The 288,358-nt window shown below is 41.0% G+C and overlaps 7 protein-coding genes and 1 non-coding gene across 34 annotated transcripts; 2 read left to right on the top strand and 6 right to left on the bottom strand.

Moving 5' to 3' along the window:
* Positions 1–48,976: 48,976 nt before the first annotated feature.
* Positions 48,977–58,686, bottom strand: MIS18A (MIS18 kinetochore protein A). The gene is made up of 5 exons (XM_035114778.2): positions 58,460–58,686; positions 57,789–57,855; positions 55,563–55,685; positions 53,436–53,529; positions 48,977–52,880 (listed from the first exon to the last, which is right to left on the bottom strand). Exons 1-5 carry the CDS (start codon positions 58,656–58,658, stop codon positions 52,800–52,802), a joined length of 564 nt encoding a protein of 187 aa, XP_034970669.1. The 5' UTR covers positions 58,659–58,686; the 3' UTR covers positions 48,977–52,799.
* Positions 58,687–60,050: 1,364 nt separating this feature from the next.
* On the top strand, positions 60,051–70,086 carry LOC118084802 (uncharacterized). The gene is made up of 3 exons (XR_004692575.2): positions 60,051–60,188; positions 60,803–64,510; positions 69,880–70,086. It is a non-coding gene; the product is annotated as an uncharacterized LOC118084802 (transcript).
* Positions 61,753–112,054, bottom strand: URB1 (URB1 ribosome biogenesis homolog). 2 transcript variants are annotated; one of them, XM_035114779.2, is made up of 39 exons: positions 111,654–112,054; positions 110,236–110,375; positions 109,434–109,585; positions 108,083–108,215; positions 106,944–107,040; positions 106,224–106,309; positions 105,409–105,534; positions 104,452–104,582; positions 103,023–103,218; positions 100,432–100,569; positions 98,850–99,023; positions 96,226–96,373; positions 95,374–95,496; positions 94,947–95,059; positions 92,297–92,410; positions 89,488–89,604; positions 88,312–88,450; positions 86,790–86,963; positions 85,991–86,175; positions 85,101–85,319; positions 84,504–84,683; positions 82,870–83,725; positions 81,968–82,169; positions 80,489–80,672; positions 79,354–79,412; positions 78,900–79,093; positions 77,449–77,559; positions 76,841–76,904; positions 75,890–76,061; positions 74,956–75,058; positions 71,600–71,760; positions 71,041–71,152; positions 70,646–70,752; positions 69,672–69,815; positions 67,379–67,488; positions 66,001–66,192; positions 64,219–64,460; positions 62,377–62,967; positions 61,753–61,970 (listed from the first exon to the last, which is right to left on the bottom strand). In XM_035114779.2, the coding sequence occupies exons 1-39, from the start codon at positions 111,802–111,804 to the stop codon at positions 61,753–61,755; spliced, it is 6,858 nt and encodes a 2,285-aa protein (XP_034970670.2). In that variant the 5' UTR covers positions 111,805–112,054. The 2 variants fall into 2 exon arrangements, with proteins under 2 accessions (XP_034970670.2, XP_034970671.2); XM_035114780.2 differs by having other exon boundaries at positions 110,236–110,482; positions 111,654–111,784.
* Positions 112,055–118,035: 5,981 nt separating this feature from the next.
* Positions 118,036–170,502, top strand: EVA1C (eva-1 homolog C). Of its 4 annotated transcripts, none has more exons than XM_035115384.2 (8): positions 118,040–118,665; positions 139,038–139,234; positions 143,271–143,394; positions 149,852–150,004; positions 154,913–155,056; positions 161,601–161,669; positions 162,123–162,212; positions 164,170–170,499. In XM_035115384.2, the coding sequence occupies exons 1-8, from the start codon at positions 118,536–118,538 to the stop codon at positions 164,625–164,627; spliced, it is 1,365 nt and encodes a 454-aa protein (XP_034971275.2). In that variant the 5' UTR covers positions 118,040–118,535; the 3' UTR covers positions 164,628–170,499. The 4 variants fall into 4 exon arrangements, with proteins under 4 accessions (XP_060129598.1, XP_034971276.2, XP_034971275.2 ...); XM_060273616.1 differs by lacking the exon at positions 118,040–118,665 and adding an exon at positions 141,119–141,225 and having other exon boundaries at positions 139,146–139,234; positions 164,170–170,502; XM_060273615.1 differs by lacking the exon at positions 154,913–155,056 and having other exon boundaries at positions 118,036–118,665; positions 164,170–170,502.
* Positions 170,503–172,362: 1,860 nt separating this feature from the next.
* CFAP298 (cilia and flagella associated protein 298) lies at positions 172,363–178,831 on the bottom strand. The gene is made up of 7 exons (XM_035115638.2): positions 178,693–178,831; positions 177,595–177,762; positions 176,260–176,327; positions 175,143–175,301; positions 173,925–174,056; positions 172,879–172,974; positions 172,363–172,781 (listed from the first exon to the last, which is right to left on the bottom strand). The coding sequence occupies exons 1-7, from the start codon at positions 178,829–178,831 to the stop codon at positions 172,671–172,673; spliced, it is 873 nt and encodes a 290-aa protein (XP_034971529.2). The 3' UTR covers positions 172,363–172,670.
* On the bottom strand, positions 178,788–234,160 carry SYNJ1 (synaptojanin 1). Of its 14 annotated transcripts, none has more exons than XM_060273610.1 (33): positions 234,073–234,107; positions 229,997–230,142; positions 222,090–222,176; positions 221,025–221,292; positions 219,057–219,282; positions 217,636–217,719; positions 216,538–216,599; positions 215,989–216,085; positions 215,450–215,619; positions 214,474–214,555; positions 213,867–214,019; positions 210,669–210,834; positions 209,787–209,810; positions 206,149–206,340; positions 205,964–206,048; positions 204,806–204,946; positions 203,769–203,961; positions 202,815–202,973; positions 201,879–202,035; positions 201,172–201,289; positions 200,856–201,071; positions 198,849–198,927; positions 197,617–197,782; positions 197,201–197,413; positions 196,540–196,677; positions 195,922–195,960; positions 195,105–195,149; positions 194,362–194,397; positions 194,202–194,272; positions 193,847–193,955; positions 192,593–192,813; positions 179,951–180,015; positions 178,788–178,833 (listed from the first exon to the last, which is right to left on the bottom strand). In XM_060273610.1, exons 2-32 carry the CDS (start codon positions 230,118–230,120, stop codon positions 179,980–179,982), a joined length of 3,957 nt encoding a protein of 1,318 aa, XP_060129593.1. In that variant the 5' UTR covers positions 230,121–230,142; positions 234,073–234,107; the 3' UTR covers positions 178,788–178,833; positions 179,951–179,979. The 14 variants fall into 14 exon arrangements, with proteins under 14 accessions (XP_060129593.1, XP_034971517.2, XP_060129586.1 ...); XM_060273612.1 differs by lacking the exons at positions 178,788–178,833; positions 179,951–180,015 and adding exons at positions 186,244–186,342; positions 189,198–189,221; XM_060273614.1 differs by lacking the exons at positions 178,788–178,833; positions 179,951–180,015 and adding exons at positions 186,250–186,342; positions 189,198–189,218.
* Positions 234,161–236,912: 2,752 nt separating this feature from the next.
* On the bottom strand, positions 236,913–267,668 carry PAXBP1 (PAX3 and PAX7 binding protein 1). Of its 2 annotated transcripts, none has more exons than XM_035115636.2 (18): positions 267,067–267,668; positions 263,668–263,796; positions 262,241–262,417; positions 261,081–261,302; positions 260,123–260,226; positions 259,054–259,274; positions 257,780–257,969; positions 249,788–249,911; positions 248,361–248,460; positions 245,513–245,628; positions 244,227–244,426; positions 243,446–243,590; positions 243,218–243,339; positions 240,937–241,013; positions 240,764–240,830; positions 239,258–239,404; positions 238,077–238,231; positions 236,913–237,305 (listed from the first exon to the last, which is right to left on the bottom strand). In XM_035115636.2, exons 1-18 carry the CDS (start codon positions 267,536–267,538, stop codon positions 237,188–237,190), a joined length of 2,886 nt encoding a protein of 961 aa, XP_034971527.2. In that variant the 5' UTR covers positions 267,539–267,668; the 3' UTR covers positions 236,913–237,187. The 2 variants fall into 2 exon arrangements, with proteins under 2 accessions (XP_034971527.2, XP_034971528.2); XM_035115637.2 differs by having other exon boundaries at positions 263,668–263,793.
* A 3,665-nt stretch (positions 267,669–271,333) lies between these two features.
* On the bottom strand, positions 271,334–287,732 carry C4H21orf62 (chromosome 4 C21orf62 homolog). Of its 9 annotated transcripts, none has more exons than XM_060273601.1 (6): positions 287,642–287,717; positions 280,676–280,704; positions 280,212–280,294; positions 278,775–278,941; positions 274,873–276,274; positions 271,334–274,739 (listed from the first exon to the last, which is right to left on the bottom strand). In XM_060273601.1, exon 6 carries the CDS (start codon positions 274,673–274,675, stop codon positions 274,010–274,012), a length of 666 nt encoding a protein of 221 aa, XP_060129584.1. In that variant the 5' UTR covers positions 274,676–274,739; positions 274,873–276,274; positions 278,775–278,941; positions 280,212–280,294; positions 280,676–280,704; positions 287,642–287,717; the 3' UTR covers positions 271,334–274,009. The 9 variants fall into 9 exon arrangements, with proteins under 9 accessions (XP_060129584.1, XP_034971533.1, XP_060129580.1 ...); XM_035115642.2 differs by having other exon boundaries at positions 271,334–274,988; positions 276,166–276,274; XM_060273597.1 differs by having other exon boundaries at positions 271,334–276,274.
* Positions 287,733–288,358: the final 626 nt, after the last annotated feature.

The following is a 288,358-nucleotide window of genomic DNA, read 5'->3' as shown; positions in this document are numbered from 1 at the left end:
CCTTGGGGGCGATGCAGGGGATGCTGCAACTATGATGTAGAATGGAGTGTGTGTGTGGGGGGGTGAATTTTGGCATCACACAGGGTGCCACTAATTTTTGAGAACCCAAGGTCGGCCACTGCCCTGACCAAATCCCCAGTTGCCAATGTACGACTTCCTAGCAATTTCAATCAGCATTTGAAATGGCTTATACTGTATATGGTAAAGTCCATGCCAGAATATAGTGAAGAGACAGGTGAAGCTCAACCTTAGTAAATCTATTTACAATCTCCCCAAACTGCTACTCAGAGGAAATTAAACTAAACAGAAACTGCTCTTAAACGTCTTATAATATTCCCATTACTGACTATGTGCATAGAGATCACCGCAGGGTATGGAACTTCTTTGACACAATTACAGGAAGTATATGTGCATGTTTGTTGAATTGTCCTAGAATAGATTCCGTGAAATGTTAGAATATTCCACAGTTCAATATTACATATATTTGTTCAGAATGAGCCAAGCTGCTATACTAATGCACAGTATTAGTATTCAAGTTCACTGTTGTCGTAAGAAAACAATCCATAACCTAGCAACAGAGCTGTTCAGTCTCTTACACTCATCTCTGGTTTCCTGTAATCTTTCAAGATGGAACATCTCACTTGCCCCTTTCTTTCCTCTCAGGCATCATCAGAGATAGTTACAGCTTGAGACAGAACGTTTTCTCCTAGTGATGTTCAACCGGTGACACAATACGTGAAAAGTGCAATGTATTTATAGATCGCCTGGCCGTCCTGCCATTATTTATACCTTTTGGCCACAATGGTGAAGCACATTTAAGCCCACTAAATCTATTGCTTCAGTTACAGCCATACATGCATAGAAGCAGATTTCTGCACGTGGGTCTCTAGCTAGATGAAATTCCTGGGGCATATCTGTAAGAAAAACACTGGGGCCTAATTTGAATAGTAGAGTGCTTGGTATCTGGTGGGTGGGGCTTGTGTGTTTTGCTCCAGAATCAGCTCCTCGCTTCAATGTGTGTTCCATTAAGAATGTCAGTTAAGAGGGACCAACTGCCTCTTCTTGCCTCTTGCCTCAGACTTGCCTCATGCTGCCATATTTAGTTTCTGTCCTTATGTTATTTTGTTACAGTATTATTAAAGCTTACTTTACATATATGTGAGACACTTATTTTTCTCAAAGGAAAAGAAACTTTGCTGAAGAATGGTGGAATATCCTAAACTTGGATGAGGGGATATTCCCAGTTTGCCGGGAGGATTGATTTTGTTAATCATTCCCCCACCTCCACAACAATATCAGTCTACTGTTGCCCTCCAACTTCCCATCAGCCTCAGCCAGAAAAATCAATGGTCAGGGATGATAGGAGTTGGAGTCCAATAATATCTGGAAGGCCACAGGTTCTCTATCCCTGGTCTACACCAAACTAAACATCCAGCAGATGCAATCTGATTAGATTTTTTTTATAAAAACCATAAAATCTTCCTTATTAAAAAGCTGGGACAACATTTCATTGCTCTTTGGAGCCTAAAGTAATCCCTGATGATTTAAGACTACTGGAGATTGCATGCATTCTCCTTAAAATAAAAAAGTATTAAATCGGATTAACTTCTGTTTTCTCTAAACATCACCCCTGGAGTTTTTTTGTGACAATATCAGTTTATCAGAGAAATGGGCAAACAAAAAAGGTTGATCCACAGTCTTTCGCCTAACAGACTTGTTTGTCATGGGGCGTTCCTTTTACCCAAATATTATACATTAAGGAGAACATTGAGCCAGCAGGCCAAAATGGATGTTGTATAAAAATGCTATTTTTATTATTAGGTATATATTTTTATTTTTTATTTCACATAATTTATATACTGCTTGATTGTAAATAGAATCGATTGTAAAGAGATTGCTGTTAGAAGAGGTTGACTTAGATGCATATGACCTTACTATCTTTGCTGCCCCTGCAGCAGCTATTCTTTCCTATTAATGATCAGCTACTGAGGTACAGAAAAATATGTGCAGGTACAGAAAATCCCTACTTACTACTCCCTGTGCTGGTTTGAGGATTGAATCATCACATTTTCCACACATCTATTATGCAGCGGCTCGCCTCAAGTTAACCTTTCCAAGAGGTTTTTGGCATGATGGATGGAGCAAATGTTCCAGCATGTGATACGCTTGTGTCTTACTCACAGATGCTACATCCAGTTTGACTGGGAAGTAGACCAGGGTGATATCCATAACGCATGAAAGTATTCATAAAACTCCTCTCCAAACACCAAATGAATAAGTCTAGTTATAAGGTGGCTGCACCATGCAACACCTGTTGTTGTTGTTGTTGTTGTTCTTGTTGTGGCTATAACTCAACCTGTATGCTCTGCTGGTGGATCTGTACCATACTACTATTGCTGCTACTGAGTAGGGGCAGCCCTACTATTAGGCAAAGCGATACATCTGCCTCAGCCAGCAGATGCTGAAGAAAATTGGGAGTGGCTGTGAGAAGTTGAAGAATAGAGCTCTGTGCCACGCAGCTTGCCCTGAACCTCTTAAGCCAGCCTGCAGTGAAGGACACTGTCTCATCACCAGTTTTGAAATAAGGGTCAACAGCCTGTCTGATCAGCTTCTGTCCACGGAAGGGCATGGATATAGGACAGCATAGATGAGTTCAGTAGCCACCCATGATTTGTTTACATGAACAATCATTTTTAGTTAAAAAGTCCTTAACTGACTCAAGCCTCTGATTTGCTTACACATTCAAGAAGATGATAAAGATGCTGAAGTGAGATGAAAAGAGAAACAAAGGAAAAACTCCTGGCAAACTTGGGTCCTGGGTAAGTGATCACCATGTACACAATTAGCAGGATTGTTATCTCTGGTATGCAGAAGTGAGCAGAATTTTCCCTCAAGATACACAATGACCTTTGAATGATCTGAGCTCCCGGGGAAGTAAGTAGGGCCTGCTCTACTCCTTATCCATCTAGACTGGGTCCTTGATTCAAGACGGTAATCTTTTTTTATTCAAACCCTCTTGTTTGTTAACCATTCATTCAGTTTTTACAGTTGTATTGTATTGAATTGCCTTAAAGCAATTCACTGAAGCCATACATTTTAATGAACTGAAAGTCAAAGGATTTGAGACATTATGAAAGAGCAGCAAATGGTGAGGTTTTTTTTAAAAAAAGATTATTTCTGATAAGGAGAAGGAAAGCTACTTGTGCAATTTTCTGCCTCAGGAACAGGTACCAAAATCACTTGGTTTGCCTTTGGTTAATTTCCACTTTGCCTCAGGCAGCAAAATGTTTTGGGCCCACCCTAAACAGGAATTAAAATGGGGTGAGATGTAAAGTAACAGTACACCACTTTTACCTAAAGCAGTGTTTTTATTTCCAAATGAATCCTCTCAACCATTAACACATTATGCTGCTGTAGTTTCCCCAGTTAATTTCCAAGCATGCTTCAGTTTCATAATATATCAAGAAAAGCAAATGGAGGCCAAGTGGATACTGAAACACTGCTTGGAGTAGGAACACCTTACAAGACCTGCTTGATGTAGGAACACCTTACAAGACCTGTCTAAGTGGGCTGTACATTTTAAACAGAATGAGATGGAAATTGGGTGGCAAAATTGAGAGATGGTACTGTAATATTTCAGGGATGTGGGTGGCGCTGTGGGTTAAACCACAGAGCCTAGGGCTTGCCGATCAGAAGGTCGGCAGTTCGAATCCCCGTGATGGGGTGAGCTCCCGTTGCTCAGTCCCTGCTCCTGCCAACCTAGCAGTTCGAAAACACATCAAAGTGCAAGTAGGTAAATAGGTACTGCTCTGGCGGAAAGGTAAACGGCGTTTCTGTGCGCTGCTCTGGTTCTCCAGAAGCGGCTTTGTCATGCTGGCCACATAACCTGGAAGCTGTACGCCAGCTTCCTTGGCCAATAAAGCGAGATGAGCGCCGCAACCCCAGAGTCATCTGCGACTGGACCTAATGGACAGGGGTCCCTTTACCTTTTACTGTAATATTTCAGAGAGTAGGTGGAGGAATCACATTGTTCAAAACTTCTTCCTTTAAGAAGAAAACTAGCACAGCAGGGAATGGCCTAAAGCTGCATTCTTCCTCCTTATCATGCTAGCTTTTTACTTGCAGTGAGTGACTACTTGCTGCTGTTGCTTGCTTTTTTTCTTTTTCAAGGTAAGGGGACCTTACAAAATGGTTCTCTCAGTTGAAGTGGTGCAATCTGCTATATTGCCTGGTTCCACTTCATATAAGCCAGGCTTTCAGGGATGGACAACCAATGGCCCTGAAGATGTTGTTGAACTACAACTCCCATCAGCCTCGGCCAGCAAAGTCTGATGATGTATTAGAGCAATATATGGAGCCTGCAGGTTCTCTTTAGTTCTTTCTCTGTGCTGGGTGTAATTCTGTAGTGAAAGTGCACTCAACAGCCAATTTCCTGCTGGCTGACAAGTACACTTTGACACACCACTGAACATGTGGGGTGTTGGTGGCAGGCAACATCTCCTCTTGCTTGTTGTTACTGCCTTCACCACAATTTGAGCACTCAGACAGCTATTTTTCTGGTTTGGAGAACGAGGTTTACGTATAGTTTATGGGCTTCTAAACAGGCATTGTGTCAGCAAAATGACATTATGCACGGCTTTCCAGGTATGCTGAATGCACACATACCAAGTCTGGAGAATACGCAGAGATTTCATCATATATAAATAGCTGAAAAGGCCATGCTGGCAATACACATGGGGCTTTCTTGCACAAATGAACTTAACTGCACTTCTCTTACCCCTGCTCCCCTAAGACATACAGACCAAATTATTGTTTTTCATCAGGGAATTGCAGAAATTTACAGCAGAACCAGTGCGGAACAATGTCCGATGACTCTTTGTTTCCTGCTCTACAAACTGATGGTGCATCTTTCTCTTGAATCCTGGATTGGGATGGAAAACAGGGAGGGGAAGCAGAGGGAGCAGCATAAGATCTCTTTGCTTTTGCATCCTTGTAGGGCCTCCCCATTCCCATGAAGATGTTTGAGCTTCTTTTCAATGTTCAGCTTTTTTTTGAGACAGACTCTCGACCACCTTCATGCAGCCCAGGGATGGTGCCAGGCTTTGGCAATGTTGGGCAACTGCCAAGGAAACCTTAAAGAGAAACCAGCAGACCCTTTGTTTAATTTCCAAGCAAAGGGTCTGCTGGTTTCTCTTTAAGGTTTCCAGACTCAAAAGAGAGCAGGGCAATGAAAGGCACAGAAGTCCTGTCCTCTATTGAGTCTGGCAACCCTATCTGTGGGTCCTTGGTATGGTGCGGCTGATAGGTCCTCACCCAACACCAGCTTGTATTCCTGCATGGTGCTGCTCTGTGATGTCCCCACCAATTCCTCCAGTTACTCTGCTTACCCTGGACATGTTTGCTGGGGAGGCAGCTGCTATGTTCTGTTGCTGCTGGCACTTCTGAATTAAAGTCAAGTCAGTGTTTGGCTCTGATTTGCAGTGGCTGTCCACCATGTAGATTACCCAACTCAACATTGATGGTATCATAGAATTATAGAGTTGGAAGGGACCCTGCAATGCAGGAATATACAGCTGTCCCATACAGGGATTGAACCTGCAACCTTGGCATTATCAGCATCATCCTCTAACCAACTGACCTCATTTAGGATAATCTAATGATGGGTGGCTGCCATGAATCAGAGCCAAGGGGAAGCTTGTATCCCATGGGCTGGAAAGTGAAATGAGGGGTGGGGCTGGATGCAGCAGGCAGCAGTACTGCTGCTCAGAGCTCTAGCACGGGAACCCAGCAATGAGCATTGGTCCTTAATGATCAGCAGGTTTTGGTTGCTAATGGCTCCTTCTAAGCCCCCAGCCCTTGGCATGTGCCCAACTATGCTGACCTCTGATGCTGGACCAAGTGGTAACAGCAGCGAGGAAGTATGTGTAATCAGGCAAGAGGACCACTGAGAGCTTCTTGTCTACAGAGCCAACACTGAGGAAGAATTTCCATTTAAAAACACAAACACACTTCTCATAGTCCACCCTGCCACTACTCCAATATACCTTCTTATTCTCATGATTTTCAGCTGGTAAGTCTCTGACACACATACACAAAATTTAGTACTGGTCTCCAGATGTATAACATATGTGTTGTACTATCAAATTTCTTTTACTCCAGTTCATGAGATCATCCAATTCCTCCTACATAACTTCCAAATCTGTCTCTTTATTAACAATGCCTGCAAACTTGGTGTTATCTGCAAATTTAATCAACTCACTTCTACTTCCTTTCCCCTGGTCACTCGTGGGGAGAAAACAACCACAACCCTGCTTGAAACAACCCCAAGGCCTAATCCCTGAGTGGTTATTTTCCCCTAACTTCATAGTTTTTCACAGCAATATGTTTTATCTATTTAACAAAGCATCCTGTTTAGTCATTGACTTCCCATTTAATTCAGTTGAGCCTCTTTCACACAACCTGTTTATTGAGCATTTGTCCTGATTCGTTTGCACAAAATATGGTTTATTTTCCTGTCCTGGGGTTATTTCTTGTTTGTAATCAAGGGTTTTGCACAAGAGCACCAAATCCACTTTTAATTGTACAAATGAATCACACCCACAAAATAGGAACAATCTGGAAGTGGCCTGAGGTAGTAGCTCAGTTATTAGCATGTCCAAAAGGATGTACGCATGGAGCTTCTGCCTCTGTTTTTAATGGGAAAACTCCTGTTCACAGGATCTCTGTGGCCAAACCAGAATATTCATCCTTGAAAAGCAACAGAATCATCCGTCACGCCAGTAATAATTTCCTATGTAGCAATCAAGGACATTCAAGTACTTTGGATTAAATAAAATTAATGCAAATAGGTTATTTAATTAATGCAGGTTAAGGCAAATACAATAGGTCTACTGAAACCTCTGTTTCCAGGAAAAAAAATCAAATTAAGCAAAAGGTTAATGCTATGAAAGAACAGTTTCACAGCTTTGGTTGAAGCAAATGTGCTAATCAGAGAGAGTTGTGTTTCAAGGTCTCAGGGAACTTATTTATAAACTTGATTAAAAAACAAAACAAAAAACAAATGTTAACGTACCCAGTATTTTGGAAGAATTACCGTACATTTATCTAGCCATGGAGGAAGCTAGTTAGATAACCTGTAGTTATTCATAGTGTCTGTACAGGCACATACGTGGTCTGCACAGTGACAACAGTTGCCATTTAATGCGTGTAACTGACCTTGCGGTCCATCACTTTGTTACTAGAGCAACAGAGCTGATGCTTCTTTGCTGTGGCTGAATCTCATGTCACTCTAAACAGAATGACTGAAATCCCAGGGCACTACAGAGAACACAGTCTCCCAATTCAGACCCTTCAGGCAAATGCATGTACACAGAAATAATTCTAGCAGCAGGGTGCAGGCAAGGTCAATGACTTGTAACTACAGGTTGGTGACTTGTCTATCTGCAGTTTTTATTTGACTGAAACACCTTCTCCCCGCCCTCAGTGCTGAAGAGAAGAAATGAGAAACAATGGTAGTCTGTGCCTGTTCGTAGTTTACTAAATTGCGCAGAATTGTACATTTCAGAACTTCAAATTCCTTTACTTTTCCCGTGAAGCTGCAGTCCTATGCACACCTTTTGGGGTTAAGCCATACTGAATAATGTGGGACTTATTTCTGAGTAAATATGCTCTAGGATTGCACCACAACTTTGTAGTGTAAAGGAAATATTTAAATCTCCCAAGCAGTCTGATCCTAGGGTTTGGTGATAGAGTCACTGTGCTGATGGGTTTGTTATTGGAGTTAATACCTGCTCTGAAGTGAGGTGGCGCTGTGGGTTAAACCACAAAGTCTAGGGCTTGCTGATCAGAAGGTCGGTGGTTCGAATCCCTGCAGCGGGGTGAGCTCCCATTGCTCAGTCCCAGCTCCTGCCAACCTAGCAGTTCGAAAGCATGTCAAAGTGCAAGTAGATAAATAGGTACCACTCCGGCAGGAAGGTAAACGGCGTTTCCATGCGCTGCTCTGATTTGTCAGAAGCAGCTTTGTCATGCTGGCCACATGACCCGGAAGCTGTCTGCGGACAAATGCCGGCTCCCTCGGCCTATAGAGCGAGATGAGCGCCACAACCCCAGAGTCGGACACGACTGGACCTGATGGTCGGGGGCCCTTTACCTTTTACCTGAAGTGACGCTGTGATGATTGTGCTAATAATACAGCAAGGCTGTAAAGTGTGCAGCATTCCTCTAAAGTATTTATGTGTCATTCATGGTTTTGTATGAGCCCACTGGAGCTACAGAAGCCAGCTTCAATTGATGGTCAATACTCCAGCACAAATATAGCCCTGGTAGACAATGATTTAAATGAAGCACATATTTTTAATATAGACAAATGTTGAAAGCAACAACTCCCAGAGCACCAGTCCTGTGGGTTAGTGGAGACCCACTGCATCTCTCTGTGTGTGTCATTTTGTAAATTGCCAGATTGCAAAATAAACTATTTCAGGCACAGATGAAAATTCCAGGGCTAACTCCTTGTGGTTGCTATTGAAAATCTTGAAGGGTCTCCCCCTGGGTCATGATGCACACAGATGAGTATAACCAGGCCTTGTGCTCTGCACTGAAGCCCTTAAGCCTTTAAAAAGTTTGTGTAACCCTGAGCAAAATGCAGACAAGTCAGATACACACCTGGAGTTTGGTGATTTGGGACAGGAAGACTGACAATACCAATGCAGTGATATAAAACAGAACTCAAGACAGTTCAGCTGGAGACACAGCTTGGCAGGGAACCAAACTGTCTGCAAAACCAATAGCTTTTAAATGTAATTAACATCACAAAATGTTTAAGATCTGGAGAGCTCCCAGAGCACACTGCTTTAAAGGCCTACAAACCTTCTGACAGCAAATGCAAACTAGATATGGGGAAATGAATATCTCCTTGGCCATGATCCTATAAACATGTATATGCATATGCTTAACATTAAATACCCAGCACAATTCCTTTTGGGATCAGCTCACATGCAAGAAATTAAAGAAATACACAAGTATTTGGAAGATGATAGCTTTGATATAGAATTTCCTTTTGTTTTCTTTTGATCACGAGACAGGATCCAGAATCAGGAATGACAAAGCAGCGTTAGCCTGTTAGTTAAAAGCCTAGAAGCTGCCAGTTCGTTTCATCAAAAGATGCAGATTTCAAAGATTGAGTACAAAGGAAATAGGTCTTAGGCTTTAGATGTCTTTAAAGTTTACTACAATGCCATCAAAATGTGGCACACCACAGGGCTGTATATTCAAAATATTTTTTATTGTTATTTCTAACCAGACCCTATATGAGAAACTGGTGCAACTGCTGGAAAATACATTAATCATGTTTTAGATAGCAGAATGCCACTCTTGTTCCCCAAGCACCACTGTCCATTGTGGGTAGTAGAAACGCTTGGTCTTCACTTGGTGCCTGCCCCTTTAAGAGCTCTGAGCCAACCTCTGTTCCTATCCACCCAACCTCATATCCTACTGACTTTAGGGCAAATATTTTGACTTGCTATAAGAGGTGAATGAAGGGGCTAGCAGAGCAATGGTATGTGAGTCAAAGCAACTGCAATGTCCATTGGTGCCCTAATGATTTTTAAAGGACAGGAACAGGATGAGCCCCCAAACAAATGTTGGAAAATAGCGATACAGCTTTCCTCCCCACTGCAAGGCCGTTTCCTCCAAAGCGAATCAGTTAACAAAGAGCTCTGCTGTGGGGAAAATGGGCCTTTCTGGGGAGATCTAGATGAATACTTGCAGACAATGGGAAACCCTCAGAGCCTCAAAAAACCAAAATAAACTAAAAATTACTTCATAAAATGTTCTGCATCTGTCTGGCTTGTCATCGGCACCATCTAATAAGTGCTCGTGATGATGCTTCTATGATCGCATCACACACCACACTTGTCACATTTGTCACTCTAGCTAAGGGGGAAATTACACATTTCCAACATAAACATTTTGTAATTCTGAGTGTTGCAAACGTTTTCTTGCAGCTGGAGTGTTTTGTGCATTTGATTCCCTCATCGTTAAAAGCAATAATATGAAACAGGCGAGCATCCCAGGGCTGTTGGTCCAGGAGAATCTGTGCTTGCACAATGGCAAGAAGAGGTAGACAGCAGAGGATGGCAATCATTGCCACCATCTGCTCAGAGTCTGGAACAAACCCCACACATAGGTAGTACCCCCCACCCTGCCCTGTACAGCCCTTCTTTTCAGTTGCTACCCTTATCAAGGAGGCAGCAGTGAGAGGGTAACTTTGGAGATTCAGCAGCATTTCCCCATCATATAATAGAACCAATTATCCTTTTTTTTAGGCTGCAAAAGGACCACCACTACACAAAGGAGAAAAACTATCCACTGAGCTATTTCTTAAAAAACAAAAAACGTTGAAAGACAAAAAAGCTTTTGAAATGAACTTAAAAATAAACTGTCATCCTGAACTGCCGAGACAGAATAATGCTTTGCAAATGTTTGCATTTGGCTCAAGATACTTGTTTGTTAAATTTCAAGTCAGATGAGATTTGAAGCAGCTGGAAGATCCAAAGCCTGTGGTGGAACTGGCCCTTCTCAAATCAAAGCTTTCAGCACCTCTGAGGCCTCCTGGGGCCCACAGAACTACTTGCTGCTAGATCAAAGGGAGACACACAGGCCTGCAACCAGGGCTGGAGAGCACAGTATCCCTGTAGACTTGGCAGCTGTTCCATTGTGGGAGAGGTTGGCCTGAATCTTCCTTTCCTTTACCACCACCCAAAGCTTTCCCTCTGATTCCAAAGGAAATTGTGCAGCAGAAATGATTTAAACAGCCCCTTTTTGTCATGACCGTGACAGGAAACTGAGGACATCCCTCATTCAACAATTCTACACTAGAAGTCCCTTGGGGTGGGGTGAGCCCTTTTTTTTCTTTTTTACTTCAGCTGTACTTCATGTTTATCATTTCTGTGACTGGTGCTTGGGTGGGGGAGAATAGAGCCAGAGTTATTCTAGGCCGCAACTAATAACAGACTATAGGTTCTGCTTTCTATTTCTATTTCTTCACCCTGTGATTCTGTAGTGTGGGAGATCTGTCCCATGGAAGCAGTCAAAGAATTTGAAATAGTACTTCACAGGCCAATTGTGTGCAGACTATTTGTCTACTTGCCACTTGGAAAGCGTCTAACACCATAATGAAGAACACATTACGTATGGAATCAAAAGACAGGAACTACAAATATTGAGATACATCTGTGCATTTGGGAAAGGGATTCTTTTAGGGGCTGGATGCACACCTCTGCCAATCATCTACCATGCGCTAAGCTTCAGGCCAGGGTCACTGTCTTAATAACTCCTCAGAGTGGTGTTAGAAATACTGGTTAATTTATTAGGCTCAGGGCATGCTGATGATCAGTTAATGTTTCATCAATGGGAATTAGGGGCAAGAGATATTCTCATGATCACTGGAAAACTAGCTTTCGGAATGTAATCCATGTACTGGTAAAATCCCTCTATGATGCATTCTGCATGGGGCCACCTCTGTTCAAGAATTAAAATTGGTACAAAACACAGCAGCTAGAACAGGCATCCCAAACTGCGGCCCTCCAGATGTTTTGGCCTACAACTCCCATGATCCCTAGCTAACAGGACCAGTGGTTGGGGAAGATGGGAAATGTAGTCCAAAACATCTGGAGGGCCGAAGTTTGGGGATGCCTGAGCTGGAACATTGACGAGGATCACGTACAGGGAATATATATTTGTCAGTCTTAACTACAATTTGTCCTGGTCTATTTCTGAGTACAATACTGTGTGCAGGATCTAAGCTTTAAAGCTCCAAATATACTGGTACCTGTAGGGGTTGCCTTTTTGCATATAAGAAGTGTGGGATGAAAATAAGATCCATGGCACATGTGTGAATAATTTTTTTTAAAAAATCAGCTGGACGCCTGGATTCAAAATGTGGGACTTTGCACACTCTCCAGCAGGTGACAGCCCCCAGCAAAGTTTAAACCAGTCTTAGAGTTAAGCAGCAGTACAGCATGGAAATAAAGGTTGCTAAATCTCTTTTGATATCCCTTTTAGTTTGCTTACAACTCTTGCCCATTTCTCTATGCTTCTGGCAATGAGCAGACCACACCTTGCTAAGTTTAAAATGATTTACTTAAAAAATCAAAAGGTCTGATTCATGTGTTATTCCATGCAGCTGCAAGGAGAACACAGAATACTCCTGGGTTACAAAATACATAAAGTTATCTTCAAGTATGCAGTCCGAACTCAGGCACATCCTTTCTGGTCAATTACATGGCATGAAGAGAATGAAGAAACAAGAAGAAAAGCAGCTTCACTTCCTCCCTCATCAGAAGTGAGGGTGTGTAACCTAACTGAGGCTAGCATGACAACTCTGTGGTCTTAACCCCTTCATGCATTAACAAGCACTCATGCATAGTTATGTTTCACTGCAATTTCCCCACAAGAAGAGCTATGCTAGATCAGGCCAAAGGTGGATCTATTCCAACATCCTGTTCTCATAGCAGCCAACTAGATGTCACTGAAAAACCCACAAGCAGACCATGAATGCAGTAATATGAGCACCCATGGGTGTGTGAATATCTTTCTCAAAGACATTTCTGGGTCCCACTGCTGACACATCACGGTACAGACCAGGTAAGCTGTGCAATAATCTGGGCACTGATGAGGCACTGTCACTGGAGCGGCTGCAGTCAAAAGTTGTGTAGTCAAAAGCTTGTGCAACTTGTGAGCCTGCCCCACCAGACACCCAGCTCGCCAGTGACTCCATACCCTTTGTTTTCGCTGCCTACTTAGACTGCAAAATTGGAGGGTTGCCAAGCCTCAGCTGCCCCCCAAAGCACAGCTAATAAGTTTGATAGGACACAAGTTGTACCTGCCTGTATGAAGCCCGTAATAAAGTCTACCTGTGCTGCTCTTCCAAGCATCCCAGCTACCCTAAGTAGTCCCCAGCCAGATAAATCTTTTCTGGGACTCCTCTGGCTATTGAAATTGTAGTAATCTGCTTTCTCCTGCTAGCAGACTCTCTCCTGGGGGTGGGGAGGCCACAGAGCAAATACATTACATCATACATGCATTTTTCCCATTTTCTCTTGCAATTTAAGCTGGCATTTTGCTCGCTCTAATTCAAATGCTCATCTAAGGATGTCATTTGCAGAAAGGATTTGCTCTTTGCTTAGCTGGCATTAAGCGAATGTGGATTTCGTATTAAGATTCAGATGTGACACTTGGGTAGAGCCTGCCACAGCAATGAAGTGAAGTCTTTTGATGTCACCCACAAATCTCTATAAAGGATTTGACACCTTGTTCTGCAACTCTGTAAAGGAAATTTCCATCAGGCCACCACAGAGATATACGCTGAGCAAGAAATCATGCAAAAAACAACGACGAGAGGAAAGGCTGATGGGGGAGGGGGGAGGACACCCAAGATTCCTACATAAAATATTTGCTGTTTAACATAAAACTGAGACGAAAGCTTATTAGAATCTGCACCTTCCACTGAAATGCAGTGTGTGAAAAGAATAGTCTTACACCAACAAAAATTGGTTGAATAAGAATCTCTCTGCCTCATTGCCTCTACAGCTAGCAATGGGAAGGTAGGTGCTATCCTTGAAGAGTTATTGTCCCCTTTGTTTTCCCACCAGGCAGAGTACTATTAGAAGCATAGAGGCAGCCATGCCTGAGACGTCATTTGCTAAGCATGCAAAAAATGAGAAGAAATAAGTTTGTTTGTTTAAAGCATTTTTATTATGCTTTTCAGCTGGAAAGGCTTACAAATCAATTTTTAAAACGAGACAATCCCTGCATTTAGACTTACAATCTGAAAGACACAACACAAAAGGAAAAAGGAATGGGGATAGGGTTGCCAGACTCAATAGTGGACAGGACTTCTGTGCCTTTAATTGCCCTGCTCTCTTTTGAGTCTGGAAACCTTAAAGAGAAACCAGCAGACCCTTTGTTTAATTTCCAAGCAAAGGGTCTGCTGGTTTCTCTTTAAGGTTTCCAGACTCAAAAGAGAGCAGGGCAATTAAAAGGCACAGAAGTCCTGTCCACTATTGAGTCTGGCAACCCTAAATGGGGAGGGTGAAGGAAAAAACCAAACTCAGGTTCTTAAAAGTTACAGTTCTGATAACAACTGGTAGCATGGAAACAGTTCAGGATATCTGACAGGATGGTTACTGCTCGGTATCAGATGTGGGAGAAAAAGAGCCGAAGACAGCTGGTCTCTAAAAAGAGCTGATAGAGCAGCATTGCTTCCATTCTCTTCCTCTCTACTGCAGCCTGATGGAATGGCTGCTGCTAGGTTACAGTTGAGAGAAGCAAGGCAGTTGGGCTTTTCAGCAGAGCTGATGTTGAGAGTTAACCATCACAGTCTGTAATGTTATCTCTCCAATGTCATCAGTGATACGATGTGCAGAGAGTTTACTAATGGACACTTAGGTACTCACATTGCAAACTCATTTATCATATTCATAAAGCCAGTCACAGTTCCAGATTGACTTTTTCTATTTGAAAAACAGATCTCTGAAGCTTTGATTAATTTGCTTACTGGTAGCACATGCTGGCAGAGCACTGATGGGAGTTGTAACCCAACAAAATCTGGAGGGGACCAGGTTGGTGAAGGCTGGTTTACAGGATTAAACTGCAACTTGCTTATTAATATAATTTTGCACAATTCTGATTTAAGAGAATTGTGGAAGCTCGGTAACAACAAAATTAGGGCTACTTAGAACTTAGAGTTCTAAGGCAGTGAGAGATTTTACTTTCTTGGGCTCCTTGATCACTGCAGATGGTGACAGCAGTCACGAAATTAAAAGACGCCTGCTTCTTGGGAGAAAAGCAATGACAAACCTAGACAGCATCTTAAAAAGCAGAGACATCACCTTGCCTACAAAGGTCCGTATAGTTAAAGCTATGGTTTTCCCAGTAGTGATGTATGGAAGTGAGAGCTGGACCATAAAGAAGGCTGATCGCCGAAGAATTGATGCTTTTGAATTCTGGTGCTGGAGGAGACTCTTGAGAGTCCCATGGACTGCAAGAAGATCAAACCTATCCATTCTTAAGGAAATCAGCCCTGAGTGCTCCCTGGAAGGACAGATCGTGAAGCTGAGGCTCCAATACTTTGGCCACCTCATGAGAAGAGAAGAATCCTTGGAAAAGACCCTGATGTTGGGAAAGATTGAGGGCACTAGGAGAAGGGGACGACAGAGGACAAGATGGTTGGACAGTGTTCTCGAAGCTACGAACATGAGTTTGACCAAACTGCGGGAGGCAGTGCAAGACAGGAGTGCCTGGCGTGCTATGGTCCATGGGGTCACGAAGAGTCGGACACGACTAAACGACTAAACAACAACAAAGAACTTAGAGTGGTGGTGGGTGCAGATGCCCTGTTTTCAGTAAATTAAGTTAATTTGTGTTTCCAAGTCTTTTCTGTCATTCAATTTCAGTTTAAAACATCATCCAGGAATCAAATGACTCCATAATAAAGTGCAGTGCAGAAGCATCAAAATCGTCTGACTTGGTATAAGGCAGCTTCCTATATTCCTATTATCAAAGCACACAAATTGTCTGGAGGAACAGGCACAGAAAGACTGTCTGTTGAAGTCACTCCCTACTTATCCAAGCATGTGATCTCAGCTGAGTCCTCCTGAGTTGGTTCTAGCCTCCAGTGTTCCAAAATTATCCAGTATGAAAAGTTAATAGGGAAAGCTCAGCTCCTTCCTAGTTGTACATAAAGTTCCTTAGAACTTAGCAACTGCAGGTAGGGCTGGAAGGTATCCTTGTCTGAAATCCTAGAGAGCCACCACCAGTCTATGTAGACAAGACTGACCTAGATGGAAAGATGGACCCACCATATGGTAGCTTTCTATGTTCTTTGAAATAAGTGACCTCATTACATTTGTCTACCATCTACACCCACCCATGTAGATTAAAAAGGTATAGGTAAAGGACCCCTGAGTCTTAAGTCCAGTCGCAAATGACTCTGGGGTTGCGGCGCTCATCTCGCTTTACTGGCTAAGGGAGCCCATGTTTGTCTGTAGAGTTTTTCCGGGTCATGTGGCCAGCATGACTAAGCCGCTTCTGGTGAAACCAGAGCAGCGCATGGAAACACCATTTACCTTCCCACCGGGGCGGTACCTATTTATCTACTTGCACTTTGATGTGCTTTTGAACTGCTAGGTTGGCAGGAGCTGGGACTGAACGATGGGAGCGCACCCCGTCACAGCGATTCGAACTGCCGACCTTCTGATCGGCAAGCCCAAGAGGCTCAGTGGTTTACACCACAGCGCCACCCGCGTCCCCTATCCCTGTAGATTAGATTACTGTAATAGAGAGATACTGAGGGAGCGCCTGTTGATGTCACTATGTTGGGTTTCTTTATACTCTTGTGCTTTGTTCTCTGCTGTGAGTACATAGGATCATAAGCAGGATATGCTGCCTTGACACTTACCTATGAATGACCATATGTAGGATTGCACCACTGCTTAAGCAAAACCATAGTATCAGCTTGCCTGTCCCAAGTCCAACTAACTTAAGCCCTATGAGATTAAATGCATTTAGAACCAGGGTGTAAGAAAAGCACAAAGCTACATAAATAAATTTCCTCACCAAAATCATTTATCGGTGACAATGGAAAAAGTGAATTAGAAGTTGGAACGGAAAGATACAATGCCCAAGAATGAACACCGCACAATATATTAAATTACACTAATTCGTGTGTTTCGTTTTCCTGGTCATAAAATGTCAGTTCCCAGCAAAGGTTTTACAGTGTCATGGTGTGGAATTTCAGCAGCATGAACACCTGCTTCACAAGTTGGAGAAGAATGTTTGAGAATGGCTTTTTCTGCAGTGATAATTCAGGCGGCCTGAGAAATACATGGCAATAGAGGTGGTGGGTGCAACTCACCAGGGACTTCTCCAGCACAAGTCTAATTGTGCTGTGGAATGACACAACTATGCTCTCGCCAATTTCCATTGCAAAGAAAAGTCTTCAGTAATAATATCTCCAGCAGCAGTAGCAACAACAGGGATGGTCCATAAAATAAGATGAAAATCCTATTCATACAAACAGCAGATCATAAAAACAGAAATTATGATCTGCCAGGCTGGATTTGTATTTGTTTCACAATCCTTTCTCCAATCCAGCAGTCTTTTTTGCAATCTAGGATCCATCCTTTAGCCAAACCTGGAATATGGGACTCACTTTTAATTCTTTAACTGTGTTTCATCTGCTCTTCTTTTTCTGCTGCTATTAATTCTTCATCTCCCCTCCTTTCCCTCTGCCTCTTCTTCCCCATCCCCTCGCCTCTCTTCTCCCCTTCTCTTAAAATAGTTTTAATTTGCCACTAAAAGACTTAGCAACAAAGGTAACTCATGTGTACCTCTCCTGGGAGAGAGTCCTGGAGTCCTGGATAGCTAATTTCAGAAGACAAAATATTGAGCTAGTTGCTGTAGGATCCATTTTTCTTTTCTAACCCCTTCCTTTTTATAGAAAGGAGCAATATACCTTATGGATCCAGGAGGAAATGTGCCTTCAGTGCCAATGTGGTCTTCTGTGGAAACCAAGAGGATAGAAAGATAGGAAGCTGCCTTCTATTGAGTCAGACTATTGGGTCCATCGAGATCAGTGTTGTCTGCACTGAGTGATAGCAGCTCTGCAGGGTTTTGGGTCTCTCCCAGTCCTACCTGGAGATGCCACCAATTAAATCTGGGACCTTCTGCAGGCAAAGCAGATGCTCTGCCACTGGAAATAGACTCGAGGCTGAGGTTTCCTCTGGTATTCTGAAGAACTGAAGCAAACTTGAACTTTACATAAATTGTAGCCTTTATAAGCAGCTTTCAGGGCTTCTAGCTCTGGTGAGATACGGATAGATGGTGTGGTTTTATAATGTACCCTGAGAGATTTCCTGTGCGTATAAATTAAATGAGTTGTATGTACTTATGGCTGAGGAAATGAAAATGGGCAGGCTTAAAAAAATAAATAGATACAAATGTAATCAAGCCGAGAACGAACTAACTTTTTCATTTCCAGCTTACCCAAGGGATTGACATAATTGCCTAATTGCTGTGATTTGGACCTTAGAGACAAGATGCAGGAAGTGCCTTTGAAATGTCTGTTTGACATACATGCTTTTAATTGGAGATGCACAAATGATTTCATAATTCCAGTGCTGTTTATATTTCCTTTTTCCTTTTTTTCAAAAGCTGCTCAAAGGCCAGTCGTCGTGTGACTGTATGCCAGATATGTGAAATTAGGTGGTGATAAAGCTAGCAAGAGCAGGATGTGTATGTAACATAGGGAAAGGGACTCTTTGGCCTTCCAAATGTTGCTGGAGCATTGCCTTTGATACCATGCTGATGGGAGGAGGCAAACACCAACAATATCTGTAGGGCCACAGGTTCCCTGTCTCTCATTTAACGCCTGTGAATGACCCCTGCCAGAATGCTCTGTATGTCCTACCTTTATTCATGGGACAAGAATCCTTGCTCTGCACAAAGAAATTTGCAGAACAGTTCTATAGCGTCTACTCAGGTCCCATTAAGGTCATTAGGGTTTACTCCCAGATATACGAGTAAGGATTGCAGCCTTAAGCCTTGTTGATTCACTCACCAATATAGGGATATCCAACAAATAGAAAACAGGGGTTCAATATTCTGCATTTGCATATTCAGGGCCGTCTTTACCTGGGAATGCACGGGGTTTCGAATTCTGGGGGGCGCCAAATGTATTGGCAGCAGTGGAAAGCAATGGAGCGAAAGTCCCTGCCCCCCTCCACCGCTCTGTTACTCCGTAGCGTCAAATATTCCCGAAGAGTCAGGAAACAAAAGCAGCTATTTCTGTTGCATCGTTGTTACAAGTGAGCGATTTTCCTCCCCCAAAATGGTCAACAACTTCGGCTTCCCTCCTCCCCAAAAAAGCTCAACAACTTTGAGCCTGCCCCCTAAAAAAATGGGGGCACGGCTAAACTAAATTTGGGGGCGCTGGGCGGATCTTTGCACCCCAGTGATGCATATGCTAAAGACGGCCCTGTGCATATTCAAACACCCACACCCACCCCAAACACAAGAGAAGTCTGATAACCTTGTTTGTCTCTTTCTTGAAGCCTGAGATAAGAGTTCTGCCTGACAATGCGCAGATGGGTAGCATGTGGGGCTGTGGGAGTGACACCTTCACTTCCCATAGTTGAAGCAGCCTAGGATTGTGAGAAGAGAGATTTGTGATGGCAGCCAGGATCATCAATCTGCCACACACACACACACACACACACACACACACACACAGAATGACCCCTATGCACACTTTAAGAGAATTCCTAGGGTTGGGAACGTATCTACACTTGTAGAAAGTATGTTCTATTTACTTGTACAGAAATAATACTGAAAAATTAAACTGCCCTTAAAGCAGTGGAAGTGTTTTTGGTTGTTGTTGTTTGCTTTTTTTTAAAAAGAAAACAGTTGCAGACACAACTCATACCTTTATTAATGTGTCTAAACTCTGAAATACTAAATTTATGTGCTTGGAAGTTAGCCCATTCATTCCAAAAAACAAAAGGCTTCACAGACAATATCATCATCACATAAAGTCCCTTTTGTGAGTACACCTGTGAAATCTCAAGGCTGAGATTTCAGAAAGCAAATCTTTTTAAAATTATGTTCTCACTCACTATGGTATGTTTTCTTCATTTAATGTAGATTGTTACAGTATACAGATTTCAGTATACAGAGCAAGGTTCTTCCATGTACAGTTTGCAAACCTTAACAGAAAATAGCATTGCTGTGTCTGTGTAGAAGGCACACAGAATAACCATTGTGAATTTAGCAGTACTTACACCCTTGAATGTCAGGACCAGGGAATAAATGCGAAAGAAGGTGGTTTATCCCTTTCCTCAATTGAAAAGCTGCCACATTTTCTATAAACATTATTTGGACACCTACCAGAGTCAAATCAAAGACACTTTGGTTTAATGTCTTATGTAAAGATTTAATAGTACTTTGGAACAAAAGCGCTTCTTTAAGCTAAACAAACTTTATTGCATTAATCTTAAGCACTATTAATTCATACATTTAATGCCTGTAAATTGGCAGACTGTAAAAACAAAATGTATATTTAACTGCAAAATAGCTTTGCATAAATCTAATTCACCAAACGTGATGAAAGGGAAAACATAATGGATGTGAAATGCTACCCAAGTAAAGCTTAAGGCAGCGGGTGGGAGTGGGGGTCTAATTCAGACTTTTCAACACATGTCATTCTTTAGGCTGCAATTAAACTTTTCAACTCTGAAAGCAAACATTTAAAATATTCCTTAGGCTTATTCTGACACATGTTAAAATGTTCCATTGGCATGAATATGTTGACCCCTGACGTTACTAGGCTTAGGGAAGTGTTTCATCCTTAGGGGGTTTTATTTTTAAAACTTTTCATCCATTGCTATAATAATCCATTGCTATAATAATCTGGTCATATCTTGGAGAAGCCAGTCTGAGATTCTGAAGTCACATGTGATAGTTCTGACATGCTTCTCCGGCTTGTCAACTCCTTCTTAAATTGTGGTGCCCAGAATTGGACACAGTAGTCCAAGTGTGGTCTGACCGTACTATTACCTCCCTTGATCTGGACACTATACTTCTGTTGATGTAGTGAGTGCACAACTAAAAGAAGCACGAAGATAGCCTAAATAACCCATTGTTAGGGGCTAACACTGCCTGCCAGTGCACTTGCTTCTGCTTCCTCCGTAATATTTGCTCAACCTGCACATTTGAAAATGACTGAATTATTGCAGACACTTTACATCAGGGGTGTCAAACTCAAATTCATCGGGGGGCCGCATCAGCAGTTTGCTCACCCTCAAAGGGCCGGTTGTATCTGTAGGACTATGTGTCCACTCTTTATTATTATAAATTATTGTCACTGCATTCAATTATTACTGTTTTTTGTAATAATGTAAGTAATAACTAGCTCTGAAAGCAAAAACATAGTCAGAATAATGGCAAGTAGGTATTCAAATGTACAATTATTGTACAATTTATTGAAAAATGATTTTTGGTAACAGAGTAATTTTTTTAAAAAACATACAAATATTGCCAAACACTGTTTATTACACATATGGCAAACACAAGGCATTAACTTTTTTTTAAACTTTTCTGACTAGATTTTACTCGCTTGCGGGGTTCTTCTCTCCTCTTTTATAATGGGCTAATTCTTGTTTTGTTTTTGGAACCGAGAGGAAATGCCTCTTAGACATTAGCTCCCTCCCTTCTTGGGTTAGAATGGAAAAGGTGGGGGAGGACTGCAGCTGACAAATATTATCCCTCCTTGCCATCGATCGGAGAGTGTATAGATGTGAGATCTTGAGGCCGGCTGCAAAGCGGCTGCTCCCCGTTGTCTCCTAGCTCTCTCGCTCTCCCCCTCAGAGGCTCCCGGCTTGTCCTCCTCCCCTCCCTCCCTCCCTCCCTCCTTCTCTCCCTCCCTCCCTCCTCTCTCTCCCTCCCTCCCTCCCGCCTTCTTTCCATCCATCCCCGCTTGTTCTCCTCCCCTTTCCCTCTCTTTAAAATTGATTTCAAGGCGCTGCCAGCCCGATAGCAGCTGTTGAGCTCTCCAGAGGGAAAGTGAGCGATCGCTTCCCTGTCAATAGCCTCCCCACTTCTCAAACAGAAAACAATCCTCCGTGAGCTGAAACTGCCAGACCAGCCATCCCTCTCTGGTGCCAGCAGAGATCTCTTTCCCCGTCCCCAGCTCCTCAAGCCCCTTCCTTTGCATCAGCCTGCAACTCCAGCCTTGCCGCCTAACCGGACTTCTCTCGAAAGCAGCGGAAGAAAGGCAGCGGGTGAATGAGCTGATGGTACCCAGCAGCCCAAGGGTTAATCTGCCCGGGTGGGCTCCGGCTGCTTCTGAGAGCCTCCCTCCCTCCCTCCCTGCGTCTCCAGCGGCCACTAACCTTGCTCAATGGCTCAGGAAACGACCCACTCTTGCCGCCGCCATTCATTTCAGGGGGCTTTGCAGGGCGAACTCCCATGGAAATGAATGGCACTTGCGCAGTAGGGTCGATCTCTCTCTCTGTTCAGCTGGGGGGGGGCCAACAGGAACCCCCGGCACTCACGCGGCGGCGGTCTCAGTGGCTTAGGAGCCCTTTGGGCAGCGCGAACACGCTGGCTGCCCTCAGGAGCTCCGTGGCGCGCGCCGTGATGCCTCGCCGGAAGCCCAGCAAAGAGAAATTCTCCCGCTGCAGCTGGACTCCGCCCCCCTGAGCCCTATTGGCTGGCAGAGGGTATGATGCGGCGGCGGGGAGGGGCTGGTGCAGGGGGCCAACTACGCCCCCCTGCAGACGCGGGAGTCGGCCCCAGGCAGCACAGTGCGGCGGCGGCGGTGGCAGTGGCGCCAGCGGGCGGCGGGCGGGCTGCTCAGCGCCCCCTGCATTCTGGCGCTCTAGGCCACATGACGAGGTCTCGCGGGCCGCATGGCGAGGTCTCGCGGGCCGCATTTGGCCCGCGGGCCTTGGGTCTGACACCCGTGCTTTACATCTACAGAGAAGTCTCCTTCTTAGGAGTTTGGCCTTGCAAAGGCTGCCATAAATTTCCTACTTCTCAGGAGACAATGATCATGAGAGAATAGCAGAATTAGCAGAAGCAGGTGACCGACTTATTTTCTTGGGAGTAGAGTATACTGCACCTCTTCCTAGTGACATGTTGGGTCTACAGAAAAGAACCAATAAAAGAGCAGTTCCATCAAAGCATAAAGCCTTCTGTTTATGCAACAAATGAAGCTGTCACTATGTTCATAATTTAGCAGGGCTTTTTAGAAGATGCCAAATCCTTGTGAGATCCCCAAGTGAAGTCAACCACAGAAAAATGAGAGAGACTTAACAAAATGTAACTGAAGTCAGTTGTTGGCTAAGGAGGAGCAATACAAACACTCTAAAAATATCCCAACTTTTATTTCTGCCTCTGATTTTAAACATGAGCTTGATGGTTATTTTTGTGTTAGTGACAAGAAAATGTTAGCGTTAGAAGTTTTTCTGACAACAGCTGGGAAACAGCAGATGTCTGCCTATAAATTATCGGATATCTGGTAGGCCATACATATTTGTCGGATGAAAAAATACAGGTGCCTCCCTTCTGTAGAAGTCTGGAGAAAAGAACAGCTGTACCACAAGCAGTGAAATACAACCCATACCCTCAGTCGATATACCATTATTGTTCTAAGAACTCTATCTTAGCTCTTACAATGAAATCTTGGCCTCCAGTGTGGAAAGCACTGAGGTGTAAAACAGCAAAAGTAGTCACAGAAAAGTTTATCCAAATCAAGCCATTCCTGGTATCCCTTCCTGCTTAAAAGCACCAACCCCCAAACAACCAGCATTTTATGGGTTGCTGCCATAGTTTTTCTTTGCAATCCTTATTTGGGCAACCTTGTTAATGAAGTTCTAGAATGTGATGTATTCATTTTCAATAGCTTCTTGTGTTTCTGGTAGATCAATCAAATCAATCAATATAAGTTCGTTGTTCTTGTCAAAGGCCACGACAAACCCACACAACAGTGCCAATAAACAGTACAAATCATACATCCATAATATGAACCACCATCCATGATGTAAGAGGCAGGTTACCAGAGGCACCAACAAGCTCAAATCCAGCTTGGTTTCAAATTAAATGTCCAAATCACCACAACAATTTATTGTGATTTCTCTAATTCCTTCTGTTTTTTCTTTCAGCCAGTGCATAGAGGGCCACTCAGTTACAAAGCTACTATTTTCACTCAAAATAAACTGAAACTTTTCTGCCAGGTTGTATCTGCTTGTGTGTGTGAACAAAGGTTTCAGAAAGTGATCTCTTGGGTCTCAGATCTTCCACCTGAGGTTGACCACAAATACTAAGCCTATCTGCGTACTGGACCTTGTAGCAGCCATCCAAGACTGCAGTGAGCATCACTTGGAAATGCAGGTCAGGAAAGGCATTTCTTAAGGAAACTGGTGAGACTAGGGTCAGATAACTAGTGCTAAGATGGCTTCCCTCAAAGAATTCTGGGTACAAACTACTTGTCAAGGGTGCTGTAGATCTGTGAGGGGTAAATTACAGTTCATTGAGGGAAGCAATATACTTCAACTGTAAGATGTGGGTGTGGCCTTGTGGCACATTTTGAAGCATTTCCATTTTAACTGGAGCAAGGGAGATTACAATTATTTTATTGTGGTTGCCAAAGATACTTTTTAAGTACAGAGAGGGAAGTAAAAAAGTTTCAGTTTAGACTGAGTGTCAAAAGTTGCAAAGAGAATTGAAAGCTGTCATTTAAATGAAGTTGGCACTATGGTTATTTCGCACATTACCAGTAATTCCACATTTTTCTTGAACTCTGCATTTCATTGTAAATCTAGTGATATGCTCTGCCTTCATTTTTTAGGCTTGATGGGGCTTTAAGGTCAGAACAGCAACAATGCAAAACCGATTAAAGGCAGGTGATCAGACAATATGATAGGCATAATGGGGCCCATTAATACCTCCTGGCAGTCCTTAAAAGATGAGACAATGCAGCTGGCAGCTTGAAATGGGAGCAGCTGGGAGAGGACAACTTGGTTTTCTACATATTTAAGCATTTGGTAGCTAAAGGGAACACTGTTCAGCAATAATAAGGAACACATCAACACTAACAATTTGCAATGATATCTTTTGTTATGGCCTGGTTAATCTTCAAACTCTGCATAGCTCTTTGGGGCCATCTGTTTTGTAACTTGCTAAGTATTTATTTATTTATGCCTTTCTCAATTTCATCAACATACGAATGCAACATATCCAAAGATGGGCGCTAAGAGAATTCTTTTTAAGCTATGGATATGCCCACGTCTTTAAGCAAGGTGCCCACGTCTCTAAAGACTGATGCAATTTGGATCTTAGACATTGCCTGGGAATAGCTACCAATGTCCATTCTCCAACAAAGGTTGCTGGTATGCATCTGTCTTGATAGACAATGGAGTGCACCTCCGGGGATGAAGTCAAACTGCTGGAGAATCACATCTGCCTCCCACATTGTTTTTGCTGCATTAGTCTAGGCAGTGTGTATGGCAGTCCTGGGCTTCCCAGATGAAAAGACCCCACTCTCGGCTTCACTGATGTGATCCAAAGGAAAGCAGAGCAACACATTTAGCACCAGCTTGGCTGCAGGAGTTGCCAGAAGGCACTTCCCAACCATCTTAGGGACTCCACTCTGGATTTGTGTAGGGTTACTTCTTAACCTCTCCCAAAAATGTCCCACAAGGCAGCAGGTATGGATTTTTCCCTTGTAGTTTACTCTCAATGCCCTTTTCATGAATGAGTATAGCTTCAAAGCAGTGGAGAACCTGTCAAAAACTCTGAAAGGTGGGCCCAAGACTTTTGCTTGGAAGCAGATACGTCTCTGCCTTTCCATGTGGCAATTATGTTCGTCTTGAGACATGGATGCATTCATCTATGTTCTAAAAACGAAGACTATGCCCAAGGATACAATTCATTTATCAATCCCAGCAGTAAAACTACCAGAAATTATATGTGCCTGGATGTATACAGTTGTCGTTTAGTCGTTTAGTCGTGTCCGACTCTTTGTGACCCCATGGACCAGAGCACTGTATACAGTACTCTTTTTATATATGCTGGATTGATGTGGGCATATGTCCAGTTGAATGCCCTTTCCCTTGGACATTTAAAGGTGAAAGTTTGAGCAAATGTCACCCTTTCCCATTGAGGGACTGTGGTAGTTCTGCTCGTGAAATGTGATTCTTCTGTCATGCTTAATGCCTAAGAAATATGTGTCCAGTTACCAGCTTTCAGTCCAGTGAAACTTAACTGCAAAATGAAGGCAAATACACACTAATTGTTTTTTTTCCTGAGATGTCCAAGGAACAGCTGTTCCAGTCAGCTCCTCATCCCAATTACTGGTCCATTCCTGTTATGTTTGGATTTTTGGGGTGTGTGTGTTTTTCCCCTCAAGGGAAGTATCTTTTTAATGAAGTACTCCTCTCTTTGCTGCAATCCATCTGGATATAAATCCTAAGGCATCAATGGAATTACTGTACAGTAATAATAAGCGAAATACAATGCAGCTGTAACTTGTATGGAAGGGTCTTATACAATGGATTGTTGTGAATAATCACAGTACCAAGTCACCAAATGTCCATACGAAAAACCATGTTTATTTTGATTCCTGACAAATAATTACAGTCCATGTCGAGTGGCCATCTATGGTGGCTCTGGTGTACAACGGTACACAGAGCAATCTTCTATCTGATGGGTTGGCAGAGGAGCAGTGTCTGTTTGCAGGAGTGCCCTGTCCATATCTCATTTCAAGATAAATAACTTTAGAAAGGGACAGCGGAAGCCTTCATGTTGCCCATCAACCACCAGCCCCTGGACAGCAGACTGAGCAGGCACACAGGACACCTGGTCAGTGGCCACAGTCTCCCCCAATGCCAAAATGTATTTCTATTTAAAATTTAAATTCAGCATCAAATGCAAGCTCACTGCGGTCACCTGCACTTGAGCACTTCCAATGTGAGCTCCTAAGTGGAACCCATCTCTGCCACAAGCCAGGCTAAATGCAGTGCCCCACTTGTGTTGTGGATTTTCCTTTGCAGACATGGTTCAATCCAAGCCATGCACAGTTTGGATGTAAGCGGCTCCTGCAAAGGACCATTTTACCTCCGCAAGTGCACCTTGAAGCCAAACCACACCTGCAAAGGAAGAGAGCAAAGAAACAGGAGCACTGACCTGCCTCTTTCCTTGAACAGAAGGAACCTGACCTCAAAGTGGCATCAGGTAATTGACAGGTGGGCAGGAGTGGGGGGATCCCATTTGCAATCCCTGATTTAAACAATAATGATGACTTCTAAATGTGCATACGTGTATTTTTAAAAATAGGATATGCAAATTTCATTCAAATCTGTGTCCTTTTCCTTTTGGCAATGCCTTTCCTTTGTTTGGAGCCCATCCTATGGCATTCTGGAGTCCTTCCCTTCGTGGACAGAATCTGTGATGGAAGTTGAAGACAGCTTTTTCTCTCAAGCACATCTGCTTCAGAAAAAGTGCTTCCATCCTGCCACTTCATGCAGCAGTGATTTTTGGGGGGAGTGGGGTGCTAAAAGGAATTCTGGTTGCAATTTTCATGGGTTATGCCTTTGCTGCATTTTGCAATAAGTACACTATGAACACTAATCATAATAGGCAAAGAACAGATCTGTCTACTGATCATGCATTTAATTATATTTAATAGTCACTGAATATTTATCAAAAAGAGAGAGAGGAGGATTATATGCCCATTAGCCTTTCACACTGTAGGTTTGAAAGCCATGGCCAGATTATAGCATGCAGTTTTAACAGAAGTCATTGTAGATGCTGAATTCAATCAAGAAGGATACCTAACCTATAAAATATGTTACTGTGTTCCAGTAATAGTCCAGTTAATGACAAGTAATTCAAAACCTGTTAGAAATAGATTTACATTAGGCAGCTTTCATTAGACAGGAGTATCAATCATTATGGTTTTAGGGTGTGTGTTTTAAGCGTTATGGAGACACATTATCTTTTATATTGAGACCGATTAGATTGGGAAACCGCCAGGTCACCTACCACATGCCTTGCCATCAGCTGTGAGAATTTCCAGAGCTGTTACAGCTTGATTACATTCAGCCCACACCAGCACAAGAACTGGAGACGAACTTCTTTTGTGCCAGGAGACCCTTAAATCAGCCAGCACACACAGTTTCCTGTTAATGTGCTGCATTCACCCTACTAGGCAGACACTAACCATATTTTCCACCATGCCATTAGCCCACACCATCTGCTCTCTGGGGCAGGAAACTGAGTCACCCAGATAATGATAGCTATATCTCAATTTTCTATTGGGGAACTGCCACATTAATTCATGATTTGTTCATGTATTATAATTTCCGTATATATATATATATATATATATATATTTTGAAAAGGCCAATATTGTTAGCCTTCCCATCTCCAGCACTATGCAGTCATATGCCACGGAGGATGATGCAAGCAGAGAATTGATCAAAGCCATGGACCCCTGCGTTTTATGGGTAGTGCACTTCGAAAGGCTCAGTAAGGTGTTCTCATCACCATCCTGTACGTATCCCTCCTCTTTCAGGCAGGTGCCAGAATGTGGGAGGAAGCAAGGGGTCTCTAATGCAACAGATGGTTGGCAACCAAGGAAGGTGGCCATGCAAGCTACACCCCTCTTCATATTAATTACTCAATGCTTGGCAAATCAGAGTACTAGCACTGGCAATTATTTGGTCCTGTTTCATAGCAGCGCCATTTTGGCCAGAGACTCACATCAGTCTGGTCCTGGAGAAACCCTTAAGGTTCTTACTAGATGTCAATCTAAGCTAAATTGCATCCTGAACTTGATGGAAGGACAATGTACCTGAACTTTACATGTGTTATCTCTTATACAGTGTCAGGCACCACTGTGGCAAGTCTTCCTGCCTCTCAGTGGTCTTGCTTGCAGCACTGAGCTGCACTGCATTAGTCATGACGTTCACTGTGTTAATATCTGTGGGAGTCAATCGCAGCCGTGACAGCTCTGTTTGCTTCTGCAGTTGATGAGGTGCACTCAGTTCAGGTGTGATCAACAAAGCGACAGTTTGTAGTGAGCTGGTGTCTAGTAGAGTTTGGGCTTTTCTGCCATTTTTGACGGCAAACCAGGGTCAAAACAAGGCCACCTGGCACCCTAGATCTTCCAAACGCTGGTGTTTTCTTCCTCCCTCCATCAGCTCCCCCAAAAGAAGCAGGATTCCAAATTCAGTTGTCTAGTTGAATCACATCTTACACTAATCTGTGTTTTGAGCAGAGGAAAGAGATACAAAATAATATTAGAAAACAAAAACATTTCAGATCCAATCTGATCACGGCGAGCAAAGCCAGGAAAACAAGTGTACGTGGTGAGTGAGGAATACTCTTGCCCGAGGCACAGTGTTTGCAAGCAGCTGAATATGGAAGGATGGCTTGTTTGTTAATGGAAAGAAAAACAAAGTCGGCATTCATGAAAACCGCAGGATAGAGGCATTGTATCTTTTTTAATTTAAAAGGTGTTATTATGGGTACTCCTTTATTAAAATGCTTGGCCATTTTAGCAATATAGTCAACTACGAGAACCTAATAATAAAGAGTCAAATGCAAGAATTGTATTTGTATCTCCTCAGCTGTGTCCTCCCCACCAGAATCTGCCTCCTCCCCAGTCATTTTTCCTCTTCTGGGGCTCTGGGATGGGAAAAAGCATCTGGAGGAAACAATTGTAGGGAGGAATTGTGGGCAGAGAGAGCTAGAGCCCTCAGCACCTGTCTCCCCACTTATGCTGTGCTTTAAATCACCCCACTACACTCTAGCCACATTTCACACACATGCTATGGTTTTGTAATATCTAGGTTGCCCTGCTGCCGGTTCCAGAACTACATGTTTTAAACCCTTAATGTTTTGTGATTAGCTGTTGTTGTTTAGTCGTTTAGTCGTGTCCGACTCTTCATTACCCCATGGACCATAGCACGCCAAGCACTCCTGTCTTGCACTGCCTCCCGCAGTTTGGTCAAACTCATGTTCGTAGCTTCGAGAACATTATGGGTATTAGCTAGAAATATGTAATTAGGATTTTTGGTAAAGCATTAGCAATCAACCAGAAAGTTGACTCACTGCTAAGCTATGTGGGTTGTATCCAGTCGCCAATAGTTTTTTTTTTTTTAGGTCTCCCTAAGTTCTCCCCCTACATTGTCATCTTATAAAAATGTAGGGATTTTTATGTGTTTGTTTTCCCCCCTAAAGAAGCATAGACTGTTCCCTATGGGTCTCCTGATATGAAGCCATTATGGCCCTCCAAGCCCCACCTATTTTCCATTAAAAAGAAATAAATATTTTAAAACATTTTTACTGAATGCGCCCACAGGTCCCCCGTTGTGATACCAAAATGCCCCCCAATTTATTTATTTTTAAAAATAGGTTCACTGCGTAGCCCAAAACTAAATGACTTTGAAGAGCAGCAATTCTAACGTATATTGTGATGATATTATTAAAAGTTGTATCAGTTAACCATATCGCAATTAGGATATGAAAACAACAAAGAAAAGCTCATTAATCTAAGCCTAGTCTAGACCTAGCATTAAAGCGGTTTCATCTTATCCTAGTCTATTTTTTTCAGTTCAGCTTTTGTTGTTCCTGGAATGTGGGTCCTCTGCAACTTTCTCCATCCTGGCTTCTTATCAAGATCCAACATTAACGTCAGTCTATCAGTTGGAATCACATGACAAACTCTGGTTAACAAAAAATGGAAGCAGAAGCTTCTAAAATTACAAGCTGGGAGAGGAGAGGGGAGAGGGGAGCAGGGGCAATGAGCTTGAGGCTCGTCATGTTTCGTTCATATCACACTAAACTATGGTTTAGCATGTCGTCCAAATGCGGCCAGTGAGAATGACTGAACTTTAGTCTAGAAGAGGACAAAAAGAGAAAGTTTTCTAGGTGCAGTCACTGGTTTCTGTGCTCTTTTTTCAAAGAAAGTGCCAATTCGTATGAGCACACTTGTCCACTTGGAAGGAAGCAACTCAGTTTGCTTAGCCCAAGCTGTGGCAGATGTGACCTACATTCTGTGACACTCCAGAGCAGCAGACAGGAAATTTGGAAGTAGCTCCAATAAATTAATAAAATGGGGGCAGAGGGTTTATTGAATTAAACATGGAAATGACTAGTACAATCAAATCATAATCATTCCTACGTCTCACTTAATGTAATTAATACAACCTTGTCCCTAAATGTTCAGCTTTCAAGACGCTGCAGGACAGTGTGTTGAAAATGGATAACCACACTAGGCACTCTGAGAGGATGATGTCGCAGCCTTGAGAATCTGCCCATAATTCAGAGGAAGCACCTGTTTCAGAAAATGCTGTTGTTGATCAGCAAAAATTCAGTGATCTTTGGGATGGGGAAGAAATTTGGCTCAGTTCATACATTAATGTAAATCTACCTAATTACACGTCATGATACAATACAGACTAAAAACGTAGCTATTCTTCAAAATTCACACTTGCAATGTAGTTCTCCAAATGCATATATAAGGTAAAAGTATACATAATAATAAATACAGTATATTAATGAAAATAGCAAAGCTGAATTATACTGAGGGAAATTGCTTGCAAAAATGTAGGTATTAGGCAAAATTTCATACAAAATTTTGAGTATTAGGAGCATGTGCACTAAATGTGAGTGAATTCTAGTGATGACTTACAGTATATCTCGCTTTTCTTCCATCATGGCACTCAAGATGGCACACAGATGGTTTGCCAGCACTGACCAGACCCAGACCTTCTTAGCTTCAGCAAGGTGCCTTATGACCAAATGTCATCCAAATGGCCATCAATAGGGGAAATATATATTACAGACTTTCAGCAGCTGACATAAGATTCAGTTCTCTTACAACAGCCCCCTGTAGGCCTCTAGTTATTAAGAACTGCAAACTATTTACCATAATGTAGTTCCTCACCATGTCATGTAGTGGTATGCCAGCATGAAAAGAACTGATGTTAACTTGAATATATGTTTACATAAATATTTTGCAACCCCCTGCTCCCCATAATACTATGTTCTGTTTCCAAAAGCCTATTACTTTAGAGAGATTACTCGAAATGAAACTGCAAGCCTAGCATCAAATTATTTCAGCTTTGAGATCTGACGGCATATTTTATACTTACTGTGTGTACTTTACTGCCAGGAGAGAAGTGTTGAGAAAGCCATCCATTAACTGCTTCAAATACAGTTCTTTCTTTGCTCAAAAAGATCAGGTCAGCCAGTTCAGGCCATTAATGTCTTTTCTGATGAATCCATAACTCTTTGTATTTGTGACACCTTAAAATGAACTCAGTTAACTCAGAAATCACAGTTCCTATGCTTGAGCACACCAGCGTCAAAGCACACCATCTTCTGCAGGTTCACTCAGGATTCAGTTGCACTGAATTCAATGGGGGCGTACTGCTAGGTAGGGATGGGGAGATATTTGATTCAGTTTGCATTTCAAGGCAAATCCACTTAAATCACACTTTCCAAAACAAATTGAGAACCAAAACACAGGCATCTCTTGAAGATTCACATTTCTTTGAAACTTGCAGTGCAGTTTTCCAGGCAAGTAGTATATACAAATACAGTGGAACCTTGGTTCTTGGACTTAATCCATTCCAGAAGTCCATTCGACTCCCAAAACTGTTCGAAAACCAAGGCACGGCTTCTGATTGGCTGCAAGAGCTTCCTGCACTCAAGCAGAAGCCATGTCAGACGTTCGGCTTCTGAAAAACGTTTGGAAAACGGAACACTTACTTCCGGGTTTTTGGATTTCGGAAGCCGATTTGTTCGTCAACTAAGCCATTCGAGAACCAAGGTTCCACTGTATGGTTACACGTCACCCCCCAATCACAGAGTGGTGTGAAATTCCAGGGAGTTCCAGGCACGCTTATCCAGGGTCTGTGTTTCCTTTTGGAAAATGAGGCACAGCTGTGACTGTGGTGTCTTTATGATATATGGTTTATTTACACATATATACAACCTGAACCTATGTAGGAGGGGTCCACTGCATTAAACTCCAAGAGGCTATTGCCATCTCCACTGGATTCAAGCAGATATCAGCCATTGCTCTGCCTCCTGCTTTCTGCTGGTCACATAACATAACTTCTACTCTCAGCTTCTAACCCACATTGCTTTATCTGTGATGTGAAAGGGGCCCCACCCCTTTGTCGTCTCACACAGTTTCTCCTTTGATGCTTCCCCCCCCCACCAAGCAGTCATGACACCTCATCTGTGATTTTGTGATCTATCCACCGTAGACTCATCTTGGACTATTGCCTCAATTCCTTAAGATTTGGTTATTTGGTACCTTATTTGTACTAAATGGGAGGAAATGGCAAGCCTAGAAAGATCCTTCCTAATCACTTGACACATCTATTCCTCCTAGGATGGACTTTGAGATTGTAGGCTTCTCTCACCCTCATCTCTTGTTGTAGCGAAGCAGGATCATGCAAGTGAGTTTGCTTATAAGAGCACAAAAAAGTCAGCCTTACAGTGATCAGTAATGGGTGATAAGGCATGCATTGACTTCACTTTCAGTTAGCTCTTGTAGCCAAATGTTTTAGAAATAATAGTTTTCAAGAAGCTGGTAATTTTAGCCAGTCCATTGTTATCCTGTGAATTCCTGAGTTATGTTCCTCTTCAGTCATTTGAAAATAATACTATTTTGTAAATGCATCTCAAGCATTCTAACTTCCATTTCGCTTCAAATGTTAATTGTTCATGCAACATAGGAGCTTTCATTTATTACATACAGACATGGATTTATTAATCAACTAAAAAAAACCTAGTGTCTTCTAGTAGCAGAAAAATCAATAAAATTATAGCCAGTGGTATCAGTAAGTAACAGTGGCCCAGTTTTCCATTAAGATATGGGTAGGCAAACTAAGGCCTGGAGGCTGGATCTGGCCCAATCGCCTTCTCAATCCCATGGATGGTCCGGGAATCAGCATGTTTTTACATGAATAGAATGTGTCCTTTTCTTTAAAATGCATCTCTGGGTTATTTGTGGGGCATAGGAATTCATTCATATATATTTTTCAAAATATAATCTGGCCCCCCACAAGGTCTGAGGGACAGTGGACAGGCCACCTGCTGAAAAAGTTTGCTGACCCCTGCATTAAGAGAATAAGCCTGGTTTCAGAGATAGGGAGTTGTATCCTACAAAGTGCCAATACTTCTGCTGTTGCAATGGGACTTCCTCTTTCTCTACCTATGTCCCCCCCCCGCCACACCTGTTCCCTCAACCATCTCATTGAGATTTGGGAGGGGAAGCATTGTATGATTGTGCAGGTGGCAGTCCTTGCTCTAACAGGGTGACTTTGTTGAATAAAGTCCTGTATCTCCGGTATCAGGCTTGTTTTCTTAATAGGAAACTGGTCCCATGATGTTACAAGTCTTTCTGATCTTTTCCATTCCTTTTTCAAGAAAGTTATAAAGAATGAGAAAATGTGCCTTTCATGTTTAAGCAATGATCTTCGTTCTCTCTAATAGCAGCTGGACGGAACAATTTAAGGCTGCACTATTAATAAGAGCAAACTGCATTGTCAATTATTCATAATATTTCTAGCAAATCCTGGCATGGACTTAGAATGTGAGGAGCTGAATAACTAGAATACTAGCCTGCAGCTGTCGGTTGAGAATCACAGCAGTTTGGTCATGGTAGTTCTGCTTGGACAGAGGTCTGTCCATAAACAGCAAAGAAATTACTTGAGTTCCCAAGAAAGGCAGGATTGCTCTTTCATTCAAAACTCTTATGGCTTCTTCGCTATGCTTACCAGTAGGACTGTATAATGTACAGTAAATCTAAGAGAGGAATAGTTGCCTTAAAGCAAACATATCAAAGGAACAGTGGGAAATCTTAAATCTTGACATTTTTAGACAGAAAACACCACCCCTAAACCCATGTGCATCTTGTCTCAATTTCTGTTTTTTTTTGGGGGGGGGAGGACATCCCAGTGGAAATTTAAAATATTTCTTTCACTTCTTTTTAAATTGTCTTTCCTTGTGATGGAGAAGGCAGAGCAGGGCAGGGCCAAATTGAGCTTCTCAGCCTGGGGAAGGTCACAGTAATTGTTTTTCCAGCTGACTTGCACTGGATTATCAGCTGCGCCACCCCCACTGCCCTATTGATGGGAGACCTTTTGTGTGAAGCATCCAAGCTTCTTCATTTAATAACATGCCTTAGTCAAACAGGGGAAAAACAAAAGCATCAACATTTCTGCCAGTAAACAAGATCTGCCCTACTTCCCGGTGAAGTGATGTCCCATATTGAGATGCTCCTTTGGAAATACAGTGAGGAGTAGATGCTAATCTGAACAAAACCATGCAGTGCCCTTATTTGGTCAACTGAATGAATTCACCTACTTCTTTATTTCATGTTCTCAACGCAATGTCACATTTATTCATTTAACTTACGGCCTTCAGGAGAATTTATCAGCAGCTGGTTTAAGAAAGCCCATTTTATTTGCAAGCTGATGCTAATATGACATGAAAGGAGAGGGAAGAAAAGCTGAGCGGGGGGTGGGCAAGGACTGTGCAACCAATTGCAAATTACTATACAGAAAAATTATTTTATAGTTTTAAAAAATGTTTAAAATGTTTGATGTTTTATTATGCTGAGGGCCTTCTGGCGGTTCCCTTGCTGCGAGAAGCCAAGTTACAGGGAACCAGGCAGAGGGCCTACTCGGTAGTGGCACCCGCCCTGTGGAACACCCTCTCACCACATGTCAAAAACAACTACAGTACCAGACTTTTAGAAGACATCTGAAGGCAGCCCTGTTTAGGGAAGCTTTTAATGTTTAATAGATTATTGTATTTTAATATTTTGTTGGAAGCCGCCCAGATTGGCTGGGGAAACCCAGCCAGATGGGCGGGGTATAAATAAATATATTACTACTACTACTACTACTACTACTACTACTACTACTACTACTGTATTATATTTATTGGAATCCACCCAGAGTAGCTGGGGCAACAAATAAACAGATGGGTGGAGTACAAATAAAACAACAACATACATCCTGTGTTGAAAAAAACTATGACCGAGACATTGATGTAAGAACATAGAAGGCATAGTCTTCAAAGACAGAAAGACTTTATAGCATGCTATTCTTCACATAGATTATCGATTGTCACAGAGTGAACAAGCCATTAAATCACACTGTTCAAGTTGGAGTTAACTTTTTATTAGCAAAAACATGATCTCATACCCTCCAACATTTCTCCAATGAAAATTGGGACATCCTAAGGAAAGGTGGTACATTATGGGATCAAATCAGAAACTGAGAAGGCTTCTGAAAGTTCTCCCCTACAGACAGCCATCTAAGTCCCATTTCTCAAGGGCTTTTTCCAAGCAATTGAAGATGATGCTTGTGTGAAGCCTGTCACTGCTCTGCCCTTTTCAGTCCTCTTCTGGTTATGGGAGACAAGGGGAGAGGGGAGCTTGTCACAGCAGGAGGGAGAAACACCCAGCCTGACTCATCTCTGCTTCTTGGTCTCTCTCCTCCTACTCACCGGCTCCAGCTTTTGCCTCTGATTCTGGACTTCTGTCTGCCACAAACTCACCCAGTTCACTAAGCCCTGACACTTCTTCAGCTCCTGACACCCTGTCTTCTCCCTCTGACCACTCATTGTTCTATCACCACTCCCCGGGCTCTGAGCTGTCTTCTCTTGGGGGTTCCTTTCAAACAGCCTGAGCAGATTGCGAGCCCTCCCTGTCCCTCCCTAGCTATGCCACTGGGGTTCCCAGCTGGTTCATTCCACCATTCCTCTGCATCCAACCAGTCCATGACAGTACAACGTATTTCCCCCACTCTGTTGTAAGTCACATTTGCACATTGCTGTACACACCACACCAGAGGGGATGTCTTCACCTGATGTACATTACCCGTTTGGTTTCCCCCCCTGCCTGCAACCACCCCAACTTCTATTCATCAAACTGTCACCTGTGTATGTGCAACAACTGTCTCAAAACTACGCTCCTCATATTAACTGTGAAATGAATGTAGCTTATGTTTTCAAATTGGATGGAAGCTGGTTTGAGAGGAAAATGGATCAAACAGCAGTATTTCTCAAGGAACCAGAGGACAGATATGGATTGTGGCTGACATCATTATACACAGCTTCAAACACCAGCAGTGGGAGTGCACTGGAGCCAGAGTAAACAGATGTGGAAACAGCCATAGGCTCTAAACACAGAGAAAAAACTTTTACATGATCAATAATCAAAATCCTTTTGGTCAGGTTGGGGAGAGGATCTCAAGAGAAGCCTCAAAAACACAGTGATTCTACAAAAAAAGAAAATGTCATAGGATTAACACCTTAATTGCATCTTCTTTGGCAGTAATTTAGAGTCTGCCAGGAAAATAGCATTTTAATTACGTTAGTCCATATATCAGGGGTCGGCAATTTTTTTTAGCCCCGGGCTGGTCCACTGTCCCTCAGACATTGTGGCGGGCCAGAGAAGTGGCACCGGGGGGAGGGAGCTGGAAGAAAAGGTGAGGGGGGCAAGTAGTCCTCCTCCCCACCTCCCCAGACCCAGCTGCTGTGCTTACCTTCCCAGGGGCTGCTGCCACCACCGCTGCTGCTGCTTCTCGTGGGGAGGCAGAGCGAGCTTCTCCACTCCACTCTGTGGCCCACAGGAGCACCAGGGTGGTGGCGGTGGTAGAGTAGGAAAGATGAGTGTGCAAAAGGGCTGGCTCAAGAGAGGAGCTGCTTAAAATGGCATTCAGCCAGCTCAGACCAGCCCCCTTCCTCCTCTAGGCAGGGCAGGGAGAAGCCAGGAGGAGGGAGGGAGGAGGCGCTGCCGTGGTGTGTATGGGGGGGGGAGAATCCCGACACTGATCCACAGTCAGTCCATGGGCCAGATCCTGAAGGCAATTGGGCCTGATCCGGCTTGCGGGTCTTAGTTTGCCGACCCCTGCCATATATTAATCACAGATTATGTTCAGACACTAAACTGTAATAGGCTCCTCCCACGCCTTTTTCTATTTTAAATAATAACAATTTTATTTAACGAATGAATGAATGAATGAATGAATGACTATGTGGTCCATTGTAATGTTTGAATTTTGTAGACTGCTATCGATACTCAAATGCAAACGAGTTTGCTCTATAAAATGGACCTGGATACACCATCATATCCTTTTATTAATGGACAAACTGAGAAGCTGAATCAACACCAAGGTGAAAATATACTATTGTATACATTTTGGTCTGCATACAAAAAGGCAGAGTGAGAATAGGTCTTTCTTGCTCTCGGTGTGGATTAAGAGAAGCTAGCGAAAGGCTCTTTGTCCTGATGAAAGTGTGCAGGAGGTTATGGGTGAAAAGGTGTCCATGTGCACAGGCCTACTTCTGTACTGGTGTGAAATGCAGAGAGCTGAGAGGTCATTTTATTTCAAGCAGCTGGGGTTGATGTGGAGTCCGACAAACAACAGGAGCCTCTATTCCACCCTAATGGACAAATGAGGTCAGGAAACTCCTCCCAGGCCCTCTGCAGGACCCTTTCGTTCACACAGCATCACCAAATACATATCCCTCTTCACCCGCATCTACTTGACGGGAGTGTCTAACTCTTTCCATATGAGCGCTATTTATTTAGCTTACTGACTAAACCAGCTGCTTCAGCTCATAGATACGAACCTTTAAAGTTGGGGGTGGGGAGACTTCCCTCCTCTTTGCAGAAAACATAATACACTCTTTGTGAAAAGGGCTAACTTGCATTACACTGGGATTATGGAGCCGCAGAAATGGGCATCTGAAGAGGAAATGAAAGTGAGCTCCACTTGAAAGGGATTTCCATGGGATACTTTATTTTTTAACATGGAATTCTGTCCTTTTCTTCTTGCCCACTATAGGGTGGGGATGGGGGAGGAAAAGAAGGATAGTATATGTGGGATGATTCATTAGGGTGGCGGGAATCTGATTTGTCGCAAGAATGAAACAATAAATTATATGGTTGTTCGTATTCTACAAAGATCTTGCAATGTAGCTTCTCAAGAACATCCACGTGCATACTTTAAAAAAAGTTTTGTCCAATGCTTTTGAACACATACATAGAGACAAGGAGGGCCAATATTGAGCAAACCAGTTCCTTCCCCTGTAACCATTGTAGCTCTGGTTGCAGAGTGTTGGGTGCATAGGACACACAACCGTGATTATAAGTTTGGAAAGCTGTTTAGAAGACAGCATATGTATCCATCCACCATCCCACCACAAATCAACTTGGAGATCACAATGTGCCTCAAGCAGACAATGGATGCAGCAAAGACTACTTTGTTTTGAAAAGCTCCATGCGGCTCAAAGAAAAGAGCCAACCCACACAACAACAGGGGAATTAAACACAAAACCATGGTAATTACCATTCTGTCTGGGGGTGGGGAGCACCAATATAGGTCAATGAATGAGGCCACAGCTACACAGGCCTTAGGTGTGGCTGAAAGGAGCACAAGTGGTCTCTAATGAAAAACAAAACGAAACTGCATTCTTATGGGGCCTGCCCATATCTTCCATTTACACACTAAAGAGTTACAAAGGTTCAAGGAGTTACAAAGGCGTACGCAACATAAATTAAAACCTATCCCCCTTCCCCAAGAATCTTGGGAAACATAATTTGTTAGGTTGCTTAACTCTCTGAGGGGGTAAACTTTGTGGAGTGGTGTAGGAAATGTGCTTTAAATGTATGGTGCATATGTAGCATTTGTTAATTCTAATGCAGTTTAATTACATTTCAAGTGTTCAGATGGCTTGGGTGGGGTTTTTTGTTTTTTGTTTTGCCCTTTGATCACAATTTAATAGTTTTAACTGAATTGCTCCAGTACTACTTAACTGCTCTAGTACTATTTAATGAGTTTCCAAGGGCTTGTGTGAGTTGTATTTATTCTTGCCTAACAGCTGCTGCTCCCCAAGTGCTGTAAGCTGCCTTTTAAACTTGGGGAAATTCATACAGCAGTTTCTGCGGTACTGAGTACCCCTGTTCAACAAAAGTACTTATGGTGTCATGGACCTTTTACTTGAGTCTCCTCTGTCATGAAGTCGTGATCCTGTGAGCAAGTATCGCTGGGTGGGGCCCCTCAGGCAGGTGGTAACAATTAGTCCCCAAAGTGGGAGCATGTGATGGGGCTTGCTGGTTGCCAGAATTCCCCAGCCCCTATAAACTTGCCAGGGAGGAGGGAAGAGAATATGCTGTGTTTTAGACTTGCTGTTTGATGTTCTGTATCTGGTGCCAGAGAAGAAGCCAATAAAGGCTGGTAACCCATTGGGTGCCTGCGTGTGATTGATTAGTAGCTTGAAACCAACCCTCTCCTTGACCTCCTCCCCCCCCAAAAAATAGCTGGGTTGCGATCCAGCCACAATTAAGGCTGGTGTGGAAGTGGAAAGCACTTAATCGGACTGCATCATGCCCAGTGTTATTATTTCAAAAGGCTTTCTCTTTCTTCTTCTAAGTGCTCATTAGGAACATCTAAAATTAAAGATGCCCTGTGCTATACTTTTCTCGTTCCATAGACAGCCACAAAGATTTATACTAATGTGTAGAAAAATACATTTCCCACGTGATCTGGAGCCAAGCATTGTGTTGGTAAGCTTACAACACAGGGTCTGCTTTAGGAAATCAATACATTTCACAGCATGAATGAAAATGTCTGGAGGGTCAGATCTGACCCACAGACTGCAGACTCGCCATGCTTGCCACTAGAGAAGGCATCCCCAAACTTCGGCCCTCCGGAAGTTTTGGACTACAATCTCCATCATCCCCGACCACTGGTCCTGTTAGCTAGGGATCATGGGAGTTGTAGGCCAAAACATCTGGAGGACCGCAGTTTGGGGATGCCTGCACTAGAGTAAGGGTCAAGCTACACAAGAAATGTGGGAGGCCCGTAATTGGATATCCTGACATTATTGCTTTTACGTATCTGCATGTTTGTTTGTTTGTTTGTTTGTTTGTTTGTTTTTATCAGCAGGACAAATGGCAGCTTTGTGTGGGGAGGAAGATGATGTGAGGAAAAGGTTAAGCCTTCTGCCCACTGGTGAGGCTGCAATTGGTGATGAGTTTGGTGTATGTTCCATGTCAGCCTCTAGGAAACCTCTTATCCATATGTATATATTAGTTCAGAACAAGGGAAGCAGGCAGCATCAACAGAAGCCCTGGGTCACACATGCTAAAGGTAAAGGGACCCCTGTTAGGTCCAGTCGTGGACTACTCCGGGGTTGCGGCGCTCATCTTGCTTTACTGGCCGAGGGAGCCGGCGTACAGCATGCTAGCCTGCCCCCAATATCCCCACCAGCAATACCCTTAATCTTCACATGTTGAGCAGGAAGGGGAATTTTCATGTGTTTGGCTTAATGTGCTGAGAATTCACCGCAGGAGCCTTGATCACACAGGATTTGTATATGCATGGGGGAGTCTAAGCATGTTCAACCAAACAATGACTATTGCGCGAGGCTTTTCTGCTCCATGAGCAAATGTCAAGGGCAGAGTCTTTGCTCAAGTGCTACACCACCTGCTCCCTGCTTTGCTGGCCTATTTCCACCTGCTGCTGAAGGGGACAGAGATCATATTGGTGCTAGTCCAAAAAGACGCGCTGCTGTTGATATCTAGAGGCATTAATTTATACTTGCATTATTTTGGATGTTATATCCACAGACATAACAGTGAGCCCTACACACAAACAGAAAGAGAAAGAGAGAAATGTCAAAAGAGCAAATCACAGATCCCCCCACAAGTTCCTTCAGCTTTTTACTCCTCTAGAACCTTGAGCATCCACGGAGCTATCTTATGAATCCTTTCCATTTTGCCAAGATCTGTCCTGAGTGATTGTGTCAAAATCTGCAAAAGTTATTTTATTAGGGCACATGGCATCAAAATTTCTCATCTGTGTCTACAGTACTGATTCATTGTTTGGTAATAATTACAATCTGTATTCTGTATTCACTGTTCTAGGAGACTGTTCTTTCTTCCATGTCAATCTGTACTGCAAACAATAACTATGGAAAGTTAAGATAAAGACTTAATTTGAGTCAGTGTTCACCAACACTCATCAGTTACTGTATCTGCTTTCTTGATGTCAGGTCCTAGCTGCAGACATTGCCTCTGAATATTTGAGAAGTACAAAACCAGCAACACTTCCTTCAGTACTGTACTGAGCTACCAAAACCGCTGCCTTCAGTCTTTCTGTTGAACCAAAAACCATTAGGTACATAGAGGTTACAGTAAGCTCATACTTTAAAAAGCTAGAATGAAACTGGTAAAGATTATCATTCACAGGGTTCTTAAAATCAGAAATCTGATGCAGTCAGCTGAAATAACTATGAAGCTTATAGGAAACTGGATTAGCAGAAACTCAAAAATGAAAGAAATACACATTTTCTCGTTAAAAATTGTGTCTAAATTTATCCCAGTGGCTGGTGACCCTGAAAGAAATGTGGCCTGTGTCCCACAGGATTATTCAACAGTGGTCATTTGGGGCTGATCTAAGGCTTTTGAAATATATTTGGTTCCTTTCCTATGTGCTGTAGTATCTTTCAAGTGAAGCAACACAAGTGATTAGACTGGAATGTTGATTGAAGCTCTTATTTTAAGAATGGATACTGCAGAATTTGAATACTAGTGGAGATCAGCATTCTGCCATTCTGGAGGAAATAAAAAAGAAAAGCTACCCACTTCTAATCCCTGGAATTTGTTTTCATATAAAAAGGGAATTATTTAGAGACAGAGGAACAAAACTCTATACACCCAGTCTTACAACACCTTTAAAAGGATACATTTTGGAAATATATGAGCCTCAAGATGCTGAAGAATTCAAAATTTACTTTTGTTTCTTAAACTTGCAGTTTAAAAGATTTGATGGTAGTGTACAGCCATATATCACTTACAGAAAGAAAACTTACAATAAATGTGTGTGAGGTTTTTTTAACTAAACACCAAACATTTTAGGAAGCAGTTAATTTGATAGCTTAGGCTTGAGTCTGGAGCCTTGAAAGATAGTTATATCATTCATAGCTACAAGCAGTACCCTGTGTAATTTTGAGATATAGGTCAGATGAAAAATGCAAATGCATGTGTGCTTGTGCCTTATGTATTGCAGTGAGGAAAGCAGCACCTGAATTCCTTTGTGTATGTGTATAATGGGGTTGTAACACTTGGCTGGTGTAAGCCAGAGCACCCATTTTCAAATTACCTTCCTTATCCATTACAGACTCCTGTACCTGCCAAAAAGTTGCTCCTGGGAGTCGAGAGATCCTTCAGAACCGATGGGGATGTGGCAGGGAGATGCTAAACAGTTCTATAACGTCAAAACATAGCAGAATCTACAGAAAAGGGTGCCTACAAATTTTTGCACTTACTATTTGTAAGTGCAGAAAGGCCCTTAGGATTGGTACTAGGATGCAAGTGAGAGAATGCCTTAGTTCAGATACTTGATTTATCTATTTCCTGGAAGCATTTTTACCCTGCTCTTTAACGGAAAAGCCAGAAAAGACATTGAGGCACTAATGAGAATGACTCAGTTTTCAGGGATCATGCTATGGTGCCGTTACATCTTTGGCTTCCTTCACTAGACTTGGTTCTCTACACTGGAAATGTTCATAAAATTATTAACTGGCATTAACATATTCACCCTCTCCTCCTTTTTTGCTGTGATGCAGAGTATCTAATGTGTTTCCTGGCAGTTTAAGCTCTTTTTTTTGCCACATACTGAAGTAGCCGATTTCTCAGGGTCAGTCTGCTTAATTATATGAGCTCCCACCCACAAGCTGGATAAAACAGGCTTCTCTCTTCATCTGCTATCTGTGATAACTAGGCCTCAGCTGCAGCATTATTGGGGTCTAGACTCTTGACAGCATGTAGCCTAGTAACAGAGCAATGTATATGGGAGCCTACAAATAAGGGCCTTTCTTCATGTAGTATTTGTACAGTTGCTGGTTTGGGGGGTTCTTTCTGGATTTTTCTTTGGCATGCTGTCACATGTCATCATTATTCAGCTGTTGTTGTTGTTGTTTAGTTGTTTAATGGTGCCTGACTCTTCGTGACCCCATGGAATAAAGCACGCCAGGCACTCTGGTCATTATTCAGCTAGGTAGTATACTAATGGGCCTTAGACAATGGGCCTTATACAAATGGGCCTTAGAAAGCATTGCTAATAACAAGGCCAGTGGAAGTGATGATATTCCAGCTGAACTGTTTAAAATTTTAAAAGATGATGCTGTTAAGGTGCTACACCCAATATGCCAGCAAGTTTGGAAAACTCAGCAATGGCCAGAGGATTGGAGAAGATCAGTCTACATCCCAATTCCAAAGAAGGGCAGTGCCAAAGAATGCTGCAACTACCGCACAATTGCGCTCATTTCACACGCTAGCAAGGTTATGCTTAAAATTCTACAAGGCAGGCTTAGGCAGTATGTGGACCGAGAACTCCCAGAAGTGCAAGCTGGATTTCGAAAGGGCAGAGGAACCAGAGACCAAATAGCAAACATGCGCTGGATTATGGAGAAAGCTAGAGAGTTCCAGAAAAACGTCTACTTCTGCTTCATTGACTATGCAAAAGCCTTTGACTGTGTCGACCACAGCAAACTATGGCAAGTTCTTAAAGAAATGGGAGTGCCTGATCACCTCATCTGTCTCCTGAGAAATCTCTATGTGGGACAAGAAGCTACAGTTAGAACTGGATATGGAACAACTGATTGGTTCAAAATTGGGAAAGGAGTACGACAAGGTTGTATATTGTCTCCCTGCTTATTTAACTTATATGCAGAATTCATCATGCGAAAGGCTGGACTAGATGAATCCCAAGCCGGAATTAAGATTGCTGGAAGAAATATCAACAACCTCAGATATGCAGATGACACAACCTTGATGGCAGAAAGCGAGGAGGAATTAAAGAACCTTTTAATGAGGGTGAAAGAGGAGAGCGCAAAATATGGTCTGAAGCTCAACATCAAAAAAACCAAGATCATGGCCACTGGTCCCATCACCTCCTGGCAAATAGAAGGGGAAGAAATGGAGGCAGTGAGAGATTTTACTTTCTTGGGCTCCTTGATCACTGCAGATGGTGACAGCAGTCACGAAATTAAAAGACGCCTGCTTCTTGGGAGAAAAGCAATGACAAACCTAGACAGCATCTTAAAAAGCAGAGACATCACCTTGCCGACAAAGGTCCGTATAGTTAAAGCTATGGTTTTCCCAGTAGTGATGTATGGAAGTGAGAGTTGGACCATAAAGAAGGCTGATCGCCGAAGAATTGATGCTTTTGAATTATGGTGCTGGAGGAGACTCTTGAGAGTCCCATGGACTGCAAGAAGATCAAAGCTATCCATTCTTAAGGAAATCAGCCCTGAGTGCTCCCTGGAAGGACGGATCGTGAAGCTGAGGCTCCAATACTTTGGCCACCTCATGAGAAGAGAAGAATCCTTGGAAAAGACCCTGATGTTGGGAAAGATTGAGGGCACTAGGAGAAGGGGACGACAGAGGACAAGATGGTTGGACAGTGTTCTCGAAGCTACGAACATGAGTTTGACCAAACTGCGGGAGGCAGTGCAAGACAGGAGTGCCTGGCGTGCTATGGTCCATGGGGTCACGAAGAGTCGGACACGACTAAACGACTAAACAACAACAACAAGTATACTAATACTATAGTATTATTCAGCTAGTATTCTGAAATAATGTACTAAAAATATATTTTCTTCTACTACAAAAGTCCAACTTTTGTGAAAGATCCAGAATGGGTATCATTCCTCAATCAGTAGTACCTGGGTTCTCAAACTTAATCCGTTCCGGGAGTCCATTCGACTCCCGAAACCATTTGAAAACCAGGGCGCGGCTTCTGATTGGTTGCAGAAGCTTCCTGCACTGAAGCAGAAGCCGCATCGGACGTTTGGCTTCTGAAAAATGTTCTCAAACCGGAACACTTACTTCTGGGTTTGGGGCATTTGGGACCCAATTTGTTCAGGAGCCAAGCCATTCAAGTATCAAGGTACCACTGTATTTTCATTTGTGTAGTATGTGTACAAGCATCTTCCCAGTTTTTGTGTGGATGGTAGTTGGGTTCCCACAAAGCAAGACACAGTGATAACAGCAAGAACCTTTACCGAACTAAGAGAACTGGACAACAAGGGACAAGGGACTGCTTTCTGAAGGCCTGGGACACTCCCACTCCCAATGTTATTGGTAGTCTAAACTCCGAAGCTCCAAATCATAACTCAGAGTTTAAGGGCCAATGGCAGTGGCCCAAATCCTGGATGTTCTGTGATTGGATATCATGTATCGAATCAGAACACAGGGGCTCAGAATCCTTAGTTCAGGCTCAAGCTCAGGCAAACACAGACCACTGAATACATAACAGAGGGGGTTGGTGGGCATGGTTTGGCAGACCAGCTTAGTTACAGTCTCAGAGGACAGATGTGGCAGATAGAGACAATGGTACCGAGTCAAAATACTGCCCATGACAACAGTCGCTAGCTGGAGACAAAATTTCTTCACCATGCCCAACTTCACCAAAGCTCAGGCAGACAAATAGTTTCTCTTCCAATCTCCTGCACTTCCACATACAGTATTAGAATTATGGAATACTAGGCATTAAGGAGAGAGAGAGAGAGAGAGAGAGAGAGAGAGAGAGAGAGAGAAAGAGAGAGAGAGAGAGACATGAAGGGACGATCCCCTTGCACATACACATAACTCTGACATTTACTGACTGGAGGAACTTGAGTATGACTACAGCCACAACCGATTCAGGCACAACCTGCCATTAGTGTGGAAAGGAAACCTAACCTAACCTAATTACTGCCCCATGTGGCCAAAGGTACAGCCAATCAGTTACAAATTAACTCTTAAAAAAAAATACTGCTATAAGTCTTAAGTGTGGAAAGGTTTTAAGATTGCATAGCATTGCTAAAGTTTAAGGAGACTAGAATGAAGCCAACATGGGGAGGGAAAATTAACAATCTACTTAGGGGAAACAAATTACTAATTCATTTAACTAAACTGAAATGAAAATTCTCATAAAACAATTGAAGCTGAGTTGTTGTTATTATTTATTTATTTAATATGTATACTTCCCTATACCTGCAGATGTCAGGATGGCTCACAAAATTACAATATTAAAAAACACAAGCTGTAACGAAACAAACAAGCAAGACCCGCACCCTTCAAATTCCCTGCAATTTTGTTTGTTTTTAAATCTTTATAAAAAGCAGGTCAAGTATGTAGCCTTAAAACAGTGAAGAATATACTGTAGTGTGAAAGCAAAAGAGGAAGGTTAGAGGGCAGATTACACCACCGTGTGGTAGAAGTGAGAATATAACAAAATACTGTACTCAAATATGAATTTGATATTTTATGGGACACATCAAAGTTCATTGTAAAGTAAAAGCTAATCTGATCTACTCCCAAATCTGTCAGGATATGGCAACTTGCTTCTCCCTTTCCTCTTCCCAAAATGACTCCACGTGGAGGGAATTATTGTGAATGGATTTGAAGTCTCCATGGCCTCCCCATCATGTTTTCCAGTGAATCTTAAAAACAGCCTTTCCAGGTTCATGATGATAGATTTATTTATATTACCACCTGCAGTGTGCTTCCTCCCACAAGGTAAAGGCAAAAATAATCCTACACTTATATTAGTCATATGAAGTTAACCTGAGCTAGGAAAAACATGAAGCACACTGACAGTGCAATCCCACACGTATTTACCTGGAAGTAAGTCCAGACGTCTTCAGTGGGGCTTGATCCTTAGTAAGCATGATTAGAATTGCAGACTATAGATGGCATTTTGACATATTTCTCACTACTTCATTTGCTCAAATTAGGGTTTAGTTCTAACTTTTAGTCCTACGTTTTGAAGTTTTCACCTATGCTGAAAAGTTCAAATGTTAAAAGGTATCTTGATAAGTTTCTAAACAAAAACATTGCCAGCACTTATTTGGTGATATGTCCCAGCAAATGCAGTAAACACACACAAGATTAGGATTGCAAACAAGAGGGTTCCGCAGCATAACAAAGAAGGTTTGAATTGCTCTCTCCAAGCACAATGCTAATTGAAGTTAATGCAGAAACTTCTGGGCTTTGATGGAACCAAGTTTTATTGAACTAAATAATGGACAGAAGTGGCTGGATATGTGCTGTCTCTGGGCTTGGAAGATAAGACTCATAGTTCAATTACAAGGTCACTGGCTCAGCGTAATGAAGAGTTGTCAGATATTTTATCATTACAGTGTTTATGTTTTCATGAGATTGTATGTAAGCATTTAGTCACTCAGCTTCTAACGAGTTGAATCACTAGTTCCACAAAGAATAATTCATACAACTTTCCCCTCTTTCCTTAGAGCTATTAGCTTAAAGTTCCCTAAGGGGAGGAACTCATGTTTTGAACTGTTATCAGAGGGAGTCTCTAACAGGCACACCTGCTTGACTGGAAAGCAAAGAGAAGTGGGAAAACATTTTGGGCTGAGGAAACAATGATGGGAGACATAACAAGTTGACAAAATATGCCTTTGCATTCTTGGGGGGGGGTGTATCTCAACGAAGTATTTTCACTAGTGCAAGTACTTGTGGCTGTGGAATTCAACTTCTATCCTCTCTCCTTGCAAACCCTCTAAATCTGTTCTGGGTCCCGTCCCCCCAACCCTCCATAGTAGATTTGGGGAAAGCACGGGGGCACACATGGAGATGAGGGGAAATTCCATTGTGCAACAATGAAGGCAAGAGTGGGCTGCACTTAGTTAAAGTATATTTAAAAAATGGCTACTATGCCTATTGAGCGCTTTGCTGCGCTGTGCTATATGGAATTGGGCGATAACTCAATGTGTTCTTACCAGTGCTTGGTCAGCTTCAGAGTGAGCCCTGAGCCATCGGTGCTCATCTTCATCCAGCCTGTTTCATAGTCCAGAGCTCCTCAGAGTACCAAGGAGGTGCTTGAGCTCCAAAACGCCAGAGAGGATGCTCAGGAGCGATAACTGTCAGTTTGCATTTCTTAGTACAGAAAGTATTGATCTGATGTGTAGATAATTCCTATTCTACTTAATTCAAGAGGGTTCTGGAAGCTTCTCTGTGTGAAAAAAACAAGCAGAACGTTCGTGATGATTGGGTTATTCGTTCAGAGAAGCGGAGTACAGCTGGCTTAAACTAGTTCTGTTATCTCTTCTGTCAAGGTCAGGCTGACTATAATAGGCCAGAAGGAGCCTGGGTTTCACTTTCTTTCTACTCTGTTCCTTCTGGTATGGTATTCTGTACATAGTGGGATGTGGGTGGCATTGTGGTCTAAACCACTGAGCCTCTTGGCTTGCCAATTGCAAGGTCGGCAGTTCAAATCCCCACGACAGGATGAGCTCCCGTTGCTCTGTCCTAGCTCTTGCCAACCTAGCAGTTCAAAAGCACACCAGTGCAAGTAGATAAATAGGTATCGCTGTGGTGGGAAGGTAAACAGCATTTCCATGCGCTTTGGTTTCTGTCACGGTGTTCCATTGCACCAGAAGCGGTTTAGTCATGCTGACCACATGACCTGGAAAACTGTGTGTGGACAAACGCTGGCTCCCTCGGCCTGAAAGCGAGATGAGCGCCACAACCCCAGTCGCCTTTGACTGGACTTAACCGTCCAGGGGTCCTTTACCTTTACCTCTGTAGATAGAATGTTTAGTGTTAAGGTTTTAGACTTATTGCAAGTTTAAGTTAAGTCTGCTGCAACTGGATTTATTATGGGCAGTGCCAATCCTGAATCTTTGTATTTGTGATCATTATGCTCATTTGCCTTCAGTAGCAGTAAAGCTCAGCTGGATGAAATACAATTGCCTCTGGTATATTTTTTGCAACGTGCTTAAGTTTTTACTCTGCTAACTATACATTGGAATCTGCTCTGGATCAATATTGAGTAGAATTCCATCACAATAATATCAACCACTTGTTTCATCTTGCCATTCCATAGCGAGACCAGGGCTTCAACAGGGTTTTATGTTGGATCATTTGCTTCTGGGACTAGTGGGTGTTTTAATTCAGCCATGGAATTTAGTTAATAGGGGATTTCTATTTTGCAAGCATATTTTAAATGAACTCACAGGATTTAAAGGAACAGTAGGCCATCTTATTTGTATCTTCTCAACAAGAGCAATTTGCTCTATATACTCAATTTGCAAGACAATTAGAACTTTGTACTTGCTTACAAATTCATTATTCCACATCCTCCCTCAATGCTCTAACAAGCAAACGTGTGAGGAACTGCACAATGAGTGTGATCTCACTTAAGAATGTGCAAAGCAGTACCTTATTCCATAACTTTCCAATGTCATTGCATGCCACAGCATCACATCTGCTTTTTCTAATGACTTTTAATAAAGCCATTAATTAAAGCAGAAAACTAGTCAGGTTAGTATTTGCATGCAATTTGCAGACTGAAATGAAAACCCTGCTTCCTGTAATATAATCTGAAGATCACTAGCCAATCAAAATACCCCCCCCCCCCAGAGCTACAATTCCCATTTCCCCAGGAATACGATTGTTAAACATCACTAGCCAATCGCTATACACTTTGGCACCTGCTTAAAACCAGTTTGTTTAGAGAATCCTGGATGTTGACGTGTTTTAATCTCTTTAGTCTAGTGTTAACTTTAATTATCTTTTAAATGTTTTAATTACTTGTTTTTAACTTTTTTAAATTGATAATTTTAATATTTCTTGTAAACGGCTTGGGGGGTGTTATTGCCATCAAGTGGTATATACATTTTGTTAAATAATAATTATTATTATAGCTGCAATGATGAAGTAGAGGGGAAAGGTGTTAAATTAGATTAAGGATTTAATGTAAATCTGGGCTTGCCCTTTACCATGGAAGGTTCCCATTTCCCAACTCATATTGCTCCTGTGCATGTAACCTATAGTTTAAGTTTTCTACAGACATATAGGGCCATCTAGTGAATCTTCATGTGACTCTTTATCATTCTAATGCAGATGAAACACCTACATTTTTTTAAAAAAGTCCAGCAGATGCTGCAGGAACAGGGTAAGTAGCAAGGGCACAGGGCAACTAGCAAGGGCACAGCCTTGCACCCCATTCTACATGTGCAGGGAACTAATGTAGAAGATAATGCTCACTTAATGAAGACATGATACTACCCATTGAAATTTTGTTATCTAACACTACCGTATGCTACTTTTATTGATTTATAGATCACCCTGCATTCTCTGCACGGCTCACAAGTAAAACAATTAAAAATTTCATCAGCTCAAAGATATTTAAATCAGATTTTGAGAAATACACTGCAAAATCAAACACTGTTATATATGTCACTTCAGTCACAGCCAGGCTTCAACCTTATTTACTTAGAATACCCATGCATACGTTTCAATAGGACATGTGGAAGAAAGGATACTGTTGGCTTGCATCTACTAGTGGCGTCTTTGAAAGAGATTTATATTTATCCAGTTTCTTTTCTGCATTTTAGAAGTATATTCATATATTCTAAAACATTACAGCTCTATAGTACAATCCTCTATATGTCTATTAGCAAGTAAGTCCCACTCGTGGTCAATAAAGCAATCCTAATAGTCCATATTAAAAACCTGCATCAAGATTCCAAATGTAGAAAAAAAAAATCAGCAATGGCAGCCCAGTTTTCAGCTTTCATTTGGGTGAATGAAAAGCTGTTATTTCAAAATTTGTTTTGAGAATAAAACATTGCTTTACATTTACATCTGAGAAACCAGCTACCCTTGTTATCTGATCCAAATCAGCATCTTCTTACACTGAAGAAAATATCCGATGGTCATAAACACGATCAGGAAAACTTACAAGCATCTGGGCTACATGTTAGTGGCACAAAGAACAGTAACAGGCACAGCAATAAGTTGTGGTAGGAGGGGGGGAAATCACCCAAAACTAGGCTGAGTTCTTGCCAAGTCCTGCCCCCCATCTCATACACCCAATCCCAAATTGTTCAGAAGGTTTCCTCCTGGATTGTCTGGTCATACTTTTTGGCAAGAGGTGATTACAGGGGCGGTAAGGGACAGGAAACTCTCAATCTGCAAATTTCCATAACTTAATGAAGCCAATTACCTTCAGCTTTATTCACATGCCAAGATAGAAATCCTACCAAATTAACTTGAAAAGAAATGGTAATGTTTGCTTGAGCTTCCAGCTTCATTACAGCTAGAATTACTACTATATATAAGCATCTATTTTGTAAAAGCCTTTTCTTGAACGGTGCCTGTTTTCCTTTTTTTTTTTAAAGAAAGAGAAAATAAGGATGAAACAGCATGATGTGCTGCAATTAGATGTGAACAGAATGTGCTGCAGCATAATGAAAACTCTGTGATGACTAATGGCACCTAGGTTATTTGGAATTATGAAAGGCATTCAAGTTTGGCAAACGGCATGAAGCTTCAATTTGGAGGACTAGGTGATTAAGAATGAGCACAAAGACCTGCAATAAAACACTTGTACTGAACAGTTTTAAATTCCAGTTCAGCTGTAGAAATTTTTTAATGAAACGTTTACACCACTAAGTATTTACATTTATTCAAATCTTTCTAAATAACTTGTACTCAATACAGTTATAAAGCTGAAGCAGAGCTCTATCATATTTTATTTACAAAAAGACAATACTGTACAGTCAAAGTATCACTTGCTCCTTTTTAATTTTTGAAATTCTCATCGGGCCACTGCTAGCATCTTCTGTGAAATTTAAACCTTATTCTTGAAAATAATAAAGGCAGGAATATAATCATTAACAATTAAATCATTTAAACAAGCTAACAACTTCCACAGATGTAGGCTCAGCCAACACTGCTCATTATATCAGTACCCACAACTAACAGAAGAGTAAACAGCAGCTATTATAAATGAAAGTATTATTCCATCGATCGATCAGGCAGCTAACACCCTACTGCTGCTATTCTTCTTCAGAAAAAGCAGGTTAGCCACACTTGTTCCTAATCTGCCAAAAGCAATGTGAAAAATCATAAAAGAAATATAAAACCAGAAAAGGTACAAGAGAATATTGATAACAATATTTGCATTTCAGTAATTTAGAAAAGATGAGAGTAAAAAAAGATGATTTTTTAAATTCATGACCAGAATTTCCAAAGGATGTCTGGCTTTCCATAAGTATTCTCCTTCCTCAGGTGTCTGCATTTTCAACCTCTAGGACACTGGGAAACACGTGTTTTTAACCAGACAACTCCAGCAGTGATTCAACATACTTCAAGTGTCAATATGATTAGTAATATCAATAATAATTATTCAGCCAATGTTGTGAAGAGATGCAAAACTTGATTCAACTACAGATAATCGTTGCTCCAATGCCTTCAAAATCGTTTCTGCCTGTTAAGTAAGGGGCGAGAAACATTTTAGTTTACATTAGATGTTGCACATCCTGCCTCCTCAATATGTCATGAGTAGGATCACAGAAGACAGGAATGCATGTCACCCTCCCCCATATGGTAGAGATCATAGAATCGCAGAGTTGGAACGGACTGCAAGTCATCTAGTCCAACCCTTTGCAATGCAGGAATCCTGCCCACAGCCATCCCTGGGTGGACTTGAACCACCAACCTTCTGGTTGACTGGCATCATCAGAGGATGACAGCATGATCTATCTTGTTTGGGGCTGCATTTGCACATTGATCTCCAGCCAGAACGACATGGAAAACTCAGCAGCTGCATGCATATTTCAACATATCTGCATCCCCAGTTGCAAATGACCATTATTTTCTCATATAAGAGTACAGAAAGAATCTCATGTCTCTTTTCTCCCCCGTTTCCCTTAACAAGTTCTACTGTGTTTTTTAAGAAGAGGGATTTTAAGAAGGAACCATCATCACACCATCTTTCACATCTGAAAAAAGTAAAACATAAAACATAAAATAACCATCTTACCCTTCCTAGTGACTCTTCTAAACTAGCTCGACTTTCAAGCGTTAGAGGCTCTTCATCAATTTCAGCTTTTTGTTCCGAGGACCCTAGGGTATAACTTGGAAATTGTACAGTTATAAGTAACATCACAATCACCCAATAAAAGCGTGAGCATTTATTAACTGAATAATCATTTACCAGTAACAGCAGTCATGACTCTAGTTACAGGTAGGTAGCCGTGTTGGTCTGCCATAGTTGAAACAAATTTTTAAAAATCCTTCCAGTAGCACCTTAGAGACCAACTAAGTTTGTCAATTGGTATGAGCTTTTGTGTGCATGCACACTTCATGACTATTAATACTCAATAACTGAAATGCACACATTATTTACAGACTGGTTGGCCCCTTCCCACTATTTTAAGTAATGAGAACCTGCATTATAAGTAGAGCCTGCCAGGTTACCTGGGTGAAGGTCCACCTGAGAATGTAGGGCTATTTACATATGGCAGGTGATAAAATTCCAGATAGATGTATGACAAGTGATGATCTGCAGCAACATGTTCTGGTGCATCCCCAATCCCTAACAGGAATGTTCCTCTTCAGCCTCAAGGTCAAGCCAGCTCAGAACAGAATGTATGAGGGGCAGGTTTCTCCTCACACGGCCCCTTCATGGGTGATTTTAAAGAGTATTTTAACAACATTTCTGTTCTCCTTGATATTGCCTTGATAAAGTTTTATGATAGATTCATGCTTTAATCCTTACTTTACTGGTATAATTTGTAATACTGGTATTTGCTTGTACAGTTAACTCACAACTTGTGTGTCCATTTAACTTGCATGATTGCAGCTTTCTGCGCTTGGCGGATGGCAATATGCAATCACACATATTAAACGCTCGCAAGGCAGAAAGCTTAAAAATTATTTCCAGGCTCTGGGAGGATCTCACAAGATCTTGGATGTCCCTATGAGATCTTGCAAGAGCCTCCAGAGCCCACACAACAGCCTGCCAGAACCCAGTAACCATGTGGGTGGAATGAGCCATTTGGCACGCCAGCTTCTGGAAAAGGTAGGGATGCTTGCGTGGGATGTTCCGGGGTCGCTCTGACTAGGTGTCATTTTGCCTTTACATACAATTCAAGAAATGTAACCCCCCCCTTTCTTGCAAGTCATCTATATTTATTTTATTGACTTTTCTTAGCGGCCTTGGGAAGATTTCACCCTAAATATTTCCCCTTAAAGATATCAATGCATTCAATAATTAAATTAAAAGGGATAGCAATTAGAACTTTACAAGTGCAATGCCTAAAATTAATACCAACTGAACAAAATGGTCAGTTCTTGAAAACACCAAAATAACTTAATGATGCACTGCAATACTTATTACTGCGCTCCCATGCTATGCTTGTATTAATTTGCATAATACTTGAATTTTGAGCAATGCAGATTATTTATTTACAGATTTATAATCTGCACTTTCATTAAAAAATAGCAAAGTGGAACACAACGTATCAAAAATAGCAACAAAGAGATCAATAAAAACATCAATAAATACTGATGGGTTTAAAAAGAAAATGCATGTTGTGAAGACAAACCTACGGTAAATGAAAAAAAAATAATTCAAAATACATCTGAATGAATGGATGAGAATTACAGTTAGATCACAACCCTCTATCTGTAGTTACCCAAGCATGCATTCAAGGACAATTTTTCAATGGTTGCTAAGGAAAGTATGGTAATTGGATATGTTTCAGAGAACACAATGCACACTATTATCTCTGTGTTAGAAAATGCTACTTGCAAGCAATTGTCAATGAATTCTCATCTCTGGAAATGACGGGTATTTATCGCACAGAATAGTTAAACTTAAAGGATTGGGGGATGGGGTGGAAGTGGGGAAAGAGAGGAAGAAACTGATGTTTTCCTCATTGTTACCTAGCCGAATGCAAACAAAAACAAAGGTCAGTTTTGATTCATTTTTTTCTTCCATGGAGGAACAGAAAAATATTTGCGCTACTGTTCCTCCCCTCCCCGCAAAAAACTTTACACACATCAGAAATAACCTGGAGTATTGAGGAAGTTGTCCAGTTTTAAGAGTATTTAAATAATCAATTATCATCAGAAGAAAGGTAAACAGAACTATTGCTTTGCTTACCTTTCAAGAGAGTCAACATTTAAGCAAAATAAATCCCGTTTATAATCCAGATGTCTCGGAGTGCATCTGTAAATGCTTCCAAGGGTCATGTTGCACCCAGTGCAAAACAAGGTTTCAAGCATGCTGTAAAGCAAAGCATCACTTAGAAAATATGTAACACCATTTTAACATGTTCATGTTGTAATTCAGAACACATCAATGTACCACTTCCAGTGCAAATTAAACAAATGGCATAAAACAATTAGCGGAAAGTTGTTTTTTACATATATTTTAAATAAAAAGGATTTACCCTGTCCTTCTTCTGAGGAGCTTCTAGCAGCATACCTGGATTTCCTGCTCCTAGTTATCGTCACTAAACATCAGGAAGAACTTTCTAACGGTCTCCCTCAGGAGGTTGCAGACTCTCCTTCATTGGAGGTTTTAAAGCAGAAGTTGGATGGCTATCTGTCATGGATGCTTTAGTTGAGATTCCTACATTGCAGAGGGTTGGACTAGATGACCCTCAGGAGTCCTTTCCAACTCTACAATTCTATGATTCACAACACTCCTCTAGGTTGGTCTGTGTCTTAATGCCTGGCTCCAAAATCACTGGTATTCACAGCCAAGTACGGATTTTGTGGCAATGCAGTGAAGATATGAATTTAGTCTGAAATAGTTATTGCAATCAGACAGAATTATTTTATATACTTTGTTGTATTAATCTGGTTTGAAAAACCTAATACCATTGCAACCTTTTTTCCGGTTCTCCTCTTTGCTCTTCAACTTAATTAGATCATAAATCAAAGACAGCCTAGTGTGACTATGCGTGGGTGACCTTCCTTTACAGGGAAGGCCAAGAGATTACCACGGGAGTCAGAAGCAGCTGTGTGTGTGAAGTGCATGTGAAGGCCACTTCATGATAAAGAAGACACAACAACCAAGCAAGTCTGGGCAAAGGCAGGCAGGCAGGCAAAATGTAAAACTATGTGATGCTTTGTAATACAATGCCAGGCACCCTGGAGACAGCCAGCTTGGGGCCTATTTGAGAGATATGAGATAAGGGAGAAGCTGAACTGCCTTGGTTTGTACTGGGGCCCCTTGTTTATGGTCTCCAGAGGGATAGGCCAGGCATCCATGTTAGATAGGACAGCCAAATGTGTCAGAGGGATCACCCTAAAACCTGAAGCTGCTTGGAAACCCACTCCTATTAGAGCCTTCTTGTGCTTCCTGGATGCTACCCAGCAGAGTCCCCAGCCATGGTCTGATCACCCAGACCTTCGTGCTTTTGATAATAGCTGATTCCACCGCATTCAAGTCCTTGCTGGGTATTCCAACCACTGCATTACATTTTAAGAACCAGTCCTTCCGAAGCACTGATTATGACTCAATTAAAAGGCCTGTTGACCAACACATTCTTTATTTATAAATAAGTGTTAAAGGCAAGTTGTATATATTTATCTGACTGAAAGCAATATTTAAAAAATGGTTTTCTCAGGACTGTATGGGCACTTTTTTTAAAGGACTTGGTCATAAGGTGCAAATTCCCATGCACTGCATTCACGCAGGTTCACAAAAAACCAAAACAAATCAACTACTGTATTCATAGTGATGGTTAGCAGATGTGAACCAAACTCTTAAACCAGTTTTAGTATTAGTCAATAAGCAAAAACCATGTAGCTTGAATGTTCAAACAGATTCAAAACTCTGTGTGGAAATTAATTTTCTTGAACACTTGTAAATATTTTAAGCAGCGACAACTCAGTAGCAAGTACTGAAGATCATTAACCTATGTATTTTTATTATCTATGCCAGGCATCCCCAAACTTCAGCCCTCCAGATGTTTTGGACTACAATTCCCATCTTCCCTGACCACTGGTCCTGTTAGCTAGGGATCATGGGAGTTGTAGGTCAAAACATCTGGAGGGCCGCAGTTTGGGAATGCCTGATCTATGCACACACTTCCCAAAGAATGTCTCCTAAAAATCCTGAAAACACTAATGTAATAAGATGTACATTCCATACTTCCTCAAAGATTCAGTATGAGTAACAGATGGCTTCAAAAAAACAAACAAAAAAACTGCTCTAAAGTGGCTTCCTATTCCCCTTCCTAATAAAAAGTTGTCAAAACATATTGTCTATTAGCCCATATGGTTACTTTTAGGGCAAACCTTTCTTTTGACTTTCTTCTACAGCATAAAGCTCTATTGTGAGACAGATCTGTTTCATTTTGGGATTTTCACTGCTTACCAGCCATATTCGCCAGCTCGGGTTGAAAGTTTTTGTTCCTTGTCCACTGAAACATTGAGCGTAACATCTGAAAATCAAAAGATGTAAGATTAGTAAAAAAGTAGTCTCCTGTAAGTACTCCCAGCCCAATTATGCTATTTATCGCCAACACAGAATGGGAAAACACTGAAGTGGGTTGGCAAAAACCTCTGTCCCAACTAAGGGGCACAATAATGCCCACATGCTTTGGTCAACTGGGTGGCAAGGAGTAAGTTTAATGCAGATTCCAAATCACTTTGGAAATTCAAAAGTGGCTGGACACACACAAATATAGGATTGCAATGCTAGCACTGCACAATCTTTCCCCCGTTCTCCCTTTTAAAGTGTTTTGTTGTTCGTTCCGCAGCTTCACCATATTCATGTTATTTTATTGCAATGCCTTTGCTTTAAGTCGCTCAGATAATTCAAGTGATGGCGCAGCCTATAACCGCCACAAGAAGGGAGACTAAAGCACACGAGAAGGGCGCGAACAAAGCCAAGAGAGGAGCCACTGAATGCTGGTTTATTGGGGGGGGGGGCGCAAATATTTGCACGCGCACGGGAAGGAACCGCGCGAGGGAAACCCGCGGTGCGGGCGGGCGCAGAGCGATTCCCAGGTGAATAGCCGCGCGGGCGGGCGCCTCGTCGCTCACTCTTCAACAAGATGCAGTTGGTGTCCTCGTCGTTGAACTCCCAGCCGAGCGTGTCTCCTACGGGCCGCTTGCACCCAGCGCACAGGAACACCATGGGCAGCTCCTCGGATTCCGCTTCCACTCCGTCTCCGGGCCCCGGGCTGCCAGGGGACGCCTCCTTCAACTGGAGAGTGCTGTCTTCCACCGGGAACGCCGCCATTCTCTTTCAAAGCCGCCCGCGCCGCGCCCCTCCCTCCCCTCCGCTCCAGCACCGGAAATAACAGACGCAACGCGGTGCCGCTCTAGCACGCAAACGGAGTCCTTCTCTTTTGCCTCCTCTCCGAGAAGGGGCGGAGTCGGTGGCCTCCGCGGCGTTCGAGAGCGTGTAGGAGCATGCGCTGTGGCTCTTGGTGATTTAGCCCCAGGGAAGGGTCTCGGTCGGGCAGGTTGCGTAGTTCACCATAGCAACGCGGGGGAAGCGGTTGCCTTGAGCGCTCTGAGGGTCCTTTGCGAGGTTGCATGGGAGTGATTTCTGAAATTCTGAGAGAAGTAGTTATGAAAGAAAAATCTAAAATACAAAGTCTGAAGATTTTTGGGGGGGGGAGGGGTCTCACATCCTTTTTGACAGACACGATTCCCAGTACCACCAACCAACCGCGAGAGCTGCAACTGCTAGTAAGAATAGCAAGACTATGCACACTGTGCAGGTTTTTAAAGCAAAACCTGCAGTGTGCATTTTCTTGCTGTTGAGATGGCAGTAGAAAGTACATCACACGCAGAGCAGTGGTATCACTGCGCCTGCAAAACTACTGACTCCAGTGTAGTGGAAAAGACATTTGCTGTTGCTCCTTTGTGGAGTCTCCAGTGCCCCCCCCCTTCCACATTCGTGTTTGTTTCGTAGTCAGTTTGTGGAAAAGGGAGATGGGAGGTTATTGCTGTGGATGCTTGTGGGCAACGATAGATACCACTCAGGGCGAGAGCCTGGCTGCATTGGAGAGGATTGAAAGGTGTTGAGTTGTTCATTTCCTGCAGTGATCACACTGTTGAAACTGGGAGTGAGCAGTGCTGTAGGTGAAATATGGGGTGCCAGCTGTTGCTAACCCCATTTGCTTTATTTTGGTGGGGTGGATGTCCTGTTTGTTTACCTTGGTAATGTGTTGGTTGTCCTCCCTGCAGTTTAGCTTTCTTTGTTTTATGACAGGGTTCTTATTTGACATTTTAATTAGTCCTTAATTTTTGTATATTGCCATTTTCCCTGCTGTGGGGTCAAAATATTAAATGAATAACAGGTTATGAATAAAATAATGATGATGATGATAGCCTGTCACCTGCTGGCATGGTTTTCTTTACCAACTTGGCTATGGGTCTTTTCTTATTACTTAGTTCTGCATTAGTGATAACATAGAAGAGTTAACAACAGCTTGTACTTCCCACAAGGAATTATCACATTTGTCATTCTGGCACCAGAGACCATCGTCATACACTGACCTTCATTTCTGCTGATTGGGTCTGGTATCTAGGCGTTCCTCAAGGATGTCTGCTCAAATGAAAAACTACACAACTACAGAATCTCTTTATAGGAACACTTAAGTACAACTCATAATTGTTGGTTGGGGTTAGAGCTGGCTAGGAGGTTGTACTGAGATGGCTAACAAGACAAATTCATCCAGTTTTACTTACGATTTTGAATATTACATGGATTATTTAGATTTACTTCCAGTTGATGCAGGAAAGTTGAAGGCAAACAGATGTAAGTATTGCTGTTCTTGTGTTATGTGAGCAACTAAAGCAAAAACAACAAAAAAGAAAACTAATCCTTTGAAAAGTTTAATGTTTTTGTAAACACACTTTCTGCATGTAAATTGCTTATTTAGATTGGGGTTTCTGACTACTGCATAGTAATTTGATGACTACCAAATTCAGTACCAGTCTTGTGCAGGTTGTCTACTAAGACAATCCACCTACTTCATTAAAACTCTTTTCCAAGTATGTATGCATTAAAATGGGATGGAATGTAATTTTTGTTTTCAAAAAGTTTGAATTTTTAATGACTTAACTGTTGGAATACATTAATATGTTTTGAACATTGTAGTAAATGACAACTTCCCTCTTACTGTTACATTAAAACTGAGAATATAAGTCATGCACTTCAAATGCTATACTAATGAAAGCAATGTTTTGCTATTAATTTTTTAGTACTGTATTTGGAGTTTCAGGAGGGTGTCCTCACTAAAAGCACTGCAGCCCCTATTACTTGGGAAAGAAGCCTTCCTTGAGTGGATGTAACATTGCTTAGTAAGAAAATCTATAATGAATGCCTTTATGATTTGTAAGGTGTTACACATACTGTATTTCTTTCCACAGATTCAATTGTCATAGCCCTTTGGATTGGACTTGCTTCTTTTGTGGCATTTCTTTTCCTTATTTTGTTCTATATATCTCGTTCTGGTTCTACACCCGTGAAGTAAGTACAATGCTTTGTGTTCTATAGATGAAAGGAAATGTAAGGTTGTATGCCCCTATGAAAGCCAGGACTTGGATGCAAAGCAAGCATCCTAGATTTATATCCCTAAGCATCTAATTAATGAATGCTTGGGCTACGTTGCTTCTAAAATTCTAAAATAATGTATCATACATTCCTTGCTTCCATTAGGCTCACAATGGCCTGGTTTGGATTACTGCTCCAGGGTTCCTACTGTGTCACTTCATTGCTGCTTGTATTATTTCTGAATCAGGGAACTGGGGCTAAACGTTCATTAACAAACCAGAATCATGATGACTTACTAGCTGACATTAAACCTTAGTTCCCCAAATCAGATGTAATACAAGACAGAAACCATTGTCTGAACTGTGTGCATGTCTTGCCTGCTATAACCCATCTCACACTATTTCTCTGAGGGGGTCCAAGTAGGAATTGCATGTTAGTGTTCCCAAAAGTATCTTCCTACTGGCCCTGGTGTCTATGAAGCCCTAATTCTGCATGAGTCTTTTAAAGAAGTAAAGTGAATGTAGAAAATCGATGAAGGGTGATGGCTTGAATTTTTTTCTATTTGTTTTTGAGTCAACCAACCATTCTAGCTGTGAGTCAGGTATTTTGGTTTTAGTAGGCAGGCATCTTAAAACATACATCAAAAGCCTTAAAAATCAGCTTTCAAAAATTCTGAAAAAAATAACAGTAAATATTTATTCAAAATACAGCTTAAAAATACACTGTAACTTTCATGATACATAATTACAAATAAGTTATGAGTTCTAAAATAGTTCTCTTTATGGCAGCCCCCCCCATCAAGATCTGAAAGCATGACACACTACATTTAAGATTGAAAGACAGGGTGATGAATTAAGAATGGGTAAATGTCTTTGCCGAGAGAAGCTATAGCTTCTTCAGGTTCCCATGTTGTTTGATCATCATTCTTTTGTTTACCATTTGCTGCTTCATGTATCAGTTTAACATGGGATATAAATGTGTCTGGTGGCTTTGCTCCCAGCCAAAGATCTCCAATGTAAACAGAAGTGAGGAATATGCTTGCACCTAGGAAATAATAAAATAATTGTCACAATCAAGATCTTTTCTTAAAAGCTTCTTAAAAGTTTATCTATATCCTGCATTTACTCTGCTTATTTTAATTGGCAGAGTTTCCAATACGTTTTTTTAAATGGAACAGTCAATACTTCATTAAGGGCACATTGGTTTTTTATGTTAAACAGCACTTTATCCCTTAGAATATTCCTTAACATACTCAGGCTTATTTAATTTCTCAATCAATTTTAATGTCACCAGAATATCCTATTCTACATTACTACCGGTAGTTAATCTCTTAGTATCTTCTGGAATTACTGTATTATACAGCAAAAGGCAAAATTTCAAGAAGTTTTTACGGGGGAGAAAGATTATATGCTTAGTTTCCCCTCAACATCCTTGCTGAAAATAACATTACCTTTCTTTGTTCTTTCTTCCTCTGTTACTGCCGAGAGGCAGAACCTTTCCACAGTCTCATGAAAAGCATTTTTGGTCAGGTTCTGGGAATCTAGTAGGTGCAGCATGATTCCATTAAGCAAAGAGAGATCACTCAGTTCCATGGCCTTCTCTTCACAGGCATTGTAGACGGTACTGTAAAGCTTAAATATACCACTTTTGAGAGTTGCATCTTTAAGAATCTCATTTACCACAGTGCTGTTTTGCAAAGCACTCTTTTCAAACCACTTGAAAGTCAAAAGTACATTTTCCACGTTGAAGCTGCTGTCGAGAAGAGACTTCACTAGCCATCTGAATACTAAGTAAGCAATCTTACACGTAAGACCAGGATTGTCATCTCCATTGTGCTCTTTTGAATGCTTTGCTGGCATATCCAGGAATACAGGTTCCCAGTGGAGAAGCACAGATATCAGGATAGATCTGCATTCTTCTAAATATTTCTCATCCCACTCAGGTGCTGCTTCTGCTTCTATTTCAATTTCATTCTTCTTCCGAACAAGTCGGGATGATGTTCGAAAAGGTGCTTGTGCTTTGTTTTTGTCTTTAATGTTTTCTGTAGTAGAAGAAAACAAACAAAATAATTACAACAATTTAAAGAAAAATGAGAAAAATTGAACTTTCTGAAAAGTATTTGTTGGTCTCGAAGCCACCAACATGAGTCTGACCAAAGTGCGGGAGGCAATGGAAGACAGGAGTGCCTGGCGTGCTCTGGTCCATGGGGTCACAAAGAGTCGGACACGACTAAATGACTAAACAACAACAATTGTGAAAAAATTTTCTCAGTGGGTACTTGGATGTCTCCAAGTTGCAGCGAGCAGATGTCTTCACATTGGTACAGGAGAGGTTTCAAAAGGTGCAAACTGATTTTTTTCTTGTCTGTGTGCAACCATCATCTTGCACCTGTCTTAACCTCTCCTGCACTGCTGTGAAGACATATGCACACCTAGGGAGAATGGTAATAAATGAATCAATTCAGTATTTATTTAAAAGCTGACAGTGAGACAGGACAGATAGAACCTCCTGCTGAATTGTGCTTATAAAGTTGAAAGTAACAGGTTAAAAGTTCAACCAAATCCCAACAAAATAAATAGCTCAGTTGCAGGAAGCCCAGACCTGAACATTTATCTTGAGATTATTATCACTCCATATATTTTGCATGAATGCAGCCAAAAATATTTTCTCTAAGCAAATCTTATTATAACCCCTATCTTTTAAATCTACATTAACAAAAGCAATTTCCCACTTTTTCCTTAATAATGAGAACTCTTTTTTTTTATTTAACCATCTCAGTGCTGTTTTATATTTGGGATCACACAAACTAAAATGGTTTCTGCTTCCACACAAGTCTCTGCTTCTTAATTATCCACCCCCACAAAGGCTCAGGAAAGGGAAAAGTGATTAGTTAAGGGCTTGACTGTCCTAAGCAGATCCTGGCAAACTGACATAATGAAACTCACTTAGAGCCTCACTTTATATAAAGAGCATATGGTGATGTTCTATTAAGTTTACCACTAGACAAAAAATACATAGTGCAAGGGAGATATGAAATCCTTTTTCTTGGATCATGTATGATGTTATTAATGAAGTGCATATATATTTTTAATGATTTCTACTCCTTTTTCCAACTTCCCGAGGAAGCCTGTCTGGGGCCAACAATAATATCTTTTTAGTGTGAGGTTAAGGACTTCCTCTTCTTCCATGCATTTGATGAAATATGATGAGCTGGCTGTTATGTTCAGTATTTTCAGAATTCAGCAGAAAATAGCTGACCTTACTTAAAACACATGATGTGTATAGAACTTACTAAGCAATTCTTTTGTTTGGTACTGTTGAGCAAATATCTGAAGAACATCTTGAAGTTCCACATCTTTGCCAATTATGCTCCACTTGTGCAAGAGAAGCAGAACATCTTTGTTGGAAAGGACATGCTCATTCACAGTGAATCTTCCCATTTGTCTGAAGGCCTCAAAAACCACAAGGCGGTATTCCAATACAGAACTCAACGTGCTGAAAAACTGAATCAATATGGCAGAATCCAAGTTGGTCCTATTTGGCAGGAGATGGAGAAAAAAAGGTTACAATGCTCAAGCCAAATGGTAACTAAACTCAAAATTTGCTTTTGTTTGGAAACAAGTGACGGTTTTTAACATTTTTGTCTGACACAAAATAAGAATCTGAGGAAGGTAAGACTGCAGCAAAAAGACAGCAGTGAAACATGAAGGCTACTGATTTGAATTATCATTTGTTATCAGGTTGCATAATTTGCTCTGGCTTGCATGCAATATTAACCTGTAGTTTAAAACTATGGTTTAGTGTGCATGAGCGCTTCGGTTCTCCTCCACTGTTACTATGCCCTGCAGGGGAGGATACAAGACAGTGCCTGGCTTGTCATGATGTGCAAACCTTGGAGGAAACAAACCTCAAGGCTGGGTACACAGTTCACATCAAGCCGGACTCTGGCTTGTTTCCTCTCCCATATCTTACAGTCAAGAGTGAGGTAGGAGCAGCATGCTTATAGGCATTAAACCATAGCTTATTTTAAATGATGCTTTAATGTCGCATATGAACCAAGCCATAGTAGGAATAACACTTCCAAACAACAATACATGTGCTAGTTGGGTTCAAAAAGCCAATTCATTTTCATGAGTATTGAATCTATTTCCTCCTTCCAAACATGGATACACTTTTCAGGCAGGGCTACTCAAGTGCTTGATGTACATAGCTTTTAGTTCTAGTTACAGGTAGGTAGCCATGTTGGTCTGCGTAGTCAATAAAAAATTCCTTCCAGTAGCACCTTAGAGACCAACTAAGTTTGTTATTGGTATGAGCTTTCGTGTGCATGCACACTTCTTCAGATATTTCGTGTGCATGCACACGAAAGCTCATACCAATAACAAACTTAGTTGGTCTCTAAGGTGCTACTGGAAGGAATTTGTTTATAGCTTTTAGTGTATGTCTTTCCTGAAAATGCTGGTACACAGTAAACAAAAATAAAAAGATAAATTTGTTTTACTGGTGAATGCATTGTAGTGAACTCAAGTAGCAAAAATTACACAGTATAAGGGTTAGGTCAAATGGATAGCTGGTCAGTGAAAAGAGACAAAACCAGGCATAACATCTTATTGGGGTGAAAATAACTCTAAGGGTTAAGAACTGCCAAAATTCACTGAGAACTAAAGCTCTGAAGAATTGCAGTGGCTGAAAAATACCATATGCAATAGTTTTGAGAAGGCATAGACTACTGAACGCTAAGCAGACTTCAGCAGTGCTTCCCCATGGCCCCCGCTCACAGCCTTGATTACAATTCAGAAAGGTGAGAAAGATATTTTGGAAAATAAATAAAAGCACAATGTATTGAAGACAGGCTCCCGCTGAGCAGAAATGATGAGTGGGCCACTTAGACATTAGCAAGTACCAACCAAGGCATTTCAGATCTCTGCAGATAAGCTAAAAAATTTTTAAAAATGATTGTTGCCATTTACAATGAAAAATAAAAGGTAAATTTTGAGATATTGCAAAAATTCAAGGTTCAATGAAATTTAATTACAGCTACATTATACTCTTGAAAACAGAAGGAAATACATACCTAATGTGTTTAAGAAGCATTAATAAAATGTGAAGAAATTCACTGACAAGCTGGAGAGGAAGGAATCTCTGATTCTCTAGTAGCTCCTTCGTATCAGGTGTTCCAAGTGACTTTTGTTTATCTCCTAAATTGGTTACCCAAAGAGTATGGACTAAAGAGATGACACTGCTTAGCATCTTGGATTCTAGAAACCTAGAATGAATGGGGGAAAAATAAAAATAAAAATAATAAGAAATGTTCCATGTTTATTTTATAGCAAACCAGATTACAATACCTGTAGTGCACCAAAATAGCATTTAAAAAAATAATACTTCTCAACCATTATCCACTAGTCCCATGAGCTGAGTACATAAAATGTTACCTTTAATATTGTCTTTCACCTGAGGGGAAAAAATTTAATGGAAGGGAAAAATCCAACACTGAATCCAGAGTGTATGTTCCTGTTGATGAATTTATTTGAAAGAGTCACTGTAGGATTTAAACCTCGAGTAGACTTTGAACATGCATTTAGGAAATTCACATTTCCCACATCAAACACTACAGTGTGTGTGTGTACTGAGAAATTGTGTGAAAACAGAAACTTTGTTCAACAGTTTTTCAGAGATGAACGCTGCAAGCCAAAAATGGGATCCCATTTCTTTTAATTCATACCAGTTTAATATGGGACCTAAGCTGAAGAGTGCCTTGTTAAAGGTAAAGCACAGTAGCAGCAACCATGGGCAGAACAACACAATGTCACTTTCCTACTAACAGCATAACAACCCTCAAAACCTCTTCATTAATCCCTGGACAATTTAAATTCAGTTTCAAGAACGGGAGATTCAGCTTTTAAATAAAACATTGCTAAAGCCAATTTTCTGACTATTACTCAGTTAGATTACATTTCAGAAACATATTAGAGGCCATGTTTTCTTCAACAAACAAGGATGACAGAGTGTTAATAAAATGTTTTCTCCAAAGAAGCAATAGAACACTCTGTTAAATTCCAGTTAATGAGCTCAAGCCTTTGCAGGCACATGGAGTACAGCCTCAGACTACATGGCAACAATAGTTAATAATTCTTAACTAAGTTGATAATTACATGTACAGGCTAACATTTTAACAGAATCAAAGTTTTTAAAGCATCTCCAAGTAAAAGGTTTTAAAGGGCTTAATCTGTTTCACTGTGCAACTGTATGCACGTTTACTCAAAAGTAAGTCTGTTCATTGAAGCTGGCATCCTTGTAAATGTTTTTAGGATAGCTGCCTTAGTGGCATACCATGACCTCTACGAGCAAAAATGCTTATCCTAATTTCTTGCTCTCTCGCATATGCACATTTAAGAAAGGTGAAAGAAATAATTTATTAAGCAATCAATCATGAATACTCTTCTATGCACCTTTTATCTAGTACAGATATTATCCAAGTTAATAGGCTGTGATCTCTTATTAGCTGATAGGCAGCTTTGGTGATGTATGCAGCATTTTGAAGTATTTCCAGAATCTGATGCTGAAAGACAAACCAAAAAATATATTATTATTTAGTTACATAAGACATCCTTAATAACTTTCATAGCTGCAATTTTAAGCCTTTGGGAATGAAACAAGGGGGAAACAACTAGATCTAATTATCTGCAAACACAATAAAAGAATTCTGTGGCACCTTCGAGACCAACAGTCTTTTGGAGTGAATACATCAAAGATGGCGTCACTCTGGAAATTATCTTCTCATGAATGTGGACAGAATCTACAGTATCCATCTGAACATTGTCTTCAATACTTCGCCTTAAAATGCATGCAAAATGGTACCATGATACCTCCAGAATGCAGGCAGACACTCTAAGGGTACTTGGTGACCTATATCTTGCTTCCATGTGTTAATATAGAGTACCCCAATATTTTTGGTTCTAGTGTTTTCAACAATTTTACAATACTCCCCCCTCCCTTTTTAGCACACTCCTTGGTCTTGGGAGTAGCTTGTTATTTTCAAACTTTGTCTCAAGCTTTCTAGTCATACATAATGACTAACTTTTATAAAATCTTACTAGCAAATACTGGGGTGAGGGGGGAAGAGAAACAGTGGATGAGATATAAAACAGTGGATGAGATAACATAAAGGCAGCGACCGATTGACGCACAATCGCGCATGCACACCAAACACAGAAGTGACCCCAAAACATCACTAAAAGGGTGGAACGAGGGGGAAAATGCTTTACGCAGGTCCCACAGACAAGTCTGGAATGTGACCCCTGCACAAAACAAGGACTGCTTATATCTTCATAAATTACGAGTAATTCTATGCACATTCACTCAGAAGTCAGTATTGTGTTCAAGCTTATTCTCAAGTAAGCAAGCATGGATTGCAGCCTTAGAATATTACATTGGTACCGTGTTTCTCATATTATAAGTCATGTCTTATAATCTTTTTTTCCTCAAGAAAATAAGCCTATGGCTTATTTTCGGGGGTGTCTTATTATTTTAAAAAAAAATTGCAGTATGGTACCTCCCCTGTCCGGCGCCCGGAACTGGCTGCTGCTGCGCTGCTGGGCGCGTTGCCGGCGCTTCAGCAGGGCACGCTGCTGGGTCCCGCCGGGTCGGGGCTTCACGCGGCGCGCGCTGAGGCTCTTGCCGGATCCCGGCTCGAAGCAGCGCACGCTGCGGCTCTTGCTGCGTCCCGCCGCTGGGTTGGGGCTTGGAGCAGCGCCAGCGCCAAGCGCCAACCCAGCGGCGGGACCGGCGGGACCTGCAGCACGCGCGACAGGAAGAGGAGGGACCAGCGAGTGGCAGCCGCGGCGGCCAATGAAGGCTCGGGCGGGTGTTTTTTGTCGTTGTAGCTGCGTCCCGCTGCGTCCCTCCTCTTCCTGTCGCGGCTCGGCGCCCGGAACTGGCTGCTGCTGCGCGCGTTGTCGGCGCTTCAGCAGGGCACGCTGCTAGGTCCCGCCGGGTCGGGGCTCCACGCGGCGCGCGCTGAGGCTCTTGCCGGGTCTCGCCGCCGGGTCGGGGCTCGGAGCAGCGCGCGCTGCAGCTCTTGCTGCGTCCCGCCGCTGGGTCAGCGCTTGGCGCGGTGCATGCTGCTGGACATTTTGGAGGGGCAGCAGCAGCCGGTTCCGGGCGCTGACAGGCATCTTCCTCTTCCATGGCGCCATCCAGACCTGCTCCCACCACTACGGCTTATTTTTGGGGTATGTCTTATATTTCTTCAACTCAGGAAAATCCTGCCATGGCTTATTTTGTAGGGATGACTTAAAATATGAGAAACACGGTACCTCGGGTTACAAACGCTTGAGGTTACAAACGCTTCAGGTTAAGAGACTCCGCTAACCCAGAAATAGTACCTCAGGTTAAGAACTTTGCCTCAGGATGAGAACAGAAATCGTGCTCTGGCGGCACGGCGGCAGCAGGAGGCCCCATTAGCTAAAGTGGTGCTTCAGGTTAAGAACAGTTTCAGGTTAAGAACGGACCTCCGGAACGAATTAAGTTCTTAACCAGAGTTACCACTGTATTACTACAGACTATGTTGAGATCCAAAGATAGCCACAGATGTTACAATTCTTTACACATTAAAGACTTAACTGGATGTTTTACTTTAATATATAACTGAATGAGAGTAGTTCTTAGAGGAAAAGTCTTCAATGTTTTCTTTTTGCTTTAAGTTAAAAGCTTTTAGGAGTATGTGTTTCAGTTGTATTTTACCTGGGAGGATTCATCACACAGTGGACTATGGAAGAAAGACAGAATGACATGGAAAATTCTCTGATAATCATATAGTTCATAGCAGTGTTTGTCTTTGAGTCCTTCCCCAATAATTGCAAGAATCCATTCACGCTCCATTCTGTGCTGGAAAATAAAGAGGGAGCATAAATTACTATTGTCACTTTTCCACTCTATTTCCACTCTATAGGAAAGTCTCCAACAGATCTGATAAAGATGAAGAAAGAAGGAAAAAACCACATGATGCTGCAAACAAGAGACATAAAAACCTAAATTCCAGATGTGCCAGTATTTTGTGATGCTGCTAAATATAATACACATTTTCATCATTTTTCTGCATTCAGAATGTGACTTCTTATACAGTCACAAGAAGTCACATACTGAATGGGGGGGGGGGGGGAGAGAATGCTCCACTTGCCTGTCTGTATCTTATCGCAAACACACAGATAACCAGCTTCACCATTTTTTCTTGTGAATGTAACATCCCATGCCAGCCATGGTTTGGTTTAGTTTTTATGTGTTTTGTCTGCTGTATTTTGTTATTTGGGTTATATGGCTAAAATTTAATAAAAAATACTTTTTTAAAAAATGATGCAAATATAGAATTTGGAATGTATTTCAAAACCAGCAGCTGTGGTGAATGGCAGAAGGAAAAAATAAAGCGGCCATGCATGAACAGAATTGCGTAACAGGAAGAGGCGGCTGCTACGTGAACACTAATCTCAGTGTCTGAACAATGACTCTTTTACCATGCTCAGAGTTTAGAAATGAAGATTCTACGTGCTGCAATCAAGTATAAAGACTATTTACATGGTGATTTGGTTACAACAGATGTACAACAGAAAGGAGATTCTCAGAATTACTTGACAGGTACCAGATTTTTGTGTACAGAGAACAGAAAGCAAACAATTGTGCTTTTCATGAATGACAGTTTACACTACACAGATTTGTATTACCTCTGAATCAAAACTGTAGAAAAGCTGAAAAAATCCAGGCACCTTCTTCAAATCCAAATACTGATGAGATAGAAGGAACTTGTTCAGCTTTGTGTACATATGCTCCTCTGGGAAGAAAACAGAATGGTTATTGTAGCATGAAAAAAATCCCTTATCATTTCCATTATTAAACTCAAGAAATTTCTATGCTCATCTTAAAAATCTCTCATTTTACAGCATGACAAGTCTGACACACATTTCATGATCACAAGGATATCTAAAATGGAAATAACAATTTGACTAAAAGCCATTGTTTTTCATTCTGAAACAAAACCAACCAAAATTTAACAGAAACAATATGGTTATCTTATGAATTAAGAAAGATTAGAGAGCAGGTGTGACTTGTTCTAGAATACCTGGCTTTAGCATTTGGTGGGCCACTCTCGAAACATACAGTGCCAAAGGGAAAGTAAATCTGAGATTTGGTTGTCTGATTCCATTCTGCACAACATTCATAAGGTAAACCAACTGAAGCACAAGACAAAAGGAGAGAAATAATTAGGAAATTGGTTGTATGATCCTATCAGTAACTGCTCAGTTGTACACACAGTCCTCATATGACAACACAGGAACTGCAGAAAGTATATGTTCATCATAGTATAGAAATTATACTCAATTGAATTAGAATACCTATCCTAATATTACTGAATGGAAGTGATGAAGAAATTATTACTAATACAAATGAATGAGAAATATCAAGTTCTGTATTTCACTCGTGGGTTGAGTCCTATACATAATTTGGAAATCTGGGAGGTGGGCAAGGAAGTTGCATAGTACCCTGAAAATCAGAAGCATATTGACATCTTTGGCAGTTAGCAATACAGTTATCCTAGGAGATGCTTTCAGAGCAAGTTTAGTCTTAGACATGTTTTCAAACCACTGCATACTTTAGGAAAGCTAAAGTTAACTCCTTACCTGCTTCTGTTCTCTAAACCGAGCCCCTTCCAGGTGAGAGCGGAAAGAGCTCAGGACATAGTATGCTGCTGCTCGCATGTTACTGTCATAGCTGCTAAGGGCTGCTACTGCCAGACCCAAGGCATTGATGTCAACAAACTTATGATATGCTACAACACATTCTACATAGGAGAAAAAAAGGGAGGGGAAGGAATGCTTTAAAATGTTTGTAGAATGAAAACTCAAAATCTTTTACAAGGAAATTTTTTAAAGGAAGACTAAATTATAGGTATGCACATTAAATCATAGCAATTTCTAGAAGAAGGGTGAATGAATGCCTGATTAGAAAATTGTCCTCTTCTATTCCTCAGCAACAAAGAATTCAAGATAGAATCTCTCTGAATTGCCTCTGCCTAAACAAAAAAAGACACAAACTCTCTTGCACCTGAGTTTCCAATGAGCCTTCCATTCTGGCACCACCCAAACCACATCTCTTTATAGCCCTCCTTCCCCTACACCGAGGGGACACATACAGGGTCAATTAAAACAGATCTAATTTCTCTTTACCATGCTTCTGTTTGTACCATGTGGTGTTTGATGCAGCTTGGTAATAAGGATCTCTATTTCTGTTTCATCAGTACATGTACATTTGTGGAGATGTGATTCTGCTTCAAGCTAGTGATTGAGAGTTTGGAACTAGAAGGCACAGCAGTTACAGCTGAATCTTTTTCCTATGAGCCACCCCTCTCCCCTTACTAAAAGAAAGATTCTGTCAACAAGGAATCTTGTTCCGTATTTTGGGGGCTAGCCCTAAATTTATGGAGTGGATTAATCTGGTAATAGGAGTATAGGTCATGGAAGGAAACATCAATGCTGGACCTGGCCTTGGCAAAATGAAACTTGACAGATGACATGCAAAACAGCAAGTTTAATTTATGTTGGACATAGTGTTTTGTTTACAAAACCTTGGAAAAATCAAGGGGGAACGGCTGCTGAGATAATGATCGGTTCTAGAGGTGTCTTTTTTTCCTTTTGTATTTCATTTGGGGCTTTTACGCCTAGGGAGAAGCAATTATGGAACATTTATTCACAGGAGACTGTTATAAACACATGTAGGATGCAAAAATATATAACAAAGACCCTTTTGGCCACCTGCTGTAATAGCCCAGCATGGTTGGGGTTGTTCCACAGAGCATGTTCAGAGTGAACGGCTGTCAAAAGATTCCATGGAGACAGCAGGTTCTTAAAAGATTATTTGAAGGATAAAAGGAAGGATTGTGTGATTGCAGTAAGTGGGAGAAAGCCTCAGGGAACTGAGGCAGCAAGAGAGGCAAAGAGGAACCAAAGCAAGATCTGCAGCTTGGATGGTGTTAGTGAGAAAGACTAAAATAATACAGGAATCATAATGGGGAAAATATCTGGTTTTGACTATAGTGGGGTAGACAGTCTTTAGCTGGATGCTCCCATGTCCTAAGCCAGGCAGGGCAAAACTTAGCCCTCCAGCTGTTTGGGGACTACAACTCCCATCATCCCTAGCTGTGGTGGTCAGGGATGGTGGGATTTGTAGTCCCAAAACAGCTGGAGGGCCAAGTTTGGCCATGCCTGTGACATAAGCAAATGCTTTCACACATTCACAGAATGCCTTGCTGCCACTGATCAGAAAAGATTTTCTTTCTATGCTAACGCCAAGTCTGCAAGCTAAGAAAAGCTATGGCAATGAAGCCACAAGGAAAAGGAAACAGAGTCGGTGGACAGGTAAGGTAACAAATCATCCGCAAAAACAGAGAATCAAAGAAAGCAGTGCTTTTCAAAACAATACTGTTTCTGGTGGTGGGGAGAGGTTGCCATTCCAAAGATGAAAAATGGTCTCCTCCCACCCAAGACTAAAAACAAGCTCTGCTTCACCCTACTTAAATCAACCTACTTACTCCCACTACCACATACCCTTCAATGCTTTATTCACTACACAATCTCTTTTTCTTCTTTCAAATTTGGTTTGGAAATCCTGCCTGCTGTGTAGCTTTCTCAAAAAACAAAAACAAAACACCTGTTCATGTGGCCTCTCTGTGTGTAGCTTCCCAGCCACTTGAATTTGCTTCTATGCCCCCCTCCACCCAGATTTCACATAATCAATCCAGCAGCAACCAATATTCCTCATAGCACTGACAAATCTAATGAGTCCAAACTCCTGCAAAACAACGTAACAGAGACGCTGTGGGGGGAAACACACACACACACACACACACACACACACCCTTCACTATTAAAAAGAAGCATTGAGTCTTTCTTCTTATTATTGAGTGAAAATTTTTGGTTGGGAAAATGGAGACGGGTAAGTGGCAGGTACCAAGACGATGCATGCAAACCAAAAACGATAACTGCCATGTGCACCGGCGGCCCTTCCAAGCCTGCTCACGATGCAGAATCACAAAACTGTGTGTGGTGCAATGTCAGATGATGTTCTTCCTCCATCTCAAAACCCCTCCTTGTTTTCTTTAAAAAGTATAATTAAAGCCTTTGGGGTCAATTTGATATCTGATGTCTGTTCTGAATGGAAGAGTAAATAGTTTAATGAGCAATTACATTATCAACCAGCCACCTGTTTTAGAACATAGCTGTCAAGTTCTCCCTTTTTTTAAGGGAAATTCCCTTATGCTGAATAGGCTTCCTTGCAAAAAAAAGGGAAAACTTGACAGCTATGGTTTAAGAAGATGCCGTGACTCCTGGGCAAATGCAAACCAGATGCCATAATGCAAATGAGCTCCGGATTTTGAAGCATTTTATAAACAGATAATACAGACATATAAAGCATACTGTGTTAGCTCAGCAGATGTGCATAAAGAGCTTGCGTCCAATTACACAGGCCTCAGACTAAACCATGAACACAAATAAAAAGCATAGGAAACAGCAAGAAATATTCCAAAATCCACAGTTGGCCAACATATTTGTTAGAACCAATCAAAATGTTGCATGCTTTGGGTTCTGTCAAAACTTTTGATCTGGCTGGAGGTTATATAAAGCAAGGACAGGGGGAGGAAGAAAACTAACAAAATAACCAACAAAAAATGGTTCAGTGCAATATCCTGCCTTGTCAATATAAAAACTGCCAGCTCTTTTATTTGTGCTTTCTACCTTATTGTTTTGCTTAAGGCTGCAGAAATATCTGGGTAACAGACTTTATATTCTCAAAATTGGAGATCAGCCATTGCCTTTTTAAAAAAATCACACAAACTTAGCTGCAACCTCAGACCTGCATAGCAAATCTTTGATACAGTTTCCAAGCCATTTCTTTTGGGGCTCTATGTTTACACACTAAATGCTTCCCAAATGCTTCACACTAAATGCTTCCCAAAATACAAGAAAACCATTTCCTATACCTGGTCTCAACAATTCACTGAAGAGATGAAGGAGAAAACAGGGGTCATAGAGATCTTGAAGAGCCACTTCGCTTTTGCCTTTGGTTAGGAGCATCTGTTCATCCTAAATACAGGACATAAAATAAGGTATGACTGAATTTTAATTGACATGTTTTTTAGCTGCCGTGAAAGCCTTCTCATAACAGTCATCATATAAGCACTGCAGGGCATCCTAAAGCTGTGTGATACCCGTGTTACTGCTTTGGGTGGTGTTTTTTTTTTCAGCTTCCCCTGACCTCAATGACTGCTGTGCAATAAGAAACTAAGAAGAGCCTGCTAGATGAGGCCAATGGTCCAGCTTGTTCTCACGGTCACCAACCAGATACCTATGGGAAGCCTGCAAGTGGAGCTTGAGCACAACAGAGCTTTCCCTTCCTGCAGTTTTCATCAACTGGTTTTCAGAAGCATGCTGCCTCCGACTGTGGAGGTAAGACCGTAGCCTACTAAAGGGTTAGAAGCCACTGATCCTATGCATGCCAACGCAGAAGTAAGCCCCGCTGATTTCAGTTTCCAGGTAAGTGTGTCTAGGATTTGCAGCCTGACTGCTTCTCTCTTTTGCAATAAAAACCTTTACGTTTCCTCAATAGCTGCTACAATTTTGGCCCAAGGGTTTGGTGGTTAATTCCTAGATCATAATTAGCACCCAACTCTGAAACCTCACTGAACTAAAAGGATTGCAGATTCGCAGCTTTCAAGCAGACTATGCAGTCGTTGCATTAAAAAAAGAAAGAAAACCAAAGAGGAATAAGGCCCATTAATATAAATCAACCAGATGCTATGACTGCCACTGTGAATATTAACAATGCCACTTTCAAGATAAATGACCTAAGACTAAAATGGTTCTACTGTACGTATGTTTTTAAAAGGACAGAAATCTGTGGTCAGATTAAGGCACCTCTGTGGACAGGAGATGCTGATGCTGTGGGAAATGGAGAATGGTCCTCATCATCATTTCTCGGTCCAGCAGACATAGAATTTCTTCCATGCTTGGCTGCTGCCACAGGGACCTTCCCAGGCTCTTGCATGTTTTATGGTGCTCCACGGCAGCTGGACCCCAAAGCAGAATTCTGGAATCATATTAAGATGCTATGTGTTTTCCAACTTTGTATATGTGGAGAAGATAGCAATTACACAAAGCAATTTGACTTGTAAATGATAGAACAGTGTTTTCCTTTTCACTTCTTTATTTATTACCAGAGAAACCAAAGGTAGGATGTGTTTCCTTGACAACCTTAGTTTTCCTTCCAAAGCACTTTGAAACAAAATTAAACTATGAAGCAACAGTCACTCTGCTGTGTTCCTTTTTAGCCATCTTGGCTCTTAGAGAAAGGCTGCAATACTGCCTCCTACACAATATCAGCAATAAACAACACAGTTGTTTTTGGTAACCGCCACAATATCACTCAATGAAAGAAAATGCTTTTTTCTATTAAAAAAATATTAGAACTCATTTCCAAGTGTTCCACCACTAAGGAAGGTGGGATAAACCTCAGGAGGTGGGTGGGTTCACATAGGAAATAATAGATACCTTTTTAAAAGAAAGTACAGTATGATGTGAACAGAGAGGCAGACTCTTGGAATAACCCATAAATGATTCAGGGTGAGTTGAAAGAATCTGTCAATGTTCAGACTCTAAAATGGATCAGGTGAGTCAACTTTGGAATTGCAGTCTATCAGATTCCATTCCCATCCCTACCACTAGTTCCTCTGCACAGGTTTAAACCCCACTCAAAACGCCCTATGTGTATGCAAATACCTGAGGCACGTAATCCACAGGAAAGCAAACCTGACACACACTGTACACACTATCTACCCAATACACTGACCAACATGGCAGTCAACTGACCTGAAGTTTACAAGGCTTAGACCATTCTTTTCATACAATTTAAGCAGCTGCAATATCTTCTGGTCTAAAAATAAATAAGAGGGAAATTAGATAGATGATAGATGGATAGATAGATAGATAGATGGAGCGCCAACCTTTGGGCATGTGCAACTTTTGATTTCTGCAACACTGAGTAAGAACTTGAACCTTAATCAAGAGCAGTTTTTCACCTGACATCATTCTGAATACAATACTTTGCAATGAAGGCAGTGCACATGTTCTGCTGCAAGTTATCATCTAAAGCAGGCATCCCCAAACTTCGGCCCTCCAGATGTTTTGGACTACAGTTCCCATCTTCCCCGACCACTGGCCCTGTTAGCTAGGGATCATGGGAGTTGTAGGCCAAAACATCTGGAGGGCCGAGTAAGTGAAATTACTTCACTTAAAACTCCTTAGTATGCATGCATGCACTTACTTCTTTGGTCATTTTCCCGAACCACCCAGGAACTGCAGGATTTGTCTGAGCTACTACATATGACACACACGATAGTTTGGCTGCTGCATTTTAAGAATTCTCATTAAAAAAAAAATTTAGGTCATGCATCTCTTTCAACTGCAAATACACTTACCTGTAATGCTCAGTGTTGCACCATAGGCTCCAAGCAACACAGCAAAATGGTTGCTCTCACAAACTGCAGGGCAGAGTTTCACTAGAGTCAACAGGATATCCACTAATGCCTCTAAAGCAAAAAGGAAAAATATTTTTCTCCCTCTTCCAAATGACTTAGCCTCTTGTCAAGCAATTTGAAAATATTACGGTTGCTCGGGCGCTTCCTTGCAACAATGGTGCTGGTCACTCACACTGCTAGGATGCTCTCTGGGGCAAGACCTGCTGAGATGAATGGAGCACCATGAGAGCTTTAATGAAGCTCCCATTCATTTTAGCCACGCAGGAGAACTTCCCAGTGGACAGGGACTGTTGCCAACAAAATGGAAAACACATTATGATATAACATTGTGAAATGCTAATCGCTTTCACATAGGGTTTTTGTTTTTGAAGAAAATTAAGGCCTTTTTCAATAAAAAAACATGTGTTCCAATATGAAGGGGGCCGTGAAAATATCATTTTATCACCAGGAACGGGCAGTGTGGTGTGGCAGTGCTGCCTTTCTGACACCAATGTCCCTCCTCTAACCAAGACAAAGGTAAGGGGTAAGAACAAAGTTTAAAGGGAGCATCAGATTGGCTCTAATGGTGCACCCATGGAGCCTTGATCTCACTTCTCCTTTGCCTCCTCGCTGCATAGTCCAGGTTAGCGGCAGCTCTGCAGCACTGATCCACACGGTTCCAGCTACTCAAGCTTCCCACACATTCCATTCAAGTTTTGTGCAGAAATGAATTGGGCCATCCTTCCTTTCTCCTCTAATCCCCATCCAGTGTAACATGGGAACTTCTGCCCTTGTGCTAACTAATGGGTCTCGTGGTTAATTAAACAACTTTTGCATAGGGTTTTCCAGGGTTCCTTTTTGTAAGCTCTTAAATGATGCCGTGTAGCCCAGATCCTTTCAATTTGCATTACTCTACCTAGTCCTGCATCTAGGATAAATTCCACTATGTCACTTCCTAAGAAAAAGGGACAAAGCTGAGATTCTGAGGATTTCAACTAGCACTGTCAATACCCCAGTAAGACCAGGTAACCCAAAACAAGTGGGCTATTTTTTAGCATGCTTAATTGGAAAACAGACATAGCTGTATACAATACTGCAATAACTGTTTCAGAAATATATAGCCAAAGAGTCAAAGAGTAAAAAATAAAGTAAGAAATGCTAAGTTCAATGATAAATAAATGCAATCCAAATGCAAATAAATAGTAAGAAAAGGCACTGGAGCTGGCAACGCAATGATAATGGAGAAGAGTTAGTAATATGTTAAAAGGTAAATGCTAAAATAATTATGTTCTCTAGATATAGCAGCTCTGAAAACATCTAGGTGGGCTGGCAAGTGGAAGGATGAAAAACAACACGTGAAATACACTTGGGTTATATATAGATACACAAGGAAACAAATGAGAAGGTGATACCTCTTTCATGAATGTTTGTGTCATCACCTTCTTGCGACCTCAGCATAATTGACAAAAATAAGGAGTGCTGCGTGATCATCATATAAAGCACCGACAACTTCACTAATCTCTGAGCAGCAGGGATTCCTTTCTGGTACAGCAAATTGATAGCTGCATTCAGAGTTTTCAGGAAGCCCTGGTCTTTATAACGGTACCTACATAACAGAGATTTAAAGAGATGTTGAGATAAAAATCATGCACTCTGCCTGCAAAGTGAATGAAAGAATCAATTATATCCCAGGTGTTGGCTTGGTCTGTGAACCAGCTTGCCACACCGTTTTAAAAGTACTGTATTGGTAAAACATCTATTAACAGAAGCAAAACTACGGTCCAGCGAGGCATAAGCAACCCTAACCTCATTGTTGTATGTCATTGTAGCAGCACAAAATACTCTTGTAAACCTAAACATGCTTACTTGAGTCCCATCTTCACAAAACTGTGCCAGTCTTCTGGAGCCACCTCAGTTACTGAGTTCTAGGTAGGTAGGAAACAGCAAAAGAACACTTAAACATGTGACAGTGGGGATGTGGTGGTGCAGGGATAATAATAATAATAATAATAATTTTTTATTTGTACCCCGCCCATCTGGCTGAGTCTCCCCAACCACTCTGGGTGGCTTCCAATTGAATATCAGGGATAACGGTTTGTGGGAATACAAATTGCAATATTAGAAAATACAAGAAAAAAAAGCAGCAAAAATCCCCAGAATTAAAAGTAATACAGCATCAAGCACAGCACATTACAATGGCTACAACAGGATAAAAAATCATGAAGCTGCCTGTCAAGGCCACCAGCAATTTTCAGGTGGTCCATGGGAGGTGGGGAATCACTGAACTAAAACCATAAACCAAAATACTAGCATGACCACAAAAAATGTCCAGGCAGCAGTCAGAATTAAAACATCAAAATACAAAGAGAGGGGAAATGCTCAGCCAAAAGCAGTCTTCATACAGCATGTTTAGCAGTGTGTTCCCCTGGGTGAGTTCCCTGCAGAAGAGGCCCTGGTCATTGCCAAGCATTCTTCCTGGGATCTGGAGGAAGGCCTCAGATGATGATTCGTGTATGGAGGGAGGCTCATATGGAATAAGCTATGCAGATCCTAAGCTGCTTATGCCTTTAAAAGTTAAACAGAACACCTTAAATTGAGCCCAGAAGGAAACCTGCCATCAATCAGATCACACAAAACTGCCATAATAAACCCAAAGTGCCTAGTTGAATCTTGCCCTGGCTGACATTTGTGAACACTTTTCAATGGTGGCCCTATGCAGAGCATATTGCATTAATCTAGCCTGCAAGTCATTGGGCTATGGACGTCTGTGACAAGGTTTGGTTTTGTCAGGAGGGACACTGCTGAAGTTGGGAAAAAGGTAGAGAAAGGAGGTAGAGCAAAGAATATTTTTTCTAAAGAAGTTTGCACTTTCATGTGCAACAGCCTGTGCATATGCACCCTCTAGTGGTCACATTACTCTCCAGCGGTTGTGCTCGATACACCTCCACCCTGCTTAGAATAATGTCCAACAACCTGGGGGGGACGACCCCCTAATTCTCACCAGTAGTCTCTCTAGCCTCAACAGCACGGCACTCTCAATTTCCGAGCGGGTTTCTTGTTCTCTGTTACTGCTGTACGTGAGGATCAACCACTTCATGCAGGCAACTAGCAGGCGTTTCCTCCACGAATGCAACTTCTCTGCAGAGCTCTCCAGGGCTCTGGATATAGCGTCAGCAATCACCCAGCTAGAGAGGTTTGAAAAGAGTAATGAAATGGTAGCTTTTGTGTTCATTTCAACTACTGCGCACCCCCCCCCCAAATCTTAAGCTTGAATTGCTGGGAAATGGAGCGTTTATTAGTTGCTTTCTAGATCTGGAAAGTCTGCTGAATCAGGAGAGGATGTAACCAGTGCCCTGAGTTCTCTGAGAGCCATGAGGATAGTTCCCCTATTGAAAATACACAGCCACTGATTGGTCAAGAGTGACTTCTTAGACATCACGGAGGGTTGCGGAAGTCTTATGGATGTTTTGCTAGACTGTTAAACACAATGGGATGGAATACTTTGCAGACCAGGAGACTAATTACACAGTGAGTCATCATGACCACCACATATGGTTTCTCTCTTTGTGATAAAATGTCCATCGCTATCCTGGTGCAAAAGAAGCTTCATTTCTTTGGCCCAGTTCACACAAAATGCCAAACTTAGTTTGATGATACATGGATGAGCCTTTTGCTCCCTCCCCTCCCCTGCTCTGGTTTCCTCCTTCAGTTCAGATTCAGCAGCAGACAATAGTTTGTCGTAACATCTGAATCTGACGAACAATGGCTTGCACAAACCCATACTTTGCCTAAAAATCAGGGTTGCAAAACAAGTCGAAACCATGGTTTGCGAACCTTGTTTGCAAGCAAATGACAATATCAGCACATTTCAGATCTAATGGTGAACTATGGATTAAGGCTGAAGAAATGATCCAGAGAACTGGCAACTGGCTGATCATGGCAGGGGATAATGGGAGTGTATGGGCAGAGTTCATTCAAATAGCATCAAACAGGTTTGGTGTCATACTTGAAGCAACTCTTTCTCTCTGATAACGGATACAGATCAGTGTTTAAAAAAGAAAAATGCAACAGGCATTCTGGTCTAGCCAAGCTGCAGTAGTGAAGCTTACTACATTTTTATTAAAGTTTATCACATTTTTACTTTATCTTTCGTAAGTTTCTAAAGCGTAGCGGTCATCACACTCACCCAACATTTTTATTTTATCTTATTATTAAATTTTACCATATTTCATTAATTCTGATTATTAACATTGAACATACCACCCCCCAACATTGATGTTCCATCTGGTATTTACCTCCACTGATGTGACTCAACAAAAGGTGATATACATTAGATGATTTCTATCTATTTGAAGTATTAAAATACTACCTCATACTGACAGCAGGTACCTGAGAATGGAGGGCATGTACTTGTGTTTATTGTAATCGACTGGTCAATATGGAGAACTGGAACTAATAAGCAGAAAATAAGTAGACTTACTGTTCATGATTTCCCGCTGTCTCAAGAGATAAAAGTAATTTCTCTGTTAAATTAGCAAATAGCTCGGTTTCTGGAGGCGGCAGTAACTTGGAAAGAACTTGACACTGCTCAGCGAACGGCTGTGATGAACCACTATTCGGAAGAATGCCCAGCAGTTGTGGCCACAAAGTTTCTCTCAAGATGGAAGTAACAGCTGAAGAGACTGTAGGAAAGGACAACGCAAGTCACAAAGGTGTATCTGTCAGCATTTCACAGGCCCATACTCTAATGCAGGTATCCCCAGACTTCGGCCCTCCAGATGTTTTGGACTACAGTTCCCATCTTCCCTGGCCAATGGTCCTGTTAGCTAGGGATCATGGGAGCTGTGGGCCAAAACATATGAGGGCCGCAGTTTGGGGATGCCTGCTCTAATGCATGTACCAGAGGCCACTACACAGTCCCAAGTCCTTGGAATGACATACTAGAACTACTGGCCTAAAGAGAAATCACAGACTCTAATATCTTGGAAAGGGACAGCCAAACAAGATTTACACCAGACTGCTCCAAAACTGGGTCCTGGTTAAGAGTTTCTCACATAATTTTGGTTACATAATTTGATAATATAGGACCCTGGAAGCAAGCTAAGATTGACAGGAGAACTTGTAAACAAAATTTAAAGGTAGAAAAAAAACAAATTCCCTGGTAATAAAGTTGCGGGGAAATTAACATCTGAACCATTAACTGGCCCACTTAACAAACAAGGTTTGAAGTTTTTAGTCTGAAAACCCCCAAACACTGTACCACTGGCATTTACAACTTCATTTTTCAAAATCATACTCTCCATCCAATGACACAAAACAGTTGCAATCCCTTTTTTAAAAAAAAAGCTGATCCAGAGTGTTATGTAAGTTGACCATGGTTACCTTCTGACAGGTGGCTCAAAGTGTGCTGCTCTCGACAGTCCAAGTATGCATTGACAAGTGGCAGAAAGAGGTCCACATCTTTTCTCAGAAGCTTGCCAGTGCCCTGCTTCAGACACCAAAGCTCAAACTGCAGCAAGTGAGTCTGACTGTATCGAATCAGCACAGCCACAATGGAAAGGGACGTTTTCGTTGAATGCTTAAGGCAGGAAAGCTGCACATTCACGCCAACTGCCTGGGCAAAGACAGGCTCCTTCTGTATCGCATGCAGGAAGACCTTTTCCAACTCTTCTGTGGCTGCTGTGGACAAGAGAGTCCCCATCCCTTGAATGTGCTCTCTTGAGAGGAAGAGGTCTCCCTTCAGGGATCCCCTTTGGTAGCTGTCTGTGAGCAGCTGCACCAAAGTCTCCCCGTAAGTGCTCAAGTACGTTTCTTTTCCAGAAATGCCTTCAGCTGTCTTGGAGGCCAGCATCGCCTTGGGAAGCTGCAGCATAGCCAAAGTGACTTCCTTCAGTTGTTGGGTATTCATGTACAGTTGCAGTTCTTGCAGTGCCTCCACCTGCTGTGACCTTTTGGGATGTAACTTGCAGGCATCTTTTCTCCCAGCATGCAGTTCTTCCAAGACAGTTTTAGTGACGGCTTCGAAATATCTAGAGAGCGTATCTAGCTGGTTCCTGGCTTGCAACATTGGGCAGCCCACCTTCAGCAACTCAAGAATGCCACGGTTTAGGTGAGCAGCAAGCAGCTTCACTTTAACTGGGCTTAAACTATGGGGAGGGAGAGAACGTTGCTCTACAGCCAGGAACCAATTCTCCAGCGTGGGGTGCTTGAAGACCAAAGGGAGCACTTCTTCCAGTATCTACAATGGAGATGGTTACAATTAAAGACATCACCCAACTGATTTAAAATCCCTGTGAGCTGCCCAGGGACCCAGGACCTGTCAAAACCAGGGGAAGGTCCGTCATGTGATAGGCAATCAGGACTATGGCTGATTAATATTCTATGGCCTTTTAAATGTGTTTATGGGAGGCAGTTTATTGCTGTGTTTTTGTTCTAACTATTTGTGCTTTTATCCTGTATTTTTATCTTGTGAACCACCCTGGTATATACATATTATTTTTATTAATGCCCAATTGAGGCAGGAGAACTGCATCAGCTCCAGTGATCCGCCTGGCCCTTGTTCCTGCAAGGATGCCGTTGCAGCAGTGGCCCTGCCCTTTCATAACCCTCCCACCCCAAGCTGGTCAGCTGGCTGTGAATTTGGATTGCTTCCTAAGAGAGCTGCTCTTGTTATTTTACGGGTCAAGGAAGTTATGGTCTGGAATGAACTGAGCCAGCTCCCAGAGAAATGGCCAGGGAATGGAAGTGAAGGTGCACAATTAAGAAACACTGCATGACTAGGATTTTATCTTTATTCCGCCTAAAAATACCTAAGTTACAGAAGAATCAAGTCATTTCCCCCCTTGCATGGCTTTCCACTTCACTGAGGAAACGTAATTTAAACGTATTTTTTTGTCTCACAACCATTGCCTGCACCTGTAAACGTTTATGCATAATTGCCAGGTTTTTCCTGCCTCTCCAAGGGCCAATTTACTAGGATGACATTCATAAACAGTAACACAGAGAGAAGTTATTACCTTGTCGTTTCCAGTCTCTGCTGCCATCAGACACTCCGCATCCACAAAGAGATCAGATTCGGTTTGTGTATTTTTCTCTTTCTGCTGACTACACAGTTCTTTGGCGTCCCCCCTGTGCAACAAGCTCTTCAGCAGATCCACAAACAGGGTGAGAAGCGAGAGACCCAAATTTTTGCCAAACTGTTAGAAAATTAAGATACATTTCAGAATAGGGAAAACTTGGGGAAAGGATTAAGCAGCGAAACTACATCATTGCACTGCACTGCAGAGGCATGTCAGCACATGCACAAAAGTCTATGATTTTTCTCTTTGTAAGACTTAAAATAATTATTTATAAGACAGATGCATGCGACATATTTTGTGGATATTCTTAAAACTGTGACATTTCCATAAGAGCGAAAGGTTCATTTCTGCAGTGCCTATCATGCAGGCCTGGAGCCGAAACTTGATACACTTCTCAGGTATATGCACCTGCGGTAGCCAAGCACTTATTTACTGCCACATAATCTGTAAAAGAGCTCTTGGTGTGATAATAAAAGAGGAAGGGATTATAACCAACAATCTTAGAAAAGGGTGAAGGAGAACAACATCTCTTACACTGTTGAAATTCTCCACGGTTGTTTTTAGGCAAAGAAGGACGTGCTTTGAAGCTAACAGGAACTGCTGAGGCTGGAGTTGGGAAATAGCCTCCCTTAGTTTCTCTTCAAAACCCTCTTCCAACAGAATTGCAACACCTTTCTGATAGGCATTCTTCAGCAGGGAGGAAAAGGAGGAATCCGTCAAGAGGCAATCGTCTACATACTCACTTCTGCCTTGCTGGAAATGTTTAAAATGTATTTCATGTTTTCAGAAAGAGGGGTCGGGGGAAGAAAGAAAACATCATTACAGATATGTGTATAGAAACCTCTTCCTTTCTGTGGCTGGAATGTAGCCTATTGTACAAAGTTAACAGTTGCACCCATTGCCCCATCTACTTCTGTTTCTGGCACCACCCACCGCTACCAATGGCCACTGGAATATTGCCCCACAAGGCACATAGCCGTCAGCCTGAAACAAGTTTCCCCACCCTGAGCTAAACCACAATTTTGTGTGACAAGAACAAACTGCAGCAAGCCTTGAACTCATACATTTCCCTCCCACTCCATTGTGGCAAGAAGGAAGAGGTTTTGGCTAATCATAGCTTGTTGTGCCATCCAACCTAACAGGCCATGTTAATGTTAAACATGGATTCTGAGACTGGTTAATCTACCTTAACCACAGTTTAGGATTCAAGCAACATGCTAAACTGTGGTTAGTGGAAATCAGCACAGTCTTCTGAGCTCTTTCTTGCTACTGCACCAGAAGCACCCGGGTTGGGGTTGCCATCATGAGGCTTGCAGAGGCTCACTGTCAACACACCAAACAGTGGTTTAGTGTGACATCCAAATGCAGTCAGTGTGAGCTCAACATCAAATTAAGCAGCTGAAAATACTTGTTGCCTTGCTTACCACAGTTTCCTTAGCTTGCTCTGGTATCCAAAGACTGTAGTAGTGGTTGAATTGACAGAGTTGAGGAGAGACAGTCTGGAGTTCTTTATCATAGAGCTGAAACAGCAAACAAAGGGCTAAGGGGTCTCTCTGAGAATGCAGGAGGTCAGTGAAAACAGTGATGAGATACTCCACTATGCTTTCTCCTAAAGACACAAAACAAAACACAGATCGAATTGTATGGCTTCTTAACTTGAAAAGTCAGTCCTCTAAACTATTGGTTAGCACACTGAAATACTTATGAGCTTTTTAAAAAGCACATGTTGTTGTTAAAAAAAAATGGGTAGGCAAGAAACACAAATCAACAAGAACCCCCGTTGCTTAAGAACCTTTTCCATGACAGCTACAACTAAAATCATATTGTCTGAACTCAGAGGGCAGCTTTGCCGATATTATTAAGAATTAAAGCATGCATGTTTTTATAATATATATATTATATTTTTTTTTCTTATTTCTGAAAAAAGATGGAACTATTAGTCCAGAGAACATTTTGAAGGATTCCTTTAGGTAAGGATCATTCAAACTTGCTCTCGGGACCCTGAACAACTCTGCCAAAGGGTAGATCAAACCCTGTCTCTCCTTTATTGTAACGCAGACAGCATGGGAATAGCCTGTCCACGGGTTGCGGTGGAGAGTTTTACTGTACGCACCAGCTACCAAATTCAAGCCTATGAAAAGAGGCAGGAACCTGTTTGGGGTGCATCCTGCATTTAATAATTGTACATTTTATCACTGCAAAAGAAATATGGGAAGGAAATACCTCTTGCATTCCCATCAGCCTCGAGAAGCAGCTTGTTCCTGGCTTCTAAAGCAGCAGGAACGACAGCACTAAATGGGAAAGTGCTGACAATCATGTCTTCATTTAAAGTAGATCCAATTTCTTCATTTAGGCCTTCATTGCCTTCCACAATGACATCAATCATATCCAGAACATCTAGTTTGAAAAGGGAAAAACCTTAGTTTAGATGAAGGTTGTTTCCAGAACCCAAACAAAAGGGTCAATAGTCAACAGCAGCAGAATAACAGGATCTCAAGTATTAACATTACTCAAAAGGAAACATTCAGTAGAAATACCGTGTTTCTCATATTATAAGACATGTCTTATATTTATTTTTTCCTCAAAAAAACACACTATGGCTTATTTTCAAGGGATGTCTTATTTTTTTCCTCCTCCTCCTGCCGCGGCCGGCATTGCTGCTGCGCCTATCACTATGTCTTATTTTTGGGGTATGGCTTATATTCCTTGAGAGCTTAAAAATCCTGCTACGGCTTATTTTATGGGTATGTCTTAAAATATGAGAAACAGGGTAGCAAAAGACAATCCTGCGTAGATCTTAACAGAAAACAGTAAAATTTGCCTGCATGATTTTTGAATATTGTGTGTAGTATAGCATGCCATTTAGGCTTTTTGGTTCATCCCAAGAAATCTGCTATATCAAATGCTGGGGTGGGAGACCTAGAAACTGAAGAGATATGCCAAGTTTCAGACCTAATAACATTTAATGTGTTCAGTGAGAATTCAGTGATGATGGTCTATTGTTTTTAAATGGTTTGAGTTAGCAACTGATCAATGGCTTTATTCAGACACCATGTCAAAATTATGATGGCTTGGAGTAGTATGTGAACTGACAAACCATGTGCTGCAATCAGCCAGCCTATCAGTATCAGAAACCATGGTCTGTGTTAACTCTGATTTGGTGGAGTACCTATTGACAAACTGTAGTAATAACAGACAAACCATCTGTAGTATGAACTTCTGTGTGTATGAACAACAACAACAGAAGGGTATAGAAACTGTGGTATAGAAATCTGACCTTAGTCCTGTAATTTGGACGCAAACCCAAATACAATTAACTGGCCTAGGATACCAAAGATAAGCAAAGATGCAAAATCCCATTTGCATTTAGAAAAAGCTGCAAATCTATGTCAGCAACTGCAGGGTAGCTTGAGAAGGCAACTAAGGCTGCAATCCCTACACACACTATACTCAAAGGGTCTTGCTTCCAAGTAGACATGCACAGGATTGCATTGTTGTTGTCATTTAAATTTGTATACCGCCCTTCATACGAAGATCTCAGGGCAGTACATGGCATAAAAATACAGAATAAAACCACAAATACAGAATAAAACCACATAATAAAAACAAGAACAAAACAAAACAGTATTGCCCCCCTCCCGAGTTAAAAATTTCTGCCTGTTTGTAAAATGCTGGCTACATGTAATTTTCCAGCAAAATTGTGGAAGATTTGCATAATGACCACCCCCCCCCCAAGTGAACATACCGTCAATGTGAGAGATGGGTATGCTGGCATTATCAACATCTTGCTTAAACAAGTTGACCTGGAGAATGCTGGCTTCCTGGACAAGGTCTGCTGCTTTATCTGTGTATGGATAGGGGTTGGTCACCAGTTTCACCAAGATCTGCAATGGAAAGTGAGCTTTCATTACAAATGTTTAATCATAAAGATAGTAAAGGAAGCATAAAGCAGGTCTGGGGAATCTTTAACCCTGCAGATGTTGTTGGACTCAAATTCTCTCTCATCAGCCCCGGTCAGCAATGCAACATTTCACGGCAGCCTACAGGATTTGGTGCAGAACCTTGCATACATTGAAACATACCCCCTGAAAAAATATTTTGAGAAATCTAGCAGTGAGTATGTACTTTAGATACCAAAACACATTTTCACACAAAATGGCACAGGTGTCAGCCAAAGATATAATGGGGTGTCCTGGAGCCTAAACATTTCATCTTCTTGTATAAATGAACAAAAGTCAACCATCACAGTGGCTGGAAAACAGGTGCTTTATCATTGCGTACATAAATCCAGCAGAATTGCATGTGTTTTGGTACCTGAGCACATTAAACCAAGAACAAAATGTGAATGAAACCACTGAAGACATCTTTTTAAATTCCTCCTCCTTTTATAATAATGTATCTTAAATATTTAGGGTTGTCATTGAAGAAAGCAATATTTTTTTGGGGGGGGGTATAAGATTCATTTTGATTCTACAATAAAACTACATTCCTAGAACCAAGTATTACTTTTATTATTCAGTGTACTGCCTGTGAAGTGATCTTTCTAGTCCACACCATGTTTTTCCTGCATGCTACTAACAGCTTCCACACAAAAAAGGATAGCATCGTTGGTAGGATTAAATCGTGGTTTACATAACTTTGCTGCATTTCCTTCACTCTGCTATAACAGTAGATGCTGATATAAAACTGATGGTGAAAAACAATCTTTTGTCAATGCCACCCACTGTAGTGGAAATCTCTAACAAAAGCCTTTTCCTATCACTCATTTCCTTTGTTCCCTTCCGTGTCTAGGAGATGAGAGTTCTCAGAATTCATTCATGATTTTTCAAAACACTTTCCTCTTTAAAACAACAAAAGGTAATAAGTCCCCACATAGGCTATTCTTGGCATTGTTAATCTGGTTAATTTGCACATTTATTACCCTTTCCAAAAACTGAATCACTGCTTCCTTTTTGCCTTCTGCTGTGTTATCCAAGTGTTCAAGCCACAGTTCAAGTTCCTTCCAGGTATACTCAAATACTCCACTGTCGTGCAGAACCTGTTAAAAAACAATTATCATGCAAAGCTTTCAGTTCTATTTTTGTATGTCAGCTCTCATTTTGGCTGTTTGATTTAAAGAAAGAACAGCCGCAGATGGCAGAGTCATTTTTACCTTAACCCCTATTTAAAAACATACCACAATTAATGGAAAAACAGGTTATTTAAAAGTATATAAGCCTCATGTGTTGCCCCCTCAACCACTTTCCTCTATCTATGCCGGCACAAAAGGCCAACTTGCAAGAGCCTTCCAATCCAGTTCCATAGCATACACCAATAGTGCTCACATTAGTGTTTAAAGCCCTTGTAACTAAAATACTGTCTCTATCCCTACTGATCTTCTTCGGTGTGAAGATCTGCAGAGGGAGCACTTTCAGCAGTACTGCCCTGCCCTCAGAAGTGGAAACCTGGGAGTGGGCTTTCTTTAAGGCTGTCCATAAATTCTGGAATTCCTACCCCATAGAGAAGTGTTCAGCATCTTCTAAAGGCAGCTTCTGCTGTATGTTGGCAACACACCTCTTTACGCCCTGGCCTTTGACAGCTACAGTATTTTGTTTCATGGGGCCCACCTCCAGGGCCAGGCTGGGTGGCACAGGGCACCAGGGCACCCGCCCGCCAGGGGGGCACCGCGCAGCTGCGCCCACCCGCCGCACTGGGAAACGGGGCAGGGCGGGGCGCGGGCGCGGGAGGGATCCGTCGTACCATGACGCCAGATCGCCAAATATACTTAAGACGGCCCTGCCCACCTCTTGTGCTGAAATTTATACTCTTCTGTTCCATTTGGAATGATTTCATGTGCTTTGAAATTATGTTTCTTTCCTGTTTTTATAATAAAAGGTAAAGGTAAAGGGACCCCTGACCATTAGGTCCAGTTGTGACCGACTCTGGGGTTGCGCGCTCATCTCGCATTATTGGCCGAGGGAGCCGGCGTATAGCTTCCAGGTCATGTGGCCAGCATGACAAAGCCGCTTCTGGCAAACCAGAGCAGCACATGGTAACGCTGTTTAGCTTCCCGCTGTAGCGGTTCCTATTTATCTACTTGCATTTTGACGTGCTTTCGAACTGCTAGGTTGGCAGGAGCTGGGACCAAGCAACGGGAGCTCACCCCGTCACAGGGATTCGAACCGCCGACCTTCAGATCAGCAAGCCCTAGGCTCAGTGGTTTAACCACAGCGCCACCTGGGTTTTTATAATATATATATATTATATTTCTTTTCTTATTTCTGAAAAAAGATGGAACTATTAGTCCAGAGAACATTTTGTAAGGATTCCTTTAGGTAAGGATCATTCAAACTTGCTCTCGGGACCCTGAACAACTCTGCGAAAGGTAGATCAAACCCTGTCTCTCCTTTATTGTAACGCAGACAGCATGGGAATAGCTTGCCCACGGGTTGCGGTGGAGAGTTTTACTGTACGCACCAGCTACCAAATTCAAGCCTATGAAAAGAGGCAGGAACCTGTTTGGGGTGCACCCTGCTTTAAATAATTGTACATTTTATCACTGCAGTCCATCCTGGGATCTTAGGGTGAAGGGCAAGGAGGAAATTTTGTAACTAAATAAAACACTAGCACTGTGAATTGAATTATAAACATTTATATGGAAACAATTTTATTCACCTCAACCTACAAAGAGACCACAGACTTCTTACACACATGAACCCCTAGCTTGATGGGGAATCACATTCACAGTTTCTCCAGCTCATTCAGCAACTAGAGCCATGTCTGTGTGGTCCTGTATAAGCCCCAATCACACCAGTCAGTTGTTCAGAAGGTGAAGTGAGGGGCTGGATTTTACTGCTAAATCACCCAGTTTAGACTTCATTTAAAAAAAAAAAACACTACTGCGTTAAAACGTAGGATGGAAAGCAAAACTAGGGTAACCCCAAGGGGAGTTGTGTAACTTTTGGCAGTGCTTTTTCCTATCAAAAGTGCTCAAGTAAGACACTGGAGGTTGCCTTGCAACCACCTGCATGAAGTCTGAACCTCCCCCCCCAAAAAGATTTCATCAAGTATCAGTCCACTCATAACATCTGAAGGAAAACTTGATTTCCATAAGCAATCTATTTTGTGTCCTCGAAGAGCAGCGTATGAGTGTTCACAACCTACAACCAAATTCATTGCCATAATACATACTTGATAACAGAGACTTGAAGAAAGAATTAAAAAAGTGAAGTAACTAAACCCATTTCCTGGGAATACAGCAATCAGGCCACAATAGGTATATTCTATGAAACAGAGGAGGCTCTAGCCAGCCCTGCAGTTCCATTCCGCTCACACAACACACAACTTACGTGTGTGCAACCAATCTTCCTGTCCCCTGCAGCTCCCTGCACACCCTAAAAATCAACTCTGGAAGATTGGGTGTGTGTGACAGTTCTGTTGTGTAAGTGGAATACCATTCATGCAATGTTTGATACAATCCAGGGTGTGAATACAGTGTTCATGCTTATTACTAACCCTAAATCCAACTTTCTAAAGCAGGCTCCCTCAAACTCGGCCCTCCAGATGTTTTGAGACTGCAATTCCTATCATCCCTGACCACTGGGGTCCTGCTAGCTAGGGATGATGGGAGTTGTAGGCCAAAAACATCTGGAGGGCCAAGTTTGAGGAAGCCTGTTCTAAAGTGCCTTCACTGTGAACAACTTTTCTGTGGGCACAACAAAATTTTAAAAGCTAGATTTAAAAAAGCTCACCTTAATAATCAATTTCTTTGTTGAGGTTTTGAGGTGCAAATGATTGCTTGTTACGAACATTTTCATCAGCAAATAAAATACTGATCTTTCGCCACAGACTTTCTCGGCTTCATCCTAGGAGAATACACTTTACGGATTACAATTCATAAAATTGTTTTGGGTCTCTCCACAGAGACTGATGCCTATAACCCTGTTACTGACAACCTGTACCAAATGCCAACTCTGCTTTCACAGAGCTTGAGGGTCAAGGTTGAATAACTCATTCAGAGTTCCCCACTTCCTTTGAACGCAAAAAGCAAAGTATACCTTGTTGGTCCGTAAGAGAAACTAAACATCCACAATTAAGCAATGCCTTTATAGGACCAACCAAAGTGCCACAAAATAGTGACCCAGTTCTATCAGGCTGGATGTTAAGTCTAATGTTAAGAGACATGGGGGAGAGGAAGGAAATAAAAATCTCTTGATGTTCAAGCCACAAATCCTGCATTTGTTTTTGTATACCCTGGAAGCTCTGATAAATAAAGAAATAAATTCATTAAAAAGAAGAGTTCAGTCATATGTTGGGTTCATACGTAATGGTAAGCCAGACTTTATGGCTTACGTGGTTAATCAGGGCAAGTGGTGAGCTGGTGGCATGCATAGCCCAGTTGCATCTACTTTGCTCCTTTCCTGATGTGAGAAAGCCTTGACTTCTCATTCCATCCAAGTTGGATGTGCCCTAACATAACCTGAATCTACGACTGCTGATTTGTGACCTGTAATGGAGCAAGAGACCACAATCCTCGGTTTGGATTGTAAAAGGATGCTAAGCCCTGCTGGTTTGTTCATCTAGCTTGCACCAGGGGAGCAGCAGCAAATGGGGAGAGATCAGATGATATGTACCAGCATGTTTCTCATTCCTAATAAACCACAATAAGTCTGACTTATGTGCAAACATGGCCATTGTCTTAAAACGTAGGTGGGGACTGCAGGATTAGGTGCTATAAAGCTTTCAAGCCACGCCTAGGATTGCTAGACCAGTAACAGCTAAGCCTCCATGTTTGAAAATATAATTCTGAAAGCTACATAGCACCTAGGAGAACCTAATGCTATTACCTCTGCAGTCTTTACCTACATTATATGATTAAATGCAGATTTTGTGGCTTCAAAATCTTAGGAACACAAGAAGCTACTTTGTACTGAGTCAGACCATTGGTCCATCTTGCTACAATGACTGACAGCAGCCTCCAGCATTCCTGGAGATGTCAGGGTTAAAACTTGGCTTTCTGCAAGAAAGACAGATGTCGTACCACTGGGCTACAGCCTTTCCCCAAGCCAGCTCTCTCTTTTTTCTCCTCCATCCCTTTGTTCAACATCCAGAATTCTGGGAAATCAAAAGCTAGCTTGCTTTCCTGTGACATGCTGGTTGGTCCTAATAAAGGTAACTGCCCAAACAGGACTTTTGTAATTTCACTTTGAATAGTCATTTGATCTGCTGTCTGTGCTCCCGTCTTCATTCAGAATCTCACCCAATTGATAGAACAGTCCTCTTAGTGAAATTCTGAGCTTCCAAAACAAACTTGCCTGACATACCTGCTGAAGGGCAAAGCTTTATCAGTGTTTATCCTGTGCCTCAGACCCAATCCTTTTCCATTTATACAAATCCCACTCCACATGTGTTACAAAAGAGATAAAATAACCACACTCCTAGTTAAAATGCAAACAGCAGAAGTGGGCATAGACATGGGCACAGTCATTCCTAGCCTCTACAAAGCTACTTCTTGTTCTAAATGCATACTTTCAAAAGACTTTTCTGTAGTTAAATCAGGGAGAGGCTTACTCCTTTAGAAAATAACTGTACACAAAGTAAAATCATGCCAGTAGAGAAAATCCTAGAGGACCTAAAGTACGGATGGGGAATCTGTGGACCTCCAGATGTTGCTGGACTCAGTTGCTCTCCCAGACTTTGGAACCCCTCCCTGAAGAAACCAGATTGGCTCCCTCCTTGTTGTCCTTCTGCCAGCAGGTGCAAACTTTCTTGTTCTAACAGGATTTGGGAGGCTCACTGCTTTTGACAAAAGGGCTGGTGCCTATATCTCTGGGTATAGGGCGGTATATAAATTCAATAAATAAAATAAAATAAATTCCAGTTTTTATTGTAATTATTTGTATGGTTTTTAATACATTAGATAGATAGATAGATAGATAGATATATAGATAGATAGATAGATAGATAGATAGATAGTGTTTAATTTAAAAAAAATGATTTATCCCCCTTTTGTTTCTAGCTGCTCTTATTCTTATCTGTAAGCTGCCTTGAATCCCTGTCAGGGAGAAAGGTGGGGTATGAATATACGGTATAATAATAATAATAGTGATTCCTATCAGCCACCAGCATGGCAAGTGGTCAGGGATGTTGGGACTTGTAGTCCAGCAATATCTGGAGGGCCGAAGGTTCTCCATCCCTGCCTTACAGCATGCTCAAAGCTTTATTGCTACCTCTGAGAACATCATTTGCTACTTGTATAATGTGAATATAATTGCTCACAACACACAAGTCTCTTGACAAAATGGAATTTAGGACTGCCTTACAGACAAAGCAGATTAGGAAACCAATGAATAAGACAGCTGGTCTTAATATAGGAGACAAAAATAACCCTCATGTTCCTACCTGTATTTTGAACCAGGAAAACTTGTTTGCAGGCAATTCTAGAGCCACCTTGATAATGTGATATTGTAGAACAGGAGGGATCTCCTGTCGCAGCCCTTTTTCAGTAATAATGCCTGTGGTTGGAAAATAATAATATTTTATTCCATGCATTATATTTCCAGAGATTACATGATTTCAATAAAAACATTAACTTACAGAGGTAAAAACTAACTAAAACAACAAAAAGTAACGTAATAGATCAAGGAGCTGAAAATGTTTAAGTACTGCAATACACAACAAATATTTAAAACCCTGGGAACATAAAGAGGTCTAACAGCATAATGTTATGTTAAGGCTATAGCTCAGTGGCAGAGCTTTGCATGCATACATATCATACAAATATTTTCAATGTGTGTTTTACTTCATAATTTGAAGACACTTGAATTACCTTTTATTAATTTGCTAAAGTCAAAGTTGCTCTGTGCTACTAAATGGGGAACAGCTTGCTGATAAAGGCAGATCACGTGGAGTAAGACAGCTTTCAAGAGAGTGGTCTCTGCATCATCTGAGCCTAGAGTAAATATATACATATGTAAACATATTTTTAAATAATATCCTTATTATCAAAGACATATGTAATACAATTTGGTGAAATAGCAGTCAGGACCAAGGGTAATTTGAGAAGCAACCAAGTTAAACCATAATCATGGAGTTAAGTTTACCACCACAAACACTGTTGTGTTAGTATTGGCTAGCAAAACCCTACACAATGAAGTACTAATGCACTGAGGGTAGGGATGGGTAGACAGGTCAGTCACAGTCAGAGGTATGGATAAATTATTGTTCTCATCCCTTCGGTGATAGGAAAGAACTGCAGAATGGAGGGGGAGTGGCCGTAGCGAAAAGGAAAATGGTACACATCCAGACAACTCCTCTTGCCCCTTTGCAAGCCTTTGTTTATGCAGCAAGAGCTTAAGTTGTGCAATGGATAGGAGGGTAACTTAGCTCTGGAAACCATTTTAGCATAAATGATAGCACTGAATTTTGTATCCAATCTGGCACTTGCTGAGCATGCATAGGCTGCACCATGACTACCCCAGAATAACCAAAGACGTTTCTTGAAAACAGGAGCTCAGATTCTTAGAATTATATCAGATGCCTCTAAAAGCATCTCTCCTATAAGAGGTCATTAACAGGGGTTGTCAAAGAACAGAACAGAGCCACTGTGACTCATCAGATATGAATCATTGTACACCACTGTTCACACGCACATTAGATAAGATGACTAAGGTTTTCCTACCATGCTCTCCATTTGTTTCTTTGCCTGCTGTTATTTCCTCCGCAACAGAAGAAGCATCTTCACCACTCCCTTTCTGTCCATCTTGTCCCTTCTCCTGCTTTAGAAGCGACTGCCAGACTGCTACTATCGTAGTCATATCTGGCAAGAGCTAGATTTGTTAAAAAGAATACCAACATTAGCCACTTAATATTGTTATACAATTGTCTTATCACGGCAACATGTCTATAAAGAATTATTTACAAAGCAGGAATGGAGGAGAAAAGGGGAAAGAACATCCTATGCAAATTCATACAAAAATTTACCAGTCATGGGTTTTTTGAGAAAGTCTGAATTACAAGATAAGTATTTTAAAACTGAGGAATAGTGTTGATTTTTTTTTTTGCACAACTGCTAATTAAGCCCATTGATGACTGTTCACCTCAGTTGGTCAGAACTAGGCTTAAGTGAATTGGCCTACAGTTTTTAATACTAATTCTCACACTAATTATATAGCAGTTCCAAATGGTCAGTGTAAACAAGCAAGACAATGGAATAGGTTAACCACAGTTTATGGTTTGGATGACATGCTGAACTGCATGTAATCTAAAAACTGAAGCAGAGGTTTCCAATATCCCCCTCCTGGCTGCATTAGAGAAGGAAAGGGGGGCATACAAGCCCAAGAGGAGGATCAACTTATTCTCAGTTTTGCATGACGTTCCAACATAGCCAATGAGATGCCTCAGTTGTGAGAATTGGAAAACTATTACCTTAGCTCTATTTGTACAAATTGACTATCAGTCTATAACTGTTGCTCCTTATTTCCAATATATGCTGAAATGATAGGGGGCTGATATTCCCCTAACCTGGCACCCTGACTGTTCTTCCCAGTCAGGTTTCCACATTCAGAATTCTAGAGTTATTGAAACTCTATTTTAACGTCTCTACTAACTGGTTGAACATATCTTGCTATTCTAAGTACCATGACTTAAAAATTGCAACTAGTACCTAGCACAGAAATTATTTCAATAAAACCACATAAAAAGTTTAAAATATCTGTATCCCAGCATTCAGCAATTAAGCATTAATTAAGAAAGCCTTAAAGCATCAAGAAATAGCATATAAATTATAAGAGGAGGAAAATGTTAAGAATCCATTAGAAATACCTCTGGATATTGTTCACCTTAGTAATAATAATAATAATAATAATAATAATAATAATAATAATAATAATATAATTTGTTATTTGTACTCCACCCATCCGGCTGGGTTTCCCCAGCCACTCTGGGCGGCTTCCAACAAAGATTAAAATACATTAAAATGTCACACATTAAAAACTTCCCTAAACAGGGCTGCCTTCAGATGTTTTCTAAATGTCAGGTAGTTGTTTATCTCTTTGACATCTGATGGGAGGGCATTCCACAGGGCAGGCGCCACTACCGAGAAGGCCCTCTGCCTGGTTCCCTGTAGCTTTGCTTCTCGCAGTGAGGGAACCACCAGAAGGCCCTCGGAGCTGGACCTCAGTGTCCGCGCAGAACAATGGGGGTGGAGACACACCTTCAGGTATACTGGACCGAGGCCGTTTAGGGCTTTAAAGGTCAGCACCAACACTTTGAATTGTGCTCGGAAATGTACTGGGAGCCAATGTAGGTCTTTCAGGACCAGAGTTATATGGTCTCAGCGGCAGCTTCCAGTCACCAGTCTAGCTGCTGCATTCTGGATTAGTTGGAGTTTCCGGGTCACCTTCAAAGGTAGCTCCATGTAGAGTGCATTGCAGTAGTCTAAGCGGGAGATAACTAGAGCAGGCATCAGCAACCTCCGGCCCATGGAGGCCGTTTATCTGGCCCACGGGCCACCCGTGAACCGAGCCGCCCGCTTGGCAAGTCCCCCGTGCGCTGCGGTAAACCGGTGCGGCGCAGCGCGGGGACTCGCTGAGCAGCGCCGGAAATCGCATCTACTCAGCTGCAGAAGCAATTTCTGGCGCTGCAGACATTTTGGAAATGGGCAGCCAGCACCGGAAATCGCTTCTGCGCAGCCGCGGGCATGCGCAGAAGCAATTTCTGGTACTGCACTGCCCATTTCCAACATGTCCGCAGCACCAGAAACCACTTCTGCATATGTCCGCAGCTGCGCAGAAACAATTTCCGGTGCTGGCTGCCCATTTCCAAAATGTCCGCACCGGCACCGGAAATGGCTTCTGCGCCTGTGCAGCCCTTGTCCGGCCCACGGACAATAGTCCGTGGGAATCCTCCAGCCCACAGGCTGAAAAGGTTACCAACGCCTGAATTAGAGCATGCACCACTCTGGCGAAACAGTCTGTTTGGCAGGTAGGGTCTCAGCCTGCGTACCAGATGGAGCTGGTAGAGAGCTGCCCTGGATACAGAATTGACCTGCACCTCCATGGACAGCTGTGAGTCCAAAATGACTCCCAGGCTGCACACCGGGTCCTTCAGGGGCACAGTTACCCCATTCAGGACCAGGGAGTCCTCCACACCAGTCCGCCCCCTGTCCCCCACAAACAGTACTTCTGTCTTGTCAGGATTAGCTGTCGGGATACAGAAAGTGGAGGAAGAAATCCTCCCTGAATGGACGTATTTTCTGCTGCACAAAACTGCAATTATGTACCACACAGTTTTATTACTTTTTACCTTGCCAACTGCTTCTCTGTATTGCTGGACGAATTCTTGCATCATAGATGGTGTATAAATTTCGGACTTCTCCCATAACGTCTCGTTTAGACAGTGCTCAATGTTTTTCAGTGCTCTTTTCAAAACAGTTGATATAAGCGAGAAGATTGTATGCTTTACTGTTTTATTGGCTATCTAAAAGAAAAGAGGAACAAACCGTTACTGTGCTTCTGCTTCATCTTTCCAGGAACTGTTGGTGCGACCCACTGGTGGCATCACTTTCAATTGCCAGGACGGGGCCAGGCAGCATCAAGGTTCCATGTAAGGAGAATGCCTCTCCATGCCGGAACTTTCTCAGGAACTGAGGCAAATAGCAGTGACAAGAGCTCCACCCCACCCCCTTAGCGGAAACAAAATACATTTTTCTATCATTGCCTTTAATCTGCACAGCTCCACATCAATTATCACAGAGCTTCTGCAGAGTCAGACTCACTACTTTGAAGGAAGACAGGGAGAAAGAGCCAGACAGAGCACGAATAAGTCCCACTGGGTTGAGACTTACCCTCAAGCAGGTGTGCACTAAATTATAGCCAATGGCAGCCCTGTAAAGTGAAGAGCAAACCAAGCAGCAGCCCTTGCCCCAAGGAAGCAGGCAGACTGGGAAGGGTCAAATCATTATGTGGCCAGACAGAGTTTAATACAATCTGGGTACTTTGGACTGGAAAGGTTCTCCCTGTAAGGCCTTGTAGGCATTTACTGAAGAGGGGGTGGAAGGAGAGATTGGAAGGGTAACAAAAGGGGCAATAGCTCAACTTGGTGTCCTACAGGTGTTTTGGACTACAGTTCCCATTATCCCTAATCACTGGCCATGCTGGCTGGGGGTTGATGTCAACTGCAGTTGAATAAATCTGGGGGAAACCGGGCTGTTTTAAGCACTGGAACACGATCAAAAAGCAGGCAAATAATATTGTAAAGTGGGGTTGCCACACACTACTACAAGACACTGAAAAATCGTGATTTACTTCAGCTATTTCACATATTTAGCTCATATCAAATGAGCTATGCCAAGTTTACTGGCCTTGTACCAAGAACTGTTTCCCTTTGATAAATTCCATGTTGCTACAGTAATGTTTGAGAGGTGAAATCTAGTTGGGTTGCCAATGACACTCCATTGGGGCGAAATAAGCCTCACATGCTTCCCGTCCTCTTGTACAGCCATAAGGAGAAGGGGATTGGAAGCTTCCACTTTAATTTTTGATTAACCACAATTTAGGGTTCAGATGTAATACTAGAATTAACAATCATAATGAGCCAGATTCATAAACCACAGGCTGAAGTTGCCCTTGTTTTAGTAAACTACAGTAAAGTTTACTAACATAGCCTGAGTGTAGATGCAATACAAAGTTGTGGTTAGTCAAAATCAAAGCAAAATCTTCCGCACAAGCTCAAGGCATGCACAGGCTCACTCCTATAACATGAAAATTCAGTTCTTGCAACTATTAGAACCTTTCATGCAAGATAAGCTTTAAAAAGCATAGTGCCAGCAAAATTGCTTAGTGGAATCAAAAACCTCCCCATACAGATTATAAAGAGAAGTACTTACATTTAATCCTTGGGTAAACATGACTTTGTTGCAGACGGCTGGAATGGTTGTTACCATCACCATTGAAAGCAATCTTGGAAAAGGAACAAACTCTCTTGTTCTAAAAGCAGTAGAAATCTCTGGTTGAGCCTCATAGATCTGAAATTTTTATAGAAAATACATATTGTTAAGACAGTGCTAATGAGGCCATGGCTCCTAAAGCCAATTCAACTGAACATGTACAAAGGTTATTATATTATAAAACAATTTGAAATGCCTAATTCCTCATGAAGAGAAAGGTATTTGGGGATGAACCCAACTGGTGTCCATCGACTGTTTATTTGTTAAAGCATAGCTTTCCACAAGCAGAAGAGGAATTTAGGAGAACTTCAGCTGTTTCCTGCTGTAGCCACCTCAAAACAAAAATTCGTGGAGGGTAAGGATATCAATGGCTACTAGTCACAATGGCTGTGCATCACCTTCAGTAACAGAGGCAGCAAGTCTCTGATTATCAGTTGATGAGAATCCTAAATAGAGAGAGTGATATTGCGCTCTCTCTCTCTCTCTCTCTCTCTCTGCAAGCATTTAGTTTCCATAGCTTATCTGCTGTTGTCAATATTCATTCTTCCTGTTTAAGACACTTTATCAGGAAGTTGCTGAGTAACAGAAAAGCTATTCATAAGCGTTCTAATCAAATAAAAAATAAACTGCCATCTAATTTCTCCATCACTGATCTCATTCTCTTAGTTAATATATTCTATTACTTTCAAAAACATTTTCCCCATTCACGAAGGCGATATACCAGGAATAAAGGATATGTATTAATCTCTCTCTAATGCATTTTAGTAAGAAGTTTTAAAAAACCCTCGCCACATTTTCTATAAATAACTAGGAAGACCTAGATCTAAGTCAACTCATACCAGCTAAATGATCTTTAGCTTAAAGGATGGCCCGTATCTTTTTGGCAACTTATAGCTCAGGGTCCCTGGTACAGAACTCAGTAAACACAGAGGAAGATAATAATATATTGGCTCCTATTTAATCACCTGTTTTGAGTTGATAATGTGCTCTTTCTAAAAGACTTAGAGCAGATAACAGCAATTATGCCCAGAAAAAAGGTACGAGAACAAACTTAGCCCACATATTACCATCTTGCCTCCTGTTTATTGCCAGAGCTGTATACATGGCATAAGTGTTGCAGAAGCATAGAATGTGGTACCAAGTCCAAAATTCAGTATCCTGGGAATCTAGGCTTATAACCACTCTGGCTTATAATTGTATTGAAGGTGTAAAGGCAATGCCTAACAAAGTTCTAGTTGTGAGTAGGTGTGAGCTGGTATTCCCATTTCTATCCCAGGGGATAGAAGTGGAACTTCCTTATACCTTCTTTCATCTTCCACTACTGGGAGAGCAAACACTTCAAAACCATTAGGAAATATATGCAGTAATGGACGCCAATATTAATTTGCATATTTGAATCAAATATAATTTTGCATGATTGGTACAGATTCCAGTGCACAAAGTACCATTGAATGTTGATTCTGCACAGAGGGTACAAAATGGCAGACAGTTATGATCGGATGTGAATAATTCCCGTGCAAAAACATTTCCAAACTCAGGACTTGTTCATTTGTTACAACGGCAAAATATCAACCTAGTAAAATCTTGGGCTTTCTGTATCATGCTCTTATTAAGTAATATCGTTTCAACTGTGTGACTACAATATGTCCCTTGCATTCCTTTCAAGAACAGATCTGGAGGGCAGATAATAGTCAGAGAGGTACCATGTTCAGATAAATAAAGATTTTTTTTAAAAAAATTCCCTTCCAGTAACACCTTAGAAACCAACTAAGTTTGTCACTGGTATGAGCAAGTGAGCATGCACACAAAAGCTCATACCAATGACAAAACTTAGTTGGTCTCTAAGGGACCCAGGTGGCGCTGTGGGTTAAACCACAGCGTCTAGGGCTTGCTGATCAGAAGGTTGGCGGTTCGAATCCCTGCAATGGGGTGAGCTCCCGTTGCTCGGTCCCAGCTCCTGCCCACCTAGCAGTTCGAAAGCACATCAAAGTGCAAGTAGATAAATAGGGACCGCTCCGGCGAGAAGGTAAACGGCGTTTCCATGGGCTGCTCTGGTTCGCCAGAAAACAGCTTTGTCATGCTGGCCACATGTCCTGGAAGCTGTACGCCGGCTCCCTCGGCCAATATCGTGAGATGAGCGCCGCACCCCCAGGGTCGGTCACAACTGGACTTAATGGTCAGGGGTCCCTTTACCTTTAAGGTGCTACTGGAAGGATTTTTAAAATTTTGTTTCAACTACGTCAGACCAACACGGCTACCTACCTGTAAATAGTAAAGATAGACATTATTTACTCACATGGTGAGGTGTGGGAGAAGAGCAACCCAACCCAGTGGTCTAACTTTGTTGTGATTTCTCCACAGTAAGAAATGCACAAACAGGCCCTTAACCAAAATGAGTCTCTTTGCTACTTCCCCATCAAATTTAACTACAAGGGAGGAAATAAAGATGTTTACTGTGATCCTAACACAGCAAAAAAGTTGGTAAATGTTATTTTCATGTACAAAGGGTATACTTTTCATAAAATTCTTACCTTCCTCAGCAATTTCATATTGTCTAGCCAAGCTGATTTTAGCCTGGGAACAAAAGAATACTGGGACTCCTTAAAGTATCTGTTCAGTAAATCTGGGCACACTTTGAATATGTTCACCGCAAGATCAGCAACCATCTCATCTTCTGCAGCAGTCTTTAGATTCACGAGAAAGCGCAGAAGAACCAAATTCCCTCCTCTAGTAAAGAAAGATTTTGAAAAACAATCACTATGGTAGCATATGCCACCATACAGTAGAAACAAATGTTCAGGATCCAAACAGCTGCTCTAGGCATGTGCAAGGGGGTCTTGAGCATGCCCAGTGGAATCTGACTCTCCCCTCTCCACTTTGACCCCATCTATTCACAAACTGCTCTTGTAATAGTCCTCAGTTTTAAAAGAGGTGTGCCATAAACGGAAAAAAACTGCTATTAGACAAACAAAACAGCACCCCTACTAAGCTCCCTTGGGTGTATGGAATTAGTAAAGTGGCTCTTTGGGTGCAGGCAAGATGGTAAATAAGGCTCTAAATTCTGCTCAGTTTACTTTTGACAGAGAGAACCCAAAATAATTCTGTAATATACTGAAATCACAGAATTGTAATCTAATTTAGACACTTTAGATAGCACATAATTGGCACATAATTGTTTCAATTTCATTTGCAAGAAACAGTACCAGCTGAGAATTTAAGCAGAAGGTGGGATGGGAGGAATGATAGCCTAGGTGAGGCATCCCCAAACTTCGGCCCTCCAGATGTTGTGGACTACAATTCCCATCATCCCTGACCACTGGTCCTGTTAGCTAGGGATCATGGGAGTTGTAGGCCAAAACATCTGGAGGGCTGCAGTTTGGGGATGCCTGATGTAGACCAATCGTTTCACAAGCAAAGGCCAATGCTTCACAGAACTTTCAGCTAAGCAGCCTATATCATATGATGGCAACAACTCCCTAAGGGAAACCATATTATGTTTTTTAAAGGTCTGTTTAGGCTTCTCACTAAAAATACTTGAAGTATTTTGTTCAGCCTTGCCTTCTGGGAGCTGTGGAGTGTTGGGGCTCCCCCCTGTGGCCTTCCTTTAAAAAGGAGATGACATAACAATTGTCAATGTTTCTGCCTCATCCAGAATCACGGTTTGGGACTGGCTGTGGTCCTACACCCCAAATCTACTCCCACCCCTGATGCAATGGACTAGGAAACATTCTGGGGTTTGGGGTAGCTTCCTGGCTGCCCTTCCAATTCTATCTTTCTTCATTTCCTCAAGTTCCTGACAAGTCTCAGTCCCACGGTGGGGAAGACCTGCAGTCCACGTACAAAACCAAAGCAATTTTTGTACATTTGGCTGGTCCTGTTGAAACTATGAGAATCTTTGATTTAAACAGAGAATAGCTGACGGGACTATTTTCAACCACCAAAGTAACTGGGATACTTTACCTTCCTGATGTGCCAAGGCTCGGATCATAAAAGTTAATGCCATGTTTCAGAGAACAGCAGAGATCCAGTAAAAAATCATGGACAAGTTTCCTCACTAGGATCTTTCCTGCCTCGTCAGGATCCTGAGTAGCCTGTGTAGAGCACAAAGATCAATGTTTACTAGAATTTGTTTATTTGACCATAGCTCAGTGGCAGAGCACATGCTTTCCATGCTTCAGAAGGTCCCAAATGCAGTACCTGGCATATCCAGGATCGGAGAGCAAGTGATGGGGAGGGCCTCTGCCTGATACCAGGACGGCTGCCATCAGTCAGAGATGAGCAATGGGGAATACAAATCAACCTTCCCTTTGGCTGGGAAGTCAAATTTGAGGGGCAGGAGAAGATGGCATTTATAAGTAGCACATGAAAAATGGAGTCCCAAGACCTAGCAGCAACCAGCAGATTCTCAGAGGAGAAAAAAGTGAATTGTGGGACACTGTAAAAAGCTGAAGACACTGTCTGTTAAATGTCCATAAGCTGGTTTAGGAAGGATCAGAGAAGACTTTTCTTCCTCACTTCCTTTGCTGTTTTCAGCTGTACATACTAACCTTCCCCAACCTGGTGCCTTGCAAATGTTTTGAACTCCCAACTCCCATCCCATTTTGAATTTCTGCCAGCCCCCCTCAGACCTGCTGGGGCAGGGTGGGTAATAATAACAAAGAGTGGCTGGGGAAACCCAGCCAGGTGGGTGAGGTATATATAATACCGGTAAATTATTATTATTATTATTATTATTATTATTATTATTATTATTACAATAATAATAATCCTTATTCTAGGCAAAATAAATATTGTTTTACTATACAGGGCCAGATATAGCTTTCCTCTTTTTTCTTGGGTTAGTATAAAGGCAAAACCCTTTCTGCTGAGGTTAAACAGTGAAGTGAAATAGAAAAAGATGAGAAGAAACTGCTGTACCGAGACATCTTCTGTGCTGACGTCAATAATTCCATTCCAGCGGTAGAGTGAGGCAATGTGGTTCAATACCTCTACAGTAAAAAAACGCACTTTCTGGGTCTTGCTAAGATTTTTATTGTGAACCACCTAGAAAAAATACAACACATACTCAAATTTCAACTACAAGGCTGAAGAAAACCATATTTTATCTTGATAAATTTATAATTCCGCATTTTCAGGCTAGAGCCTACCTTTGAAATTCCTTTGTTCAAGAATGGTCAAGTTTAAGGTCATTAAGCAAGAAAGACTGAAATGTTCTCCCGTGCATTTCTAAACACTGCCCTTTCTGTACATTTGTTTTATTTTTAGAGTAACCTGTTTGTCCTAGGAAGACTGCAGAGTGGCATTTCTGGTATATGATTGCTTATACCACACTGCAAGATGAACTCTTGATTTTGTTAAGTCTTTAAGATTCCAAAATACTGTTGTTTTTCCTGCAGCAAACTGAAACAGCTGCCCTTGCCCCCAGAAATTGAAGTTTTAAAAGGAAGTCGGAAGAATCTAGTTATTTTTACAGGATGTATAAAAGATTTAAAACTTCCTAACAGTTGCTTTGAAATACTATTTTCTTGTTTGTTTAAAAGCTCAGCAAATTACAGGCTCTAACTCTCAGGGAATATTTTATGATCAAGCAAAAGCTCATAACAGAAATGCTGACACGATCTAAACTGTAGCCAAACATTAAGGGATTGGTAATTGAAGAGTCTTTGGAAAACCACAGCAGAGTTATTTTCAGCAAATAAGATATAAAGAGTAAAGTCATTTCAAGATCATACCTTAGTTGCCAGTGTGGAAAGTAGAAGGCTAACTGAAGAAATTCTATCTTCCTTCAAACCAGTTCGGAAAATATCTGGGATGAAATCTACAAACCATTTAAAAATGTTAAAAACATAATTGGAAGATGGAAAGCATTTTTAAAATGAAATCAATTTTATCAAGTGTTGCCACTGGTGTTTAACAGAGTGCTTTGGTCTACAAGGTGAATGGACTCAGAATAAACAATGAACTTGTACCATGGAAGAGGGTAGCTGAATTCTGAACCCTACATTATCTACACAGTAAGGATGACCGACTATGGGGGAGCAGGGGAAATCTGGCCCATAACATTGTCCCCAATCCAAAGACTCAAGTTTCTCCAGAGCTAAGACACTGGCAAAGCACTTTAACTTTCCTTTGCTGGGATAGAACAGTAAGGGAATCTTGCTCTCATTAAACTCAGCCACTTACTCAAAAACATGAGCAAAGGGTTCTTTAAATCTCAGTCTTCCTCTATCAATACTATGCGAAGAGCACAGAGGTTTCGCTAAGTTCTCCCATTATATCTTGACAGCTAAATGCCTTGTGCAAAGAACTCACAGGCAAATGAAAGTGAACTGCTCCTTCCTAAAGCTTGTATCCAATGAATTTAGGTACTCATACCATCCAAACACGGACATCTCACTTCACAAATAAGAGAGAGATATTAATGCCTTTAAGAAACAATATTTATAATATACCTTTTAACTCCAGAATGTGGACAAGGATTGTGTTGTCACCAGCAATTAAAAAAGAAACAGCATACTGGATATATGCCATACGAACATCAGGCTTGCCCTAAATAAATGTTAAGAGACATTCAGCAACTTATAAACCGAAATGCCACCTCACTACAGCAATTGTAAAATGAGGGACTTAATATATATTTAAAAGAGTGACTGCAATTTTAAACAGTTCAGAGTCTTTTAACTAGCAGAACCATTTGTAAGTTTATCATATTTTGTTAGGTGCACTCCATCAGAAACTTAGGCCCTTGGTTTGCACAAGAGCCTTGATATGTGTAACAACTTCTGCTGTTGTAGCTTCCTCACATTTACATAAAACAAAAGCAGCCAAAAGCCCAAGGGCCCAGGATTATTTATGCATTAAACATGGGAGGAAGATGAACAATGTCTTTTTATGTATCTGGAACAATGCAAGAACAACAGAAGAGGCGGTTCACCAGTCATATGAATGAATATAACATACGCAAAAGCTTCCTATACATGGGAAGCTAACACATCTTCTTGATGTCCCTGTTTTTATCAGCAGAATTCTGGTGTGGAACAGCAAACAAACATGTTGCACTTCCATGCACACCTGCATTTTACAGTAGCATAATCCTAGGAAAACTGTACAATGTGCTTTTACTCAACTTTGGAAGGAAACCACAGCTTGAGTCACACATGATTGTGTTTGTGTGCATATGAGCTTGCTTGCTGTGAAACTCTCACAGGGTGACTTTGTTACATCATTTTTATGCAAGAAGGCATTTGCGTAAAACAGCCCTCACATGAGGGGGGAGGGGGGAAACCTGACAGTTAAATCCATGTCATTCAAAACATAGGTGCTATTTCATACAAAAGCCCCCCAAAATGATTTAGTAAAATCATGTATTTCCCCCCCCAAAAAAACCCTAAGTAAATAATCGAAAAATGTTTCCCCTGTAGATCGGTGACAGTTTGAAGCAATAAAACAATCCAGATCAATGATGCTGTGCACATGATATTGAAAGAGACTTAGGTATCCCCACCCCCAATTCTAGCTTTACTTTTCACACCACAAAAAACAAATACGGTTAAGCCATTACTTACACTCACTGCATATTTCCTCCTCTTACCTTATAATCTCTCCTCTTCACTAAACTAGGAAGGAACTTATTATTGAAATCAAAGTGGCTGTAGACATCCCTTGCAGCATCTGGCCCCTGTGACACCATTGCAGACAGCAAGATGAGGCACTGGCGAGACAGTCTATATAAACAACACAGGAGAAGGAACAGTACACAGGCAAACCAGTCAATGAAAAATAAAGAACTGACACCTTTGAAATAAAAATAGGCAGGTTTGAATTATGCCAGCTAAGAGCGGCAGATACCTAGCACATCACCACTAAACGGCAGATTTGTGGAGGGGAGAGAGAAATTCCCATTGTGAAAGCCAACATCCTTGTGGCAATGGGAAACTTTTCTGGATAAAATGCTCTATATTTTTTGTTTCAGCACTTTTAAGACAAATGATAGAATATTATACAGGCCACTTCTTTAACAGGCTAAACCCTGTTAAATTATGATTCCAAGGCTGGCCCTATCATTAGAAATGCCGAGCCACATCCCAGACTGAAGTGTTTGCCTGAAAACCTTAATATTTAACCTTAACAAAATAATGCCATCCCCACAATTAGCCCTTGTAAGTTTCTTTACAGAGGACGAATTTATTCCGTATAGCAGGGACCTGGTCAGTCACTTACCAGACCAGGCTTCCTCAACCTCGGCCCCTCCAGATGATTTTGGCCTACAACTCTCATGATCCCTAGCTAGCAGGACCAACAGTCAGGGATGCTGGGAATTGTAGTCTCAAAACATCTGGAGGGCCAAGGTTGAGGAAGCCTGTACCAGAATAACTATTGCAAGATTCTGGAGAGAGAATTCTGGTATACAAAAGTGTAGGATATTGCATTATTAGAATATTGACTCACAAACAGAGTACATAAAAGTGGTAAGTTTATTTTAATTTGGTATAATTTTGTCACTTATGTTAATATCCATGAGTATGGCCAGGTCCTACCAACAATTTTAAACACATGCAGTTGATGTGAGTAACTGTCATTTTTACACTTTTCTTCCTGTTGATGCGTCTTTTTTATAGTGGACCCCTGCACTCTGTAATGGATGCTGCACATTATATTTTGAATTTTAAAAAATGTGCCACCACATTTTTGTAACTATGCTTTAAATCTATGCTGGTGGAGTATAAGTGTCAAATAAATAAATAAATAAACAAACATGGAAGCAAAAAGAAAGGAGGAAGGTCATGGCAAATTATTTTCCTAAATCAAGTACAAAGAGTACTTTGTGTACCATTCCAAGATCTGTTCTCAGGATTAAAGTGGCATGATCCTGATCAATGGAAATATTGTTTTATTAAAGTTTTAGACAGTTATATATGTCCTTTGGTTTGCAATGAACTTACCTGTGACTCTCAGAATACAGAGCAGCATAGATCAATCTCATGTAGCTATTGATCAGCTTCTTTACTATGTTCATCCCCACCACACTGAAGTGGGACAAATCACTCGCTGTTCGCAGCAAAATGCTTTCTAGAGCTTGAAAGATTAGCAGCATCTGCAACATTTAAATACTTTATTATACTTTGTTCATTGGGGTGGGTGGGTGGGTGGGTGGGAAAAGCAGCAAATATTAGTAGAACTTGAGAAGTCATCATCCTAAATAAAATATAACATCTAACAATAAAGGAAGCTTCCAAATGTAAAAATATAGCAAGTGCTTACCGCTCCCTCCTACAATGATAATCTCTAAATCAGAATACCAAGAAGAAAGCAAAGAAATATTACAAATGAATTGTGGACCCAATCTTTGCTAAATAAGGTCTTCAAGGAGACAATTTCTGTAAAAGTAAGCCAAAATTTCCAAGCCAATGCTCCAGTCCTGTAGTGCAACAAAATGCTTGCAGCCAACACACAATTTCAAAGGAAGATGGAACAACAGTGCACATCACAAACGTGCAGGGCTACAAATCTTACAAGATGAAAATATGAAGGAAATATTTCACAGACTTATTGTGAGGACAAATAAAATTATCATTTTAAGTGTTTCAATCTGTGAAATACTTGACAAACAATAAACGTTAATTTAACTGTGTGAAGGTTCCAGTGGAACGTTTATTCCTTATTGCTTTATGTTACCAATCAGCACTTGTTCACTGTATAAACAACTCATCATAGAATGCTAAATGCAACAAACAAAATACTGACCTCACTTTCAGCCCGCCTTTCACCATCCAGAAGTTTTAAAATTTCTGCACACTCAACTGAAACTTTTATGTATCCCTCTACAACATCATACTGTTCTGCTGATGGTAATGATTTCGCTCTTGATATGAATGTTTCCAAACCTGGAACAAATCAAGGACTTATTCAACACTTGCCCGAAATCCTTGAGAGATGCTGCTGTTCAGTATAGCCAAGATCAACCAGCTAAAGAAGGCAGCTTCCTATGTACCTAGAAACAACCACCAACAAATTGCTGGCATTAATACCTTGTCAATGCAACCTCTGGGAACAGAACACAGGTGCAGACCGACCAACAAATGGTGCAACAGTAACAAAGTGGGAAATAAATTTGTAATAGTACACCATAACAAAGTTGGAGCATGAACTAGGAGTCTGTATGACCTGGGTAAATCTGAAGATTTAAATATTATAAATAAAATCATTGAATCATAGAATTGTAGAGTAGGAAAGGACCATGAGGATCATCTAGTCCAACCCCATGACACTGAGATTAAGAGTCTCTCTTTTTTTATGTTGACAAGCTTCCCTACCTGGGGACATCTTGCAAACTTTCTACCCCCTGCAACTGTGCACTTCTAGTGTGATATATAAACAATCAGTCCCATTTTGTGCTCTGCATTAATCAATATGCAGATATACAGCTAAAATGATTTTAGCTGTATTTAAGCTAAAATGGGATTGTTACGGGCTGTACTTTTTACACAGCATTGCCATTTAACTCAAACGTTTACATTTACCCTTTTAGACCTTACTGTAAATACATACCAACAGAGGATTACGGTACATTTCATGCATGTGATGAAGCAGGCACTACTAAACCATCCCATAATAAATGTGCTGAGTCTATAAGGTGCCACAAAACTCTGTTGCCTTTAATGAATCTGCAATCATGAACTTGCAACAAGGGAACCACTTGAACTAACTGCATAAATAGAGAAAAAACTGTTTGAAATAACTAATCCCCTACGCATCAGCCGATTGCTGCTCTTTTCTTTCAAAAAGGGCTATTCTGATGGACAAGGGTTGCGGGGGGGGGGTGGATCTCTGCGACCTGCATCTTCCTCGACGGAGCGGTTAAAGTTAATTACTGAGCATCCAATTTTGGTGGAAAACTGAGCCATGTAACTCACTGGGGTGGCGAAGCAGTACTTGGCTATATAAATCAGCAACAAAGGGGGAAAAAATCCGGGTGGTGGGGAAAGTGTAGGCTACGCTATTGCCCAAGGATAGCTGCTTGGCCCTTGCCCAGACACGGATTCGCAGTGCTTTGGCCCCCAGGGGGGGGGGAGTGGGGGGAAGCGTTTCGGAAAAGGAGCGGCGGAGGACAAGCAACCGATGTGGCGAACACGTGGGGAAAGCAGCCGCTGCCTCGCCCTTACCCTTCATGGCGGCGCTGGGGTCGCGCAACGTGGACTTGAACTGGGTCCCGGTGAGTTCCGCGGCCTCGCTGCTGCGGGCCCGCTTAGGCGGCGACGGCTTCTCCTTCTCCTGCCGCTTGGCCGAAGCCGGGCTTTTCCGCTTGGCGCCCATGACCAGGAGCAACCGCGGCCAGCCGTCGAGCGGGGCGAAGAGATGGAAGCCCGACTTTGCCTCGCTGCTCTTCGCGGCAGCCGGAAGCGGTCCGTCGGCTGTTCTTACCCCCGGAAACTGGCAAGCGAGATGAAGGTTCCGCCTTAGGCCGTTTTGGGAGCTTCAGAGGAAGCCACTGAAAGGAGTCCTTCGCAGTCCAGGGACCAAGAGACCGAAACCGACAGCGGCCCCTTCTGCTTCTTCAGATGCAGCCACCATCCCAGCTCCCTCTCTGTTCTGCTTCTTGTGTCGCCCCCGTCCGATGTCTTCGGACTCCAGCGGCTGCCAGGGGTGGTGGGTGCAAGAGATCTGCCTCGGGAGAAGCGCAACACGTTCCCCTGTCCTGCCATAGAGGCTTTTTCGCTGGTTGCTGCCATTTGAAGTGAGCGGTGCACGAGGGCGCGCACGCTCTAGGGGGCCCACCGAACCTAGAAATCTTAAATTAGGATGCGCAAAAAAATTCAATTCTGCACACTAAGTTAGAGTAGCATAGCATTGGTTTGTTTTTGTCTTTTCTCTGGCAAGTGTTTCTACTTCCGAAGCTTATCAGCATTTCTACTTCCGAAGCTTATCCGCTGTTACGATCGAAAGAGATTCATAGCGGGGATTTCTTGGAGGCTAGTGGTGTCAGCGTGAATGTCATATGCCATCTGACTTTCTGCTACTTTTGAAGAATTTTCTTGCTACTTTTGTCAACTCTGGCCTTCAGTGATACGCTTTCATGCACCGGTGCCTGTTTTTTCTCTGTCTGGCAACCGTAGTTGTTTATATTTTAAGAACACAGTGGTAACTTAGAGGCTCACCTACTGCTGCTGTGTGCTTTTCGTTTATCATGATTTCTCAAATGTTTGCCTAAGCTCTTCCAAGTGGAGCTCTATATGTTTCTAGAAGCATTAGATTGCCACATATAAATGCTGCTGTTAGCGGAGTGAGGTGGCAAATGGGTTTTCTTTACCTTTATGTGTGCTCTCTCCTGCCCACATTTGTTTTCCTTGTTGTCTGGGCATATGGTTTTGCATTTAGTATTCCATCACTAGTAGTATTTTGTTATTTTTATCTTGCTGCATTATGTCTGATAAAGTAAAAAAACTTCCATGCTAGCAGAAATGTAAAAAAGAAAGTGGAGATTGAGAACCCATACTCCTCCAAATGTTGCTAAACTACAGCTCACATCATCCCTGGCCATTGGCCATGCTTACTGGGGCTGATGGGAATTGAAGTTCACCATCATCTGGACAGCCAAAGGCTCCCCAACCCTGGCATAGTGAAATGAATTAGCCAGCCGAAGATGTGATGGCCACCAGTTAGGACATCTTTAAAACAAGGCTGACAGATTTGTGGAAGGTCAATAACTGCTAGGCATGAAGGTTACGGTATATACTTCTTTCAGAATCAGAGGCAGTATGCCTCTCAATACCAGTTGCTGAGAAATAGCAGCAGGAGAGTGCTATTGCCCTTATACCCTGGTTATGAACTTCTCATAAGCATCTGACTGATGCTGCTTGCTGCTGTGAGGAACAAGACTCTGGCTAGACGAATCTTTGTTTTGATCCAGCTGAGCTCTTATGTTTGGTCCCTTCCAGCCCCACTATTCTCCAGGAGAATACATAGTCAAAAGTGTTTTTCCCCCACCCCACCATTTACACAAAAACATACCCTTACATTTCATGTTAATTGTTTCAGAATAACTAAGGTTGCAGTCATAAACACAGCTGCCATGGAATAAGTCCCATTGAACTCAGATATGTGCTTCTGTTTAGACATGCTTAGGATTGCACTGCACAGCCCTAAGCAGCACTCTTCCACTTCAGCACAATTTCTAAACTGTTTATTGGATTAAAGTGTTCCCTTGAGATTTATTACAGTTGAAAAGGTTAAATTATCATGCAAGCATGATACTCAAAACACCTTTTGAATATTTTACTGCTAAGAGAGCAGAATGTAAAATTAATCCTTGTAAATGAGAGCTACATATTTCAAGTTTCTCCCCTTCTTCATCCATTGTTGGTTATAGTTACTTACACGTATTTACTTCCTTGTGAAACATGTCTATGAACCTAGCAGTGTTTATATTTTTTCCAAGTAGTATTTAAGAGGTGTGGTCTGCTAGTCTGTTTTTTGTATCCTGGGTCTAGGACAGGCATGACCAAACTGTGGCCCTCCAGATGTTTTGGACCACAATTCCCATCATCCCTGACCACTGGTCCTGTTAGCTAGGGATCATGGGAGCTGTGGGCCAAAGCATCTGGAGGGCTGCAGTTTGGGGATGCCTGGTCTAGGAGATTAGTGTATTAAATTTGATTCTGCAATCAAGTCGATATACAAAGTGAATGTAAATCTTACTCCAGCTAGAATGTATATTCAGTTGTAGTATCGTTTACAATGCAGTGGCCATACACTTTACATGTTATATTAAAACTAATCAATTCCTCACCCCATCATTAGTTATGAGGGACTTATTCACAAGCAATGGCATCTTGTAAACTTTTTTATTTTTTATTTTTGTTTACTAATATTGGAGTTAGGTTTATTTCCTTACTGATTGTGCATTCCTATGCTATATAAATCCAGCATGCCTATCCCACCACCACCACAACAGCGAGGCAATCCTGAGTCTACTTATAGGAGAGCAATAGATTGTTTTACTAGTCCTGGATAAAAATTACACAAGCATCATGCTAAGGATAATGTGCACACACGTTACACACACACTTTCTAATAGTGTTTTATTAATGTGTTTTAAAATGGAGAGAGAGAGAGAAAAGATTTGACACTGCACTCCCAAAACATCACTGCATGTTAACACAGTACAATCCAGTCAACAATAAGCACTTTTATTTCTATTGATTTTTGGTTACAGGTCTGCCACTGAATTCAGTAGGACTTAAAACCTTAGTTGGATCATATTCATATAATGCAGTGAAAAAGTGAATAAAATAATAACCTCCAGGAGAAATAGTGAAAATCTTTCATCAACATATTGTCGTCATAAAATAAATAAGAGGATTATTTGTACAGCAGGAAATACAATTAAGATGTGATTGCTAAGGATCTGATGTTGTAGGAAGCTACATCAGACATAAAATAAAACCTGCCAGCAGGCTAATGTATATCATATTGCTACTTCATTAAAATAAAGAAAGCATCTGGAGACCATAGGGGAAATGTTAGGCTCTAGTAACAGCAGTTGCAAACAGTTAATTTAGGACCTTGAATTATACTGAGTTCAATAAAACCATCCTAGAGTTGAGCCAGGCCGCAGTCCTTTACAGTAGACATGCCTAGGATTGTGCTATTAATTAACTTTTAGAACTAGAATGAACAACCCCCTATCCCACATTATTAATTCAAAGCTTTAACCAAAGGAAAATCTGTTTTTCCTCGTTGAAACATGCAAGAGCATGAAGAACAGGATCACTGCAATTTTTGAAATTTTAATTTTATACAGTAATGTATATGAAAAATAGAATTTGTGGGACTTTTGTTAATAGTTCTGGAATATATATATATATATATATATGAGAAAAGTTGTGTTGGAATGCTTTGTTTATTCCCACTTCCATAGAAACGGAGACTGAGTCTGCAAACATGGGGTGCCTTGTTTTAAATAACCACCATATAGTGATTATTTTAAACTACTTGCTTTGTTTCAACTAGCCATGACATTCATTTCCATAGAAACAGAGCCAAAAATGGCAGCTGAGTCGTTAAAACTTTTGGGGGGAAGATTTACTTGGTGTCAAAGTGCAGGGAATAAAGTACTTTAAAATGGTCTCACTGGTGAGAAACTTCTGTAATTGGATTCAGACAAACAGAAATTTATCAGACAAAGGAAGAGACTGAGATGTTTAAGAGAGTTGAAGGCACAGCAATCTTTAAAAAGTAGTGATAGACCTCAGTAACTTAAAGTGCTATTACAGTTATGGTGAGCCTGGCTGTAAACTTATCAATAATCTACAGTACTATAATCTACATTCTCAGGTTCCTCTTGTTTTTCTGACTGTTGCCTTAGAAAGAAAAAAAACTAGACAGTATCAATTTCATTTGTGTTAATATTGAGCAAGCAAAGGTTGGATGGTCGTCTGTCATGGATGTTTTAGTTTAGATTCATGCATTGCCAAGGGTTGGACTAGATGACCCCTGAGGTGCCTTCCGATTCTATGATGTGGCATGAGTTTTAAGTTGGAAGAGAGAAAGGGATTGAGAAAGAGCCAGTGTAGTATAGAAAGTAGACTAGAAGCTGGGAGACCCAGGTTCAAATCTCTACCTAGACCTCACTACGTGACTTAGTCATTGTCTCTAAGCCTACCTCGCAGGGTTGTTGTGAGGATAAAATGGGAAGTATTGTGTACACCACCTTGAGCTCCCTGATGAAAGGTGGAATATAAATGCAATAAAGAATAAAACACAGACATAATATGAAACTGCTATTCTGGTTATTATTTTTATTAACATTTATAGACTGCCCTAAGAGTTCTTAGGGTGGCCAACATCAACAGCACAATATAAAATTCACTGGGAATGAAAATTTTAAACTGCATAAAAACTTAGTTGCAGAATTTAAAAACCGCTTTAAGACTTAATAAGAGATAAGGGAAATGAAAAATATTGTGTTTGCCTGGCATAATTGCATGCAGAGCAATCATGCAGGGGTCTTGGTAGCAAAGAGACCTATGTGTGTAGCCTTTCAGTTGTAGATACTCATACTCAATACATGGACATCAGAGGTTGCTGTTGACATCTGTCTGACCCTGGAGACAATAGAGGAGTGTGTTTTGGGGTGAAGTCAAATCATTGGGGAGTTACAGCCCCTGTTGTTGCTGTAGAGACCAATGTGGGAAAGACGTGAAGGGACTAAAGTAAAAATATACACTGGTACCATTATAAATACACACCAACTATTACCAAATAAAACCCACAAAGCATTTAGAGGCTATATTGAGAGGTGCTGAAGAATTGCAGAATACTATACTACTTGCCTAATACTAATTGCAACTATTAAGAATAGTTGTACAAACTTGCAGTACTTTATTAAATGTTGGTAAACTGTGCAAATGTATCTTCAGCATCACTTGCATCTGCAGTCTCCAACGCCATCATGGCAATTGCACTGGTGCAGGATCATTACATGTTACAATCTACATACCTGAAGTGTATTAATTCTTGCACAGAAATGTTTTCATGACAGGAATTTAAGTTTCTTTTCAAAGCTGGGAGTATAGGGTTTTGTTTTGTTTTCTTGAGCAGAAATTATGGTTTGTGCTTGTATGTATCCTGGGGAAATGCAGATACATCTTGCTTCACACAGTATGTTTCCCCCCCCCTACAGCCTTCATCACCCTACATAGCTGCCAAGTTATCCCTTTTTTTAAGGGATTTTCCCTTATGCTGAATAGGCTTCCTCACGAGAAAAGGGAAAACTTGGCAGCTATGTCACCCTATTGGAAAAACTCTACACCACCAACTGTGAAGTGCTGTGTCAATGTTTTTATTTCATCATGAGTGACAAAGCAGCACCATGTTCTGAGAGTGTACATTGATACTAGGAGGCGAAATAATATGACGTGACTCTCCTGTGCTTCCTACCCAGCATTTGCGCAATGCAATTTATACATAACGTACCAAGAAGTTTAATGGGGAAAGGATTGCAGCCCTAGTAGTTCCATTTTCACCTGCTTGCTGGTGCACAATGCAATCCTATACATGTCTACTCAGAAACAAGTCTACTCCCACATAATCCTATAAGGCTACTCAGAAACAAGTTCCAAGTGGAGTTACGCCCAGCGCCCTTCCTAAACAAATCCGTCAAGGTAACCAACTGAGCTATCCAGGCTGATAAAGATAAACCAGCTAAGAACATAATAATAATTATAACAACATTCACACGTGCGTACCAAAACCATAACCTCCCTACTAGACGTTCGGCGCAGAAGGCTTTAATTGGCGGCGTCTGCTACGTGAAAGTTACTAGATGCTGGTCCTCGCTTGCAAAGCAGCAGCAGCAGCCGTTCTCAGAATGGCTGTGGCGTTTTCCTTTTATTTATTAGCTGCTGTGCTAAGTGCCTTTCGTGCTAATCTTGCAAACTTTTGGGGAAAGGGGAAAAAGGGGGAAGTTGAGGGGCGGCCGGAATGGTAAAGCAGAGAGGGGGGAGAGAGAGAGAGCAGACAGGAATGAGGCTGAGAGGGAGCAGGTGATGTATACTAATCGGGACGAGGGCTGGGAGGTGCTGCGTGGTCTGCACACACAGAGACTGGCTGGCTGGCTGGCGTTGGCTTTTCGACGCCAGTGCCAGCGGCGGCTCTTCCCTTTCGCTGCCACCCCTGCTCTCTCTCGCTCGCTCGCTCTCTCTCTCTCTCTCTCTCTCTCTCACACACACACACACACACACACACTCAGCGCCTCACACGCACTTCACTTCTCCAGCCGGGGGCCAGTCAGTGCTCGCTGAGAGGGACTTCCTCTTCAGGGAAAGAAGCTGCGCGGGGACTTTTTCCCTTTCCCTGTCACTCAGGAGCCTTGCCCTTTCCTTCGCTCGCTGAGGGGGCGGCGGCGTCCTCATTCCCAAGAAGGACAGGGACGCACACTCTTTCTTTCGTTCTTTCTGTCTGTCTCTCTTTCTCGGCTCGGGGCCGGAGCCGTCATGTGACCGACTTGGGCTGCAGGGACCCCCCCCCCGGCCTCCCTCCGCGCCATGAGTGAACTGGAGGCTGCTGGGCAGCATCCAAGCCGGCGCCAGGTAGAGCTCAGGCTGCCGCTCAGCCTCCTCTCCTGCCTGCTCCTGGTCTGGACCAAAGAGATCGCGGCGCTGGCGGACTTCTCAGGTAAGGGCAACAATCTCTGCGGCGGGTGGGCTACTGGCCAGCCCCATCTCAGCAGCATCGCCAGGCAGGGCGGCCAGCAAACAGGTGGGCGCGGGCAGGACCAGGGAGGGGAGTCTCCCTCTGAAACGGGCTGGATGGTTGAACAGCTGGCATATAGGCACACTGTATGGTTTTCCTTTTTCTCTAGCTAAGACAGGAAATTCAACAGGTACCTGATTCCTCCTCCACAGAATTCAGTATGTAAAACTTTACTCCATAGTGCAACTACTTAAGGCTCTATTGAGGGGAAGGGAAGATACGGTAGATAAATTCTAATACAAAAGTATTGATATATATTGCTTAGTACTTAAACCCGTTCTCAGCTTAGGGTTGTTGTTTTTTGCAATCTCATTGAGAAGAGAGAGAGAGAGAGAGAGAGAGAGAGAGAGAGAGAGAGAGATAAAAGGGTTTTGCCAGATGAACACAAAACATTTCCAAGAAAAACCAACTTCATTAAAGATCTTGAACTGATAATGCTTTTGAAGTCCATTCCCAAAGCTGTCAGGTGCTGTACATTAGCTAGGGTTGCTATACTCATTACTTGGAGAATCCAATGTCTCTTACCATAGGCAATGTTCTGCCCCCTGTTTAATCCCCACAACCAACACCTATGGAACTGGAAGTGTAGGTGGATTCCCATTGAACCTGAACCAAGACCCATTTCATTTTATAAAAGGGAGTCCTGGATGTGCTTCATTGGTAGACTGTATGCTGTGAATGAAGATGAACTTTCTGGAATGCTTAGCTGCTGTGGTATAGAAAACCCCCACATTGTCAAATATTGCTGCCTACATCATTTTGACAGCTGAGCTTGTGCCAACCCCGGTACATGAGGCCCATAGGGATGGGATGCAGTGAATTAAATGGCCAGATATATGGTGTGCAGCTGCTTGCTTAGGCGTGTGTTTGTGAGGCTTTAGGTAGCTCAAGGCCAGGAAGGAAGGCTGCAGCCTAGAATACCCTGTTTCCCCTTTTTTAATACGTAGTCATAAAGTAAGCCATGGCAGGGTTTTTAAGTATTTGAGAAATATAAGACATACCCCGAAAATAAGCCATACTTCCGCGCCGCGGAAACCAACCTCCACAGGCACCTTCACTCACAGAGTCACCCCATGTAGCCAGCACTGCAGGAGCGCGATCAGCTATGAAGAGGCGCTCCAAGAGCTCCGCTTAACAGCTGATCGCGCTCCCGCCTTGCTGGCTGCATCCCCGCGCTCTGCCTTCTCGTCCACCGCCATCCCTGCCACTTCCGTGCTTGCCGCCACTGCTGGGCTCACTGCTTCTTCCTTGCCTGGCCCGGCCAAGGAGCTTGGAGCGCCCTGCAGCGGCGGGCGGAGCGCATGAGCCAGCGGCCTCTGCCTGGCCCGGCCAAAGACGCCTGCCACCCCGCCACCCGGAACTGGGGGCTGCTGCAGCGCCGAGCACTCAAGACAGCCCAGCAGCGCCCTGAGCCAGCGCCCTGAACCGTAAAACCCGTACCGGTAATAAAAAAATAAGACATCCCACCGAAAGTAAGCCACCCTGTGTTTTTTGAGGGGGGAAAAGTTATAAGACGGTGTCTTAAAAAGGGGGAAACACGGTAGTATCACTGTAAGTGGGTACAGGTTCATGGCTAGACTACAATGGCTCATCAAGGGTAGAGGATGTGCTTTGAAAGATTTGCTATGCATGCTTAAGAAAGATACATTCATAAGTAAATGTCCTGAAAGATATAATCTGCAGGAGCACAGACTAGGGGCACATATAGACAAGATCATGGTGTATGAATTATTTGCTGCTGAAAACTCTTCAGAACTAAAGTAGTCAGAAAGCTTTAAAAACCAACAAACACACCAGCACAGAACCAAAGAATGCCATTTTAGTACTTGCTGTTGTGTGCAGAATGAAAACTCTAGCCAACTTAAGAAACCTAAATATGAAACAAGGCATAAATTGTTATTTTGAATTAATTTAGACTGAAATAGCATCATACTGATGATCTTGTATATGTGCTCTATGAATTATAAAACCTTGAAATTGTGAATAGCATTGTTCTAAGCAATTGTTCTAAGGGACCCAGATGGCACTGTGGGTTAAACCACAGAGTCTAGGGCTTGCTGATCAGAAGGTTGGCGATTCGAATCCCTGCAATGGGGTGAGCTCCCGTTGCTCGGTCCCAGCTCCTGCCCACCTAGCAGTTCGAAAGCACATCAAAGTGCAAGTAGATAAATAGGGACCGCTCCAGCGGGAAGGTAAACGGCGTTTCCGTGCGCTGCTCTGGTTTGCCAGAAGCAGCTTTGTCATGCTGGCCACATGACCCGGAAGCTGTCTGCGGACAAACGCCGGCTCCCTCGGCCTATAGAGCGAGATGAGTGCTGCAACCCCAGAGTCGGACACGACTGGACCTGATGGTCAGGGGCCCCTTTACCTAAGCATATGATAGAATTGTTATACTGACATTATTGCCCCAATTTAGATACAATGATATATGTATGTTCCTCCGAGTCCCTTTCAATTTTATGACTCTTATGATTCCTTGTTTAACTGAGTTAACTGTATTGAAGAGAATGTAGTGGATAAATAGATACAGTACTCTAGTACAATACTGTGCATGTTTTGCTCAGAGGTCAGTCACATTGAGTTAAATGAGACTAACACCTAAGTAAGTGTTCACTGTGTTGATCAGTGAAAGGTTAAGCTGTTTAAACTGGGGTGGGGGTGTCACAGCAACTGGAATAATTAAAACACAGCAGAGAAATAATTTAGTACTGTTTTGGTGGGACTTGCTGACAGATATTATTATTATTACATACTATTACAAGGAAACAGGCTTCTAGATAAATTCTAGAGAAACCATTAGCACGGCTTAAATGTACCAAAACTCAGACCTCCACTATGAAGCCAAAGGGCAAATGTGAGTCAGTGGGAATTCAAAGATTTTCCTCACCCGCACACTTAAAAAAGATCCATGTATTAACCCTGTAGCCTTGAAAAGGAACACAACTTAATCAAGACTGCTAGATCTGCACAAGAAAGGACAATAAGAATATGGTTCTTATTCTTCCCCTCCCCCCTGAAAGTAACATTACAGCACTACAAGGCTTTGGTAATTACCGGTAATAAGTACCTTAAATAAAATAGAGAAAGCATAAGACACAGCCTAGTGCCACTTTTCAAGATTTAGTCTCTGCCTTGCTATGCTGTAGGCAGCTTTCTAAAAAATTACTCCTATGATCGGAGTTTCCTAGCTGGTTGCCAGAATTATATTTATGGCCCACATTAGCAATCTGGCAAGCCCTGAAATGAATGGGATCAAAGTTAATTGCAACTAGCTTGATTTCAATGGGATTTAAGCCTAATTTAAGGGCCAAACTAGATGTGATGCGAGCCACATAATTTGGCTTTGTGTAGCTGCTTTTTGTTTAACAAAATTGTCAATAGGAACTTTCCTCCCATTGCAAATAGCAAGCAAAGATGGAGGCTGATTCCTATAATGTCAGGGTTAAAGCCAGCTCCCCTACCACAATGCCATGGCCCCAATCCAGCTCAGCCTTCACCCTGGGCTATTTGTTAAAAAAATAAACTGCACAAGGCCAAACTACAGGGCAAATATTACATGTAGTTCTTTTGCACTGAGCTCTATAAAAGCTGCAGAGCTGAACTACCTGAACCAGTAACATAAGGTCTAATGATGGGCCAGTACAAATTTGGATGTGAAATGATCCCTTGCATTGAAAGAAAGGTTATCATCATTTCCTTGAGCTACAACCTCTATACATGCAATACATGTAAGACTGGGTTGTAAGTCTTACTTTACTTGCATATAATTCCAGGATAGAGAATATTGACAGCAACACCAGGATATGATCATAAACTATTATGCCATGCTGGCATGCATTGCAGGGTATTTTATTTGGCACTGTGCATGGATGTACTAGAGTAAATACTCATAAACAATGTGCCAAGTTTCCCTTCTTTCTTTCTTTTTTCTCCAATAGGACTCAGGTTTACAAGTGCCTAAGGTTATAGTTCTTGGAAACAATCTCTGTTTAAATTAGTGGAGCTTACCGTTCCAGCAGGGCAGTCCTATGGTCCCAGTTTGCTGAGTAGCTACTAAACTAGGACTAACATTGACATAGCATTGTCATGAGTCTATGCCCAACAGTCAACACCACAACAATAACTTGAGCAACAAACCCTTCATGTAGCAACATTAACCATAGTAACCTTACTATGTAAAACCCCCTTAGTAACCTTGGCAACTCCACAACCAACTACTGGTCACAGTGTCATTCACTGATGACATCCTTATGTTATCCATCTGCAAGAGCACCCACCAGAATGCAGCAACCACATCATTACCCTATCAAGTATAAACTATGGTTACCAGATGTCCCCGGATTTACAAATCTGTCCCCGGACAAAATCCGTCCCCGTAATGTCCCCGGATTTCATTTAATGTCCCCAGATTTATATTTTAAGTGTTGTAGATTTATTAGTAGGGAATGAATGTTGCATGATGTGCACAAGACACATCATATGGGGACTTCCAGCGAGGCAAAAAGGCAGGCCCCGACCTTGCTGCGCTGCCACCGCTAAGGAGGAGAGGCAGGAGAGCACCGGGAGGACAAGGACACATGGCTGAGCCCAGGCCCGATCTGAGCCTACTCTACGGCAGCTAGCACTCCAAGAGAGCAGGCTGGGGTCCAGAGGAAGGCTGCATGACAGAGGAGACCACAGAAGAGAATATATTCTTATTTTTTAAAAAACAACAACAACCTTTTTAAATAACTTTTTTTCTCTTAAAAGAAAAGTGTCCCCGGATTATTTGAAACAAAATCTGGTAACCTTAGTAGAAACAAAGTGCAGAAGCATGCTCCAAGGAGTAGTAGACAACTGCACAATCTATGGCCCGATTGCCAGGAGGGAAAGAGTTCGAGTCCTACTGGGGTGTCAATGATTTCATACACATGCAGTTTTAATGTTGCACAGAGCATGCACATGTTCACACAGACACATGAAGCTGAAGGAAGCCTATAAGTGGGATCTAGGAAGTTGGTCAGAATTAAGAGGATAAGTCTGAGTCAGTGAAGACTAGTAGCCCAGGCAAAGTCCCAGCCTGAGCAGAGAAACCTTGCTATTAAGGCAAATCAAAGGCCAGCATGGATGCTTTGAGCTCATCCAGTACATGCAATTGCTTTATTGTTGTGACTGGAGGGGAAAATGGTGGGTATGCGAGACATTTTTTGTGGGCATAATGCTATGCCATCAGGGATTTTTTCATCAGTTCCGGCACTTTTCAGGTGGATGCCATTGCCATTATAAGAGAACAAGGAAGGTGTTCATGGTGAGTTCTGGCACCTCTTTTCCTATAAAAAATAGCAGGGTATGCCATTATAATTGGTGGGATCAACCACTGAATGAATATAGGATTGTGGCTAAGGTTCATTTCTGCCTCTCTCCAGTGGCCTCTCACACTGCGAAGAAATCACTACACAGACATTATTTACTGACAGCATAGCTTTGTGGTTTGCCAAAGAGCTTTGAAGTATCCTATACTACCCAGGGGGTTAGTAACTTGAAGTTAGGATTGCCTGAGGGCACTCTCAGGCTACTTACTTATAATGTATAGCAGGCTCCCCTACATCAGTGGGGCTATTCTGAAGTAAACATATTGTGAACAGCAGCTTAATGATTTCGAAAATCAAATACTTGTTCCTAAATTATGTACATGCTTGTTCACACACTCTCAGTTGGGTGGGGGATTCAGAGTTTTCATCCTGCAGTAACTGTTAACATATAGAGAAAATAAATACATACTGTGGTACCTCGAGTTATAAACGCCTCAGGTTACAAATGCTTCAGGTTACAAACTTCGCTAACCTGGAAGATTTACCTCGAGTTGAGAACTGCCCCAGGATGAGAAGGGAAATCATGTGCCGGCGGGGCAGCGGCAGCAAGAGGCCCCATTGGCGAAAGCACACCTCTAGTTAAGAACAGTTTCAGGTTAAGAACGGACCTCCGGAATGAATTAAGTTCGTAACTAGAGGTACCACTGTATTTATAGAGAACACTATGTTTAAAATAAAATGATTTGAATATGGAAATTTCTATATGTACTGGGGGGGGGGGAGCAGGGGAAAGAGGGAGGGAAGTTCTGTTGCAAGTGGAAATCCTGGCACTGACTGGATGGTTACTTAGCACTGCATTAGATACAAGCCAGTTGCTATAATTAAAAAAGAAATACACCTTACTACTTTGAGGAAGATTGTGACTAGGTCACTCAGTCTGCTTCAAGCCCCTGTTGTCCCTCCCTTTAACTCAGACTTGGACACGGCAGCCCTTAAACAGAGGACTGTCCTCTGTGAAGTAGGACATGTGGCCACCCTACTAGCATGCTCAGAAAAATACAGATTGCATTATCAAAGTCAAATCAGCATCTAGACTACATTTTGAAATGAGATACTTACTGCACAAACTATTTTGTGATTGGATTTCATGGGAAAGTCTTCCGTTCCAAACATTTACTGCTATGAGCTGGTAAACACTGTAGTAGGCCTTTCCACAAGCTCCTCATATATATGCTGTCCTTACGAAGGCTGCAATCTGCAGACCCATAACGTGATGCCTGTTTGCTCGGATAAAAAAATGGTACATAGAACTATTCAAGCATTGATCTGTTCAGCAGGAATTATCCTTCTTTATAAGAGAGATAAGTTATGGCCCAAATAGGCATGCAAGTCTTTTGGTTATAAAAAAATAAACGTAATCCTTACTTTTAACCAAGCAGAGTTAGAAGTCAAATACTCTTTGCCTCTTAAAGAATTACAAACAGCATTACGTACAGTATTATAAATATTTAGCATCTAAAGTTGCTGACCTGCCTCAAACTTTCTCTTCCTTTTTCAGCAGCAGAGGGTAGATTTTCATAAGCTCGGCTGAGTTTGTGAAAGCAAATCCTTTTAAAGAGACAGTCTCTAACAATAACTGGAGTGATACCAAGTGTCATTGATCTCTCTCTCTCTCTCTCTCTCTCTCTCTCTCTCTCACACACACACACACACACACACACACACACACACCACATGTGAACAGCAGCATAATGATTTTGAAAATCAAATACTTGTTCCTAAATTATGTACATGTTTGTTCACACACTCTCAATTGGGGGAGGGAGTTCGGAGTTTTCATCCTGCAGTAACTGTTGACTTATAGGGAAAATAAATGCATATTTCTAGGGAACACCATTATAAAATGATTTGAATATGAAAATTTCTATATGTTCTTGGGGGTGTGTGAAGCGGGGGACATGTGTGTGTGCATGTGTGTGCGTGCACTTTTTTGGTTAAGAAAAACTGTAAAACTTTGTTTGATAACAAAATCCTTAAGTGATGCAATTAACCTGTGCTTGGAAAAAATAATAAATAAAAATCACAGTTTGAGAAATTCAAAGAGTTAATCAATTGTGGAACAGATATCTGTAACAGGTTCCAATAATGAGACATTAATGGTGCACATGGAGTTAGGAAAAAAGCCTTGCTTAAGCCCTTTCTTCTCTGCACAGATCTTGAGCTTTCAAATTAAGATTATCAGGTGGCATACTTTCCTGGGTCATTGATTTTTCCACTCTAAGTGGTTTTAGCATCAGTACTGTATCTCAGCAGACTTGGTACTGGACTCCCCACGCCAACACTTACCATCACCACTCTTCAAAAAATTATTTGCCTGCTTTGACAGCTGGATGAAATGATTGCAAATTTAATTACTTTTGCTCACCTTGGAAACATGTGAAGTTCAACTGTTAGCTTGAGTTGAATGTGATTCATTTATTAAAGACAAAATATCCAATTTTCAGAGGCCTAAGGAACAAATACCATTTACATCACCATTTGCAAAGGATGTGTTAAACAAGACGATTTAATACTGTACATGTTGTTGCTGGCGTGTCAGTTCAGAAGATTGAACACATTTTTAAACAGCAGAAGTTGATACAATAAGTTTATCACATTCTATCTATCTCCAAGGTTGCAAACTGTAGATTTTACTTGAAAACAGTAGTGTAATTGAAATCATTGCTACTTAGAGTACATTTTGCATTCTGATCCTAAAACATTGATTAGAAGTAATCCCTGAAGATTTAAATCAGTTTTACTTTCAGGTTAAGCACAATTAAGGCCAGTTTTTTCTTCATTTGTCATTTCCACATACACATACTTTGGAAGTTCTGCTGAAATTTATAGGCTCTATTTCCAAGGATATGTGTTTAGTGGAAAGTGTCTCTTGTAATGTTTGAAGGGATGTATATGGTTGTTAGGCAGCTGCCCATCTCTGTACCTGTGATGCACAGGTCATATTCTGCCCTGCATATTTGGTAAAGCTCACCAGTTTTTCTATAGAGACTGATCTCCATGAATGAAAAAGTGATCTATGAAGTTATATAGCATCTTCACTTGCAGAACCTACATAAACTACATCCTTGTTAGTTGTGCATTCATATTCTTACTACCAGTATTATGTTCCACCCAGCTTGCAAAAAAAATGTACATGTGTCTTATAAGAGGGTCATCTTTCTTGCAGTTTGCACTTTTTAAAAAATCCAAGTATCTAACAATTCAGATATTTCTTTAAAAAAATACTGGACAAAGAAAGCTGGATTCAGATCAGAAAAGGGCTGACATCATATGCATGTGAATAATGAGAAGTACTATTATTCACTATATTTGAATTCCAAAGAAACAAGGATCCATATGTAATCCATACATCTTCATTATTTGTTGCTATTATAATAATGCATCCCATATGTGCCAGGAATTACAAAATAGTGCACAGATCTGCTTTGAAATTTTGTTTCCCATTTGTTGTAATAACAAATTTGAAAGAAGAATATTGCTAAGGCTGCAATATTGTCCACACATAACTGAAATGAGTGGGACTTACATGCATTGGATTGCTCTGTAAATGCAGTTTGTTTGTTTGTTGAACTAGGTGTTTTTCTCTTTGATCCCATGCCACTGGTCATCTCAAGCACTACAACTGCTGCTCTGTGACTCCCATTCATTTCAATGGGACTTCCTTTTGTTTCTTGGGAATAACTGCAGCGGACACTACTCTGGCAAGACGGACACATATTATGTTCCTGTGCAGAGGCAGAGAAATTGTGGAGAACTGCAATTCAGTTCACATTTAAAGATGAACCAAATTCATGCTTTCCGAAACAATATGCAAACTGAAACACAGCCATCCTCTGAAATTTGTACTTATCCAAATTTTGCAGTGCGATTTCCAAGCCAAGAAATATATGCAGAAAATACATACACTAAGGTGTGCATAAAATGTATATACAGTATTAGTGGAAATAACATGCAAAATGTATTATATTAGGGGAAATTGTTTTGCATAAATATATGTATTAGGCACAATTGCATATTAAAAATCTGCATATTAGGAGAAACACAAGCTGAAATGCTGAATAATTTTCACATGGACTTCTTTGCTAAAAAATTGCAAATTGTGGGAAAGTAGAAAACTGAACCTAAGATTGGAAAAATGAGAAACCCTATACTGTGAAGGTGGCTGTCATCACAATATGCATCTCCATGATACTGCCTGTGGCCTCTGGGAACCTGAAATGTTAGCTTGGAAACTTTCACAATATAATAGTAGCCATCTATGCTGAAAGATCTTCCATGCATTACAATTGGCATCTGGGTAGCTTATCATGGGAAGCTATTTTCAGTGGCATTCCTGTAGCCAGAGTAATGCATAAGCATATGAAGTGGTCTAATGTTGAGTCAGATTACTGGCCCATGAAGCACAGTACAGTGTCTAGTCCAGACATAGGCAACCTTGGCTCTCCAGATGTTTTGGAACTACAACTCCCATGATCCCTGACCCCTGGCCCTGTTAGCTAGGGATCATGGGAGTTGTAGTTCCAAAACATCTGGAGAGCCAAAGGTTGCCTATGCCTGGTCTAGTCTGACTGGTAGTGCTTCTCCATGCTTTGGGGCAAAAGCCTTCTACTGTGCTACAGGAATTACGGTGCAAAGCTCTTATCTATCGCTGAGCTATGTGCTCCAGAAATTTAGTATGGAATAATATCCACCTAAAAAGATTCAGCCTGTAAACAATTTCCCTTAAGGTCTGCAGTATATCCTTGCAGGTATACCTGAAGAACTGACCTTTTAACTACTGAGTTATAAGTATTTAATAGAAACAGGTTTGGCTAAGTTCAGTGCCACTTCTTAAATGACACTTATACATACATGTATACTGCCTGTTCTGTAACATACATCCAAGTAGTGTGCAAAATGCAAATACAATATATTTTTAAAAACAAATTATAATAAATTTAAACCAAAAACTTAAAATCACTGGCATTATAGGCCACCAAACACAAGGTGAATAAGTTGGTTTTCAGCATGTACCTCAGCTGCAGATTCAGCACATACTTGGTTTCAGGGTGAGGTGGTTGGGAAAGGCTATTCCAGAGTGGGTACCACCACAGAAAATAGCTTCTTCCTGGCTGGTTGTTGCTGGATGCATGTCCTTGGCTGTGGTACACCTGCACACACCAGGAACCTTAGTGGAAAAGGTCCCCTAGCCTTAGCCAACTTGGGCAATATGGGTCAGGTTAAGCACAATTACTTTTTTCATTCTTCTTATTCAGTGTGGTATGAAGATCATCCTGCAAGGAAAGGGACAAAAGTAAAGAGAGGGACAGCATGCAGTAGCTTAGGACATTCTGATTCCAAATGGAAAGAGACCGTTGAAGATGCCAGGAAGCAGGGGATGGAAATAATGAGGCAATATAGAATGAGGAAGGCTATTTAAACAAAGGCCAATGCCCAGAGGTGATAATCCCGTCATGTAGTGTCCTAAAGATACTAGGCTGTTCCTTTGAAATTTGCAGTTCTGTTCTACCAAGACAAAAGGTGGCATGTGGAACATGCCAAGCCTTGGCTTAAACCGTGGCTGGGTTTGAAAGAATGCAATGACAGATAACAGCTTGCATAATTTAAATAAATATTTTCTGCATTTAATTTTATCTATGCAGGCATACCAGTTATATTTTGCCTGTTCTGTTGACTCTTCCTTCCTTCCCCCCTACTTAGAAGTGGTATTAACATCATATTATGGGGAAAGTGACTGTTAAATGTTCTAAGGTGAACAAAAGACTGCGTTCTTGGCTCAGGTTCAACTGTAGTGTAATTCAATGTTATCTTTGGTTCAGAACAATTACACCAGATATAGAGACACTTGACTTTGGACATGAGTGTGTTCAAAGGCAATGCTAAAGTAATCCACATGGCATGTTACATATGTTGTTCAAAATTTTGGAACCTATAGAGAAATTATATACTACACAGCTGCAAACCGCGCAAAAAAGATGCTAATGCAACATGTTTTATATTTTTCACCACAGCAGTTCCCAGTGCCAAAGTGAGAAAGCACTGAACAGCAGCTTCACTTGTTGTTAGTCAAAGTTGCTTGTAGCAAAAGGAATCAAGCACAGTTCTGGTGCACACACACACACTGCTTTTTGGATTATGGCCGCATGTGGATTTTTCTGAACTTAAGAAACTACAACTTTTGTTGCCTGCACTGCTGCTCAGCAACAGATATTTGAGAACTGCACATTCTGATGATTGCCATTGAAAGCTAGATTTTCAAAGTGAACATCTATCTCCACATCACAAAGGGTTAAGACAATGCCAGCTACTGGCAAAATGCCTATATTTGAAAAGAAGACTATTGTATAGGAGTGCTTTCCCCTGTGTGGCAATGCTGCCCGTCCTGTTGCCACTGTGAGAATGTGCATTGACAACCCACACTGCAAGAATTTGAGTAATGTTTACAATCCACAGTGAAAACAGAAAAGAAGATGAAGATAAAAAGTTAGCATTGTGTGCTATTCTTGGCTGGCTCGTTAACAGAAGGACAGAGGAGCATGGGGAATATCAGAAAAAGTAACCAATGCAAAATTTAAAAGGGGGGAGGAGTAAGTTCATTAAATAAGATGAGAAATCGTAATGTAGGCAGAGACTACTGATTGGATTTGCTGAGCAATTTTTTAATGCTAAACCGTAGAGATGGGGTCTCCAGCGTGATGCCCTGGGACACCATGACAGCCCATTAAGACACCTGCCCCTCCCATTTTTAAAAATTTAAGTTGGCTTCTGTTGTTGTTGGGGTAGGGGTTACCTATTTTTTCTCTGTTTTATTTGCTGTGGGGTGTATACTGTATAGGTGATTAGTCATTGGCAATTTCTGAACATCAGCTGTTTATTTTCTGTGAAATGGGTATTTTGTGGAGCCAATGAGTTTGTCAGATTTCCAAATGTGCCCATAGGCACAAAACATTAGTGAACTCCTACTCTAGAGAATGCAGAATAGTGGTAGATACTGAGGGTTTCGGAGCAAATGACACTTTTGTACTGTTAATTTGGGTCCTGTCCTGTCTCGTAAGGGACCCAGGTGGTGCTGTGGTTAAACCACTGAGCCTAGGGCTTGCCAATCAGAAGGTCGGCGGTTCGAATCCCTGTGACGGGGTGAGCTCCCATTGCTTGGTCCCAGCTACAGCGGGAAGGTAAACGGCGTTTCCATATGCTGCTCTGGTTTGCCAGAAGCAGCTTTGTCATGCTGGCCACATGACCTGGAAGCTATACGCCGGCTCCCTCGGCCAATAATGCGAGATGAGTGCGCAACCCCAGAGTCGGTCACGACTGGACCTAATGGTCAGGGGTCCCTTTACCTTTACCTTTACCTGTCTAGTAAATTGTTCTCAACAGCAAAGACCCCATTACTGAGCAGAGAGAGCCCACTGGGTGGTATTCAACTAAGTTTTAACTTAGAGCAGGGTCTCTGAAATGACTAAGTTAGGGCCATTAATTTCAATAGGTCTAATTTGAGTAAAACCTAGTTGAATGTATTTAATTCATGTAGTATCACAAATGTGAGGCACTGTGGAAAGGGTAATAAAATTTGTTACCATGTAGCCCAGGCTATGAGCTAAAGCAGGCATCCCCAAACTGCAGCCCTCCAGATGTTTTGGCCTACAACTCCCATGATCCCTAGCTAACAGGACCAGTGGTCCGGGATGATGGGGATTGTAGTTCAAAACATTTGGAGGGCCGAAGTTTGGGGATGCCTGATGTAGCCAGACAAGCTTTATTTGAGGTTGCAGTTTCCCTGCAATGAGTTGAAAAGCAGCTATGGCTTAACAGATCATCATCTGTATGTCCTCAGAGAACAAGGAAGGAGGGAAAAGTTTTATCACTGGTCTCATCCTTCCTTGCTGAAATGGCTGTCTTCTGATATTGCCATGAATATTTCAATGGTAGTTGGCACAATTATTGGGCGGGGTGGGGTGGAATGGTAAGGGCTTGATGGATGAGACTTGGATAACAGTCTATCTCACTCTTCAGTCTATTTCGATCTGAAGTAGATTGGCCTGTCATAAAAAATAGATGGTAAATAGAGTGTGCATATTACAAAAACAAACCACCCACCACAGATTTGAGGGCACTTGCGTAATTCTCTGTACCCAGCCACGTTCATCTTCAAGCCCTCAAAATAAAAGGCTATGAATGCTTGCTTTCTGTAAAAGTAATCTGTCACTAAGTGGTGTCCTTATATATAGCAGGTACTGTTTATTTACTGCAGTGTACACAGTATTGTGGCAGTCCTTTTCAGAGGGGCAAAGTTAATCTGTGTGGATAAAGAATGCATGCTATTTGTCACTCATAACTCTGTTTTTAGAACATAAAGCCTTTAATTAGTACCCTGGATTGGACCTTTTCTTTTCTTTACTTTGCAAGGCTAAGATCACTTTACATCAGGTCCCAGAGTATCCTGATGTAAAAAAAAGAAATGCTCAAAAACCCTGATTTAGAAGGTTTTAAACTTTCTTTATTTAGAAGAAATTTTTGTTCATTTTATTGGGATTTACTGTACTTTCAATGATTAGGACTGTAGCCCAAGAAATGGCAAGTTGCCTGTCATTTTCCTTTCTCATCCTCACAGTCATGCTTACAGATGGCTGTGTGCAAATGCTCACCTTGCCAATTAACATCCTTCACCTGCTGTCCTGCTCCCTCTGAGCATTGAGGGAAGGTGAAAGGTGGTTCCAGTTCCTGATACGTAGTTTTGTGGCAAAGCCCTCCCTTGCCACACCGTGACCTTCACCTGCCCTAGGTGTACTGCTTGCTGGGCCATTCATTGGAAGCTGAAAATAGGTAGGCTGCAGCCCTTTAAAGAGCCCCTCTACTCTTTGCTCTCTCCACATATGGATGGAACAAGATAATGGCCTCATCCTCAATGCATGCTATGGGTCTGCCAAAGCAGTAACTGGTCTTGGGTGTATTTCCTGCTTTTGAAAGACTTTCTTTCATGCAGAAAAAGTATTGCAGATACTGAGGCTCGGTGCTGGTTTCTGTATAGGATGTTCTTCAGTGCCCACTCCCACTCCCCCGCCATGCCCTCCTTTATTCTCACAAGTACTCATCCACTTGCCCAATTGGTACCAACTCCCCATCCCTAGAGAGGGAAAAAGAGGGAGGAGGGACTTCCGGCCCTTGCTCTTCTCACTGCTTGCTTGCTTGCTTGGACTGTGCAGGTGAATGGGCAGGTAACAGCAAGCAGATTCAACAGCAGGGTAAGAAGGGTTGGCTGTGGGCCCCTTGCTGGCGTGTTGGCCTTGGCAGATGCCTGATCATAGCAATATTTGATGCCAGCTCTACGGAAAGAGATTGCCATTATTACCCAGGTCTGCATTTATGACTGCAGAACTGTCCCACCCTGGTGGGATGCTACTGTGTGTAGTGTTTTGTTTTACTTGCCTGACATTAATATTCTCTTTGTGTTGTCTGGTCAAATGTATAAGCCTTGGCTCTCCCTGGCCAGCTCTTCACTTCACTCAGGTTGGAATACATGAGTATAAAGCACAGACGCCTCAAGTCAATTGAGAGAGGGCCAGGAACATGTTTAAACTACCACTATTCTTGGCAAAATACAAAGGAGATGGGAGGACAGGGGAAAGAACGGGCTCCACCTCCAGGTATTCCATGAAGAAAAGTGACTACCTTCACTGTCATGGGTGTACACCTTTTTCTTTCTATCTGAGTACAAAATGTAAAATGAAAAGCAGGCCTCTGACAACATCCCTTTTTCTGAGTGACTTACAATGCAAAACATTGTTTAAAAATCTACTGACACTGAAGCAATGCTGTTTAACTCTGTTGATGCTGTTTCATTTTGTTTTTTAACTTTGCGTGGGAAATCGGGAAATAGCATGCACAAATCAGGGTACAATCTTCCTCCTTCCTCTGTTGAACTCTTGTTATTTGCAAATAAACAAGACTTTCACTGATCCTAGCATGGCCCCTCAAGAGTGAGGCTGCCCAAGGGAGATATTTTGAATGAGCTGCCTGTACATCTGTTTTGATCTGGCCAATAGGGAAAGGGGAGAACAACTATTCAAGTTCCCACTTGTTCCTTGACAAGATCAATGTGAGAGGCAATGGAGCCTAAGCTTGCCAAAGAGCAGTTTAAAAGAGCTGCAGTGGCATAATGGGTGATGCAAGACAGCATGAAAAGGACCAAAGGGCTGAACCAATTGGAAGTGTCCTTTTTTGATACTCTCCTTTGTCAAATGATGGAGCATGTGAAGGGTGTGTATGTGGCTAATAAATAACTCTTTGGCAATATTCTCAGAAAGCTTATCAACAGCCCCTGCAGATACAGATCTACAAGACAGAACCTGAGTGGTCTATCCAGGAATTGAAGTAGAACTGCCATCCCTGAGGTCAATGCAAATCTGATGTTTCACCCTAAATGAGCTCCTGTTGAGGCTTGCTGATCTTGTGCACTTCTCCTGAAGCACTGTAGCTAGAGACTCCGGCAGAGAATCCTCTGCTTTCCCATTCACTGAAGTTAGCAGCAATAGCTTCTGACAACTTTAGTTTAGGAATTTAACTTAAGGATATGGGAGCAGTTTTGCCTATGGATGTGAACCAGGTCTCTGATGTATTCAGTATGGTCTACCTTCTACACTAAATGTAATGCGACATTGACTTCATGACAATGCCAGTGTGCCCTTTTTAAACAAGTTTCTAAGCCTGATGGTTGTTATGGAGAACAAATATTGCAGGGCTGGAGACCCAAGGGGCATTTGTTGTGTGTCTCAGCATCCTGCACATCTGACCCTCCATAGAACATCAGATTCCCAATCTAGTGTTTCCACAAGCACATTCCTGTCATCCTTTCTCCAACCCATTCTTTGCCAAAATGTTTAATATTCCAGAAAAACAAAATGCAGATTTTGTAATCAGAACAGACGCAGTAGACTCACTCATGCCTTTGAATTACCTTTGAGTTCCTCTGCAAATGGCTGTGAGATTTTAGCTCTGCCTGCCTTCCACAGATATTTAAACTGCGTCTGAAATGTAGAGGCAAGACTTAGCTGTGTGAAATCTGAAAAGCAGAATTCCATGAGCTATTAATGTCTCCACAGAGCACAGTGCCTGAGTGAAGCAATCCACATACCAATACATTGCCAGTTTTCCTTATCAAAATCTCACGACTATTTTTATTCCCTTCGTTGTGTAAAAGTGTGGACTTACTGTAATAACATTACGGATGTTTTAAATGCCACCTGGAGGGATGAAATTTCTTTCCTATCAAATCTCGGTGACTTATTAAACAAATAAAATGTACCTGAACACATGAAGCAATGGGAGACGGTTGTTTTTAAGCCATTTTTAGAACTGAATAGTGTAATTGTTGGTGAAACTTGCTTAGATACTAGAATAGGAATTTGCAGGATCAAAGTAGCAGTTAAGATGCTCGGGAACTCATTCAAAAGTTTGCATAGCTGATATTCTCTAGGGAATACTGGGCTTCTTTGTACATGGGAACTTCTGGTTCCAAGCAATTTGAAACCTAAACTGTCACAGATTTAGGACCAAATTCTTCAAAGTCCTGAGGGGATGCTGCTGAGAAGAGTATCTCTAACTATGCTGCCTTTAAACCATGTTGCCAACACACAGGTGTCAGAGAGCGCTTTACACGCAGACTGTACACACAGAGAATGCTTAATAGATTCTGGTCCTAATTCCAATTGGAGGGAGATGGATGGGAAAGAAAGGCAAATAGTCAGAGGAACAGTTCTCTACATTTGACAGCTGGCTCTTTTTCTGAAGTGGGCTCCTCCAATAGAAGAAGCTGTACCTGCCAAGCCTTTCCTGTCAATATTATATTAACCATAACAGCACAGAAGCTCCCTTCTTCTGGAATAAGTTGGCAACTCAGTTGTGCACATTTTTTTAAAGAGTAAATTATTTTGTCAATGCCAGGAGTGGGGGAACATTTCAGCCTTGGGGCCACATTACCATTTGGTCAACCTTCTAGGGGCCACATTCCTGAGGTGAACAGGGCCAAAGGTGAAAGTGCGCAGAGCAATGAATGTGAATTTTACCTTTTGTACAGTAAGCTGGTTTCTATACACACTCGCACGTCCCTCTTTATCCTCCATTCAGACAAGTCAGAAGCATTTTCAGTGTTTGAGGGGACATTCTAGGCAGGCAAAAGTACTCAAGGAAGGTGCAGAGCAAGGCTTCTGAGGTGTGGCCCTGTGAAGAGTCCTGAGGGTCAGATTATGAGCCCTGGAGGGCTGCTTTTGGCTCCTTGGGCCCGAGGTTCCCCATCCCTCATCTACATAAACAGCCACATTTCTTCAGGGTTAGCTCTCTCACCCTGGGGAGCTTAGTCATCAGTTTATCATGGAATGGAATAGGATACAGTTGTGTGGTGCTGGTTAAGTGCTAATTTGTAACTAAGTCTTGCTCTCCATGAAAATATAATAACATCAATAATGTATTTCGTACGTACCCAACTCATCTGAGTGGGTTGCCCCAGCCACGTTGGGTGGCTTCCAAGAAAAGTAATAGGATTGCTTATCTCTTTGACATCCAGCAGAAGGGTGTTTCACAGGGCAGGCACAACTACTGAGAAGGTCCTCTGCCTTGTTCCCTGTTGCTTCACTTATCTCAATGAGGGAACCGCCAGAAGGAACTCAGAGATGGGCCTCAATGTCTAGGCCAGGCATCCCCAAACTGCGGCCCTACAGATGTTTTGGCCTACAACTCCCATGATCCCTAGCTAACAGGACCAGTGGTTGGGGAAGATGGGAATTGTAGTCCAGAACATCTGGAGGGCCGAAGTTTGGGGATGCCTGGTCTAGGCTGAGCAATGGGGGAGGAGATGCAATGTATCTTGTTGGGATGACAAGAATAAATTATTATTATTATTATTATTATTATTATTATTATTATTTATACCCCGCCAATCTGGCTGAGTTTCCCCAGCCACTCTGGGCAGCTTCCAACAGAAAAATGAAATAAAATAATCTATTAAACATTAAAAGCCTCCCTAAACAGGGCACATCAAGGAATAGTAGACTAGAATGTGTTGTCCTTCTGTTTTATACTCCATGCCAATTTAAAAGTCATGGAAAAGTATGGATTTGGTGAGTCACATCTGGGATAAAGAACAACAGTAAAAAAAGAATTGATGTTTTCCTGACACACCATAAACTAAAAGGGTTCCAAGTTTTATAATGCATTGTGTGTACAAATTAATGGAAAATATATGTCTGTTTTTATAAGTATTACTATGAAATTGCCAATGTTGACTTGGTTTGTGCCTTTTCATGGGGGAGTTTGGCTTCAAAGATATAAGTAATTTTATGGATTTAACATTGACAATTTGCCATGTTAGTCTAAGTGCGTCTTAAAATTTTACTGAGACATTCAAAGGAACGTCGGAGTGGGTGAAAAGTGCATGCATACTGAAAAGGAACATTCCTAGGGCTGATATTTATCACCCTCAGGCTTTAATTATACATCTATTTACCAAAAACCTAAATGTAGATGTAATTTTAGTTTTTTGTGTGATGATGGCCTGGGGTGGTGCTATTCAATGGCAGTCCTACTCAGAGTAAGCCCAACTGAAGTTAATGGATAAGCCTATAATTTCTTAATGATTTTTTGGAATTCACTACCACAAGATGAGATTACCACTGGTTTAGATGGCTATAAAACTGGATTAGGAAAATTCATAGAGGATATGACTCTATTTGCCATGATAGATAAAAGGAAACTTCATGTTCAGAGACCCTCTGTCTCTAAATACAAGCCTCAGGCCCAGGGCCAAATGTGGCCCTCCAGGCCTCTCTATCTGGCCCTCAGAGCTCTCCCTAGCAGGGCTGTCTCAAGCCGGTCAGGCGCCCTGGCGCTGTGGCACGGAGATTGCTCCGGCGCCCCCACCCTGGTGTCCCTCACCAGGCCTACTTTGCCCTCTCTTAGAGTGTGTTTGCCAGAATTGAATATGTCCCTGAACTCTGATAATGATTTTTGCTTCTTTTGATGGAGAACTAAGAGGGGTGTGTGGATGTATTAAAAACTAGCCTAATGTACAAAGCAAAATCTACTTTTGTTGTTCTGCCCATTTTTGCTCCCCCCAAAAAAAACCCCGTTGCCCAGAAGGGAATGCAGTTCCCAGGCTGAAAAAGGTTCCCCTGTCCTGTTCCAATGGGTGCAGGCACACAGTGTAGAAGCAAAACCCTCTCATTTTAGTAGGCACAATTCCTCAATATGTTTTTGGTTAAGCCTGAATACATGAAAATACTAGATGAGTAGAAATGAGTGAAGCTGCTTTGTTACATCCTATTTGGCTCTCGCGCAGCTGGAAAATTACTGAGGGAGGGATATGGTTGATTAACTGATACGAAGTTTAAAGATTCAAATAAGCATTGCCACATTTAGCATTCTCTTTCCACGGGCCAGAAAACCATCTAATCCTCTACATTAAACGAGAAAGAAACACTCAGTAGACTACTGCAGATCACATACAGTAATGCAAACCAGTGCTTTGCCCCCTGTCTCACTAGTTTACAAGAGAGAAACAAAAAATAAAATGCTTATACTGTAGCAACTTTGACATAAAGCTGTCTTTTTGTAACTTTCTCAGGAAATCTACAGCAGAGCAGAGAACTTAATACAGGCTGTGGCAACAGGTTTATTTATTTATTTTACTTTGGCAAATTTTCTGTGGTAAGGATAAAACTAGATTAAATGGGAGGAAACTACGGGCTGGCATTTTGATGCAAACAATGACAAAAATATCCATGCATGAACAGCTCCAATCCCACATTAAACAACAGTCTGGAAGTGCTCAAGAGTCTTGAGGCATAGGTTAAACCTTTTGTAACCAAGCCAAGCGATGACTGCAGCTTTCATTTTAACATTTGGGGGAAAGCTATTTCCTCATTAAATGTAACACAGATAAATGTTTTCTAGGTTATCTAACCAAACTTCTGCAAAACCACACTGTGCATGCCTGTGATGGTGATCGCTTGAGTCTGCAGTGTCCTCGACATTCAACAATAAGTGTCCAATCTGCATATTACGGGCAAGCTTACCAATTGTGTAGTGAACAACATCCAGAAGCCACGATGAAAGAGCCCCTAAACTGTGTGGCATCTACTACTTTGCAGGTATTACATATTGTTGTTTTTTAAAACAACCTTTCAGAATGATTCAGTGATATGATATAAATTGTATTTATTAAAATGCAAGGTAAAGGCAACATTAATTGGCTGATGTTCAGAGTGTAACTTTTGCAATAGAATACAGTCGTTATTATTGTGGGAGGAAGGATGGTTCAGTTGTGCATATGACTAAGTTTTAGTGTTTCTGAAGGTCTAATAATATGCAGACCATTATCAGGACTCCTCCTCAAAGTAAATCTCTCCATCCCTTTGCTCCTGAAGAATATGCAATGCTAATTCATCCTGACTTTTAAGAATGTGTTTGGCTACTTTTGAAATTCGTATTTTATTGTCTCTTCTTAAGTTTTGAATAGCAACAATTTAAAGTACATATTTTTCAAATCAATATCTGACTACATACCGTATTGGCCCGAATATAAGCTGGACTTCTTTCCCAAATTCTGATCGTGAAAAGTTAAAGTGCGGCTTATATTCGTGACCTTACACCCCCAAAGCGGCGTGGCTCCCTTCCCCCAGGAAGCAGCCCAGGAGTGCAGGGCGATGCTGCCCGTCCCATCCGTGACTCCCAAGCCTCCCCCAAGCCGCCAAATTTTAAAGGTGTGGCTTATTTGTGAGTGCAGGCCAATACAGTAAATGAAACTGGTTGCAATTTGTTTGCAACTTGATACAATGGCACAAATCTTCCCAAACAGTTCTGAGTGGTGACTTAGCCAGCCATGCATGATATATGAATTGGTGGTGCAAGCGTCACAGGACCTGTTCATCACAAGCAAACTGAAATCCAGTTTGGGGGATTGGGAGGCTGGCCACACACTCAGTAGTTGTATGAGCTGTCTAACTTCTATTGCCAAGCAGACTGAGACAAAAGAGCCCTTAACAATGAGAATGCCTGTTAGGATTAACACCCAATGGTCCAACTTAATTTGTCTGTGCCAGATTGATGGAGTTATTTTGGCACTGAACTTATGTCAATGGATTTTCCTGGGAGAAATCTAGATTGCCAATTAGTTTCTGGTAGACAGCAGTAGAATCTACAGCCTAATTTTGATTAGGATTATTGAAGATTACCTCTGAATCACTGGCTTGCCATTGTATCAAATGCCCCGATGATTAATAATACCTTTGAGACCCATGCATCATCTGTGTTCCCTAGCCACATACACTGTTCTGATAGTCTTACTGTAGACACATAAGAACAGTTATCTACACATAGAGGCAAGCATTTAGTCCTGAACCATAGTTATTCCCTGCCTCAGAAGTCAAGGCAATCATGTTCCTCATGTTACACAAGCCAGTAATATTTAAATTTCCCTCACATGGGAAAAATGCTAACACTGTCGTGTCCTATTGTGACAAATCGGTCATTATTTTGTAGATTTAGAGGAATTATAAAAAACTGATATACAGTACAAAATATGCAAAGATCATTTCCTAAACATAATTAATATCTGATGATGCAGTCGGGTTCCTGACCTCAAGGGAATCCTAAACTGTAGCATCCTTAATCCTGTTATTTGATACCATGTACAGAGCAATGCTGTGCAATTTCTACTTAGAAGTAAGAGCTGCTGTGTTCACAGTGGCTTATTCCCATGCATGTGACTTTAGGATTGTAGCCTGAGGCAGGAATCCTATACAGACTTACCTTGGATGTCTACTTTTGAGAGGACATCCATAGGATTGCTCTGTACATTTAAAGCTAATGAGCCTGAACTGGCAAGCGAAGGTTATTTCCTGAGCAGTTACTAAGGATTATCCTTATACAGTATTTTGTTATTTTACATGGTAGTATTATTTTTATTTTTCATGAGAGTGGGTATTCACTTTTCACTATCTTTGATAGAAAGATGGTATGTTTGTATGGTTTAGGATCCACTGGTGGCCTAACTTACAACCAGAGTTTTCTCCTTAAGAAGATACATAGGCAGACATACAGTAGTCATTAACAGTGCAGTCCGATGTGTGCTTACTTGGAGGTAAGATACATTATGTTATGTTAAATGGACTTGCATTATAAAATGAAGATAATTTCCAGACATTTCTATAAAGTGGTGATTTTCCAAGCAGTTGGCTAATACTGTCAGTTATATTTCTATGCCTTTAGCAGGTACATAACCAAAGAGCAAAAGTTTTACTACTTATTTAGGGACCTGGTGTTTGCAGAAACATTTTAAAAAATCAATGTCATTAAAGAAGGGATAGTGAAATTGTTGCCATTCAGAAGTTGTAGGACTTAAACAGGTCCCTGCTCTGTCCCTCTATAAAGAAGTTAAAATGTTACCGTTTAGTGTAATACCCTGTTTTTTTTAAATGAACAACAGTACCTGTATTGCTTGGAATAGTGGTTTTATAAGCATGGCTTGTATGTGCTTTAATGCATCTAATGGCTGAAAAATGATCTTTGGTCCAGCTGTCCTCATGAAAATGGGAATGTCACCCCTTCTCCTTTGTGTCCTTAACTAGCATGGCACCAATATATAGAGTCCTCTGAATCTTTGGGGATTTAAGCTAAGCTTGCACAGAAAGATTATTTGAAGCCATCACACATCCCAGCTGCACAAAATGACAGAATGTTTTACAGATATGTCCACATAGTGCTCAAATGCAAGATACTGTGCATGTCTGGCTTTGTCTTCTCTCAAATCTCAGACACCTACAGCAAACCAAATTGTTGGAAGCAAATCTGCATGATCTCATCCTACCTATTCTCTCTGGAATGGAGAGATAATCTAAGCATAGTATTATTTTACAGAAAGAACAAAGAATGCTTTACAGGAATCTTTCACTGAAGGGCTGAAAGAAAAATTAAATCCCTCCTAATCTGTGACTGTTCTGACCATATATTAGTTTTGAATATATTAGTGGCCAGATCTTATTGCACAGCAAATTCAACACCGGCAATGTTATCCTATACATGTCTGCTCAGAAGTAAGTTCCATTGAATTCAATGGGGTAAGTGATTAGGATTACAGTTTTAAGCTTACGTCTCTTATAAAACACAGGGTAAAATATGAAGAGATTTTTATTTTACAGACAATGATTCTGGCTAGCATAACTAGAAGTAAAGATCATTAGAATATAGTAGGAATGCGTTATTGGCTGCTTTCAAGCATTGGAGATTTGATTTTTTTCCCCTCCTCTTGGATGCTAGTTAAAAGGCTTTTTATTGTTTACTTGTGTTCTAAATATAGCCTGTGAGTTGTTGTTGTTTTTTAAAAAGATATTGGCACTTTTCTCAATCTATTTTGAACTAATATACTCTTTCTCTATAAAACTTTTACTGCTTTGTGGGCAAATTGTAATAGCCTGCCAACTTTTCTATTCTGGAACTGCTGCTTCCAGGAATTTGAGGACAATTGCTAAAAACAAGATGTTTCTTAGTGCAAATAGTAGCAGCAGGCCCATGATGAATCTGGTACCCAATAAATCTCTCATATTGGTTGATTCATTTATGACAGTTAACAATACAGCAAGGTAGCATTTTGCTCTGTGTAAACATAAATTTTGCTCTGTGTAAACTTCAGTGATTAACACCTTTCAAGGCATCAGTTATATGCAGTATGATAAATTGGTTTTTCATTTACTGGTAGTTCATGTGGGATGAAAATTTGTAACAAAGCAGCAGCCACTATCAAAAATTTTCAAGCTAAAAAGTAGATCCTTATGTCCTATTTTCAAAGGTTACGTGAATTCTTTATACTAACATTGCTTCACAGATGACAAATTCTGGAATGCCAGCTTGTCATAACAAAATCTATAGTGTCCTATTTTCCCAACTTATCTGCCACCTTGCAATACATCAAATGGTAAAACGAAGGAATTTCAGATCATCCCATAATTTCACACAACTCGGTTTGTCTTGGAAATCATTGTATTGGCATTGTAAAGATTGTTATGCCTATCTTTCTGGTAACTAGTGGACAACAGCTTATCATATATAGATTTTAAAATGTCAGGGTTTGAACTGTTATATAGTTTGAATCTGTTTTTCAAGACTATGCTTTTTTGCTCATTGTTTTAGAAAGTACTGGATGAATGCCAGGATCTGAGAGCCTGCCAACTCCTTGTCAATAGTCGGGTTTTTGGACCTGATCTATGTCCAGGAATCACTAAATACCTTCTAGTCTCCTTTAAATGCAAACCTAGTAAGTAAGTAATTTGTAGAACAGGCAAGTGTCATTTTTGTACTTGTTTTGCTTTTTGTTTTGACTGCAGTGCCGGCACAGACATCTTTGCATGAATCTATGCGAAGCTTTGAAGTGGATTCACCCAGTCCTTATACCAAAGTTTGTGGGTTTTGCCAGGCATGTTATTCACCACTTTTCATAAAAGTGTATGTGCAAGTGAGTTATATCTGGCAATATGCACAGCGATCCTACAGAACCAAAACACTACCCTGCAGCTATTTTTCAGAAGTGACAAAGTATCCCTATCAGCATTGTCAGAGTCTGAGAATGTATGGAAATGACCTTTCTGCTGTAGATTGTTGGGGGGTCTTAAAGATAATTTATGACAAGATGGGATATAAATCATTAAGGCGAATGGGGATAAGTCCAGGTGCCTTTCTAGAAAGGTGGAAATTTCACAGTGCAATCTATGCATGTCTACAGAAGTAAGCCCCACTGATTATAGGATAGAGACTAGTGTGCCTATATATTTTATTTATTTCTCATTATTACTATTTTGTTTTTTTACCAATGTAATCAAAATGTCTTATTAATATAAAAGAGCAATAAAATACTAACCGCCACCCCACTGCAGATCTCAAACCATAGGTTGGCAGGTATAGGGGGAATTGAGTTGTTTTTAGGGCTTTGTACATGAGTACCAAAGCTTGAATTAGGCCCAGTAATACACAGGCAGCCAGGACTGATGATTTGTTTTCCCATCTTACTGTCCCATTTAACAACCTAGAAGCAGCATTCTGCACCAGATATATGATCTAATCTTAAAGGTTAGCTCCATGTAGAGCAGGCATCCCCAAACTATGGCCCTCCAGATGTTTTGGCCTACAACTCCCATGATCCCTAGCTAACAGGACCAGTGGTCAGGGATGATGGGAATTGTAGTCCAAAACATCTGGAGGGCCAAAGTTTGGGGATGCCTGATGTAGAGTGTATTGCAGGAATCTAATCACTACTTGCAGGAGTCGAAGTCTTTGGTGCAGAAAATTCAAATAATAAACTTTGGGAGCCCAATATAGAAAAAAGTTCATTCCATTATGGGCAATGTGACTTAATTTCTACTTCATCAAGATAGTAATGGCTGGCTTTGTTTCACTAGATTTTGTCACTGTTTTTAAAAACAAAACAAAAAACCAACAACACAGAAAACCTATGTTGTTGTTTAGTCGTTTAGTCGTGTCCGACTCTTCGTGACCCCATGGACCATAGCACGCCAGGCACTCCTGTCTTGCACTGCCTCCCGCAGTTTGGTCAAACTCATGTTCGTAGCTTCGAGAACACTGTCCAACCATCTTGTCCTCTGTCGTCCCCTTCTCCTAGTGCCCTCAATCTTTCCCAACATCAGGGTCTTTTCCAAGGATTCTTCTCTTCTCATGAGGTGGCCAAAGTATTGGAGCCTCAGCTTCACGATCCGTCCTTCCAGGGAGCACTCAGGGCTGATTTCCTTAAGAATGGATAGGTTTGATCTTCTTGCAGTCCATGGGACTCTCAAGAGTCTCCTCCAGCACCATAATTCAAAAGCATCAATTCTTCGGCGATCAGCCTTCTTTATGGTCCAACTCTCACTTCCATACATCACTACTGGGAAAACCATAGCTTTAACTATACGGACCTTTGTCGGCAAGGTGATGTCTCTGCTTTTTAAGATGCTGTCTAGGTTTGTCATTGCTTTTCTCCCAAGAAGCAGGCGTCTTTTAATTTCGTGACTGCTGTCACCATCTGCAGTGATCAAGGAGCCCAAGAAAGTAAAATCTCTCACTGCCTCCATTTCTTCCCCTTCTATTTGCCAGGAGGTGATGGGACCAGTGGCCATGATCTTGGTTTTTTTGATGTTGAGCTTCAGACCATATTTTGCGCTCTCCTCTTTCACCCTCATTAAAAGGTTCTTTAATTCCTCCTCGCTTTCTGCCATCAAGGTTGTGTCATCTGCATATCTGAGGTTGTTGATATTTCTTCCAGCAATCTTAATTCCGGCTTGGGATTCATCTAGTCCAGCCTTTCGCATGATGAATTCTGCATATAAGTTAAATAAGCAGGGAGACAATATACAACCTTGTCGTACTCCTTTCCCAATTTTGAACCAATCAGTTGTTCCATATCCAGTTCTAACTGTAGCTTCTTGTCCCACATAGAGATTTCTCAGGAGACAGATTAGGTGATCAGGCACTCCCATTTCTTTAAGAACTTGCCATAGTTTGCTGTGGTCGACACAGTCAAAGGCTTTTGCATAGTCAATGAAGCAGAAGTAGACGTTTTTCTGGAACTCTCTAGCTTTCTCCATAATCCAGCGCATGTTTGCTATTTGGTCTCTGGTTCCTCTGCCCTTTCGAAATCCAGCTTGCACTTCTGGGAGTTCTCGGTCCACATACTGCCTAAGCCTGCCTTGTAGAATTTTAAGCATAACCTTGCTAGCGTGTGAAATGAGCGCAATTGTGCGGTAGTTGCAGCATTCTTTGGCACTGCCCTTCTTTGGAATTGGGATGTAGACTGATCTTCTCCAATCCTCTGGCCATTGCTGAGTTTTCCAAACTTGCTGGCATATTGGGTGTAGCACCTTAACAGCATCATCTTTTAAAATTTTAAACAGTTCAGCTGGAATATCATCACTTCCACTGGCCTTGTTATTAGCAATGCTTTCTAAGGCCCATTTGACTTCACTCTCCAAGATGTCTGGCTCAAGGTCAGCAACCACACTACCTGAGAAAACCTATATGCCACTGTATTTTATTTAGCAGACTTCTGTCCTTTGAATGACCTGAAAAAAAGTGTTTTGGTGAGTGACTAATACGGTCAAGCTAGTGCTATGAATTTAATCAGTTTGCACTGCATTTGATTTAGATATAGCTAGATGTGCAAGCCAGTCTGCTGCACATTTACTCAGAAGTAAGTCCTACCGAGTTCAGTGGGATGTACTCACAACACAAATAAGTGTGCATAGGGTTTTAGACCTAACAACATCCATTTTTTGGTCAAAGCCTTACATTTCAGAGTTAGCCTCATTGGAAACCAATCTGGTAGTAGCTGGTAGTAGTGGGTACTTGTGAGCGGGATAGGGATACATATTGTGAAAGTAGGAAGTCACATCCTCATGCATACCCTGCAGTACAAATGGCGGTTGCATTGGATGCTTTGCATCCAGAGATGCATCACAGTGCAGATGGCATATTCTCCATATTCAATCTCTGTGTGGTTCCCAGTTCAGGAAGGGATTCTGTATATAGATATACATTTCTCCTTGGAGATTTCTCTTGCTGGATCAGTGTGTAGATATCAGTCTTCACCTAAGCAAAGCTGGTTGTGACAAAGTCCCAGTAAAACTAACAAAACAAATATGACTAACATGAGTCCCCTTGCTCTTGATGGAGCTTAGTTTTTCTGTGCTTATAAATAGACCGGGGGGGGGGGGGCGCTGCTTCAATCATTTGCTTCATTTCACTTAGTTGCTTTAAATCCAAGTAGTTATTGTTATTTTTGAAAACAATCTCATGTTATCTTATATTGTATTAGCCTCATTCTTTTATCCTGCCCTTTAGGACCAGAAAATGCGTGGCTTGTTTGTCTGCTGGGCAGCTTCTGTAGGGTTCAGGCTGCACAAATAATAGGCAATCATGAGGGAAATGCCAAGGACTTTTGAATGACGTTGTTTCCTGCTGTTGATAAAATGTACTTAAAGTTTTTCACAAATAAACAAAGCCCCTTTGACTGTTACATTTCACATTAAATAACTGGTTTTTACATCTGGAAAACGGTTCTTAAAATCATGGACTTGAAACTAAATTGCTTTGGTTTCCATAGAATTTGCTTTCAGGTGGATGTGTTTGGGATAGTGTCTTTTCATCAGTTTCATCTTAATACTTATCACTTATATCCTCACTGTGATATGGCCAAAGGTTAAACTCCATATCTGCGTCCATACTTATAGCTCTTCCAGATGAACAAATTCCCTGGGAGATTACCACTGCAGGGGAAAGTTGTTGTTTTTTGTGCAGGAAGAAAGCCGAGTTGTCCTCAAAAAGGACATTGAGTCTACGACACCAAGCCCTCCCCATCTTTACTCTTAGCTGCTCCATACAAGAACTTTCAAAGAGCAGGGATCATCAGATGAGGAGGTAGAAAGGGAGAAGGGCCATCCAAATCCTATAATTTGAGAGTGTCTCTTACAAAACCTTGTCTTGTCCCAGTAAGATCCGTCCCCCACCCCCAGCCTCTCAGTGGTAGATTGATTTCTAAATGAGGGCCAAAAGAATTATCTCCATAAGGAGATTAGCCATAAAGCTGCTATGTTCAGGTGTTATTTAATCCTGGATACCTCTAAGATTTAGGCACAATGAACATTATTTAGGGAGCCTGGCTATATTATTATAATATAGTTCTATCTCAGGTGCATTTTCTGACATTCCTTTGAACTACCCTTACCTTTATTATTAAGACATAAAATTTATCTAACTAAATATTTAAGTTAGATTCAGGATAATATATGTTAAGAATGTAAGAACAGCCTTGCTGGAGCGGACAGGTTTTCTATCTTGTCTAGCACCCTGTTTTCAGCAGTAGACAGATAAGATGCCTCTGAAAAGCAGGATATAAAGACAACAGTCTCCCCACATCTTATATCACCAGCACCATTCATAGATTTCTCTTCCCCTGGTGTCCTTGAGATGTTTAGGATTGCAACTCCTGTCAGCCCCAACTGCAATACCTCAAGGATCACCCCTCCCCATATAAACTGATTTGGCCCCGTGATCATCATCTGAGTCCCTTCTTTGTGAGCCTTGTCCACAAGAGGTCTTGAGAGTGGCAACATGAGAAGAGGTCTTTTCTGTGGTTGCTCCTCATTTGTAGAATGTTCTCCTCAGAGAGGCTCGCCTGGCGTCTTCATTACATATATTTAGGTGCCAGGTAAAAACATTTCTCTTTAACCAGGCCTTTTGTTGATTAACATTCTGTCCTTTTAAATGTGTTTGTAAGAAGGGGGTTAGTGGTTTGTTCTTGTACTTGTTTTTATTATGTATTTTGTGTTCAAATTTTGTATTTCTATGTTGTGAACTGCCCTGTGATCTTCAGATGAAGGGAGGTATATAAAATTAGTGAATATTATTATTATTTTTACTATCCGGCTGACACCTGTAGCCCAAAACATTGGGAGGGCACAAGGAGAAGGAAGGCTGGTCATCTCCTTTTCTGCATAGTTTTATATGCATTTTTGGCAAAGGTGCACAATTTTGTAAGCATTTTTACCCAGTATAATGTGTTTTTCTATGTTGCTTTCACAAACAAATTCATTTTTATACACACTTTCCCCTAATATATGCATTTTTGTGAATGTCATTTGGAAAACTGAATGACAAATTTTGGATAAGTGCACATTTTGAAGGATGCCTGTGTTTCGGTACTCATTGTTTTGGAAAGTGTGGGCTTGATCAATTCTGCTTTAAATGCAAACAATAGAATATGTTCCCCATCCCTAACCATAAGAACTTCATCTCAAAGGTGGCTATACAGATATACCGTATCTGGAAATGAACTCAGTTGGTGGGGGAAATGAGGTTTACTTCTGAGTAGACATATATAGGATTGCACTGTAAATTTCTTAAGCAAATCATGTTCTTTAGCTTCAGAGGCCATAAATAAATAAATGGTTTGACAAACTGTTGAGGCACCTATGACTGAGGTGATCAGCTCTTCCCAATTTGCTGGTTTGTTTGGTTGTTTATGTTAGGAGTAGGGAACCTTTGCCACTCCTGATGTTGTTAGACTCCAGCTGACATCAGCCTCCAGCCAGGCTGCACAATAGTCGGTGATGATGGGAGTTGGGCTCAAACAACATTTGAAGGGCCACAGGTCCCCTATCCGTAGCTTCTGTTTTTATTCTCCCACACTGGAGGTAGGATTCCCCCCAAAGCCAGCTTACAAAAATCCAACAAAAATAACAAAATATAAAACAATAAAAGTACATACAATAAAACATGGTATAAAAATAGCCACACAAAACAACATAAATCAAATGCATAGCACAATGGACAATGGCATTATAGTAAACAAAAACAAATAATTCTAGCAGCATTCGACAGCCATGGCATCCAATTACGTTTTGTGGGGTGGGGCAGGCTTTCACTGCATGCTCAAAAGTAAGCACTAACTGAGTCTGGCAGGGTTCTTTTGGGAGGTTATGCCGTAATCACCACCTCTAAACTAAAAAGGCTTTTTGTGTATCCACCTCAGGTCAAATGACTTGGGATGTAAGTGAGCGTATTAAACAAATAAGATGAGATATTATGGGGAGCGGGCAGCAGGGAACATCACAAAAGATTGCACTTTCAGCAGTGATCTTTGGTTGTTTTTGTAAACGGATCCAGACTAACAACCACACCAACTCCCCAGCCCAGCAATAAGCAGTGTTTTTCTCTTTCCTTTGCAGCTGAATATAAAACCAGATTAGTGTGTGAGAATGAAGAACTGAAACTCCACTGTAAAGAGTCGAAATTCCTTAACATCTATTCTGCCTCATATGGCAGGGCTGCACACAAGGAGGACACCTGTTCTACAGAAACGGGCCACTTCCCTCAGTTTGGTAGGTTGACAAAAGAGTATCTGTGTTAGTTCAGATTCACTGGCAATGACCACTGGCACACACACACCCCAACCTGATGTCCTCCGTATATTTTGGACTACACTCCCACCCGTCCAGCAAAGCTGACCGGAGTTGCATTTTAAAACATCTGGATGGGGAAGGCTGGAATAGACCGTATATACAGCTGAGCTGTATGAATGTATGCTTGCGAACACAATTGCCCTGATTTTTGGACAGGAACTATTAGACATGGGAAATAATTATTTTAAAGGCAACCTAGCTAAAGTTCTAACACTTTTGTTTAGCAATGCCAGGGCACTGTCTTGGAAAACTATGGTTAAAAATAAATAAATGCAGGATTCAGTTCTTAGTTAATATTTAACTGTTTAACAGGATTCAGGATTTCAGCCAGAGCGCTGCTTGTTTATGCCTTAGTTCCAAGTATGCGGCATGGATGCATTTAGCCATATTTTCAGCATATTCTGAGACCAAACTATACACAAAGCTTGTTCAAAACCATCTGGGTTTTAATGACAACAAAAACCCATGTGGGAATTACTGATGACATAGGCCTAGTTCCCAGGGCCAAATCAGGCCACAGAGGCCCCCTGATCAGATTTCCTGCTGTCTCCTTGCATTTTGGGAAAAGCTTGAAGGCTCCTTCTGCATGCAGAAAGTTGTTCTGTGAAGCATCCCTATTTTCCTGCTTTTGCCTAATATAGAGGTTGAGAAGGAACCCCTTATCTTTTCTCCCCTCTCTTAGAAAATGGCTGGCTGTCAGAGGAATTTGGGGCAGATACATAATGCCTGAAGTTGTGTTAAAGGAAGTTTGTGCCCATGTGGTATTAGTAATAACAATGATCAATTCATTTTCAAACAGGAGAGGGGGGTGGAATGATGAGAGCCAAAAAAGAGTGTGTATGAAAGGAACGCAAGCTTTTTTTCTTGAGGGTACGATGACGTCACAAAAACATAAGGGAATTATTATCAAGATATCTGGGGCTATTGCTCAAGGACATCCTGCTGCCTGAACATTATTTTGACAAAATATGCCATGTGTAATATTTATAAGTAGGTCCCTCATGCATCTGCTTACACAGCATAACTTTAACTACAGTCGTACCTTGGTTTTCAAATTTAATCGGTTCAACTCCCGGAACAGCCAATCAGATGCCGCGCCAGACGTTCGACTTCTGAAAATAGTTCTAAAACTGGAACAATCACTTCTGGATTTTGATCGTTCAGGAGCTGAAACGTTCGAGTTCAAAGGGGTTCTTCGGCTTCCGAGGTTCCACTGTACTTGAGTGAAGCCAAGATGAACATGACCATTTTTGTCTGTTACTTTCACCACACTTGCTTGCTATAGGCTAGGGGTGGCCAACTTCCAAGAGACTGCAATCTACTCACAGAGTTAAAAACTGGGAGTGATCTACCCCCGTTTTTGGGGGGTTCAGGTCAAAGTTGTTGTGCTTTTTTTAGGAAGGAGGAAGGCCCATGTTGGGGTGGGAGTTCATGTAAAAGTTGTTGAGCTTCTTTAGGGAAGAGGAAAGCAACATTTAACTTTTTTTAGGAAGGAAAGCCCTGTTTTTGGTGGTTCAGGTCATTTTAGGGGTGTAAGGCAAATATGTTGAGCATTTTTAGGGGAGCCAAAGTTTTTTAGCTTCTTTAGGGGGAGCCACTGATCTACCGGTGATCTACCACAGACGTCCAGTGATCTACCGGTAGATCACGATCTGCCTGTTGGACATGCCTTCTCTATAGGCTTAGCAAGTATCAATTATGCAACAAGCGTAACCGGCTGCTATAATCAATCACTAATTTATAAACATATAAAGCAGAATAACTTAAATAACATAACCATAAACGTCAACCGTTATATGTTTATAAATTAGTGATTGAAGTTATTCTGTGTTATATGTTTATAAATTAGTGATTGATTATAGCAGCCGGTTATGCTTGTTGTATAATTGATACTTGCTACTCGTAACCTAGGTTTGTGTTGTGTGTGCTATAGGCTTAGCTGCACCTGCTCGTGCACCAAGTGGACAGCTACACCTGTCTATCAAGGTTTCCGTTTCCTTTTGCTGCCCCAGCCTAGCATTTGGCTGGGTAGCCATTGATGTGTGCTCATTGGCAAGGCTGCTCCAGATGTTTCATGGATTATTTTCTCTCTATGAACTATAAGGACCATACTTGCCTAGCCCATAAGAAGATTGTAAGGCTCAGTGCATGAAATGAATACCTTGGAAAACCAGGCAAGCTGGCACATATGCATATTAAAGTGTTGCTTATAAAAGTGAAGGGGGAAAATGGAATTCTATGTTAACAAGAAGCAGGGTAATAAAAAATCAAGGCTTGGTTACTTTGACTTCATGGTCTACACAAATTACCTTCTCTCTACGCCAAACATTATAGCCTGCCAACTGCTCTAAACTTGGCTTGGCCAAGTTCTTGTCTGTTGTGTTCATCATCACCCTGCTTTCAATCATTTTCTTTTCAAATTCCCAGTAAGGCACAATATTTAAAAGACAATTTATTGGCAAACGGAAATAAAATACGATGCCAAGCTGAGACACTGGGAAAAGTTTTAGGTTCCCATATGTTCCTGAAGCTATGTATTGTTCTACAGTAGTTAATATTACAAATACTTGAAGGAAAGGTTATGCAAACGACAGTATAACCTGTGCAAAGGATCATGTTCAGGGGCCAAACTAGAACTGATGTTAAAAAAGCATGATTGCATTTAACAAGTATTATTTTATCCTTTCAAATGCCTCAAACATTATATCCCACTATTTGAAGTGTTGTTGTTTTTCCATATTTGGTTTGCTTCTTAAAGCTCCCAGGTCTCAAGTATGGTGAGCCCACGAATTAATATGCAAGCTTTTATTTTTATTTTTGAGAAAATTTCTAGCACCAAGATTTAGCCTTAGAGAAACATTTTTTAAATGGATCAACAAGCAGCAAGGAAAACAGTCCAAATCACACGAATATTGTCTGTTCTGTTTACGGTAGTAAACACAGCTATTTGGGATGAACTTCTTTTCAATTATATCCTTCTTTCCAGCATCACACAGTTGTCACTTCATGATATGCAGGGCACACATGTGCCCAATCTTTGCTGTACAGTTGGCTCTGGCTAGTCCATTGAATTGAAAGCTTTTCACTACAGAACAGAAAGCGAAGTCTACCAGTGTTTGAAATGGGAGAGGCTTTCAGAATCGAAGAGAAGAATTGCCAGTCTCATTAAACTCTACACAATTTATGGCTCCAGCAACCCTGAATAATTTGCATGTCAAAACGTGTCTAAAATAAAGCCAATTAGTACCTGAAAAGAACTTTCCTTCAGAAACAACAGACTCCAAACTGTTCAATAGCAGCTCAAGTCAGAGCTGATATTTTACAGCCATGTTTTGGAAATGCTTTTATGACCTCGTCTTTTCAGTGCCAGGTGGATTCATGTCCACTACATAAAAAACCAGCAGCACTGCTTGGCACCCTTGTGATTAGTAACCACACTGATCACAGAAGCAAGGCAGCAGATTAAAAGAGGTTAGACAATGGACTGTGCTCTCCTGCAGTGACCACAGAAGTCAATACTGGTATGTTCCTACCATTATTGTGTGTGTGTGTTACCATCTCCCTTCATTTTGGCATTGAAATAACGACTCTCTGAAACTTACCCTGTGAATTTCTGAGCCCAATCCCAGTCAAATCTCTTTACTTCATAGGTCTCCTCGACTGAATCTAAGATCAAAGATAGATATACACTCGTACGTTTCCGAGCACAATTCAAAGTGTTGGTGCTGACCTTTAAAGCCCTAAATGGCCTCGGTCCAGTATACCTGAAGGAGCGTCTCCACCCCCATTGTTCTGCCTGGACACTGAGGTCCAGCGCCGAGGGCCTTCTGGCGGTTTGCTCGCTGCAAGAAGCCAAGTTACAAGGAACCAGGCAGAAGGCCTTCTCGGTAGTGGCACCTGCCCTGTGGAACACCCTTCCACCAGATGTCAAAGAGAAAAACAACTACCAGACTTTTAGAAGACATCTGAAGGCAGCCCTGTTTAGGGAAGCTTTTAATGTTTAACAGACTGTTGTATTTTAATATTTTGTTGGAAGCCACCCATATACAACACCGTCGGATCAGACAGGATGGGGTAGCCAATGTGGTGGCCTTTAGATGCCGCTGGGTAAAACTCCCACCATCCCTGGTCAGTGGCCATGCTGGCAGGGGCTGATGGGAGATGGGAGAATATCTGGAAGCCACCATGTTGACTTCCCCTGAGATAACAAGATGCAATGCGTAAAAAGGACATGTGTTGATTAGTCCTGGTGTGTTTGTAGCCTGCCTCCCAAATTCTTAGAGCTGCATTAGTGTTGCCCACCTGCACCTGTCCAAACATGAGGTGTCATTCTCCTGTTCTGGAAGAAATGATTATCTCAAGAGACTAAAGAGAAGGAAGGAAGAAGGAGAAGATGGGGGAAAGTTGGCATTACTCAAGATCTTCCAGTAATTTCCCCCCCCTTGTTGCACGGGTGTGCGCAGAAGGGTGGGGAGGCAAAATTTGATGCCTTTCCCAGCTCTCACACTGCCTTCCCGAGCTGGCTAAGTGCTGGGCTTTGGAAAGGAGGTGTGAGGCTCCGGCAGGGTCCTGGAGCCCTCCCACATCCTTCCCAAAGCTGGGAAACTGCTAACTAGGCTTTGGGAAGGAGGGGCGAAGACTCTAGTCACAGCCTTCACATTGAGCCAAGCTATGACTGCAATGAGTAGGTTTCTTGAGTTAGCACTGTGTTTGTAACAGCAAGTATATATTTCCAAGCACACTTGTATATAATAGTTCCTATCTTTGAACAAGTCCTTGGTATCTATTTTTGTATGACCGTTTTTTAAAATTTCTCCCACATTTCAGATTGCTTCTCCTACTCAGCTTTAGCAGTATTATCTAAGATGTGTTATGGGAAACAGAGGTGCAAAATCTTTGCTAACAACCATAACTTCGGAAGACCATGCCTGCCTGGTGTGAAAAAATATCTCAACGTCAGCTATGCATGTGGTAAGAAAAAATACATTACAGGTTTTTTTACATTATAAAATCTAGATTTTATAATGCCAGATTGATAAATCCACATGTATATGAAGAGGCATTTATTTCAAAATCTGGGCTTCATTTTACACCTGTGATCTGTATCATTCCCATATAAAATCTTGAAAAGAATAAAAAATGAAAAATAAAATGTTTTAGCAAAAATATTGCCCACCCGCAAAATGTTGTTCAGTGACGATTAGTGTGAATGCATGAGCGTGAGGGTTCCAAGGGAGGAGATTGCAGCTGCTGCACTTCCACCCCATCTTCCTCCTGCTATTCTGCCATGAGCTAAAGCAAGGCTTGTCTTGCCCCAAGCAAACCACAAGTTGTAAATCACCCTTGGTTATACATGTTGGCTGGTCAGAAGAAAGACACACCATGAACCTGGTTTCAGATGATACACCAAGTCAAACTATAGCTTAGCTCACAGCAGCATTTATAATGTTTGAGGTATTTTGTGTTTAAATATTTTATGGTAGCTGCTCGGAATGGCTGGGGTAACCCAGTCAGGTAGGGAAAGAGCATGTATTCTGCAGTGTATTGATTTTGCAAACACACAGACACACACACACACACACACACACACACACACACAGAGAGAGAGAGAGAGAGAGAGAGAGAGACAGACAGACAGACAGACAGACACACAGACAGACACACACACAGACAGACACTGTCAATCACATTTCTCTTTCTCTCTCTCTCACTTCATTAATTTCAAATATGTTTCCTGCCATTATAATTTGATGCAGCCTGGAGCATTTGCAAATGATTCGATGCTTTAACTGTTTTCCATATGGCCTAATGGCTTTAGGTAAGGCAGAGTTTTGGAATGTGTGAGATGCCACACACACCAGTGGGGGCTTGTGTTGACAGACTTCCAGGGAATGAATGCAATAATTACTGTACGCAAGTCTGTTCATAGACGTTTCTGATCATAGCATTGAATTCGCTTTTCCTTTGTTGGTGTCTGCAAACGAAGATTAATGCATAGAAAGTTGCAAGGTCAAGTTCTTTTGTCTCTAGAGTCAGGAGAGAGAAAATACTGAAAGCACTTTGGACTAAAAAGAGCAACACATTTAAGTACCAGTGCTGTTTATTTTTAGGTTTCTTTTCAGAGTGTTATTTATTGTCTAGCAGCCAATTTTCTTCTTCGGTTTTTGAAGCCATATTTTAACTTACCCACCTTTATATGTAATTTTGAAAGGGATAAATAGATCCATTCATCCCATCTTAAGAACTGCAGATTCCAGTGGGTGGGCTGCATCAAAACTGGGTGTGCCGCTCAAATGGACTGTAAAACAGATTATGCAGGGCTGCTGATTGGGCTGAGCCACCTGGATCAGGTATGGGGCGGAGGTGGGTAATACGGGCTTCACTATCTACACACACTATAGGCACAATAGATGCCTCCCGAAGGTGTTGAGTCAAGTACAGTTGACATAAACTCTCAAATGGGAATGGGAGGGAATGTTTTCTTTCTAAATTCCACTACTCATAGCCTTAACTTATGCCAGCAGCTCACCTTTTTAATTACTACAGCTTGGAGCATAGATTCCAGAACTGTGTGTTGCACACCGGTGTGTCATGAGAGGTGCTGGAATGTGCCCTGAAAAATTAATCCACCAAGCTGAATGCATTGACTGTTCTGTAACTTGTGGAGCAAGGAGGTCCCATAGTGAAGCTTTGACCCCTCCCCCTTTCCACCAAAATATGAACCGTGAGTCACCAAATCCCAAGGGAGGGGCGCAGCTGATAGGTATGGGTGAATTCCAGCATCGTCCATAAAACTCTGTCCTCCCAACCTAATATCGACAAGAGGCTATATTAACTGGACTGCCCTGAAGTTCCAAGGAGAAGACCTGCCTATTGTTTTGGGAGCTGATTAAACATATGTGAAATGTATATGTGAAATTTAGACATACCTGTAAAATTTAAGCGCATGTTAAATGTACTTCTGGTTTTATTCCAAAAAAGTGAACCCCAGATATCAAAAGTGTGAAAAACTCTGCTCTAAAGACATTGTGCTATTCTACACAATATTAAAAAGCCAGGCCAAAACAAGGGGGGATTTGTAGTGTGGAGTGGGGGGCTGCTATTATTACCACCATTAACAAGTTATGGTTTTCCCATTCTCCTCCATGTAGTGTGAATGAAGATACACCCCACACCTGACTTCCTACCCCAGATGCTAGTCCAGACTGCCCTGCAATAAAACTAGGACTCAGTTCAATAAAACAACAAAACAACAATTGGAAGTCAAACTAGAATTAGTTTAATTAAATATATTTCAAGACAACAATCTGGATTTACATAAAAAAGAACTAATAAGTCATTTATTACAAACATTGAAACGCAATATAACCAGAGACTGGAAATACCTTTTGGGCACAACAGACAATTGGTATAGAACAGTTTGGGAAACTGCCCTCCCCTCCTTGAAAGATTATCCAATAAACTACTGTTGACACATGGACAGATTAAGAAAGATGGCTTTATACCAGTATGGATTAATTTCAGAAAAGGAACAATCCCCCATCAGCATTTTGCTCAGTCTCGTTGATCTAAATTTAAACATACTTTATTACAGGGCTGCCCCAAACTAAGGCCCGGGGGCCGGATGCGGCCCAAACACCTTCTAAATCCGGCCCGCGGACGGTCTGGGAATCAGCATATTTTTACATGAGTAGAATGTGTCATTTTATTTAAAATGCATCTCTGGGTTATTTATGTGGCCTGCCTGGTGTTTTTACATAAGTAGAATGTGTCCTTTTATTTAAAATGCATCTCTGGGTTATTTGTGGGGCATAGGAATTCGTTCATATTTTTTTTCAAAATATAGTCCGGCCCCCCACAAGGTCTGAGGGACAGTGGACCGGCCCCCTGCTGAAAAAGTTTGCTGACCCCTGCTTTATTATATTCACTTTGAATCCCTTCCCCCATTCATCAATATAGCAACACTATGTTGCTTCATTGGTAACAACGGGGGAAATGGCCATTACTCAAACTTAATCTAAGCAAAACCACAAGGGCTCCTGATTAGGCGTTTAGCTGCTGTGTGATGTGGACTGTTATCTGTTAACCTTGCTCTATATCCTGCTCCTCCCCTTTGTTTTTGTTTAAACCAATTCACAAAACAATAACTTACACATTGAACCATATGTTGTATGCAAATTTATTCTCTTATGTGATATACAAATGGCATGAGAAGACTTGGTCTATTTATTTGTATCATTTATTATTCCTATGATCCTTGTTTATAGAACCCAATAGAAAATTATTATGATTATTATTTATTATAAAAAACACCTAGGATGTAATTCTGGTATGATGTAATTTGTGACTGGATGGCAGTGATAACCTTCAGCTTTATTTGACGATCTCTGACACTCCTTCATTCCCCTCCTCTCCCTTCTGGTATTTTTCTTCAGGACTGTATGCAATTGCTCTTTTTTGATGAGAAAGCTGCATTTAGTATTAGAACCATATACAAGTAGGGGAAATAATTTAGCTTGGGAAAGAGTGCATGTAACCTAGAGTCTGTGTGCATTGTCAAAATGTCAAAGCAACTATGATAAAAGATAATGCCTGACTTCCAAGCAGTGTGGAAAAAAATCTGACACCTGAAGAGCTATTCATATACATGATATGTGCACCCTTTTTAATCTTTGTTGGAAGAATGTGAAATATTTCTAAATTAACATCCCAAAAATGCATTGGGGCAGACATGGATTGAAGAAAAATGTTCACTGTCTGCTTAGACTGATAGCTATTCCACTTTTGAGTTATAATTGCCTAAGGGTGTGTGTATGAGTAGTGGGGAGAGGGCACTGCCGATTGTTAAGTGCCAAACTACATGTTGCAATGGAGATGAGAAGATGTAGAATTAAACGTAAGATAGCTGAAATGCAGGAGTCTATTTCTTCATGAGTCTCAGGCCTAGTCATTTTATCCATGGCCACTGTAGACCAGATGTCATTTTCTTGTCTTTGTGGCCTAATCCACATGGTAAGCCATGAACAGTGCACTATTTGGTGACAGCCACCATGTGGACCAATGGCAACTGCAGGGCCGGCTCTAGGTAGAGTCCCGGTGACGCGGGGCGTTAGGGTGCCGGGCCGGTAGGCTGGGTGCTGCGCGGAAGCCATGCTGCACCCTGCGAGGGCAAGGGCGCCAGAGCGATCTCCGCCCCTCAGCGCCAGGGCGTGCGACCTCCTCGAGACTGCCCTGGGCAACAGTAAAGTAAGGGTCATTTAATAATTTATAATAATTTATTCTTTATACCCTGCCCATCTGGCTGGGCCTCCCCAGCTACTCTGGGCAGCTTCCAGCAGATTAAAATACAATAATCTATTAAACATTAAAAGCTTCCCTAAACAGGGCTGCCTTCAGATGTCTTCTAAAAGTCTGGTAGTTGTTATTCTCTGTCATCTGATGGGAGGGTGTTCCACAGGGCGGGTGCCACTACTGAGAAGGCCCTCTGCCTGGTTCCCTGTAGCTTTGCTTCTTGCAGTGAGGGAACCGCCAGAAGGCCCTCGGCACTAGACCTCAGTGTCCGGGCAGAACGATGGGGGTGGAGAAGCTCCTTCAGGTATACTGGACCAAGGCCGTTTAGGGCTTTAAAGGTCAGCACCAACACTTTGAATTGTGCTCGGAAACGTACTGGGAGCCAGTGTAGGTCTCTCAAGACCGGCGTTATGTGGTCTCGGTGGCCACTCCCAGTTACCAGTCTAGTTGCCGCATTCTGGATTAGTTGTAGTTTCTGGGTCACCTTCAAAGGTAGCCCCACATAGAGCGCATTGTTGCAGTAATCCAAGCGAGAGATAACTAGAGCATGCACCACTCTGGTGAGGCAGTCCACGGGCAGGTAGGGTCTCAGCCTGCATACCAGATGGTGCTAATAGACAGCTGCCCTGGACACAGAATTGACCTGGGCCTCCATGGACAGCTGTGAGTCAAAAATGACTCCCAGGCTGCGCACCTGGTCCTTCAGGGACACAGTTACCCCGTTCAGGACCAGGGAGTCCTCCAAACCTGACCGCCTCCTGTCCCCCACAAACAATACTTCTGTCTTCTGCTCACTATGTAGATCCTAAAATGAAGTTGGGCTTCATGCTAAATATACACACCTAGATGACACCACTGAAAACAGTTAGACTTACTTCTAAGGAGACATGCATTGCACTGTTACAGCTTTGATGTTTCAGAGTCTTTAGTATTTGTGGCACCACATTTTTATTCTATTACAGCGTCCTCGGGGACTAAAATAATCCATCTCAGAGCCACAGGTCACATCATAATAGAGGTGTCAGGGCCATTCTAAAAGCATCCTCAATGTGTTTAGTCAAACTAATTACAACTCTTCATGATCAAGTTTGGAGAGAAGCATTTTGTCAACTTGAAGAGGAAGCCAGCTGACTGGTGTAGCACTGATGGACTAGCCCAGTTTTCACCAACAAGGTACTCGCCAGATGTTTTGTTCCTATCAGCTCAGGGAAAGCTGGGCTAGGCTATCTGATGGCACCAGGAACTCCTGCTTCCATGCATCAGAGTACATTTCCCCATTTTTAAAAAGCTGCCCCACCCAAAAAAAAGACAAATTAATTGATAAACACATATTGTGCTTCCCCCTCCACAAAGCATGGGAGTTGGGAGAGGGAAGGACTGATTTGCAGAGACCTGTCTCTTCAGCTGCAAAGCTGGGAGAAAGCCAGCCTTGTTTGGTGGGTGAGGGATGCATTATGTTATGAGCTCTCTCTTCATATGATGCCTGTCTTGACCCTAACAGGAACTCTCGGACTATTCACAGCACAGCTTGTGTTTGAGACAATGGATATAGAGAGTTACTAATAGAGCATGACTTCCCTATTGATGGTGTGCTTAAGATGTGGCTCTTGAAACAAAGACAGATTCATGTGGTGGCACCTTATAATGAAATCTTTCCGAGCTTGTTTCTGTCTCAGTTCAGCAAGGGAGATGTGTGCATGGAAGTGCTGCATGCGTCGTAAGCTGTGTCAGATCAGTGCTGTTTTTGCTAGTCTGAGCACCTATTTCGAGAGTGGAGCTGCTCTATTTAGTGTCCTTCTCCTTCCCCCTCCCCAGCAGTTGAGTGGTGCTGTTAGGGTTGAAAGTGCCCACAATCTCTTTCTTTGGGAGACAGATTTGTGTGCAGAGCCTTATGAACAGCTACAGCTTCAGGCTGGGATTTATGAATCTGGAGGATAAGAACTTTTCAAAGTTGACACCCATCCCTGGGGAAAATAAGCAACCAGTCTCCTTGGCATATCTAGACCTATTCCATTGCCTAATATGGAGAATGGTATCTTGACGGGAATATCCAGGGTGGGGAGTGAAATGTGTTATTTGGCAGTTAATAATGGTTTGGGTTTCTTTGTCTTACCTAAAGTCGGTTAACCATTTTGCCTCACCCAATGAATAATGCTTCTGTTGATGTCAAGTGCTTTAAAATATTAGCATATAATATCTTCTTTTCTTTTCTTAAAATTTGCAGTTCCCAAATTCATATTTGCAGCAGTTGATCCAATGGTTAATCTAAACCCTTCTTGGAAGCCAAAAGAAGGTGAATATGGTCATTTTTATGGATCGCTACCAGCATTTGTCTTTTAAGTAAGAACCTACAATGGTTTGATCACTTGTAAAAATATACTACCAACCAAGTGAAATGAGACCTTAGCAGGCATTTCAAATCTAGGTGGCAGAAAACATCAGGTTCAGTTGCTAGCATTGCCAGATAAAATGATATCAGGACAAACACATTTTATCCTAGAGTTAGGTCTGTTGAATGAGATGATTCATTAACATCTTTAAGATAAAAGTTAATTTTTTTAGGAAACATCTCTTATTTGACTTGAGATCACAGAGAATCATGGGAATTTTAAAATTAAGAGCTCCCTTTTGGGTAGGATATAAAAAAATCATTTAGTTAACTTACACATTTTCTAACAATTTTTAAGTACTTTTCTGGTCCTCAACTGTGATCTAATCTAACAAACCTCTCATTTGTTTTTATTAGGTATAAATTTTGACCCAAAAGAATCAAGATTTCCAAAGAAAGAAGGAATTATAGTTAGCAACAGTTTGGCTATGTTTGCTTACATTAAAGGTAGAAATTGTGTGTTTTGTTTCCTTGCATTCTTCTTACCAGTAATCCTGTTGAGTATAATTATACTGTTTCATTACAGAAAATTAAATCCATGTATAGACCATGGCTGCAGTCTATAGAGTGTGCTGTAGAGTCTGCACATTTAGAAGGACATCAGGTGGACACTTTTTGATATGGAGGGATGGGGGAGAAATTCAGTTCCGTTGGTATTTAAATGAGAACCTACCAAATGCAAATTTCTTGAAACAAAGCACAGCCGTTTTTCAAAATTCTGAACAGCCAACTGCTGAAAAAACTGTGCAGGTCTTAGTTTTTGTAAACTCAAAGGAGTTGTGCTTGTTCAAAAGCCTCTCTCCCTCTTTTACCTATTCCTACAGGTCCCTTTGCTGTGGTGGTAGTGCTAAAGCATTTTGACACACCCACCCAAGACTCCCAAACTTTTGACATTTTGTCTACACCCATTTTGATAGGCAGCCCTTGGAGAGTTGACCATGGGTCAATGTTGTCCTTGCCCTGTGCCCAATGTTGCCCTTAGCCACCCCGTTTTAGTGAACTTGTGTTGATTGCTTTTCATTGCTGTTCAGATGTTTTTCTGTTTTTATCTTTCTGGTTTCCTTCTTTTAAAACGTTTGTTTGTTTATCACCATATTTATATCCCACCTTTCTTCTAAGGAAGGTGGCATACACACATCTCCCCCTCCCCATTGTACCATTACAATGACCCGACGAGGTAGGTTAGAGTGGGAGATGGGAACTGGCCTAAGATCCTTCAGTGAGCTTCATTACTGAGTGGACATTTGGATCCTGGTCTCCAAGGTCTCACATTGGCTTTAGTGTTTTATTGCATTTTAAACCAATGTATTGTATGTCTGCCCTCCTAACCTGACCCGGAAGCCTTCTTGAACTATTTTGAATGGCAGGAAATAAACCTGGAATGGGGGACCTGTGGCATTCCAGACATTGCTCTAAACTCCCATCCCCTTTGACCAACTATGGCTGCGGTTGATGGGAGTTGGCATCCAGGGGGATACAGGATCACTCTCTCTCATATAAATGTTTTAAATAAATAAATAAATAAATTAGAATCTTGCCAGGCCCATAAAATCTGACAGCTGCTCGATTTGGATTGTTCCATGGAGATTTGCAATGACATTTTAAAGTAATTTGGATGCAGTTTCTATAGAGCTGCCTTATGTAACATTAATGCTGTTTTCTATTAACCTGCTTGGTTCTGGCTCTCTCTGCATGGACCAGAATGCCACACATTAATAGACCAATGTGATGTACAGATGACAGATACATTGTTGTGCTGCTTTCTTCGCATGCTATGTGTGTGGGTCAGAGGGGGAGCAATAACACGTGGTATCCCTAATGGCAGGTTAAAAGTGCTTGCTTTGAAGAGGTAAAATGCGCTGTTAGGATTAAGTGCTTTGGGATGATCATTAAAACTGTACAGGTAGGATTTAGAACAGAGATACTCAGATATCGTTGGATGGTTTTTGAAACCAAACAGTGCAAATGCCAAAGGTAAAGAACTAACAATAGCTGGCGAACTTTTACAGAAATAGGCAGCTCTGAGGCAGATACAAACAGCTTTTCAGTGGCAAAACTTCCCCTCTGCTTTCCCCCTAGAGCAGCCAGCTTCTTAGTGAGTCACACATTTGGCTGAAGTATAGCACCGCCTACACCAGGATAGAAGCACTTGAAGATCTAGCCTTAGGCTTTAAGCATTATGGTGCCCACACTTAGACTGTCTGGCTGTCTGCCATGGTGCTTTGTGGTCAAGCAGGCAGGATCAGCTAGCCAGAGACAAGTTAGCAGGGCCTGGTGAACCTTGTAGGCTTGGACTGGCACAACAGGACAGGGCCTTTTCAGAAATGAATATCTTTCATCACTACCCCCTTGTCTGGCCCTCCCTGTATAACCCTTTAGTCTGGGATTTTGTTTCTAATTTCAGATCACCCTGAAAGAGCTGCTCTCTTGTTTGTGTCTAGTGTTTGTGTTGGCCTCGTGCTCACACTCTGTGCTCTGGTGGTCCATGTGTCATGCTCTAATGACCTGGAAAAACTGCGGAGGGCCAGAAAGCGCTTGATACCAGAGGACAAAAAGGCTGACGAAAGCAGTGAAGAGGAGGAGGAGGAGGAGGAGGAGGAGGAGGAGGAGGAAGACGAGGAGGAGCAGGAAGAGGAAAGAGAGGATTCTTCCAGTTCTGATTTTCCTGATGAACTAGCAGGGCTCTGCAGGACTTCCTATTCAGCTTATTGTTCAATGGACCCAGCTGAACTTGCTGAAAGGATAGAGCGGAGAGAACAGATCATCCAGGAAATCTGGATGAGCAGTGGGTTGGATGCATCTCCTACTAGAAGCCTCAGTCCATTTTATACCAATGAACAGCAATGCATTTGTTTTGGATGAAAAAAGCTATTTTTGCAATAAAAAAGAAGAAAAGAAAGGGGGAGAAATGTACTTTCTGTGAAGGAACATTTGCAACTCCTAGAAATAATTATTTGAAAAGTTATATTATTAATAATTATAATTAAATGCTTTAAAATGTGTGTGTGTGTGTGTGTGTGTGTGTGTGTTGCATATGCTGACTTTATGCCTCTGATTAATTGTCCATTATCATTCTGTCTAAACCATTTCAGTTTGAAAATGAATGACCGTATTAAAAACCAGTACAACACACATTTCCACTAAGGTATTTCTGAACATTTCTGAAAGGTATTGAAGATAAAAAGAGAGGCCACTGCAGAACTAAATGGGTCACTTTGCAGATTTCTTTTCAAAATAATCTTTAGAAAAATCCCACAAGGTTTAGGCCAATCAAATCTAAAGTTAAATCAGAAATTTATTCCTTTAGAAGAATGTCTCCCACATTTAGTCACAATCTGTAGGAACTCGAAGAACAAAAGGAGGAAAAATGTCACTTCCTACTTGTGATACTTAGGAGTTGTCCGTTCTTTCCCTATGCAGAACTCACACGTTAATGTAGTAGCATAAAATATACTGGGTGGGGTGGACTTTTGGCTTTTCATTTCCTATTGTTTTAAAGGAAAATTGGAGCTTGGGAAAAATTAATAGAAGGGAACATTTCCCACTTACTAATGAGTGAGCTCATACGGAATCAGAAAACCTTCAGCCTGATTCATTTCCTAGTAAGTCAGGAAGCTAATAAACTTGCCAAGAAGTTGTTAAAAAAAAAAGAATCAAAGAATTGGAAAGGACAGAAAAGCAGACTACTGCAAGGCCAGAAAATGCATTCATAACCCCTACCCACAATGGACTGATCCAGACTGCATGTCACTAGCAGAGCAGGCACATACACAGTGAGAAGGTGTTTACTGAGCAATAGCTGGGGGGGGGGGGTTCATGCAAATTTATCCAACAAAGACACAATTAAAACACTAACTAAACAAGTGTTATAACTAGCCAGACAAAGGCAAAGAAAGACATATTAGATCTGCTCCTTCCTCCAGCCAATAGGATCTGGGTTGCCCTGCCAACTTGTCCTTTAGTGTTTGACCCCCAGGTCAGTCATCTGTTACCTATGAGGGGACTGACATGTTGTTTTACTGAAATCTTAGTGGATGAGCAGAGGCCATGAGAAGTGCTGCCTCTGGAGATGCCAAAACTGGCTAAATCTAATGATGCAAGCCCAACCCACAGTGTCAGCGACACAAGATAGAAAAGTAACACATCTCAGAAATAAAAGGGTAAGTCAGACTCTTTGCTTGCTATTCTGCTTGAACATATATATTGCTCTACCACTATACTGTATACATTTTAAGAGTGTACTCTTGTGTTGGTAGATTTACAGTGGTACCTCGGGTTAAGAACTTAATTCGTTCTGGAGGTCCATTCTTAACCTGAAACTGTTCTTAACCTGAGGTACCACTTTAGCTAATGGGGCCTCCCGCCATGCCGCCACCGCGCGATTTCTGTTCTCATCCTGAAGCAAAGTTCTTAACCCGAGGTACTATTTCTGGGTTAGCCGAGTCTGTAACCAGAAGCGTCTGTAATGCATTCTAAATTAAAGAGTAAACAAAGGGGAGAGGTGCTGAGGCAGAGGGGGAGAGAGGAATAACTTTTATGAAGTGTCCTGAAAAATTGTCAACTTGCAGAAAACGAGAAGCCTGTTTGGAAAGACCTGCTTTGATTTTTGTTTTGTTTTGTTACTGTTTTAGCTTTGAGGAAGAAATTTGTGGTAGTTGGATATCAGCAGGTTGCAAATACTGAAACAAAAAGAATGATAAAGTTGCCAGTATCTTAAAAATAAATAATAAGTCTAAAGTTGAAGGATACAGTTGCACAAGGGGGCACACAGTGTCACTCTAAAGGTAAGGACTTCCAAAGATAACAAGAAAGAAGAGGCTTAGCAGTGCGTTTTATATGCTCAAATACAGTGGCATTGCTTAAGAAACAAATATTATAAACAGGGCTTGCAAGTTACATGTGTGTGTCCTAAAAGCATCTATTAGGGTCATCTTACCTTCTTACTTTATGTTTAATGACACTACATTCTGTTACAACAAATAAATTTTAGTATTTGTGGTTCAATATAAACCATTAATGGAGATCAGTTCTTTAAAAAATTGTATCATTTGCCCCTTTGAATAGCTAGGCCACCTAGGAATCAAATGTTTACTATTGGGACTGCCCATTCTAAGGATGAAAAAGAAGTTGAAAATTAATCCTTTTTGAAAGCCAAGCCTTTTATCTAAACTCATTCAGCTGTTGCATGTACAACATTTCTCTGAGGCCCAAAGCATGCAGCTGCAGCTCGGAGGTTTTTCAGGACGCTATTGTGATCAGCCAGCCAAGGCACTGCTGTTTGAAAGGTGTGGTAAAGATGACAATGGAATAGGTGTGGCATCACATTAAAGCAACCTTGAGGTTTCCTTTCACTCAAGTGAGGACATGAAACAGTTGGATAAATATAAAATGGGGATGTCAAGGAGGGAGGAGGATTGGAAACGGAAATGCCTTCGAAGCCAGTCAACTGGCTTGACTTAAGCACTGTGAAGTGCCTACCAGTATATCTGCCTTGTAACACAATCTATTCTACTGTAACATAGCTGAGCACCAGAGACAAACTTGGATGCTTTCATTCTAAGTAACACAATGAAAGCAGTTTGGTAACTGAAAGGACTTGCTCCAAAGCCCCATTGAGATTGAAAGGACGGAATGACTTTGATGGTGCTGTTTGTTTTGTTTTTAAGATTAGATTCCTTCTATGACTCAAAGTTGTTTTTAATGTGTGTGGGTTTTTTTAAAAAAAAGTTCACTGACTTTTTTTTACTGGTTCTGCTCCACAGAGAATCCTCTCTCAAATTGAAAGAATGTACAGCTCTTAAAGGAACACTGAATTAAGCTGCATAATAGAATCAGTTAGAAATGGTGGATAGGAATGGAGGAGAAATTCAATTCAGTTGGTATTTAAAGCTGAATCTATTGAATTCACACTTTCTAGAACAATATGCAAACCAAAACACAGCTATAATTTGAAATTCACTCTTACCGAAATTTTGCAATGCAGTTCTCCAAACAAGCAATGTTTACAAAAATGACTATATTAGGGGAAAGTGTGCATATAAATGAAGGTATCGGTGAAAGTAGCATACAAAAGTGCCTTATATTTGAAAAATTTGCTCTCAAAAATGTGTGCATTAGTGAAAACTGCATATGAAATGTGTCTGGAGAAATTTGCACAGAATGCTGATGAATCCTCAAAAGCTTTTTCTTTAAATGCAAATTGCTGCAAAATGTGGAGAACTGAGATCTTTCCATACCTAATGATGGATATGTTGATTGCCCACACAGTAACTTAGTTCTATAGCAGATGGTAGTGGTGATGAGGCAGGACTGCGGATTAGCTCTTTGAAGGAGTAATTAGTGGTACTGTACATCCACTGAAAATAATGGCACTAATTTAATTAGTGGGTCTACCCAGAATAAAACTTAGCTGGATGCCATCTATTGCTCCTATCTGCAGATGGATGACATCCCAATTTCCTGGCCCCACAAGAACCTGAATTTTCTTCTCATATAGGGTACACTGTATTAGTATCAGCATAGGCAGACATAGCATAATTCATCCAAATTTCAATCTCACCAATTATCCTATGTACCTATAGCATTGAAGGGAGAGTAGAATGCATTACTCCGCCCTAAGTCTCCTCCTCCCTAAGAGTCAGATGACCACAGGCAAGTAGTTAAAATCAGTAAATGCCCACATCGATTTTCTTAGTAAAACACTACTGTACTGAAAAGTTATAAACAGGGAACTTTTTAAAGGAGTTAATTAAACTTCAATTTATTATTTATGCTTCCTTGTAAGTCCTCCCCCCCCCCATTATAATCTTGGGATAAGAAAGTAATTAAAAGAGTGCTTTTTTCCTTGTGAGGGAAGTGCCAAGTTTCCTCATTTCGCTGTAAACTTCCTCATTCCAAGTGCCCAAAATTTACTGCAGTACAGCATGTACTTGTTGGTGTACAATGAAAGGCAAGTCATGTCCTTGAAGCTGACAAGCATCATTTGTATTGTAAAGTATGTACTAATTCTGTCATGCATGTTTGTTTTTGCTTCATCTCAGCTATGGCTTTTAATAGTATGCTTTTGTCCACAGTATTGTATGGCAGAGAGAGACAGAAAGTACCTCAAGAATTAATCTCTAGGTCACTTTGCAATTGATCTTCAGGGGTTTCCAATTCCCTTCTAAATTAGGCTACTTAAATGAAGAAAGTAGAGTGTATGCACAGACCAGGAGTCGCTTTATGAGCATAGCTGCCAAGTTATCCCTTTTTTAAAGGGATTTTCCCTTATGCTGAATAGGCTTCCTCGCGAGAAAAGGGAAAACTTGGCAGCTATGCTTTATGAGTGACAGAATTGAGAGCTGTGCTCAGACACTGTAAACAAAGTTAGAATCCCTGCTCTATACTGTAATGCCATCAGCTGGCTGGAGCTGATGGGAGTTGTAGTCCAAAACATCTGGAAGGCACCAGGTTAGAAAAGGCTGTTCTAGACCTTCCATCTAGTAACAACAACTTCCTGTAACCACCTTACCTCTTGAATACCCTCCCTAGCAATCCTATCTCTTCCTCAGTCAACCTCCATCCTCTCCTTAAGTGTTGTGCCATTTCTTCAGTCTTCTTTCATCCCGGTTCCCTAATTCAAGTTGCCTAACTCCTCCTCCAGGTTTTATTTTCTTAGCCCAATCCTTCCTCTAGCTTCCTTGCCTCCACCTGTTTGTCCCTTAAATTCCCTATATACCTGGATCTCTTTTCACTCCTCAACATGCCTGTAAACTGCTTAATTCCCTCAGCAACTGCACATTCTGTATCATTAGGTGACCTCGGCCAAGATCTGGAGGTTTCACCAACACAAGAATAAATACAATACAGATGGAGCAGAGGACAAAAATTCATGGACGCAGACATTGCTTGATGACACATTTCCTTCTTCTAAAAGTGATTGATAAGCGCTATTTCAAAAACACCATTACTAGTTTTGTCTTTGGGTCTTTATTAAACAAATCACACGTTCAACACATGCCTGTTATGGTTGTGCACCAGCCTGGACATGGATGTTTTGTTGCCTACGGTGATGTAAACTCCTAAGCAGTATTGCTCAAGCTCAGAGGTTAGATTCTGTATATGCTATTTTAGAGTATCAGATCTTCCACCCCTCTGCACTGTGAACACAAAAAACATTCAGGCTGAACATAGGCAGTGTACAGGCAATGTTGTTAGCACTATTAAACTGAAAACTGATCCTTTTAAATTGAGTTCAGTTTGCTAGTATAATCATTTGAGCTTCTGCCCAGAGAAACGTAAAATCAAAACTAAGAAGAGTAATGCTGCTGTGAAGCCTGTTAATTGTTCTGTGCAACTGCTGTAATTTTAAAGTGTCTCTACAGCACAATGTAGTGAGAGTGGCTATAAAAGTATGCATTTCTCTCCCTCTCTCTTTCTGTGTGTGTATACCACAAGCTCATTGCTTTTGCTCACTGCCAATCCCAAAATAATAGAGTTAAGGACATGCTCCCTATGTTCCTAGGGGTAATGAGCCTTACCTTGGGCAGCAGTTCTGGCTCAGACTTAGATGTATGTGGAGGGTTCAGCTAGATTAGAAAGACCAACAGCAAAAAATCACAGAAGAGCATTCTCACCAAAGATACCAATCTTCGCACCTCACTTTCCACTTATTTTTTTAAAAAAGAAATAAATTCATTTATTACTCTGATACCAGATCCCGTTGAGAAATTTCATTCGGATTACAGAGACTTCCTGGTGTTGCCTTTAAGATACGATGTTATTTAAAAAGAACAAATTCTCTTTGAGTTCATGGAACTCATCGTTCTTTTAAAGTATCAGTTGACTTTCTATTTCAGCTCAAGTCTACACTATTGTTGACTGCAAGGTTTTTTTTTGCAGGATAGCCATTTGCACCCTAGCAATTATTTATTTATTATACAGTATTTATTTCCTGCCCTTCCCCCAAGGAGCTCAAGGTGGCATGTAGAGTGCCCTTCCCATTTTATCTTCACAACAATCCTGCAAAGCAATTAACCCAAGAGATTAAAAAAGCACTGCTCAAATTGTCCTTACCGTGGCTGCTCAGATGACCAGGTTCCATGAACTGATACGTATTTTAAAAAATATTTTACACTGCCTTTCAAGGCAAGAAACCATCTTAAGACAGTTCACAAATAAAGAGCGAACAATGCAACACAACAAAGTTCTCTGGTACCCACACAGTTGCCAACTGACAACAAGACCCTTGCAGTACCACTACTCTCCATTTTGCTGAGCTGCAGCCATGCAGATTCCCACGTACTTTGGACAGGAAAAGAAGTATGAGACCTTGGGTTGCTGCATGTTGAGGAGTGTGTGAGAAAGAGAAGGTGGGGGGAGGTCAGGAGGTCCTTGTCCGGGGAGCGTATCACAACCAATCTGTCCGCCTAGCTCTTGATGTGCTTCGCTACCCACAAGGCTAGATCATGTCTGATAAATCCACACTTCTTTCAACCATAATTTAAATAATACCTTATGTATGGCAGGAGTGTAAAAATGACCTATGGTAATTCTCCACATGGTTGGCGCTATAATGGGGAAAATAGTTGTTTATCCATTTATCTCTAAAATTGGTAAAGTAGGAATAAATAGTGGATACCCCAGCTTGTGATGAGTTCTCCATTAACGTTTGAATCACACAGTTGCAAACATGGGGCCGAAACCAGAATTCAACTTCTACAGATGAAAAGGCTCCTACTTTGATTCAACAGAGGGACCCCATTGGTAGGGAGGAGGAAAGGACTTTTGGCCATTCCTCTCTGGAACAGATAAGATAAACTTTATTTCGGCCATAGGCTCATAATGTACTGCAACCAAGAATAAAACAGTATAAAACCGACAAGTATAAAACCGACATACATAAAAACAATCAGACAAATTAAAACATAAAAGAATCAGAACAATCAGGCAAAATTAGTTCCTCATACAAGGAACATTGTACAACTTTTTAAAAACGTTTCAAGTAGTTTTATGGGGTTTTTAGCTATGGTTAAAACGTTAGTGCATTGCAGGCCATCCTTTTCCATTACTCAGCTCAGAAGGTTACTTGAATGATGTATCTTAGTGTCAGTAGTCGTAAAGTAAGTTATGCTGTTTTTTATAAGAGAGAACTGAAATCAGATATCTTGCTACAAGTAGTGTTTTGGTCGTATCATCATCTTGCAGCAGGTATGTTAATTGGGTCTCCAGCGGTTTGTCCGTGATTTCCAGAAATAGAGGGTACAAGATTTTAGTCCGAGCGGGCGTATGCAGGGGGCAACAGAACAGTATGTGGTAGAGGGATTCTATTGTTCTGTTGTCACACGTGCATAAAACTGAGATTTGGCCTTTGGAAAACCTGTGCCCCAGGACATTGGATGGGAAAACATTAAATCTTGCTTTGGTGAAGGCGAATCTGTGGGCGCCTCTCTGGAACAGTGTGAGTGGTAATGCTGGAGGCTGCATAGGGAGGGAGAAATTGGCACTGGCAGGAGTGAAGTCTGGATCCAACACATTAAAAAAAAGTGTTGCCTTCTAAGGTAGCTTACATCATTTTGAACAGCTTAATTACAATGGACAAACAGAAACAAGACAGCTGTAGAATGACGACAACCAGTTTAATAATATGACAGCCATACTGGTGAACTAGTTAAAAATATAAACATCCAATTTGTAGGTCTATTGTAGTGGATTCACAAAATAAGCCTTAGTTTTTTATTTCTAAAAGGCAAGTGTGCCAAAGAGGCTGAATATATTTTGCAATCAATCATAACAATAATCACTTCTACAAAACTAGAAGCTAATATTTCACAATAATTATAATGCACGTTTTATCATCCATGTTATTTGTAAACCTCAGTGGATTAATTTAACTTGTAAAAAGGGGAAAAACCTGCATACAAAACTTCATTTGGGTCTCCACTTAATGTCCTTTACACCATGAAAATGTCTTTTCAAGGCATGACTGTCAGCCCATTCAGAATCTAAAAACGAATCATCATCATTTTCTTCCAATTTCTGTTGGGGAAATAGCAAAGAAAATGTGTTTAAAACTGCAAAAATGTTTACCTGCATTGTTTTCAACAGCATAAATACCACAACAAACCCTAGATACCTTGAGTTCCTCTTGCCTTCTGTGATAAAAAAGGATCATCTGTTTGTGTTCTTCACCACTTATGACAGGCTCACGGGCTGGAGCTCCTTGTCCTTTCTAAAAAAATAAAGTAAGTTTGTACTCACTGGCACTTTTAACTATTCTGTGAAATAATAAACCAAGGTTTAAGTCATTGCCTGCCAATTATCTGTGAACCTGTTACGACAAGATCCCTGTCCCCCATGATAGCCAGGGCCTAAATGACATTTCACAGGAGGGCACAACTATGTTTGCAGAGGAACTTATGGTCCTTGCCTTCATACATACATCATCTATTATACTGATAAGGATTTTGTCATTATGAAATATAGAATTGAAGAAGCACAAGCAGCAGTAGAAAAAAGAATTTCAATTGGGGTTTTTTAAGGGTGGGAGTACAGTACAAGCAACAAGCACAGCAGTATAGGAGAACTGCTGCACAAAATAAGTTATTCAGGTGCTTGATAAACAAAAGCCTGTACGTTTATTCCAGATCGTTTATTCCCAGAGACTGGGAACTGTGACCCTCTAAATCAGGCATAGGCAACCTTGGCTCTCCAGATGTTTTGGAACTACAACCCCCATGATACCTTACTGGCCCTGTTAGCTAAAGATCATGGGAGTTGTAGTTCCAAAACATCTGGAGAGCCAAGGTTGCCTATGCCTGCTCTAAATATTGTTAGACACCGGCTCCCATAATCAATACTGGCTTGGGCTGATGGAAGTTGAAGTCCAACAACATCTGGAAGGCCACAAATGCCACATACGTTTCTTATAGTCATCCTCTGATTCACTCCAAAAGGCTTCCTATACTTCAAAAACAACTTGAGATCAAGTAGTACATCTCTAGTACCCCCTGTTGTGTGTGCCTCAAGGGGTGCTGAATAATATAGTAAAAATTAATTCTTACACTGCACCCAGGTTAGAAAAATAGCTTTTCTTGACCCAATGAGTATGGTGCCATGGTTTGTTCCAAGACACAAAAAGAGAAATGAAATGCACTGAAATGTATCAAGAGTTTCACTTACTTTCTGTATCTTCACAATAATTTTGGTTTTCTCATTTTTGCCCACATAGTCAGAAAGCTGCTTTGTTCTCTTCAGTTCTTTTGCTGCCCACCACAGTTGTGCCTCTGGTTCCTCAATCACCTCAAGTGCAGCCTATGACAAATTAATTCATGAAATGCTTAGCGGTTTCAACAAATATACCAGCCTGATCTCTTCCAGATGTTATGGACTACAACTTCCATCAGCACCAGTCAGGACAGAATTATAGTCCAAAACATCTGGAGGACACCAGGAAGGTTGAAATACACATATTGCAGATTGTGCAGATTAAACTTTTTCAGAGCAGTGGGAACAGCTTGTCTAACAGACAGCTACCCTTTTCATCACTTAAAACTAAACATATATAATGATTAAGACAAACTTTGCAGTGTAGGAAACTGTGTTCCTCTACCCTTTAAACAGTCTTAAAGAGTGCAAATATTCAATTATTGGTGAAGTACTACTATGAAGAGGGTATAGCCTCACTTACTATTTTTTTAAGTGAATCATGAACTAAAATAGGCAGCCTTAAGTAAAACAACATCACTGATTTTTGTTTATCAAGTGATTGATTCTGTGAGATGACAAGTACTGGGATCTAAGGGTACACAGATTTCATTGTGATGGGAAATCCCTTCTAATTATTTCATTGTATTCCTTCTAAATTTTTATTTATTTGTGATGTAGTATCAGTTTCATCAATACAGATTTCAGCATTTATGTTCCAATTTCAAATCCATTTTTAAGATGGATCTTAAATAAACAAACTAGGTTATCCTAGAAAAGAAAGCTAAATGGTAATTAAAGGGAATTTCATGATTTCTAACAAATGTTTATTAGCTCACCAAATTTTCACAAACCTGAAATCATTATAATATAATACTACCTCCCCCTGCCTTTCAAAAAATAAGTCTGCAGAAATGGTTATTTGCCCTACAGTAACAGGGAAGGGAAAGGACACTTTGGTCCCAGTCTCTAATCAGAAGAACAACTGCAGCAAGAGGAAAAGCTATTTTTAATTCAAAACATATTCAGTTGTACTAGTCACTTAGTAACCTTTGGGATGGAGCAGGATATAAATCAAATAATTACACGAATAACACACAAATGACTACATGTTCTGCAAAAGCCCAGACTTTTTAATTCCAGGAAGGGCAACATTTTGAAAACTAGAAACCATGTAACCAAGTAAATCATTACATGAGTTCCTGACAGATCTTCTTTATCTTCAAACTCCATTCTAATTGGGTCATATGGAGGGAGTCCCATTGGGTAAACAATCATCACAGCTCCTCGGAGCTGGTCCAGTGCATCTTTCACCATATTCATATTAACACACACATTGGCTTGCACTTGTTTCTGAAATACAGACAGAAGACATTTAATTTAACAAACCAACAAAGCACAGAGGAAAGAATGTTTTCCTTGCAGTTCACAATGTGACTCGGCATGACATTTGAGGAAAGCCAAGTAACAAAGAAAGCCACACTTAGCTTTACTGCCTGATACATAGAGGGTCAAATGTTTGTTTTACTGTACACAATATTGGCTAAGATAAAAATGAAATCTCTTGTCAAAGATTCTATTTAAAAGATCTGTGGATATGTATAAGATATGGATATGTAGAAGACCCAGACTTGCAGTCAATGCAAAATTGGATGCAGAATCACCTCTTTTATGCAGTATTTACCATTTTTTCCAAAGTGATAAAAGTTTCTGAGGCAAGCCAGCAGCATGGTTTATTCAGAGGACAATAAAAGGCTTACCGACCATTAAGGGGAAAATTTGAGTATTTGCTCCGCTTTCCCACTAAAATTAATAGAATGTATAGATTTACATTATATATTTTAATGGACTTTTAATTCACAACTCCACCCTCAAAATGAAATGTGAAGCTAGGAGAAGAGAGACTCCTTGTGGACAATACCTTTATTTCTACTCCATGAGACATTTTGATTCGGAAGAAGGTGGGGAGGGATTAAACATCTACAAACTGTTTTTTCTATACAACTATTCAAAAGAAACTTAAAATATACAACAGTCAATAAGGTCAAATATTCTACAAAGCTATTGATATTTCTAATCCACACTGCCAAGCCATGGGGTGATATTGTTGATTGGCTTGCAATGTGACACTGCCACAGCTACACAGGAGTGGCAACGATTACCCATGCTGCTGATTTTGTTCACACAGAGATCCTTATGACCTTTGAATAGGTAAGTTAACATTAGCTGTTTGATAAAATTAAGTCCAAATTTTAAAATATTAATTAATTGCCTTGCCTCAAATGCCATACAAAAGTTAGAAGTATCTTACCTTAGATATAAGTGCCTTGGCTTCTTCTACTGTTGCTTTTAAAACCTGTTTCATTTTCTCATTTGGAGCTTAAAATAAGAAATCTGCATTTAATATAATATGGTATTATATAAGCATGCAGGCTGACTATATAAAAAGCAATATTTTTACATAAAAAGTTGCCACTGCAAATGTCTCTCATAAGCCAGGCATCATTAAACCTCATATTCTTATTCATTCTGAGCAGACAATATTAATGACTGGCATTTTTTAATTTAAAAAAATACAATATATACATTTAGTAACTATAAAGACTGCCTTGTATGTTACATTTTGCACCTATTTCTTGGCACAAAATAACCTGAATGATGTCATTTTTTAATGGTGCAGACAGAGAATTGGTTCTAAAGAAATGCAAATGATATTCCACTCATACAGCAGTGCTTTCCTGATTTCAGCCACTCAGCAGCCTCTGGAAGACCCTTTGAAATGGGGTGATATGGTGGAAAAGGTGAACAAATGGAAGTGACTTTTAGCTGCATAGAGAACTTCTGAATCCAAATCATGAAATGTGCAGCTTTTGTTAAGAGGCTCATCTGATGCTAAAAGATTGAAGAGCTCCTTCCCTTTCCTAGCACTACTGCTTCATTTTAGGCAACCAATTTAAGTTTTCTTGCTGGCTGCATGTACTTGCACTTTATAACAGCTCGCTTATCCAGAACAGAATGCCGTAGCTACATTGTCCCACTGTCCATTATAGCATGTATTTTGCTACTGACATTGAACTGGGGCTTGCCAGAATACAGTGGTGCCTCGACTTATGAATTTAATCCGTTCCGAAGGCACCTTCGTAAGTCGAAAAATTCGTAAGTCGAAAAACGCCATTGGAAATGCGATTTCCCATAGGAATGCATTGGAAACGGGGGGAAATTGTAAGTCGAAGCAACCCTATCTAAAAATTCGTAAGTCAAAAAATCCCTATCTAAAACCACCACGGTTTTTTTCCAGATGTCGAGACATTCGTAAGCGCGTGGCCATTACCCCCATTCATAAGACGAAAAATTCGGTTGTCGAGTCGTTCGTAAGTCGAGGTACCACTGTATAGAGCTAAGCATAAAAAACAGGCACACTTTTTGGATTCAATAGAAAGGTCCTGAGTATGGTTTTTATATACCCTTGCAAATATGGAAGTCTGATAATGAAAATAACATAACTAGCATTATTTACATAACCTACAGTCATTTTTCAACATGAAAAAGTATGCAATATCAAAATACCAAATAAATTTCTTATGGAATCCTCTCTTGGCTAATTATATACAAAAAAGTCATGTATGCTTAAGGTACATTTATTTACCATGACCATTTCTTCGTCCAATTTCATCTTTTTTAAAGACACTTCCACCACTTGGAATACATTTTTCTGCCCATTCATCCTTCAGCTTCAGCTCTTCTATTTGCTCATCTGTCAGACCTTGCATGTTAGGAGGTAAGAAAATACCATGTTCTGCCAGTGTTTCTATTTCTATAAAAAAGAATGGGATAAAATGATAAAATTATGTCAATTACCCTTTATTTATTTAAATTATTTAAGAAAAATAATATAATCTTGATTTTAATAAAAACTTAAACAGTTACAGTCGTACCTTGGAAGTCGAACAGCTTAGTTCCCGAATGTTTTGGTTCCCGAATGTCGCAAACCCGGAAGTGACTGTTCTGGTTTGCGAACTATTTTTGGAAGTTGAATGTCCGATGGGCTGCAGGAGCTTCCTGCAGCCAATCAGAAGCCGCACTTTGGTTTTGGAAGTCAAACGGACTTCTGGAATGGATTCTCTTTGACTTCTAAGGTACGACTATTTAAAAAAACATTCAAAACTAAAACCAACAATAAACTAAAAAGAAATGAAAACACACATATTTTCTTCATGTCTGGCTAGGCATGCTTAAACAGAAATGTTTTAAGCAGGCACCTTTGGCTCTCTTAATTGGCAGAGATGGCTAAATATCTGAAATACAAAAATTGGGCTGTTGTAGAATTAGAATATTAGCTTAAATTATATCCTTTTGTTGTTGTTTAGTCGTTTAATCGTGTCCGACTCTTCGTGACCCCATGGACCATAGCACGCCAGGCACTCCTGTCTTGCACTGCCTCCCGCAGTTTGGTCTACAAACACGATTTAAGAAGTTTATTGTTCCCTCATCTATTACCCATGTGGGTAATTCAAAGAACCATTAAAAGGCTTTCATTTTATTTTCTTGAAGATAGCAATTCCTAACGGAAAGAAAAACCAAACTGTCAGCAAATTTACACAGCTCATCAGTACCATCAAAAACACTAACCCTTGCATGGCATAAGTAACCCATAGGGACCAGGAAGGAAGCATTGCCATAGAAAATGCTCATTTTCCACAAGAAAGTTGGAGCGGGTGGGAAGGCAAATGGATACATTTCACACCTGCACAAACACGATGAACTTTGAGCCTTCCATTGTAGATCTTGGTCACTTCCTGTGTTAAATCTTCAATGGAAATGGTGCCTGTTGTCTCCAGCAGAAATTGGCTCTCATCACCATTCTTCACATGGAGCAAAACCATTTCTGCAAAAGCAGAGAAACACGTACAAATACTAAAGAAAATGTGTCACCATTTATCAGACAAGAACAGGAAAAAGGTGTCAAGAACCTTGAAAATAAACATTTTGAGAAACTGACTATGACAGCCAAACACTATAGACAGGAAACTTGTCAGATACCAAGTTTAAAGTTGCACCGTTTCAAAGCAACATAAAAGGAAATAAAATCCCCTAGCCTGCAAAAAAGGACCAGAATGTCCAAGGTTCATTGTGAGGCTTTGAGAATAAATAAGAATAAGCAAGCATAGGAATAATTAATAGGCAAGAACTTCAGAGTTTTGGGGGAAATAATTTAGTTTTTCCTTTCTTTCCTTCCTGAGAATGTGCCCAAGCACAAGGTTTCAGATCTGTTTCAAAAATAAACAGAACCTCTACTATGGGGCACATAGTCCACTGAAGTCTTGGTTGCAGAGATGCTCAGAATCCTGTCCCTCCCTGGAATTCCACAGCTAAGTGTGGGATAGAAACCATTCCATAAAATGACACACTCTGCCCTATTTTGTAGGTTATGGGTTGTTATTGTTTTTAAATCAAACTTATTATTACATTGCATGAAGCTGTGATATTCTGAGATCACTTTCTAGACAATATTCTTTTTATAATAAGGGTATATGTAGCTCTTAATTTAAGCCAAGACTCATTCTCCAAAGCTATGAACTCTACCTTAAAGCCTAGGCAGTTCCATGCCATGGAACCAGTTTCACTAGAAGTTCCATATCATAAAACATGGAAAGTAAACAGTGCATCTGAGCATCTTAATTTACACCTGCTAAACCTTGACACCCATTCTACATTTATGCCAACCTAGGTGGTAAGTCTTCTTCCCAAAGGGTGCATTTTGTTTTTATATAAAAAAGTTCAACAATTTTGGGGTCTTCCTAAAAAAACTTTTGGGGTGTCCTGGTTTTTACTTTTTGGAATATGACAACCCTAATTTAAGGAACCCTATTTTAAGGAACTATAATTTATCTAGACTCAGCAGCCAAACATTACTTTCCCCTGTAAACTTTACCCATCTTCCCTAACTCCCAAAAACTGCTTGCAAATAAAAAGTATTTTAAAAGTGTAAATTGGGCTCTTACTTGAAAGTAACTCATTTGCTCCTTCCAGTTTACAAAATGTAACCTCCGCTGGCTTTTCTCAGATGCTGCAAAGGATGTAAAATGGCATGTGAGGTTGCTACAGAAAAGTTCCAGCCTCTTATCTTTTACAACCAAGGTCTAGCCTTGTGCTTTTTACGCAGCGGGTACCTGTGAGTTGGAGGAACACAACTGGTGACAAATTACGTGCATTAATATGCACGTAAGACACTGGGTCTTCCAGTATATTCTGTGGCCACATTGGTGCGAGGCTGGGTTAAGGGATTGCAAATGAGCTGGTGTGAGGTCCCCACCTTTCCTTTCCTGACAAGATGTAGCTTCTTCCTTCCTTTTCTTTTTGGGAAATCGGCACACGAGTCAGCAACTATCCCTTCCCCATCACCGCATCTCCATCCTGGAGGAGGCAAAGCTTCCTGATCTAAAAGCCCTTTAAAAGGCCCAATAACTCTCCAGGTCTTACAGGGCTCTTGAGCCTTTTAAACAGTTTCTTAAGAAAAAAGAAGCAGGAAAACCGCGAGCGCACAAGGGAGGTGGGAAACCTGGAAATCTAGGAACCGGGAACGAACTTCAAGCCTTTGAAATAAGCGACCGGGCTAAAGGAAGCTCTTCCTGAAACAACTGCCGGTAGAAAGATGAAGAAGAAAGATGAAGGCGGGGGGGGGGGGGGAGGCTGCTCGTCCACTCAGCGGCTCCGCCCCTTCAACGGTTCCTTTCGTTTCTATGGAAACCAACCGACGCACGGAAAGCAGCGCGCAGGACCGGCTCCCTCGGTTTCCGCAGCGGCCCAAGCTCCCAAACCTCACTCACCTGAGTCACCGCATAGGAAAAGCCCCTCAAGCCAACTTTCCGCTCTTCGTTCTCCTCCTCCGCCGTCGCCAGGGCTCAACTCAGTGGCTCTATACTGTACTAGCAACTTCGGCGACCCAGGAAGTGTTCCCCAATCGCGTAATGCGAAGGCTCGCGGCTTCCTTGTCACTCAACTCTAGCCCCGCCCCCCCAGGGGGCGTCGAGAACCGGGCCGTTTTTAAAGGGCCCGCGTCCTCCTTAAGGCGCGGTTTGCTAGCGGGAGGAGGACGTCGAGATTTGGCTGGAGCGCAGAGCACCACTTGGTCCGGGGGAAGCGTGGCCAGCTCCGCCCGAAGGGGAAGACGCCTCCGTGGTGCAAGGATCCCTCGGCGCCCCCCCCCCCCACGTTTTAACAGAGACACATTCCCGATGTTTCTAAAACAAGCGCCGCAATACACTCGTGTTTCTGCTGCAACAGACTAACAAGGCTTCCCCCGGGACCGCCCCCCCCCCCCGCACAAGTAATCCTCCCCGCGCCAGCCAGCCCGCGGTCCGGGAGCTTAGGCGGCTCCGGGCTTAGTATGTAGCCCCTGTTGCCTTCCAGGCCCACCGTTCAATTCCTAGCTGTGATGATGTCAATAATCACCTCCTTGGTTAATGGAGAGTGTATATCTCGATGTGCCGGTCAAGGGGGTCAGTTGCTCTCTTCTGAGTGGCTGCTCCAGGGAGAGGTAAGGAAGGAAAACTAGAGGGGAAGGCATTTCCAAGATTGTGTCGTTGAGCCGGGATGCTAGGGTTGCCGGAGAATAATTGGCATTCCACTGTGCGGAAATCCACAGGGACTGCGCGCCCTGCTGGGCATGGGCATCCGCCCCGCGCTGGAGCCGAGCGGCAGACACAGCTTCGGGCATCCAGGACCTCTAATAAGGCGGGCCGAGGAAAGTATAGACATCGGAGGAAGGGCAAGGGGAGGGGCGCCCCAGAAGCGAAAGAGCCCGTGGATTACATACGAGGCAGCGTAAAGAACCACCGCTGTAGCTTGGGGAAGATGAAAGTGGCAGAAGAGGAGAGGGAAACTTGAGCGGGGAGAAAAGCCATCCCCTAAAAGTCTCGATTGTTACTATTATTTATCATTAGTAATAGTTAAAAAACAATTATTCTCTCCGATCACAGTACAAGTCGCAGGCTCAAGCGTCGGCTGCCAGCGAGCTCCTGTTACTACCGGTAGTAAATGGGATTTATGTACCAAACTAAGCTTCTAGTCTGCCTTGCTTGTTTCTATGTTAGCATGGTGGAGGTGGGCGAGGGTGGCGCTGCCGCCTGCCGGCGGGGCTAGAGGGCAGCTCCTCCGGCAGGGAGGAGGCTCCGGGCGTAGCATGGCAGAGGCGCCCTGCCGCCCTCCAGAACTTGGCGCCGTGGTTCCCAGCGCCACTAGCCTCTATGGCTAAGATGCCCCTGGGCGGTCCTTTTCTAGAAACATATTAAAAAATTGTCCAGTAGCACCTTAGAGACCAACTAAGTTTGTTCTTGGTGTAAGCTTTCGCGTGCATGGACAATTTTAAAATATATTTCAACTGTGTCAGACCAACACGGCTACCTACCTGAATCTTTCCTAGAAAGGCAAGGATATTCAGATGGTCATTTGCCAAAACGGGGAGAAGCAGGTAGGTGTGTGAAAATGAACGACAGTTGCACGGCTGGGTTGGGGGGAGGGGCGGAGAGAAAAGGATCCATGGGCATTTCACGTGCGTAGGGTGGTGGTGATCAACACTGACAACTGGGAAACATTGGCCTGCAAGTGCTCCAGTTGGAGAACAGCCTTTACCAAAGGTGTCATGGGCTTTGAAGACATTCGAACTCAGGATGAAAGGGAGAAATGTGCTAAGAGGAAGGCACGCTTGGCAAACCCACACCGTTATCAACTCTCGCCCGGAAACCAATGTCCCCGCTGTGGAAGGACATGTGGATCCAGAATTGGCCTCCACAGTCACTTACAGACACACTGTTAAAACTGTGTTTATGAGGACAATCTTACTCGGCTACGAGTGATCGCCAAAGAAGAAAAAGAAGATAGATGATCAACCAACTCTGGAAAGGGTTGTGCATTCCAGCGTAAGGGGCAAGGTGCGCTGCCTGGGAGAGCTATTCACTTTTCTCTCAGGAAGCCTAGGCTGTTTGTGTTGATGTCCACCCCTTCCTGGCCAGAGGTATGCTCTGGAGTCTTTTGAAGTTGGCAGTGCACTTTGTTGCATGCCCTTGAAGACAGTTCAGGAAATGCAGCTGCTCCAGAACACTGCAGTTCGGTTGCTTAACTTGCCAACAGGAATCACGGAACAGATCTTACCCTTGCCTGTATTGAAACAACCACAGTGGCTCCCAGTGAGTTTCTAAGCTCCATTCACAGGGCTGGTCTTAATCCATATACAGCTTAAGACTGACCCAGGTAGCTGTTGGGCTGCCAGCTGTCATATCTAGTCCTCTGTCCACCAGTCCAAAGATGTGTGAATTGAGTAAGAATACCGCATGACAATAAAAGGTTGCCCTCTCTCCCCGGCACCTCTGTTATTTGCTCTGCAACTAAGCCTGGTGCAATGACCGTAGATGTGAGCATCTGAATTAAAAAACAACCAACTAAGCTTTTCTTTGCAGGTGAAATCTCTGTCCTTTCCTAAAGGGGCAAGTTGGCTGCAGATTTGAGAATCTCAGACGACAAGAGAAAACCAAATCTTGACACAGTCAATGAATGGATATTATATTCTGAAAGATTGATATATTTATTTATTTAATCAATGCAACACCACATTTCACAGGATATGTATGGAATATTGTAGACCACTGAGTTAATACTGTCATTTTGCATTGGATATAGTCAAATATTGTGTACCACAAGCAATAATTTGTTACACATTAACAAAGCAACTTGCCACAGGGAACACACTCCATGAAAGATATAACTTTTTTTTTTTACATAGTTGGTAAATTTGACGCCACTAGTAAATTACTTTTAGCAATATGATTGTTAACTATTTATCCTATACTTGTAGATACTTTGTTGCAATTTTGGTGGTACTTTGCTGCCAGATTCTGTAATCTATTGAAGGTGTATGGGGGCTTGTATTTTAAATATGTTATAGAAAAACTAAACAAGGTCTACATATCACTGAACTGTAATTTGCACTAACTTTCCAGAACACAGTTGCTTTGCTAACATAAGATTATTCCAAAGCACTATCACACAGATGTTAATAATCAGAGTTTTAACGAGTTAAATCACATACTGAAGCACAAAGGTTATAGTACCACTGATGTTTTAAGATGTACAAGTACTTTTAAATGAACTTTACTGTAAAAGCACAATACAGAAGTCACTGTATTTACGTATCTATCCAACTGTAGATAATGGTTATGCACTGCTAGCTGGGATGATTTATAGAAATATGCTGGGATAGTAGTAAATAATTTAGAAACGTAATTTTATTTTTGCTGCTCCATGGAAAGCTGTGCTTCACTTAGATGCTACCAAAAGGCATAGACTTTGCTAACAGTCAACAGAAGAACAGACAGGTTTGGCGAGGCCCTTCTCAAAAAAGATTTTTCACAAGCTTTTAAAAAAGCAATCAATATAAATAGCTGTGACAATATGTATAAGAGAATCTATAGCTTGCCTAATGAAGTATTATTGAAAACACTAGTGTTTCCTTCATGACACCAAAATAATACAAATGACATTTGTTGTAAAAACCATGGGGGACCATTTGCAAGTTTACAAAGCATTGTGCAAACAGTAACAGATTTAGCCTCCATAAACATCACATGTGGCATTGACAGCCTCTGTCTGTGGGGAGAACAGTGATGCATCTAAAAAGCTTTACAGAACAGTACAAAAACTATCTGTTGAAGCCCAACTTAAGACACAAGCACTTCTATACATAGTAAGGGAGGATGCAAACAAAACTGAAATGCATGGACCACATAGCAGATTATTTCTTTACTTAGATTTTTGTATCAAAACTGACTGTTGTATTGAGTCATGAAATTCTGCTCTTCAAGTTAAAAAACAAAGATTCATATTTTTCTGAAATCAAAGTTCCTTAATAGTAGTATCCAAAGCAAAAGTTGAATAACTGGATTATAAGTGACCACAATATTTCCCATGTGTGCAAAACAATAATACATATGCAGTTGCAGGTAAAATATATTACTATATGCTGTGAACTTTTAAAAAACTCTTTCGACTCTTTGTGGAATTCACCATTACAAATCTTCATAAACCTCTGGTATATAACATTTCCCCAACATTTCCCTTAAACAGTCATTAATTAAACTTTGGCAGTTCTTTGGTAAATACTTATAAATATACCAGTTTTCGGCTACTGGAAGTGATTCTAAGTTCTACCAGTCAGGAGGGTATTTAAAATAGTATTTTGTAATAAATAAATTTATGTGCACTAAAAGGATAAAATTGTGCTCATGTGTTGTATTTAAATTAATTCGTGGGAACTTCTAATTTTGAACTTGAGTCCTGTGGATTAAAATGGGAATTAAATATGCATAAACTTCCCTGCATTGTGCCCTATTAGTAGTGGCATAATAAAATCACATGTGGAATTAGCTTTGTGAAATACCATATATACACACACCTCTTTAAATTTTGTACATAAGTGACATATTTAAAGTTCAGTGCATCTGACAAAACTATTGCACACAGAATTACATCAATGCCCAATTCTAGGAGATAATACTCTTAGCAAACAATTTTAAAGAATTTATCTTTCAGTAAAATCGTGTGTTGATAAAAACTTAGGTACCTGGGAAGGGCCTGCAGTTGATTTAGTGCTATTGGACCTGGGCGGTACAGGAGGTGCAGGTGGGGGTCTTGCTGGCAAAGGACAGAAAGAATCAGAGCTTCTGTTCCAGTCATTGGAAATGGCAGAACCTGAGCCAAATATGTTTTGTTCAGTGCCCAGTGAACTTGGAAAATAAGTTGCTTTCATGGAACTTGCTCTTTTTAACTCAGTGTGATTGTCCGGTGACTTTAACTTCATCACACAACCCTCTTCATCAAATGTTACCCATCCTCTTGGATTTACATTGTTTGCTATAGAAGATGTGTTTTGCAAACTGAAATTGTCTTCAAATGCATTAACGTAAAACGAAGCCTTGCTTTTATGAAGAGGTTGAAAAGGATAAGCAGCAGGTCCTTCTGTTGAACAATGTGAAGTAGCTCCAGGTTCTTGGGTTTCTGTTCTAAATGGATTTCCAGTAGTAATAGTTTCTTCAGTGAATGGATTTGTGCTGTTTAGTCTGGGAGCAAATGGATTTGGAGAACTGCACATATGTTCTTTATGTTTACTATATGTTGGAATAAGTGGCATTGCTGGCATGCAATTTATGTTACTTAAAGTATTAAAATTGTCTGTTGCAGAAGGCAACTTTGTCAGCTTCTTTTGGTTTAAAGGTACAACTGGTGACATTCGAACTGATGACTGAATCTTGGATGCAGAAAGCAGCTGAAGGGACAGATCTTCAAAAGGATCATTGTTTAGCTGTGTTTCAAGCTGAATGGCATGAACTCCATTTGCTCTAATCTGCAAAGTAAATAAAGTGCTCAAACATGTCACTTGGCTGTGAAACAGCAATTCTTCATTGTCCATGGCATAAGCAGTGGATCTTGCATTTCCTAATTTATTTTATGCTTGCTTCCTTATTTTAAAAGTCCTGTTTGATTTATTTTATAATCAAAATAATTTTTAAAAACCCCACTGCCCTTTTATTGGCAAAATAGACACATGTAGACCTACAAAGCATTTTATTTATCTCCCTATTAACTGATACAATTGTAATTTTTCAAATTTCTGAACACAAAAGAACATTACATCTCTACTGGAAAAAACCATTATGCTTTATTACCTGAAGAACTAAAATAGTATATAAATAATTAAATGTAGTCACTTTCACATGCAGAAAAGGATGATGTTATTATGAAGTTTTATCACAGTGAAAATGTTAGTATCATTCTATGTTTTAAAAATGGCTTCCCAATTTCTATGCACTTTTGTTGCTGTTGTTGTTTAGTCATTTAGTCGTGTCCAACTCTTCATGACCTCATGGACCAGAGCACGCCAGGCATTCCTGTCTTCCACTGCCTCTAGTTTCTTTAAATACTATACATTTTATGTTTTTTTACTAGGCCAAAATAGAAAGATATTGGGAGAAATTCAGCATTGCATTAAGGCAATCATTCTGTCAGGGCAAGTATTCTGCCTTGGCAGACTCAATGATCCCCCCTTCTCCCCCCCCATGTGCTATTCTGGAGATTCTCTCGACACCCCACCCTCAGCACAATGGGGGAGCATGGCAGGAGGAAAGCCCCATTACACAAGGAAGTCCATGCACAGGGTTTCTGCTGGCAGGTCTCATTAGTTGAATCCTGCCCTTCATTGAACTTCCAGATAAATGTTAAGCACTTAGAAATATTCCTGCACAAGGCAGAGGTATTTTTATTCTCCCAGGCATTTGAACAGTGCTAATGGGCTAGCTTTTGGTCATTCATTTTTGGGCAGTTCTTTCTAATGTGGGTGTTGTGGTTATTTTATGTAATCGGGTAATTTTTAGAGATGAACACTTAGTATATTTGTTTCGTTTTAATGAATTTTTTTATTGCATATTGTCCATGTAAATTGGTTCGAAACTCATTTGCCAGAGTGGACTGGAGGACATTTAGGGAATAAATTGACTTCTCCCACTCAACTGGATGGGCAGGCCGCAGGGCCTTTCAAGTCTTTTTCCTCCTCTTACAGGGATTGCTTCTGGTCAGGGCAATCCAGTCAGATGGGAGGGGTACACATAATAAATTTATTGATGTTGTTGTTAGGATGGACGGGTCTTTTTCTCCTCTGGGAAGAATCTCAGTATTTTAGCTAATATGCACTCAATGTCTTCCAGCTGACTCTTCACCAGAAATTCATAGCACTAATATCTGGTTATTTGTGGCAAATGATACATAAACTGAATAAATCTAATCAAAAGTATTTCTCACCATTTTAAACTGAACTAGAACTTATCAAGAATGGAGACCAAAGAACCGGCCTCGGTCCTAACAGAGAGACTTGAGGATGTCCTCTCTCTCCGACACCCAAGTTAATACCACAACATGACATCCACCTGAGGGGTTTGGCAAGTTCAGTACCCAACCTGGAATGCTGCCATGTTGAGTCAATTTCCACCAACCTGGCTCCCTCACCCAGCATGGGGATGAAAAGAAGGCTTCCCAACTGCAGTAGGTACCCTTATACATAGAATCAAAGTTTCCTCATATTTAAGACACATTCTACATTTTCATTTCTTCCAGTAATTAAGACCATAGTCCTAAACACACCTAAGAGTAAGCTCCAATGAACTGACTTCTGAGTGACTATGCCTACTGTGGTGTAAGAGTAAATTTCCATGTTTTTACATATATTAGACATACTCCAAACCTATATGGTTTTATATTCAACAATTCTAAACACACAGTTTTAAATCTGAAGATCCATTTTATACTTACCTAAACAGCCTGCTTAAAATAATAAAAAATCAATTTTGTCCAAGTCCAAGTATAGCCATGTTTAACTACAGAATAAATGTAAATCAAATGCAATTTTGCATATGGCACTTGGCATGCTATGTTTATGGTGTAATTTAAAAATACCAAGCCCCAAAAGAGCAGCACCACTGCTTTATAAGTTTTAATTGAATGTGCTTAAGTTGCATTGATCTCAGAAGCAACCCAATTCAAAACTAGCTTCATATTAAAACTAAACTAGATATAGTTTATGCTCAAAAGGCAGCTTTCATTTCATGAACTTTTGAGTGTGAGAGAGATGAAACCAATATTACACTTTTTGCCACAATATTCATTTTGTTTCATAAAGTACTGCAGTCTTGTTATCAGGGTTGAGCAGTGTTTAAAAGTTTCAGAAAATGGGACCGAATTAAGTTCTTCCCGTAGCAGTGGTTCTCAAAGTGTGAGGCAGACCTCTTGGTGAGGTGCAAGTGAGGTTTCCAACTTCATCATAAGGCAATGTTTGTGGATTTTTAGCTGTTTTAGTGTCCTGTATTAGGACCCTCCCCTCTGATTTATGAAAGTTGGCAACAATCAGACATTTATTTAAAAACTTCTTTATGCTGTTTTCTTCATTTAAGGAGAGGCTTACTTGGCACAGTTTGAGAACCCTTACTCTACAAGGCCATAGCATACCAAGGTAAATAAGGTGCTTTATGTCAATAATATGCTACAGAAAGCAAGAATGAAACTATGGCATGTCTGCCTATATATGCAGGCAGGTGATTTCAATGCAAGTGCAGATGTATGAAGCAATAGTGTTCATACATCTTTTTGCTACAACTTATGGAGAACAAATAATGGATGGAAATAACAAAAGACTAGTAAAGAGTCAGGTACCTTTTACCCTGATGGTTGATCCTGCTTGTGAGAAAGAGACAGACATCAAAGGGAAAATATTAGGAAGAAATCCATGGTAAAATGCTTCAAAAGTGACCCAGCACTACGTCTGTCCAATTATTTGAGTGTTAGATGTTATTTTGATAACACATACATGCAGAAACACTACTGTACTAATTGGATTTGCTATGATATAAAGCAGGGATACTAATCTTGTTCACGCTGAGGGCTGCGTTGATCCACAGTCAACCCTCCAGAGGCTGCTTGTCAAACTGGGGGTAGCTAAAGTGTAAAATGCTTTCCCGTCTGCTATTCTGCATTAATTTTAAAGCATTTATTATTCATTACAAAATTAATTTTTTTATAAAATGGACAACTTTGCGAGAGACAAAGTACATCATCATAGTGGGGGACATATGAGAGCAGTCAATAAAAAGCTTTTCTTTTTTTAAAAAAGTAAAAACTGTTGACCTTGTGGGGTGCAAATTTGGAGGTCTTGTGGGTACAAAAAAACTGTAGGCTAGCCACCCCTGATATCAATAGTCCTCCACTTTGGCTTTGATCTTACAAAGAAAGCTGCCTCAACTGGCAAGCTATGTTTGAGTCAATGATACCCAAGAAGCATTTTGCATATTTAAAATATATTGCCTTTGGGCAGTATTCTAGTAACTCATCCTGTCAGCACAAGGATTACTTATAGTGCAACACAACTACGCCCTCCCCCATGTGTACATTGCCATGCCCTCTCCTAATCTGCTCTAGACAGTTGGGGAACCCCTAAAACAGATTTAGGCGGTTCACAGGGTGAGGAGCCGGGAAGTTCAGCTGCGCAAGGATTTCCTTGTACGGATGGAACTACTTAGTGCTACGTTGAATACAACCCTTAGTGATCAAGTGACTATTCATAAGACTGTGGCGGCTCCATTTTAAACTCGCTCCAGATGACATTTGGTCATGCTGCTATGTGAGAGCGAGATAATCATGTAAGTGACTAGCATGTTCAAAGGACTGCATGGATTGGGTTTTGATTTTACAGATTTAAAAGCAGGTTGAGGAAATTAGGCTGTAGTGGCTTCAAAGACTCAAAAGCTCTCTTTCTGAAGCAAATCATTACTAAGAGATTGCATTTTGACATATTCTGTTAAACTTTTCCATGTCTGATTGCCAGTGGATAAACTAGTAATACTGTTCTAGCACTGCTCTAAATACCTCTTATATATTCATACCAGGTTATTTGGGGAAAGTGTATAGAGGACTGTGTTTAACTGCTTTCTAACTTCTCCAAGAAAATGGATGCTCAGTATTAGACATCTTTCCTAATATTTTGCATGTTTTTTTGACCTAATTTATAAGACTTAGAAGCAGCAAGACTCTTATCAACAGTGGAAATGATAGTTAAGTCAGTTTGAATACAAGTGTGACCATAATAATTTATTTTTAGTAAGCTAGTCCAGATGAAACTTGGCCATAATACATGTTTAACCCTATGCCCATGTCTTAAGACATCTGTCTACCACCTAGGCTGAGATATAGTAGCTGCCTACAAGAGTAACATCCATCTCAGTCATGTCTTATCACTTATGGAGTGGCCTCCCCAGAGGTTTGCCTGGCATTAATGTCTTTTAGACAATCCCCAACCACAGCTCTGCTAGCTGGTGTGTGTTAGGATGGGGTGGAAGTGCCTCTTTGCCAGCAGAGCTGGGGGTATGTTTGGGCTAATGGCACCCAGAAACTCTATGGGCCCATGATTAGGGATCTTCCAAGTACAGGTTTGAGCTGGTCTAGAATCTGCTGGCTCCAAGATTGCTCTGTTCTCCCCAATGGTCCCAGGACCTAAGTGAACTTGTACTGTCTATGCTTTCTGATTATTTGAGCTCTACAATTTGTTCATTTCTTAGATTATGAGTATTTATGACTTGTCAACCAAAAGTTATACAAATTTACAGTACTTTCTATGTCATGAGACACACACACACATGCACATGACTGTGCCCAATAACTATCAGTCCTTTGTTCTGGGAAGTTCTGGATACCTATAGTCATATACATGCTGACATTAGAAAGTAAGAACCTTTGAGTTCAGTAGGATATGCTCCCAAGTATGTCCTAGTCATCAAGGAAGCCCTTGCATGGGTACAGATGTAAAGACAAACACGTTCATTTTGCACTTGTCTCCTCCCATTTCAATTCTAACCAGATATATAATTGTGTAGTGCAACAGACATGTGGACTGCATGACAACAAGCCTTTGAATTATTCTTCTAAGGAACATAAAAGTCCTCTTTAGTTGTTAATCAACATGATTTGTTACAGGAACCAAATAGTTTGTTCATAAAATACATAAATAAAAACTGGGAAACATGATTTAAACCAGTCTCTATATGATGAATCCATCCCTATTTATTTATTTTTAAAGAAGCTAAGTTTGTAAATCCTATCCATACATGCTTAGGAGTAAGCCTCACTGTGTACAGCAGGACTTGTTACTGAGTAGGTATGTATAGAACTGTGCTAAAAGGCTGAGATTCCTAAACACACCAACTTGCATGTAAGTCCCAATAAATTCAGTAGGACTTAATTTCAAAAATATCATAAAATCGTTGAATTGGAAGGTATCCCCCAGGGTCATCTAGTCCAACCCCCCTGCACTGCAGGACTCTCAACACACATTTCCACATCCCCATCCCCTGCTTAGCTTTGAAAATGTGCTAGCAGTTTTATTGCTGCGCCAATATAAACAGATCTGCAAGTGCCTCAAAGTAAAAGCGCACCACACTAACTAGACCCCCGCCTTCAAATGTCAAACATCTGTATGAATTTTAACCACCACAAAGAGGATAGCTAAAATTTACAGCACTATTTTTTAATAGTTGGTTTAATATGTTTCATTTGTGTTTTCTTCTCCATAGTTTCTCATAGCTCTATAACGTTGACTTGCATCTAACATGGGGATTATGTTCTGGGGATGGCGCATAAATCTGAACTTGTGTATAGTCGAACTGCTTCCACATGAACAATCTTACATTCCAGAGCCGACACACCAAACAGGTCTTGCCCCACAAGCAAGACAGAGAGCTTACCACACTTATCTTGAAATATTTTGCTTACTGGGCTCAGGGATTTGTTTACCAAGCTCAGGGAGGCTCTCACAAGATTTCATGGGAACTCAGAAACCCAGCACAAAAACAGCTTTTAAGCACTCCACCTTCTGCGCGTTTAATTTATGTGATTTCAACTGGACAGCACATGTAAAACGTGTTTAAGTTGTGAGTTGACTGCACTATATATTTAAATGTAAAAGTTATCAGCATGTGAATGCTGCTGTTGAGTAAGCCTGTTAAAGTAAGTGTACTTGTGCACTGAAAATAAAGTATTAAAAAGAATTGCATACATACTTGTTGCTGTGAAGGAACGGGTTCAGAAGGCAAGCTTTGGGATGATTTGCTACGAGGGGGAGGCTGTGGTGGTGCTTCCAGGTTTTGAGGAGAAGCTGTCTGAGATGTTGCTGTCATAGGTATAAGAGGTTCCTGCATCTTTAGGGCAGGGGCCTGCTGAGTGGTGGAATGAACAGGAATGGCACCCTGTGGCTTAAGTGGTTCAGGAAGCAGAGGGGAGCCTACAAATACACAGAAAGCGTATTTTAATGGAGTTAGATTTTCTCAGTTAACACAAAGTTCTCTTGGCAGTGGTCAGTGTCTCAACCCTTGGATGGCAACTCATAGGAAAAAATGATTATCTGTATATACAGAACTGCACATACCAAAACATGTATGAGTAACCACAGTTCAGGAAGACTGCCAGAGGCCTGGATTAAAAGAGCTGCTCATTCAAGAATTTTCACTAATTTGGATCTTTCTCCCCTTTGAACAGCCAGGCCCTCTGCTGTATCACAATCTGCTTTTGAAATTCACATCAGTTCCAAAAGCAGTTTGTCATGAAGGGAACTGCTCCTTGAGAACATCAGATCTAAAGTCTCATTGGGCTCATAGAACTCATGTCACAGTTATTTACGGTAGGTCCTGAGCAGAGATAAGTCTTCACACATTATGGAAGTAGGAGGTACAAATGTTTGAATACAGCATATGTATCTGGTATTTCCTATGAGGTTAAGAACCATTCATGGCTTTGATCACACACTATGTAGCCATGCCACAGTAGGGGTGAGAACTACTATCTTTAGCTTTAATACACATCTCCAAAGTAGTCAGCAACAAACTTTCCTGAGGTTGCTCATTAATCTAGTTTATTCTGTTTATTTCATTCTATACCTCTGAAATACTTGTGTACCCATGGGTAAAGGATCTGCAATTATTTCCATGCACATGGATAAGCAGATTCTCTCGCAGTATTTTTTAAACAAAAGTACTGCCCAGAAGTGGCTACAAAAATTCTAAAATCTTCTCTGCATAGCAGACCTATAGTTTACAAAATTGCTTTAAGTGCGTGACAGAGACTTTATTCCACTAGCAACCTTGAACCCCTATATTATGTGCTGGTAAGAAACACCCATTAATTCTGAAAGAGATGCGAACCGGACACTGCCACAGAACCAATTCTGTGAAAGGGGGAAGAGTAGACTGTAATATATACGGTAGGTCTCGCCACTGAACTGCAGGATAACTACATTAAAGCAAAAACAAACAATTTACCTCTTGGTGATTCTGCTGGCTTGGGTTGGACTTCAGGTGTTTGTCTCCCCACAGGGGGACGGGCGTGGCTTAGTGGTGCACTAATGACCCCAGCTCGGGGAGGAATAGTCTGAAATGCATTAAGTGCAGAGATTCAATTATGGTTACAATTTGGAAACCTTAACAATTGCCTGTGAATGGAAGTTTGGTTCTCTTCAGATTGCAATGATTGTGCAATCAAGGTCAAATATTTTAATAGCTTAATATTTAGGCAAATGGAAAAAGCTAAATCTTGAAATCTTGAAAACTTTGAAGTTAATAAACCCAAACACAGGATCACAATATCACAACAAAATCACAAGCTCTGATTGCCTACCGGTCTACATGTACTGTATCCAGAAGTTCCTATGCTTGTAGGTCCAGCTGGAGATGGTGAATGACTCTGAGCTGCAGAAACAGTAAGAAGTCACTAATTTAGAATACATTTCGAAATCCAGATTCTCTGTAATTAAGTATTTAACCTCAATATATAGTACCTATGTCTCTTCTTTGTAGCCCAGGACTTTTTTGAGCTTTGACGTAAGAACAAAAATAAATAAATCAGTTTATACTAGTGAATATTTAGGTTTACATATACATGATTTTATATTTAGATGAGAAAGTTGCAGACCTCCTAATTCAAATGTTTATATTATTGTATCTATCTGTATTTTTAACATTATGTTTTGATAGTCTTTAATGGCATAACAATTGCATGTTTTATTCCCTTAGCATAGCATGATCCTGGAAGAATGAAATGCTCCTAACTGTTAGGAATCCTCTAACCTTAGATCACCTTAGATGCACTGTGAATATGATAACTGATTTACAGAATTGTTTATCAATGGTTCCAGTAAAATGCAAATTGACTCCAAATTAGGCTGAATATTTCCAGTGCTTACAAGGAGACTAATCTGACAGTTCAATGCATAATCTAAACCACAGTTATGTAGTTTTCATTTCTTAACAAAAACTAGTACATTTTAAGAAGAAATATGCCTAAAGCATATTCACATTTGTCTGGCTATTGACTCAATAGAAAGGTTTTGATCTCACACAATTTAGCGCTTTCTTTAAAAAACAAAATCAAATTTGACTTCATTTGTCATGACTGAATTATTATCTCAAGAAGTTAACACTGAAAATTATAAAGTACAAATAGGAACCCTCATGCGAAAAAGTTAGGGCAGCTGTGCACCAATATTTGCATATATAGTTTGACAAGAGGAAAATTCATTACCTTCTTCTCTCCTGGCTACACCAGGACTGGGAGGAGCACCAAGACCTTATCAGAGAAAAGCAGAAAAGCAGTATTTTGGCCATGCAGCAGGGTAAGGAAATGTAAGACAAAACAGAATTGCAAGGCTTTGTTCTGAATAAAGTGATCAACTCAAAGAGTATATTGCTGCGATTTGAGGGGGAAATAAGCAAGCATGAAGTTCACATTTAGAAAGATTGAAGAGCATTCATTTTATTTTTCATTGATAGGATCATATTTAAATCATAAGCAAGATAAAAATACAGATTTAAGAACTTGTGTTTCTTTGTCAGGACCCTAACTGTGAACTAAATTTCAGTATGCCTTTCCCCACTTTCCACAGGGATGTGAACCCGGCACCATATGTTACTAGGCACCAGGCAAAAACAATTTTTATTACCCAGGCTTTTGGAACAAACCAATGTACCTCCTCCTGTCCTCCACACATAATCTCAGTTCCAGGTTTGTTCACATTTGTAGTTCATATTTAATCAGGCATATTACTGTGGTTTTAGCACCATCTTTAACATTTCAAAGCCGTAGTTAACTTTACTACTTTTAGGAAAATAAAAGCATTCTAAAACTAAAACTGTGTCATAAAACCTTTGTTAAAAACAAAGACGGATATCCAACTCACTCTTATTCAGAGTAGCCCTGTTTCAAGTCCAATGATTTAAATGGAGCTTCTGTGAATATGTATGACTAAGACTGGATATCAACAAATGTGTTAACAAAGAAATATAGATTAACACAAAATATTTTGCCCACTATTTAAGTCATATTTGAACACAAACATTACCTCCAAATTCTTTTCTAGCAGGGGCGGGGCTTTTACCTCCTTAAGAGTAAGAAGTCGATGCAGCAATAAATAAAAAGTATGAATTGAAAGAGAAGCACGAGTCAAAATAAATCAAGAATCAGGATCAATAAATGCACTGTTTGTAATTATATAGTCTTTGAGAGCTTCATACTCAAAGTTATAGACAGAGAGCTAGAAAAGCATCAATAGATAGGGTAGTAGTGGCTGTATTCAACAGGCTAAAGCATAGTTTAACATGAAGAACAAATGCAGATGAGCCTTGGGGTCATGCACTCCCCCCTCCCTTCCTCCAGTGTGGTGATAAGAAAAGAAACAGTTTGGAAGTTTTTGCTTCTGTTTTTCCTTAAGTGCAGGTTATTGTGTCATCCAAACTGGCAAAGCTGTGGTTAATGGTAACTGGTTTGTTTGAAACCAAGGGTTATAAAGTTATTTGAAACAAACCATAGTTACCATTAACCATGGTTTCGTGCAAACAGAAGACAAAGCTTCCATTGCCCTCTACACAGTCACAACAAAGGTATTCTTAATTTAAGCTCATTTACCACCAACAATAGAAGAACTTCTTTCAGGTATTATTTTCACATTTTACCAGCTTACCTGCTGGGGGAGGTGGTCTCTGTGGTGGAGCAGGGCGAGCAGGAGGTGCTCCAGGGCGAGGTGGAGGCAGGCGTTTGGGTTCCAAACTTTGGGTCGACTCTTTTTGTTGGGCAATTGGTTGAAAATCTATTGGAGAACCTGGCAATAGTAATTTATATACAGAGGTATTTAAAAAAATAAAACATTCTTACGCCTAGTTATATAACAGCTATTTTTTTCAAATTACATTATTCAAATGTACACAACAGCACACAAATCCTGTTATTTCTTTCAGGAAAGCAAGTACCATCTCCTCAAGCAAGTATGAAGCTCACACTTACTTGTATGTAAAACTTGTTTTCAGTAGTACTGTTAATACCTGTAGTATTTAATATAAATTGTTAAAAAGCATTTCCTTGATGTTTGCATACTCTGTATGACTGTAATATGGAATATTAAATGATTATATTAGTGTTGTTTATTTCAGCCAAAAATAATCTCCCAGAGCAGGTTACCATAGCAATAAGATGGTTATTGCCTTCAGGCTCACAAAGTTCTTGAAGACCTTTGTTTCAACAATCTTGGGTACTTTGTATTTGAATATCCATATACATGCATCTAATGGAATGTACAAGTAAGTACATGCACATATGGACAGGATTTTGGTAAGATGTGGCAATACCTTGAGAAGATGTAGGTGGTCCAGGAGTCTTGTTAGGTGCTCTGCTTGGTCTTGATGGAAGGGCTGGAGGTGGCCCATCTGATAATGTAGGCGACTGACAAGGGCTTGAACGAGGTGAAGAGGCAGGTGAGGCTCCAAGACCAGAACCTCCTGCTAGCTGTAGATGCTGTGGAAGAATTTCTTCTACTTCAGCACTATAATCATCAATATCACCTTGAAACAAAGTAAAATATTCTTAAGTAAACAGAACTACAAATCTGTCAAGTTGTACCGCAATTAATATAACAAATAGAGCTTTAAAAAATCTACTACAGCTGCTACCACTTTCCTACAAAATATAATCAAACTTTTATTTTGATTATGCATAATGGATGAAACCTAGTTACAGTATAGATTTAAGTTTGAGTTCGACAAACCTTCCATATCATCATAGTCTGCTGAAACCTCCGCATCTTCACAAAGCAAAGTGGAACTTGTTGATGAAGGCAAGGCAATATTCACTCTCTCCAGACTCATCTCTTCTTCTAAGCTCTTAATCCAATCTGGGTTTTTCAAATTAATATTGATTGTCCTCCCAAGCAGCTGAATTTCAAACAAATAAGAGAATAATTAATATAATTATTGATTATGGTTTGTGCAACTACTTCAAAACTATAAATATCAAGAACTACAAATATAAATCATAATTCTAATTCTAACAGTGAAAACAGAAGTAAGATTCTTCCTCATGATATAATGGGAGGCTGAATTTGCTCAAGCTGAAACTCATCCACAGGTTAAGCTTGTGCATTAAATAATTAAAAACAACAATAGAGTTAAGAAACTATATTATCAACTCATCTTGTTTCTGGAAAGTTTTGCATTGACTGCCAAAAATGTAACTTGCTTGACAGCAACTTTTTATGGAGAACACATAACATGATGCTGCTCAAGCATACCTATGTAAAAACATGTTTTTCAATATTCTGTTGACAGCGCTCACTTCAATCCAGGGTGAGAAAAAAATCTATGGTCTAAAGGAGCAGGAAGTTGGTCACAATGAGTCTGGGGTAATTTAATCTATGGCTGACAGCAGTTGAACCATGGTGTGTCCATTAAAAACAGGTATCAGTTGGAAACACACACACAAAAGGAAATTGGAGAAAGATGGGAGAGAATTAGCCTGGCTGACCGGTTGGAGGTGAGCATTAGGAGGGAGGGGAGTCATGAAGGTACAAACATTCTCCTCCGTGCAAACTATGTTTTCCCACTTCAGCTATATAGAAATAAAGCACTGTGTTTCCAAGCTGAAAGTCCTGAACTTCAGGCTTCTAGCACTATGTAACACAGCAGGGGGAAAAAGAAAATTATTGTCCTCTGCAAGCCCCACAAAGCACTACAAATGCTTTTGCTTCAGGTTGCCATATATATATATATATATATATATATATATATATATATATATATATATATATATATATTAGCCAGACAGTTTACTGATTATTTGTATTGTTTTAATGATATTTTAATGATATTTTATGTTTCAGCATTGTACACCACCCTGATATTTTATGATTATGGTGATATAGAATTCCTTTTATAAATATAGAGAGAGAGAGGGAGAAGGAAAAAACAAGTAAAAGACCACAATATGCATAAAACACTTTACCTCAATGCCATTCATGTTAAGAACATTTAAAGCAGAGCTCCCTTCCAAGAATGTCACCCACATTTTGTCTTCTACAAATCTGTGAAATATAGCCAATGTTAAAATGACAAATCATAAAGCAAACATTTATACTCCTGTCACTGAGCACCCACCTTGCCTCCAAGTTTCTGTTGTGGTCTCAGAGACAAAGATTGGTAAGAGCTGATTATCTAGTACAGGGTGCATTTGCAGGACTGCTCACCATACCCTTCTGACATGAACAATACAGCATCATGGTCCTGTGTGTCTTGGGCTAAGAAGAAGAGTTTGGATTTGATATCCCGCTTTATCACTACCCGAAGGAGTCTCAAAGCGGCTAACATTCTCCTTTCCCCTCCTTCACAACAAACACCCCGTGAGGTAGGTGGGGCTGAGAGACTTCAAAGAAGTGTGACTAGCCCAAGGTCACCCAGCAGCTGCATGTGGAGGAGCGGAGACGCAAACCCGGTTCCCCAGATTACGAGTCTACCGCTCTTAACCACTACACCACACTGGCTCTCTAAGAAGTTTTCTAATAATCAAAAGCTCAAGTTCATGTATCCTGATACAATCAGGGTAACATTTTGCTGTTCTTGAAGGTCCTGACCCTCCAACTAGCACCAAAAAACCCCATCCAGGGTCAAGTAACCCTTTATTCAAAAAGTCACTATTGCCTTCCCCTTTGCTTCACTTACAAATCCTCCTTACATTAACCATGCTGTTTCTGTCCCCACCCCCCTAAGACTACAACTGTTCTTGGGATGTCTGAATGGAAAGCCTCTCCTCCTACCAGAGGGGAGGAGTTGTGCATGGGAGCCGGTTCCCGCATCAGCAGGGGGGCGTATTCGGCCCCCTGCATCAGTTACCCGGGCTGCCGCACTGCACCCATCAGCCAGCACAATAGGGCTGGCTTGGGGGGGGGGCAGGGTTTAGCTGCATTCAAGCGGCCGCGGCAGCTCCATGCCCTCATTCTGCTTCCTGAAGTCGTCGGATCACCCGCCCACCCTCCCTTTAGGTCATATCTATGCTTTTGACCTTGCTATGGACTTTGGTTGGTTGCCCAGGGGGCCTGGTAGGAATTTTTATCCATTTGGCAAATTGGCACCAGCCTCTTGGTTTCTCGTAGCAAATCGTCACAACTTTTCGGGTATTGGCGGCTAGGCATTGGTATATGTGTCGTGTGTTGGAGGGCAGGTTGTGGTCATTACCTACCCCTCGTTGGGTATTCCGTTAAAGGAATCCGGTAGCCATAGATCCTGTCCGATGCCCTGCTGGTGGCTAGGGCCGTGGCACGACCCCCGGTGACATCAGGGGAAGCTTCCAGTTGTATTTGTATCAACAAGCTTCTCCCACTGGTTGTTAACATTCAGATGCCTCCCCACTGAGCGGGGTGGTGCCATGTATAGATTGTTTGATCCAGTGCCTAAGCCAATACCACTCACATGCTGTAACCAATAAAGTTGTGGCCTTGTCTAGCCCATTAACATAAAATACATGTGTCCTTGTGTCTTATTTATCTCTAAGTGGGTGGCGGCTCTTCAACTCACAACATTATGCACTTGTCATGAATGCTCCTTTTGGTTTGGGTGCAGGAGGCAACCCTGCTTAACACCTGATATTCCCCAGGACAGGTAAGGATCATGTTACCTAACTTTGTAGACAAGGCCTCATTCAGAGGCTCTTCCTCAGTTCTGGCCAGTGGTCAAGCTGAAGAATAAAGTACACCTAAGAGTCTGACCTTATGAGAAGGCAAAAAGGGAAAGTGATATCCGCTAGCACATGTTGGAGTACAGTTGGGCTATGGCCAAAATGAATATGAGAGTCAGTCACTAGGTTAGGTGAGGACTGAATGCCTCCTACAAACACCAGAAGGAACTTGCATTGCAAGTGACCAACGTTCTCTTCCCTGTTTGTTGTGAAGGAGACAACGAAGATGGGGCATGCCCAAGCTGTCCACTACAAGTGTCCTTGAAATGAAGTTGCTCTAACCTTATGAGTATAACTTCACCATAAGTTGCAAACTTTTGAAGAAGTTCATCAATCAAGCCATCATCAAAATAGTTCTCTTCTGTTGAAGACCCTTTGATAGAGACCATTATAGTACCATCAGGTGGTCCCTGCACTGCAATCACTTCCTTGTAAATTTTGTGTCGTTCTTCTGCATCAACTTCAAAGATATCTACATCAATCAACCCAACAACAGGCCTGCAAAAACATAAATAAAGGATGCACATCAATGGCTGAGGAGCATCAAGAAATAAATTTTTAAAATATTAGAAGGTATTACAAAAGGCCAACTTCAAACCTATGATCAGATGTTTTCAGCTCTGCCCTTCCATAATACAACAAAGTTCCAGGATTCCATGTGTAAATATGTTTACTTTCATCTTGAAAACTGGAATTCATAAGATCCATGTCTTCCGCTACAAAAGTCATATAAGAAATTATATGAATATGCTATAATAGTCAGGATATAAACAAACAAAGGGGAGAAGAAGCCTGTGGGAAGGGGAGATTTACATTTCATATTATAATCAAATTAAGGCCACCTCTTCAAATGAGAAGAAGATCTGTAAATTTGGATATGTTTCCCGTAACTGCTTGCTGGGAGAATATTGGGCCTTTGCTTTTGCTTCTTTAAGAAAGACCACACAAGTCTATACATGGGCTGCAGCAATTGTGAAGAGTGAATATCTGAAAAGTGAGCAATTTGTACTTCAGACTTGGCATTTGAATAGCATGTTTCAAGTGCTCAAAGTACTTTATATACCTTTCATTAATTTGGGCAAGCATATCCATGTACAAAAATGTGAAATGGTCATGAATTCTGCAGAAAATTAGTATTTTGTGCATGACTAGCTACTATAGCACATATCCTAATAAATGAACAACTTACTTTATTATTTCAGTATTAAATAAAAAACTTGAATGTTTAAGAATCATACTACTGTCCTATCAAAAGTTGTTTTATCATCACTTTGCACCGGTTAATATTCAATATTATTATCTGACCTGATCGGTCAAAAGGCCACTTTCTTCTCCTCCACAGTACACGATCTGTCCAGGCTGGTGTACGGCATTTTTCACTGGTATCATAGTCATCCGAAAATAAGTCATATTTGTATGTAGGAGCAAAGGCTATTTTCCCCTCTATAAAGCCTCTAAATATCTGTAGGAAATTGAATAAAACTTTAGCTGATGTACAGCTTGTAAGGAACACATATGGTAAGTCTGCAGCAACTTTATAATATGGTCCCAACAGCTAAAGCTTCTAACAAGTTAGTCAAAAGACCACACACAGAGACCACATTACAGCAGACCAATATGATAGCTATATAGCTCGATTACAATTGATCTCAGCTTTCCTGGTGAAAGACACTCTAGTCCACTTCTACAACATGGATTCCCAATATTGTGACTAATCCAGAAGCAAAACAGTGCTACAAAATGTTGTGTAACTAGGTGACTGCAACATATGAATTAAAGCAGTTCCTACAAACCTCGTCTTCTCTAGGACACACAGCCCTAGCTCTGAATGAACTGTCTGGGCTGTACCTGCTTGGGACTTACAAGACAATGTTTTTCCCTACACACACACACACACACACACACACACACACACACACACACACAAAATCCCTCCAAAGAATGAGCATGTCAGAGAGAAGAGTTCTGACCTAGCCTTTTCAGTGATCTGCTACGTGTTCTATGCACATGAGATTATTTGGTGAGAGGATTATGAACGAAACTAGACATGGCAGGGCAGTCAGATGTGCCACTCTACATACAGAGCAGAGTGGTAGTAGTGATGAATGAGTGCATGAATGCATTTCAAATAGGTAATGGAAGCTCAACCTGCCTCCAGCATACCAAAATGAAGGTTGTCAAGTTCTATATCAGGTTCCACATCAGAACAAACACCTCACTAAAGGAAACCTGAGATGTTACCTGTCCAGCATTTTTCTGATTAACAAGTTGATCGCCTGCAATGAGAGCATCCCAATTTTGTTGCCGAATTAGTTCCTTTACTTCCTCATTAGGAAGATCTATACGGTAATTGAAATCACCACACCAGAATACATAGTCATGGGAAAACAGCATTCTTCCCTGAAAAAGGAAAAAAAGAACTCCAACTAAATATAATTATGAACCCAAGTGCTACCCCTAGTTTAAAAAAATGACACCTGTATTTATAACTTTGTAAAAATGAGTAAAATCCGTATTTTGTCAGTCTTTACCTAAAAAGCCATAGTTGCTAATGTTATTTACATTTTAATACCCCCTAATGCCTGGCGTGCTCTGATCCATGGGGTCACGAAGAGTCGGACACGACTAAACAACAACAACCACCCCCTAAGAGCTCATCATAATCCCATCATTTCTCCTCAGTATAAACCTTCGAGACAAGCAGGCTCAAAGAGACTGACATGCAGTATTGTCCTGTTACACAGTGCCTTTGATGAAGGGGAGCATTAATAAGAATGTTCTTTCTTTAAACTCTACTAAAGTTATTATGTGATGACTCAGACTGTCTCATCAAGTTGTAAGGGTGAGTGCAATCATGGGCTGCAAACACACTACACACAAAAATGAGTTAGAAATTTATCAAATGCATGTGAAGAGTTTTTACTATAGACTTGCACCTGGAAATTTAAAATGTTATATCATAATGCTGTCACCATAAAGATGAAGCATATTGTGCTAACATCATAAAAATGATGAATCTTAAGTGGTGATCTCACAGAGGTAACAACATAGAGGTAAAACATAATGGATAGAAATATACAACTGTGGAAAAGAAGTGGATAGAGGTACATATTGGAAGTTAAGTATGTTTTTAGGTATAGGGTCCCTTCCAACACTACAATTCTATCTAAAATGAGAGATTGAATTATTCCTTACCATTGGGAAGCTCAGTTTTCGACATATTTCCATGAAATCCTCATTTCTCTCTTTGACTTGTGACTGTCCTGCAGCAAAGTGACTGCATACAAAGCAAAGGCTGGAGGTATGAAACAACATTCGAATTGCTACTCCACCCTTATTGCCAGTAGCTCCTCCCATGCCAGTCTTTACAGTATCAACGGCAACATCCCTAAGAATGAAACGTAAAATAACTTCATTTGAGTTTTCAAAATCTTGGCAAAAGCTTCTTCCAGCCTCAATTATATTGAAAACAATTCTAATTTTTGAAGACTAAATTATGCTACTTTGCCTGCATGTGCCTATATTTGTTATTTGTGGAAGCTGGAAGAAAGTGAACTATTACCCATTTTTCAGACGTTTTCCTGCTAAATCACTTATGCATAATTCTTATTTTTCAGACAGGAAGTTGGTCAACTGGCATGGAAACAAATGAGCATGATTCAATAGTCGTGCAATGTACTATCAAGGGATCTGGCACTGAAGCCTTCTGCCATTTTACCATGGCAATCTGGCAAGTTTAGACTTCTGCAACTGCAAAGACTAACCAGGGAGAAGCAAGTTCCTACTTCAGCTTCAAACCCTTATGCTTCAATTAATTCCTGCCAGGATCTTTTGCAACGCAATGGAACCAAAATGGCAAAGGGCATGTCTCTATCTGTAACACCAACCATTGTTTATTAGGGTTTTCAGATCATAGTCAGTGCTTCTCCTGTCACTAGGCAAAGGTCTTCTGTTATTTTAAAAGCAGATATTAGACATGAACAAATCTATTCTCAAAGAAACATTTGCTTTTGACTATTACTACTACTACTACTACTACTACTACTAATAATAATAATGTCTATACCGTTTTATATTTTAAAGAAAATATAGTTTCCTATGTTCCTAAGTCAGACTGTTGGTCCGTCTAGCCTAATACTGTCTGCAGTGACTGGCAACAGTTCTACAAGGTTAACATCACTTATTTCACTTTAAATGACCTGAAATATGTTTCAGCATGCCAATTTACTGACCTGATAAATGGTGCATGTTGAGGTCTGATGAATACAAAAAGGCAAACACCCACCAACTGTTCTGAAGCCAGCAGAACATATTTGCAATCCCTGGAGATGGTCTTTTGCAATTCAGCAGCCCATAATTTTTGATTTGTTGTACTGCCAGTGTGAGGGGAAAAAAAGTTTTTACAGCATGCAAGTGCTCACAAACTTTGCCAAAGAGAACAAAGAGACTGCTCTTGTATGTGTGCTACAATGAATACCAGATAATGTAAAAACAAAAACAAAAAATAAAAACTATATAGCAAGGGCAACTTGCAAGAACATTTTATCCAAATTGGAAATGAAACTGAGATTCAGCAGAGGGGAAGACTTGAAGTTTTTTTTTAAAAAAATGCTGTTCTTATTTCCTGTTGAGCAATAGAAGGAACAGGAACACACATGGAAACCTCCCACACTCAAGCTAGAATCAAATTGTAACACTAATTCCTTGGATAGTTCAGTTGGTGGAGCATGAGATTCAGTTGGTAGAGCAGGGTTGTGGGTTCGAGCCCCATGCACTGGGCAACAGATTCCTGCATTGTAGGGAGATGGGACTAGATGACCCACACGGTCCCTTCTAACTATGATTCTAAATCTATCAGACTTGCACTGGAAAATGCTCACTCATGCCTCTGCAGCCTTATAGTACAGTAGGAATAAATATATCGCTGCCTTTTAAAAATACTAAAAAAATAAAAAAGGAGGGCTGCGTAGTTGATGCCTGGTTCAGAAAATAACCTTTTCTCATTTGACTTACTACCGTACTTTGGAGCCAGCACAAACCAATGTAGGGCTGCAATTCATAAGAAAGCATTCATAATGCTAAGTTCAACATTGCTTTTCTTAATAGTATTCTGTCTCTCCCCCTCCCCAGGCCCCATCCCCACTTGCTATACTGCAAAATGTTATGTGATGCTATTGCAGTTTAAAAACTAGCTTGCGGTAAGTTGCATAGGGGCTGCCAGTAGCAAAAAAGATTAAAGCCTTGCTAGACACCCAGACAAATCCTGTGTTCAAGCTTTGATGATTAGGTTTTGAAGTGTTTAGTATTGCAGTAAGCTTTCACATAAATTTTGAAAGTTTGACAAAATCTAATTAACTTGTTTATGTGGTTTCCATAGCAGTGACACTTACCTTGCACTCACAATATTTCCTGCATTTAGCTCTACCATTTCTTCAAATCCTATAGCAAAGATGTCAATCGGCTTAGTCCTTCGATCTGAATTAACATATGAGGTTTAGGTAATTACTTCAGAAGATCAAAAATCAGAATGGTTAAAAATACAACCAAACCTGATTAACATGGTAAGGACTCTCACCTTGGAATTCACTGATGCCAGCTACCTTTGGTGCATCTAAAAGCCAGTCAGTGAGAGTCTGGTTTCGAAAGGCAATGCTTCGAAATTGCTTTCCACCATTGACGTTCCATGTTCCAACACAAATGCGAATTTTTTGAGGTTTTGAATACTTATAAAAATTCTCACACATGCTCTTCAGTATTTTTGCTGATGCTACAAAAAGAATAGTAAGACTGATTTGCTTACACAGAAGTCAGCAAGTGACAGACCAGATTGTAAGCTTTACATTTTAAAAAGTTTCTGATCAAGATAGCAATTTATTGAAAAGACATGCACTGCTCAGTTGACATAGTTCCATTTGTTTTAAAATGATAGTTTTATCCAAGATTAAGTTTTTTGTATTTTGTGTATATATATATTGTAATGTTTTACTGTAAATTGTTCTGTGATCTTCAGATGAAGGGCAGTATCTAAATTTAATGAATAATAAACAATATGTTCTCCAAAACATTTAAAATTGGAATCTTTTTTATCTTTCATTTAGTTCTGTATAACAATAATCAATTCCCAACATACTTTGTTCCATGTCTGAATTATTATTTGAATAGATGGGATCAAATGGAGTAAATTGTTTTTAACAGCAAGTTTTCAAGTTACTGTAAGTTATCCATTGTATGTAATTAAACAGCCTATTAATCCAACTGTAATTATCTTAGGTTAAAATTCGTTGCATGTGTACTGTACTTCAAACATGCACTTCATCATTTATCAAAGCAATGTTATTGGGACAGTTCTCCTACCCCTTTCTTGAGGTGCAAATTGTGCCTTAACTCTTAAGGGTTTGTTTCAAGTATATATTATATGAACCAAGCCTTCTAACAAACTGTAGAACACTAATGAGGAAACAGGTGACAGCAGGGCTCTTATCAAATAGCTACTCTATCTAGATTAATCCGTCCAAGTTACATTGGTAGAAACTACTATTGGTTGAATCCAGAGGAAAGCATGCATAGCTAGGCTGGTAAAATATGACTTTCATTTCCCCTCCTCACCCCAAGTTTTTCCAACCCCCTGTGAAGGTGCTCCCAAGAGTGCTTGCTAAATGGGGAGGAGTTCCCATGCATGGATGATGCCTCCACCTGATATTCTAATATTCTGCCCCTTTCCCCTCATTCCTCTGCACCACAATCCACACCATTCAGCAGACGCCCTCTAGGGGAGACAGCTTCCTAGTTCCTTGTGCCGGCTTTTCTCTGGATCAAACCCCAAATGTTTTCTCCATCTGCAGCCCACAACCCAGAATGAAGCTAAACTTCATAAATCAAGAAGCCAAAGCAAATCAGGAAAAAATACCAATAGAAGAAGCATGAACACTGGCTAGATAGTTAACTCTGAATGCAGTAAGCAGGATCTTTGGGTTTTCTATTATGTCTACAAGTTTATCCCTTTTCTAATACAGAAAAACACATCAAATCATTTCAGTGCTTTAATATCAACAAGAATGGTCATAGAAATAAAGCTAGCATATAGGTAAAGAGGATACTGTATTGTGAATAAGTTCTTGCACTGAACTGCTTATCAGAGAGACTTCAGCTGTTAAAATTTGACAGTGTTTTAGGGATTGTTGTTGTGTAGTCATGTCTGACTCTTCGTGACCCCATGGACCAGGCAGTATTTTTAATATAGCATGTAAAACTACCATGGTGTATTTTACTGAACATAATTTAACGGAATATGAAATAACCAGATCCCTTTTAAGGCATTTGTTGGCTGTACAATATAGTTATTCTATTAGTAGGATGAATATGCATAAGTGTCTTTCAGTCAATTGGCCATAGTTTATTGTATTTGAAATGCATTTGCATAAGGAAAATTCCACCCCTACAATTTTTTCTTTAAAATGTTGTCTTGGTCAATAGCACTCAAGTTGTAATGGAAAAATAGGGCATTTCAGAGTTTCGAATATTATGCCAACTTGTTCAATTTTAAGATTTACTAGTGATCTTGTGGCCCTATGAGAAAGTTAGAAAGACCAACCATATGCCTGAGTGCAATAGCTCAAGGAATCTTTTGAATTCTGGCAACTCCATTTTTTCATGGGTTAAATACACACCACAGAAGTTACTTTTCAAAAATTCATACCCACAATAATGTATTTTTTATTTATTTCATCAAATCTATATACCACTGACTGCAATAGGAAAAAAACTCAAAGCGGTTTACAAAACGAATAAAGCAATAAAATTATCAATGTAAAGTTAAAACCAGTGACTCAAAACAGACATTCAAGGCCAGCCTATGATTTGTTAAGTATCTGTGTGATACTGAGAGTTTTTCAATGCATAACTGATTATAGTCTAACCTGCAGATGACGTGGCACTCCAGATGATGTTGAGACTCCAACTCCCATCAGATCAAGCTGGAATTGCCAGTGGTTAGGGCTGATAGGACTTTTAGTCCAACACTATCTAGAACACCACAGGTTAGCTCCCCCCCTCTATTACATTAGATCATGGTGGCTGGTGGGTTAAAAATACTGTAATGTAAAGAAGCAAACTTCTAGACATCAATCTGTGCTGCCTCCACGCCTCTCAAGGGGGTGCGGGGAATAATTTGCCCAAGGCATCTGCAGAGCATGCCTCTCATCTTTACTGATTTCAGACATGCTGGCAGGGAAGATGTATGGGGAAGGACCATAGTTTTATGATAGGCATATTCTTTGCATGCAAAAGGTCCCCGGTTCAATCGCCAGCATCTCCAGTTAGGAATGGTGTCCTGGCTCACGCCCTCAGGAAACCCCAAAAGTTTTTTTTCTAAAGAATTCTGAACACAACTTCTGCATCAGTATGGGAGGTAGGTTACAAAGCTCAAAAGGCAGCTTGGCAAAAACTAGAATACATGGCTAGGCAGAAAGCAAAGACATCCCAATGCCACTTCCACTCTATTTTTAAAGTAGTGGGACCTGTCACTCATACAGTTCCCATCCCAGGCCAACATTTCTACTGTTCATGCCTGTGCTGACAAACCACACCTGGTCAAGTGTGTCCTTCACCCACCTCCCATGCCCTCAACCAGAATCTTTGGATTTGTGTTGGAAAGCAACATATAAAGGAACATGCAAGGGACTTGTCTTCACTTGCAAGCAAACATTTCTCAATGTCTTGCAACCCAATATTTTAAAGCTACTTTCTGAGTTGTGAAAGGTCCCCAGTTCAAGCCTCAGCATCTGCATGTAGAGCTGGGAAATACTCCTGTCCAAATATCTAAGATGCCACTGCCAATCAGTAAAGACAATATGGAGCTATAGATCACCCAATGATTTAACTCGGGTGGAATCTGCACCCATGTTTAAGGGTAGGCATACCCCTGTGTCCCCCCAGAAAAAGCACTGTGTAGGACCACATGAAAACAGGAGGACCCTAGTCTCTTTCTTGCTCCTCAAGGCTTGCAGGGAGGTCTGACCTGCCAGCAAACCACTCTATGAGTACATAAGATGAAGAAGTGGCCTGCTGCTTTTCATTTGAAGTGGCTTGTAGTGCATCTCAATGCCAACCAAATACATAAAACAGGTTCTCCGGGATGCATGTATTTCAGAATGAGAAAAAAATAGAGAAATTTAGCATGATAAAATTTCATCCCAAATGGGTGCTATACTATACCTGATTGCAATGATTGCTCTGAAACTATGGATGCATTTGGAGAAAAGAAAAGAAATTAGTTGAGGTGTTATATGTTAACCAACCAACAGTTTAAGTTTCCAGGACACTTTAGGCACCCTTTTATGTGTCAACTTTGAAAAGGTAGATCACGTTGCTGCAGAATTCCACCACTCACTTTTAAACATCTAGACACTATGAAGCAGTTCCTAACTTTAGCTTCTCATGTATCATTCCATTACTTTACAATGGTTTTGTAATGCCACATGCCCCTGAAAAGAACTGCAAAATTTCGTTTACTCAACTTTGCAAGTACCATTGAGACTCCTAAAACAGATTATCTAGATGCTCAAGCCTTAAAGTATAAGCATTTATTGTTATACGTGTCTTAAGATATTTAACAATGAATGAATAAAGTAATGCATATTATCTAATAAATCTGATTAGGAAAGTATTCATTCCTTTTTCCTACCAGATTCTTCAGTAGTAATCCAAAATTGTTAGTTTAAAAAGAGCAGACTATTTATAAACAGATTGCTATTAAGATGACATTAATAATAGTTTTACTTGAACACAGAATGTATCAGGATGGATCCAAAAACCACAAGAAGAAAAAAAATGGATGCTAGTGATGGCCCACAAGTGCTAGCAGAAAAAATTGTGCAGTGATGGAACAAGGAGGCTCTAAAGCAGTTCTCACCCTTCTGCCAGAGCCTGCACAAAGGGAAGAAAGTCTTTGCATTTAGGTGCTGTTTTCTTACACAATGCAGCGGCACAAGGTGTAAAACAACTCCTCTGCAAATCCAGAAGGGCAGCTTTGGATCCAACCACAGCTTTATTAGTACTAATTGTTGCCATATAAATTAAGAACCTAGAAACACATACCACGTAAACTGCCGGTGGTTAAGAGAGCCCGTGCTTTGTCTGCTAAATCACTATTTAGGGTATTTCCCAACAACAAAACGTCAATAGCTTCCTGCTTTGAGCTATCAAAAAAATTATTTTGAATTGTTCTGGTCACTGAACGTGCACCATCCTTCAGCTTTCCAGCCTGTTAGGGAGGAATATGTATAAATATTTTATCAAATTACTTACAGAACACTGGCAAATAGCATACAGTTTTAGGCTGTAATTTACTAATAACAAGCTGGTATTAAACCCATTTCATTTCTGCTTATGCTGCAGTATAATTTCTTTTTTTTGCAGGATGAGAATATAAACACAACCCAAGGAATTTTGCAGAGAATTGGAGGCGGACAGAAGTCACACAGAGCAGCCATGCAATACTTTGCCTTTACCCAAAATAGTGAGGTGTGTACAAGCACTGGACACACACAAGGTATGTATATATTGCATGCAAAGAAATTTTAGAAATGTGCTTTAAAAATATCCAGTCCTTTTAAATGCTATGTTTTTACAGGAATTGTCACTTCCGGTATACATATGGAATGAGTAACAATCAAAGCACACATTGAGTGGCAATATACAGAGCTTTATTGACACATTAATGTGTATGGAAATACTATACACAAATCAATATGCTATGATAATATGTATATTATATGCATGTGTACTGGTACATATCCATATGCACAAAATAAAAATATACTGGCTGAATAAATTGAAACCATTGTTTCAACTCTGTAGGCAGCTGTAGGTAGCACACAGCCCCTTCCAACATTTTGTTTGAATTAGTGTGGTGAAAACCTTCAAAATCCTAGTTCTTGTTTTCAAAATGTTCTAGCCCTCATGGCAGAACACCTACTGCATTGAGTTCAAAATATCTACCAGATGTTTTCAAATATATCAGTCAAATGACTATGCAAATTATGATCTTCCAGTCTAACATATTTTCAATAGGAACCTCAGTGACTAAATTATTTGCTACTGCATTAAGTTCTGTCAACACAAGCTCCTTCCCATGCATTTCTATCTACCCAATCATTATGTTTTAGAAATCAGGCTAGCTATCCTGTATGCCCAAAAATCTACTTTTGGCTGCTGTCTATTTTGCTGCTGATTTATATATTACAAGTGCTGCATGTATATTTCAAAACTGAAGACTTCCAGCTCATGGGGACTGCTGCCTGCAATGAGCGGGATTTGGGCTTGGGTTTTTCAAACAGTCCGTCATGCCAAAGGACTTTTGCCACTGAAAGGAAAATTCAAAACCAGTTTGTGATATGGCATGGGATATGTTCAGTGTCAAATACTCTACTGAGCATGACAAGCCCTTAATCCTGCTGGAACTAGTTCTTTAGTTCACAGGCAGTATTTTTAAAAGAAAACCCGCACATATAATAAACAATTAACTCTATTAAAAATGTCATTAGGTTCAGTATAGGAGAATCTAGTCATTAAAACCAAATCTTTAGCATTTTGAACCTTCAATAATTTGGGTCGCGATACATATTTAAACACTGACGAATGTTCAACATTTAGCAGTATTCGGGAATTACACTCACCAATTACATATCAGGTAAATAATTGAAATGAACCAAAAGGAAAGCAAAAGAAAAGTTAGTTAAGATGTTAAATAGTAACATAGTACTTAAAATTTGAAATAATCACTGTTAAACACACATTTCAGTTTCAGTTGTAGTTTGAAAAGGTGAATACAATTAAGATTAAACTGCAGAGGTTTCATCCAGTTGAATCACTGCATGCACGTAACTTTTGTGTGTGCAGTGGAACTTCCCTTCCCACTCTTACTATTGCACTGCTCCCAAATCTGCTCTGGATAGTTGGGGGGGGGGGAACGAAACAGTTCTGGGAATTGCATGGTGAAGAGAGGGAAGGGAAGCTCTGCTGCACTTGCAGATTCAGTCTATGGACACAATGAGTTACAGTAGTTGGAAACAACCCATAAGAAACACCATTCCCACATGCAAAAGTACTAACAGACAAAAACCAGCAATGAAAATCTTGTAAAACCTGCTGTTTAACACTTGTGCCCTGGAAAGATACAATTCTCCAAGGCCACAAGCAAAATACATAGAAAACCGTAGCTAAGAATACGGTATCAAATTCTGTTGTGTGATATAACACACAACCTAGGGCTGAGTGATATCTAGTTTTCAACATCGTGATATGCCACCAGCTAAATATCACAATATATGGATATATCACAATGTCTGAAATAAGGATGGAACTATGTAGAAGCGAACAGTAGGGCTTGCTGATATCTGGTTTTCAATCTTGTGATATATCACCAGCTAAACATGGTGATATAGCAATATATCACGATGTCTGAAATAAGGATGGAGGTCTGTAGAGCCATTGGCTGGCTTCACGGGTTTTCCGGCATTGTGATATTTGCCGGTGCCTGCTCTTGTGATTTGCTGCCTCCTGCATGAGGCAGGGGAGAGGCAAGCTGGTTGAGTTAACAGGGGCTGAAGGAAATGAAAGTATTGGCTGGCTTCACGGTTTTTCCCACATGGTGATTTTTGCATAGCGCGTGCACACACACCAATCATGATTCACGATATATTGCCAGGTCAAAAATTACGGAACTTATATCACAATACAGACTTCAAACCGGTTTTGGACGATATATCGATATATCACCCAACCCTAATACACACACTACCCAACTAAAGGCAACATGCATGGAATTCTAGGTTTATGTGAGTATTGCCAACTACCAGCTACTGGTGCCTGTGTCAGCATCACTTTTGCTTTTTGTATCAGCAGAAGATTTTTTGGCATTTGAACTTGAATGAAATAACTCTAAAATAATATCAGGACTAATAAGTTACTGTGGGGTGCAGGGTAATAGCTTCATCTACAAAACCTAGGAATAAACCTTAATTTTGGCTCAGACATTTTAGATGACCTTTGGATAAATGAGTAAAGTTAAATAAAGCACTGCAGGGAATGAAGAGAGTGAAGTTTTTAGTTGAAACATGCAGATTCAAGGCTAGTAGATAAAAACAGAGCCCGCTTCAACATTCAGTAGAAAACAGTGAGAAATAATGGAAAATCCATACCCATACACTTAAAAAAATGAAAAATAACAGTTGTATACAATTTGGCCCTTGAGAATTACAATATTTAAATTTTACTACTAAAAACATTACTTACCTTTGCTTTTCCTTCAAGAGCTCCAGTTCCAGCATATATTTTACTGACTGAGTCACCATTAACAGACCACATGGACCGAAAAACTTCCTGGAATCGAGTAACCAATTGAGGCTTTTCAGCTAAACCTAAAACTTCTAGCTGTTTTGTCAGCATCTGCAAAAATGTGGAAGGCAAAACCAAAGGTAAATACAAATCTGTATAAAAACATTTTATTTTTGAAAGCTTTCATTTGGTTTGGTTTCCCCTTTTATCTGGTTAAGAAACTATAAATTATACAATTTAAATTGATATAAAGCTATCAGTGGACAAGGCACTTTACAGAATAATATAAGAAATAATTATGATTGTATCCAACACTGCTGTTTTGCTTGTGCAACCAACTTCCTCTTGTGCAATAAAAAATTCCCCTACTCTTGCCAGCAGCCCCATGTGTATTCTCAAAATCTGTTGCAGAAGGTTGGGGGACCTTCTGAAGCAGATTTTGAGGACATGTAGGGAAAGAAGAGGAATAATAAGTCCCATAGTGTGAGAAGAACACAGATCAGGCAACACCTGAACAGTATGTGAACTTTTCAAATGTCAACATTAAAACACTTTATATTCTTACCTCTAAGCCAACAAATGCCTGCACAGAATTTGTTCTATCCAGACAATCCAAGCAGTTTGTTCTTATAGTACCACTTTGAGTTCTGTGCCAAGTATACAACAAAGATACAATTTTAAAATTACACACAACACACAAAACTTTACACCAAGTATGATCATTAGCCAAATACCTATCAACACAAGTTCTTCTCAATTTTACCCACTAGGTTTTTGGAGCTAAAAAAAGAAAGAAAAAGCCATGCCATGGGATATTCAGATGTATTTGTTTATTTTAATAAATAAATATTATTGAATAATGTTCTACTTTTTTAAGGAATGATATTTTGAAAAAACAACAATGATTAAATGAATTCATAAGAACTCAACTTAAAGGCCAAAAAACACACACATCAGATTTCACTCCAAGTCACCCATTGCAATCAATGCATTTTAGAAACAGCACAGTGCCAAAAGACTGTAATTTCCACTACCCCTCTTTCAACTGGCTCTATGAAAATTCAAAATAAATACAAAATAATTTTGGCTTGGTAGTAAAAAATGTAGCTTTTGCTCTTTGCATGAAGCTATGGCTTTATGAAAATATACCAGACCATTCCTAAAGCTCAGCACTTTGGTTTTATGGCTAGGGTGATCACATGCACCCCTCCCCCCGTAGGAATAGCTCTTTTACTTGGTTTTAACACTGGTTTAACATTACTGCACTAAGATTAACCACATATGAATCAGAACTTTCTTCAAACCTTGGTTAAATTTGGTGCAGATGCCACACCAAGCTGATTAAAGCAAACAAGTAAAGGGAGGACAGAATTTTCATTGTGGAAGTTAGATATGCAGTGCTCCAGCTGCAGCATTTTCAGTCATTTTCCTCATAAATAAGTAGTCTCAACTTTTTTATTAAAAAAAGTAGCTCCCCTTTTCTGACTCTTCTTTCATTTCCAAAAGTGCTAAACCAGATAACAGAAGATAAGTATCCAAACCTTTGAACTTCGTTTCCATCGAAGTAAAAAAACCCACACTCTAAGAATTTCTGGATCTGTGGTTTAAGAACACCATGTAGTTTTTCTGCCTTTCCACCCTTGACCATTTGATGATAGTCAAAGTTCACCATTTTGATGTCCTCAGCATGTTCAGAAGCTTTCAAATGGCTCTGAGAAAGTTGGTGGGAGAAAGGAGAAACATATTAGCAACAAATGGAAAATAGATGTCATGGAACAAGATTTTGGTAGTAGCAAAAAATATGATATTGCCAATTAGTTTTAACTGCAAAATGTTTATCTATTCTGTTATTGCAATATTTGTAATATGTTAATTTCTAGACAGAGCTGTGCTTGAAGAAAATTACATCTGAAGTAGTCCTTAATCAGCTTTTGATTTACAAAATCACATTCTTTTTATTAAAAGTCAAATAACACAACATTAATGAAATTACTGTACTTATATACTGAAACTGAGATAATGATTTGCCATTTATGAGACAAGATTTTCCTTTACTAAATAGGTCTAGATCATCTTTTACCTGAAAGGCTTTGCTGAGCATATGCTCCCCTTCTTTTGAGCCAAGAAGATTCACAATTATTTGCTTGCCATATAGATTTTTAAGGGTATGAAAGTGCCTGCAAGGTGGGGGAAAATCTATTATTATTGGATCTAGTAAGTAGCTAGCATCTTTAAATCAATGAATGAAATACATACATCATATTTAACCACTTATATTGAAAAGGCAAAAGAGCAGCTAAAAGGATGAATGAAATTATGAAAATCAGCCACATAAGAAAACCCAGAACCGGTGTAAGAATTATGACAACTTACATACAATGTAGAATTCACTCCTAACATAGATGAAGCCCACTCAACAGAAAATGGAAATATGGCTTTTGTTCATAAGAATCTCATTTTAAACCTTACATTTGTTACTTTAGTTTAGCAATGCACATGCTAACCTTTAGTTACTGGTATTATTCCATCCAGTTCCCAGTGGGTCACTCATGCATTTAAGAACTTTGTGGAAATATTGCCTACCAGAGCACTCAATATGAATAGTTCCTGCTAGAGGAAGGAATTTTACCTGTCAAATGCTGGTGCATTTGCTTCAAATCCTCTTGACATTCTGACACGATGAGATCCAACCTAAGACAGAAGAATGTTCAAGTTAAAAATTTTTTTGCATACATTATTGTTCCACAAACCTTTTGGGTGTAATCAAATCTTATTAATAAAGCACTCAAATTATTACACTATAATACAATAATTTTAAAAGACAAGAGCATAGCACTTCTGAATCTTTGTTTTTACTTTCCTCACTTCTATTATAACACAGGGGTACCTCGGTTTTTGAACGTCTCCGTTGACAAACTTTTCAGAACTCGAACGACGTAAACCCAGAAGTAAATGCTTCGGTTTTCGAACGTGCCTCGGAAGATGAACCGGAACATGGCTTCCGTATTGAGTTTTCCATATTGAGATTTCCGTTTTGAGTTTTCGAAGGTTTCAGAACTCGAATGGTCTTCCGGAACGGATTACGTTCGAAAACTGAGGTACCACTGTACTTACAATCCAATCCTACCACCACCCTGTGCTCCAAACGTTGATAGCTGGGGGAGTTAGGATGGTGAGCATCTGTCTTCCTGCTGGCCTTCAACAGTGGGCCCTGAGACTAAAGTGCCATGGATCTTGAGATCCCTCAGCTGTGCAGCACCCCCCACTCCAAAAAACTGTCCTCCCAACACACCCTGCCCCTCCCAGGGTTTCAGGTGCGGTGGTGGATCAACTGCTCCCAGCCAGGGTTTTGGATTGCTCTGTCAGGTACATTTCCAATCAATCAAAATAAAGAAAATTATATAATTCTAAGAGCCGACAGTTTAAGGTCACTTGAGCCACTTTCACTCCTGCCTGACCAAACAGTTGCAATTTAAACAATGTTTTCCTACTACATAGCTGCCAAGTTTTCCCTTTTCTCGCGAGGAAGCCTATTCAGCATAAGGGAAAATCCCTTAAAAAAAGGGATAACTTGGCAGCTATGTTTCCTACTATGTCCTACATGACACTGAATTGTATATATAACATGTTCTCCTTAAATTACTGGGCTTTGATTCTTGAAAAAGGTGGTAGAAGACTTCAACTAATAGGGGGAAAATCAAATTGAAAAAAAATATAGTCCTCCTACTTGTAAGCCAGGTTGCTCCCAAAATAATGGAACAGATCCACGGATTTGTATAAAGGATGACACACATTCATCTAGAAATATCACCTGTTGGAGAAATAATACTTACTTTATTAGTTGTCTTAAGCAATTAGTTACCTTATGCAGAATCTTTGTTCAAATTATTCCATGCCATTTGCTCACACATTAAAACTTATTCTGACCCAATATCATCTAAGGCCAAAAAAAGAAATTTGAAAGCTTTGCACCAAAGTTGCACCAATACACAGTGATTTTAATGAAAAAAATCAGATCATTTTCTAGTTACATAATCTATGTATTAATCCATATTAAACAGGCAACTGTGGAAATAATATATTGTGATAAATGATGACTTACAGTATACAGATTGACACCAGACAATTAGTGTAATACTTACTTTGTTTTGTTGGATCTCAACTGACAGCAGAATATTTTATATTTTATGCTCTGATTTTATGAAACCCCTGCTATACATTGCTTCAAAATGTTTAAATGTGAATCAATTAATACATTTGTAAATATATAAAAGCTGAGGCTACTGAACAGACTTTTGGGTTGGGGTGTTATCTAGGGTTTTTGTTAGCACAGGGAGTGTTGTTGCTGATTTTTGTATATTTTGATTTTTTTGTATATCTTTATTTTACTTTATTATGATTTAATAATCACAACAATACAACAATTGTATGATTTGGTTGTATCCTTTTGGATGGTTTATTGCTTATGACTACTTTTGTTATGTTTGTAATTATGTATTTTTTCATGCTGTAAACCACCTTGAGCATGGTTTTAACTTTGGAAAGGTGGCATACAAATAACATTATATATATGTATGTATGTATGTATGTATGTATGTATGTATGTATGTATGTATGTATAAATAATGTATATTTACTAAACCATGGCTTAGTGAATGCAGCTGAAAAAAGACTAGGGAAGAGCAAAGCAGCCACCACCATGTCCCTGAGAACCTGTACAGCCAGGCATCCATGCTAAACCATGGCTTGGCTTAGCATGTAATGGAAAATGTGCTGATGTCTACTATTAAGATTGGAAGGATGAGATACGCACATCTGTCTCAACAATGGTGTTTTAATTTTAACAAAGGGGTAGGTCTGAATTGTGGAAACAGTCCTCATTTTCACCAATTGAGCATTACCATTCCAGAACGTGGTTATGATAAAAGAAGTGTAACCTGTCTACCACAAATGTAGGTTTGGTAGCCAATGTGTTCAAGACTATTATATACAAAATAACTGGAGTTGGCAGCAGGTAGAAATCATTAGGATAGCCTTACGTTCTAACTATTTAAACTAGATGTCACACCCTGTACCAAGCAATGCCTATCCCCTATTTGTATATCCTAGTGAGAATAATACAAAGCAGCAATAGTTCACAGGACATACCTGTTCAGTTTCAACAAAATTTGCCACATGACCATCATCATTTGTTCCTCTGACATTAAATCTGGTCCCAGCTCGTTCACAGCTTAACCGTGAAATGATGCAAGCCTTTGCTTGCTTGTGAGCTGCATAAATTGTTCTGATCTCCACTCCTCCACACATGAGACGCAACAACCATTCATCACAGTTTACTCCATAATGTTTAAGATGAAGGTGCAGTGATTGATTCCTATTGAAGAAGTGATTCAGATTAACATTAGCTGGAGGAATTTCAATATAAAATATGAAGCATTGAAGACTAAAATATCATTGTAAACATAATGGCATGCATATATAAGCAAGTATGCTTAAGTGGAACAGAGAGCCATTTTAAACCATCTATATTATGTGAGTCTTCTGTAATGACTTTCAAAGCAATAAACACAGTTCAGGAAAGATTAAGGGAAAAGGTAAAAACAAACATTCAGCAAATTACATTTCAGAAAGTCCAGTTTCACTAGGCTGGCTAACCTGCACATTCTAGTAGCAAAATGGCAGCATAAAGAGACAGCATAAATTAGAATTTCTCACAGTGCAAGCTTCCAGTTTCAGAGAAGATACTGGTTATTGAACTACAGAGTGTTTTTTTGGGGTGGGGTTAGTGTAAATCAAGTAAATCTGAAACCATCAGGTACATTTCACATGTGTAAAGTTACCTCCAGCTGAAAAAGGATTTCCCCCGCAATGCCTGTGTCTGACAGTTTCACGTGTGGATGGTACAGAAACTAAATGTCACAGCCCTGGGCAACAATCCACACCCATCTCAGATAAATATGCTGATCCAGATATTGAACAGAGTTCCTGATGTTGGACAGGTTACCAAGAGACCACAGCATTCCCAAAGCAGTACTAAACTCCAGTTCAGAATGCGTCTTTTGGGGAGGGGATCCTTTTAAAAGTGTCTGGGACACTCCAAAAGTAGACAAAGGGCCCACTGGTGTTTTTCTATAGTAGCATTCCCGGTACTCAAATTATCAGGTGATCACAGTTCAAATAAAAGTAGATTTTTTGGTGGGGTCAGCAAACCCCACTTTTAAGCACAATCTCGCCTATCTTTGCCAGCTTAGATAGATCTAGTGTTATTAGTATATTAGAAGCAGCTTGAACAGCTAGAGATGATTCACTGATGTAAGTAAACAGCTTCTTGGGGCTCTGCATGTTTCATGAATGTATCATGCAAGTAAAATAAATTTGCATTCTGTGCAGAACGCTGAATACTGAAAATGTTTCAGCTACAAAGGCTACTTACTTTGTATTCTGGTAATTCTCATCACAGGAAGAAACATGGAGTCAAGCAGGACTAGAATGTTACTTGGGTTTAAAAATTGGAGGAGTTATCATTGCATCCATTCCTTTGCTTTCTTTATCTTTTCCTTAGGAACTTGCTTTCTAAAAGTACTGAAATTCTTATCCTTTATAATTAATTTAATCAAATCTCAAAGTCTGTCCTGCTAAACTTGCACATAATTCGCTAAATATACACAACCTTGCATAATAAACAGGGCATCTAATAGTTTACACTATTATAACACCAATGACCATTATATAAAGAGAGACAGAATTCTGTGTTTATATCTGAACAAGCACAAAACAAATATTTTAAAGTTAGTAGTATCTGTGACTGTAATAATTTGAACTAAATGCTAATACTGGATTTTCACTTCTCATTTTAACACTTGTAAAGTATTTCCCAGAACAGCTAAGCATGAGTTTGCAAAATGGTTCATTCTGTGTATGTACTGTCTTTGTGTGTGATTTGCCCATATTAATACCTATAAAAACATTAAAAACCATTTTATATGAAGAAGTACCGGTACTATTTCAAAAAGGTAGAACTGCAAGCAGTATTTCAACACGTGCAATGACAAGAAATTCAACAACTCAAAATACAAAGGCACACTGTATCAGACTTCCTAAAACTTATCAACTCACCAGAAGAACCTGTTATCAGTGCTTTGTTCTTGCATGCTACGGTGGGCATTAAGACTAAGATCTAAACTGACCCCAGAAGAAGACCATGCAAAATAAAAGTTTCCTGAATTCAAAACTTTGCGCACTTCAGAGATGCGTTCTTCATCAGATGGGTCAATTCGTAATGATATTAAATCAGTGGAAGTAACACGAAAAACTTCAGATTCTTGGATTTTTCCTACAGACATACATCCTGTGACAAGAACTAGATAATGTAACAATGTGTCTCCTGTAAGAAACAAATGGAAATGAACAATCAGCGTGTTTTAAACTTTTGCAAGGCACACTTTTGCATTTCCCTGTTTTAACTATTAAACTTTTACAGAGAGGTAACTGCATAATTCTAAAGTTTACTTTTGCACATAAGACTTTTCAGAAATTGATTTTGCATGAACAGTAGTTTTTAAATAAGTGCTGGGCTGCAACCATGCCAACTTTTAGGATGAGCATGCTTATTGTTTTGCTTTATAATTACTGATAGGGTATGTGTAAACTGAAATGTTAGAAACCTCGATTCCAATGGCATATTTTAAATTTCTCAGAAAAAGTGAACTTCATATCTTAAGGAAAAATATACCACCATGCCTCATATGCTTGAAAGGAATGCCACAGAAGAGACAATGTAATTTACTACAAGCCCAACAATTATTTAATGGCCAAAGGATCATGTATGCCATCAGAATTTTCAGCTTCTGGTCCCCAAGGGAATCCAATCCTCTCTTCACGTTACATATGCAATGTTATACACATCTAATTGCCTTTGAGATACCAAAGTTTTGAAAATGATTTGCTGTTCGGTGTTGGAGAACAGGAGAGGCTATTTAGAAAACTCAGCAAGCATCACCAAGGAAAAAAAGGGGGGGGGAGGAATTCCCACTCCACATACAAAATTAATCATCAATTTATCTGGAGTGTGGTGATCACATACCAACAATTGTACCGGCATCAAGATGGCATGAGCAATCTTTTAACTATTACTGTTTTCATATGAAAAGAAAGGCGACTCCCAAAATGAGATTTACTCACCAAGATTTAATCTCAAAACACCTAGCAGTCCATATGCATCCATCACCTTGGAGTACATGTTCTTGATTGCCTCTTTCTCTGCAGATGCTGTTTATAAAATGTGAAGGATTTGAATTATAGCAAAATAACTATACTTATGAATGACTCTTCCACTTCATATTTTTACAGTCATACCTCGACATCCGAAGACTTCGACTTCCGAAGATTTTGACTTCCGAAGTCGAAGCCTCCGGAAGTCCTCCCGGTGCATGCGTTCTGCGCCTGCGCAGAAGCATGAAATACAGCATGCGCTGTAGCAGTGCTTCGTCAACTGAAAACCTCGACTTACGAAGACGACCGCGGAACGGATCGTCTTCGCAAGTCAAGGTACCACTCTGTGTGTGTGTGTGTGTGTGTGTGTGTGTGTACACACACACACACACACACACACACATATACCATTTTGAGTAATGTTCTGTCTGACTTGGAAGCTTTGTGTATTTTCATCCATCTGCCTATGGACAGGAAGCCATTAAGAGTTCTGCAGCACAGGGGCGTACCCAGGATCAAAACTAGGGGGGGGGGGCAAGCCATGGTCATTCAGGGGCGGGGCCAAGACACGGGAGGGGAGGGGCCACAAAGTGGGAATGTGGGCGGGGCTACGGAGCCCAGGTGAAACTGACCTTTTTTTAGGGAGCTGACACCACGCTTACACATTTTCTCTGCTTGGGAAAATAAAACAGGAAACATAAACAAACCTCAGTCAGTAAAGCATGAGACTCTTAATGTTGTGGTTTCAAGCCCCATGTTGGGCAAAATATTCCTGCATTGCAGGGGGTTGGACTAGATGATCCTGGTGGTTCCCTTCCAACTATGTGAATGATTCTGTTGTATCTGAAGGGCTGTTCACAGGAAAGATAGAGCAAACTTGTTTTGGGAGAGATGCTTGTGCTGTGATTCCTGCACTGGAGGGAGTTGGTCTAGAGGACCCTCGGGGGTCCCTTCCAACCATCTAGTTCTGTGATCCTATGATTAAAATACTCCAAGAAATATACAAACAGGCTTCTCTGTGGCAGTCACTGGAAAGGGCTCCAGGGGCGGCCATCCCACAGAAAGTTTGGTATGTGCCCTGCCAAACCACCCTCTAGCCCAAGCCCCATTCACCAGGTGAGACCTGGTGAGCTGAAGGAGTGCTCTGCAGTGGCAATGGGGCTGCCCAGGAGAGCTTGGCTGGGGATCTATCTATACCTATCTATAGGGCTGATTCATTTTATCTTAGGTAGGATTTAAAGATTAATAAACTGCCAGTGATCAAATCAAACCCAGCTCCTAATTTTAACCCCTCACCCCTCCTGGGAAGAGGAGAAATAAGAAAGGGGGGGCAGGTGGAGAAGGTCATATGCAGATCTTCAGACATATTTTCTCTCCAGCAAAGACTTGATAGGTGAGGTGCCTTCTGTTCTTACAAAACTTGATTCCCCCCCTTTAAAACGTACAAAAAGTTAAAATGCTGAAATAGATTGAATTTCACATCCACTTAATTGGATATTCCCTGGTTCTAGTATTATGAGAAGGATAAAAATCTCTCATTCCCACCCCCAATTACTTGCCTTTTCCCTAAAAGTTATAATGCCCCAGGTTTTGTAACATTTCCTCATAGGGGAATTGCTCCAACCCCTGGATCATATTGGTCACTCCCCCGCCCCGCCAATAATGTGCTTTGCTGCCATAGCAATAAGTATGCTCTCATAGACCCAACCTTCAGCAACATAGCCTTTCAGTTTTGTTCCGTGTACATGCTGTCAATTACTACCTGATAAACTGTAAATATGGTACTCACAGGTACATGATCCACTGAGTCAACCATTCATCCTATTATTTAATGTAAACTGCTTAGCTGCTTGTTTATAGTTGCTTTATACTAAGTCAATTGGTCAATCTTGTTTAGTATTGTCTACACTGACTGGCAGCAGCTTTCCAGAGTTTCTGACTCTACCTGGACATGCCTGCAACTGAACCGTCCTAGGGCAATGCAAGGCAGTTGATCTATACTGAGCTACAGCCCAGAAAGCATAAACCAGGAACCAGAGGAGCACTTAAGAAAGGACAATAACAGTTTGCTATAATTTGGCAAGCTTTGGATACCTAAACCAGCTCAAGAGAGGGGCTTGCATTTCTTTGAGGTGAAGAACTGAAATACACAGGTTCTTCCTTTGAAACAAAAGAATGTCAGGGATTTGCAAGATGCAAATTAAATCCCTGCCCCCAGGCAAATCTACTTGGGGTGTGAACTGGATTTGAGCTCACAGCTCCTTCGTTATGTGGCTGTTGAGCTCAAACAAACAGCAATGGGCTGGGCACAGGAGGAGCTGCTGCAAAAAAGATATTTTAAAAAGCAAAACTTTTGAGGCCATTTATCATACAGTAATAATTTTCACAATTTGCAAGACCAATGTGAACTAAAAAGGAGGGTTGAAGAAGGAAGGAAGAGCTTGCAGGAAAACCTCCTTCAGTTTGACAGCGAGTCAGGGAGGGAGAGGAACACCTTTGCTGAGGCTGCTGCTCACAACTCCAGCCGCTGCCTTGCCGGGTGGGGAGGGGGAGGGGAAGCCACTTTGCTGGGAGGGAAGGAGCCCCGCTGGGGCTGCGAGATAGGGAAGGAGCCGAAGGGAGAACAGCAGCTTTGCCGAGGCTGCTTCTTCCGACTCGAGCCGCTGCCTTGCCCGACAGTCAGGCGGGGAGGGAGGGGCAGGAGCCGCTTTTCAGGGAGCTGGTCGGCAAGCTGCCGTGTCGGGTGTTTATTTTATTTTTATTTTATTGCTTCTAGAGGGGGGCAGGAGCCCTAACCTGCCGGGTGCTGGGTACGCCCCTGCTGCAGCATCCTGTTTTAACACCTGCTTTAACAGGTCTTTACACAATTTCTGGCCATTACAAAGGATTGTATTAAACAATTCAAAGAATTGTTCAAAGAAATGAAGTACTGCGTGCAAAAACAGCCTGCAATTATTCTCCTGCTGCCTGTATCAGTGGCTTATATGTACGTATAGTACAAAGATTCTAGAAATGTCACAGAACTTATTACTGCTGTGCTAAGCCACGTTTTTGCAGCCATGACAAATTGATAGCAAGAGATACAGTGAAAATCCACTTCAGTAGCAGTAGACTCACTTGTACACAATGAAGGAGTAGACCTGTGACATCATAATCACAAAAATTAATGGGGGGGTTGTCTCTCTCTGGGATTGAAATTTCAAACCAAATTTAAAGTGTTTTAATGGCAATTCTTGTTCCTCTAAACTGGGGTGGATCTCCATATGTTGCTGAACTACAACTTCCAGAGTTTCAGATGCTGGTCATGATTAGGCAGTCTTAAGAAGAAGGGAAAGATGCCAGTTAAGCTCCATACAGAGAACTTTGATGAACTGAGACATAAAAAGGGCATACTGTACGTAGGAGACTGAAAGAGGTATATGTAACCAGAGATGTTTACAATAGTGCACCCCAAACTGTACGAAAAGGAAGGATAAGACAAGAATGAGCTCCTGCTTGTGAGGGATAGTAAAAAAACAAAAAGGACCATTTATGGAAAAAGAGGAAGGGAATAGCAGGTCCGCTGCTTGGACAAGACAGTAAGTATAAACAAGTGATACAGTGAAAGAAGAACTACTCAAACTCATATTTTGCGTCAATCTTCTACTACAAAACATACTGTGTTCTACCTGAGAAGAGAATGACAAATGATATAAGGAGAGGCTTGAACCCCAAGAGATAGAGAATCCTTAGCAACTGTAAACACATTCAAGTCTCCAAGGCCAAATGAATTAGACTCCATGGTGCTAAATGAGTTTACAGGTATGTTCTCAAAACCACTGACTAATCTTATGAGAGCTCTTGGAGAATGAGTCAAGTCTCAAAACATTGGAGATAGGAACATTTGAGATGGGGACACAGGGAATATGGAAAACTACCGGCCAGGCACCCCAACACAGAACAAAGAAATGTTATTAAGCATTTGGTCTATAAGCATCTAAAAACATTGCATCAATTTATGAGCCGGCATGGGTTGCAAAAATAAGGAATGTCAGATCAACCTTGTGTTCTTTTTGATATGAGTTTCTAGCCTAGTATGTAATCATGGGAGTGTCACATATACAGTATATCTTGATTTCAGCAAAGCATTTGACAGGGTCTTCTATGGTTGCCTTGATGACAAAATGGTAAGTGAACTGGGCAATACTATAGCTAAGAGGCAGCCACAGCTGGTTCAGCACTTTTACCCAGTGAGTGCTCATGAATAGCTCTGGATCAAAATGGAGGAAAGTCTTGAGCAGAACATCATAGGGCTCAGTCCCACACACTGTGTTGTTCAGGATTTTCTTAATGACTTGAATGAGGGAAAAGCTTGTACGATTAGCAAATGAGAAAGTTGGGAGGAATACACAGAAGACAGTATCAAGATCCAAAAGAAAAAGAAAATAAATCCTAAAATCCTGCAACACTAGGCTGCAACAACAGGTGACATTCAACAGAAATAAGTGTAAAATCCAGCATGTAAGTGCAAAAAAGAAAAAGAAAATCAAAGGCAGAATACGCTATTAAAAGCTAATGCAGACTCAGGCTGCATTAACATGGTACCTGTAAACACAGGTAGTAATCATTGCATTCTATCCAGTACTGATGAGAATGCATCAGAAGTACTGTGTCCAGTACTTGATGCCACATTTTATGAAAGGCTGTGCTAAAACTGCTTGTTTGTGTCCAAGGAAAGAAGACCAGGGTGGTGAAGGCTCTGAAAACATCCTATGATGAACAGCTGGAAGAGCTAGACATGCTTAGCCTGGAGAAAATGGGGAATAACAAGATAGGGATGTCATACAGGCCTGATCTTTGTTGTTCCAGGGGGAAGGACTAGAACCAATGGGTAGAAATAGGATTGAAGCAGATTTCAGCTGAATAGAAACCTTCTAACAGTAAAAGCAGTTCAACAGAGGGAAAGATTGTCTCAGGAGGGGTGGGCACTCATCCACTAGAGGTGCTTAAGCAAAGTCTGGATGGCCATCTATTAAAGATGCTGTAACTGCATCCTACATTGTGGGGGGCTTGCCAAACTAATCTGCAAAGCCCCTTCCAACTCTGCAAGCAGGGCCGTCCTAAGCATATCACGCGCCCGGGCGCCGTGGTGCGATGATCGCTCCGGTGCCCCCCGCCCCGCTTCTCACCATGCCACCCGGGCACAGCCGTGCGGCGCCCCCCTGGCGCCCTGTGCCACCCGGGCTTGCCTTAGAGCCGGTCCTGTCTGCAAGTCAGGTTTTCCTCCTTTTATATTTATTCACACAATGTAACTGACACGAGACATGAATCTCCCATTCCTTCTACGCAATTGCCTCCCCTTCCCAGATTCTGCTTATAGTGGAGTTACTGATCAACTTTAAATATGATTGTGTTCTTTAAGCAAACATGTATCAATACACTTGCAGGAAATAGATCTACCATGGTATCAAGAATAAATCAAAGCTCATGTGTATACGAGAAATTTATGAGCAAAACAACATGCATCTGTAGAGTACTACCCAGCTATGTAAACATAACTCAGCTTCCCTGGACATTCTGTAAATCCCAATACACAATATCTTTGTATCAGAATATATAATCTTAAAGGATGAAGAAAAACAGAGGCGTGATCAGTAGATATAAAAGTGGAAAATTGGTAGTCATTTAAATGACAAGTGATCTATGCTTGCCTTCCTAATAAGGCAAGGTCAATTTTGTCTTTATACATTAAGATGGAATCTGATAAGTTTGCCCCCCCCACCCAAAGAGTAGGAGCTACTAAAGTCTACCAACTGCTCCCTATCTATATTTTCATTCTATTAAAATGTTCTAAAGCTGCAATCTATGCATAATTACTTGAGAATAAGCCCGACTGAACTAAGTGCTGCTCAGTTCTGAGTAAACATACACGAGAGTGCACTACAAAGATTGAGGTATTAAATACCTAACCTATGTGCATGTAAATATACCTTCTTTTGCTGTGTTAATGCATACAGCCACTTGAACAGTTCCATCCCTAGAGATTTTATTCTTTCACTTAGCTACATCCATAATTTAAATCCCCTGATGGTAGATTAGATGGTGTGTGTTAACAGAAGTGCTCAATATACATTTTAAATCTAAATTCCTATTAACAGCTGCCAACTGTTTGTGCAGCTGTGGCAAAAGCAGAAGTTCATGCTATAGTTCATGCTACAACATTGTGGAAAATTAATAAAATTGTTTTAGAGTTTAAAGTATCTAGAAAGACATGCAGAATAGTAAATTGGTTAGTTGTTAAAAGTTACACAGGCTACCCAAGTTCCGGACCATAAGCTCAAACAGTTCCAGTTACACAAGACAGATGGAGGGAGAAGAGCTCATCTTACATGGAACAAATGTGGGTGCTAAGGAACCAGGAGAGTGGCATTAGAAGCCTAAACACATTTTGGGGGGATTTCAAATACAAATGACTGGGTTTTGAACAATTACATGGACTAAGAGATAGTGAGGTTGCAGAAAAGAGAAAGGTAGAGATGTTTTGCTCAACAGTGTCTGAACAGGGTGGGGAGCAGTCTCCAAGGCAAAATAATGCACCGTTGAACATACAGTGGTACCTCTGGTTACGAACTTAGTTAATTCAGGAGGTCTGTTCTTAACCTGAGGTACCACTTTAAGTAATGGGGCCTCCTGCTGCTGCACCGCTGGAGCACAATTTCTGTTCTCATCCTGAGGTAAAGTTCTTAACCTGAGGTACTACTTCTGGGTTAGCAGAGTCTGTAACCCAAAGTGTTTGTAACCCGAGGTGTATGTAACCCGATGTACCACTGTATAGTTAAGGGAGTTGCAATATGTCCAGTTGTAGGAAAAAGCTCTAGCGCAGGCACCCCCCAACTCTGCCCTCCAGATGTTTGTGACTACAATTCCCATCCCTGACTACTGGTCCTGTTACCTAGGGATGATGGGAGTTGTAGTCCCAAAACATCTGAAGGGCCGAGTTTGGGGGTGCCTGCTCTAGCACAAAGAGTTATTATCTTAATGAAGATGCTGGATGGAAAAGGTAATTGAATGCTAATTAACGCAAGCATCAAGTAGGTTACCAGACCTCAACACAAATTTCCTTACTACAGAGTGGCACAGGGGTCATGAAGAGTCTCTGGCCAGTCATAACTTAAACCCAGGTGTGCCATTTGAATTCTCTCATGGGAAAAGAGAGTAATATTTTCCTAAGAAATGCAAGTTTAGACTTAATCTAATTACTGGTGGAGGAAGCCCCCATTAGATATAGCAAAGATTCTGGATACTAATTAGGCCTGCACTTACATTGCAGTAATTGCAAAGGTTGTTATTATGGGAGAATATACTATTTAAACCAATGTTGCCTTCTCTTATATTGCAATGGCACCACACTAACCACTCAGAGGAATGGCTAAAGAGACAAAGTTCAGGGGCATGTGTAGCTTTCCAGTTGAATTGAACTTCTAGGTTACAGGTTTGAACACAATACTAAACTGCCTAGTTAAAAACAGATGTGAAAAGTTCTGATGTTCCTGCAGGCACACTGGAGGGTGATAGGGGGAAGCTGATGAGCCCAAGGCTCATTCACTAAATGTTAAACAGCCACAGTTTACCTTTATATCTGCTTGTTACAAAGAGGATAAGTAGACTTTTAAGGCAAGTTTCAAGAAATAGCAATAAATTCAAAAATGTATTACCTTGAAAAATATAGTAGGACAAAACACCTTTAAGCAAAAGACAAGGAAATATTCAAAGGACATTTAAATCACTGACACAACAGATATGGTGACTCAACATTTCTTCATCTGTTTTCATTTTTAGCATTAGGAGTTTTTATTAAGTTAGCCATCTGCTTGTATTTGCGGAGTTTTGCTACTTACAGAGAACAGCCACAGCACCAGACTCGAACATGAGACATTCTTCCTTGTTTCTGGCTTCTACTATCACACTGAATGGCGGTGGGTCCAGCTTATGATAGATACGATAACCTTTACTGAATGCCATTTTTCCTTTATCAGAGGCAGAACTGTGTAACGAAGTACAAAAAAAAGTGTTAGTGAAGGTTTCTCAACATTCAGAGACATCATTTCTAAAGCAGTGTGAAACTAACCCAGGCATCCCCAAACTGCGGCCCTCCAGATGTTTTGGCCTACAACTCCCATGATCCCTAGCTAACAGGACCAGTGGTTGGGGAAGATTGGAATTGTAGTCCAAAACATCTGGAGGGCAGAAGTCTGGGGATGCCTGAACTAACCTATCCAACTGGCACAGCTGCATTAATTTCTACTAGTGGGAACCCAAGAACTCTGCTGGAATGTGTTTTTAATATGCCTACCTTCTAGCATCCTTCCCATGATGCAAGAACCACATCAGGATTAGTTAAGAGAATCAACTTCAATTGAATAACAGATATATATCACAGGTAAATTGTGATAAACATTTGCATGAAATATAATTTTTTTTGCAATGCAACTGGCTACAGTCACTCATGCCCTATTCACTTCCAAGTTGCCTCACAGTGGGCTGCCTTCAAAGACAATTCAGGGCTTTTCTGATTTGCCTAGAATGCAACAGCCTGGCTATTGACTGTAACATGATGGATCAATGTCGCTCTAGGAACATAAATGGCTGCCTTATATGGAATCGGACCATTGGTGATCTAGTTCAGTATTTTTCACTCAGATTGGTAGCAACTCTCTATGGTTTTAGATAGGTGACCTTACAAGTACTACATAGAGATACTGGGTATTGAACCGGGAACTTTCTGAATGTGAAGCAAATGCTCTGCTAGTGAGCTACAGCCCTTTTCTGATTGTATATTACCCGCACTGATTACCAAATTGTTTCTGGGATCAATTCAAAGTGCAGTTATAACCTTTTAAACCTTAGCATCTTGAAACCAAAGCATTTTAAGAATCTCCTTCACCCCTCATAGCAATATGCCAAACCTTTGAACAGTCTACCACCCTGCTCCATTATGTGCTACCATGGTACATCGGGAGCGGGGCATGAGGAGGAAGTCACCAATGGAATACCCTACCAAAGAAAGTATGTTTGGTCCCATCATTAGTCACCTTTTAATGAGCAACAACAACATGCCCCCTTTAATGTCTCTTTCGGTTGTTGCTTTTTTAAAAAAATGCTTTGCGGGCTACTGTTCTTAAACTGGCTTATTTTTATTGTTTAGTCTAATTTTATAATTATTTCAATTCATGCATCTGGACAGTGCATATTGTTTGGGTTATTTATTTTTAATACTCATCCATGGTAAGTGACTGGGGTGTTTTTTTGGCGGGGAGGGTGATTTTTGAGGAAGAATACTTTTAGTATATTTGTTTTGTTTTAATGGATTTTATTGCCTATTGCATGCTGTTCACATAAATAGCTTCACTTTGGGATTTCTAGTGTGAGAAGCAGTACATAAATTGAATTAATCTGATATTTTACAACATTATTTGTCATCTTGATAGAATGTTACTGCTTCATGAGAAAAATACAGTTCTCATAAGAGCAAGCTCTTGGAATTGATTAATATATCTAAATATTCATCAGATTCTTAATTGCCATAGTGCAACCTAAATGTGCATCTGCATCAGCTGTTTTCTGAGAATATATCCCAAGAGACTCAAGAAAAGTGAGTGTAGTCCATATCTTATGACATTCCTAATTACTGTTGCATATCATATTTTATAGGAGGATCAGCACCATGCAAAAAACATACTAACGTCTCCATAATTTTACAACGGACAAACAGGCATTAAAGAAACATTATTCTTGACAAGCTTGCTACATTTCTTTAAAAATGCTTACTCATGAGGTGATCCACTAACGGCACACACTCCAATTTGCCGCTATCTTATCAATTCTCAAGCACATCTATTCACAAGTGGTACAACCTTTCACTGTACAGTAATCAGCATGCTGCCCTGCCTCCTCCCAAGGATATCTACTTGCAAGAAGGCATCTCAAGTGCAGGCTAAACATCTAACAAGTTTTCTTGTGCCTCTTCTTTGATCATATGAGCTGCAAACGCCAAAAGACCATTTCCCAGAAGAAATATCACAGCAGTTAAGTACAAGCAGAAAAAATACACATAAATAAAACCCAAAGGTATGTAATGATGGTCTATGAACCAAATGAGACAAATAAGGTCATGAGGTATCATAGCTGCCAAGTTCTCCCTTTTTTTAAGGGAAATTCCCTTATGCTGAATAGGCTTCCTCGCGAGAAAGGGGAAAACCTGGCAGCTATGTGAGGTATAAATAGGCAAAACCTATTTTATTTTGCACTTTCCAGAAACAATTGAAGGCATTTTGTTCTGACAGACTTTCTGGCCTGGATAAATGTCAACATTGTATGTTTTCTGCCTTATTTTAAATACATTTGTTGGTTTTCTGTCCTTAATTGTTATAAATTATTTTCAGGGTATATTACCTTGATGGTTGTTTAGAAGGCAATTAATTAAATCAATGATGATAAAAACAATGAGTAACAATAACAATACTTTAAGAGTCAGATTAGGTTTGTTTTTTAGTGCAGCAAGCTTAAATACACAAATTAAGGGTTTAATATTTCATTACAATTGTGTATTCCACATATAATCAAACTGCTCAGTCAGGGCTTAACCTAAACTAAGGATAATCAGGGCTCAGTTCTAGAAAATTATACTATATTTTCTTCAATATGTTCTGCTACAGGATAGTTAACAAAAACCTATTCTACATCAATACACAGACAGACAGACCAGACTTCCTGGCCTCTATCAGCAGCACACCAGGAGCACATACCATGTAATTTGGCACTTGATGTCAATAGTCAGCTATGAAACTAGAAGCAACCAATTTAACACCCTACTTCCTTTTATGAATTACATCCCATGTGTATTTTATTTACTGCATTCTGTACAAGAAAGTATATCAGCAAGCAGCCTCAACAGCTCTTCTCAGTTGCTGCTTATGCATACATATTCATAAAGCCCCTAATGATTTCTTTTTAATTGTATCCAAAACATCTTTGTTATAAGAAGAGCGCCAAGCAGTGATTTTGCTTCAAGCACTTCAATGTTTATTCCCTTGTCATCTGTTATCACGGAAACACCGCATCTCGGAGTACGGTAATCGGTTGCTCAATAAAACACAACCGAGAGAAAAATGATTAATAATCATAGCAGTAAGGGGTGGGTGGGAAGCAGTGTATTTTTTAAGCGATTGTCTCGAGCAGTGAAAGCAACACTTTGGGGATGATACATAAAAATACGAAGTAGTACAGTCGGAGATGCTTCCCGCAGCAGTTCCTTCCTCCCCACCTCCCACCTTGGCCCCGCACCCGCTTTAAGAGGAAAAGCGACCCTCCCGCTTCCCCAGGACCGGGGAGGGGGAGTGGCAGTCAAACGAAGCTCGACCCCCGTTTCTCCCCACAACATTTCTACCCGCTGTTTCTACCAGACAGGAACGAGGCTAGAGGGGTTATTTCCCTCGCTTCCAGCGGTAAAAAGAAAAAGCGGGGCGAGGAAGGGGGAAAGCGAAGCAACCGGAAAAGGTTTGCGGTCTGCAGACAGTTATGAGGTAGCAAGACAGACGGTTTGGCTCCCTCGATAGGCACGCTGCAGTAGGTGGGAAAGCGGGCACCCGGGAAGGGAGAATTATGATGATAATAGGAGCCGAACCCGTGTCGCTCTCCCCGTGACAGACGAAGGCAGACGGGCAGAGAGCCGTGTGGGTGTCGGCGCGGCTCAAGAAGCGTCCATCTTGTGCCGAGGGAGCCGCTTCCCTTCTCCCCTCGCCAGCCCCGCCAATGTGGCTCCGCTTCCTACGCACCGCGGGGACTTAGGCTTGTCTACACGGAGGCAGGAGAAAGCGGGAAGTGGTGTGCGGATTTGGGGGGGGGGGAGAGGGAGAGAGAGAGAAATATATACTGACGTCTCGCCTGCTCTCCTGTTCGGCTCAGCTTCCCTTACCGGCTCCTCCGCCACCTCCAGGGGCGCTTCTTCGTGCCGCTGCCTGAGGCAGCTGCCTCACTTCCTCTCTGGCAGGGCCACCGCTTCCGCATTGCACCGCCCCCCCCTTACATCCACACCGGAAGTAGTGCGGAGGGGGGGGACGGAGGGGAGCGTGGAACGTGGGCGAGCGCCGAAAGAGCGGGCGGGTTTCGTGCCAGACGTTCGCCAAGGCGGCGGCGGGTCTTTGGCGCCTTACATAAGCGCCCCCTTTTCGCCCCTGAGGCTGTGGCTTAAGGGACGCTCGCTTGAGAGTAAGCGCCACTGAACTCAGTAGGGCTTACTTCCGAGTAGAAACGCCCCTCATTCAGCTTGGTAGACGCCGAAGCGGCGGGTTTTCACCCTCGCCATCTCTTTCTGTTACCTGTCGTATGACAGGCTGCGGCGCTTGTGCCGAGCCTTGTTCTATTGACTGACAGAAGGCACGACGAACGTTCAAATGACTAACCATCATCATAACAAAAGCACTCCTCCCCGGTGCCTTGACTTGGAGCAGGTTCTTACTCCTTAGTTAGGTTGGCTGCTGATGAATCACACCCACGGTCGGTTTACAGCAGGCATCCCCAAACTGCGGCCCTCCAGATGTTTTGGCCTACAACTCCCATGATCCCTAGCTAACAGGACCAGTGGTCAGGCATGATGGGGATTGTAGTCCAAAACATCTGGAGGGCCGAAGTTTGGGGATGCCTGGTTTACAGCCACAGTCGGTCAAATACAAGGGGCAATTGCCTCGTTTCCCAAGGGCCTCCCTGAATGGTACTTGATGTGTAAACATGGCATTTCAGCCTACCCTTTGCAATGTGTTGTTGTTGAAGAAATATTTACCTACTGGGAATGTTTGATCTGGCTGTCAAGGTTATATTACCACTATAATCCTAAATGCTAAGCCAGGGGTCGGCAACCTAAGGCCCATGGCCCACAAGCAGCCCACAGAGGTTGTTTAAGCTGCCCCCGAGCCGAGCCACCCACTTGGCAAGCCCCCCCGCACTGCACTAAACTGGCGCAATGTGGCGCGGGGACTTGCTTCCGTGGCGACAGAAATCCTGTCTACGCAGACTCCAGAAATCGTGGGTGCAGGTGCGTGCACTCACATGCGATCTGGCCCACAGAGAGATCTCCACTGGAGTGAACTGGCCCAGGCAAGGTAAACCTTGCCAACCCGTGCTAAGCCTTTTCTATTGCAGTTTAAAATGACACTGGACTGCTCAGCCAAATTTATTTTTTTTGCTGTGATCCTTGAATACGGTAACTATTTGAGTAATTCAGGGAACCTGCTTCTGGTTTATTACCCGTTAATACAGGATGAGTCCTTTAAAAGAGGCCTTGTGGATTCAGAGTACACATGTTCCACGGGGCCTCTTTTAAAAAACCCACCCTGTAGTTGTAGACTACAGTCCTTTACCCACTCGCCTAGGAGTGGGCCCCACTGAACTTTTCTTCACAGTACAGTAGACACACATAGGGGTTGAAAAATATTTCAATGTAAGAGCTCTACTTTTTTTTGAAAGGCAGGCTACAAATGTTGCAGATAATTGTCTATCATTGCAGTCTGACTTTTTTCCCCGCCTCCCCTGCCTTCAACCTTATTGCAAAGGGCTTTAGGACAGTCTTGCTCTATTTTTGGATGACACAAGTTACTTAACACTGTGAAGGTTAGATACAGTGCCAGAATTAGATTTTTTCCCAGCTGTCTGTGTGCAGTTCCCAGTTAAGCTAGATTGTTGATTATGTTTTCAGCAGTGTGCATACGCTTGCTGCAAATTTAATAAATATATAAAAGTGCAGCAAGCATATGTACACTGCTGAAATTTGAAGCACTTTACTCCTTCCCCCCCCCCACTGTTGCTATGCTGCTTGGGTGGGGGGGGAACCATGGCCTGGGTTAATATTACATTCAAACAAACCAAGCCTAGTAATCAAGGATTGTTCTTGGCTTACTACTGGGGGGGGGGTTGGGGGGCAATGATCCTAGGTTTAGTGCACTGCTACGCCAGATCACGACTTATTTGTTGTTAGCAGGGTGGTGAAAAGTGTACCATTAAACCATAGTTTACTGTAACTGCAGTTTAATAAGTCTGTAGTATTAATACTATTGTCTGAGAATTTTGATGTTGGTTGGCCTTATAACTGAAAATAATCAATGTAATGAATTCATAAAATGATTCAGTGTTCAAAAAGCAGACTGTACATTTAATATTTTCTTTACATCACATGACAGGAGCATCATCAAGTACAATGATCCAAAGTTATTTAATATTTCAATTTCTACTTTTCTCAAGTATAATATACTACACTTGAAGATAAGCAGACTATCTACAACAGTGACAATATTCTTCAGAATTCAAACTAATCTCAGTAGTAGCAAGCCATGACTCAAAAATAAAAGGATTTATTCTTTAAATATTAAACAATGCAACATTTTGGAATACTCAATATTGTGACCATAGGATATAAACAAATATGTGGACATGGGGGAGGGTTAATAATCTGAATTATTAAATTGTGAGAAAATATATTGCCAGTAAGAGTTAAAGGGATAAAAAAATTATACAATGAAGTGTTTTAAGTTTTAATTGTGACCATACCATTACCTAAATGCAGCTGTGAACTTTCAGCTATTTTTGTCACCAGTACATACACTTCAAACAACACTGTTACAATTTTGGACACTTCTTTACTCTTACCCAGGTCATACTATATTCACATATTTATGACCAATTTTATTACCAAATTACTGAATATCTTACTTTGAAATAAACCATTATTTCAAACATATAATTATGGGAATATAAATATTTGCAGATCAGTTAAATGAATTTTACAGTGTAGAATTTCTCATTAACTAATGGGCAGTTTAGTGACTAGATGGCCACCATGTAGTATAAAAGTTTTGTAAACAAGATGCAGTTTCCCTGGCTTCTTTTTCACTTTGAAGACATCAATACTCTTACAGATGCTGTATATAAGAATGCACTTTGTATTAAAAACAATCGTTTACAATATAAGAAAACTTTACATATGTACAAAATTACACTTCAGGAATGATTTTTAAAGCCCAGAATTAACAGACAAAGTTTTATTTCCCTTCACTTAAATTTTTTAACTCTTTCACATTATGATCATTTGCAACTGTTGCAGCATGGTCCAGTGCTCGAATACTTGACAGAAGTTTTATTATCTGTTTTATATTCTCCCTATGAAGAGATGGAAGAACTTTAGTTAGTGCCTTTTGCAACTTACCACCTGTACTTTTCAGAAACAATTGAAGATATTGTTTTGACAAACTATTTCACCTGGATCTTTATTTTTTAAAAAAAATTATAGCACCCAACTGTAAATAAAACCTCTAAGCAGTTTATGAAAAGGTATCTGCCTTAGATGTTCGTTCTGTATTGTTTTAAATGTACCTTTAGGGCATATTTTGGTACTGTTTACCTGTTTTATAGTTTATTTGTAAATCGTCTTAAAACATGTAAAAGGAGATTAATAATAATCTGCAGTAAAACTCAAATGTCTGATGTGCAAAGATGAGGTACTGAATAAACCAGGATGCTGTACTGGCACACACAAACAGTAGGAAGACACTTACATTTTTTGTATCAAGCTGTTTGTGGTTTTTAAATTAAATATACTATACACATGGCTAATTTTCATTACAATAATATTGGTTAAGATCCAAAAAGTCTCATGTACAAATCTAAAATACTCTCATACTTAAAAGGAGTCTTCAGATTCCCCCCACCCCTGCAGTCATCCTAAACCACCCTCCTCAACTTAACAACAGTTTATGGGATGCATGGGGAAAGGCTCCTGCAAAGCCTAGATTATGGCTTTTTGTATCCTTATATTTTATAAAACCATCTTGAAATTTGTGATAAAATTAACAAATGGTAAATAAATACCTAAAATAATACAATAAAACAATCACTACCTTTTAAACTGAAACAGTGTTAAAGATAGGTTACCTTGCATTTCTTTTTTCTACATCAGAGCTTCCAATGCTATTTCTGTATACTGTATCAGCAAGATGAACAAGATATCTACAGAGGTTTTCTAGATGTGATATTGTCTTACTTCCTTTAAGATTAGTGAACCACTGTTTAGGGAAACAACTGATTACCTATAGAATTGAGAAGAAAAGAGTGGTTTAGAGTATAAGGTTGAAGCAGCAATTACGGAGTCTGTTGTTTTTGACTTTGCTGTTTTTGTGTTTTAGTTGCTGGTTTGCTGAATTTTATCTGTGCTATAGGAAGCTGCCTTTAAAGAGCTTACTCTGAATGGCATTATGTATGTGAACCTCTACCATTTTGGCTGGTTTCATTATCATAATTTTCATCATTATTTTTATTCATAAAATCATCTAATATGCATATTGTAAAAAAATATTAACAAAAATATATATTTTAAATAAACTTTCAGCAACTGTCAATAAAAAAACTTTGCTGTCCTATCATTTTAATCTCATCCTTTCACTAAAGCAAGCAGGATATGTGGAGTTCTCTATTTTTTATTTGCAAAACAGTGCTATGTAAATATTTCAGAAAAGATAGTGACTTGGCTTAGGTCACTTAAGCAAGCTTCAGGGCTGAATGGAGATTTCAGTGTGGACAGTTGTTCACTTTCATACCCAACTTTCTAGCTATTACACTGCACAGCATCTTAAGACATTTGCAGTATACTGACCCGATTCACACATCATATGTAAACAAACTATGGTTTAATGTGATCAAATACTGTTCTAGTGCACACTGCTCTAAAGCTCCAGAAAAGCTCCTCCCCTGCTTCTGCCATATCACAGTTGGTTTGTTGTGTTGTCTGAACTATGACACAGGCAACAGGGGAAAACAAACCACAAGTGGTCAGCCAAGATCAAACCATGGTTAATGCTTATGATTGCTATGGAGAGAAACAAACCATGAGTTTGGCTTCAGATGACATGACAGAACGGACTCTGGCTTCTTTTGTTTGTGACACAGCAGCAGCAAGACTGCATGAACTTTTGAGCAGTGTGTACTAGGATTCTGGTCCTTCATGTTAAGTCACAGTTTACTTTAAATTATGATTTCATGTGAACATGCGAATCAGGTCACTTTAAAAGGATGCTTAACAATAGAAATGAATGATTAAAAGTTACACTTTTACTTACACTTTGAGCTTTCTTAATGCTATCATCTCCATACTCAGAATTCTGGAAAGCCATAAGAATGTATCTATTTAGCAATCCATCTATTGATAACTCTTGTAAGGTTTTGTTGGAAAGGATTCCATGCCACTGCAGAAAGTTTCCTAATAACTGAACATGGATAATAAAAAGTTGGATATAAAAAGCAGAACTATTAACATATACATCTTTTACATCTGGAGATAATTATCAATGAATGAAAACATTTCCATTTTAAATACAGAATTTAAATCTGAATTATATAAGCCATAAGTATCCATATTTTCTGCAAAAGGGTATTGTGTATTATTAAACAGGCCAAAGCCGTTTCTGTGCTAAAACTGGGCCTCAACCCTAATGAAAATGGATCTAGAAAATTTAGTAAAAAACATTTCTCTGGACTTTTATGCCTCGTGAATTTCAAATTTCTTATTATAAACGGTTATTGATGTTTCAGATTCAGAACAAACACTCCAAAATTCATTTCCTTTAACTGTATAAAGAATTCGTAGTTAAAAACTACATGTAACATTAGCACTTTCAAAAATGCACTTGTCCTCTTAATACCACGTATATACAGTAACTTTAAATATACAACAGGGATGGAGTATGTGTGGCCCTCCACATGTTGGACTTCAACATGGATTCAACATGAACTCCCATCAGCATGGTCAATGATCAGGGTTGATGGAAACTGCAATAAGCATGGGCCAGTGGGGTGGGTGGGTGGCGGGATGATGACACCTTTTATGCCAAAGGGTTGCATTCTGTTACAGATAACCTCGCAGGGGCTGTATATCAGTAGTGGGTGAGGACAGATATAAAAGTGAGCAGCACAATGGGTGAGACTCTTACCTTTATACAGTAGGTCACAATCCACCCACACAAATGTCAGAACTCTCTCTCTCTCTCTCTCTCTCTCTCACACACACACCCCTCCATCTTCCTTCCAGACAAGCAAGAGGCATCATGACAGTTCAAGGACACATACTAGACAGGCAAAGGCACTTGAGGATGTGGCCTGTGGGAGGCTGTGTGGTCTAAGGAGTTTTGAGAGCACAGGGTTGAGAGAATAGTGCGCATGTGGCCTTCCATACACACAGCCTTTGGAATCCAATGTATGCAACGCGACAGCCATGCACCATGATACTCTAAGGCAAGTGTTGCCAAAACAGGACCCATGAGCACACATATGCCCACAGAGACCTTCTCTGCAGGCTGGTTGGTGCCCTCCCCAAAGTTAGACTTAAAATAATTCTACTACTATACTCAGAACAGGTTGTGGTGTATACATGGTTGCAGGTGTGTGCTGCCCACAATTTTGCTGGTTTGCAAATGTGCTCAGGGGGGCAAAAAAGGTTGGTGACCCTGAGCTAAGGTCACAAATGCAGCAATGCTAGGTTTGGAGTCAGCATGCCTACTTTCACTTCACACTCAGAGTCAGTTCAGTAGCACTTCTAAGTCTGAAACTTAATCTGTTTGCTAGCTCACCTTCACTGAAGACCAAAACTGCCGCTGGAAAAACAAATAAGGACCAGAGTTCTTGTTTTCTAAGACACTGAAAAATAAAAGTTTTATTTAAACTTCAGTAGTATAGATGATGTGAACTGTTGATATGATCTATTGTCATAATACTAAAAGATTCTGCAAACCAATAATCTTACCTTTTGGGATAAAGTGGCATGAATACATCATCATCTAGTGTTCTCCTCATTCTAAGCAAGAGGCCTTTTAGTAATGTCTGAAAGAGTTAAAATTTAACATAAGATTGTGAATTTTTTTTAAATTTCTTTTTAGCACATATCTAACCAAATATCTCAGTAGATACTAGTGCTAGAGAAGTCTGTCATGATACCAAATTATTTTACCAACTTTATATTTTCCATTGATTTGAATTATGCAAGTTAGCAGAAATGGGAGGCACTAAATTATGAAAAAATGGGAGGCCCTGAATTTGTGCATGCAAAACAGGGTCTTCAGATGGTCCCTGAAGATCTTTTGTACAAGGGCAGGATTTGTTTTCAGCATGTCCTAGAAACAAGTTCCATAAAAGTAACTAAAAACAGTGGTCTGGATGCAGTTGACTGCAAGAGGATTTTGTTCATCTAATTGTGCTTCTCTGCCTCTTGCTGCAGCCTCCTGGAGACAACATATTTGAACCAGAGCAGCACACAGAAACGCCGTTTACCTTTCCACTGTAGTGGTACCTATCTATATACTTGCACTCTGACGTGCTTTCAAACTGCTAGGTTGGCAGAAGCTGGGACCGAGCAACGGGAGCTCACCCCGTCACGGGGATTCGAATCGCCAACCTTCTGATCGGCAAGCCCTAGGCTCTGTGGTTTAACCTACAGCGCCACCCATGTCCCCCTAAGCCATGGGCATAGTAGTGATATAAACATAAGCTCTCCTGGAGGTGTAGTGGTTAAGAGCGGTAGACTCGTAATCTGGGAAACCGGGTTCGTGTCTCCGCTCCTCCACATGCAGCTGCTGGGTGACCTTGGGCTAGTCACAATTCTTGAAGTCTCTCAGCCCCACTAACCTCACAGAGTGTTTGTTGTGGGAGAGGAAGGGAAAGGAGAATGTTAGCCGCTTTGAGACTCCTTCGGGTAGTGATAAAGCGGGATATCAAATCTAAACTCTTCTATACAGGTGAAACTCGGAAAATTAGAATATCGTCGAAAAGTGCATTTATTTCAGTAATGCAACTTAAAAGGTGAAACCAATATATGAGATAGATGCATGACATGCAAAGCAAGATATGTCAAGCCTTTATTTGTTGTAATTGTAATTATTTGTTGTTAGGCCGGTCAATTATAAATGTAATGTAATCAATGAAATGTAATAGCGATGTTTATTTTTGTATTATTGTAACTATTTGTTTTATTACTGTGGAATTTCCAAAAGAAAGCATTTTCAAAAATTAAAATAAAAATAAAAAATAAAAAGTTGCATTACTGAAATAAATGCACTTTTTGACAATATTCTAATTTCACCTGTATGAAAACATTCCATCAGGAACATTTGTAAACTCTGTTATAATGAGTTCTGCAACTCTCATTTGCAGCCTGCTATTTTCATCATTCCAATAAAGCAATGAACAGAGTAGTGATACAATGACTGCTGCAATCAATACAAGATAATATTACCAAGGTAAGTATCTGTAAACAAACAAAAAATGTCCATGAAAATGGCAAAAGTAGTTTCTTTCCAAAATAGGTTTTATCTTAAACAATTGCAAACGCAGTAAATAAAGAGTTCACTTTTAATATACCAGTGGTTCAGTACTTGGACATCGTTCTGGTAATCCGGCATTTCAACACTAAATAGTGTAGTCATCGAGCTTCGTAGTAAATAATACTGTAGAACCTCTGCTTATTTTACCCTCGGGTAACGAAAACTTTGGGTTGCGAAAGCGGCAAACCCGGAAGTGTTTCGCTGCACGCACATGCGCAGAAGCTGTCTTCCGCGCCAAGTGCATGCGCATAACTGGTCTACCGTTTCTGCGCATGCACAGAAGTGGACTGCCGCCGCGCACGCGCGGTTCCTCTGGTTGCGGAAACCTCTGACCGGACCTCCGGAACGGATCCTATACGCAACCAGAGGTCCCACTGTATACAAGAGAAGACAGTATGTAAACGACTTAAAGCAGGGGTACATCTGCATGTTTCCATCGGGAGGAGCATAGAAAGGGCAATGAGCAGAAACTACTTTTGCCATTTTTATGGACGTTTATTGTTTGTTTACAGATTTTCATCATTCCAGCAACACGTATTACTGTGACACACCAATCCCTAAATAGTTATCAGTTACATAACACAAGGGAACTACAATTGCTTCTATTTTAAAATTAATTTAGGACTAAGTGCAAAACATGAGTAAATGTCTTAACAGTAGCAACCAGACATAGTCCAGTCCTACAAAAAGATAAAGAATATTTTTTACCTGTGTGTTTTTGTTTTCTGCATGTACCACTGATGGATAACCATTTACTAGTTTCTGGGTAATGGCTACCATCCTAGATGTCTGTGTTGTAGAAAAAGGGTCCCATACGTTTTCAGCAAGTACTAACAACAACAAAAAAGAATTATTACTTCTCAAAACTGTTAAGATGATGTTGCTAAAAATTAGAAACCGTTGTCCTTTTAAAATGACTGTATGTTTATAAAGTACCTGTTAATTTAGGCAGAACCACTTTCTCCACAATAGTAGGCAATAGTGAAACATCAGCATCATCTTTCTCTTGGTCATATTCTTCACATCCATAAAATAGCAAAGATTCAAACCATAGCATACTCTCAAAGTCTTGGCATTTATCCTATTAAAATAAAATATTGCCACTATAAATATGGTTTTTAAAACAAAATACTAATGAAGTGTGAACACTCTATCAATATGTTAGTACAAACATTTAGACTAGGTGCCTCCTTTTCAGAATGTCCTTGTAGTGCCAGGAGAACATCATATTTTCTGAGGCTGCACTGGCACTGATGTCAGCATGTTTTTTTCAGCCACCTATTTGCAAACTACTGCGTTAAGGCTGATCAAGTTGTAGAAGCCAGTGTTCTGCACTGCAATACCATCAATATACTGCAGTATATTGAATATAAAGCAGCTAGTTTCTGTAGTTTAGGCCTACCATTTGGATATTTATGACCCAAGGTGGCTTCCAACACATATAAAAACATAATAAAACATTAAACTTTAAGAACTTCTGATACAGGGCTGCCTTCAGATGTTTTCTGAAAGTTTTATAGTTATTTATCGTATTGATATATAATAGGAGGCTGTTCAACAGGGATGGCCATGCCACTGCCGAGAAGGCCCTCTGTCTGGCTCCCTGTAACTCCTCGCAGTAAGGCCCTCAGATCCCAGCCTTCTAATCACTTCTATGTAACCATTTTGCCTTGTTTAACAAACAGAACACAGAGAGCATGTTTCAACCTTCTCTCACCTCCAAAGGGTTCCAGGTAAGTAACTGAAGTCTTATTAAAGGATTTAATAGCTTAGGTAAACAAAGGCCAATATAAGCATCATTGTAAGAAGATGAATACTTGAAACGCCATGCTTCAAATTGCGACTTAATGGCGTCAATGGATGAAAAGTTTTCTACCACATCTTCAAAAACTTTGCTGGACTCCTTCAAAATGCGATCTAGGATAACAGTATTTGAAACAGCATAAATTAATATTCTGGTTTATATCTGCAATGCACTTTCAGGCAAACTTTCAAGCAAATATACTATAAAGAAATTGTTAATATCGATATTGCTTTGGTCAGATACAGAGCTGAATGTGCACAAAGAGGCTTGTAGAAGCCAACTTTCTTACCCTTTCTTCCTCATAGCAGTCTCCCCATGTTCTCTGCAAATGCTCTCACTGAGGGGCTTGGGTCCCTGCTAAATGGTGTGGATTATGCTGGTGGCTGAGTGGAAATGGGGAGATAGCCTTTTCCTAATTTCTAGGGATCCCTCTCTTCCCCCTTTTTCAACAGGATCTAGACCCTTAGCAGAAGGTGGTGGAGCAGGGGACTACCAGGGGAAGAAGGGACAAAGTCAGCTTCTGCCACCCCTGTAAAAAAATTCACTCTGAGTCTAGTCCTTTCTATTGTTTATATTCTGCCTTTTTATAGCAATGGCATAACAAAGTTATTTTTTCTTAAGAAGTTGGTTTTACAGCTACAGTGTTTACCTCAATGTCTGAAAGTACATGACTTAATTCAAGAGTGTGCCCGTGGTGATAATCACTTGAAAGCACAGCATCATGGAAGTAGTTCCAAGTATCAAAAAAACCCCAAAAAACTGTGAATAGTTCCACTTCAAAGGAAATACATGTAATTATGAAACTTATACCCTGTCTTTTTTCTGTAACACATCCTGAAGGAGGCTTACAAGATCCCATACAATGATATTCCTGATCCTGACTATTCAGAGAAAAGCAGCAGTCAAACGAGAATAAAGAGGAAAATGGTATGAGCAAAGAAGCCTGCTTTTTGCAGGCTTGATGTATGTTTGTGTGTGTGTGTGTGTGTGTGTGTGTGTGTGTGTGTGTGTGTGTGTGTGTGTGTTTTTTTACGTAGCAGGAGGCTCTCCTTGCTAGTAAGATAAGGGTTAGACTAGGGCTGGAAGGAATATCTCCAGCTGCCTGAAATGAATGGCTGATGATGGCAGGGAGCCATTTCTCTACAGAATACTAGGATCTAGATAGTACTATGACTTTTGACATTGATGAATAATCTGACCTCGTTCCATATTGAAGTTTGTAGTATCTGTTGAAGTTTCTTCGTCATCACTAGAAAGGCCTTCAAGGTGATCAGCCATCTTCCCAGATTGCTCTCTGGCCAGTCTACGACGAGCTCTATTAAAATGAATAGAATACAATGTTACATTAAAGTTAGAAAGCCAAGCTTTTCCCAAACAAAGGGTACCTGTTATTTTAAGGAGGATGCATCTTTCCTGCTCTCCCTTATTTCAAGAGGAAATGAAGCAGAGTTGAAGCCATCTGATGTTACAGGACATGTGTTATTTGATGACTAGTACCTCAGCCCTGAGGGACGCAGGTGGCGCTGTGGTCTAAACCACTAAGCCTAGGGCTTGCCAATCAGAAGGTCAGTGGTTCGAATCCCCACGACGGGGTGAGCACCTGTTGTTCGGTCCCAGTTCCTGCCCACCTAGCAGTTCTAAAGCACGTCAAAGTGCAAGTAGACAAATAGGTACCGTGTTTCCCCCTTTTTAAGACACCGTCTTATTACTTTTTTTTCTCAAAAAACCACAGGGTGGCTTATTTTTGGTGGGATGTCTTACTGGTATTTTTATTATGAGTCTGAGGGAAGGGAGGTGTGCGTCACTGGCCCAGCCCTCTCTCCCCAGCCCTGGGATGTTCGCAAAGGGCTGCTCTCTCTCTCCTCTGATGTGGGGACTCAATAGCAATCTGCTACACTGGAGCTTCTTAAATCTAAACCAGTATAATGGAATCTATCTGTGTGATACAGTCCTAGCAGTAGCCTATACGTAAAAGCAAATAAGGATCTCTACTAGCCAGCTGCCCGAGACTTAAGTTCCAACAGTCTGAAGAACAATGTAACACTTTGTAGTGATAGCAAAGAAGCTACCTGCTGAGAACAAAGAAGCCAGCTAAACAGCAATTAAGATTGCTGACTTGGTAAATGGTAGCAATTAAGAAGCAATTGAGCTAGCGAGGTGAGTTAAATTTTTGTGGGTAAAGGAAGCTAGGACCGGCAGTTTAACTTTTGTGCTCGCAAACAGCAAGACGGAAAAAGTCCTTATTTTAAAAAAAAGTCCCCAAGGCAAGGACTGCGATCCAGACTACTTACAAATCCTTAAAGGAGCAGCTCCACAGACAAGCAAGCATAAGGTAGAAAGGAAGGCTGCTTTATGCCTCGGTAAAAGCAAGGAGACAACAATCAGACACAGGAGACTGCCGGCGCATAGAATGGAAGGGAAAGGTGGAGGGAAGCGAGAGGTGGGTTCTCTCTCTCTCTCTCTCTCTCTCACACACACACACACAGAGAGAGAGAGAGAGAGAGAGAGAGAGTCACGCACAGGGAGATCTCCCTTAAAGGGAAAACAGCCTTTGCATTCGCGAGGCAGCGGCTTCAAAAGCCCCTCTCCCGTCAAGAGGAAATCAACAGGCAACTCATGGGTGGGCGCATAGAATGGAAAGGAAAGGTGGGGGGAAGCGAGAGGTGGGCTGTGTGTGTGTGTGTGTGTGTGTGTGTGTGAGAGAGAGAGAGAGAGAGAGAGAGAGAGAGAGAGAGAGAGAGACGCGGGGGGGTGTGGAGAGACAGAGAGACACGTAGATCTCTTCCTTAAAGGGAAAACAGCCTCTGCATTCACGAGGCAACGGCTTCAATCGCCCCTCTTTTCTTCCTCGTGCCTTCATCTCCTCCCCACCCCACTTTTCTCCTCTTCACCAAGTACAGCTTACACAGCTTGGCTAAAAAAAATATTTTCAAATCCTTTTATTTAAAAAAATGCTCTCAGAAACGGGGAGGGAAAATCACGATGCTTCAGCAGCCAGCAGCTACGGCTCTTCAGTGCATTTTTACAAGCTTTTAAAGGAAATACGTGTCTGTGGAGCGACAGCAAAATGGGGAGATATTTTAAGGGGGCTTGGCTGGTGAGAGGGGGGGTTATTGCTACTGGGTGAAGGGTCTATCAGTATGTCTTATTTTCGGGGTATGGCTTGTATCGCGCAATTGCTTAGAAATCCTGCTATGGCTTATATAATGACTACGTCTTAAAATAGGGGAAAGACGGTACCACTACAGCAGGAAGATAAACGGTGTTTCCGTGCGCTGCTCTGGTTTGCCAGAAGCGGCTTAGTCATGCTGGCCACATGACCCAGAAGCTGTCTGCAGACAAACACCAGCTCCCTCAGCCTATAGACCGAGATGAGCGCCGCAACCCCAGAGTCGTCCGCGACTGGACTGAACGGTCAGGGGTACCTTTACCATTACCTCAGCTCTGAACATTTTGCTACTTTCCCCTTCTCCTTAGTTTGGGATTTGTCATATATCTAGCAGCCAGCCTCCACCTCCACTGTGCCACACTATGTAAGACTCAAGCAATGTTCTACCTACAAGGCGAGTAGCCCATCATTTATCTGCAAGCACTTGAATATGCGGGTGGCGCTGTGGGTTAAACCACAGAGCCTAGGGCTTGCCGATCAGAAGGTTGGTAGTTCGAATCCCCGCGACGGGGTGAGCTCCCATTGCTCGGTCCCAGCTCCTGCCAACCTAGCAGTTCGAAAGCACCTCAAAGTGCAAGTAGATAAATAGGTACTGCTACAGCGGGAAGGTAAATGGTGTTTCCGTGTGCTGCTCTGGTTTGCCAGAAGCGGCTTAGTCATGCTGGCCACATGACCTGGAAGCTGTACGCCGGCTCCCTCGACCAATAACGTGAGATGAGTGCTGCAACCCCAGAGTGGGTCACAACTGGACCTAATGGTCAGGGGTCCCTTTATCTTTACCTTTTACTTGACTATGTAGGCTGTATACTACATAGAGACAGCAATTATACAGAACATGCATTCCAATACATATAGAAGTAACCTAAATGCTGTTGTACCTTCTTGCTTCTCTTTCTGCAGTCCGCCTTTTAACATGTTCTTGGTACAGTGTTCTGTCTCGTCCAAAAGAATCAAGGTTTGGTGCCATCAGTGCTTTACCTGTGAGAGTACAAACACTGAAATTAGAACACCCATTCTCCAGTTACAGGAAGCATAATAATGTCAGTGTTTTTTGCGGGGATTTTTCTCAGCAAGTGCCTATAAATCTGCAATACATCTATAAGTTTGACAATTATCACCCCCACACACCGCACAGATAAAGTGGCGGCGGCTGACTTATCTTCTGAAGCGATTACCAATTGGGTCAAATATTTGAGTGCCTTCATCATTATGTGCAAAAAAAGAAGTCACAATCAACTTATCACTCAGAACTCTTCAGTAACAGTAAACACTTAAAAAAACCTACAACATAAAAAACTGTTTGTATTGTTTTTTAAAAAAACATTAGTGTTCAACATTTATATGGAGTCAGACCATTGTTCTATCTAACTCAATATTGTATGTAGTGACTGGCAGCAGCTATCCAGGGATTCAAGCAGGGGGCATTTTTAATTCTACCTAGAGATGCCAGAGATTGAACCTGGGACTTCTGCATGCAAAGCAGATGCTCTGCCACTGACCTACAGCCCTTCCCCTCTCCATACAAAAAATAAAGAAAAGTCCTTTAGTACATCTAAAACAAGTCAAATTTCTATTCTTGGTGAACAACACTGAAGAGTATCAGGGACTAACAGATTTTCAGTTGGTATTAAGACAATTAGTACTGTTGTAGGCTACAATCTGATACTTAATTGTTGTCATACACTGAACATTTGAAAACAAAAACTAGATAATTTTTGGATGAATTTTCCTAATATCTACCAGCTTGGTATCAAATATGGAATAAGATTTCACCATAAGTACTCACTTTTGCATAATTTAATTTACAAATTCGTCCTAGCAAAATTATATAATACATATAAGACAGGAATGTTAGCACAAGTATTATTTGGTCTAATGTTTGAAGTAATGAAGGCATGCATGGCAAACTGTACCTAGATTGTGTTGGGTGGGTGGGGGGGCTTTTTGTAAGCTGCAGAAATAAATATTATTCAAAAGCTAAACTTCGATCAGAATTGCCTACATGGTTTTTTTTAGGTTTAGAGAACATTCTAAAAAATACTTTCAGGAAGTGAGGAAAAGACAACATACAGTTACACACACATCTAACGTGTAAAAAGGGATCGAAGCAAGATGCTATGGCTTTCAATCACTGAGACAGAGGACAGGAAAGGCACTGTATAGAGTTTGAGCTAAGATTCTTTAATCTGATTTTTTTTCTACCAGATTTAAACCAGACATGCTTTCTGGTTTCACTTTAAATTAAAACTGCACTATGTAAACAAGGTTGTTTAATGAATAATAAAAACCTTCAAGATGGACTGACTTGAATGGCTTGAAAACTCCGAAGATTCATCTTTAATATCATCTTGTCGTCTTTGGACAAGGCGGGAAGCTCGCTGTTTGTACAGCTGATGCATTGCTGATTCGAGTTCGTTAATCAGGAGCACCTGTAAAAATATAATACTCCGTAATAAAAAAGTCTTCAAGTTTTAACTGTATGGGATGCGACCCTATTCCAAGATATACAGCTACACATTTAGCTGCATCGCTTTCTTTTTACTGTTTTAACAACTGACTGCTATTTAACTCAAGAAAAGTGCATAGAAAAGAATGACAACAAGCTACCTCACGGAAAGCATAAGAACAAGCCTGCAAAGAAGTCCACAAAAGTTACTAGTCTGTAAGAACATTTACAAGGTTACCCTACAATATATATTCATTAGAAAATTATTTCACTTGGGAGTAGGCCAAAAGAAAAAAGGGAAACTCAGAGCTTCTTTACTTAATCACCTGAGGGCAATTTGGACGCCATAGACTATTAGACATGTGTTTACTTATAAGCCAAAGAACAAATATATTGTCTTGAATCGAGAGTAAAGCACAGGAATTACCAAGTTAACTTCCCAACTCCCCATGTCAGCCCATAAGCACCCCAAAATGCTCCACATAGTGTTGGGCAACTCTGCTGAATGGGGTGGGCTATAGTGGAGAAACTAGGGAAATCCCCCAAAACCTGACAGAAGCAACTTCTTTTGTATTTTAAAAATATTTTCTACTGTTTTACTAATTATTTTGATTGTAAATTGTTGCAAGCAGCCCACAGTAATATAGTCACTAAATAAGATTGGATTAATAATTATATAAACAAGAAGGTGCCTTTGCCTGATTTTAAGGCATTGCCCACCTTCCCCTTCAGCATAACTCCTAGTCACCAGGATTTGCAGTAATACTGAACAGGCTAAAACGTGCATTCACAAAGTCAATACACATAGCTCCCCATTTGAAGCAAGCAATCACTGTAGAGTTGGATTTCAAGCTGCTATGGCCCACCTGCTTGTTCATCTGAATCTATCCTTAATTAATTCTTTCCTTTACTAGTAGTCCAAGTAATTCCAAATTTGTTTTAACTGTTACTTAATAAAAACTGTTCTAGCAGGGACTTTGCAGTGACCTCAGAATTTCATTAGATCATTTAATGAAACAATTAATGCACAATAAAAAAGTTTCTTTACAAATTGAGAAAGAAAAGACAGAATATTTCAAGGAAAAAGTGAATTTGCATATAGAAATATCTCTCTTGGAGGTGATATAATGAAAAAAATATTAAATATTGGACAGAAAGCACAACTTTTTCTTTTTAGTCAACATTTTCTTAAAAAATAAAGGGCAATTTTTAAAAATTAGTCATGTAATCCAATGACTTAATGTATTTTCAATAAAGTTTATTAAGGAAGTGGAAAGATTTACTTACATTCACAGAAGTCCAAAAGCAGTTACAAACATGAGCGTTTACACTAGACACAAGTTACAAGTAGGTAGCCATGGTCTGCTGTAGTCAAAACAAAATAAAAAAAATCCTTCCAGTAGCACCTTAGAGACCAATTAAGATTGTCATTGGTATGAGCTTTCATGTGCATGCATGGTATTTGAAGAAGTGTGCATGCACATGAAAGCTCATACCAATGACAATCTTAGTTGGTCTCTAAAGGTGCTAATGGAAGGATTTTTATTTTATTTTGTTACGACTAGACACAAGGTTGGGTTTTTTAACCTATTTTAGTTATTCTACTCTTGACATTTTTCCACCAGGAATTGAGGCTACTGAGTGGCTGCAAGCACTACCACATTGACACAATGCATCCTGCCATCAACATCACTATTTCTCCATGAGTAAAGCAGAATCCTCCTCAAAAATTCAAATCTATTCAAGCTTTTATATTCTTTGCCAAAATATTCAAATCAACTTTGCCAACTCAGGGGAAGAAGGAAAGAGGCAGAAGCAAACATGAGAAAAGGGCATAGCCAAAGAAGACAGTTGTATTTTCTGCTGTTGTTTCACAAGCAGGAGCATCCTATGGAAACAGGCAGGGCAAAGCTATCTTGCTCTGCCGCACATGCTCATCACAATCCATTATACACAATCACACTAGTGTAAAGTGAATATGACTGTTCTTGCATTAGTTAAGAATTCATTATTAAAATGAAGCAAAGCCCGCAAACATTCAGAGTGCACTGCTAGCTACAATAAGTTCATAGTGCAATTTTCAGCTACGTTTAACTGTTAGCATAAATCCTCTGCATGGCACAGATGCTGTATGTGGATGAATGTTTACTTTATGTGATTGCTGTAACTTTCCCACACACAGGAGACTGTGTAACTTGATCTCCTGTCATGTGATGTTCTTTGTTCTGTTTCTACTTTCACTTTCTTCTGAACTGGAGAGTGATGGCTGAACACACACTCTCTGAATAAACGTAGATTAGCACCTACGATTGTTTGCTGTCTTCTTTACCGAAGCCAGTGGCAGTAGTAAGAATATTGGTGATTTACACCCCAATATTCCAACAGTGGTAGCAGAGGATGGTTGAGCTCTGGTTCCGATCTTCGGACCTCTGAAAAGCGTAAACTGGCAAGGAGGCCTCAATCTGCAGCAGCTGATCCTGAGGAATTTCGCCTGCTTGGGAGTCACCGGTTCCTGCGTTCCAGGGGAGGAAGTGCACGGATAGTCTGCGTTCCTTATCACCGGAGCAGTGAGTAACCGGGACGGATTTATAGCGGCAATAAAACCTCTAAAGCAGCAGCTTAATTGCAGATGCCTGCCGAAAGCCTAATTTGCAGCTTCTTTGTACTTTGAAGTCAGAAGCTAGCAGCACGCTTACAGAAGCAAGATGGCTAAAGCCGGGGATTCAGATCAAACACCCAAGAGTTTGTGTCCTTTGTTAAATGACTCAAATTACGCAACGTGGAGTGTTAAAATGGAATGTGTTCTTATCCGGCAAGGACTTATTGAGTTGATTCAGAACGCACCGCCCGTTTTGCCAGGCCACAGGTGGTTGAATCGCAACGCACAGGCAAGGGCAACAATAGTTCTGCATTTGGACCCATCACAGCTGGTTCATATTCGGAACTTAGATAATGCTTATGATGTTTGGACTCATCTTCGGGACGAGCACCTGAGGTTGCGCGCCGGATCAACAACATTATTCTTTCAGAGATTAATTAATTTGCGTCTGAAGGAGGGAGGAGACCTGAGAGCCCATTTGCATCAGATGCGTCAACTACGCCAGGAGCTAGTTGACAGAAACGTCAATTTGGATGACGACATTTATTGCTTTACAGTGCTAAATAGCCTTCCCAAGTCCTTTAATGCTATTGCAGCCCAGCTGGGGGCTCAAGACCCTCAGCAAATGACTGCAGCAGGAATTTATGCTTCATTGCTTAATGAGGAGGACAGGACCCGCGCACAGGTGGAGGCCAACGGGGAGCGCTACTCACCCTCACCTGGTGCATCTGCAGAGACTGCACAAGCCCTTAAAACTGTGGTCAGATGCCAGTTATGCAATATTCCTGGGCACACAGCCAAGACATGCAGACGACCCCAGAAGGACTCAGGAAGTCAACAACAGGCTTCTGGGCCTAAGGGGCGAGGCAGCGGCGGTAGTGGCAGCAGCAGCGGCGGCGGCAGCAGCAAGGGCCCTACAGCACGCAAAATGCTTGTAATGCTCACTCAGCTTGATGACCAAGAAGACGACGGGTCTTATCTGATCATAGATTCGGGATCTTCGCACCATCTGGTCAACGACAAGAGACTGTTCCAGACTTTTGAGAAGCTGGACTCCATCGTGTCACAGGCAGATGGCAATTCCTTGAAATCCATTGGAAAAGGAACTATTTTTCTGAAATCTCTAAATTTGAGTATCAGTAATGTGTATCTTGTTCCAGAGCTGAAGCAAAACCTTTTCAGTGTTTCTCAAATAGATGAGAAGGGGTTTGAGCTGTGTTTTCACAGGGGCACCTGTGTGATTTCTAAAGATGGAGAAGTTCTTTTAAAGGGACACAGAGACAAAGATAACCTTTTCAGATTATCTTATGATAAAAGTGATGCATGCTTTAATGTTGTTGATGATTGTTTGACAGGTCCAGAGGAGCCTAAGCAGGCAAAGAAGCAACCAAGCAAGAAAGGTCTAACACGTTGTTTCCAGATCGTTTCTGCTGGTGTTTTTGGTCCTATGCCGAAGTCCCTTGGCAAGGCCAAATATTATCTTCTGATAACTGACCACTTCTCTAAGTATACGTGGTTTTATCCTCTGCAAAAGCCTCAGCAGGCTATTGTGAAATTTTCTGAATTTCATGCTAAGGTTGAACTGAAACATGGTTGTAAAATTGAATGTTTATTGACCAATGACATTCCTCTTTTTACTTCACAGGAGTTTCAAGCTTTTTTTGATGACAAAGGCATTCACCACAAGTTTGCCAAAACCCAGGCAGCTTGGGACAAAAGCTTATGTGTTAAGGTTAACACTGAGTTAGAAGCAGGCATGCAAGCGCAACTGCTGAGTTCAGGATTGTCTGAACAACTGTGGGCTGAAAGCATCTCATTTTTCCTTTACCAGTGGCTCAGACAGGTTCCTAAAGGACAGAAGCGTTCTCCTTATGAGATTCTGTTCCAACAAAAGCCTGATGTGAGCAACACTAAGGTTTTTGGAACCAAAATGTGGGTGGCTTCGCTTGAGGGCAAGCCAGTCCAAGGCATTCTATTGGGTTTTGAGGAAGGTCAATGCAGAGTTATGTTGCATTCTTCCAATGAGGTGATTCTTACTCAAGAGGTAGAACACTCTCCTACGCCACAAGAAACATATGTTCTTGATGAATTTCCCATAGGTGCCAATGATTTTGATGATTCCTACACTGACACAAGTTGTAGTGATAATGATTCCTTTGCTGAAGGCTCTACCCCGAGTAGCTCTGACACAGGGGAGACAGTCATACACAAAGGAACTCATGCTGTTTTTAACAGACCTTCATCGGATGATGAAAAAGTGCTAGAAGCACTTGACCCACTGTTTACCATTGGTATGAGTTCTCCCAAAAGTCCTGAGGGGGAGAATCTCAGTAAACAGGATTTGCACCTCTCACGCAGGTCTGAGAGGATTAGAAGAGGACCCAAGAGGTATTCTCAGGAGTTTGCCAACACAGCAATTGCAAATTTAGCTGTGCTTAGAACTCCAAAACAGGCAGCAGTCACACAGGCTAAGCCACAACAACAGGTTGTCAAACGCAACACTGTTTCTGTCAACAGAGCAACTGCTCTGGTCCCCTGGAAGCCAAAGCTGGTCAATCCAGTCTCAGAGAGTTCCACAGCAGGAAAGTCCTACTTTGTTTATGACAACTGTCTGTTCACTTCTCTTAATGATGCTCTCACATTTGCATCTTTTTCCATTTCAGGATTCAGGGGAGATGTTAGCATAAATCCTCTGCATGGCACAGATGCTGTATGTGGATGAATGTTTACTTTATGTGATTGCTGTAACTTTCCCACACACAGGAGACTGTGTAACTTGATCTCCTGTCATGTGATGTTCTTTGTTCTGTTTCTACTTTCACTTTCTTCTGAACTGGAGAGTGATGGCTGAACACACACTCTCTGAATAAACGTAGATTAGCACCTACGATTGTTTGCTGTCTTCTTTACCGAAGCCAGTGGCAGTAGTAAGAATATTGGTGATTTACACCCCAATATTCCAACATTAACAAGTTCCCTACCCACCCTACTGAGATCTGAAAACTAGGTTACTGCAACACAATTTTCTGCTTCACTAGTCTTCCCTTGTCTGCCTTCCTATTTAGTGAAAATAATCTAAGTTTTAGATAAAAGTTTTTTCATCCATACAGAAGAGTCGTTCCAAACCCATAATCATACAGTCTATGTTCATAATTTTACTAGCAGAAATCTGGATTCAGATCGCCATAGTGGAGAAATAGAGTAACCTGATCAAGACCTACTGGTGCTTTCTTTGAAATCTACATTTTGCTCATTTGCAACAGAATCCCAAGCAAGTTTACTCAGACATAAGTCCCATTGTATTCAATGAGATTTACTACCTACCGGTAGTGCCCAAGTTTACCATTGCAGGCTTAATTTATATTTAAATTGTTATACTTTTGCACTTGAATAGAACTACTATTTTTCTATACCAATATTACTGTTAACTATTCTTCAGAAATACAGGATTGAATCCTACTTTCTATTCACAGGATAGGCTATTCCAACCTTCCATTTCCTTCTGCATTCCATGAAAGTCTTCTTATAAGACGGGGGAACATCTGCAACAGTATGGCTTATGATGCTGAGAGGTGAAGTAGGGAGGATGGAAATCCTAAAAAACCAGGGCTGACCAGCCTTTGATTTACACAACTATACCTTTAGATCCAAGCCAAAGCAACTAACTACATTAAAAAAAACTTTCCAGGGAGACACAGGGAAATGCAGGGGCCCTAAGGGAAAGACTGGCTGACGGTTGTATACTGCATATCAAATATCCGATTTGCCTCCCTCTTGGTGTCCAAACCTAGTGCTTCATGATTTAACTGAAGGTTTATTGGCTCAATTATTGGGACCAATCTGTTACAGGAATACAGAATGAAAATAGAAATAAAACTTCTAATAAACATTAAAGAAAGCTATCTGAAGTTTACACTTCCACCAACAACTCCAAAACCACCGCAGCTTACATTTCTACCAAAATCTAAAACAAAACAAAACATTCTGATAAAACAAAACATTGATACTTGTTTATTTAAATGGATTGTTTTATCCTGCTCTGGGGGCTAGGACCCTATTCAAGTTACAAAACAAGACAGAAGGTTATGACTGAACATCAATAACTTAATGACAGTGAGAGCTGTTTGACTGTGGAACAAACTCCCTTTCAAGGTGGTGGACTCTCCTTCATTGGAGGTTTTTAAGCAGAGGTTGGATGGCCATCTGTTTTCCTGATTATAATGAACTTGCTTCTGTAACTGCACGGTATTTTCCAAGCTTTGGATTTTCTTCTGGTACTTTTCCTCCAGATTACTGAGTTTCCAAATGATTTGCACTAGGAGCTTTATTTACAGATTAACACAGATATTGAACTTATTTATTTATATGGTGCCACCAATGTGCATGGCACTTTACAGTGCTCGCGTGGTCTCGTCCCTTACTAGATAGCTTACAAATTGACATAACCAATAGCAAATTACATCCACAGAAAAGTTTAAAAGAATTCTAATTCAATTATGTTTAGTTTTTTAAAAATGAAACAGTAGAAACAGGAAATTCATCCTGAACTTGGTGCAAACTGATGCCAAGTTAATCAGTCCTATGGAATTCCAGAAAGCTTACTCCAGGTTGAATGTGCACAGGATTGAAGCTCAATCCCAACAATTTTTTAAAATGTATTTTTTAAATACATCCTTCCAATTCTAGGAAAGGCAAGTTGCAGTACAGATTAGTAAAGAACTGCCTGAAATCCAAATTAAAAGTACAACACTTTGTAACAAAAGGGAACCTGGCACTTGATACTTATCAGCAAGAAAAACTGCTTTTTTCAAACCTTGCTTTTAAAAAAACAGTATATTATTCCTATGAAACTGGCCTGGGTTCCCAATATGCCATGGGGTAACCTGAGCTTTAAGTGTCCTTCCTTAACCAATCCTGGCTGCGAATAAACTGGTCTGTAGAATCCTTAAGTGGGACTCAATGTTGTTGGGTTTTTATGCTGGGAACCGGGAAATGCAAATTAAACCACCAGAATCTGAGTCATCATTGAGAACTACAATGGTTTTCAGAAACAAAATGCTTCTAAGAATGAGAAAGGTGGCATCACAACCTGAATGCCAATGCTGTTGTATTCCAACAATGACTTATTGTTTTCACCACATTTAAAACCAAACCTTCAAACATGTGCCGAGTGTTTCATTGGCATGTACAAGAGAACTGAGCACAGACTAAACTTCGTTACTGAAAAAGATGAATATATTTTGCATTCTTACCTTTTCATTGAAACACTCAAGCAAGTCTTGGACATACCCTCGCATTTCTTGCAGAAATTTATACCGTTCACCAACACCCCCAGAAGACCCTTCCAATCTTTCGATTGCCTTGGTAGATTCATCACGTCTTTGCAGATGCTTCTCATGTTGCTGCTGATTTGCTTTGTGAAATTCTCTCATTGAGTCCAACCTAAATGTCAATGGACACACGTTTACATCCCAAAGCATACTGTAACCTACAGTATACATGCACTATTTTTCTTATAGTAAAGAAAACTACAAACAACATTTAAAGCTGTATTGACAGCTTTAAAGAGATGAGGAAACTGTGGCCTTCTAGGTGTTATTGGCCATCTCTACTGACCACTGACCATACACAGACTGGTAGTCCAAGGGGGTCAGTTTCTCCATCCTTACACTACCCCACCCCAGAAATCTGTGCTTCTCCAACATTCATAAACTCAAAGCTTTCCACCTAGTAGTGGAGCGCATCACATCTTTCTCTACTCCAAAAGCACCCTGCACACTCGCTACATATGCTAATTTTATTTCTTCTTCCAGCTGACGCATAGTATACTCAAAAGTGGCTGTTTCTTTAGTCAATTTTACCTCATTTCTGAATTGTGTTTGAATCCTATGTACATATTATGTACATAAAGCACCCTGGTTTATATGGTTCTTTGTGCTATATACAGTGTATTTATTGTCTAACCACATTTCCCTTTGCATACTCAGTATCCTGAATTCCTGTTGCTCTCAACAGAAATGGGAAGCACACAACAAATTTCTCTGACTTAGATTAAAGGTGTCATTATTTATCTATTAATTTGACTCACCTTCAAGCCATTAAGATACATGCTTATAGTAAGAAGCACATGCAACTGCTCAGTTAATCCATATTATTTCCAGTTTTCAGTAAATGTTACAGCATTTAAAACTTCTAAAAATGTAATGTTAAGCCTTTGTCTGAAATGTTTACCTATTCAGAAATGATTTATACTTCTCATAAAAATATAATGTGGTAAGCTAAGTATTACTGTTCTTTCAATTCTTTGGCTACAATATTAGTTTTCAGTGTCCATTCTTTTCATGTACCAATCTTCAACATGATCAAATGGTCATTTCCAGAGAAGTAATCCAAGCAGCCTTTTGAACAGTTTGTTTTCTTCCTTTTTTTTTAATGAGGATGTATGGCTTCCATTGATGAAATTCTGCATCTGCCCCCCAGAATCTAGAGGACAGGTCTTAAATTTTAAGAAGTTGGTGTGCCCTACCTGTCTTTAAGCTGTTTCTTTACCAAATCAATAGTAACAGGAGTCATCTCATTACTGGGAGTTTTGAAAGGTATTGTATTATCTGTTTTGTGAGATTTTGTCTCCGATGATCCATAAGCAGCATATGTGTAAGGAATGCCATAAGATGAACCATAAGGCATTGTATGGTAAGTATTCTGGTAGTACAGGTTATTCACTTCAGCAGGTTGACTTGCTTGAACCTATGGGAACAAAATATGTGTAAACCTTATTACAAAAACAAGGTCACAAAGCTAATTCAGTCCAGCAGGCATTTTTTAGAAATTGTATCTTAAATTCTACCTGCCCATGTATATGTTTCATGTGCACACAAGAGCTTTTCAAGGAAAGAAGCACCTCAAAACATTCATCACTCAATGATAAAACAGGGAAGATTTGCTTGAATAATTTGCTCTTTCAGCTATGCTTACATCCCTGGTATGCAAATTGTTTTACTGAAGGGACACTTTTATGATGGGAGGAGGAGAATGGAGGTCCCCCTATTCTATTTTTTAAAGTGCACTGCCAACCAGTCCTATTGCCACAACTGGCAGATCTTCAATTTACCTCTCACCTCTCAGTTGTGGTCCTGACCTGTTTAAGGCTTTATAGGTCAAAACTAGCACTCTGAATTGGACCTGGAAACTAATTTGCATCCAGATTAGGATTGGTATTATACGGACAAACCATTTTGCCCGGGAGAGCAACCTAGCTGCAAAATTCTGCACCATCTGAAGTCTCCAAACCTTCTTCTGAGGCAGCCTCATGTATAACACACTCCAGTAATATAACTTAGATGATAGATTAGATCTAACCCATGTTTTATCAAACCCTGATCATGTACCAGTAGGCCTATTCAAGAAGTGAAGAAGAATGGGTCAGGACAAGGTCAGCCCCAGAACTTAGCTTCAAATCTCTATGTCACAGGTATCTACACCTCTTTTCTCCCCTCTAGCACTGGCAATTGGGGATAAGATGACAAACCAGGAGCTTTATTTAGCCAAAGGGTCATCATTTGCTACTACAGTTTTAGAATTACTTTCATACATGCCTGAGGTATATTAATGCCTTTACGTATCTGTTCTTGCTCCCATCGACTGAGTTCTTCATCCTGTTCCCCAGCAATCAGGGCTTCATCATCACTTCCTTCGATACCTGAGCACAAAAACGTAACGATCAGTAGGAATAGCACACACTAAATAATGGCATATTGAATACTGTATTCGAGTTTTCTCAAGCTTCCATGCCTTCAATGAAAAAGGCAAACATGTAGCCTGTGCCCCTACCTCATATTCTGTTGAGTGAACTGGGGTGTACCTAAGTATGTTTGAGGAAATTCCTGTACAAAATAACCGGCTCTGCACCCTGTGCACTAATGTGAAGACTGGAACTCAGCTGTCAGCCAGATTTTGCACTTCTAAAGTTGTGACAGAGTTCACAGTAGTTTAAACTTATCAAAATATGAATGAAAATACATATTTCTGTATTTCTTAAAATCAGATTAATGCAGAAGCAGAACAAAATTGTGGATAAACACTTGCAACAGTGATATATATCAAACAGATATTTTGTAATTTTTAGTTGTACCATGTCTGACCACAGGCTCCTCCTCCTCATTCATACTCAGATATGCAGCTATACATTGTATAACTGGAAAGGCACTTCCATTTGTGCATGATGATTTCCCCAAATCCATCTCCACTCCTGATGCATTCCCCATGCCATATGCTAGACAATACCTGAGCCTCAGCAGTGTTTTTGGAGGTTGCAGGGAGCTTCAGCAAGGAGGCAGTGGGAAAGCCTAACTGTGCAACTGGATTTTCATTCAAGCTTTAGATCCAAGCCAAACTGTTTACTGTAACTACCAATGAATTTTTAACATTCAACCTCACTATTACATTATACTATTAAGCCACTGAAAATAGTGTTTCCGAAAACAATTTATGCTAAATGGTTTTAATGGCAACAGCAGAACATTTGGAACTTATTGCAACTTTTCATCATTTTACCTATTTCCTCTGCAATTTTTTGCCTTTGGGACTTCTCTTTCACAGAAAAGACTATTCTTCGCTTCTCATCATCATCTTCATCGTCACTGGCATCATTTTCATCTTCTCTAACAAGGCGCCCTTTCCCTGGATCACTGTCAAGTGGCAAAAAGTCCCCAAGCTCACGAGCCATTTGGCGCTTTTTCCTAGCAGCATGAATAAAAGCAGCATCTGGAATTTCTCCTAGAAAAAAAAAGAATGTGCTTTTTAAAAGCCATGTGTTATATTCAATCGTGTGTTCACATGCTACAGTTCCACCTGCATTCTAATTCCAACTGGCTGCAACAGAGGCACAGGCAAGACATCATGACCTACTCCATCAACCAGGTTGGGATAATCTGCCATCCAGCTCTCCTCCAAATATTTATACCCTGTGGCCATCCCACCTGGCTTTATGGAAGAGAGAGTTGATACAGCAAGGCTTGCTGCAGCAGTACTAAAAGTCTAACAATATCTGAATATTGTATGAGTAGCCACATTGCTGAGTAGTGCTTTATCAGATAAAGACAAAATAAGAAAAAGAAAACGCAAAGCTTTTAACATGCTTAGACAGAACAAAATTTCCAAGAAATGGCACCTAACATCCACCACAGGCTGCTACGTTCCTGTGATCGGAAGAAGATGCAATTAAGTAGAATCTGAAGTACAGTAGTAAATAAGACCAAAAGATTCAAATTTATTAAGCCAGAATTAGTTCTAAATAATTCATGAAACAAAGGTAGACAAGAAAAATGAGATATACAAAATCAATTTGTCAAAGAAGATTAAGATGGACTACGACTTTTAAATAGATATTCAAAGAGAGAAGCTGATCAATTAAATATACTAAATCAAATTTAAATATTCTGTTAAGGTATTAATAAAAAGTGATCTAATTAATATAATGAATTGGTTTCCCTTTCCCTTAATTTCAACTTAAAAGGCCAACTAAAAATTCCTGGTCTCTGAAGTAGAAAGAAGGAGCAACAGCTCCAAAAAGACCCCCATGCTGTGAAGGTAACAGAGCTGGAACTGCGATGGGGCATCATCCAGCTTCACTGATTGACAAAGCCCTGCCTATGGAATGAGAAAGGCAAATAATTCATCTCAAGATAGCCTCCTCCTGAAAAAAATACACTAACCTGGACGCAGAACATTCAGAGAAGACAAAGTATTTGAAAATGCTCCTCCAGCTTTTGGCTTTTCTTCTTCTTTCTCGCTTTCAACTTCCATCTCTTCTTCTCCTTGTTCACTGTTTGCAGCCCCATCTTCTTGAATTGCATCTTTAACCTGTCCCGTTTTGTCAGCAGACTGTTCGGCTGCAAAAAAAGTGTGCTCTTAAAGTATCGTTTTGGAAAAAAGTTTTTAAATATTTTTTAGAGACTCACATTATATACACCTGAGATAATAGCCCTGTGCAGTCCACAGATGTGACCAAAACTAATGAATTTTGGAACTAGAAAGTGCGGACAAATATGAAATATTAATTGGATTTCAACTGCTCCTTAAAAGGTTGGGGAAAGCACATGTAGGAAAGGCTGAACTAAAACATGAAGCTCAATAAGAAATGTTATTTAGATTATTAACATACCTTAAATTGGGTTAAGAACTCTGCACTTTAGAACTGATGAAATTTTGATTAATCTGAATTGTACTTTATTTGAACATCTACATATTTAATTGGTACTGTATTTTCCGGCGTATAAGACTGGGCGTACAAGAGGACCCACAGCTTTTCCAGTTAAAATATAGAGTTTGGGATATACTCGCCGTATAAGACTACCCCTCTTCCTACAATCGTCCGTGGGCCAGACATGCCCATGCTGCCCATATCCAAAATGTCCACAGTGCCAGAAATCGCTTCTGCACATGCGCAGAAGCGATTTCTGGCGCTGCTCTGCCCATTTCCAAAATGTCCACAGCACCAGAAATTGCTTCTGCGACTGCGTATAAGACGACCCCCGACTTTTGAGAAGATTTTCCTGGGTTAAAAAGTAGTCTTACACGCAGGAAAATACTTGGTACTCTGGATGCTTATTGGCAGTGCTTTTTTTCTTAAAAAATATTTAGGAGTACTCTCATTTTCCTACACATATTGAAATACTGCCCCTCAATGAGGCCAAACTTAGATTCACAAAATGTTTAGGGGTATGCATACCCCTGTGTGTCCCCCCCCCAAATAAAAGCACTGCTTATTGGTTCTATATTATTTGAAACTTAAATTTATACTCGATTCTTACCATTATCAACTGTACCCCTGTACTTTTTATTCATTTTTAAAGTTAGTTCTCTGTTGAAATCCCTTCCCAGGAAACTGCCTAGCACCAACATTGACTTCTTTTCAGCGCCAAGAAATAACTGTTTTATTTTCCCTAGCTTTTAAAGTATTTTAGGCATTAGACAATATTGTTCAACTACTCTGTTTTTATCCATCAGTTGTTTTTACTATGTAGTTTACTATATCTGCATATTTTCACTCTGTAAACCACACTCAACTGGTTGAAGGTTGGCATATAAATATTTACGCATAAAATTTCCTTTTCAGCTATAATTTCAAGATAAAGATTACCATCTGCTAAAGAATTGGTTTCTGGTTTTGTCTTCGATTTTTCAAGGTCTTCTTTGTATTCTTTCTTAAGAAGCTTTACTATCTTTTTGCTGTAACTTGATTTCTTCACTTTAAAAACTTCTTCTGCTTCTTTAGGAGAAAAAAATAAGCATGAATGAGAGAAAATACAAATTTGCAAAACAGTGACTAATGTCTCTTCAGCTATATAAAAGGTGTTATATAGTGCATTAAAATATATCAAAGCCATCATTTTAACTTGAATAAATCAACAAACCCAGTTTGTTTTTCACAACAGCTAATCCTTACAATGGGAAAACCCAACCCACAGTGCCTGTGCTATCCCAATACCACAAGCCCTAATTTGTTGCAAGAATGAATTCCAAGAGGTCCAATAGCAAAACAATAGCCATAGCACCTGAGGTGCAATACATAATACCTGAGGTGCAATACATACACTTCTAATGTAATTCTTTTAAACTCTTTGTTGGATGCTCTTCTTAAAGGCTACATGCTCATGATTAAGGCACTTTTAATAACTAAATTTTATTACTTTACAATTCTTCATAAATAATCTTAAACCAAATCATAGAAAACAGCACAACAGAATACAAAATAGGTAAATATAATTTTAACTTAAGTTCCAAAATTGGACACCTGCAGATTAATAAGCCTTACCACCTTACCATTTCTCAATTCTAGACAAGGGCTGAGTTTGTTTCCACAGGAGTGCTCTTTACAAGAGTCTTTCAGTCAGGTACAGGCATATTTCAGTCAGGTACAGACACATGCATACAAAACCAATGCATGTAATGTCACTTATGAAGATGTATATAAAGACCAAGTTATCCTTTAAAATATATTTAAGTTGTAACTGAGAACCATATTTGTATATATTAGAGGGAAATATACACTTGACTGCATCCTTCATAACTGATGTGTTCTTAAAGATTAATTCCCAAGTGCAAAACATCATTTTCAAAAAAGTCCTTAAGGAGGTCCAGCAAAACACGCATTTGAAAACTTCTATGTAGATAAAGCAAATCAATGTCAAATTGTCCAAAGTTCATGTCTGGCTTTTAGCATGGCAACTTGAGTATTATACTGTATAAGTTTGTTTCAGTGTCCTACCGGTACCTACAGTATCACTGTTTATTTTGGAGCTCTGATGAATACATTTATTCCCAACAGTACAAAGAGATTTGACTGGTTACCTCCAAAATGTTGTATCAAAGGAAGACTAAGAACTTTCTGTTCTAACAGCTTTTAGTTTTTGAAATCTCAGTTATAACCTGCATTTCCTGATATTCTGATATTTTAGCTGCTGCTTCTGGTGTTTCATATTTTTTATTTATCCAACTGATTTTCTTTATGCTGTGAGTGACTTTGAATGTCTTTTATGACAAAAACATAGGATATAAGCCATTGAAAAAGATAAAGTACACTCTCCAACTGCCTAACTTCCAGAGGAGAGGAAACTAAAAAAGAGAGAGTCATATATTGGGTTATATAGGAGGCTTCCTACTATAAAGCTATTCTTGAGTATTTATCAAACAAAGACGTTTCATTTTTAGTAGAGGAAAACAAACTTCTCTGGTTTGCCCCAGCAACTATCAAAACTTGCTTCAACATTTCATAGGGTGGCCAGATGAAATTCCACTACAGGAATTCCACATCCTCTTTTCATAGACATTTAATTTTTGTTGGCTACTTTGTTTTTGTGAGGGTGGGTTTGGGCCAAGACAGAATATCAAGCAGAAATGAGCAACACTTAAAAGACAAGAAAGTGTGCATATTCCTGTACTCCAGGGATGGGAAACCTGTGACCCTCTAAATGTTAAGTAACATCAAGCTCAGTCACCACAGCCAATGGTCATGGATGATGGAAGCTGTAGTCCAGCAACATCTGGAGGGCCTCAGGTTTCCAACCCCTGCTATATTCCCATGCCAACAGCATAACCCTATATGTGTCAACTCAATAGTAAATCTCATTGAATTAAATGAAGCTTACTCTGAGGTAAGTGGTTATAGGATTGCTGCTTGAGTGTCAGTCCCCCCCCCCCAACAAGCCAGACTTATTACTGACTAGACTTGTATAGAATCACACTGTTCACAAACTGTCATGAGTACTGGTGTAAGACAGACCCCTATATGGGATTATTTTAAAAATATTCCCTCTCTAGGTAAAAAAATAGAAAAGTATGTAATATGTATACAGAAATGCAAAGTTTGGTTATACAAACAAAACAACATCTGTTTGTAAATTAACAAGGTACAGTGGTTGGATTTGCACCACTGTCAATTAAACATATTAATTGATATCAATAATATCAATAGGAAAATTGATTTACAACCAATGATTTAAATAGACTCTCTTTCTTTTGCTGATTTAAACTCAATATACCTTGCTATCTTTGCAGTCTCTCAGTGCTCCTCTAACATTAATAAGGAAGCAGTGGCACCAAGTTGGCAGACAAAAGTATTCATGCAATTAATTTAGTACAGACTGTCAGTGTTGTTCTGGGAACAGGACTTGTTGGCTGCAAATTTATTTTGATCAGAAATAGAACTGCCAGGGATGACTGACATTTATGAGCCAAAGAGAATATCTCAACCAGCTTTCATGCAAGACTATCTCTGCATGTGGCTTTTCCCTCTAACAATGCATGGATTAGTGCAGAATTAGATCCCCACCCACTTCTGTAAGTGTTAAAAATTAAGAGCTGCAATTGAAACATGTAGCTTTTTCATACATGGAAGGTATGCACTGACTATTTTATCACACAAAATACCTCATTAAAAAACCTCTCTAAGATGTATCTTCCGGGCTTCCTACAATAACTCAGTAGAACGTATGCATGCTTAATGTAAGTTTACAATGAAGCAGATGAACGTAATATGACATATCCATATATATATATGTCATGTGTGTGAACGGGGGGTGGGGGGAGGAATGGAGGCCATTCTCAATATCTCCCGCGGCCATTTTACCGATTTCTCCCCAATATTTCATTTTCAAGCCAACATGTGACATCTGTACCCGATCGGAAGCGCCCCTATTTTCTACTTCGCTACTGAATAATCTCCACAGTTCTGAGCTGCGACGAATTCCACATATATACCGTAACGCAACAAGATACACGCGGTGTAGGCAATAACGTGCAGCCTAAGCGGAAGCGCTTTGCCATATGGCAGGTAGGTTGTAAGCTAGCGAAGGCCAGAAGAGGGTGGGGACGGGACGGGAAAGCCTCCCCGCCTGAAGCAACCGAGTTTCAAATTACTGGGGAGGCAAAGGGGGGTGGAGAAGGCGAACGGCAGCGAGTTCAACGCTAATCAGGCAGTGGGAGCAACTAGGCCTCGGAAGAGGGAGTGGAGACGAGGGCGCCCGCTAGGCTCGCTCACCTTCTTCTTCATCTTGGAAGCTGAGGAGGCTGAGGCTACCGCGTGGCGGCGGCGGCAGCAGCTCCTCCTTGCTCTTGTTCTTGCGCTCCTTCAGCTTAGAAGCCGCCGGCACGAGCCCGTTGTTCCCTGGGGGCGTTTGTTGCGAAGGGGGCGGCGGGGGAGGGATAAGAACAAGCGGCGGCTGGAGCTGCGGGGCCGTCAAGCCGCCGCCGCGGCCGACCGCTTCAGGGCCACCGAAACCGAAGCCGCCGCCGCTGCCACCCCCGGGACAAGCTAGGGGGACGCAGCCCGTCGGGAGCGGCAGAAGCGGCGGCTTCGGACCCGGCAGCAGGTCGGCCTCTCCAGAAGGCCCATCGCCTCCCGGCCGCGGCGGCGGCTGTTGCTGCTGAGGCGGCGACTCTTCCCGCTCTTCTTCGTCCTCCTCAGACTCGTTCCGCTTCCGCACGTTCACGCGCCGCGCCTTGCGGAACATTCCGCTTAGGCCCAACCGACACCGGCGCGCGGGAAAGGACCTGCACAGAAAAAGAGCGACGGGCGCAGAGGCGAAACCACCGCAGCAGCCCGGAGAGAGAGCGCGCGCGCACAGCCGCTCGCTCCTCAACTCGCTTTCCGCGACTGCATCGTCGCAGCCATAACCCGGGAGTTGGTCACAGCGCCCTCTGTTGTTCGCCGCCGGCTTGACCCCTCCCTCCTCCCGTCACGGGGAGGAGGCGGGGAGGCGGCCGGCTTGCTGCGGCTACCGAACGCTTCCCTTCGTCACCATAGACGCGTCGGCAAGAGCGGCCGCCAAGGTGGTGGCCGTACAAATCCGCCATCTTGAGCCTGCAGAAGAGGTGCGGGCGGGGAGAAAGGAAGGGTTATTACTATGGGATTCTTTCTGCTGGGAACGGCGGTATTATTGGGGGGCGGACACTTAAAATGCTCCTCTGTCATTTGATTAGTGCTCTGTCATTTGACTAGTGCTAAGTGTGTTTCATAGTACAGAAGGATCATTATGCTTTCAAGTAGGAATAAAAAAAATCTGTCTTTCGCCAGACGCTGCAGGACTCCCAACTCCTGTCAGCTGTGAACATTGGGCAACAAAGGCGCGGGGGGGGGGGGCACGGCTTCACCGCCCTTGCTTCAGGGCTGATTGACAGGTGCGTGTTCCGGCACTTGACGGCTGTATCAAGTCAAGTGCAAGTGGCGGACCGAACAATTACGAGGCAGGTTGAAACAAAATAAAAAAATTCCTTCAGTAGCACCTTAAAGACCAACTAAGTTTTTATTTTGGTATGAGCTTTCGTGTGCATGTCCCTCTGGTGTAAGTGAAGGTGGGCAGGCAGCAGAGCCAGGCACCTCTCAGCAAACTCCTCCAGGGCTGCCTGATTTGTGAGGCTCATATTTAGGGTGACTGATGCCCTCCAACTACCAGGAGTGGGCAAGGTGTCGGGCTGGTTGCCTCAGGCAACCACAACTTTTATGACACCAGGGTTTCATGCAGGTGTCTTTCCCAGCCCTAGGATCGAACCTCAGGCCTTTTGCCTGCTCTACCATTTGAGCTACATCCCTGCTTTGCAAGTACTCATACCCTGAACTCTACTGAGGGGACTTTCTCTGCCTTCAGCTGAGAGGAGAGGTGTATCTCATTATTTAAGGCTGCCTTTTGTGAAGGAAAAGGGCAAGTAGGAAAGGACCTGCTAGGCAGCCACAGAAGCACAACTAAGCCATGAGCCAAGGGTGATCTTCCGCTTAAAGATCATCCCTCCCTAGATCTCTTAGCATATGGGTGGAGATCCTCAGGTCTGAGGCCAAATGTTGCCCTCCAGGCTTCTCTATCTCAGGCACCCTCAACCTTCGGCCATCCAGATGTTTTGGACTACAAATCCCATCATCCCTGACCACTGGTCCTGTTAGCTAGGGATCATGGGAGTTGTAGGCCAAAACATCTGGAGGGCCGCAGGTTGGGGGTGCCTGCTCTATCTGATCCTTGGAACTCTACCTTGGCCACACCCCTCACTTTCCCTGCTTCCAAATACAGAATTTTTGCCTTGCCTGTCTGGCGATAGAGAGGGGTGTCTTTGGAGATAGCCTACTATATGAAGGTAACATTTTCATTTCTTGTTCACCCTGATTTTGCATTAGGTTCTACCCAGTACTGGCATGTGTCTCTCAGAAGGCTTTCTAAAATGGAATTTAGCCCTCTGGCTGAAAAAAGTTCCCTAGTCCTGTTTTAGCTGTTGAAAGTGGAAGCAAAAAGAGAAAAGTAGGGGATTAACAACCTCTTTCTTGCATTTGTCTCACCCCACCCACCCACAACCACACCCCGCCAATTGATGAGAGCCAGCTGGCCCAATATCCAGTATGTTTTTGGGCTAGTTAACCAAAAAGGTTAGGAAGAGGTAGAGAAGAAGATAAAAGGGAGTCAGTTTCACAGGTGTGCAAACAGCAAATGTGAAATTTGGGGTGGGGGGAGAGCTAAGAAGTCATTCATTCACCACCTTCTCAACTCCGAATTTCTCTTTATCACCCACCTCTCCCATCTCTTGTTCTGAACCTCACTCCTCTCCCATGTGATTACATCCATCCATGCAGCCCCCCCCCCTTAACATGGTCATATTTTATACTTTCATGAATCTGTCTCTTGTCCATGGGCTGTGCTGATTTGGCTACATAAGCACTGCACTCTCCAGATTAGAAATTGAAAATGCAAGTGGGGCCCTCTAGCAAAATATTGCAGTGTTTCTGTTCACGGTTCCAGTCAGTCACTCCATTCCTCACACGCTTGGGTTTTCCTTCCATCTCCTCAACAGTCAGTCAGTATTCCTGCCCACTGACCAATCAGTGCTCATTTGGCTGTGTTGAGGGGTTGGGTTGAACACATTAGTGCCCAATCCCAGCTACATTAAAATATTGAATGTGTAGTTTCTGAGATGAGCCATTTTCAGAAACGTTTTTGCCCAAATGCATTTCTTTTTAAGTTGGCCAGAGTGCTGTCCACAGGTATGTTGCGGTATTGTTTATCTTGTCGAATATCATAGTTCTCTGCTATGGCTTCTTTTCTCCAGATTATTTTGTGTGAACTTCCTGTCCTTTCATATTTCTGCTGAAATGTTACTGCATTGCAATTGTGAGGTTCATGATTTAAAATGTGGTCATTGGTAACTTTGTCCTTAAGCCCATCCATGGTAAAGAAATATGGAAATGGGATCAGCTTTGTTGGAGGATACAGCTGTACAGTACAGAACTAACTAAAACAAAGCTGATCCCAATTTCTGGATTCATATTACAATTTTGTCATTGCTACTGTCTTGCTCACAATTGTAGTTCAATACTTTTTTGTTAGTTCAATATATATTTTTGTTACTAGGGGGCAGCAGACTCTTAAGATATTCACTACTTTCATCTGATTATACTAGGGCTTCATCTACATCGTAACAATATCAAAATATTAAGATTTATATCAGATTTTTGAATTGTGCCAAACCTTTCCTTCAAGGCTATAGAAGTGCACAATTTGTTCTTGGAAATATATTTTGTCTGAGAAATAATATTTAATGAAATTCAGTCAGAATCTAATGTCAACTGTAACAGGTTAGTGCTCCTGTGAACATGTCTCTACATTTTTGTCACAATTTGATATGAATTAAATGTCAGTACTTTTTACACAGGAGTTGGTGTATTCACTAGCAGAGCAATCCAAACCCCTCTTGCACTATATTGGGGTGGGTGGGCTTGGATTAGGTGGAGCTGCCCCTCCAACCAGCTCTCCTGGCTTATCTGAGAGAAAATCCCAAAATGGGACTTTGCAAGGGAAGGGACAGGGCTGAGCTGCCCCATGAGCCATTGGATCCTTAGCCAGTCTCACAGCTGTTGCGTGCCAGTGTTGGCCAAAACAGCCTTGCTGTAGCTACAACAGTGTTTCCGCTGCTCCACAAAGCCATTATGGCAGAGTGGAAGGGAGTTACAATTGTCCCCGTAATGTGTTAGTTTACTGAGCAATATAGAGTATGGTGTATTGGGGGTGGTGTGTGTGTGTGTGTGAAAGAAAGAGGGGGACTTTAACAACATAAGGGGGGTACATGTAAGAATAAACAGGACCTCTTCCACCCACAGCTGTTGCTGAAGTGGCTAAAGGAGGAATGTGCACTGAATTAGGACTCATGCAAGAAGTCAGTTACTTGCATTGAAAGCCCCTCAGAGGAATATGTTTTAATATTTCATTGCACACACATCTGCAAGCTGCACAGAAGCTTCGAAACAGAGCGTACTAGAAAATAATATAAAATACTTCAAAACCGTCTTTTATTCAGCATAATCATGTATCTCAAACAAAATCACTTGCTACCGGTAGTTGGCATTAGTAAAAAATTGCAACGAAAATAGCTCTGCTTAGTTAAAACTTGATGTGCATAATAAAAATTTTATCTGGTAAAACTGGATACATTATTGTTTACACTGTTTACTGAGCTTAGAATTCCAAATACAAATTGCATCTCAAACAACATAACTCATAAGTAATTATTATCAGGTAGTCAAATGCCAAAAGCTATGGTGTTACAAGGAGAAATCCACATCACAGTTAAATAATATGATCATGAATAGAAAGTCATTTGACATTCAAGTTATGTATATTATTTCCAAAAGTTGCTGATTGTTTTCTGTGACATTGTATTCATCTACATTGTTTTTTATCTGGTCAACAAGACATAGTAATACGCTCAGAATTTTGCTTTTTTGATTTATTCTCTCTGAGTATCACTTTGTGCTATACAGTAACAACATGTTTTAATCTGCTCATACTTACTGTTGAAAACCCCAGCTACAGGTGCATTTACCTGTATGAGGCACACAACACTGAGTATACAGTTGATGTCCACAATCAGTGCATTTTAATGTGTGCATATAAAACATTTAAATGTGTATATTAAATACGTAATATATATAAAGAGGCTTTAAAGCATAAGAATCCAGCACTGCATAAACACTAATAGGAAGTAGAGCAGCCAATTATTTGGAGAGCTTTGTGCTAACCACTTGTGGAGTGCTGAGACGTACACTGAGGGGTAATGTAATTAACTGGAATGAAGCCATTAATTTGTTTATTTTAATTTATTCATACTTAGATTTTGTACTAATAAAATTACAGAATAAAACTTAATTCCTGGAGATCAAGTCATGAAGTACCTAAATCATTGTCCAAGGCAGTTCTTAACCTTACAGATGCGTATGATTCCTACTCCTTCATGGCTCCATTGCCTACTGCTTCAGTAATATTGGAATGAGGGAAGGTGCCAATAACATGGTCATTTTCTGGGCCAATGTCTAAACACTACTACAACTACCATTTGGTTCTTCCCTCCCCTGAACAGTTGGCATTCCAACTGGTCACCCTAAGAACACTTGCATAACTTCATGATGGAAGGGCCAATTGAATGGTTATTTCCCATGCCAGTGGCACCAGCTGCCAGTGAGATCATGGTTTGCATAAGAAGTATTTCTTTTGCCTGATCTTCCATGTTTAAGCATTCAAACAGCTGTTATTTGGCTGCTTCCTTCTCTCCCTGAACGTTTGCCATTCCAGCTGGTCACTCTTAAGAACAAGTATGTTAAGTTTAAAAATTAGAACCTGAGTTTGCATGTTTTCAGCTTCCTTCCTAATCCCTTCCCCTTTTGTGTTAGACCGTTCTTGGTTACAAGATTACAGTCTTGCTTTTTAACATTTGAACAGTGCACAGTACATTTTAGGCACTCTTATAAATGTTTATTAATAATAGAGCATCATGGGATGGAACTTCACAGAAGAACACGCACCGTAAAGAGCTGGTACTTATCCATATTTAAGGTTTTCGGTACTTAAGACTTCAAATCTTGGAAGTGGTTTCTTGGCACTGCTTCATGGGTTCTGGACATTTAAAATATTTTCCTTAATCTGAATTAGTGTTCCACTTAAGACCTGAGTCCTATACATGGTTAGATCTCTAGCTCTTATTTGATGGTTCTGTAGCATGAAGTAGACAGCTAATTTATCCCATCAATTTTTTCCCCCATACAGGAAGCTGGTTTATTATATTTTTATCATAGTGGAATTTACTGGTAATTATGCATTTCAGGACGTATGAATAATCCAACTACTGCATGAGTTATGTTTTGAAGCCTCCTGTTTTCAGGATTTGTACCAGTTATTTCTTTCAACTGAAAGAAGATGAGTCAAGCAAACTCATCACAACTTCCTGAATTATTCCAACTACCCTTGACATATTTTTTTCTCTGTCAGTGGACATCTACATGTTGGTTAGGTGGTTTTTTTTAAATGTAGCTGCTTTTAATCATATGTGATGGCATTATTTTACAATTTAAAATGTTGGTAAAATAATCCATATTTGCCAAGCAATATCCTAGGATATCTGATCCTATGGACCCAGTTCAGAGTAATGCTTGGGCACTTTAAGGAAATACTTTATGATGAATAATTATTGGGAGTTAGTGTTGACTCTATTGAGCAATGCGAACAATTTTGTTGTTTGAGATAGGACCAAAGAGTCAAGTAGTTAGTTAGCCTATGTTTTGAACATGGCAGGTTGCAGACAGCTAACAGGAGCTTTGAATGAAAATGAACTCCCCCATTGTTTACTCAAATAGAAAATATAGAGCCAGTGCTAATTCGGTTTCATTCTACATTTTTATTTGTGTGTGTGGTTTGAAGCAAAGGTGAGGAACCGAGAGCCAATTTCTAGCCCTCAAAGCTCTTCTCAAGCCATGCCCTTCACTGGCCCTACTTCATACCCTGATTGTTTTTGCATGGCTGGCATGGCCCCTCCCATCATTGGCATGGTTGCCCCAAAGTGAGTGCATCCCTTAAGGATTCCATCTTCTAAAGGAATGCCAGGAGCTCTGTTTCTACAAGATCGTATTTCTGGCAACAGCCTATGGCTGCTCTATATAAATGGCCAAGCATACTGTGTCAGTATATGAATGTTATAATACAGCTTTTGTTATTTGTTGTGAAGAACGTGTCCAAATATGGCAGATGTGGAAAGTGGTCTGTAATGTTGGAGATGTTTTCCACGCTGTATGATTTTAGTGGAGAGTAGCCATTGAAGAGAGAGGTGTCTAAAACAGCAATGTATGTGATCATGTTTCTGTCTCTGCATGGCATCTTTAATTTGCCTTGTGCTTCATTGTCGTGGCTGCTGTAGATAGTTAAGCTTTGTTCTCGTATCTGGCCATTGATCTCACTTTTTATCTGTAGTCTTCGCAGTCCCCAAATGGTCAGAAATTTTGCTGACAGAGGAATTCTGCCACAAAGTGAGAGCTTCAGGTCATACACAGCTGTAAAGTTCAACAGCATTCTCAACATGGATGTTTCCGTGAACCAAATTGTCAGATTATTGTAGTAGCTTTTGTCTATTGTATAGGGCAAAACAGTCTTGCAATTGCAGATCAGATTTGCCAGACTGTAATCGCAGTCATTGTCACTAATATCATCAGGACATGTGCAGTTACGAATTGTGGTTTCCTTGGTGAAAATAAGAGTATTATTCTTTTGGCCTTGTACAAAACTATCCAGACAGAAGCCTAAGAAGCCAACCAAAAAGAGATGGTGTCCATGGGCCAATACTGCCATCATTATTACAGTGTTCTTAGCCACAAGAACCTCACTTCATTAAATCAGTAGATCTGATGACTGCAACCTACAGAGAATAAAAGTAAGATGATTATTACCATACAGTACACCCCCCACAATTTTCCTACCTTGTCTATTTATAGCTGGTTTCCATCGGTCTAAGCAGGCCCAAATTACTAAGAGTTGAGGGCAGTAATTACTTTTGGAGACCATGAAACCCTCTTTGCAGAACAAGTAGAGATTCGTCCCAGGCTGAAATTCCTGCTTCTGTAGGAATTTGGGTTGTCTTGGTACGTTGGTGTCTCTAGCTGTAAAACTGAGAATAATGATAGATAGATAATTTATTACAGCCGGAGACCAGCATATAAAACACACTTGGGGGTACAATCCCAAAAGGAACACAAACATTTAAAACATTGAACAACAGTAAATTTAAAATTTATAAATGTGATAAGCGTATAGACACTAAAAACTTTGAGAGAAGCTACCGCAGAGACATGACCCGGTATCACCCGAGGGACCGAGTTTGGGGATTTTCTTGATGAACTAGTTTGGATTGGGGGATGATCTGCGCCTACAGATGTGTACACAGAATCTGGCGACCATCCGGGTCGTCTTTTAATCTTTGCCTAACAGGAGAAGATCGAATTTTTGCTTTTCCGGGAGGTCGGTGAGCCTCACCAGCAGGGAATCAATGGTCTCACTACATGCCTCTTCATAAAAGGGACATCTAAAAAATAAGTGCTCTGGGCTTCCTATCTCCCCCAATGAACAGGTGCAAATTCTCTGAGCATATGGGACTTTTTTAAAGGATCCTTCCAGGACGGGCGAGGGCAAAGCCAAGCTTCTGGCAAGAGTAAAAGACCTTCTTGCATTTTTGGATACTAGAAAGAAGAGATATGCTGCCGGTGCGGCTAAATATCTCTCCAGTTTTATAGTCGGGGCACCTTGAGCAATCCTGTTGTCTCTCGGTGTCTATGATTCTTTGCCTAACCATAGCTTTTGCTTGGCTCATCCCCATACTTAGATACTCAGTTTCTCAGTTTCTGAAGGGTGTTCAGGACTGCTGTCTGCCAGCCTGACTGGAACTGGTCACAGAAGATCAGTGGGGCTATTCCTTTGGGGGAGCAGATTCAAAGACAGCCATTTGTAGATTGATGTTAGGCAGATATAAGCCTCCACTCTCATCATCCCCGTTTCTAGTCGACCCTTGCATTTGAAACACATCTGGGGACTTGTAGGAGAGCTCTAAGAAGTTTGGATTGAACTCTCTCAAAGGGGGAGAAAGCAGAGGAAGGCGGGCCCAGAAAGGATCCATAGATGAGCTGTGCCAACATTTTGGCTTTGTATAATTTTAGGGCCGCGGGGAAGAAGAGAGAATAATGATGATATAATTCATAGGGTCGTTGCAAAGACAAATGAGATGGATTAGGAAGTACACTGCACATTGAAACTTTGATAAGAAACAATCATATTTTAATGCTGAACTTTACCGGTCCATACTCCATAGACTTCCAAAGATCAGTTTTTCAATAACTTCCATATAATACAGACTGGAACTTTCCTCTTGGTCTTCTAAGCACTTCCTTTATTCGAGAATAGCTGTGCACAGGCATCAATCAAGACAACATGAAGCTGATTCAGATTTGCAGCAAGTTAGTAAGTTTTATTGGCTTCATCATACACCATAATACGGTAAAACTAAAATACGAGAACAAAATAAAATCCAATAATTCAGAGGATCTGCACTATATTACAATCCAGAGCCAGATGACAGGCACTAGCACAGCATGCTCAGTGTTATAGTTGAACTGATGTTCTCTGCATAGGAATCAGAATGATGACAATGTGACATTTTCCTGATCACTCTATTTCTGCTTGGAGGTGTAAACTGTTTGGCAAGCCTTCATTGCAGAAGAAAGTACAGTCCTTGGGCAGTTGCCCAGGTGTGGTCTCCCATAGAGCAGTGTGTAATGTAGTAGCAAGTTTTTAATACTATATTTTCAATTTGTAATCCTCCTGGGACCTCATGGTAAAGGCAAGGTAAGAGATCTAACAAGTAAACCTCTTTAGGCTGGATAAAGTTGTAGCTGCTTTACTCTTATTTTCCATGAGCTTTTGTGCTAGAAGTCAGTTACTTCCAGGGTTGAATTACAGTTGTGTTGATCCATATTCTGAGGTCCAGGCATCTTATGCTGTGCTTTTGCTTCTTCTAGAATGTGCATCCATTCACACAACTTCTCAAAGGGCAGGCAGTCTTCCAGACATGGGGATGTATGAAATAGGGTAGCCCAAAACATGTATCAAGATGCGGGGACATATGAATTTTACTTCCTTATTCAATCGATTCATGCAGTACTGTGTATAGGGAACTAGTAGCCAACATCAGCTTTGTTTCAAGGTAGTACCCCAGCATACATTTCAAATCTTCTGCATCACAGAATATTCTGTTCCTCATGATGATCAGGGTATGATATTCAGAAGACATCATAGCCATTTATCCTATGTTGCCTTGTAAGAATGAAATATTCTTTCAAGGACAGAATACGTAGGATCAGGGGAGTTTAAAAGTAGTGCCCAAAGAAGAGTAAACACCTTGTTCATACAGGATAACTTCCAGATAAGTACACCAAATTCTTTAGTGGAAGTTAGCTGCTATAGCTTGCTTGGCATATAAATCCATTTGAGGCACTTCCATTTTTAGCAGGGTGAGTGAGAAATAAAATATGCCCTAAAGCTGTCTCCACTCTACTCTCTCATATATTCCCCCATCCAAATAAGTGAGAATGGTGTTTTCTACCTTTTAAAACCCAATATTTAGTTCAGACTCTTTGTGGATATCTCTTCTACAACATACCAGAGATGCCAATAAAATGCAGTTAATACTAAACAAAGGTCAAATTCATCTCACCTGCAACACTTTTGAGGTTAATTGAGTTACTTCAGTAATAAATCTGGTCACAAATGTCCATGAGCCCAATCATGCATTAACAAGCAGATCCAATTACAACATTTTCCTGTCAGTGTTTTCTCATTTTTTAGCTTGGTTTCTAGGCTCGGTTAAGTCAACTAAATCAAAACATCTACAGTACCACTATTGTGCTATATATAGACTAATATTTCACTCGCACTTTGTTTAGCTCTGAACTTGTTTATCTATTTGCCAAGTAACATGCTGCAACACAACAGACCTAGAAAATGTTTTAATAATTGCAGCATGAACTGCACTACAGTAATTTTTAATGAAGGAGCACATAGGCATCACTTGCAGGGAATATTAGAGCAGGGGGGGGGTTGTGGGGTTTTAGCCCTCACTTCACTTAATTGTTCCATCTACCAATCGGCAAAAAGGGAATATATATTGGAACCTGCTGAAGCAGAAAATTCAAATGACACTCCCTCTACAGTGAAAATAAAATGGATTAACTTATTGACCATTCATGGCTTTTAAAATGATGCCCGAAATCTTCCACCTAAGGCAGCAGCCTCATTCTGCCTAATGCTATGGCTAGCCCAGCTGGGCAGGCAAAAGGAGTAGCTAAGGAGGCATGCAACTTGTCCCTAGATTTTCTTAAAGAGTGGCAGCGGAGGCTTCTATGGCTGCCACTTGTTTCCGAGTTTCTGTGTATCCTCTCTAGTTGGAGCAAAATAGAAAAAAATTCCTTCAGTAGCACCTTAAAGACCAACTAAGTTTTTATTTTGGTATGAGCTTTCGTGTGCATGCACACTTCTTCAGATACATACTTCTGAAGAAGTGTGCATGCACATGAAAGCTCATACCAAAATAAAAACTTAGTTGGTCTTTAAGGTGCTACTGAAGGAATTTTTTTCTATTTTGCTTCGACTCAGACCAACACGGCTACCTACCTGTAACTCTCTAGTTGGAGTAAAGGTGATGCACCATTGTGTGTGAGGGATGGTATTAAGAAAAAGGGGATCGAATGTGGCTACTGTTTCTGGTTTATTCTATCCAGGCTTAGTACCTTTGTGATACCACCTGAAGCAGCCCATGTGTTTGAGTATCATAATCTGCTATTATGAATAATAACACCAGTAAAAATACTATATTTGAGAATCAACTTTCTTATATCTATTTACTCACCTTAGCTTTGCTTTGTTCATATCATGCTTTCAAAACCAGCACCACTTCACATTTGACTTGACTCGCTATGCTTGAGCAGAGTTCTTCCATACAAGCAGTACACTCATATCTTGAAGCTGCAAGAAGAGTTACTTTTAGAAATGTTCTCTCACCTTTTCTGGCTCTCTCTGCAACACAAACTAGTGTCGGTGAGTCCTGAAGTTTCTCTGTGCTTCAGCAAGTACCACCCTGAGCCACATACTCTTCCTCTGATAATTTTTCACCACCCACACTGCACTGATATTTGATCCAAGGGTTACCTACATGGCTGTGCGTGTTTCAAGACTCCTACTCAAACTACTTTACTGCTTGCATCATTCGGCATTTTGAAAAATAGTTTCCCTGTTGGCAAGCTGCTCTTTATGAGAGTGGAAAATCTGTTTGACTACAATGACAAAGTCTGTTACGATCAATCACCGGCTCCTGTTTTTTAATGCATCTTTTGAATGGCTATTAGAATGGGGAACAGAGAATACTTGCTGGAACTCAGACATATAAAAACCAGCTACTTGCCATTTAAGAAGAATAGTTTTTAAACAGAAATTTCTCATTATCTGTAACCTATGTAACTTTAAAGAAGTGCAGGAAGTGGCTTTCTTATACAACAATGCTAAAGCATCCACAACACCAGAAAAACAGAAATAGCATCTTTTCTGGATAAATATTCAAAAGATCTGGAGCACTATCAAAAAATTCTCACATCAGCACTCATAACCAAATTTCAGATAGGTCAGGATTTTATTTGACTGGTAATAACAAATAACAAGGCTAGTTATTCTGACGTTCATTCACGGATATACATTTAATAATAATAATAATAATAATAATAAGTAAAGGCGCCCCTGACCATCAGGTCCAGTCGTGTCCGATTCTGGGGTTGCGGCGCTCATCTCGCTCTATAGGCCGAGGGAGCCGGCGTTTGTCCACAGACAGCTTCCGGGTCATGTGGCCAGCATGACAAAGCTGCTTCTGGCGAACCAGAGCAGCGCACGGAAACGCCATTTACCTTCCCGCCGGAGCGGTCCCTATTTATCTACTTGCACTTTGATGTGCTTTTGAACTGCTAGGTGGGCAGGAGCTGGGACCGAGCAACGGGAGCTCACCCCGTTGCAGGGATTCGAACCGCCGACCTTCTGATCAGCAAGCCCTAGACTCTGTGGTTTAACCCACAGCGCCACCTGGGTCCCTATTAATAATAATAATAATAATTTATTTATTTATTTATTCCCCGGCCAGGGCCGGGATCAGGGCAGCTAACACCAAATATGAATTACAATAAAACGAAATAGAAACAACAAACAAGCAAAAAGTTAATTAAAATATGGCTTAAAATGCAGCCTCATTTTAGTAGTAGCCCATAAATGAAGACCATAAAGGAAGGAAACATCAGATATTCACCTGAGCCAGCTATCTATAGTGCTACTACATTGAGGCTTTTATTGGCCTGTATCTTCATTTGCAGTTATATTGATCTCTTTTACCTCCTGAAATATACTCGGAGTCAAGAGTGAATTTCATGCTCTTTATTCAGCTCATAGTCATCAAGGAGGAGAAGAGAAGACGAATGGCTCTTTTCCCCAAACCATCTGCTTATATACATTATTTACACAATGGGCCTTGCGTGATTGGCTACTTCAGGGCTACACCTGTGGGCCAATTATATTGTGGATTGACTTCTGCCTGCAGCCTGATTGGCTGCTCCTACAGGCCAATCAGGTAGCAGATTCACTTCTGCCAGCCGCCTGATTGGCTGCTCCAGCAGGCCAATCAGGTTGCGGATTCACTTCCACCTGGAGTTGGATTGGGTAGCTCCCGCTGATTCTGAATCCTATTGTTCTAGGATTCAGCTCAGTACATAACACCTCCATTTCTTGCTTCAGGTGTTTAGATCCTATTTGAAAACCAGGGGGTATAAAAACTGTCACTATTTACATATTTAGATAATATTTTTCCTTCAACAACCCCCTGGACTGGTTGGATGCAGAGGAATGGTGGGAATAACCAGCTGGGGAACATCATCAAGGGAAGAAGGCTCAGAGATGGAAGGTGGGAACACAATGATGAGTGATCCGAGAGAAAAGAGGGAGAAGTCTGGGAGGAGGAGTTATAGGAAGTTGAATAGGTAACGGGTCTTAGTGATCTGGGAGAGTCTGTGGCAGAGAAGTCCAGAATCAGAGGCAGAAGCTGAAGCAGGGGAGGAGATCAAGAGGCAGAGATGAGTCAAGCTGGTGAAGAGTCATGGGTGTCTTCCCTTAGCTTCCCTCCACCCGCCTCCCAGAACCAGATGGGACAGCTGCATATTCCTGCATTGCAGGTGGTTGGACTACTAGATGATCCTCGGAGTCCCTTCCAACTCTATAAGTATATGATTCTATGTTTCTCTATACATGCCTGGCCTGGCCTTAAGAAAATTCCAATTTCATAATATATTGGGGCAAATTTGTGTTGTGTAAACAACACAATTATAAAAAGCCAGATTTAAGGTAAAGGTAAAGGGACCCCTGACCATTAGGTCCAGTCGTGACCCACTCTGGGGTTGCGGCAGTCATCTTGCATTATTGGCCGAGGGAGCTGGCGTAAAGTTTCCAGGTCATGTGGCCAGCATGACAAAGCCACTTCTGGCGAACCAGAGCAGCGCACAGAAACGCCGTTTACCTTCCCGCTGTAGCGGTACCTATTTATCTACTTGCACTTTGACGTGCTTTTGAACTGCTAGGTTGGCAGGAGCTGGGACCGAGCAACAGGAGCTCACCCCGTCGCGGGGATTCGAACCGCCGACCTTCTGATCGGCAAGCTCTAAGCTCTGTGGTTTAACCCACAGTGCCACCCGCATCCACAGATTTAAGGTAATAGCCAACATTTGTCATACTTAGAGTAGACCCATTAAAAATATTTGTTACAATTTATTTCAATTGACAATCCAACAGCTAGTTTTGTGTAAACACTGTGTATGACTAGCCCATATTATTTTATAAACAGAAACTAGCTGGCCCTGCTATGCGTTGCTGTGGGTCATCCCTGTGATTCCCCCCACCCTGTCCCGATCCATGACATATCCCACCCCTCCTCCCTCCAACCCCCTGGCTCATCCCTGTGTTTCGGTAGGACACCCTTCCCTCTGTTTTCCCCGGGGAGTGTTGTCCCCTCCCCCCTGTATTGCCATACATTGGCCCCTGCGCAGGCATCGTGAACATTTTTATATATTTAGATTAAATTTTTTTGAAATAAGAACATGAGACGCAGAAGTTATTATTGTTTAATTTTATTTTTGGGGTTGTCATTTATTTTGGTGGGTATTGTATGATTTGGGCATTGTTGTGTGTTTTAGTTTGTGTGTGTGTGTGTGTGTATTTTGTTATTTGGATTTTCTAATTTTGGAGTAGGTGACCCAGAGAACCTAGAGAACTACTTTAATAATCCCGACCGGGGGGGGGGGGATCAAATAGCAAAGACCCACAGCCCTATAGCAACAGAAGGCGAGATCCGAAGTACCCGAGCTGTTCGGTTCCATAAAAAACCCAGGAAGTGGCAAGGGGAAGGTAAGGTAAAGGTAAAGGGGCCCCTGACCATTAGGTCCAGTCGTGACCGACTCTGGGGTTGTGCGCTCATCTCACATTATTGGCCGAGGAAGCCGGCGTACAGCTTCCAGATCATGTAGCCAGCATGACAAAGCCGCTTCTGGAGAACCAGAGCAGCACATGGAAACGCCGTTTACCTTCCCGCTGTAGCGGTTCCTATTTATCTACTTGCATTTTGACATGCTTTCAAACAGCTAGGTTGGCAGGAGCTGGGGCCAAGCAACGGGAGCTCACCCCATCACAGGGATTCGAACCACCAACCTTCTAATCAGCAAGCCCTAGGCTCAGTGGTTTAACCACAGCGCCACCTGGGTCCCTAAGGGGAAGGTAGGAGATTGTAAATTGGGGGGGGGGGTTGGTCACTGCAAATATCCAAGGACTTAAACTGGGGAGAGAAAGTGCATGGTTGTTGTTTTTTTAAGATGCAGAGGCTTGCAATCAGTCATAGTATAAAGCGTAGGTTAAAAGGGGCATGAGTGCCCTTACTTAAAATGGCCGCCAGAGCCTCGCATGTGACACAACGCCCGCTAAATTTTAAAGTAAAAACCCCTTGCCGTGCCCCCAAGTGCGTTGCTATGGGTTATCCCCCCCCCCGGCCTAGTGGGGGCCTCGGGGCCTGGCAGGGGCGTACATAAAACAAAGGCCATGCTGCGGCCTGCGATCTGTGCACTTGCCCTCTCCCCCCTGGGCCTAGTGGGGGCCTGTCAGGGGCCTACATAAAACAAATGCCGTGCTACGGCCTGCAACCCGGGCGCTCACCCTTCCCCCCCCCGGGCCTAGTGGGGGCCTGGCAGCCTGGCAGGGGGCTACATAAAACAAAGGCCGTGCTGTGACCTGCAATCCGGGCGCTCGCCCTCTCTGCCCCCCCGGGCCTAGTGGGGGGGTCTAGCAGCCTGGCAGGGACCTAGGGGTCTGATAATGGCCGCCTTGGTGGTTTCAGTTGCTTGGTTGATGATGTCATTATTTGGTTTGTGGGTGTGGTGTAGATTTCACAGGAAGGAACTATGGCAGGAAATCCACTCGAGGGTGCTGTTTTACTTTGTTGAAAAACAGGTTTTTACCTGCGGAGATGTGAGATGTGTGGGTATTTTTTTTCTAACAACACTCGGGGAGTGGCCTGGATCGTTGTGTCAAAATTTCAGGACGATAGGTCAAGCGGTTACGGAGAAAAGTGGAGCCCACACTTTCATGATTTTTACATCCTATATAATAAAATGCAGTGTCTCCGTGTCCACGTTTTCCGTGTGTCCCTGGGCTACTGCGCATGTGCCCCAGGGACACAGGGATTGGAGGCAGAGACTTGGAACGCACACTCACGCGTGCGCTCCCCCCACCCCGCGTCCCGTTTCCCTGCGGCTGCCAACTGCCGCTCCAGCTGGACAGCACCTCACTGCCCTGAGGCGCCCCATTTAAAACAAACATTAAAACATTAAAACAAATGAGAGTGGGAGAAAGGGGAGAGGCAGAGGAGGAGGCTTGCCGGGCGGAGAGTCCCGAGCCTCTGGGATGCAGCATTGCTCCATAGCAGTTTGACTCCTCCTCCTCCTGCCGTGGCTCTGCGCCTGGAACCGGCTGCTGCTGCTGCTGCTGAACACTGACAAAGCACCCAGCAGTGCCACGTCAGGAGGAGGAGGATTCAAAGTTCTACGGAGCACTGCTGAGTCCCAGAGGCTCAGGACTCCCCGACCCGGCAAGCCTCCTCCTCCTCCTCCTCCTCCTCCTCCTCCTCCTCCTCCTCCTCCTCCTCCTCCTCCTCCTCCTCCTCCTCCTGCCCCAGCTCAGCACCCTCCCCGCGAATGTGCAACTCTGAGGAGGCGTTATGCACACCTCCTGAAACCGACACCCGCTGCCTCACACTGCGCGGGAAATGCTTTTCGCCCCCTCTCTCCCCTCTTTCCTGCCTCTCTTCCTCCTGCTCCCTCTTTCCTTCCTTCCTTCCCATCTTTCTTTCTCTCCCTCAATCTTATTCTTTCTTTCCCTCTCCTTCCTTCCTTCTTTCTCCCTTTCTATCTTCTCTCCCTCTTTCTTTTTATTTCCTTTATTCCCTTCCTTCTTTCCTACTCTTCTTTCTCTCCCCTCTTTCCTGCCTCTCTCCCTCCTGCTCCCTCTTTCCTTCCGTCCTTCCCATCTTTCTTTCTCTCCCTCATTCTTATTCTTTCTTTCCCTCTCCTTCCTTCCTTCTTTCTCCCTTTCTGTCTTCTCTCCCTATTTCTTTCTTTTTCTTTCCTTCTTTATTCCCTTCCTTCTTTCCTACTCTTCTTTCTCTCCCCTTTTTTCTGCCTCTCTCCCTCCTGCTCCCTGTTTTCTTCCTTCCTTCCTTCCTTCCTTCCTTCCTTCCTTCCTTCCTTCCTTCCTTCCTTCCTTCCTTCCCATCTTTCTTTCTCTCCATCATTTTTATTTTTTCTTTCCCTCTCCTTCCTTCTTTCTCCCTTTCTATCTTCTCTCCCTCTTTCTTTTTTATTTCCTTCTTTATTCCCTTCCTTATTTCCTACTCTTCTTTCTCTCCCCTCTTTCCTTCCTCTCTCTCTCCTGCTCTCTTTTCTTCCTTCCTTCCTTCCTTCCTTCCTTCCTTCCTTCCTTCCTTCCTTCCTTCCTTCCTTCCCATCTTTCTTCCTCTCCCTCATTCTTATTATTTCTTTCTTCCTCATTCTTATTCTCCGAACCCCCGGGATGTTCTAGCGTCCGTTTACTCAACGGGCTGAATTACACTAGTTTTTTAATATATAGATGAGCAACAATAATAAGTTTACAAATAATAAGTAGAGGGGAGGGGAAGGAAACAAACAAAAAAGTGTCAAAATACCAAAACCTTGTACAGTAGTTGATATAAAAAGTAATCTGCTTTCAAAGAGCAGTTAAGTACCGTAGAAGTCTTAAAACAGTACTTTCCCAAGTTTAATATACTGTACATTATTTAGGCCTTGTGGTTGGTTCTGTGGTGAAGCATGAAACTGCCTAGATAAGATGGAATTAAATTGGGAGCTTGTTATAAATAACATTCCAGTAGGACTAGATAGTAGTCCCCTGATCCTTTTAAAAAAAATAGAGGGGAAAACCCAACCACTAGTTTTCTGTAAATAAATTCTAGGACTTGTTTTGCTGTCATGACTGCAAAAGCCTCCAGGATGAGTTTGTGCAAATGTTTTGTCTCACTGTTAATTCCACCAGGCCAATGAACATCCTGTTCAAAAACATAGATCTGTAAGGGCTTTATTTCTGAGAAAATGGTTTGGTTTTTTTAATATCCCTGGCATACAAAACCCCTTTGGGGTCTCACTTCACAATATACTACACAGTGGGTCAGTTTGGATGCAAAAGCAAACAGTGGTTGGGTACTACCGGTATGTGAATGAGTTTATGCACGCCCTCCTTTCCTTGTGCACTCTGTGATTCAGTACTGTATGTCCATTCTTGGTTTGCAGCAAACCGTCATTTGTTGTTGCAACCAACCTGGCAAAATAATTTATGCTTGCTGTGCAAACCAAGATCAAACTTTGATTTACAATCATGGTTTGCAAGGCAAGACCAAAGCCATAGTTTTGTTTTGTTTTTGCCTCAGATGTAATTGCAAACAATGGTTTGCTTACAAGCATGGACATACAGCACATGAGGGGAAGATGCAAAGTATGAGGAAGCCTACAAGCCCAAGGCTTATTCTAAGGCTATGGTGGGGGTCTTATGTTTTGAACCAAGCCACTGAGAAAGTTGCTTGCAAAGTTATGACAGTTTGTGATGGAAGCGTCCTGTGATATCATATTAACAAGCATCCAGAAAGTAAGTATTGTAACTCTCACTGCCAAATTCACATAGGGGATTACTTCTTTGAAAAATGCTTCCCCCCAGATCTCTCTGCATAGGTATGCACTCAGTTGATGCAAATGGTTCCTTCCTGGTGAAATTTTCTGAGCAAGGTAAAGGTAAAATAGCACCTTTAGGAACAAATAACAGCATGGAGGGAATTTCTGGTGGGGAACAGATTAGGGCTGAAAGGGTTAAACCTCTTCTCTCCACATACCATGTCCCAGTCTGGATCAGGGTATCCCACAGCTGGTTATTCTAAACAAATAATGTCTAGCTGTAAGCATGCTTTTTAACACATGCTTATTATAATGTGTAGTGTGGCCCTAAATCTATGTGTATTGTTGTTTTACATTTTTAAGCAACAAGAAAAGACAAGAAAAGGTATAGAGAAAGAATGTGGTTTTTTATTTTTTATATATATACAAAAAGCCTCCCAGGTTTTAGCTCCTGGAATTAGTTTTCTTTTAGATAAACTTGCAGATGCCAGTGGAATGATTGCATTGCCAATGTTTGTTTTACCCAAGCATGTGGTATCATAGCAGCCTGTCACTCCCACTAAATGTTTCTACTGATACTGGAAGAAAGCATTTTCCTAAAGTGGGACTGAAAAAGATAGGAATTCAAAATTTTAACGGGAGGCAATTTAAACATGAAAGCAAGCATGCAAGGGAAATTTATTATCTCCAAAAGAAATAATGATAAACTAAATTTGCCAAGCTGACAACTCTTTTTTGAACTTCCTACATGTTGAAGGAGCACAGTGAGAGTGTAGTCAGGTCTTAAAAACTGTTTGAAATCTGGAAGTATTAGAATTACACCACAAGGTTCTTTACTGGCACTGGAGTAACAACAGCACTTTTCACATGCCCCCTTTCACATATTAGTTGTATCAAGTTAATCTTGAATACAGTACTCTTTTCGTCCCTGACTTGGGCTGCATGTTTGTAGCTTAATGCTTTAACTAAATAGCACAGAAGCCTCTTACAAATAAGACAAATCCTTGAAACATACAGTATGGGTAATTTCCTAAGGAGAGGTTTAACGATAAAAATGAAATTTGATTTTTGCTCTTGTCCCTGTACAGTCAACACAGCTCAGAAAACTAGTCTCTATGAACTTGGAAAGTTTGAGACCAGATGAACTGTTTTTCATTTATTAGCTTCATTGCTTATATAAAGAATGTTAATTCAGAAACAATAATAATAACATGCACACGCAGTGTTCTGATATTAAAAGTCTCTGTCCTGAGTTTACAAACTTATTCACAGGAAAAGCTGCACGGCACTGAAGTCTGAGATTCAGAAAGAGACTTTCAGGAATGAAGCTTAATGACAGAGAAATAATGCTGTTGTGGTAGAAAGCAGCTTGTTTCTTGGGCATTAAGAATTACGCTCTGCTCTTTCTGTAACAGCAGCGCACAAATTTGTTTAGCAACAGAGAAGTACTTACGCTTGTCTGTTGAGTTGTTTGGTGGTGTTGCTCTTCACTGCAGATTTTATCTGTGACTGTACTGGTGCTTTGCTTTCATTTGACAGCCTGGTTAATCAACAAGACCGGTTGGAATGTGTGGTCTTGCACTTACTGTTCTTTTATGTTTTCTGGAGGCTTGCTGCCTGAGCTACCATGACAACCAGGAGAGACGCTTGAGGCCTACACCACTTCATTAATAACTCAGTAAAATAAATACCTGATTTTATTAGCCCCTCTTGCACAGATTGGCAGTTTAAGATTTTGTCTTGGAAATGACAGAAATCATACAGGAAGGCATATGTACAGTTGTAAAACAAAACAGCCACAATCTGAAAGATGTCTGTGACAGAAGAACAGGACACGGAGAGTTCTTCTTTATCTTAACACCATAGGAGCCAACTCCTAGGGGCTGGGGGGAGGGGGTGTTTTCGGACCCCACAATAAAATATTTGATGGGTCTGGACTGCCCCCAAGTTAATGGGTATTGCCATTCAAATGTTGTGCATGATCAATTATGCGGGTTGGGGGGTTTCCTAAGGCCCCCCAATATTTTATTCAAGTTGGCACTCCTGCTTAGCACTTCTTGTGCAGAATAGTTACAGGTTTGGAACAGGTGACAGCAATCAAGGGGCACTGAGATTGGTGTGGAAGCAGAGGGGGCATATATTCAGACTGTGTTGCATATGTAAACCTCCC

The sequence above is a fragment of the Zootoca vivipara genome, chromosome 4 (assembly GCF_963506605.1).
Source record: "Zootoca vivipara chromosome 4, rZooViv1.1, whole genome shotgun sequence".
NCBI classification, from domain to species: domain Eukaryota; kingdom Metazoa; phylum Chordata; class Lepidosauria; order Squamata; family Lacertidae; genus Zootoca; species Zootoca vivipara.
This window is presented reverse-complemented; position numbering and strand designations above follow the sequence as displayed.

What these genes read in the sequence shown, in the direction of transcription:
- MIS18A (XM_035114778.2), bottom strand. Translation starts at nt 58,658, where the DNA reads ATGGCGGCGTTCCCGGTGGAAGACAGCACTCTCCAGTTGAAGGAGGCG. An exon ending in CGAGCTGGCGAATATGGCTG is followed by an intron (nt 55,686 to 57,788) that starts GTAAGCAGTGAA and finishes TTTGCTTTACAG; the next exon opens with CATGCTTGAAACCTTGTTTT. An exon ending in AATGTTGACTCTCTTGAAAG is followed by an intron (nt 53,530 to 55,562) that starts GTAAGCAAAGCA and finishes ACAATTTCCAAG; the next exon opens with TTATACCCTAGGGTCCTCGG.
- URB1 (XM_035114779.2), bottom strand. Translation starts at nt 111,804, where the DNA reads ATGGGCGCCAAGCGGAAAAGCCCGGCTTCGGCCAAGCGGCAGGAGAAG. An exon ending in CCACATTCTGGAGTTAAAAG is followed by an intron (nt 106,310 to 106,943) that starts GTATATTATAAA and finishes AATGGTTTGTAG; the next exon opens with ATTTCATCCCAGATATTTTC. An exon ending in ATATGAAATTGCTGAGGAAG is followed by an intron (nt 100,570 to 103,022) that starts GTAAGAATTTTA and finishes TAAAAATTTCAG; the next exon opens with ATCTATGAGGCTCAACCAGA.
- EVA1C (XM_035115384.2), top strand. Translation starts at nt 118,536, where the DNA reads ATGAGTGAACTGGAGGCTGCTGGGCAGCATCCAAGCCGGCGCCAGGTA. An exon ending in CTCCTTTAAATGCAAACCTA is followed by an intron (nt 143,395 to 149,851) that starts GTAAGTAAGTAA and finishes TTTCCTTTGCAG; the next exon opens with CTGAATATAAAACCAGATTA. An exon ending in TTCTTGGAAGCCAAAAGAAG is followed by an intron (nt 161,670 to 162,122) that starts GTGAATATGGTC and finishes TGTTTTTATTAG; the next exon opens with GTATAAATTTTGACCCAAAA.
- CFAP298 (XM_035115638.2), bottom strand. Translation starts at nt 178,831, where the DNA reads ATGGTTTTGCTCCATGTGAAGAATGGTGATGAGAGCCAATTTCTGCTG. An exon ending in TGGACGAAGAAATGGTCATG is followed by an intron (nt 176,328 to 177,594) that starts GTAAATAAATGT and finishes TCTTATTTTAAG; the next exon opens with CTCCAAATGAGAAAATGAAA. An exon ending in AAGATCTGTCAGGAACTCAT is followed by an intron (nt 174,057 to 175,142) that starts GTAATGATTTAC and finishes AATTTGTCATAG; the next exon opens with GCTGCACTTGAGGTGATTGA.
- SYNJ1 (XM_035115626.2), bottom strand. Translation starts at nt 230,120, where the DNA reads ATGGCATTCAGTAAAGGTTATCGTATCTATCATAAGCTGGACCCACCG. An exon ending in TGGCATCAGTGAATTCCAAG is followed by an intron (nt 206,049 to 206,148) that starts GTGAGAGTCCTT and finishes ATGTTAATTCAG; the next exon opens with ATCGAAGGACTAAGCCGATT. An exon ending in CCGTTCCTTCACAGCAACAA is followed by an intron (nt 186,343 to 192,592) that starts GTATGTATGCAA and finishes TTTACTTTGCAG; the next exon opens with ATTAGAGCAAATGGAGTTCA.
- PAXBP1 (XM_035115636.2), bottom strand. Translation starts at nt 267,538, where the DNA reads ATGTTCCGCAAGGCGCGGCGCGTGAACGTGCGGAAGCGGAACGAGTCT. An exon ending in AACCAATTCTTTAGCAGATG is followed by an intron (nt 262,418 to 263,667) that starts GTAATCTTTATC and finishes CTTTTTTTGCAG; the next exon opens with CCGAACAGTCTGCTGACAAA. An exon ending in GGTTCTGCCTAAATTAACAG is followed by an intron (nt 243,340 to 243,445) that starts GTACTTTATAAA and finishes TGTTGTTGTTAG; the next exon opens with TACTTGCTGAAAACGTATGG.
- C4H21orf62 (XM_060273602.1), bottom strand. Translation starts at nt 274,675, where the DNA reads ATGATGGCAGTATTGGCCCATGGACACCATCTCTTTTTGGTTGGCTTC.